This window comes from Copidosoma floridanum, unplaced genomic scaffold, assembly GCF_036245765.1.
Source record: "Copidosoma floridanum isolate Cflo_tuat_1 unplaced genomic scaffold, Cflo_Japanese_pri ptg000013l, whole genome shotgun sequence".
Taxonomy (NCBI): domain Eukaryota; kingdom Metazoa; phylum Arthropoda; class Insecta; order Hymenoptera; family Encyrtidae; genus Copidosoma; species Copidosoma floridanum.
In genome coordinates this window covers 32,943,948-33,230,329 of record NW_028321890.1, presented here as the reverse complement: position 1 = coordinate 33,230,329, position 286,382 = coordinate 32,943,948, and the positions used below count along the sequence as shown (strand labels likewise).

At 39.4% G+C, this 286,382-nt stretch overlaps 24 protein-coding genes and 1 long non-coding RNA gene across 36 annotated transcripts; 12 read left to right on the top strand and 13 right to left on the bottom strand.

The window, feature by feature from the left end:
- Positions 1-29,776: 29,776 nt before the first annotated feature.
- LOC106644557 (uncharacterized) lies at positions 29,777-31,662 on the top strand. Its single transcript, XM_089591208.1, has 3 exons — positions 29,777-30,374; positions 30,420-30,984; positions 31,057-31,662. The coding sequence occupies exons 1-3, from the start codon at positions 29,833-29,835 to the stop codon at positions 31,513-31,515; spliced, it is 1,566 nt and encodes a 521-aa protein (XP_089447334.1). The 5' UTR covers positions 29,777-29,832; the 3' UTR covers positions 31,516-31,662.
- A 26,179-nt stretch (positions 31,663-57,841) lies between these two features.
- On the top strand, positions 57,842-60,721 carry LOC106637565 (solute carrier family 35 member F5). The gene is made up of 7 exons (XM_014350381.2): positions 57,842-58,261; positions 58,351-58,610; positions 58,690-58,827; positions 58,889-59,197; positions 59,275-59,774; positions 59,844-60,071; positions 60,145-60,721. Exons 2-7 carry the CDS (start codon positions 58,455-58,457, stop codon positions 60,209-60,211), a joined length of 1,398 nt encoding a protein of 465 aa, XP_014205867.1. The 5' UTR covers positions 57,842-58,261; positions 58,351-58,454; the 3' UTR covers positions 60,212-60,721.
- Positions 60,722-62,805: 2,084 nt separating this feature from the next.
- LOC106637511 (uncharacterized) lies at positions 62,806-64,859 on the top strand. The gene is made up of 5 exons (XM_089590830.1): positions 62,806-62,879; positions 62,963-63,845; positions 63,934-64,234; positions 64,403-64,584; positions 64,657-64,859. The coding sequence occupies exons 2-5, from the start codon at positions 63,548-63,550 to the stop codon at positions 64,857-64,859; spliced, it is 984 nt and encodes a 327-aa protein (XP_089446956.1). The 5' UTR covers positions 62,806-62,879; positions 62,963-63,547.
- A 1,662-nt stretch (positions 64,860-66,521) lies between these two features.
- Positions 66,522-69,991, top strand: ras (Inosine-5'-monophosphate dehydrogenase ras). 2 transcript variants are annotated; one of them, XM_014350319.2, is made up of 3 exons: positions 66,522-66,684; positions 66,940-67,445; positions 67,886-69,991. In XM_014350319.2, exons 2-3 carry the CDS (start codon positions 67,122-67,124, stop codon positions 69,125-69,127), a joined length of 1,566 nt encoding a protein of 521 aa, XP_014205805.1. In that variant the 5' UTR covers positions 66,522-66,684; positions 66,940-67,121; the 3' UTR covers positions 69,128-69,991. The 2 variants fall into 2 exon arrangements, with proteins under 2 accessions (XP_014205805.1, XP_014205806.1); XM_014350320.2 differs by having other exon boundaries at positions 66,522-66,694.
- On the bottom strand, positions 69,532-73,424 carry morgue (modifier of rpr and grim, ubiquitously expressed). The gene is made up of 5 exons (XM_014350339.2): positions 72,838-73,424; positions 72,513-72,638; positions 71,389-72,434; positions 71,151-71,322; positions 69,532-71,084 (listed from the first exon to the last, which is right to left on the bottom strand). Exons 1-5 carry the CDS (start codon positions 72,985-72,987, stop codon positions 70,968-70,970), a joined length of 1,611 nt encoding a protein of 536 aa, XP_014205825.2. The 5' UTR covers positions 72,988-73,424; the 3' UTR covers positions 69,532-70,967.
- Positions 73,425-74,957: 1,533 nt separating this feature from the next.
- Positions 74,958-90,122, bottom strand: puf (ubiquitinyl hydrolase 1 puf). Of its 2 annotated transcripts, XM_014350450.2 has the most exons (16): positions 89,611-90,122; positions 89,392-89,507; positions 88,423-88,519; positions 87,999-88,353; positions 87,631-87,928; positions 86,503-87,237; positions 85,670-86,431; positions 83,699-85,587; positions 80,511-83,612; positions 80,018-80,409; positions 79,220-79,937; positions 78,943-79,133; positions 78,684-78,861; positions 78,436-78,602; positions 77,680-78,350; positions 74,958-77,611 (listed from the first exon to the last, which is right to left on the bottom strand). In XM_014350450.2, exons 2-16 carry the CDS (start codon positions 89,432-89,434, stop codon positions 76,602-76,604), a joined length of 10,608 nt encoding a protein of 3,535 aa, XP_014205936.2. In that variant the 5' UTR covers positions 89,435-89,507; positions 89,611-90,122; the 3' UTR covers positions 74,958-76,601. The 2 variants fall into 2 exon arrangements, with proteins under 2 accessions (XP_014205936.2, XP_089447215.1); XM_089591089.1 differs by having other exon boundaries at positions 89,392-90,122.
- A 2,386-nt stretch (positions 90,123-92,508) lies between these two features.
- On the bottom strand, positions 92,509-93,130 carry LOC149375028 (mitochondrial intermembrane space import and assembly protein 40-B). The gene has a single exon (XM_089591090.1). It carries the CDS (start codon positions 93,128-93,130, stop codon positions 92,669-92,671), a length of 462 nt encoding a protein of 153 aa, XP_089447216.1. The 3' UTR covers positions 92,509-92,668.
- LOC106637605 (ribonuclease P protein subunit p14) lies at positions 93,045-93,958 on the bottom strand. 2 transcript variants are annotated; one of them, XM_023389529.2, is made up of 3 exons: positions 93,818-93,958; positions 93,290-93,591; positions 93,045-93,132 (listed from the first exon to the last, which is right to left on the bottom strand). In XM_023389529.2, exons 1-2 carry the CDS (start codon positions 93,838-93,840, stop codon positions 93,294-93,296), a joined length of 321 nt encoding a protein of 106 aa, XP_023245297.1. In that variant the 5' UTR covers positions 93,841-93,958; the 3' UTR covers positions 93,045-93,132; positions 93,290-93,293. The 2 variants fall into 2 exon arrangements, with proteins under 2 accessions (XP_023245297.1, XP_089447217.1); XM_089591091.1 differs by lacking the exon at positions 93,045-93,132 and having other exon boundaries at positions 93,294-93,578; positions 93,808-93,958.
- Positions 93,959-94,572: 614 nt separating this feature from the next.
- Afti (aftiphilin) lies at positions 94,573-101,606 on the bottom strand. 2 transcript variants are annotated; one of them, XM_089591414.1, is made up of 8 exons: positions 101,204-101,606; positions 100,421-101,121; positions 98,562-100,351; positions 98,170-98,382; positions 97,850-97,996; positions 97,709-97,769; positions 97,345-97,473; positions 94,573-97,029 (listed from the first exon to the last, which is right to left on the bottom strand). In XM_089591414.1, the coding sequence occupies exons 2-8, from the start codon at positions 100,521-100,523 to the stop codon at positions 96,488-96,490; spliced, it is 2,985 nt and encodes a 994-aa protein (XP_089447540.1). In that variant the 5' UTR covers positions 100,524-101,121; positions 101,204-101,606; the 3' UTR covers positions 94,573-96,487. The 2 variants fall into 2 exon arrangements, with proteins under 2 accessions (XP_089447540.1, XP_014205827.2); XM_014350341.2 differs by lacking the exon at positions 97,345-97,473 and having other exon boundaries at positions 100,421-101,606.
- A 2,055-nt stretch (positions 101,607-103,661) lies between these two features.
- On the top strand, positions 103,662-108,261 carry BBS4 (Bardet-Biedl syndrome 4). Its single transcript, XM_014350397.2, has 10 exons — positions 103,662-103,842; positions 104,772-104,917; positions 104,993-105,105; positions 105,214-105,308; positions 105,420-105,582; positions 105,699-105,852; positions 105,977-106,099; positions 107,419-107,590; positions 107,853-108,046; positions 108,153-108,261. The coding sequence occupies exons 1-10, from the start codon at positions 103,746-103,748 to the stop codon at positions 108,237-108,239; spliced, it is 1,344 nt and encodes a 447-aa protein (XP_014205883.2). The 5' UTR covers positions 103,662-103,745; the 3' UTR covers positions 108,240-108,261.
- Positions 108,262-109,738: 1,477 nt separating this feature from the next.
- LOC106637561 (G protein-coupled receptor dmsr-1) lies at positions 109,739-112,666 on the bottom strand. Its single transcript, XM_014350378.2, has 4 exons — positions 112,144-112,666; positions 111,761-111,872; positions 111,081-111,277; positions 109,739-110,346 (listed from the first exon to the last, which is right to left on the bottom strand). Exons 1-4 carry the CDS (start codon positions 112,662-112,664, stop codon positions 109,962-109,964), a joined length of 1,215 nt encoding a protein of 404 aa, XP_014205864.2. The 5' UTR covers positions 112,665-112,666; the 3' UTR covers positions 109,739-109,961.
- An 11,156-nt stretch (positions 112,667-123,822) lies between these two features.
- LOC149375027 (uncharacterized) lies at positions 123,823-124,470 on the top strand. The gene is made up of 2 exons (XR_016292968.1): positions 123,823-123,910; positions 124,003-124,470. It is a non-coding gene; the product is annotated as an uncharacterized LOC149375027 (long non-coding RNA).
- Positions 124,471-125,307: 837 nt separating this feature from the next.
- LOC149375026 (uncharacterized) lies at positions 125,308-127,065 on the top strand. The gene is made up of 4 exons (XM_089591592.1): positions 125,308-125,664; positions 125,775-125,811; positions 126,571-126,622; positions 126,735-127,065. The coding sequence occupies exons 1-4, from the start codon at positions 125,601-125,603 to the stop codon at positions 127,020-127,022; spliced, it is 441 nt and encodes a 146-aa protein (XP_089447718.1). The 5' UTR covers positions 125,308-125,600; the 3' UTR covers positions 127,023-127,065.
- A 448-nt stretch (positions 127,066-127,513) lies between these two features.
- LOC106637608 (guanylate kinase) lies at positions 127,514-131,174 on the bottom strand. 5 transcript variants are annotated; one of them, XM_089591041.1, is made up of 6 exons: positions 130,755-131,174; positions 129,710-129,918; positions 129,231-129,498; positions 128,930-129,153; positions 128,741-128,858; positions 127,514-128,669 (listed from the first exon to the last, which is right to left on the bottom strand). In XM_089591041.1, the coding sequence occupies exons 2-5, from the start codon at positions 129,867-129,869 to the stop codon at positions 128,749-128,751; spliced, it is 762 nt and encodes a 253-aa protein (XP_089447167.1). In that variant the 5' UTR covers positions 129,870-129,918; positions 130,755-131,174; the 3' UTR covers positions 127,514-128,669; positions 128,741-128,748. The 5 variants fall into 5 exon arrangements, with proteins under 5 accessions (XP_089447167.1, XP_014205943.1, XP_089447168.1 ...); XM_014350457.2 differs by having other exon boundaries at positions 128,745-128,858; XM_089591042.1 differs by having other exon boundaries at positions 128,745-128,858; positions 129,710-129,854.
- A 267-nt stretch (positions 131,175-131,441) lies between these two features.
- LOC106637606 (Ribosomal protein S6 kinase II) lies at positions 131,442-136,184 on the bottom strand. The gene is made up of 13 exons (XM_014350455.2): positions 135,858-136,184; positions 135,442-135,636; positions 135,285-135,366; positions 135,055-135,215; positions 134,868-134,974; positions 134,628-134,805; positions 134,379-134,544; positions 134,135-134,290; positions 133,794-134,053; positions 133,473-133,721; positions 133,154-133,392; positions 132,830-133,091; positions 131,442-132,756 (listed from the first exon to the last, which is right to left on the bottom strand). Exons 1-13 carry the CDS (start codon positions 135,909-135,911, stop codon positions 132,628-132,630), a joined length of 2,238 nt encoding a protein of 745 aa, XP_014205941.1. The 5' UTR covers positions 135,912-136,184; the 3' UTR covers positions 131,442-132,627.
- Positions 136,185-136,843: 659 nt separating this feature from the next.
- On the top strand, positions 136,844-138,830 carry LOC106637607 (alpha-2-macroglobulin receptor-associated protein). Its single transcript, XM_014350456.2, has 7 exons — positions 136,844-137,271; positions 137,365-137,506; positions 137,580-137,750; positions 137,825-137,935; positions 138,013-138,124; positions 138,196-138,352; positions 138,427-138,830. The coding sequence occupies exons 1-7, from the start codon at positions 137,053-137,055 to the stop codon at positions 138,613-138,615; spliced, it is 1,101 nt and encodes a 366-aa protein (XP_014205942.2). The 5' UTR covers positions 136,844-137,052; the 3' UTR covers positions 138,616-138,830.
- A 180-nt stretch (positions 138,831-139,010) lies between these two features.
- Positions 139,011-140,169, top strand: Dnali1 (Putative inner dynein arm light chain, axonemal Dnali1). The gene is made up of 6 exons (XM_014350398.2): positions 139,011-139,152; positions 139,229-139,384; positions 139,442-139,574; positions 139,634-139,779; positions 139,847-140,044; positions 140,134-140,169. The coding sequence occupies exons 1-6, from the start codon at positions 139,060-139,062 to the stop codon at positions 140,167-140,169; spliced, it is 762 nt and encodes a 253-aa protein (XP_014205884.2). The 5' UTR covers positions 139,011-139,059.
- A 2,069-nt stretch (positions 140,170-142,238) lies between these two features.
- scrib (scribble planar cell polarity protein) lies at positions 142,239-204,642 on the bottom strand. The gene is made up of 30 exons (XM_089591054.1): positions 203,258-204,642; positions 200,251-200,368; positions 165,767-165,845; positions 164,967-165,056; positions 164,512-164,632; positions 163,606-164,032; positions 163,242-163,520; positions 162,962-163,173; positions 160,887-160,997; positions 160,472-160,654; positions 159,187-159,423; positions 157,551-157,674; positions 156,442-156,594; positions 156,171-156,349; positions 155,539-155,664; positions 155,193-155,429; positions 154,162-155,100; positions 153,264-153,371; positions 153,002-153,181; positions 151,970-152,128; positions 151,499-151,891; positions 151,262-151,423; positions 146,208-146,816; positions 145,606-145,717; positions 145,354-145,525; positions 145,164-145,269; positions 144,965-145,081; positions 144,731-144,865; positions 144,127-144,327; positions 142,239-142,660 (listed from the first exon to the last, which is right to left on the bottom strand). Exons 1-30 carry the CDS (start codon positions 203,417-203,419, stop codon positions 142,322-142,324), a joined length of 6,570 nt encoding a protein of 2,189 aa, XP_089447180.1. The 5' UTR covers positions 203,420-204,642; the 3' UTR covers positions 142,239-142,321.
- A 482-nt stretch (positions 204,643-205,124) lies between these two features.
- On the top strand, positions 205,125-211,393 carry LOC106637523 (uncharacterized). Its single transcript, XM_014350323.3, has 8 exons — positions 205,125-205,479; positions 205,812-206,191; positions 206,251-206,394; positions 206,477-206,566; positions 206,640-206,695; positions 209,132-210,054; positions 210,312-210,318; positions 210,365-211,393. The coding sequence occupies exons 2-8, from the start codon at positions 205,925-205,927 to the stop codon at positions 211,380-211,382; spliced, it is 2,505 nt and encodes an 834-aa protein (XP_014205809.2). The 5' UTR covers positions 205,125-205,479; positions 205,812-205,924; the 3' UTR covers positions 211,383-211,393.
- A 27-nt stretch (positions 211,394-211,420) lies between these two features.
- Positions 211,421-215,077, bottom strand: LOC106637508 (uncharacterized). Of its 3 annotated transcripts, none has more exons than XM_089591076.1 (7): positions 215,030-215,077; positions 213,624-213,808; positions 213,384-213,536; positions 212,947-213,135; positions 212,815-212,868; positions 212,644-212,748; positions 211,421-212,523 (listed from the first exon to the last, which is right to left on the bottom strand). In XM_089591076.1, exons 2-7 carry the CDS (start codon positions 213,792-213,794, stop codon positions 212,020-212,022), a joined length of 1,176 nt encoding a protein of 391 aa, XP_089447202.1. In that variant the 5' UTR covers positions 213,795-213,808; positions 215,030-215,077; the 3' UTR covers positions 211,421-212,019. The 3 variants fall into 3 exon arrangements, with proteins under 3 accessions (XP_089447202.1, XP_014205791.2, XP_089447203.1); XM_014350305.2 differs by lacking the exon at positions 215,030-215,077 and adding an exon at positions 214,305-214,624; XM_089591077.1 differs by lacking the exon at positions 215,030-215,077 and adding an exon at positions 213,958-214,052.
- Positions 215,078-218,495: 3,418 nt separating this feature from the next.
- LOC106637623 (pfs47 receptor) lies at positions 218,496-226,219 on the bottom strand. Of its 2 annotated transcripts, XM_089591036.1 has the most exons (7): positions 226,085-226,219; positions 223,205-223,339; positions 221,892-222,028; positions 221,686-221,810; positions 221,470-221,609; positions 219,840-220,036; positions 218,496-219,378 (listed from the first exon to the last, which is right to left on the bottom strand). In XM_089591036.1, the coding sequence occupies exons 1-7, from the start codon at positions 226,092-226,094 to the stop codon at positions 219,151-219,153; spliced, it is 972 nt and encodes a 323-aa protein (XP_089447162.1). In that variant the 5' UTR covers positions 226,095-226,219; the 3' UTR covers positions 218,496-219,150. The 2 variants fall into 2 exon arrangements, with proteins under 2 accessions (XP_089447162.1, XP_089447163.1); XM_089591037.1 differs by lacking the exon at positions 223,205-223,339.
- Positions 226,220-226,789: 570 nt separating this feature from the next.
- Positions 226,790-228,557, bottom strand: LOC106637505 (C3 and PZP-like alpha-2-macroglobulin domain-containing protein 8). Its single transcript, XM_089590829.1, has 4 exons — positions 228,405-228,557; positions 228,177-228,301; positions 227,961-228,108; positions 226,790-227,017 (listed from the first exon to the last, which is right to left on the bottom strand). The coding sequence occupies exons 1-4, from the start codon at positions 228,555-228,557 to the stop codon at positions 226,790-226,792; spliced, it is 654 nt and encodes a 217-aa protein (XP_089446955.1).
- A 2,495-nt stretch (positions 228,558-231,052) lies between these two features.
- On the bottom strand, positions 231,053-233,762 carry LOC106637504 (pfs47 receptor-like). Its single transcript, XM_089590828.1, has 7 exons — positions 233,622-233,762; positions 233,418-233,542; positions 233,201-233,340; positions 232,577-232,592; positions 232,410-232,426; positions 231,881-232,089; positions 231,053-231,280 (listed from the first exon to the last, which is right to left on the bottom strand). The coding sequence occupies exons 1-7, from the start codon at positions 233,628-233,630 to the stop codon at positions 231,053-231,055; spliced, it is 744 nt and encodes a 247-aa protein (XP_089446954.1). The 5' UTR covers positions 233,631-233,762.
- Positions 233,763-237,613: 3,851 nt separating this feature from the next.
- On the top strand, positions 237,614-280,763 carry sima (HIF-1 transcription factor component sima). The gene is made up of 14 exons (XM_089591673.1): positions 237,614-238,414; positions 246,693-246,880; positions 250,534-250,682; positions 251,064-251,252; positions 252,907-253,178; positions 253,497-253,603; positions 254,596-254,743; positions 273,209-273,515; positions 273,765-273,975; positions 274,047-274,438; positions 274,762-275,033; positions 275,128-275,261; positions 275,371-275,981; positions 278,565-280,763. The coding sequence occupies exons 1-14, from the start codon at positions 238,398-238,400 to the stop codon at positions 278,976-278,978; spliced, it is 3,411 nt and encodes a 1,136-aa protein (XP_089447799.1). The 5' UTR covers positions 237,614-238,397; the 3' UTR covers positions 278,979-280,763.
- Positions 280,764-281,492: 729 nt separating this feature from the next.
- On the top strand, positions 281,493-284,769 carry LOC106637502 (uncharacterized). The gene is given in 6 exon segments (XM_089590827.1): positions 281,493-281,823; positions 281,863-282,175; positions 282,667-282,946; positions 283,739-283,945; positions 284,158-284,397; positions 284,755-284,769. Coding segments are annotated over 6 exon segments (1,386 nt in total).
- The last annotated feature ends 1,613 nt before the right edge of the window (positions 284,770-286,382 follow it).

The following is a 286,382-nucleotide window of genomic DNA, read 5'->3' as shown; positions in this document are numbered from 1 at the left end:
TACCATTTCGAATAATCCCGAGCGTACGAGTTTGCAGGGAGTATAAGAGAGAACAGCCTTCAAATTCGCGTATACTTAATACATATATACGTATAGTACTCTTCTTCCTTGCCATTTTCTGTACGGCACCTAATAATTGCACGCAATCGCTGACGAAACAACCATCGTCATCATCTCAGAGATGCGTGACTTTAATTATTACTTCTTTCCCGAGCTCGTTGCATCTCTCTCTCTCTCTCTCTCTCTCTTGTAATATTCAACAACAGGAGAAATAATATCGCTCTTCCTCGGCACAAGTCAACGGCACTTACCCATCATGATTATTGTCTATTCCCAATACACATATGTATATATACACGTGTATATTACGTGCCCTGCATCCGCTTTCTTACGCAATCATATTATACGTGTGTGTGTGTGTGTGTGTGTGTGTGTGTGTGTGTGTGTCTCGAGAAGACAATTAAACGATGAAGCATATGTCAGTAAATATATGTATGATACGTACTAACGCGAAAAAGTGGACGAGCCGCGAAAGTGGTGTACAAGTGTGAGAAAAAAAGCTGTCGTGCGCGAGATGGTTTGGCTGGTGTACCTATATAGGTAGGTATATATATATAAATAACCTATGTATACACCTAATATGCCCCGGTTGAGAGCGAGAAATGTAGGCTACATGCTAGTTTTATTATAATACCGGTCGCCCTCTCGACACAGCGAGATAAGCTGTACACACGAGAGGGGTATATATACCGACGCATGGAGAGAAAAAAAAATGGCCCTTATATCATTATGCAGTGTAAAAATACCATACAATACATGCAAGTATTCGCGTCTGTAGTGTATATATATATATATATATATATATTGAACGAAGAATGTATGACAAGGGTGTCACACGACGAGTTGGCAGTTGGCACGTTTATTACACATAATATATATACTCGTGTATGCAAGTGAATCTTGCACGATTGCACACGTAGGCATAGCTCGATGAACGCTCACGTATGTGCATATTATGTATACGTCTGAGCGATAATTGCAGCGGCTCCATCGGTACAAATTTTATATGTACGTGGCGTATAATGTGGGGCTATAATATAATATAACATACAGGGCACGTAGGTATTGCAGGGGCATCAAGGTGCACCTTCGAGAAAGTAAAGCGCCAGTTTAAATATATTTAGGGACTCTAGATTGAGGGGCTTCCTCCCCCTCCTCATGGGCTTCATTTCCCTTTTTTTTCTCTCTCATCGCTTTTAGGTATACTCTTCATTTCTCACGTATACTGCCCAAGTATTTACATGTATATACGTACTTACGCATGAGGTAAAATTTTTTCAGACGATAGCTCCTCCATTACAGTGTATATTAATTTACGCACGCACGTCATCCCATACGTACGTATATATTTCATATCTGCATGCTAAAAAAAAAGGTGGAACTTGAATCTTGCACCCTTACTTAAAAAAAAAAATATATATATGCTCATCAGCTATACTATGTACCCCATGAGCATACAGAAATGGAAAAGCCTGAGATTTTTGCCATCCTGCACCCATACCATTATCCATATAATATTTACATGTATGACCTAATGTTCTAGTTCTCGCGCTAACCATTCTCGATTGTGCAAAACGGACCAATAAAGACGTAAATGTACACAAAATAGACAATCACCACACGGTGAAACCGTACTTTAGCTGCAGCTCCACCGATGCATGTATAATACATCCCCATACATACCCGATTGTATACACATATATGTATATATTTATAAGAGCGCTTCAAATATCGAGTTACGATTTATCGAGCCGCACCGTACAGCGTCAGATAGGGCCCTCCATATACCCGTATATTATATATTATATCCACCGCACACTGACATTTTTTATATATACACCTCACTCTCCCTGGATATATATTATACCCACCGGTCTCGCGATTCTGTAATATCTATTAGCTCGGCGGCGCAGCTGTTAAAATCCCACGTGAAAGAGGAACCCGAGAATCCCCCCCACCCCCACTCCCCGCCGCTATTCTCCGGATCAATACGTGCATGTATATATATGTATATACGCTTTCCGATATCCTCGAATCGCTGGTTCTGTCGAGCGAAAAAAAAAAGGAAAAGAAAAGGCTTAAAAAGTACATGTACGAAGCTCCTGGTGCCTGCAGCGTCAGTTCACCTTGTTTTCACAGAGAGAGAGAGAGAGAGAGAGAGAGAGAGAGTTCGTATGTATATATGTATGTATACGGGTACACACACCGAGAGTTTCCGTTTTTAGGAGAGGGGAGACCTCGGTTTCATTCGCGAGCGTTTTCCCCCTCGTCGCGTAAGCACAAAAGAGCCTTTTTCACCTCCGTCTGTCCAAATATATATATATAAGCTTCGTATCTCCGTCTGCACAGTCGCTCGCGCGCTAATGGCCCTAATGCTGATTTAACGCCACGCGCTGACCCTCCCCTCGCGACCTATGTCGCCTCTTCTCCGTCGGGATCTTAACGAAGGATCTTTCTTTCCCCATCAGCCTTTCTTCCCCGGCTCTTTCTATACGCGTATAATATGTGCCTATATATGTATACGTATGCGCCGATATAGCCAATGGAGAAAGAATGAGAGCCATCCGGACGAGCTGTGCATGCATACAATATAATATGTATATAGGCGTGCGAATAAATCGGTAAGCTCGGGAAACATTATGCATCGTTAATTGTACCTATATCAATATATATTCTGAGTATGTATATATATATTACATAGGAAACAGAGAGATTTTGCAGTACCCTGGTGTATAAAATACACCCGTGTACTCGTGTCCATGCCCTTGTTGCTTAATTTTCATTTTTTTCTTTTTTTTCCACTTGGATATAATTATATGTAGAAGGAAAACATTTCGTTTTGTACATTTTGCAGGAGTTATCTTGATCGGGCTATTTTAAATAATTAAATGTCGCTCGTGTAATTTCGTCTTTTAGAACTGTAAATAGGAGCACTCTCGAGTGGTGATGTTTTTTTTTTTTTTTTTTTCCTCAATAAGTTTGAAATTGAATTTATAGTATAACGGGGTTTCAAACGCAGACTCCTTTCGTTAATTTTAGCGCCACTCGTTCGACTCCAAGTGACGCTTATTGTAATTGTAATTATATGCACTATTCTATAACTACACCGTCGGTAGCGGCAAATTTTCTCCCCGAAATAATTGGTTCACCTCTCGCGGTTCCATCGGCCGTTAGCTTGGCTGTGCGCGCACACGCATGTACTTATATATACGGTCGGACCCTCGCAATCGGACTGCAATTACTTTTCCGCTTCATTAAACCAAACGTTTTGCCTGCGACGTTTTTCTCTCTCGGGTGCTCTCCATCGTCCCGCCTCGAAACGAGAGCCGAGGCAAAAATCATTGCGCGAGTGCGACTCTGGTATACATTCGCTAAAAAAATGTATACAAAAGGGAGCACAGTCGAAGACAGAGATGGTACCTATATAGTTATTGCTACAATGTAAGATATGCGAGAGCCTCGAAAAGGGGAAAAGAAGCAGTGTATCCTTCCTTTTTTTTCCCCCTTTCCTCACCCACACGTAGTTCATCATAATACGTATACCTATATAGACGCGTCCACGTCATTACTAATACTGGCAAACTGAGGATGAGCAACTTGAAAAATTTTTCATACCATGTGAATCAATACTCAAGTATACTGTGCCAGATTTCGTGGTAATTCGGCCAATGACGAGCAACAGAAATATATATATATATATAATATATTTTCATACGCATATTCGGCAACGGAGGTTTGACTCGCATTTGCTCCGGAAAATAATTTGGTTTGAAATTTTTCACACCCTCTTTGCGACCATGGGTGCACACGATCGTGCTCGCATGGGTGAGCACACAATTCCACCTCGTTATACACGCGTGCACGTAACAATGTATATACATGCATACATAGCGCGCCAGGGGGTGTTTCCTGCGGTGCTTCGTCTCTCGATGATTTTTCGAGCGTTTGTGCGATGCGAGAGCGAGATGAGGGAACGAGAGGTGGCTTTTACATTCGCGTATGTATGCGCCGTGGACGCGACGTCATGGGCTGCCGATGCCCGTGTATGGAGTATCACCACAATGAGCTGAAAGGCATCGTCATCGGGAAAGGAATTCTATACATCGCGCGGCCGAGTATACATGAGCGACTCTGCAAAAAAAAATAAAAAAAATTATTCGTCACACGTGGTTTCACGTTGATTTGAAACTTGGTTATTTGCGTGCTTACGTTACGAAAGCAATTTAGAGGTTTGCTGTGGACAAATTACTTTTTTCACCCATTCGTTGTGTGATGATATATTTTTGTGGAGAATCGCTCGTGGGCGAAGAAAAGGAGAAAAAAAAAAAATGGTTTCGCGGGGGGCAAAATTGAAACACGAGCCCTCAAAGGACATATTTATAATGCAGTGTACATATTTCACCGAAAATCCCTGACAATCGTCAATTTGTTTTTCTTTTGTGGTTTGTGGTTGCGAAATTTATAAAAAGAAACGAATCACATCGAGAAAACGCTCATGTGGCCGTAACGCTCGTCCTCACTGTCACTCAGCCGGGGTAACCTCGAGCTAGTTTTTTTTTTTTCAGCTATCTACGAGAGACATACACTCAAGAGAGTTCCCGTTCTATAGGCAACCGCGATGGTGCATTTACACCGTGGGCGTGCAAAAAGTGCCCCATAAACAGTGCCAATAGCTGTCTCTTTTCTATATCTCGAGTTTCGTCATCGTTCGTCCTTCCTCATCTCGTGTCCCTTTGCACGTACCACTCACTTTGCATTTATTACCATCCAAATTATTGAACGCAAGGGGGGAGGGGGCGTAATGGGCACGGGGGTGCTGTGGGAATCGGTAGCAGCGCTAGCTTTTTCTTTTTTTTTTTCTCGCTCAAATTGTACATACCTACTCATCTCGAGCCGCTTAGGCATTTTCTTTTTTTTATTATTCAAATCTGACTCGGAGGCCGGTGTAATTTTCTTCGGTGAGGATAAACGCTCGGGCCGGTGTAGAGAAGAAGTGTTTTTGAAAGCACGTGAATGCAGATTGTCAGGAATTTCGAAAAACATATCTCGAGGGAAAGGAGAAGAAAGAGGGCTATATTATATACCATAGTATATACCGTCCGATGATGGCAGGCCGCTATTACTTTTTAGTGGGTATACCTCGTGCTGGGGGGCAGGGTGGGAGTCACGTATCGCGTGTCATATATACGAGACGTACACCTTATGGCTGTAAAATCTGTATAGTGCGCTCTTGAAGAGTTTCACAAAATCCATCGTGCCGTGAGCTGTACGATAAAAAGAAAAAAAAAAAAAAAGTTTATACATTTCACGACTCATCGTGACATTTTTCAACCGAAAGCCACCCCCTCCTCTTGCAGATTTTCATATACGCGAAACGAGGAAAGAAAAAAAATTGCATTCGTACAAAAGGAAAAAAGAAAAAATGTGTCTTTCGTGTACGGTGCACTTAAGAGAGACACACACTGCAGCGGGTACACATATGTATATATGCACGCGGACAAACGCGAGGCTGTGCAAACGCATCGGGCGAGGAGCGAGCGAGTCCAGGGTGCATCGACGCGAGAGAGCGAGGATAAGCGAGGAAGAATGTTAAAGGAAGTTGGTTTCTTTCGTGATTTACGTTCGCCATAGCCGAAGCCGCGCTCGAAGTGAGAAAGACCGAGAGATAGCCCCGAGGAGGAGGAAGAATCGAGAGAGAGAGAGCCGTGACCCGATGTGCTGTACCTATATACACACAAGTACACGCGCCGACGACCCCTTGGCTCGTTATTGGTTGGCTCGCTTATGCGTATATACTTATATATTATATACCTGTACGCCTATGGATTAAAAGTTTTGTGGTGTGCACGCACGAGATACCTACAGAGACGACATAATTCTTAAAATTTCGCATCCGCGGGGATGAGCAGGTCCGCTCGAGGTGTCATAATTATCGGAGCGCTATTGTCCCGAGAGATGATTTACGCCATATATATATTATACGTAAGTGCACTTGTATGTATATAAAAGCTACACCTGCTTGCACGTGAAGAGCTTTCCAAGCTTCGAGTCGCCAAATGATGAATTATCATTGTTACACATACATGTACCTAATGATAAATCGAAAAGGCAAAAAGAGCTTGCATGCGGGGTAACTTGAGCCTTTCCTTTTCTTCTTCTTCTTCTTTTTTCCTCTTCCGGATTTGCGTCGTGTTGGTTTCGTGTACGGTGTTCGCTCATTGCAAGGCAATACTTACATGATAGAGCCATACACACAAGCGAGCCCTTCAATGTGATACATGTGTACACGAGCTGGACTTTTCGCGTACAAGGCACACGTATAGCGTGTATAACTGCGAAATCCCCTTACAAATTCTCCCTCTTTCTTTCACTCTCCTCCATCGATTTCCCAGGCTATAGCTGAGTATAGGTCCCTGTGTGCGAGAGCTGGATTTTATAAAAAAAGGCAAGCATGAGGCGTCAACGATAAGGAGCGACAAATCCATCGCTCTGTGTGTCTCCCCTTGCCACCGCTGCTGCCGTAGTTTCGCTTCGGGAATTGATTGCCCGCGCGCACACACCCTGCCCTTCGTTGCGTATGCACACGCACACACACGCATATATATGTATATTAATATTGGCGCCTATACGCGCAGCAGATCGGATGTGTACAGTGGGTGTGATGCAGCCGGCCTCCTTCCCCCCCCCTACCGCGGAAAAGTGGGTGTTGCCGAAAAAAGAGCGTGTGGGTGATGATGCACGAGGCTGACGATCGGCCGCTTTTGTATATATGTACACGCGCGCGCTCATATTACATACGTACATATATATATATATAGGTAACTTAATCTCGGGCGCGTCTGATCTGCCGAAGAGTTGAAAATTTTTCTGGAATTTCATGAATTGTACAAATTAAACGTCAAAATTACATTTTTATGTAATATCTTCTTACTCGAAACATTATTAACAAGTACGATGTGATGATTGTTAACATGTAGGGATGAAATTAACGAAATTATTGTTTATTATATTGAGGAGATGTTTGGATCAAGAGTAACTTATACACGGACAGTGTGGGGCCTGTTCGGTTCCAAACAGAATTTCAAACAGTCAGTGTTATTTCAATCGTTGAAGTAATTTTTCAAACTTAGCTTGAGCCCAGTATGCGCGAGGTAAAGAAAAATATTTTTATCATACTTTGATGATCCAAAATTATAGCTAGTTTCATATCTCCATCATTTACGGATATGTACGAGCGTTGGTGCAAGTATTATAACGATTATTGGCGCGACCCATGTGCTGCTCCTGCTTAGCCTCGCGATCTGCGCTGACAAGAGTATAAAAAAAAAAAAAAAAAAAAAAAGCAAAGTTTTTGATTTTACGCGTCCAGGTATATCATTATACTTGTCGCTTCGTTAATGAAAAACATAATTGTCTTTTGTTCACTCTTCAAGTGTCGCGAAACGTTATTCCCTTTCATTGGTCCAAAGTATTGCCCACGTATTTCTATCGTCCCTGCACCTTTTTTGTCAAACAATTATCATTGATACATTGCTGATGAAAATCGTACGAAAAAAAAAAAAAATGAACAATATCTCTAACAGCCTCTTGCCCCCGCGTTGAGCAATAATCATCGAAGACACGGTTATAGTAAAAAAAACTCTCTCGACTGCACGATGTCGCATATAAAACGTAACACCCATCATATTGCATCCAAATCCTTCGATTTATTGAAACAAACGATATATATATATGTATATATATAAGACGTGGGCCGACAAATGGAACGATAGCGAGCCATTCCCAGCAGCTTGAATATCCATATCTCTTATTATTAATGTCCACAGAGCCAATTTTCCCCTGTTTTTTCAACTGCTGTTTCAACGCTCGCCTTTATTTATTTTTATTTTTTTACCATCCTGTCCCTCTTTCTGCCCCTCCGCAATTTTTTCCCGTTCTCTCTCTTCCCCGCTTCCACCCGGTATAATTTTCTCTCATTTTCTCTTCGGTCTACATACTTGCGCTCCCTTTCATTCAAGTTCTCTTCTTTGCTCAAACTCTCTCTCTTTCTCTTTACTGCTCATCCTGTCTTTCTTTCCTGTGCACTTGTATACGTACAGGGCACACACAGACCTCCAGCAAAGCAAACCATATATTCTATAGAGATGGGCGCTCATACTCTACGCAACTTGACTTCATATGCATGTCTCGGATGACTGTCTCTCCATATCCGCGTCAATGCATACAGACACGTTATATTATAAAGTATACACGATTCCTCTCTAGTTGCGCCAGTCTGGCCCTCGGCTCCCGTAGGATATATAAATATATGTATATAGTTCTCCGTAGGGCTAGGCCACGGCCCACCCTGCCTTGCTACACATATACACAGTACACACACACACACACATATATATACAGAGACTCTCCGTCTCCCGTTTGGTCGGGGTGGACATGGTAGACCTCCCAGAGGCCTCTCCGTCCCCGGGATTAATTCCACACGATATCGGCATTGCCGCGAGAGATATGACCGCCACTAGCTCCGATATACGTTATTATACACGCGTGCATATACTTATACATATATAGCTAACTCGCGACGTGTTTCGTTACAAACACTCTCTCTCTCTCTCTCTCTCTCTCTCCGTCATAGCAATCGGATCCAGTTGATCTGCTCTCGAGGTCCCCGTTGCGCTCGTTCGATATATTATATATAAAGTACACGCTAGCGTGATGCGTTCTCTTCCACATCGAGCAGCGGAGCGCCCTTCGTGAAGGAATTTTAATCCCTCCCCCCCCCCATCTAACGTATATGAGCACAGTGATTATATTCCATTTGAAGAAATTTTTCACGGCTCGTCGCTCGCGTCTACATAATAATATATATAGTCAAGCTTATACGTGTAAGTTTCGAGGCCCGAAACGTTGTATATCTAGCGCTCGGAATCAATAAGTACATACATATACATACATATATGACAAAATTGCAGAGCTATACACACAGGTGGGTGCAGTATACTTGACGTACCTATATGCCTATACACATATACCTACCGTCTTGATTCCCCCCCCCCCCGAATCAATTAGCGGAGGGGCGCTCGAAAAGTCCATCCATCATCGGCAGCTCGTCTCGTAATGACGTTACGAAAAGCGTGTGTCTCTCGGCCGCGCATATTACGTGCTTGGGTGCATTTGTTCCGTGGCTAACCCCGCGTGTACGTCCCGAGAAGACGAGTAGAGGGAGAAAAAAAAAAAAAAAGAGAGAGAGTCCCGCGTATATGTATATACGCGCATTCCGGAAGATTAAGAAAAAGAGAGAGAGAGAGAGAGTGGAAGGAGGGGGGGAGGAATACGTGACTAAGCGGATTCGCGGCTTCGTTAAAAGTTGGTGGTGGGCCTCTCGAGGACGACGTTCTTGCGTTTCGAGCGCAAATAAGTATATACACCTTGTGTGTGTGTGTGTGTGTGTGTGTGTGTATATGCTTGAAAGGTTCTCTCGACTCTATTATATACATCTCCTCTTTAGCGCACACGCTGTGGAGATTCTAAATATACGTCCCCGAGTCTGTACGAGCCGCGCCAAGGTCAAAGGGGACCGAACACGTTGAAGATCGGCTCGTTGTTGAAAGACTGTCCGAGTAAGGAAAATTTGGCGTTTGGCGAGAATACCCACTCAGGACGACGATGGGGACGATTCTTCCGCCTCTGAGATGATGTACAGGTGGTGATGCATGTGAGGACGCTCATTGAATATATAATCATTATACATATACCCTGTTTCATCGGCCCGTTAATATTAATTTCTTGGGTGCACGAACATATATTACCTATTGAGTGGGTACGTGATGGTGATTCGTTATTTTTGGGGACTGCTGTGAGAAAACACACTGCCGAAGCCTGGCTTGCTAGTCTCTGAGGGCCTTTATTTCGCCCCGTTTGCAAACCGAGCCAAAAAAAAAAAAAAAAAAAAAAAAAAAAAAAAGAGGGAGAGAGAGCGAAAACCCCGTACATACATAACTACACGCACACCTTGCGCCCGAAAAAACCCAGAGCATCGAAAGCCACGAGGCGCGAAAAGGAGGAGAAGGAAGAAAAGGAAAGGAAAGAAAAGATGGATCAATCATTTTGCATCCCCCGCTGCTGCTGGAGATTCATCTGATTATTCCTCTCTCTCTCTCGCCATCACGACTCTCCGGAGCTCTCTTTTCCGCCGTCAGCTCCCCGCCTCCCCTCCTCCTCCTCCTTTGAACAGCCAGCTCTCTTCTGCTCGAACGCTCATTGATAAAACCTTAATTTCCGTGCGGCCCTGCCAACACTCCCCGAGTCTGCACTTTCAAGAGAACACGCATACATATATATATATATATATATATATATATATATATATATATATATATATATATATATATATATATACATTTATACATACGCGCTCACCTATACATACCATACAAGTAGGAGAATATATATATAGGAGAATGAAAGAAACAAAACGAAAGTAGAAGCATATATACATATATATACACGTAACTGCTGTACATGTATTATATTATGTACGGCTGTACGGAGCAGACAAAGACGAGAAGAAAAATAGAAGCAACGAGCTGACGGGGCGCCATCGGGGACAACAGTGCATATATATGTATTGAAAACTCGGGGTAAGAGAGAGAGAAAGGGAGGAAAAGGACGGATTTTTCTATCCCTCTTTCCCATATACATGTACACATACATATATGTACACGTCAACCTGCGTCTACCTAATATATATATGTATTGTATTTCTGCCTACCTGTCTCTCTCTCTCTCCCTACACATCCCTAAAATCGTTGCAAGGATCACGTCATTACACACACACACACACACACACACACACACACACACACAGGGTAGATACTTGCACCATATTTTTTACTCGCTTCCAAAGTGTGCGTGTGTATAGTTGCTCCAATGGGGTGCACCAGTTCGTCGAAACTTTACTGCGGCGCCGGTGCAACAGGAGTTGTATATGCACACACACGGCGCGCTCATATATATTTTTTCATCCCCTCGAAAGGAATAAAGTAAAATCTTTTGAAAACAAGCAGCAGCAGCAGAAGGAGAGGGAGACTCCGTCTCCAGTGTAAATACACACATATATATATATATATATATATATATATATATATATATACGTACCTTGCTATTTTTGCTATCCTGCCTGGTATGTATACATATATATACACTTTGCTTGTTTAGCTTTACCCTACTTCTATAGATATACATACCTACTTATATACCTACCCTTCTCACTCATTGCAAATTTATATAGGCTTCAATATAATAGGTACTATTGCGCCGGACGCTCGGGCTTTCGGTCGCCGTCCTCAGAAAATTTCTAGCTTCATCTCTTGCTCTCGCACTTATTGCTTTCTGCTGGATATTATTATTATTATTATTATTATTATTATTATTATTATGTCTATTGTCCATCATGCATTACGTCAAAAGCTTACAATCGAATCCGTCATGGCCCCTCGACGCTACCAACACTCACCCCGCATCAGCAGCTTTTCGTTCGTTAAGCTTTGCGTATAAGCAGGAGGTTAAAGGAGAGGAATATAGCTACACAACTTTCCCTCCCCTCGGAGAAATTTTCACCGCTGGTGTTCTCCATATATATACTACGTGTACTGTATACCCTATATTATGGCCACGAGAGAGAGAGTGAGAGAGCGTTGCCAGTGTTATTTATTGCAACACCCTCGCCCTCCCTTTCAATCTATCCGCCACATCCCGACTCTCTCTCTCTTTCATCCTTATTCGTTCGGCGTATAGATATACATATTATAGTGCCCCCCCCCTCGCGCAAGGCTCGCCCTGGTTATGGCCATATCTCTCCTCTCTCGAGTTTTGCTTGAAAGCTCAGCCGAGCACCACTGCGCCCTTTGTGCCCCCCCCCCCCTCTTTTACAGTATACCGTAAAGAGCTCGGTGCGGTGGGCGAAAATATATATAAAAAAAAGCTGCGGGGCATAACTTTCTATGTGCATATATATATATAACCCATACCGAGAAACATATATATATATGTGCTCTCAGCCCCCCAACCCACAACCTCCCGTGCAGTGCACGTATAAAGCACCGATATACGATTCGCCATGCGGCTGCTGCTTTTTTCCTCCCCCGTTGCAAATGATGATGCTGCCCCCTCTTATTCGAGCGAGCGGCGGCTGCGTCCGTGGATGAATGAATTGCCAATTGTTTAAAAGAAACACTGTGCACGTGAGAATTTAAAACATTTCGAAATACATTTTCCACCCATCCCCAACCCCGACACTCGGAGGGAAGGTGGGAGAGGGGGTGGGGGCAATAAGAAAATTACACACACGTAGGGGTCGTTCGCTTATCTCAAGCGCGTGCTTTTAATTTAACGCGGGCACGAGCGCCATCCTCGGGAGATTATTAGCGGGGAAAAGCAGCTGTGGGGCCCTTGTAATAGCGGCGAGAGGAGAAAGAGAGGAGCCGTGCACCCGGGGCGGGGGGGGGCCTTTAATGGGCGGCAAGACGAAGCCAAGCCCTACCACGTGCACATGCAGACAGTGGAACAAGCAAAGAAGAAAAAGAGGATAAGGAGAAGGAGGGACCACGATATAATTTCGTGGAAGCAGCGGGTGGTGGGGGGGGGGGTGAGGTCCGCCTTACGTAATTTCGCCCGAGCGGCGGCGGCGCCTCTCCTCTTGGCTGTTCGCAGGAAGCCCGGGCTCCTTGCGGCCTACTTATACGCTCTCTCTCTTTGCCCAGGTGTATTCTAAGCCTGCCTCCGTACGCTGTATATGTATACTTATACAGTGGTCTTACGGATTAGCGCAAAATTTCAAGAGCTGAATTCCTCGCGGGCATATATATAATATATATATGCGCACAGGGATTACAGCAGCTATATATACATATAATGTGTATACACTCGCGCGTGCGTTTCTGTGTGTTACTTGTTATAATTTTCGATGCGCGGCTGCCAGTGAAGCTGCTATTGTAATTTGTAACGCACGTGTACAGGGTGGATAAATCGCGAGAATAAATTGCCTCTCGGTGCTCGTCGATGATTAATTAGGCTTGTTTATGTTTCATCTATAATCATAATCGTATAAAGCCGAAAGGCTACGTTACAGCTCTGCCGTTGTGCGTCGATTCTTAATTGCTTTTGGCTTGCGTCACGACAATTTAGGCGTAAAGGTATGTACATGTACCATTTTTTTCTTTTTTTTTTTTTCATACGGGAGGTGTACCTATATACTGATGATTACCTTGTGCGCGCATGTTATATCTAAAACCTTCACAAAATCACGCATTTTTGAGTGAACCAAGATTTAGGAAAAAAAAAAAAAAAAATTGTTTCTGTCCATTCTTTTGATGTTTTGGAAATTTCCATGGCATTTGTACCCTTAACAATGAAAAATGTTCGGAGTGGTGGTTGGCTCGGTAAAGGTGTGGTGATCATATACAATACACTGTAAAATAACGAGGGGTGAAAGGTTCGATATCCGGTCGGAGGGCCAACATATTTCCTTTTTCTCGGTGCCGTTTTCACCGGGGAGAGAGTCCCAAGGAGCTCCGATTGTTTCAAGCTACAGGGGTTTTGCACAATTTGTTCCAGGAACACTTTCCAGTCTCGCCGTCGCGCGAAACCCGGTTGTTGAAAGTGGGAAAAAGGTATGTACTTTGGACCTAAGGTTAATGGAAATGGCCCAAAAACTTGGCACCCCTCGTACTTTAAATTATCCTACAAATACATATGTATATATATGTTTCATGTTTCCGTCATTCGGCCACGGCATAGGTGTGCGAGATCAATCGACGACAATGCAGAAATGGAAGGGGTAAAAAAATTAAAATAAATAAAATAAGGGAACACGGAAAGTTTGCATGCGAGTGAAAGAAAAAAAGGCCGAATATGTGTGCACGTGTTGTTCAGCCGGTGTGGGTGTACGTATGTAACGCTGACCGCATTTCCCTTAACGACCGTTCGTTCGAAGAAACCCCAACAGAGCTCTAATTCTAACAAACAGTCGGGCTCCCCTTGCCCCGCTCTCCACCTCTCCCGTATGTGTATACACACGAAGCACATACACACAAAAAATGGCATTGAATTTTTGGCAAAACAACAAAAAAAAAAAAAAAAAAAAAAAAAAAAAAAAAAAATGACACTCTCGCAATATTATCGTGCTCGCGCATACAACCCCTCTCGAAACTCGGACCCATATTCATATGGTAGTCCCGCTGAAAAGCTCAAAGCTTACATACAATACACGTCCTGGATCCATTGTGCTTGAATTTTCTTTCATTAGGGCATTAGACACGTCCATCCGTTGTCGTCTCGGAGAGAAGAAGAGACCGGCACAAGCACACACAGGCACATTCACACGGCGGATATGGACGGATGGATCGGTGACGGGACGGCTCCCCCATCAACGAAATTTCCAAGCCGACTGTCCGACGGGCGATGCGCCTCGTTAAGACGCCTCACCATCCAGGCATCGCAGGACCGAGGGACGAAACAAAAAAAAAAAAAAAAAGCTCTGTCACGAGGACGGTGGTGAGGGGGGCAGCTTTTACGCAAGTGCATGCGTGTTGAGGAAGAAGAGGAGGAAAAGGAGGAATGAGATGAAGAAAACGAGATATGAGGAGGAGAAGACGGGGACAAGGATGAAGAAGAAGAAGAAGAAGAAGTGGAGCCGGTAAAGTTTCCGGGGCTGGTGCGCGCTGATGGTTGTGATTATACGTATATATAGGTGTATATAAGCCGTAGACGGGAACGAAGAAAAAAAAAAAAAAATGTGTGCGCACACACCTATATATATATATAACACAAGCCATCCTCATCCACCGACGTGCAAGCTCCGGAGAGAGAGAGAGAGAGAGAGAGAGTGTGTGTGTGTGCGAGTAGGGTAAGGGTATTAGTCTTTGTGAATATTCGAGGAAGCACTACAAATGTCAGGCACGTAGATCGCCGCTATATATGTATATACAGAAGAGCTTCTCGAGCTCGAGCAGCAGAGAGCACATAATGTGTATACATATATGTGTATATACCGTGCACGTATAGCAAAAAGTGGAGGCGGAGGCCGGAGAGAGGAAGCACAGGCCCGTATGTACAACGAACCAACCTACCTACCTACCCACCTACAAAGCCTCTTTGAGAAGAGGCGTATAACACACACATATATATATATACGTACCTTTATATCCGTATATGTATATATACATATATAAATATGCCCTACTCTTTTCGCTTCGCACGCATCTATGTATGTATAAAATACGATGTATAGAGTATATATACATACGCGAAGGATATGGTGTAAAACGAGAGGAACGAAGAGACGCCGGCGATGGGACATCTGTGCAGCAGTGCAGTGCATCGAGCGAGAAAAAAAAAGCTCATGTATACACACATATATGACGTATTCTTATGTGGTTCACGGGCTGTCCAGGGGTAGGTATACATATATGCGTGTGCACTTAAACGGGTGCGTTTCACGAAAGATGAGGAGCGAGAGCCACAATAAGCAAAGAGTGTGTGTGTATACATGTATGTATATATACTTACACGAGAGAGAGAGAGAAAAAGCTCTTGGGGGGGAACTTGCGCGCCCGAATGTCCGAAAAATCATGGGTTCATTGAAAGGGAAGGGGGAATATTATTAAAAATATTTTTGCATGGCACGCCTTGTATAGACCGACAAACCTGTTGATTTGGTTATTTATTGTACCCAATGCCCTTTGTCACGTCGTTTGTTCGTTTTTACCCTGATATGATTCATAAAGCAATTTATCGAGCGCTTGAAACGAGCTTTGGTTGTTATTTGGACTCTGAAGCACATTGTTTTGTCACGGAAATACATTTTCATCCGTTTCCCTTGCATTCAAGCGCTTACTGATGTTTTCCATACATAAGTGCGTGAACATTAAAAACATTGCAATGAAGGTTCGTGGTTTTTCAAATGTATTTGGTGTGCTTATTGTCGTAGAATTTCAACAGACATCATCGGGATGTATATCCCCCTCGCGCGTGGTCCCGACCAATAATTAGCTGCTATAAAAGCCATCCCTATGTGTGTGACACGCTGTGCCTACACGGCGCTCCATGTGCCGGTTTATAGCCTCTCGTGTAACGTATTAGTATATTATATGTTAACCATATTAACGTAACACTAGGGCCTCCTCTTTTTTTCTTTTTGCTTATCAACAAAGAGATATTATTATTATTATTATTATTATTGTATGCATACGACCCGGGTACAGCTCGGATGAGTCGCGCATTGGATGGTGCAGAGTATGTAACGTACATACACAGAGACGGAGAGATGAAGGAGGAAGGGGATACTTGTACACGCGAGAGATACAGAGACGCGATGGAGAATCGAGGGTAGAGGGGAGGGGGGGCACATTTTTATAATTAAGCCGCGGGGCCATGATTGGATTTGGCTTTTTATACGCGTAGCTATGTATATACATATAGCTAATGGTTGGTATGTGCGTGTGTATAATATTGTACACTCGTGGGTATACCCATCAGCCATACCATATATATACATATTGGCTGTGCGTGCGTATATATACGATAGTTTTTTTTTTTTTTTTTCTTCTTTTTTTTCCACAAAATCCCCCTTTCTAATGAAGATTAATACGATGCAGCGCCGCGTGTGTACGTGGGCTTGGAAGATTAAAAGTTGAAAGGCCTCCCTGCCTCTCTCCTTCCTCATCTGCTCGTTTGTCCCGATGATTCGGATTTGCGGATAATACGCCCGAAGTTGTTCTGTCGGATGAGTTAGGATTCATAGTCTGCGTGTATCTGGTTTTTTTTTTTTTTTTTTTTTTTCCACCCAACATATCCTGCAGCAAAAAACGTGACGCCATCGCGATTAATGATCCGATTGATTGTTGTACCCCATCTCATCGTGGCTGACGCGTGCAATCCGGCTAAAGATATATTTATATATGTACATATATATACACCAAAGTCGTTCCGGTGACTCTTTGGTATATCTCTGGCTCTCAGCGGGATATTTAGCTTTTTGAGCTTCACCTATAATTGTATACATATACCTAATTGAAAAGTAAAAACGTTGAAGTACACCTCGAAAACTTGCACACCGTACACGCGCGCGCGAGATGCAACACACGTGTGGAAAGAAAATCGACGTATCTTTATTTTTTATTATTTTTTTTTTTTTCTACTAAGAAAGATAAAAAAAAAAAAAAAAAAGAGTAAAGGGGTAAAATAAACAGTATACAGTAGAGCCCATCATCCATACGTAATTACCGATGTAATTAAAAAGCGCTTAAAACGCGATTAACGCGCCCGCCGAGGTCTCCACCCCTCCCCCAACTCCGTTGCTGAATATATATGTATATATGTATTCGTGCCTCTCCCCCCTGCTGCTTGTACATGTACTTTTACGCTTCACCCCCACGTGCAGCGCGCGCGTGTAACTTTTACGAGCATCGGACCAACCGACCTCCTCATCGCGTACATTCAATGTATTATATATATATGCGTGCAGCATTTTTATTGAAACTAATTGTTTAACTAGAGTTACTTTTGCGTGAGTATAAACGAGAGAGATAGAGAGAGCGAGCGGCTGCAGCGTTGAAATTTACATTCGAGACCTGGGCGAGAGAAGATGGAAAGCGAACGAGGCACCAACCAGCTGCAGCATACATATATATATATATATATATATATATATATATATATATATATATATATATACACGGTGGGTGCTTATATATACCCAAGTCGTTAATCAGGAAGATAGCGTGGAGTATTAAAAGTTGGTTCGCTCAAAATTTCCGCCCTTGATGCGCGTACCGCGAAATCGTGGTGGTATATATATATATATATGTGAAGGGGCAATAAGGGGAGCTAAGTTCGCTGATGTATGTGTGTGTGTGTGTGTGTGTGTGTGTGTGTGTGTTATATCTTGGCACTGAAAACAGATAACGCCGAGCTGTTAGGCATGTGCAGACGCTAATGTGGGCTGTTTGTTGTTTATACTGCACCCACAGTCATTCGTGTGTCAGCAAAATGAAGGAGGAGGTCAAATGTGAGGTTTTTTTATGTATATATTTTTGAAAAGTTTCTTCGTTTCTTTCCTGAAATAGAACATTAAGAATATTAAAAAAAAAAAAATAAATAAATAATTTGTTTATTAGGGTGACTTTTTTTTGTTTGTCGTAGGTGGGTTTTAGTGCATTTTTGAAATCAGTACAACTTGCAAAAGGTGACCCGATAATTTACATCGGAACATTTGATAGTGAGTACAAGGGCTGATTGGCGTGAACAAAGTTGTTTTTCTTTAGAGGTATAAGCCATTGAATTTTAGTAAAAAGCTTTGATGGAAATTTTCCATTTCTTCGTCAGTTTGAATAGCTTTTTTTTTTTTTTTTTTTTTTTTCAATTAGGTGCGAAATACTATCAACTAGCCCCCTCACAATACCTCATGTACAATTTTGGATGTACATACGGTTTCCTTATATACAGGTACATATTATACCCACGGATGGATTTGATGATAAAATAAAAACAAATAAATACAACTTGCCTTCCGTTTCAACAGTACATACGTACAAAATAGACGTCGAGTTGGAAACTTAAGCCAACGGCATTTTCTTCAACGAGCCATCAACTGATTTTATCAAGTTGTACACCGACAGCGCACGACGTAAACAAATATCATCTACATACCCAATACTTGCATCGAAGCTCGAATTTCTCATAAAACTTGTAGCTCAGCTTACTCTTTCCGAAAAAATGCACCGCACGCATGTACCTCGAAAACTTTTCACTCTTCGCCAGCAGTGACGATGTCGTGTACCTTTTTTTTTTTTTTTCTTCCTGGGTTTTTGCTCCGCGACGCGAATTCAAACTTTAGCCGCTTTATAAACATACCACGACTTTCCCTAAGTGGATATACACACATATAATATATTCCTTGCAAATCATGTAGGTGTACACGTATACGTTCAAGAGCCAACTGCGATAAAAGACGAGGGAACGTCGCGTATATTATGTGGATTTAGGTATATGTATAATTATGTGTATTATGGTGTAGTAGCAAATACTTTTATATACATGCGGATACGTATACGAAAACGAAGGAGGAAAGGAAAAAGAAGATACGAGTATGCGAGCGGAATGCAAGTATTGCGCAATCACGTTCTCGAATCTTTCGCGTGTGCACGTGTATACGAGCAGAGTAAGTCCGTCGCTGCTGATACAGACACGTATATATATATACAGGATGACCCGACTTTCTCGTACCCTTTGAACCAACTTTTTTCTTTTTTTTCTTTTTTTTTTTCTTGCGAGAGACACAAATACGAATTTTTGCGTCATGCATTAGGTAATTATACGTTGGAAAGAACAGTTTCCTCCGTCTCTGACGTTATTTTGTACGTGTGCAAGAATAAAACAATAATGTCGCACATTTTACGAAAGAACGCTATCGTGTGAATATAATGATATGTAGGCTCTTGGCGCATTTTCTGTTTGTTGCTCTTGCAATGTTTACCCGATGATTATGATTGTTGCTAGAAAATTCACGTAGATTTTGCACGACGACTCGCTCATCAAAGTTCACGCGCACCTGTGGACTCGACACACGTATCATCCGTACGCACATGTAAGAAGCGCCTTTGATTTTCACCTTTTAATTATTCGTGTCCTGAGTTGTCGCTTTTCTTGATGTTTACCTCTACCGTGAACGTGATGTCGTGATACGAAGCGTAAAAAGAAATCGTTTCGTAAAACGTCGTTCGAAAGAGAAAAATACTCGCGACGTTTTGCAAGGCCTTGTATACTTATTAATGGTATGTGTGTGTGTGTTGTATATTTGAAGGAATTTTCACGAGGAATCGATACCGCGCGCAACGGAGCTTTGTTATCGCGATATTTGTTCTATGCGATCGGTGAGCAAAGAGCTTCGAATAATTCAGATTTATTTGGAGCATCCGCGTGGATCGTACTTTTTTTTACGTGGCTCATTAGTACAATGCATTAGAGTCGAGGTTGTTCGATCAAAGTGTATTGTATTATACTGTGTGTTGAAAGTTATTTGAAAAACGTCGATTGCAATTGTCGAAGAGATTAATCAATTGGGCTAAAAGCCTCCTTGTATGAATGTACACATATACAGGGATATTCTGAAGTACTTGAGGAGCGGGGACCAGCGTGTGGATCAGCTTCTCCTAAGTTAAAATCCGTTTACAGAATAATTTTTTAACAATTATTCATTAAGTAAATGGATTTACAAAAGTGCTCAATTTCAGCGTGTTTAGAACGCAAATTTCAATGGCGCGGGCTGCCATGAAGTGCAGTGTCATGGATCGCAACAACATAGCAACAAACCTCTAGGTCGGTAAACAAAGTCTGAATAGATCCCCTAACGGGAAGGAGATGGCGCTCAAATGTGATTAAAATAGTAAAAACGTGTAGCTATAAAATTATTAGAAGGAGATAAAGGGCTGAGTATCAGAAACGTAAAAACAAATAAATAAGCGTACGAAAAGGTTATTTAGTTAATCAGAGATATTATTATGAGATCATTCTACATACGATGAAATTGACAATGACGATGAAGATGATGATGATAATGATGAAGATAATAAACATGATAATTAATGTAATAAAAGAAAGAAGATACAATTGTAAACAACATTAATAATAATAATAAAGAAAATGTTTAACTTGAGCGGCTATCAGGTGAAACTTGGGCCGCACTTGGGTCGTACTTGAGCAGTGGCGCTTGGGAGGCACTTGGACGGCACTTTAGCAGCACTTGAGCAGAATGTGAAAAGCAGCACTTGGGCCGTACTTTGGCGGTACTTGAGCAGAATGTAAAAGCGGCACTTGGGCGGCACTTGGGCCGTACTTGTGTAATACTTGGGCGGCACTTTGGCGGTACTTGGGCAGAATGTGAAAAGTGGCACTTGGGCGGTACTTGGGCAGAATGTAAAAGCGGCACTTGGGCGGTACTTGGGCGGTACTTGGGCAGCACTTGGGCCGTACTTTGGCCGTACTTGGGCACAATGTGAAAAGCGGCACTTGAGCGGTACTTGGGCAGATTTTGACCACCCAAATGCCGCTGCTTACATTCTGCCTTAGTGCCAAAAAAGTACCGCCAAAGTACGGCCCAAGTGCCACCCAAGTACCGCACAAGTGCCGCTTTTACATTCTGCCCAGGTACCGCCAAAGTACGGCCTAAGTGCCGCCCAAGTACCGCCAAAGTGCCGTTTTTACATTCTGCCCAAGTACCGCCAAAGTACGGCCCAAGTGCCGCCCAAGTACCACCCAAGTACCGCACAAGTGCCGCTTTTACATTCTGCCCAAGTACCGCCAAAGTACGGCCCAAGTGCCGCCCAAGTGCCGCTTTTACATTCTGCTCAAGTACCTCCAAAGTACGGCCCAAGTGCCGCCCAAGTACCGCCCAAGTACCACCCAAGTACGGCCCAAGTGCCGCCCAAGTGCCGCTTTTACATTCTGCTCAAGTACCGCCAAAGTACGGCCTAAGTGCTGCCCAAGTGCCGCCTAAGTACCGCCCAAGTGCCATCCAAGTGCCACTGCTCAAATTCTGCCCAAGTACCGCCCAAGTGCCGCTTTTCACATTGTGCCCAAGTACCGCCAAAGTACGGCCAAAGTGCCACCCAAGTACCGCCCAAGTGCCGCTTTTACATTCTGCCCAAGTACCGCCCAAGTGCCACTTTTCACATTCTGCCCAAGTACCGCCAAAGTGCCGCCCAAGTATTACACAAGTACGGCCCAAGTGCCGCCCAAGTGCCGCTTTTACATTCTGCTCAAGTACCGCCAAAGTACGGCCCAAGTGCTGCTTTTCACATTCTGCTCAAGTGCCGCTAAAGTGCCGTCCAAGTGCCTCCCAAGCGCCACTGCTCAAGTACGACCCAAGTGCGGCCCAAGTTTCACCTGATAGCCGCTCAAGTTAAACATTTTCTTTATTATTATTATTAATGTTGTTTACAATTGTATCTTCTTTCTTTTATTACATTAATTATCATGTTTATTATCTTCATCATTATCATCATCATCTTCATCGTCATTGTCAATTTCATCGTATGTAGAATGATCTCACAATAATATCTCTGGTTAACTAAATAACTTTTTCGTACGCTTATTTATTTGTTTTTACGTTTCTCATACTCAGCCCTTTATCTCCTTCTAATAATTTTATAGCTACACGTTTTTACTATTTTAATCACATTTGAGCGCCATCTCCTTCCCGTTAGGGGATCTATTCAGACTTTGTTTACCGACCTAGAGGTTTGTTGCTATGTTGTTGCGATTCATGACACTGCACTTCATGGCAGCCCGCGCCATTGAAATTTGCGTTCTAAACACGCTGAAATTGAGCACTTTTGTAAATCCATTTACTTAATGAATAATTGTTAAAAAATTATTCTGTAAACGGATTTTAACTTAGGAGAAGCTGATCCACACGCTGGTCCCCGCTCCTCAAGTACTTCAGAATATCCCTGTATATATGTTTTAGGTTCAGAAGTAATAAATAAAAGCTCACAAGCTGTACGCTGTCGCGATGATAGAGAACCTCTTTTGGTCATAAAAATTTAACTTTTAATTGAGTATCTAATATAAATTTTCCAACTTGTTTTTACACTATGGAGAATTTATTAAAAAACGGCTTGAAAAAACGTTGTTTTCGTTTTTGGTAAAATTTTTAGTTGAGTAAATGTGCTGCCAAGTTGGGTTTTAAAACTGTTTGACGAACTGATGAAAAAAGCGACGAAAAAGTTCTGGGGTGATAATCAACCATCAACAAATGAAAACCAAGTCCGACACACCCGGCCTAATTTTCGTGCTCACTCATTCGTCCACGATGATAATACACCTATAGGTACATGTATAATCCACCAACGTTAATTTTCCATCACTCCGCGTATGTACACCTGTCCCGTGACTTTTCGAAGCAAGCCGCGGGCCGAAACCCGAAAATTATTTAAATTTCCTCTGGCCGACGGTGCGGTGTTATTCCCCCCGCCAACAAAGGCACATCCAGCCCTGCGAGCGAGATCCACGAAATTGATCAGGCCGAGGAGATGAAAAAAAAAAAAAGGTACAAACATATACCTTCTTTTTTTTCTTTTATAAAACGTAAGTTGGAAATAACTGGTGGTGCGTGATTGGCTATTGACGCGCATCAAGACACGGAGATGGCCAGAAAATCGGTAAGTGTCGATGGTGCTGGCCTTGGGTGTCCAATGGTGACTAAGGCCACGAGGAATTTCCATAAGTAATAGGGGATCGAGGAGATGGGTATTCCTATCTATATAGTCCTTAGCCTCGTGGGAATCTGCCTCCAGCGGCCAATACTGCGTTTTCTGGTGATTCCTTGATCGGCATGAGTGTAATTGCGGACTCGAACAATTGTCCGAGGCCAAGTGTATATTGTAGTGAGCGTGAGTCACTTTGGAATTGATTTAGTTGTCGTTGCTCATGAAAAAATAATATTATACTCGGATGCATGATAAAACGTATGCGTATAATATAGGTAGAGCTGCACCACACCCACGCATGTTATATACCTACCGAATTATATGTGTCTATTTAGCTTTAACCGAATCAAACATTCATTCCGGTTATAAGGAGATTTTCGATGTACATCGAAATAAAGAGAAAAAAGAAAAAGGCAGAGGTGACAATAATAAATATGTCGATACCATATACCTATATGCGTCACGTATACTTGTAATAGTTTGCGTGTGTTCATTGCACGTAAGGATACTCACCTCACGTCCGCTCGTGTGAACCATGTCATTACCCGAGTCAGCAGTAGGCAGCAATTACAGAAAGCTTGTACCAAAATGGTGTACGGTAACATGAGTCGCAGGGAAATTGGGAAGTTAATTGTGGAAAAAAAAAAAAAAAAAAAAAAAAAAAAAAAAAACATAGTTACCAATTCAGTACAGCGCGTGAGTGGGGCAAAAAACACTTTTCCATCGCCTTGTACACAGATTTTGAAAAACTCAAACGAACCTGTACATACAAATTTGTTTTTGAGAATCAAGAACCCCCCACGCTCGGGTGATCCATGCATGTATAGTGAAATCGTAAAATTGTTTTCTCGGTCCACCCCAATGCATTGTACCGGAAAATTATACTCCCGTATCCACCTTGCACACCTTGAGCCGAGGAACGCAAGAGGGACAGGAAAAAAAAAGAAAATAAAAAAAAAATACATTGAGTTTCAGCTTTTTATCTATATATGTACGTATATATAATATATATTATACACTCCTCGGGATCTCTCCGAGAGTCGAAAATCGGTGCTGCGGTCTCTATATGTAGGTGCAGCCGTCGCGCACCTGCTCCCTTATATTTGTGTATGTATACGTTATAAGTATATATATATATATAGGTGCAACAGCCACCACCGGCACATGGCATGAGCCCGTGCCGGTATTAAAGCCGCAACGAATCGATAGCCCGTGACGAAATGCCCCCGTGTTGTATAGGTATACTTTTCTTTTTTTTTTTTTTTCTTTTTTTTTTGTTTTCCTTCCCTCCGCTCCATACAGTTGTGTCTGTCTGTCTGTACGTATAGTTACGCCGGCCGCGATTTTCAATCGGAGAATAATTAGTCCGAGTCTCGGTGCACGCGACGGGTGCTCTTGCACTGCGTTTGCAAACGATACACACATGTGTACGTATACCCTATTATGTAGTTTCGAATCATCCGCCGTGCGCTTATGGAGTCGTCGGGAAAACCAGGGTGTGTAAATACATATACCTATATACCTGCAGCGTCTGTGTCTACGTCATACATATATATATATACCTTTTCAAGATGCGCTTCCGACAATGCTTCGTGTATATGTATATTGTACATCAGATGATACGAATTTCATCGGTGATGGGTATACTTCTATGTATATATATATGCGCATCGATTTCGATGCGTCGATGATAGACATGCAGGACTCGGGTGTACAACATGGAGATGAAGGGAGAAAAATGAAACGTCGCTTTGCCTGCACGCAGAGAAAGACTAAATATCCATCAGGAATATATATATATGTATATTGTTTTAGTCGCGGGGGGAATCCGAGTTTAATTCTTTCTTCCCGCCTCTCGCTCTCTTTTTCGGAAAAAGACGTTGGTGTGGGTGTATATATATTTCTTGCTAAGGAAACGTGATTCCTTTCGACCTCGTTCACGCCGACCAGATGCTGCTAAATGTGTTATGCTTGTTGTTTCATTTACGTACATCCAATAACAATATGATGTACATTATAAAACATCATTATTTCGAGGTGAACGTTTCGTCAAACGTACTGACGGATGGTTATATATACCCTGAAATACGTGTAGAGATTGATGTGGTGATGCGCTCTCCTTTTTTTTTTTTTTTTATCTACTCGAGATATATTATTTATCGGAATATCGTACAGATATATATATATGGTATAAAGTATACAGAGGCGTTTTAGAACGCGTACACATTTACCCGCAATATCGCGTACGCTGTTTATGTATAGTGTACCTACGTATACCGATCTTAAGCATAGATAACGTAAACTTTCATTATCTGAACCGAAAAGGGGGGGGGGAAAAAACACGAAACTGGTTCGTAATCACGGGTTTCGATGTACATTTATTGAAGAAGAAGACAAAAAATTTGATAAATACGCTCTCGCGTGCATGACCGATGATAGACGAACTCTACAGAGAAACTGGGGGGGGGGCTCCGAAAATTTTCCCCTCCGCTCGCGTTTGTCGTCGCATTGGCAATCATCGCCCTGCAGACCTCAAGTGTGTATATATACACAACATTTTCCATCCCCGCAAGATAAATGAAACTTAACGAGCCCGCAGGCCTTCCACACACACACGCGCACGCAGATGCATACCACTACTATATATATCTATAAAAAAAAAGAGGAGAAAACAGCTCGCTCTCCTCCTCGTCATCACCGGCTATAAGTATATACAATGCAAGCTCGAACAACGAGCGGACGCGTAATTTGTTATTGTTCCTCGTCCTCTCTCCATTGAGTCCTCGCTAATGGCACAGTGGCGTGCGCCCTTCCCGTACATACACCCACACTCGCACACACAAGCCTCAAAAACAATTGGCAATATCGCAACGACAATTACACGATCCCTCGAATCGGGAGACCGTACAAGGCGCAATTGACGTTATAAGAAGGAGCTACATACATATACGTCCTTTACATCCCGCGAACCATCGATCGACGAGTCGCTCCGGTTTGGAAAAAATCGCGCGCCGAATAACCTCTGGAATCGACGCGCGTGTTAACGACTTTATATATATATATATACACTCTCCCCCCCCTCCCGACGTCCCCGCCCTCCAATATATGTACGGCGATATACGGCACGTGTTGGAAATAGTATTATTATTTGGGGTGATATGGTGACTAGGTGGTTTTACGGGGAAAAGTCGTTGCCCGGCTCGGAAAGATACTATGAGTCAACTAAAAGCGCCTTAGTTGCCGGAAAATTGAAAATTCGATTCCGCGAATATGTTATATAGATACACCGTATAGTTACATAGTATCGTGTAATCAAGGGTCCGATGAACCATTACCACGTACACGAGCGTAAAGGAAGAGGGGAGGTGGTTTTTGTTGGTATGAAAAAAAAAACATATATATATATATATATATATATATATACCCACGTGAATATTAATTTCAACGCTTTCGCGCGCGTGTACATATATATTATGTACAAGTACACAGTCTAAAAGGGTAGTGGGGGTATTAATTAGGCCCTTTTGGCACGGTGTGCCTTTCATATTACGCAACGAATCGTCGATTGAAATCAAAAGCTGTGGTCAAAGTCGTATGTAGGTAAGAAGGAAGTTTTGAAATGGTCGAAGCTCGGGTCGACGGCGCTCATTAGTGGGAGGTCAAACACAATGCTATTGTACACTCGATAGCGTACCGCGTGCGCGTAACATTTCCGGGGCTCCCCTTGATTCGTGTGTGTAAGGTCACACAACGCGCGCTAGTTTCGCTCCAAGTATATACTTAGGTACTGAAAAATTCTTCATCGCTGTAAAACCCGACTCTGCCCCGTACAAACGACTTTTGTTGAAAACGGAGTAGTAGGTATACACGATCCACAACAGTATAAGGTTGGTTGGTTGTTATACGGAGCGCTCGCTCGTTCGGCCCCCGAGACTTTATGAATAACAATGCGGGGACTCTGGCGGGGGGGGGAGGGGTAGACGAGCGAAATCCGTAATATAGACTCGGACGGCCGAGCTCGACGGGGGTAAGAGGAAAAAAAGGGAAAACTCGTTCCTCTCTCTTTCTTTTGCAAAATGCATCGAGCCGCGTCGTACGATGATTTTGCTATACACATACACATACACTGGTATGATTCGGGAAGGTATATGAGGAGATGATAAGCTTTTGCCCGGAAGTGAAGTAATTGTAAATAAATGAAAAATAAGCTCGTAAACGGCGAGAAAAGCAGCCTCGGAGAGAGAGAGTCCCCAATATATCTTTTTTTTTTTTCTCTCTCCGTCTCGGTCTCTTTTATAATCGTTTCCAACCATCTCGCTCTCTCTATCTTTTTCAAACACGACGACGACGAGGAGGAGGAGGAGGAGGAGGGACTCGTCGTCCGTGCTCTCTGGCACTTTAAAAACTATATACGGAGCCCGGGCACCCCGGTATGCCTGTCCCTGGGCTTCTCCCTTTATCTCTCTTTCTTTCTTTTTTTTTTTTTTTTTTTTTTTTTTCCCTCGAGGGACTTATAACCGAGGCAGAATGTGTGTGACACTGTGCGGCGGGGCCAATACTCGGGAGAAAAAGAAAGAAAGAGAGCGCACACACACACAACATGCAGCGGGGCTTTGGAGAGTGCAAGTGGGACGGACGGTTCGCCGAGCCGTGGAGCCGGCTTACGTAGGATCGAGGCGAGCGAGCATCGGCAGCGGGGCGCCCCGGTGTGTATGTGTGTGCACACTGTGCTCCTCTCCTGTGTGTGTGTGTGTGTATATATAACGTATACACTGGAAATGACGTCCCCCACGCTCGCGATATACCAAGTGCGCCCATATACTGTTGTGGGAGCGAAAGAGAAAGAGCGAGAGACACCTATATATACTGTCTGCCGTTGGCAGAGCAACGTACAGATAGAGAGAGAGAGAGAGAGAGAGAGAGGAGAGAAAAGCCAGGCGGAGACCTCAGTTCTGCCTCGACGCTGGCCGCATCTTCATCGCGAGCGCGTCGCCAACCGGGAGGCACCGACTTTTCGACATATACAGACGTGCACGAGAAAGAAGGACAGAGGACGGGTCTGTCTTGTTGTGTTTTTTTTTTTTTTTTTTCATTTGCCGGCGAGCAGGTTTTTTTTTTTCTTTTTTCGTTTTGTTTCGGGAAACGGGTAAAACGAAAATTTAATTTTCTCGTTACTCGACCCCGTGGCAGACCGATTATACGCACATTCGTCCGGCCGCAACGAGGAAGAAGAGCTGTTTTGGTGGTGAATTTGTTCTTTTCGTGCGTTTCAAGAAAATAAAAGAAGAAGAAAAAACCATTGGTGCGAGTGCGCGAAACCTCGAAGAGAGGGGGAAAAAAAAAAAAAAAAAAAGTGTGCGTCTACGTCGTATACACTCGGAAGTTGAAGTTAACGAGCGAAAGATTCAAAAAATCCGAAAAAGCTCGCCGGAGCGAAGAGGAGGGGAGGGGATTTCAAAAAGCTCTCCTCCCACCGTCGCGCACGCCTGCGCCGAGATAACCCAACACCCACACCGGATCCCGAAAGCACCGAGGCTGCAGCTCGTTCCGGAGGAGAGGAGAAACGCCCAGGGAGGCGCGAGGGTGTGTGTGCTCCGGACGACGGCGTCGAGGTCCTGGGTAGTAGCGGCCGCGGGTGCGCCGCAAGCTCCATCGTCGGCGTGAAACGAGGCTGCCTCGACCAAAGGGGGAGTAAGGTTACTCGCGTTCGTCAGAGAAGGGCGTAACTTAGCAGCGCATACACGTACGTTACGTGACGGGGAGCCAAGCAGCCGGCGAGCCCTCGGATATTAAAAACTCTTTGGTCCGAGGTGCTCCGTACCGAGCTTTATTATACGCGCGTGGGGTGGCGTAAAAACAAAAAAAAAAAAAAACACACACACACACTCAACTTGGGCTCTTGTCCGGGTGTGCGTGCGCCTGCCAGCTAATTCGCCCCCAGGCCACGACGTCTCCCTATATCTCCGTACCATCCGTGAGACTCGCAATTTACTTGCTCGCCGTCTCCCTCGGCATTTAAATACCCCACGCACACACGGCCTCGTGCCAGACTGCAGAAATGAGATTCGAGTTCGTGCACATGACACCGAGGCCACGGCCGAGCCAACGTTGAGTCAAAAGCGTCGTTGGGGGGATCAAAAATAAAAAAAAGCCGAGAGAGAGAGAGAGAGGATGACAGCTGCCCGGAGAAGATAGCCGGGGTCATCAGCGTTGCCCGCCCCCAAGGGAGGAGGGTACCACCGGGAGGGAGAAGAGAGGCGGCCCGGATTAACCCGGACGTTGCGCCGCGTCGGCTCCGGCGCGCATCGATCGGCGCCGATCACCCGGCACGGCCTCGCACACCTATATACACACACCCATACGGAGCCGGCCCACCCCCGCAGCCACTGCAGCATCAGCAACATGAACAAGCACGCCAGCTGAGGGATACATACATATACACACACAGACACACATCAGCGTGCCCGCAGGAAATTTTCTTGTCGCGGTCCCAGGAGCCGTCGTCGACATGGCCGCGGCTTGCTACGAGAGGAAGATGGGCGAGGCCTTGATGGCGTGCGCCAAACCAGCTGGCCTCCTCCACGAGTACAACGAGCTCCAGTTGGCCCGTGACTCGGTGCTCAACGCGGTGGCGGTAGCCGCCGCTGCGGCGTCCGTCTCGACGCAACAGCATCAGAGCTCGCCGGTGATGCAGCAGTTGTCCTCCCTGTCGCCGGTCCACGGGCTGAGCGCCCTCGGGCCTGGCAGTTCGTCGGGACCACCGGGTGGTGGTAGCCCGTACAAGGATTACTCCCAGCCCCTGCACGTCGACTGCAGCGTCGAGTACGAGCTGCCCAGCCAAGCCAAGCCTCCGCCGGGCAATGGGGAGCCCCTCCTCATGATACACCCTTGCTACTACCGGCGCGCCGAGCGCGAGAAGCGCACGCTCTTTGTCAACAATCTGCCGCCGAGGGGTAGCTCGACCTCCGCTTCTTCTTCCTCCACCTCGACCTCCACCTCCTCCTCCTCCTCGTCGTCGTCGTCGTCGTCTTCGTCGTTGTCGAATTCGTCGTCGTCGAGGCGCAGTGGCACTAGGAGCCGGGCCATAGCGGCGAGCAACAGTGCGGCCATCACGGGGATGATGGTGAACCCGGTGATGCCGATCGCGGCCGCTGCCATGGCCACGACGACGCAGCAGCAGGTGCCCGGGAGCGCTCCTGTGGCCATAGTCGCCCCGATGCACGTCAATGCAGGCAATAATCCCCTGCTGCCCTCGCCCTCGCTGGCCTCGATCGTCGCCTCGACCGACGTGCACAACGCCCCGGCAGCCGTGGCCGCGGCCGCAGCCGCCACTTACCACGCGGCCCTCACCGCGGCGCTGGGCAATCACCACCCCGGTGAGGCCAAGCAGCAGCAGCAGCTGCCGATGAGCAGCCAGACGGAACTCGACGAGAAGGTGCTCGCCGCTGCCGGGCTCTATCCCCAATACTTTCGGAGCGTGCAGCGGCAACAGCCGCAGGTGCAGCCCCAACAATCGGCCCAGCTGCACCACCACCAGCACAGGTACCAGCCGCAACAAAGCTTGACGGGGCACCACCAACAACAACAACAGCAGCAACAACAACAGCAACAACAACAACAACAACAACAACAACAACAGCAGCAGCAGCAGCAGCAGCAGGTTTCGAGCGGTTTGTTGCATCAGAGCGGGTATGTCGGTGCGCAGCAGCAGCAGCAGCAGCAGCAGTCCCAGCCGACGGCGTACGGTATGGCGATGATGGCTCCGCCGTCGCAAAGGCACGTCCACCATCTCCACCACCACCACCCGCAGACGATAGTCGGCTCGACTGCTCCCCCGAACACGATAGTCGGCCACCACCCGTACCGACGAGCCGGGGCGTCCTCGCTAGCCGGACAACACCGCGTCAAGCACTCGTCCTCGTCGTCGTCCACGTCCTCCTCGTCGTCGTCAGTGTCGTCGTTATCGGCGTCGGCGTCTTCCTCGTTGCTGTCGTCCATGGCCGCCTCGTCCGCCGCCTCGGCCTCCTCGTCGGCCTTGCCCACGGGCTCGGCCTCCTCGTACATGGCCGCCGCCAACGTGTCGAGCGTCTACGCCAACACGATACACAGGCACCACCACCACGCCCTGCAGGCGGCCCACGGGGCCTTCTACGAGGCTCCCGTCTATCACGCCCTCATACCCCAGAGTTGAGCCAACCACGATTTTAGATGCAAGACGAGAGAAGGGAGACAAGAGGACTCGCGCCACCCGGAAGGATCGAGCACCGCCTGATACACCAACTACTATGTAGAACCGCTGGTTGTTTCGTTTTATTTTTTGATTGGTTTTTTTTTTTTTTTTTTTTTTCCATATATACCACACATGCGTTCATGTGAACCATTGCGATCGCCGTATAATTACCATGTACATTAACGATTCCATTGCCATACAGCGATATTGTAATTGCGCGCGCTTTCTTCGTTTCTCCCGTTCGCCAACCAAAGCCCTCGTCGCCGCTATAATATACGTTTCGTATTATGCATGTGCTACCATTGTCTGGTTGCTTTTGACGTACGTGTGTGTGTATACGGTATACTATGGATTCGCGATTATATTTTTTTTTTTTCCTCGTCTTTCCCCTGCCCTCCGCGTCAACCTCCTCAACTTCTCCTCTTGCCCGTTAATTGTATATGTATATACCCTCGCAGGGCCAACGCGACACGCGAGCCGCCGAGGCTTCTCGTTCCCGCGGCACTACACGCACGTATTTTTTTTTATACTCGCGCCAACGTTCCCAACACACAATACTCGTCGTTGTTCGCCTATACACACGCGCGCACTCCCTTCCATGTGTATACAAGTAAAAAAAAAAAAAAGAAAAGCTCTCAAGCCACGGATTTCGTTGACGCGGGACATCCCTGATGTGACCGACAAACGTCGCACGCGCGTGCGACTTGTTTGCGGATGACAACGCGATTGGTTCACACAGAGTTGAACCTTAACGACGTCCAACTTTTCCACGGCCAACGTCATTACGTGCGTCAAACCGCCGGTTGACTCAACTGCGGAGGCCTCGCTCGATACGTCGTTGTTGTATATAGGGGGATTTCAATCTTTTGACTGATGCCTCGATAGCCCCCCACACCCCTCTTTAATACAAGCGATTAACATTGCCTCATTCCATTTGACTCGAAAGACCCCGTACTTCCCCCCCAAATTATTGGGGCAATTAACGTGAACTCGACTCGATCGAAACTCTCTTAATAACAGACTTGAAAACATTAAAGATGCGCATGAAAAAAAAAGAATTTGGCTCCGTCTCGATTCGTGTACACGTATGTATATATGAAAGTAGCCCGGAGCTTAATTACCCTATCTCGTTGTTGTGTGTATATCATGCATTAGACACGCGCGATGGTTCCCTCATGTGTGTATACACGGCTGTGGCCGCACCAACATAATATTAGGCACTGATTTCACGGAATAAGTTTGAGGCGGCCCGTCTTTTCTACAACAACCATATTATATACCTGGCGCTCCCGCAAACACACGCGCGCCTACATACAACACATATATAATATATGTATGTTCTCTTGCTCGGTTATATGGGTCTCCGCCCTTTTTTTTCCCTTCCTGCTCTTAGGGCCCCCTTCCGCTTAATCTTTTTTTCACTCTTTCTCGTCCCCTCTCGCTTGTGCTCTTATTTCGGCCTCGCATCTATATATGTATACGTGCAATCCACGTCCCCCCTGCTCGTTGCGACGGAGGCGAATTTATCGGCCAAGACGGAGGAATTAATCGGCTCGAGGGCCGCTGCCGGTCTCTCGGGCGCTATCGGGTTTTAGAATCGCACGGGGCTCCCAAGGAAATTCCGCGGAATTAAGTCTTTCGCGTGCGGTGCGCGCATACACACACGCAGCAAAAAGGGAGGATTCGATTTCCGAAGAGAGAAAGTCCCGGGGGGGGGGGAAGGGGAACGCCGGTTTCTCCGCTTTTGTTGCTTCTCCTTGGAATTATTTTCCCTTTTTTTTTGTCTTGCCCCCCTCCCCTCTTTGGTCTAATACACTCGCTTGAGAAACCAAAAATTACCTTGAATGTGTACCCGAGGGGATGTATGCTTATTGTTTAAAACTGAAAGACGCGCTCACAGTGCTCGTGGATGTGCCCAGCAGCGATGATGGAACAGTATATAGGTCTGTCGGATGTGTCGCGCTCATGCCATACGGGAAATCTTCCTTCGATACGTGATTTAATGATCCTCTGTATGTGAAATGAAAAATCCACCAGTAGATCTAGGCTTGATCCATGTAAAATCTTGGGACATTTTAAAGTATAAGCCTCGACGCGTTAATGCTTCGAATCTTTTGGGAGTACCATAACTATATTTATCCTTGCGTCTGTGCCAACGATTCTTCAAATTAAAAAAGTTCCCAGCAATCGTGCAAGTACTGATGTTAAATGATACCTAAGTAGAGTCCCTTTTTCGAGACGCTCGTTGTTCGAACAGGTGTCTCTCGCCATGTTTTCTTCATCGGTAGTCCTCGCAATTCCTCCCAAGGGTTCCTCCACGTTTAGTCGAATCGATAACTCCTTTGCTTCGCCGAGCCACTGTTGTAAGCGCGTCGCTAAAATTACGAACGTCCCCTTCGATAATAACTCGGCAATACACGGGAAGTCAGCCTATACATTGCTCGCGCGACTGTAAATTTAGTGTCCAACATCTGGGGCGTTGTGGTCCGACAACCAGTACTGCTTAAATATATCTTTTTTTTTCCCCCCCTTGTACAAGGACCGTTTTGGAAGAACTAAAATTTAAAAAGTTGTCTAGCTGTGAACGTACGAAACGCTGAAGCGGTAAAGTTTAATAAAAACAACAAAACAAAGTAGAGGCTCGAGGAAAATGGGAACTGGCAACAGTTTCGTGGACTTTTTCCAAGTGCGGGCGCGTACGTGATCGCAATCTCTTACCGTTCCTGCTGCGCCACGAAAATTTGCCGAACACCAACTTTTGTTTCGTTCCAAACATTTTATTCCATTTTTTTTTTTTTTTTTTTTTGTCTTCCATCTTTCCGCACACGCGGACGTTTCGGAAGAGGCAGAGTTATCCGTATGCTGAATAATTTATCGAGTGCTCATCGCGCGGGCTGTACCTATACGAACCGGCCACAGAATCGTGAAAAGCCTCGCTCTTTTGTACTGTTTATATGTATGTCGAAGCAAAGTGTATATTCGAATTGGCTCGCGAAATACAGTGTCGCCCGCGTCCCTGAGGTTTGGGTAATCACGAATGACTTTATTGACACGCACAAGACTCTCAAATGGGCTGCGCAGTGCGTCACGAGCAGCTATAAGGTAGTTTATGATGTCACTACGAGGCACTCCTCCACTCTGCATCATGTCTGTGTCAAAGAACCTAAGTTTCATGCATAGGTCTGATATTACTATGACATGGGTTAATCCTGCGAGAGCTGACTGCTCAACCATCCAGAGTAATGAGTTCATGTTATTAAAAGACGCTACTGAGCCTAGCGTGAATAATTGATTGAAGAACGCAGGCAAGTTCGGAGCATTGATTGGCACTAATTGTTTATACATTTCCAGCACCCTGGTTTTATGATGTTCCGGATGTCATATTCAGTTGCCCCTTGCTGAAACAGTTCTACTCTCTTGTTCACCCAGGCAGCTGTAAATGCAGGTTTACTTAGACTTGCAACAAAGGCGAATATGGAAGCATAGAGGTAATTATTCTGTTCACGAGGCCTGCAAGCCGCTACCATGTCCAACATCCCCAATATGTTGTCATCATCTTGGCTAGCCCAATCACGCCTAACTATGTCTTCGAAAATATCGAATGTGATGTTCTCCCTATCGATAGGGACATAATCTCCATTGGTATCACATAATGCAAGCCATATGGCTCTTGAGGCATCATCAATAAAGAATGTATTATCCAACGTATGCCCATACGACTGAAAGAAGTAATATCTTTGCAAAAAGCACATCTCATCTTCTGGCCAGTCAGGGATAACTTGAGCAGCTATTTTCCCGTTGACCAGTGCAGCAGGAGTTGCTTGAGCACATTTGTTGACAATGTGGGTCACTGCACGTGACAAGTCAACGTAGCTAAGAGGGTATCCCTTGACTTTGCTGATGATAGATTCCCTGGCAACCTCTACAGCCTCCTGGTTAGCCCTATCAGCAGATGATTTCATTCCAGACAGCATAGCTAACCGCATGGCAGTCGTCTCATCCGCGTCAGGGTTTCTACCATCCATGTTAATGATACGTGTCAATATTTCTGCAAGTATTACCTTAGCCCGCACTGTGACAAAAGGTTCATATAAAGTATATATTCGAATTGGCTCGCGAAATACAGTGTCGCCCGCGTCCCTGAGGTTTGGGTAATCACGAATGACTTTATTGACAAGCACAAGACTCTCAAATGGGCTGCGCAGTGCGTCACGAGCAGCTATAAGGTAGTTTATGATGTCACTACGAGGCACTCCTCCACTCTGCATCATGTCTGTGTCAAAGAACCTAAGTTTCATGCATAGGTCTGATATTACTATGACATGGGTTAATCCTGCGAGAGCTGACTGCTCAACCATCCAGAGTAATGAGTTCATGTTATTAAAAGACGCTACTGAGCCTAGCGTGAATAATTGATTGAAGAACGCAGGCAAGTTCGGAGCATTGATTGGCACTAATTGTTTATACATTTCCAGCACCCTGGTTTTATGATGTTCCGGATGTCATATTCAGTTGCCCCTTGCTGAAACAGTTCTACTCTCTTGTTCACCCAGGCAGCTGTAAATGCAGGTTTACTTAGACTTGCAACAAAGGCGAATATGGAAGCATAGAGGTAATTATTCTGTTCACGAGGCCTGCAAGCCGCTACCATGTCCAACATCCCCAATATGTTGTCATCATCTTGGCTAGCCCAATCACGCCTAACTATGTCTTCGAAAATATCGAATGTGATGTTCTCCCTATCGATAGGGACATAATCTCCATTGGTATCACATAATGCAAGCCATATGGCTCTTGAGGCATCATCAATAAAGAATGTATTATCCAACGTATGCCCATATGACTGAAAGAAGTAATATCTTTGCAAAAAGCACATCTCATCTTCTGGCCAGTCAGGGATAACTTGAGCAGCAATTTGCCCGTTGACCAGTGCAGCAGGAGTTGCTTGAGCACATTTGTTGACAATGTGGGTCACTGCACGTGACAAGTCAACGTAGCTAAGAGGGTATCCCTTGACTTTGCTGATGATAGATTCCCTGGCAACCTCTACAGCCTCCTGGTTAGCCCTATCAGCAGATGATTTCATTCCAGACAGCATAGCTAACCGCATGGCAGTCGTCTCATCCGCGTCAGGGTTTCTACCATCCATGTTAATGATACGTGTCAATATTTCTGCAAGTATTACCTTAGCCCGCACTGTGACAAAAGGTTCATATAAAGTATATATTCGAATTGGCTCGCGAAATACAGTGTCGCCCGCGTCCCTGAGGTTTGGGTAATCACGAATGACTTTATTGACAAGCACAAGACTCTCAAATGGGCTGCGCAGTGCGTCACGAGCAGCTATAAGGTAGTTTATGATGTCACTACGAGGCACTCCTCCACTCTGCATCATGTCTGTGTCAAAGAACCTAAGTTTCATGCATAGGTCTGATATTACTATGACATGGGTTAATCCTGCGAGAGCTGACTGCTCAACCATCCAGAGTAATGAGTTCATGTTATTAAAAGACGCTACTGAGCCTAGCGTGAATAATTGATTGAAGAACGCAGGCAAGTTCGGAGCATTGATTGGCACTAATTGTTTATACATTTCCAGCACCCTGGTTTTATGATGTTCCGGATGTCATATTCAGTTGCCCCTTGCTGAAACAGTTCTACTCTCTTGTTCACCCAGGCAGCTGTAAATGCAGGTTTACTTAGACTTGCAACAAAGGCGAATATGGAAGCATAGAGGTAATTATTCTGTTCACGAGGCCTGCAAGCCGCTACCATGTCCAACATCCCCAATATGTTGTCATCATCTTGGCTAGCCCAATCACGCCTAACTATGTCTTCGAAAATATCGAATGTGATGTTCTCCCTATCGATAGGGACATAATCTCCATTGGTATCACATAATGCAAGCCATATGGCTCTTGAGGCATCATCAATAAAGAATGTATTATCCAACGTATGCCCATATGACTGAAAGAAGTAATATCTTTGCAAAAAGCACATCTCATCTTCTGGCCAGTCAGGGATAACTTGAGCAGCTATTTTCCCGTTGACCAGTGCAGCAGGAGTTGCTTGAGCACATTTGTTGACAATGTGGGTCACTGCACGTGACAAGTCAACGTAGCTAAGAGGGTATCCCTTGACTTTGCTGATGATAGATTCCCTGGCAACCTCTACAGCCTCCTGGTTAGCCCTATCAGCAGATGATTTCATTCCAGACAGCATAGCTAACCGCATGGCAGTCGTCTCATCCGCGTCAGGGTTTCTACCATCCATGTTAATGATACGTGTCAATATTTCTGCAAGTATTACCTTAGCCCGCACTGTGACAAAAGGTTCATATAAAGTATATATTCGAATTGGCTCGCGAAATACAGTGTCGCCCGCGTCCCTGAGGTTTGGGTAATCACGAATGACTTTATTGACAAGCACAAGACTCTCAAATGGGCTGCGCAGTGCGTCACGAGCAGCTATAAGGTAGTTTATGATGTCACTACGAGGCACTCCTCCACTCTGCATCATGTCTGTGTCAAAGAACCTAAGTTTCATGCATAGGTCTGATATTACTATGACATGGGTTAATCCTGCGAGAGCTGACTGCTCAACCATCCAGAGTAATGAGTTCATGTTATTAAAAGACGCTACTGAGCCTAGCGTGAATAATTGATTGAAGAACGCAGGCAAGTTCGGAGCATTGATTGGCACTAATTGTTTATACATTTCCAGCACCCTGGTTTTATGATGTTCCGGATGTCATATTCAGTTGCCCCTTGCTGAAACAGTTCTACTCTCTTGTTCACCCAGGCAGCTGTAAATGCAGGTTTACTTAGACTTGCAACAAAGGCGAATATGGAAGCATAGAGGTAATTATTCTGTTCACGAGGCCTGCAAGCCGCTACCATGTCCAACATCCCCAATATGTTGTCATCATCTTGGCTAGCCCAATCACGCCTAACTATGTCTTCGAAAATATCGAATGTGATGTTCTCCCTATCGATAGGGACATAATCTCCATTGGTATCACATAATGCAAGCCATATGGCTCTTGAGGCATCATCAATAAAGAATGTATTATCCAACGTATGCCCATATGACTGAAAGAAGTAATATCTTTGCAAAAAGCACATCTCATCTTCTGGCCAGTCAGGGATAACTTGAGCAGCAATTTGCCCGTTGACCAGTGCAGCAGGAGTTGCTTGAGCACATTTGTTGACAATGTGGGTCACTGCACGTGACAAGTCAACGTAGCTAAGAGGGTATCCCTTGACTTTGCTGATGATAGATTCCCTGGCAACCTCTACAGCCTCCTGGTTAGCCCTATCAGCAGATGATTTCATTCCAGACAGCATAGCTAACCGCATGGCAGTCGTCTCATCCGCGTCAGGGTTTCTACCATCCATGTTAATGATACGTGTCAATATTTCTGCAAGTATTACCTTAGCCCGCACTGTGACAAAAGGTTCATATAAAGTATATATTCGAATTGGCTCGCGAAATACAGTGTCGCCCGCGTCCCTGAGGTTTGGGTAATCACGAATGACTTTATTGACAAGCACAAGACTCTCAAATGGGCTGCGCAGTGCGTCACGAGCAGCTATAAGGTAGTTTATGATGTCACTACGAGGCACTCCTCCACTCTGCATCATGTCTGTGTCAAAGAACCTAAGTTTCATGCATAGGTCTGATATTACTATGACATGGGTTAATCCTGCGAGAGCTGACTGCTCAACCATCCAGAGTAATGAGTTCATGTTATTAAAAGACGCTACTGAGCCTAGCGTGAATAATTGATTGAAGAACGCAGGCAAGTTCGGAGCATTGATTGGCACTAATTGTTTATACATTTCCAGCACCCTGGTTTTATGATGTTCCGGATGTCATATTCAGTTGCCCCTTGCTGAAACAGTTCTACTCTCTTGTTCACCCAGGCAGCTGTAAATGCAGGTTTACTTAGACTTGCAACAAAGGCGAATATGGAAGCATAGAGGTAATTATTCTGTTCACGAGGCCTGCAAGCCGCTACCATGTCCAACATCCCCAATATGTTGTCATCATCTTGGCTAGCCCAATCACGCCTAACTATGTCTTCGAAAATATCGAATGTGATGTTCTCCCTATCGATAGGGACATAATCTCCATTGGTATCACATAATGCAAGCCATATGGCTCTTGAGGCATCATCAATAAAGAATGTATTATCCAACGTATGCCCATATGACTGAAAGAAGTAATATCTTTGCAAAAAGCACATCTCATCTTCTGGCCAGTCAGGGATAACTTGAGCAGCAATTTGCCCGTTGACCAGTGCAGCAGGAGTTGCTTGAGCACATTTGTTGACAATGTGGGTCACTGCTCGTGACAAGTCAACGTAGCTAAGAGGGTATCCCTTGACTTTGCTGATGATAGATTCCCTGGCAACCTCTACAGCCTCCTGGTTAGCCCTATCAGCAGATGATTTCATTCCAGACAGCATAGCTAACCGCATGGCAGTCGTCTCATCCGCGTCAGGGTTTCTACCATCCATGTTAATGATACGTGTCAATATTTCTGCAAGTATTACCTTAGCCCGCACTGTGACAAAAGGTTCAATGTCAACTTCATAGACACTTAGATCGCCACATGCTATCAGAAGCTCGTCGATAGGCATTGTCTCGAACGAGGCCAGAACACGGGGAGCTTCAGCAATAAGTGATGGCACTTTGTACAGTTTGCACTGATAGATCTGGTGTGTGGAGATCAAGGTCGTCAGACCTGGACTTGGTCTGACCTTGTCGTCGGGTTCCAGAGCCGGATCACGGTACCAACACTTTCCGTGGCGTCGACTTCACACCACAACTTCACACACCAAAAAACGAAAGAACAATAGGAGACGGCAACATGGAAAAACTCGCTTCACGCGCGTTCGCTGGCCCAAGCTAATCTGTCTCTCCTTGCTTCCTTTCCTGGCTTTCCTCTCTTTTCCCTTACCCCTACTTTCCCATCCCGCTTTCCCACTTAGGTCCCTTGAACTCTTTTTTCCCCTTTCTCTACCTGCCCTAGCCTACTAACGTGGCCTAACGGTGGGGCACCGTTACAGTATACGTAACGCGAATAAATAAAATAGCAGCGAGTCTCGGCCTTAGTTTTTATTTATGTTTAGGTGCTTTATCCTGCAGCTCGTCTTTCACAGCGGAACCCCGCATCGGTTGAAGTATCGATTTCCACCCCTCCCCTCCCCCCCCCGTGTCACCGTCTACACAGCGATCTCAACGTGATATATATATATATATATATGTATATGGGTAGAGCGTTTACTTAATCATTTCTATAGAGCTCAATTGGTTTATTTAGTAATCACGTGCGCTCATCGATTTTCCTTAACGGAGGTAAAAAACAAAAAAAAGAGCATACATGTACGCGCCCACTCGTGCACGAGACAATACAGTATATATAACATCGACTGAAAAAATTTATATATATCTAACGGTGGCAAAACGCGCACGTGTATGAGAATAATTGCACGTTGGCTGTTTAGTTTGAGCCTCCCCCCGTCCTCCCGTTCGCTCTCACGGAAGGGACCGGAAAGCCTCTCTACTGTCGCGTAGCGCTCACCCCCCTATATATACCTCTTGTTCTTGTTTCCTTTTTCGATGCATAGGAGCCGGGAGCGAAATGGGTAGATATAGAAAGGATGGAAGGAAAATAAGCACGGCCGAGCGTGTACTAATCAGCGTGAAACGAAAGACCACGCGTAAAAAGTATGTTTACAATACATGTAGGAGACACTTGCAGGGATGATCGCGTTCGAGTATTATATATATATGGAGGGACGGACAGAGTAATCCGAGAAAGTTGGGGATTTGCAAGAATGATGAGGAAAAAAAACCCCAAGGTGCCCTTGGATTGTTGTCTTGGGTTGCGATGCCGAGTAGAGACAGGACAAAAAGATTTTAGAAAGGACGACTCGCGTTTGGGACAATAGCAGATGTGTAGGATATAGTAGTATGAAAAAAAAAAAAAAAAAAAGTTACTCTGGTCGAGGAGCATTCGGACAATTATACGGGTGCATATATACCAGTGAAAGAGACGAGTTTTTCTATCACGGATGCCGGTCATTTTCTGTACACCTTGTTCTGCTTGTGATCGTATATATAAGAGGTACGCCGAGGTTTAGGTGTACGTCAACGGGTTTTGGATGGTTTATTGTACGTATACACGGACGAGACGAGGATAATATTCACGTGACCCTCGTGATTCGTTTACCCTCTTACGTTGCACTTTGTTGCATTTCAGTCCAAAATTCATCTGAATAGCTGTTGGATCGCTGAAAGGGAAAGTAATTTCGAAAAATCGCCGCGTCTTGGGATCTTCTTGTGATTTCTTTTTTCTCTTTCTTTTTCTCTTAATATCTCGTCCAAGACACCACAGCTGGGACGAACAAAATGAGCCACAAATTATCGCCTCGTACCCAAATGGTAAACTTGTTCGTACGGTCACGTTCCTCTGGAATATTTAATCAATTTTGTTGGACCATGGCCACGTTGTAGGTGATTTTTAGCTTGAAATTCAATACAAACGAGGTTAATTGCAGGCTGAAGTTTGTTCGAGTACTACCGTCTTTTTCTTTCGACCGTGACTGACATAGTATCGTAAGACTTTCTTATTTTTTGCCGATACATGAATGTTCGCAACGAAACGAATAAAAACCGCATGGAAAGAGATAAACGGCGCTGGATAGAGGAAATTGCGAAAAGAGATAGGGAGGGAGTACTTACAGCGACTATTTGCCCAAAACACCCACGTCTATGCGCGAGCGCGTTACCTCGCGTGCACGTACACACGTCAGATAGCGCGGACACAGGACAGAAGAATAATTTTAGCCTTATCACGCGAATAGATGTATTCATGTAAAATATACGTGAGTTGAGGGGGCACGAGTTTTTCCGAACTAAAATCGTTGATAAATTAGAGTATAGATTCCTAATTTTGAGTTTTCTAGAACTTTTCACTGGAGCCTAAACATTTTGGGAGAGTTATTCCATCTTTTCGGGCTTTGTTGCACTACTTTACTGGAAAAAAAAAAAAAATCGCGTACAATGGCCTCGTCTTTCTTGCTCTTTGCTAAAAAGCTTTCAACGAAAGTCTTTGTGCCCTACCTACGTTATTTCCGAACGTGAACGAGCAATGAACAAACGTGAGAAGAAACGTCCATCTGTTGTCCGTAAGAGTACGCGTGATGAAATACTTTTCGTATAACTTTGCTCATCTCGTCGGCGATGAGCTTATTCCATTGAAAATTTTAAATACCGTTCGTACTTTTGCAATTTCGAATACCCACCTACCAACATTTACGTTTGCATTTTGACTTTTTTTTCCTTCCTTTGAAAAGGTGTTTGTTACAATTTGCTTTTTTTGGGTGATAAAATTCTCAAGAGGGGATTGCTTTTTATTTTTTTTATTTTTTTTTTTTTTTACCGTCGCGAATTAGAACTTTCTTGAAACCGAGCACTAAAGATACTCGTTATGTGTTTTTTTTTTTTTTTTTTTTTTTCTTAATGATAATGCTTCACAAGAAAGCGGATTGTGCTTGGTAAACCGATTTTCTTATAACTTTGACGGAGACGGGATCTTTAAACTTGTTGGGAATATGAAATTCTACGCTTCCAGTGAAGCCCCTTGTTTTAAAAGATTGAAAGATTAGTGGGCTCTAGGAAAGGAAAAAAAGTAAAGAGGAAACGAGTAACGCGAAAGGACAGGCACCCGTATCAAATACCAAAATCACCCAACATCACGGTCACACGCGTCTACGCAATAATTATTTTATTTAATATAAAATACCAAAAAGCAACACTGCAACACCAAAATGTACCGTACAAATGAAACTGAAATAAAAATTCAAAAACAGAGAGAGCGAGTATGGATGTGAGGAAGAATAAAAGAGGATATCCGGAAAAGGGGAGCATTCAGGCAAGTGCACACATAGGGCCTATACATACACATGTGCGCGCCAGCGCAAGAGTATACAGACGACAGGGAAAGAGAGGAAAAAAATTTTTCAAACAGAATGCAAGCATTAAAAAATTATTCAACTCGATACTTTTTGAAATAACATTGGGAAAAAAGTACTGCTCGTTTACACTTGTATTTTTCAGGGATAAGCCCAAACAATATCGAAATTGCTAATAGATATGGTCCACTTTGTTTTCCATATCAAGCAGTAGACAGCCAAACACCGTGTGAAATGGTTATACGTGTATGTAGTTATACACAGTTAGTCGATGGTTGGAAGACGATCAAATCCAAATTACCGCACGTATGTGTATATATATCAACGCTACATGCGTGTGTGTGTGCACCTACACAGCGCTCTCTTCACGCGCCCTCCCTGTTTCGTACATCCGCTCATACCCCCTGGAGATGCAATGCCGTCTCCTGGTAACGTTTATCTCTCTCTCTGCAAGCGTGTGTCGGTGTCCACCCGTTTGTCCCTCTCGTATGCGGATAATACACGTATATATGTACTTCCCCTGGATCCTGGGATTCCTGGGTGGATGGCCATTTTGATGAGTGTGCCCGTGCATGAATCTCTCCTTGGAGCATAAATTTGGGCTTTGCTTGAAATGAGAATCCCGGAACCACACATTATGGAGTAGATACCTAAGTGGATAAGTAGGCGTGGGTGTATATATGTTTCCCCTGATATTGTCCATAAAAGATGGGAGGGTGACGACGCGTTAACTCCTCCTTCTTTTCATTGTTTTTCCATCTTTTGCGTATTTCAGAGTAGTCTCCATGATTATCGTGTTTTTTGTCCATTTTCGACAAAAAGTCTGTCAATCGTTTCGAAATCTCCGATCGACTTGGAAATCTTTCGTTGTCCGAGCGCGTTGGGACACGGCCAATTGTGAATAATCAATACGTGCATCTTTCGATTAATTCATTCTCGCTGGGATGTCGATTTTGTAGTTACGTAGGGAACCACTGTCTTTAACCCGTGTCACCAAAATAAGCCTGTTACGGAGGGTTCCCGCGAAAAGACGGTGTATGAGACACTCGCAGATTCACCAATCGTTAATTCAGTACATCCGATGTAAAGCTCGACAAACTCCCATTCGTCCTGACGCGGCGCTCGTTCTCAGGTCGCGGCTCCTCCTCCAACGAGTTCCACAAAGGGGAGACGATCACCTCTGCACGCCGAGGGCCATGCGACCCGGCATGTTTTTGCGCTCGGCTCCGGAAACACAATACCCCGCTTAAACAAAACCGGACGTATTCTCGGACTTTTAGAAAATACACGCTCAAATGACGTTCACATGCATATACGTAGGTAGGTATTACATATAGGTATATATTATACTTGCAAGCTCGTTTTTCACCCACCCCCCGCCGTAGCAGCCCACGTAAACATATGGGTATACTATATACTCGCTCGGTTTCCATCTCTCCCGTGTGGGTGTATGTATAACACACCCATCCAACTGAAAAGGTAACTGTTTGCCGGGGGTGGCACAGACTTTACATTTCACTTTTCGTCCATCATGCAACCTACACCGTGCACCAATGCAGAAAGGGATAAACCAGCACACACGCTATATTTATATTCGCGGGGGCTTTTCGGTTCTACTTTGTATATAGTACATATACATATATTATATGCTTAGCTGTGTGCGTTGTACTCGTCTTGTGTGTGTGCCCGTTTGAAAAAACGGTTTCCGAGAGGAGGTCTCACGTATGTATGAAGCTCTATATAAATATAAGGTAGGCTGGCTATTAGCTAGTTTGAGCTTAGGAAGACCTTCGAAAGCGCTGACTGTACCGGTTTTCTCTCCTGAGATCGGGGAGAAACGAGTCCATTACCACGCTTAAGAGCCGAGTCGTATATACATATACATATTACAAATGGATATGTGTGGTTGAGGAAAGGCCAATAACAGCATATATGACATGCATTTGTGTGCGCTGGAAAAACTTTTTTTCGGTCCAGCGTGCACCTTTGTATGTTTGTCTTTTTTGAGTTCCTACCTACTTTTTTTTTTTTTTTTTTTTTTTGTTACATGGAGGGTATAGAGGGGCTCGAAAGGTTTGGAACTTTATGATGCCGAGGGAGGAAATTTTTCGTATTTTTTTGCCGTTTTTCTCGGGGGGAAAGAGACTGGTTGTTAGACTTTCGTCCAGAGTTTTTACAGTGGCTTTGCATCCATGGCTGTGCAAATGAAGCCGAGAAACAATATTCACTCGTTGCCTATTCAAAGTTCATTACAATAGCCTTGGGACAAAAAATGTGTCGTTGAATTGCAGTAGGAGTACCCTAGTCCCGACGCAACGCTCAAATGAGAATCTAGTACAAGTGCATGGTAGGATGTTATCGAAAATCAATCTCATTTCCTCTATTTCTTGTTAATCATCTCTCTCGACTGTGCTATAGTGCACAATATACTGTCTTCTCTTTCGTCGATTCCCCATCGGTTCTAGAATTTTGAAAATGTCACTTTCACCGTCATTTGAGAAAAGAGAAATCGCTTTTTCGATTTATTGTCTCATATATTTACCGTACGGGTGCACAAAGAAATAAAATATGCTTCACTAAAACCAAACATTCGTCAATACTACAAATATACCATCAAACAGAAAAACAGTTAAGTATATAATCGGTACGAGGATTGGGTATTTTAGATATAAAATTGTATCTCATGTCTTAAGAAAGACGCACGATAGCGAAAACGGCTTGCATCGATGAAAAAAAAAAAAAAAAAAAAGATTGAGGCTTCGAGTCGTGCTTGGTCATTTATGAAACGCAACGTGATAGCGAAACTCTATATTTTTCCTTTTTTTACACGCATAAATAAATTATTATATTTTGAGACGCTGTGTAATTGCACAACTAACATTTTTTTGCCTCTATAGTATCATATATACGTACACGCTAAAATGTTCTCTCGTATCGTACGGATGTGTGTGCGTATAATATATTTTATGAATGCAAAAAATTGCGGATACATTAACGAGTTAATTATACATTGCACGATTGCGTACGCAAAAATTATTGTGCCTCCAGCGGAACTCGCTATTTCCGCGAATCGGCAAATAGATGTAATGAGCCTTTTAATATTCAACGACGCACTATTTTTCTAATACCCAAGGCACGTCGGGCTGTTCGTAATTTCGTGAACTAGAATTTTTCTCGAAACTTGTTTGCCTCTTGCTCGAAAATTCAGATACTCCGTAAACAGTAACTTTGGCAGCTGAAACAACTTTTCTTTTTTTTCTGTTTCACAGTCTCGTGGTAATCTCTCAGTCGTTCGTAATCTCCAACCTTATTCAAATATCCCTTTTTTGTTGATGCTGCGAGAATGAATAATTAAAGTCAGTACTTCAATCCAATCAATTGGTAATGCTAAAGATAATAAGCCATTTTTTTTTTTTAGTTGAAAAAAATAGTTTACATGACACTATATCTGTCCAACTTATATCCCAGCATTTTAGACGTTTCTTACGTATGTTTCTTTATAAAATGTTTCGTCGAAAAAATCACGTGTTATGCATCCATCGCTGTCCACTACTTCGTTATCGATATAACGTGTTGGTACTGTTACGGACGTCAGCTATAGGTGCAAATTCAGGTGGTCATCAGCACCACGTTACTATACGAATCGCTCCTTAATACCCCTAGACGATTGCAACAATACTGTATCAGCTCTATTAAACTCGGAACCCTTACCTACGCCTAATCGGCAGTTGACCAACAACCTACAGTGTAACTAGACGTAAGCGTTTAATAAATAATACACGCGACGGGATATTGTCTCCTTAAAAATGTACAACTTATCATTAAACTCATTATTGACATTGTTAAGCTTATGTATGTTATTTTGTCTAAGAAGCAGTCCATTGGAGATACATGAACCACTGCAGTGTTGTTGTCAATGAATTTTTTGCCCTTCTTCATCGTAGCCACTTGCGGATGTTTCATGTGATTTCTTCTCCGCTACATATGCCCACCCTTCCATTTGAGATGCTTCCTTCTCTATTGTAAACTCTGGAAGGCTCTCCAAGTTAAGGTTTTCCAAGTCCATTAAGGGTAGCTTTCGAACCTCATCTTCCTGATACTTAACACACAAATCGTCTTGGGTTCTCACAATCCACCTTCCGTTCTTAGTAATCTTTTAAACTTACACGATAAAAAATTTCTGTGTATCTATCAAACGTTTGCCAAAGCGTTAGAATTCTGCATGATTCGTGAGGGCAACCGTCTTTAGTTTCATGCTTTTTATGTGTAAATAGAATGAAAAAGTGTCTGTATCTGCTGATTGGCACAATCGTGCAAACAACTTATTTTTTCGTGTACGATGGACGCAAGTATTTTTATTCTAGTGCTACGTGCGATTGCAACAAACGCCTTGCTTCACTTTAGAATTGAGTTTAGCTGTTTCGAGCATCTCTATACAAGTCTCTACTGTTTCCACCGTTTCTATTGGATTCCGAGCAAGTCAATCAGTTTTTCAGAACTTGCTCTCTTGTAGTGAAAGATCCATAAGTCAAGGGTAAAAGTACGGGGTACTTGGTCAATTCATTTTCGTTCCCCTAACTTTGTTCAACCGTAGATTCGTAAAAAGTTGCATCCAGTAAATACACTTATAATTTTGATGCGTGATGACATCATCCATTGCTCGGTGCCAACACATCAAATTCCCAAACACACGCGGCAAAAAATGAAAAATTATTCAGTGTACCGCCTTTTGGGTCTTGTTGAAAAAAAAAAAAAAAAAAAAAACAAGTAGAGGACTTGCATCCGCGCTGTGTGTGTAGATCTCGTTTCCAACGAGCAAATTACATAAGTACCATCCACGGACGTAGCAGCCGGTAATTCTAGCCATTGCAAGCTCGAGTTGGCCTCTCTTTTTCTGTCTCCCTATATCTACGTATGTACATACGCACGCTGTCCTTATATACACGCCCGACACGTACATACGCGTATGTATATGTGACGTGCACGTACACAGTCTAAAGAGAATATATACGGGTACACGACTGGATAGGGGTAACTCCAATCGCAATCAATGATACAGGCGCTTTCCAACAGTCCTCTGCCACTGTCCACCATGTGATATAATAAATATATAGCCACTCTCGAGACAACGACTCGATTGTGATGCTCTGAGAAAATGCGTGTACGCGCGGGAGAGGGGATATTAGCCATGAGGAGGGATGCACCCTATACTAAATGACGGGGAGTGCAAAATACATCGTGACGTAGGGCAAAGTACGTTTAATGAAATTGTATTGGAACAAGGAAACAAAAAAATCAAAAAGGTCACTTTTTGTGGATCGCTCGTAACTGGCAGAGCGAAAATGACATTTTACAACCCTCACTTTTTAATCGTTTCTTCTGTCGCTGGACCTTCGTATTAGTCAGATCTTAAATTCTCGTCTACACAACAATTATTGTACTTTCCGGTCCAAGGGATATTGAATGGCACTCGAACGTATATGATTGGGAAGTTTTTTTTCTCCATACGCTATCATTAAGCGTATACACCTTTTACGCCATTTTAGCCATAAGTTCCATTTTTCGATATTTCTTTGGTAAAGTATACAACGTCAATTCAACTATAGTACCCCCAGCACTAGCTTGGCAGTCCATGAACAGCAAGCCAATATTCATTTCGGAATTTGTCACTAAAAAATACCATTATCATGAAATTACAACGTTTAAATGTGAGGGCTGGTACACACTTTTTAGCGCCGACTCTACATGCCCCATTGCACCACACTGGTCTTTTGAGTTTCCAGAATATAGTTGACAGGAGTAGAGACTTGCGCCTGCACGGATTTATAGTACGCGTGGGTGTGCACGGCATTAATTATAAAAGCCATTTCATTACAATATACCAACTTGACAATAGATGAACGAGAGAATACGATACGGCCGACTGTGCTATACTCACACGTGCACGCGTATATATATATATATACATATTTCGAGAGCCAGCTCCATATAAAAGCAAAGAGTGAAAGACCTATGGATGTTTTTCAGGGTCAGCAGCAAAGGCGCGTATAATATACATGTGTGTGTGTGTGTGTGTGTGTGTGTGTCTATGTGTGCTGTATACAAGAGGTCCGATGGTCTAAATAAGGTATACCTTATATACCGAGTAAACAGCCAAAGCCAAGCCTAAACGAGCCGAGCGAGCCATCACGTTCACTCGTCCATATTGTACATTATGGTAGAGTAAGCAACGACGAGTATACACGCTTGTCAGGTATCTCTTTTTTTTTTTTTTTTTTTTTTTTTTTTTGTCCATAATAAATCTTTCGTGTAGCGAAATTCAAGGTTCCTCCCTTGGGAGTCTCTCGCTACGCTTTCTCGATTTATTTGGTATATACAAACGTTGCATAGAGGCCCCAATGATCTATAACGCCGTTGGCTTCTCGGATGGTTTTTCGGGTGTATCGGCGAGAGATTTTTCAAGGCTCGTTTTCCTCGATGCTGGATCTAAATCGCAAGTGGTTGTTCATGCGTTACTTGTACTTGGACTTTTTTTTTTTTTTTTTTTTTTTTTTTTAGCTGAAAAACCCCTTTGAACCTCTTTTTCTTTGAGACTTTCTTCGTTCCTAGCCTTGTCAGTTGGAGCTCGTGGTTAGTTCATTGCACAAGTGACGGATGTATAAAAAAAAAGTCTTCGCTTAGGCATCTTTGAACATCATAACTGATGAACTGAGTTTGTTATTCGTCGTTGTTGAGCATTTGTGAAAAAAAAATTTCATGCCACGGAAAAGTCTCGTGGAGGGTCTACCGAGCAGGGGCATTTCAATTGACGTAAACTTTCGATAAAGAGCCAATAAAAATTAGTACAGGTTTCAATGGTAAAAAAAAAAAAAAAAAAAAAAAAAAAATTTGTCATAACAATATATACGCACGTGCACAAACACACAAGCTGGTGACCGCTTCCCTCCAACTCCCATATATGTATACACATCTTGACAGGTTTGCGTCGCTTTAAACTTTTCTTTTTCCCTGCTATTCAATGCGATAAAATTATATGTATAAAGGCCATCGATGAATTCAATCTTATACACTACCCACACATCACACCCATATCACACACCACAATAAGAGATTGCGATCAATCCTTTCCCTGTAGTTTTTTTTTTTTTTTAATTATCTTTCGCCACTCGCTGCCGTGCTTATGATTCGGATACAGCAGCGCTGACGTATACACTTCCTTCCTCGTTTGTTACTCCTCCTCCTCTTTTCCCACTTTTCTAATATAGATTATTTCCTACCGTGGACCCCAAAACGCTACAATCCGCTGTCAACCGTATCCCACGAGCGATTAATCCTCGTAATTTTTAGTTTTGCTTCAAATGGAATCCAGAAAATTATTAACCCTTTCGTGAATCGATAATGCATTATACATAGTCGTCAAAAGAATCCAGACAATTACCCACATTGGGTATACAGTTATCATTCTTGAATAACATAATAATGCATAAATTCATACCGCGATGTTATCGTCATTATTATGCATATTAAAAGTATTCAAGGCAATATGAACATAGTAGTGCGTGTGTGTTATATATATACGCGAGTGCATGGTTGCAAAATGGAGAACAGATAGCGCTCGACGTAAGTAGGCGATGATAATGGCAGCAATGGTAAAATGTGAGTAGGGACGACAATTTTACGTATATGTGACTCTGCCTGTAAATACAAATAAAGGAGAGTAACTACCAAAAGTAGGGAAATAAAAAAAATTAAAAAAAAAAAAAAAACAATAAAAAAAGAGTCTGTCGTAGAGGCGAAGGCACCTTTCTTGCGCCGAGGCGCTTTTCCTCCGTAAATAGTAAAAAATATAATCTGCGCTTACAATATATATAGTGTTCCTTGCAAAAAAAAAAAAAAAAAAAAAAACAGCGAGAGAGAAAGAAAGACGAACAAGCGTTTAGAAGAGTCGAGCGAATAGTGTAATAATATAAAACTACAGACGATACTAATTAAAAAAAAAATAATAATAATAAATAAATAAATAAATTAATTAATTAAAAAAAAAAAAAAAAAAAAAAAAACAAGAGTATGTAGAAATGGAGAAGAACCATCGCATTTTTGTAAGATATATAACGTACAAGCCTAGTGTGATACATTTTTACGCTTATCGTTCTACTTCGACTAATAATTTAAGTTAAGGGCAGATAATGGAAGTTAAAGTAATGCAATTATTTATATATGAAATCGGTAATGTTTAAGGTACGTGCAAACACCAGAATCACCGTAACAATAATCATAATGATTCAAACAAAAATAATAAAACAAAAACAAAAAAAAAACAACAAACAAAAAAAAGTGACCAAAAAAACGTATAGTAACAGACATCATGTTGTATGGTTAGTGCGAACGTGTGTGTGTGTGTGTGTAAGTGATGAAAAAATTCGTACGTAGGTATGCATTACTGCAATATATTACAGCAGCGTATATCTAATATAGCGGCGAAAGACTTGAGACGTTTTCAAAGTATGCATGTATGTAGTGCACGTGTATATGTAGATAAGGTCGATGAGCTCATGCATCTCTCTCTCTCTCTCTCTCTTCTTGAGTTTCATGGCATTGCAAAAAAAAAAAAAAATTAAATAAAAGAAAAAAGAAAAAAATCACCAGAAAAACGCAGTGAATAAGAGCTGGCTTTTGGGACATAAAAAATGAGAGAGAGGAGGAGAATCTGAATAAGTCGAATCTTTCGCGTTTGCGAGCTGCTTTGGCATTTTTAGGTTGTTCTTAAAATGTTTTCAATCGAATAAATTCTTTCAGCCTGTCTGGACTTTAACTGTTATCATCACCGTTGATTGGAAAGCTGGAAATGTATATTCTTTTTTGTTACGTTGAATTGCTTAGAAAAAAAAAAAAAAAAAAAAAAAAAAAAAAAAAAAAAATTTTATAATCCAACAATAGCTGCTTGATAGAGAGTGGGTATGTGTATGCAAGGGTAAAAAAAAACACGCGTTACGAGCCTTGTATTGCGCGTAAAACTACTTTTTTGATGCACGTGTATGCGCATATATGTGTGTATGTATGCAATCGTAGCGGCGAGCGAGCGAAAATTTGTAATAATGTAAAAATTCATTTTGTCGTATAAAAAGCGATTCGTAGCGGAGGATAAAAATAAAATAAAAATTGTAAATAGAAGGAAAAACTAGGAACAAAATAACTAAGTATAATAGTCGAATGTATTATACATACATACGTATATATATAAATAAACAATTGTCAAGATGCTTTAGTTTTGTAGCTCTCTCTCTCTCCAAGCTTTGTACATATAAAACTCGTACGATTATTAACTTATTGCTACACCATGACAAGACTTGTTGGTTAATGTTACTTTTTTTTTTTTTTTTTTTTTTTCAATTCTTCGTGTATTATTGTTTATTGGATATAATTATTGTTATCGCAGCAAACAACGTTGAACACACGAATTTTCGAAAAAAACGAAAAAATTTATCTCGCAGCAATATACGTCATCCGCGTGCATGAGGTCTGCTAAAAGAACATTTCATTTGCGTTCTTTTCCCGTAAACGTGTTGAAAATTAACGCAAAAAAGAGACGCGCGCTTGCAATGCATCATCATCATCATCATCATCAAGCTCTCTCTCTCTGGCGCGTCGGTCGAAACTGCAGCCAGTGTTTTTCCTCTGCACGTCTGTCAAAAAAAAAAAAAAAAAAAAAAAAAAAATCTCTCCTTTATTCCTTCCAATTTAAATAATCGAGGATGAATCAATAGCAACGGTGCCACGAAGACCGGAAACTTTTCTCTTACAGCAGTGCCACATTTGTCTTATACAGTTTGGGTGTGCAGTTTATTCTCGGATGGTTTCTCCAGAGAAATTTATCCAAGGCGTCGTCAGCCGTGCTCTTTGAGGAAAAAATAAAAAATACAGGCCACGCGCGGAACTTTTAAAAATACGTACTACGCGAGCAAACGGAAAGGCAGGAAGAGGAGGAAAAATAGCGAGGCGTCGCACCTGTGAGAGGCGTGAACGGCGCGGAGAGAGAGTGCATATAGGGGCGAAAGTACATATATATACGAGTCTCGAAGAGTCGAAGGAAAAAAAAAGTCCTAAAAAAATAAATTTCGGAGCCACGTATATATAACGGCGCAGCCTCACAGCCCGGCCAAACAACTCGACTGTGCACATTATATATATATACACCACGAATATATATATATAAATATGATTTGTAAGAGCTGAACGTAGATGAAAAACGCGCGTATACATATATGGTTGCCGAAGAAGCAAGAAGAAGAGATATAGAGTGGGCGATGAAAAAAAGTAAAAAAAATAAAATGATAAATAATCGTACGTAACACGTTGTTGGACGCATTTGTAAAGTGTGTGAGTGTGCGTGTATGTATATACGCAAGCGTATCGTAAAAAATGGCGTACGTATGTATTGGAGAAATATGGAATTCAGAGATGGTGATTGATCGACTATCGACGCTGTATGTTGTATGGGTGTTATATCGGAGTATGATGATAGTGTGCGCGAGCGAAGGATTTTTTTTTTTTCCTCTCGAGAATGGTAACGAAGGGAAAAAAGTGTACGTATAGATACGCGTTTCGACGGCACCCAACATGTAACTATTCGGCAAAGTTACTCTCGTGTAGTAATAAATATAGCGCCGGACAAGGAAAAAAAATTAACGAAATGTATCATATACCGTTGTAAAATTAATCACGGAAAATAGGAGCAAAACGATACCGGTGATTTTTCCTGACGCGCGTCGTAATGATTTTTCGAATTGTTAATTTTTACACTATTACTATTTGTCGTTGTTTCACGTGGTTATTGGTTGTTCGTTGGATGTTTAAAGGTATCTTTTGTTTTTTTCGCTCTTGACGCGAGCGACGACGAATATCTCGTATCTCGGCGCGCGTGAACGAAAGGAAGGGGGCGTGTATTCAGCAATATTTCGCTGTATACGGTGTAGCGAATCAACTCGAAAACCGAACGGAAAAAAAAAAAAAAAAAAAAAAAAAAAAAAAAAGAAAAAAAAAGAGAAAGAAGCAATAGCTCCTGTTATTATTTTTTCTCTCGCGTCCCTCCCTCCGCGCGACACAAGAACAAATTCAGCTGAAATTTCCGCCGCGACAGCTCGTAATAACGCCCGTTCTGTGGGAAACAAGTAAACCGGAGGGGCGCAGCTCGAAAAATTTTCAACACACTTTGTATACGCGACAAAAGAGGCGAGCGTCGCTCCTTTTTTTTTTTTTTTTTTCCTATAAGTATCTCTCGCGCTGCATAAAGAAACATCACGGCAAAAATCTTTACTCTCGCGTGTACGTGTATATATATATATATGTGTGTGTGTGTGCGCGCCGCCCATCGCCAGATCCTCCGTGACCGCGTCCGATTTGCGTAGCTAACATCCGGGGAGAGAGTAATTTAATACGGAAAGCGAAAGAAAGAGCTGTATACGGAGGGTGAAAAAAAAAAGAAAGAAACGAGTGGAAATTCGCGTTATTACCGTCGCGTTCGTTCCACATTGGTTTTCGAGCGCGAAAGAGAGAGAGAGAGAGAGAAGGGAAGGCAATATAATGTGTGCCCGTGATGCGTATTGTTAATAATGGATCGAGCGAGAAAAGAGAGACTGCACGTATACACACGCACACGTGCACCCATACAAAGTATATAAGTACATGTATACACCATACACGAATGGTGCACGATTGGTTTTTCATACACGTGTGTGCGCGCCGTTGTATCTCTATGTATGTATATATAGAGGCTCTTATACGTGCGATTGTAATCAAATTCGTCGTAGTCGCGTCTATATGGGTTGTGCGACTACGTGTGTGTGTGTGTGTGTGTGTGTGTGTGTGTGTGTGTATAGAAAAGAAAAACGCAGCCTCCTCGGTTCGCCCCTTCATCTCTCTCTTTCTATCTAAGCTTGCCTTATCTTCAGACAGTATGACTAAAACGATCTATTTTGAATTTCCACGGATCCTTTCTTTTTCTCTCCCCCTGGCTCTCCCATCTGTGTGTTGTTCATTTCCCTCGCGACGAAAGGGACACCGGGAGTTTCCGGGTTACTAAGAAAAAAAAAAACAATCAACAAAATGTAAGCTCGTGCGTTTAATTAGTAACTACGAACAATATATATATATATATATATATATATATATATATATATATATATATATATGTATATATGCATTACACGTATATAATATATACAAAGTATTCCTTTGAAAGTTCGATCGAGAGAGAGAGATAAATGTGTTTGAGGGAAAGGATCCTGTATACGTGTTGCGTGAGATTCGTTAGCCGAGGCTGCACGTGTGTATAAAACAATAATTGTGGAGGTACAGCGTGTGGCATCATATGATGTCAGTCGTCGTCGCGATGATCATACTAACATTAGGACGACACGAGATTGCGATTATTATTTTTAAAAGAAAAGCTAAACGATGATGAAATTATTAATTGCAAAACACGGACGACAACGGCAACAACAATTGTAAGGCAAAAGACTGTAACAATGTGTATATATATACATCGTTCTGAGAACCTGAGTAAAATATTATCATTATCATTATTATTATGATTATTGTTAAAAATTGATTGTTTTTTTTTTTTTTCCTTCTTCGTCCAACACGTCATTTCCTTCCTTTGGATCCTGTATTCTCTTTAAAAAAAAAAGATATATATAATAATTTTTGTTGTCGCTGCACTTTTCACCCGAACGCCATGTTGCGTTTGTAATTTTGTCGTTCGATATGTACGAGGGGGAAGAAATATCGTTTCAAATCAATATTTGCAGTGGATCGACTCGTGAGCAGTAATAAAAATGATCGCATGTCACGCAGAACTACCAAAAAAGGCACGGAGTTTGTTTGGCAAACGTTTTACCACGTAAGTATGTGATGCGACGACTTTCGAAGGAATCCAGTGTTTGTTGATCAAAAAAAAAAGATGGCAGAGAAAACTTTTTCATTTTTTAAATAAAAAACGTGTTGTCTCGGAAAGGTACAAGTACAGAGAAAAATTCAGCAACGGAAAAAAACCGTTTGTAAATTATTTATGAGTCGTTTTTACTAATTTACACCTTACGTAATCGGACGACAGATACGCGTATTCTTTTAATTTATTGAAGCCATAATTCACAAGTGCTTGTAACGTTCGAAATGAAAACTTTCAACGTTTATCGCGGAAATAAAACGTTACTTTGTGAATGGATGAAAAAAAATAGTATAATATTTTCTTGTGCTTTACACAAGTATTTCCTTCTTTCGGACATCTTTATTCGAAAGGTTAAACAATCATTGATGTATACAGTTTTTATGAGTTTTTTAAATTATTTTTCTCTTACGCGTAGCTCAAAATAATGGATATTATTCATAGCAGAAGTTTTTATCACCATGAGACTTGGAAAAAAAAAAAAAAAAAAAAAAATACATAAATAATGAGATTTGACAAAAAAAAAAAACTTTTTTTTTTCATACAATAATTGCGATAAAAACACACAAACCAATGCAATTTTTCAAACGAAAGCTCTTAATCAAACAATTTTTTTTTCCATCTGAAGCAATTAGTTCTCATATTTTATCAAGTTTTCATAAGTATTCAATCCTAAGAAGTGTAACGCTCAATAAATCCTTTAAATCGTCAAGCAATACTAAATATTTATTGTAAACAGCCAATGGTAAAAAATCATTGACTGCCGAGATGATAATTGTAATTGAACGAGTTGCGTTTAATACATACTATAGCTCTCGAGGCGTTTGCAATAAAACAGTGCACACATGCTACACTGATTAAGTACATTTCTTATTTGTTTATACACATTAAATGTCTTTTTTGCATTCTTCTATAATGTACTTAACAATTTTTGCGATTATTCAATTTTTTTAAAAACGCTCATTAGTATCAGCAGTTGATAAGTTGTGATCGCTCTATTATATCATTAAGTTAAGTAAAATTAAGCACGTGTATGTATATTTAGTTAATTAATATGGTAATTATTGCATTGAGTAAGAATTATATGTTGCAGAGATGTAGAGAACTCCTCTCCCTCAATAGATTCCAATGAGCGCTGATTTGAAACATATCGTGTGTTGGTATCCGTTATCGCGGTCGGTACCAAACTGCCCTGATGGTACACTTACCTCTTGCTCGTAAAACAGATCATGTCAAGCGGTGCAATATATATATATACATACTGCAAATTGGCAATGTGCAATCTAAATCTAAATCAGAATTGTGTAATTTTGTGGGTGGGTTTATTTACCTATAAGTATAAAATTACTTGATGCCAGACAACCAGTGCCGTGGTAAAAGTAACGTTCACTGCATACACTGCAACTCATGAATTACAAAAGTTCGAGCAAATATTTATCATCGTGCCGATTTTGATGAAATTTCGGAGTTCGATACAAGATTCGCTTTGCCGCAGCGTATATATTTATTGATGTTTGCGGTCATCACGAGATTTACGAGTACCGGACTGACGGAGTGACAGTGACAGCTCTTTATTTTAAGTGACATACAGGTATAATACTTACACTTTTTGTGTGTAGCAGGTACCTATACTGATATGGATAAAAAGAGCGATAGTATGAATTGTCGACGATAATAATGATGAGAGTTTCAAGTCCACAGACAATCTTGTGGATGGATCTCCGTTAAATTTTCGTTCAGTTTTTATACAATCGTACAATGGTAGTATTGGCTTGATTGAGGTTATCTTTGTTTATTATTATCAATTAAATCTTCAGCGGCCTTTTCATTTGAAATAATATTTCAACAATAATCAATTGCACGCTTTTAGATGCTGTACCACACGGTATTCTAATTACAGAGTTTTTATTTGTGTGTTTGGGTAACTGGCTTACGGAAGATGAAAAATAAAAAGAATGATAAAATAAACAAGGTATGAGCTGCTCCGTAGAATTACGTCAGCAAAGGCAACAAGAGATGGAGGAGGATCCCCACAAACTTGTAGTGAACAAGTCGCAAAGGCTGTTTTTAGGTCTTTTGGTTCTCTTTTTAGTGGATATTATATGGGTATCTAGCTCCGAACTCACCAAGGTACAAAGTGCCAAGATCCATGTATTTTGAAAAATTACTTGTTTCCGCAATTACTGACAATTGCCTTTGTTTTTCCTAGTATATTTATCAAGAAGCAGCATTTGATAAGCCTTTTTTCACCACGTACATTAAAACTTCAATGTTTACATTGTACTTATTAGGCCTCTGCTTTTGGCCACCATGGAAAGATCAGTGTAATAAGCCAACAACGTATATGGTAATTACTTTTGTGCTTTGACTGGTATTCAAGTTTAATTGTCCATCGTTCTGTATTACAGTTCATAGATCCAAATGTTGAGGATGACAACTTTTATTCGGAAGGTAGTACGAGCTTGAGTGATCCAACATTTGTACCAGTAAAATCTGACAGATCTTCTGGTACGGAAAGCGACGATTCATCTGTGCGCTCAGTACGTTTCAGTAAATTTGCAGAAGTTAGACATATGTCGGAAAACGATGCAACTGAAGCTCTTTTGGCTAGATTGAGTTACCAAGCGAGCGTGAGAGCAGGTGAGCGTGCTAAAAGGCAAGCTAACAAATTTTCGATTCAAAAGGTTGTCAAAATCGCCCTGATGTTCTGCTTTTTGGTAAGCACACATATTCCCAAAAGATTTTTATTTATTCGTCTTAAGCTGAGGTAGTAAGTAATATGTCATATTTCCAGTGGTTCATTGGTACTTATACTTATCAGATGTCTTTGTCACAAACAGAAGCTGGAATCGTTACAGTACTGTCTTCTACATCTAGTGTATTTACGCTTTTTCTTGCCGCATTTTTTCCTAGTAATAATGGAGATAAATTCTCTCTTACTAAGCTAGTTGCAGTAACAATAAGTATTCTAGGCCTTGTTCTTGTCGGTATTTCGGATTTGGCTGTGGAAGCGAGTCGTGTGCCTAGTGGTATAATATTAGCTCTAGTCAGTGCATTTTTTTATGCTGTTTATATTGTTTTTTTGAGGAAAAAAATTGACCATGAAGATAAAATGGACATACCAATGTTTTTTGGGTTCGTTGGTCTATTTAATTTATTGCTTTTTTGGCCTTTATTTTTTATTTTACATTATGGACAATGGGAAGAGTTTCAATGGCCCACGCCACATCAATGGGCATTTTTGGTTATTAATGGACTTGTTGGAACAGTATTTAGCAAAGTCTTATGGCTTTGGTAACTAACATATTTGTTGTTTTCACTTTTAACAATTTTCTTTGTACTACAAGTTTTTATGTTTTCCAGGGGATGTTTTTTAACTTCGTCTCTCATAGCATCATTGGCAATTAGCCTGACAGTGCCAATATCTATGATAATTGATGTAGTATTGAAAAAAGTAGAATATCCTTGTATTTTCTACTTGGGAAGCATTCCAATGATCTTAGGATCTTTTCTAACAGTATCGCTTTTGTCGCATTTCGATAATTGGGATCCAGTTTTAGACTTGTTTTGTCGCAAAAGTAGATCATTAAGGTATTACATTTTTAATTCAATAAAATATAATGCCGCTGAAAAGTTGTACTGATAATATTTCATTTAATTTCAGAATACCAGATTTGGAAGCTGAACAAACAGAATCCTTAATTGGTATAAATAGTGAGCATGAAGCGTAACAGTGAAAAATGACACAGAATTTTAGCTTTTATATGATGAATTATTAACTAGGAGCTGGAATGTGAAAAGTTAGTATTATGAAACCGCTTTGTTTTATGCAGAATGAAGTGCTATTAGAATGGTAAAAGTATTAAATTTTAAATGATTACATAATTTTATTCCAGTTAATAATTATTATTCTGTAAAATCATTTCGTTGGTAATGTTTTTTTTAACTTTGATACAAATGATAAATAATCTTGTGATAATATGTTGACAGACTGTTAAATTTTCAATTTAAGTATAGCAGCTTAGTTTTGTTATATATTTATATTCTCTATTAATATAAAATATTATGCAAACAATTACTTTGCGGAAATAAAATATAGCGGTGGATTCTGTGATTGGCTTAATTATAGGCACAGAATATCGATCACAATATTTTGTATAACTAATTTTTATGGATACATTAAATGAAAGATGTTTTTTCACTTGAAAGTTTAAATCACTTGTTTATAAAATATCTGCAGCACTGGGAATGTATTTTTTTTTTTTTTTTTTTTTTTTCATTACTAGATTTTACGATTTTCTAAATTTAGTACCCATGTACCTACGTTTTGTTTCAAACAAAATTTTTTTCTATTTTATATTCATGTTGTTCCACATTTTATGCCGATATACATATAAATTTTTTTCTTTCTTGTTACTAATTGATGAAAATTATCGTTTCCGTTGACATTTTCGAAAATCGCTTGTTTCGTTGATTTTTACTAGATTGTAACTTTTTAGTCACGTATTTTTGTAAAAAAAATTTTTATTACTCATAACAGCTCTCATTCTTATTCGAGTACTTTAATTTATGATGTACTTTATTCAATAAAAATATTTTTATACCAAAGCATTTATTATAATAATGAATACTTTATGACATCTCTGTTTAAATTATTCCTAAATTCTAGTTAATACAATCGGTCACGTGTATTATAGAAGTACAAGTTTAAGATAAATACAAACTTTGCATTTTTAATAATTCCGAAACTCATGGTACACTGGACCAATAAAAACGTTTGAAAAAATGTGAAAAATACGAGCAGTAGCTGAAAGTATTTGGTTAGTGCTATTCTAGTCAGGAAAAGGATAAAAAATGTTAAAATTCTTATGTATATCTCGTAAGAGAAAGAAAATGGTTGTTTTCATCACTAAAGTTCCATCACCTCAGAGGCTATTTTGCGGCCCGAGGCACCGTAAGTTAGCCTCGGATGGATGGCACTTGTGAGCCGAACACTGTTTTTCTTACGGAGGGCACACTCGACCCTTAAAAACGCCTGAGGTATCTAGTTAAATATATTTCACACAAATACGAAAAAAAAAAAAAAAAAAAAAAAAAAAAAAATTGAAGTACAAGTTTGTTTCAACAATTCATTCTAAAAACACGTACAAAAACAATGAAAATGAAATAAATGGAACTTTTAATATGGGAAAGAAAGCGCAAAGTTGAGTTTATTCTATTGCTTGTTACTTTTTTTATAATTTAATTTATTTATTTCAGGAAAACATGCGTATACCTGGTGTATAAGCGAACAGATTTTAGAATTAATGAAAAAATTGTAGTTTGACGATGTGATAAGAAATTTTTTCACAAACGCATATTAATTAATTGTTCCTATCTTCTATGAAACATTGTAAATTTTTATGTAAATATCAAAGTAACGTAAGAAATAAAAAAAAAAAAAAAAAAAAAAAAAAAAAAAAAAAAAAAAGAAAACCAATCGTACAATTTTATCGTTTCTCATTCACCCTTGTATTTAAGTTTTTACAGTTGATTGGTGATAAATACGATTCCAATGAAGGTTAATCATAAGTTGTATATACCGATTGAATTGACAGATGAATCCGTTGGGAAATGTAAAATAGCTAATCAACATTTTTTTCATTTTTGTATGTAAAAAAAGAAAAGAAAAAAAACCAACACCAATAAATAAATATCCTCGCATAAGCAACTTGATAAGCATTTCCAGACAAAGTGTAGAAAGCGAAAAAGAGTCCATAAAGATCGAAGATGTCAAAAATTTGTCATCACTTGAAAACTAAATTAAAGGGTTAGCGGTTGTCAGTCACGGAGCCCATATATGGCTCATCACGATAAAAGGCTTGAATCGAAAGGTAATAATGAAGGATATTATCAATAATCAGTGAAAAACATATCAAGTATCTTTGTATGTATGCATAATGATCATTTAGCGAGAAATGTAGGCCCGCGCTCGATGGCATATAACCCTGTCAGCTCCTTACGGTAACTATTCCATAGCAGATGAAACATATATACGTTTTTTGCTCGAACAGCGTTCAATTAAAAAAATTCGTCTTGCGAAATTATTACACTTTTCAAGTATTCCGGACGACACTTCCTGGCCGAAGGTGCCCCAGAGGAGATTACGCGACGACATCGTGAGTAGCGCCAAAGATCCGTGCGTCGTGTCTTTCGCTCGGAAGCCCCAGACGAATCAAACAATCACGCAGTGAGTCTCCCTCTTCAATTGAGCGTCTTGATTCAGTATTATTATATATTTATAGTTTGGGTGAAATTTTTTTTTTTTTTTTCCAATTTCAGACCCTTAAAGTACACACCAATTAACAATCTGCAACGCAACAATGCAGAAAACACTCAAGCGATTAATAAGTTTAAGACGTAAGTGATGTATATCTTTGTCCACGCTCCGATTACGTTTATTGTCATTCCTCGTTTGTAACGATCCCTACACGTTGTCGCAGCACCGTGACTAGTCAGTTGACACCCACAGATGCGCCAACACGTGAACAGCAAACGGAAAAAGAAGCATCGTCTGCAACGTGAGTTGTTTTGCGACCACAATGCGCATACTTGGGTGCACTTTTTGTACGAAAAGTGACTTTTCAGAGATAAAACCGAGCCCGTGAGAGATACCAACGAGACAAGGGAACCTGGTGCACTCGAGCCTTGCCACAGCGTTGAAACGAACAACAACGCCGAGCCTTCGACGTTGTTCCAACAAGATTCAGCCACCAAGTCACACGTACGTTTACACGTATAAACAAAGAGTACAGATAATGAGCTTAAGGCATAATATTATGTGATAATATAATGTAACCAAACACCCGTGCTGATACGGCCAAGCCATAGACAAAACATACACGACGTAAGTATCTTGTACAGGGGGCGAAGAAATATCAACTGCTGAGCGCTGGGGAAGGAAACGCGAGACCCAATGGTACAAACAACAACGTCACCGCCGTACCGAAGAATAATCGAGATAACAGGGAAGAAGGCATTTACAATGGCCCAAGTAAACGATCGAATGGAGAAAAAATTGATTGTAGATGATGCCATATACGAACTGTGTGCCCAAATGTGTAGGCTGCTGGCCACCCGTGCCGCGAGTAAATAAGAGCACATCGCGGCCAGCCGCGTCGAGTGTCTGCAGCAACGGCAGCGGTGCAGGCAGCGACTCCGAAACAGAATCGCCCCAAGGTAGGCTCCTCGTCAGGCAACAACAGCTACTGCCTGCAACATTGAAACCCAGAAGACGCAGCGTGCACCGCCAGCAGGCGTCGAGTTCGGAGAACGGCACTCCCGACAAGTGCTGCCGCAGGTCGCTCCGACCTCCGCAGCAGCAGTGTAAGCGAGAACGTGACGCATTAAATATGGCCATATTATATTGGCAGTAATGTATGTATAATCTTAACGTGCACGTGTTTTGTACCAGGCAATCATTGCGAGAAGCTGCAGTCCTCGGCGGACGCGAGGAAGTTCGTGCACCGGCACTCGGAGCCTCTGCTCGGAACTTGGAGCGGCAAGTGCTCGCGCTGCCACTGCGCCAGTAAGGACGGCTTTCAGAGGGTGGCATCGGACTCGGGTATCCTCGTCAGCGAGGCGTGCGACAGTACCTTTTCCCCGGAGCCGGCGCTCGCTACGCGGAACTCCCTGAGCTTCGATCCCCGGCTCGAGGATCTCGCTCCCTTTGTTTCCCTCTACTCGAGGAACAACGAGGACGCGATGTCGAGCCCGTAAGCTATGCACGTTATCGTCCAAACGAACGTGTTTGCCATTTCTTTTTTCCTTCCTCTTTGTGGTGGATACGAATACGTTACCTATACCGTATACGTTGTCGGCGAGAGATCGTTCGTTCGATAACGGGGTAATTGCGCGAGTTCTCTTTTTCTCTCTATTTATAGCGGCTCTCCAGCCAAAGGCAACAGCTCGAGCGCGAGAAAAAGTGGAGCTAAGTTGGCGATGGTTAACGACAGTTTTGTCGAAAAATCAACGGAATCCTCGGTTTTGCCCGAATCTCGCAGCAACAATTCCCCCAAAGGGACGAAGCAAACGAATTCCCGGGCTTTGGTTTTGAAGACAGCCGGTAGATCTACGCACTGCTCCGAGTAATATGTTTATGGTCGTGTTCATGTATGCCCCTATTACTTATTTTTAGTGTTTTTCGTTTTCGCGCTTTACGCCCTGGTTATTTCGTTGCCGAAAATTTACGACTACTTCTTTCACGAAGAAGAATACGACAGCTACCAAGATCTGTCCTACGCCGAGTTTGTAATCCAATACGTCGTTTCGTCATTTCAAGAGGCGTTCGGTGACTTTTTCAACTTTGTTGGCAAAGTGTTTTTTCAATCGGTAAGATGAAAAAAAAAAAAAAAAAGAATCTTTTATTCAAGGAGGCGTACCGAACAATCTCCTTTTTTTTACGATAAAACACATCGCATGTTGTTATACTTACCATATCAATGTTTTCAATTAGTAAATTTCTTCTTTTTTGTTGTTTTGTTTTCGTTTACAGCGTTCCTGCAAAAAGTGTAACAGTATCATTTAGCTTAATTGAATCGCCGATCAGTCGTCTTTGTGAAAAATCAAGCGAATCGAATAAAACCTCAAAAGTACAAACTCGAGTTTTGTTATTATATTCATTTCTTGCTGGAACGGCACAAAAACAGCGCATATTGCAAAATACAGCACTTTACGTAAGTGTCATCTGCATCGATGTATGGTATGCTTTTTCTCTGCGGGGAGCCGTTCGTCATTATATGATTATCGTGTGGAAAAAAAAAAATATATACAATAGTTGCAACTTTTGCGATATGGTGTAATTTACTATACTATTCGCAATTAAGATAACAACATTACGTGCTTATACTTAGCGTGTGCGTTTGAAGATTCTATTGAAGAGAGGGGGAAAAAAAATCAAAAGACGCAGACGATTGTTGTGTTTTCAAGAATAATTTCACAACGTAACGCGAGAGGAGTGACCATGAGTGTAAGATTATGTATCACACTTGCGTTATGCGAACCTCGACTTTCGAAACTATTCTTTTACCTCCTTCTCTTATTCGGTACAAAATGTCGGTGCTGCTACGAAGATACTTACTCCTTTTTTTTCCGCAGTTATACAACGTTTTCAGCTAAATATGGTTGAAAATCGTATGGTATTCAATATGTATTGCCCTCCGATCGTACAAATTCAATTTGACCCGACAAAAGTTAAATATTCAATTATATTCTTCGCGTTGATAATTTACGATAGTGCGTTGAAAATAATCAAGAGTTGCAGCATGAATTCAATATTCTTCGGTTGAGCTGCGGGGGGCCAGGATAAACTAAACTTTGCTTGTTATTCGCGTCATCTTATCAAACGAATTTTTAATTAATTCGAGTTTATCATTCACTTTCAAAGTTGGGAGCGCATCTTATTGAAAAATTTATTAATAAGTGTGAAGCTGTGCATCATTTCTTCCTTTGACAAACATCATTTCAAGCACGTTCACAAAATAATCGCATGACGGGGATTATTTTCAAAATGAGCCATACACGAGGATGAGTATTTTATTATTTTGAACATCTGCTCACCCTTTACTGCACAATAATTTTGATGTTTATAATTAATTTATAATCAGCTACAATATATCATACTTAAAAAAAAATATAACCTTGAATCTTGCCTGTTACATGCAATACGTTTTTATGTATGCATACCAAAATACGAATGAAGCGTTTAAAACATGAAAAGTAGTTATTTGTCAAATTTAGATATCAGTTGAAATTAGATATCACATATATTACTAGCAATTAAATCAATGAGTAATTTGTTAACAGGTTGCACAAAAATACATCGATTGCTGCTAAAAATGAAATTAAAAAAGTCCCAAATTCAATAGTCAACAATTTATTATTGAAATAAACAAAGAGCGCAGGCGCAACAGACGATTCTTCTTCTTTTTGTTTATGTGTAAAAATGTATATTTATATTTTCCGCGAAAACGGGGAGGCTGCTGAGAGGGTCTCTCTCTCTGCGCGGGTTGGTAACTTGGGTAAAAGTTAGAGCGCGTACTAGTCTCTCGGTCATTTTGCCTCGCGTGCTCTGACAGAGTAGTTGCAGTCTTTGTCGACCGCTAAGCCAAGCCACGTGTTGCCGTCACCGCTCTTGAAAGATTGCTTCGACTTGCACGGAATTTAGGTACTAACAGGTGACGACGAGGAGTCATTATTTTATTTTTCTTTTACCTATTTATTATAAACATAATATAGGTAAGTATACTCCTCTTCTCGTGGTTACGCGTCAATTCAATCAAGTATTAATTTGCTTACCGGTCTGCGGCTCGTCTTCTATTTGTTTTGCTTTCGCACCGGTTACTTAGTTCTACAATCTCTGCTTATCATTGTTTTATTCATCTAATTGTGAAATTGTGCGTGATTTTTTTTTTTTTTTCAGGTAATTGATAAGGTATCGATTGGAGTGTGTTAATGTGTACATGTGAATCACGTGTATTAACGGAGTTACGCACATATACACGCGCCGTACGCGGGTTCACGTGAACATAAAAGCATCACGTCTATACCCAGATTGTGCACCCAAAACGTATAATTAAATAAGCAAATAAATACAACTGAGAGATGGCAGCAAGGCAAAATTCCATATCGAGCGACGAACTCGAGCTGGAAGAGGACGGCTTGACTGGTGCTCAACTGTTTGCTCCTGGTGATGGACTCACCTACAACGACTTCATCATCCTACCGGGCTACATTGAATTTACCGCCGAGGAGGTTGATCTCCACTCGCCTCTCACCAAGAAAATCACCCTCAAAGTGCCCCTTGTTTCCTCGCCCATGGACACCGTCACCGAGTCTGACATGGCTACTGCTATGGCACTCTGCGGTGGGATTGGCATCATCCATCACAACTGCACGCCCGAGTACCAAGCTGGCGAAGTTTTGAAGGTAAACCAGATGTTTCGTATATTGATCGCTTCATTGATTTGTGCATTGAAAAATGCAAAACAACTCGATTGACAATTCTGAAAGCGCGTCGCGAGTGTGTTTGTTATTTATTCAATTAAATCCATCTACGTGTTTAAATGACAAACCTACATTCGCGATTCGCTATAATTTGTATCATATTCAAAGTATTGAGTACGTCAAATAAAATAGACCTAACTGAATGAAGGCTTATAATATCTTGCCTGTCTGGATGTAATACTGTTAGGAAAATAAGCTCCGTTATGCCTCGACACATGAAGTGATTCAAATATCAATGACTTGATTCCAAGTTTAAATAAATTACGTATTATATGTAACGTGCGCCAAAAGAATAGTTTTTTTTTTTTTTTTTTTTTTTTTCAAATAATTGAAATGTAATTTTAACGATGCGCATCTTTCAGGTCAAAAAATACAAACATGGATTCATTCGTGACCCTATAGTTTTGACTCCCAATCACACGGTTAAGGATGTATTAAATGTTAAAGCTGAGCACGGATTTTGTGGTGTTCCCATCACTCAAAATGGCAAACTTGGCGGTAAACTATTAGGAATCGTTACATCGAGGGACATAGACTTTCTGGAAGATACAAAACAACAAGAAGCCAAGCTAGAGTCCATCATGACGAAATTGGAAAATTTGATTGTTGCATCAGCTGGTGTTACTTTGTCAGAGGCCAACACTATTTTAGAAAAATCTAAAAGAGGAAAGTTACCCATTGTCAATGACAAAGGAGAATTGGTTGCATTGATGGCGAGAACAGATTTGAAAAAAAATCGTAGTTATCCAAATGCTAGCAAAGATGAAAATAAGCAGCTTCTTGTTGGTGCTGCCATTGGAACTCGTCCATCCGATAAGGAACGGTTGCATCAGCTGGCTCAAGCTGGTGTGGATGTTGTTGTCCTTGATTCGTCTCAAGGCAACTCCAAGTATCAGATTGATATGATCAAATACATCAAAGCAAATTATCCAGGGCTTGAAGTAATAGCTGGCAACGTAGTAACTGTCAAACAAGCTAAAAATCTCATTGATGCTGGAGCTGATGGTTTGAGAGTAGGAATGGGTTCAGGATCTATTTGTATTACACAAGAAGTAATGGCAGTGGGCAGACCACAGGCAACGGCTGTCTACAAAGTTTCGCGGTATGCTCGAAAGTTTGGAGTTCCAATCATTGCCGATGGAGGTATTCAGTCAATCGGTCACATCACCAAAGCCCTTAGCATAGGAGCAAGCACCGTTATGATGGGTTCCTTATTGGCAGGAACTTCTGAAGCTCCTGGAGAGTATTTTTTCAGTGATGGCGTAAGACTTAAGAAATATAGAGGCATGGGTTCGATCGAAGCAATGGATAAGAAAGATGCAAATGGATCGGCAATGGATAGATATTTTCACAACGAGCTGGACAAGCTTAAAGTTGCTCAAGGCGTGAGTGGTTCGATCGTTGACAAAGGAACTGTTTTAAAGTTCATCCCATATTTGCAATGTGGTATTAAACACGGTTGCCAAGACATTGGAGCAAAATCAATTACACTGCTCAAGCAAATGATGTATAATGGTGAGTTGAAATTTGAAAAGAGGACTCATTCTGCTCAACAAGAAGGTAACGTTCATGGTTTGTTTTCCTATGAAAAAAGGCTTTTCTAAATGCTTGCTATTATTATGTGACAATTAACCAATTGATTGATTCCTGTGACGAATCGGTACCTGTTTTGTATAAAATGCCAGTGGTCTAAACAAACGTTAGAAATCAGTGATATGCAATGTTACATATAATTTATAGTAATTAACGTTTCAAATATGGTTTATGGCATGCATAAACTGAAAATGTTTATTTAATATTTAGCAATACGCGTCGTACCTGGGTACATACGTTTTTCTTACTTGGAAGAAATAAACGCGTGTGAAATAACTAAATGACTCCTTTTTCTAAAAGGTTTTTATCATTGTGTATCAATCAGACGAATTCAAGTTACTTGAGACTTGGAAACTTTAGATTGTATGTAATTTTTGTTCTGTCCTATGAAAATGTATACGTTAATAATTGTGAATTTTAATGAGATCTACAAATTTATTGAATGTATATACACAATTTATTTTTTAAATCTGTACAAAATCTTATTGTACTTACTCTTTTGAGTAAAATGTTACGTGCAAACCGTGGGAACAGTATGAATTTTCAAATATTTTGTACCTCTAGATTTTTTCAAACAATGACAAATTTTTATTACTGTGCATTCATGTTCATGCAAAGTGTCATCTCAACAGTGTTAATATTCCAAATTTTTCTGATATATTAAAACGTATTTGTCGTTTGTGTCATGTACCACTTAATTTTATGTGATTATATATAATACTTGGTTTATATAGAAAATTAAAAATGTTTAAGTGTCAAGTTATGTCTATACATAAAATAAAGTAAATAACTTTATTTTGTTCTAATTTATCCAATGTACATTTTTTTTTTTATAGTATGTTTACATTAAATAAAAATGGCATGGTATTAGAAAAGACTACTGAAATTTAATTGCGATAAAAATTAACAGAATTCGGAGTTCTTTAACATTAATTTTTTTTTGGTACGACTGCTCAAGAGCACATTTTTTTATTTACCACAATGGATACCTTATATGGAAAAGAAAAGGTAAGAAAAAAGAAAAAACTGGAAAAAATGAAAAAATGTAGAAAATGGAAATGTGTAAAATTTTGTTTGAAACGAGAATTGGTTTCAATCGATTCACTAAATAATGTTTCTGTAATAAAACAAAGTTTAACGTGTAAATTGGAAAAAAAACTTTCATATTGCGATTACACTTTTTGCTTTAGTGATAAATGTATCAGTCGTACCTAGTGACACTTGATGTGCAAAGTTCAACGTCTTAAAACTGATTAGCCTTCATAAAGTGTTTGATTTTTTCACAACGTATGGATTCGCATACACTACGAAGGTTTCCGAATCGGATATTAAGTGCTCCGTGCACTGCATATATCAAACCTTAATGAATTACACCGTCGATTCGGACAAATCACATATCTTAATATAAAACTTTGCAACTCACATTTGTAATTCCATTGTTGAATGGCACCCATACTTCCGACGAACTTGGAGCGTTCATAATTCATATTGAGCCGTTTAAAGAACTCAATTATGTTGATATTCATTTGACTGATAGCACATAGTTTGTAAAAAGTTGTGTTATTTTGATAGAGAATACTGCTTTGGGGGTACAAATCTTTCATCCATCTTTTGGAGCACCTAGATAACGGAGTTGATCATGTCGCTCTACTACAGGTTTTTTTTTCTTCCGATCTTACAGGACTTTGCACATTTTGTGTTATTATTGACAACGATAAAATTAAGAGTTTAGAAGCTTTAATTTTGTTATATATTGCATTTAAATCTTTTGGAAATTAGTTTTCGTGATAAAATATTTTTATCTCTTAATTACGCATCACAATTTTTACTTATAAATAAGAATGTCTAAAGCTAGGAGGGTTCAGCATCACTATGCATAGCGTATTTCCACGTCCATTCGCGAGCAACTTTTTCAAACCTAGCTCTGTCATTCATATACATATCTCCCAACTCTGGCTCCATGCAAACCTAAAAATAAATGTGTATTAGTACAAAAGTTTAACAAATCAGTTGTCTTTTTGATTGATATCTTACTTGACAATATGGATCCGTAAGCAAGCTTTGAACACTGATAAGAACTTTAGATATTGTCAAGGCTAATGACCAATTGTGATGAATAGAATCGATGCCTACATCTCCATGCCTTGACACATTAGGATGAAGTATTTTAGTTAAAAATCTTACGACAGGTGGCCTCATTGGATAACTGAAACAAGGAATTAATTTAATAAACTTTTTCATTGAAACAAGTAAATCTGAAGTAGTCTTCTACCTCTGAGGTACTTGGAGATAAAGATAAAATAACCCTCCTTCGTACGGGCTACCAGAAGGTCCGGTGATTGTGGCTTGCCAGTGACAGCACATTTGATCGAGAGGCGCTGCTTCAATCCCATCTGGAGGATCACTTCTTAAACCCTTGAGTTCAATGCGTAATCTATGTCTCCTCCAAGAATTTTCCTCCACTCTGAGAGACCGTGTGCGATACAAAGACGTTTGTGACAAGCAAGTTTTGCACGGAGCAGAAGATGCAAGTCTGTCGTATACTTTATACCAATTATTTACAGTACCATTTATTTTTTTAAACAAGGGCCACCTTAACTTTACATGCTTTTCCCACATTTCGGATGTGACGTGGCTAGATAATAAATTGCACCATCTTCTACATACGTTTGCTACACTCCAAAGGCTCAAATCATCCAAATGAGAAAATACTGCCAAGAGAACTTCTGGTGGTAGCCTATTGACTATTTCCGGTTCCCCAGCGGATACATGCTCAATGTGTCTGTAGTTTGTCAATAAATCGAGTCTTTTTGATAAATTCCAAGGTCTCGACGGTTCTCCTTTATCAGCGTACCTTTCACCATTTTTCACTGGCTGAAATAGTACCGGGAATTCCTGCTCAGGTTCAGACTCTTCAGCTGGCACCGAATCTTCTTCAGGACTCTGAAAATCTTCCTCAAGAACATCATGCTGAGGATTATTTTCCACATCCTGTCGTATTTGAAGATTATTAAAATCCAAGTGCAACTCGTTTTGATTGTGATTAGGATTCTGCTGGGGATTGTCAATGTTGAGTTCTTCCTGATGGGCCACATCTCCGTTATTTATTGGTATATTATTCTGTTCTGCTGGCTGATGATTGTACATAGGTTGAAAAAATGGTGGTTGATTTTGATCATTTTCATCATTGTCGGACGGGCTGGACACAAGGGGAGTTGAATCTTGTGACGAATTGTTATCAGTTTGACTGGCTCTCCTCTCGGTGTTATAATACATGTCGACAGGCTCATCGTTCCCAGAGTCCTCATCATCTGTCTTCTAAAAGAGATCATCACATATGACAACTATATAGAAAGACCAAAAGTCGAGTATTCAATAATAAAGCCAAAAATTTACTTCGCTGCATATTTGAGCCTGAAGAAGTCCAGTGTCGTCGGGGAACAAAAAATCGTGGCACACGTGACAAACGGGTTCTCCAAAGCACGGCCCATAGAACCCGTTGCAAATGTAGCACGCATTTGTCTGTAAACAAAGATCGCGTTTACTCACTGTCAACAGTAGCAGCGCAAGGTCAACGAGAAAACCATCGCAAATATAAAAAATGGTTAAAAAAGCGTTGGCTAGAGCGAAAAAATTTAGCATAAGCGTGTCAGGGTGTACGTATCAACTCGTAAGAGCGCACGTACGTAAACATTTCAGCACGACGTATGCGATAACTCACCGAGAACTCAAATTCCGCGGAGGTAGCCTCCTCCTCCTTTGCTTCCTCTTCCTTCAAATCCGAGTTCTCGCCATTTCCTACCTCGACGTAGGCACAGCAAATTTTATCTCCAGCCATGTTGACAGAAAGCTGCTGCTGTTGTTGCTCCATCCACAGATCAAATAATACGCGTGTGTATACGTAATATTATAAATATATATCAATCTGAACCGAGTGCTAACTCGTGTTTTTTATTTTGACTTGCACCTTGCACCTGTCAACGACTCAAAGTCAACATTACTTAAATTCTTTACCGACAATGAAAAAAAAACAACAACAACAACAACAACAGGTTGATGAAATGGTGAATGACGACAGGGTGAGACGAGGGTGAAGGGCACGATTAGATAAAAATTCTCACTCTCTCTCTCTCAAATAAATGTGCTCTCTGTTCTGTTCGCCTCTTTGGAGAGACGATCAACATCTGTTTTTTTTTGTGCAAAATAGGTGTGTTCAACTTATACAATCGGTTGCGTTTCGAATCAATCAGAAATGACTCACCTCACCATAATTACCGTCGGTCAAATAATCATGTGAGCTCAAGTGAACTAAAACTAAAACTACGTAGCATTATTAGGTGGTTGCCACGTGTAAAAACCTTAATTAAATTTTGTTATTACGCTATTTTTGGTTTAAATCGTTGAAAGGTCCAACGTGTACACTGGAGGTGTACATAAAATATTACATCTGAAATTTCAGGAGATTTTTGGTTGCAAAATATTCTAATTTTATTGGAGTGAAATACTTTAATAGTTTATCAGTGATCACACACTGATTGTTATAATTGTTATTGTGTTTTGTGTTTTTCCTATTGGCCAGGTGCATGTCATGCAGCGCCACTCTTGGTGTCAAAATCATGCAACCGCGGGTACGGCGGGTACCCACATTATACGTCAACAGCATACACTGATGCACACTTTTAGTAATAATCAATTAATTGGGAAAAATTAGTATATTTATTCATCTGATAATGGATATAATCATAAAAACAGGCTTTAGAAATATCACCCGCTCGATTTGTTTTAACTCTGAAGCTTTAATTAGAGCTAAACAGTTGGTTAAAAGTAGTCATGTGTGCGATGTTACAGAATTTCAAAGTGATGGAGTTAGCAATTTGACAAGTGCCGTCGTAATAAGGCAGACCTCGGTAACTTCAGCTCCGTACAAAGTTAACCTGCATGTACATTTTATTCAGATTATTTTGAAAATTGTCCAAGTTGCAATGCACATGAAAATTACCTTTATTTACAGTTGGATAATCACCGAAATTTATGTAATTTTACTCCATCTGTCTTTGCGCTTCTGTTACACAGGAGCCGTACCATATAACTTTTTTTAGCTTCGCAGGCCTATGTTATAACATAAGCCGATGTACAGAAAAATAGTTATATGGTACGGCCCCTGAACAACACAGTACTTTCTTATACCCATATTTCATAAATGTTTTAATAATATAAATCACACGTTTTAACAATAGAAATCACAATGATCATGTCTTATTTCACGTAACCATCTTTTTCGCCTTCTAACCTCAAAATAGCACCTTCGCCGCTTGATTTTGGGTTCTCAGGCGGAAAAGTAGTACACGAACCAGAGTTCGAACAGGCTTCTTTACGAACCTCGTTACGGCCCTCGCCTTCGGCTCGTGCCGTAAACCTCTCGGTTCGTAAATTGAAGCCTTCGCAAACTCGTATACGCAATATACTATTCTTTTAGTCGTCTGCTTCTGAGTGTGTACTCTGGATCGAAAACTATTAACGAGACTTTATTTAATGTATTGTTACATTCAAATATTTTACAACCGTTCTTGGCACCACACAGTTCATTTTTTTACATTTGTGCAACTGCAATTTCATAATGTGGATACTATTTATGCATACATGATGATAACATCTGTAAATTTGACGAAATGCTGTTAATCTTTTCTTCATTAAGCAAAAATGACAGTAATTTGGAACCCCAGGTTACCTATTTTCGCCACTACACACGCTGGTGTGTTGACTCATCTATCCCCTCCCATCACTTGCACCTGGCCAATAAGGAATACCGAATTAATCGAATATATCACACTCTATATCCAATTGCAAAGATCGCTACTTTGCCGGTTGAGCCATTTTTTTCTTTGTAGTATTTGGGATTTACAAAAATTTTTTTTATTTGAGCAGAGAAACAATTGACGTATGTACAACAATATTGTGAGAAAAATGGTGAAAATGGATTTTTATTACTTTTAATTTTGAACATTTTTAGAGAACATTTACACATTCTTTTGGAGAAAATTATTATAATAGACTATAATTTAAAGAATTCTTTTCTCAACTAAATGTTAGAAGATTCCGGCACTAAGTTTACACTTAATGGTGTTTTTTTATTTTTTTTATTTTATTTGTCATAGAGACTAAAATGAAAATTTTTTTCCTTCAAATCTGGTAGCAATTTCATCGTCTATTTTTTTATACTTTTACGAAAAACGTAAGGCCAGTAAAATATATTTTTCAAATAGGAAACTTAAGATGATATTATGTATTTACATTTTCTTTTTTTCTCAATTCAGCATGCATCTACGACATGAAAAGTAAATTCATGACTAAGGTTTTAAATAATTCTCAATTAATATTTTAACTTTTTTCATCTAATGAAAAAAAATAAAAATTTTTAAATCAACTTTTTTTGATAATAAATTATATTTTTAAGTGATTCATATATTGTATTGGGTCGCTTTTACAACTTTTTTTTCTTGATTTACATTTACATAAATAAATAATTACTTAAAAGATATTTGAAAAATATATTTTGAATAATTGACGATTCATAATACTTTACCACTTGTTGGAAAAAAAATTTTATATTTATATAGTGTCGACAGTTTTCTTTTTTTTACATTATACAAACATATTTAATATTAAAAACAATCACAGACGCATGTGAATTGTAACATGTTGTCGCCCAAGTCATAATTTCTTTTAATTTATTTTTTTGTTTTTCGTAGAACGATAAGGCCAATAGTATTACGAAAGTATAAGTTCGATGTACAAAGGACTGACAAGTCAAGCATTTTTATTTGAAAAATACTTACCTTTTAAACTCCCTTATCTGGTTTTGTTTTTCAAATCTATCGTTAAAAAATATCATCATTTTCTTATGAACAGAATGAAAAAATAGCGTGAAATGAGAAAAAAAAAAAAATAGATTATTGCAATTGATTGTACAGAAAATGGTATTGATTCACACTTAAACTGAAAACTACAAGCTCCCCTGTCGATTCTAAATTTTGTTCAATCTTGTAAATCAGATTGCAACACTTCTTATTTCCGTTATCTACCTCATTAATATTTTATCATTAATATTTTTACAAGTTACAATACGCAAAAGTACGTTTTCAATCGATCGTTTGCTCTCCTAATCCTCTGATAAAACGAGATGCATCACTCGGACAACTAATTGCCAACTATACACATGTATTTTTTTTTCTGATTATTCCATGTATATACACGCATGTGTATGTTACGCATACCCACGTGTGAAAATGGACTCTACTGATCGCTTACAATTCGTCTAGGAGTTCCAAAGGATGCATGTGTGTATGTGATTTCACGATACTGCTGAGAACCGATGAAAAAATTTTATTTTTCGTTTTAATGGCGCGCAGAGAGACACATGTAAACACACAAAATTTTCCCGTTCATTTAGTAATTATTTCAAAACAGTTCGCAACAACGAGTTGTTCAATTCTTTGACTGAAATTGCACGATCATCAAAAGATTCGTGATAGTTTTTTCGAGCATGTCCAGCCACGAGAAGCTGTTCATCGCGCAGCCACCAGGCATAATGTTCCAATTACTGGTCGTGCTGAGACTCGAGCTCGACTTTGAGTCTGCTTGATCTGTCTTCTCCACGTCACCAGACTTGACGGCCGGCGCATCTTCTTCTTGCTGATCTTTCTCCTTGTCTTTGGCAACACTTGATGCCTCAGGCGACGACGATGACGGTGACGGGGACGGAGATGACGTCGTTGTCATCGTCGTCGTTATAGTCGTCTTCGCAGTCGCCGTCGTCGTCGTCGTTGTTACGGTTGTCGACGTTCCACTAAGACTCATGGCCGAAGTCGTTGCCGATGGCGTTGTTTCACTAGCGATTATCACAGGCGAGTTATTGTCCTGTTTAAGAATTTCAGCATCAAGAGGAGTTGCAGCCACTTCTTCGTCATCATCTTCCTCCTCATTGTCGCCGTCCTGATCTTCCTCCATATCATCGACTGTATTAAACTTGCGCTTCCTTGTTGGTGCCTCAATCTCTTGCTGTTTGCTTTCTTTGAATCGGGCTTTGGCAACTTTCGTCCGTTCGAGTAACGTTTCGAGAGTGGCTAGCAGAGCCGGGGGTGGCTTGATATCGGCACCACTGCTGTAGACTAAAGCCAAAGCTCGCAAGTCGCCGATGAGCCTGGGTGCAGAAGTTTGCACATCAATGACTTCGATTAGAGTACTCACAAGATTGTCGATGATGGAACAAGTTTGCTCGGTAAGTACGTGGCTAGCCAATTTCGGGAAGAAGGTTTTGAGGAAAAAGTGAATCGCTGGCACAGTAAGTGACGATCGTTCGTCCAGCAGTACGGCGTCGACGTAGTCTACTGTGTATGAACACCTGAGTAATAAGTTTATGTACTTTCTATCAATGTGACTTGCGGCGTGTACATCTAACCACAGTCTTGGAAACAGCGCTAAATGCAAAGGAACACCTAGAAACAGAATATTTTGAATGATAATTATCTCATGTTGAACGGTAAAAATAACTCCTTTGACTCACCTTCAAAACCTAACATAGCACTCAAATTGATGAGGACCTCTGTCATGCAGTCATGATTAATGGCCAATCTACACATGACGTCGATAAGCTCGTGATACGGCAAGTAAAATTCAAGGAGTGCACTGTCGTATTCCGGGTCCGTGCCTTTGGCAGCCTCGAGTTGTGAATGTGGAACTGCCATTTGCACCATGGGCCTGGCTGGTCGGGATGGCATTTTACCGGATGGCGTCGAGCGCCTAGGTAGATAGGGTCCTGGAGGCACTGTTGCGTGTGATTCTTGCAGAGCCGCGTGGCAATGCGAGAGCAGTGGTGCTAGGATGCTAATGGTATCCGTCGGCACGAGCATCACCAACTCTTTGAGCAAATCAATGGCTAGATTTCGCATGTCGGGAGGATTGTAGGTGTTGAGCAGAGTGGCGAGCTTGCGCAACACATCTGGCCACTCTTTACAATTTGCCAAAATACTGCGAGCATCTGGACCCTCTCGGACGGTTCTAACGCAACGAACTAATTCTACTATGATGGCTATCAGCTCCGCAAGATCGCCAGCTACGTGACAGGCTGTTGCCTCATGATACATTATATGTAACATGTGGAAGGCCTCGAGTGCCATACTCAAGCCACCGTTATACACCACAAATAGACGGTCATCATCTGATTCGATCAGGATTCTAAAAAAAAATGAATTGGTAGATTTTATCATTAGAAATTAAAACTCTGGATAAAATAGAAATTCGTTTTTTTTTGGATAATCACCGAAATGCCGATATAAGTGTGGCCCAGCACGACCTCCCGTCGAGACCCTGCAAGTAGGAAGTCAGCGTTCCTCTCCTAAACGTTATAACTTCAGCTTCTTCTTGCTCAGTTTGATCTGGATGCCGAGCAACTAACAACTGCATCAACTTAAACAGTTCCTCTACGGCCTAAAAATTTTTTATGTCGTACAGCTTATCGGTACAAATGCACAAGGTCAAAATTAGAAATAAGATTTTGATGCGACTTACCGTTGAATACTGAGTAGGATGAGGTGTTATATTTTTGAAAGCCCATTGTATATTTTGATGTGCGGCCAACTGCCTTGTGAATGCATGAGATTGTTGACAGCAAAGTCTCAATAAACCATAATATGCCGGCAACATTATACGGTTAAAAAGAACAACATCTTGATCTTCATGATCAGCTCTACAATAACATTCTTTGTGTGAATAAATCAAGTTTGTTGACAAAAAAAAAAAAAAATTCAAATTTTCAAATGCCACTTACAAAATGTAATTGAATGCAATATTTTTCGTTATGTGCGGATTATGAAGAATGAGAGCAACGTTCTCTGAGCAATCGTTGCTAACGTGATACCAAAAAAGTAAAAGCGCTTGTTTATTGTGATGCACTGGAATGCTTGGTTCTGATAACTTTGGATGGAACAAGGTCCAAAGATCGTTCAAGTATTGTCCAAACTAAAAAAAAAAAATCACAAATTACTTGAAATGTAGCAAAACGTAAAAAAATTATTAGTCAGAAAAAAAGGTAAATAAATACGAACCATGAGTTTCTCAGTGTTTGAAACGATGCAGTACGTCATCAAAGCAAAATAGGCAGTGAGTTTCATAGTTCCGTGCGTATTAATATCCGTGTAATTTCTAGCAGGCTGCAATAGTCTGAGAAGCGCAGTATAAATTTGATGCAGTACAAGAGTAGCTTCAGAGGAGAGCTGAAACTCTCTGGATGTGTTGCAGCCAAGTCCCAATCTATGTGCACTTCGATAACTTTGTCTAAAATGTGCAGAAGGTACGAGCGAAACCAGCAGGAAAGCAGCTGCGGACCGTACCCGCTGATTCGAGTGTTCTATCAAAAAGTGCTGAAGCCAGCTGTCGAGGCTCGAGAGTACCCAATTGTGTGCAAGTTTGCTTCGTGTGACAGCTAAAGCAAGCCACTCTAGAGCTCCATGTGGCGCGACTCTTGCGACTTCCCACACTTGGCTCAGGATCAACTGAGTAAGACAGGGAAGTCCTGGTGGACTCGTACCTTCGGTCAACAGAGTCAGAATCTTGAAGAACGGCTGGCAAACTTCCGTGTGTTTCGTTATAGCATGGAAAATCATGCCTATTATTTGCATCGACAGTCTTTCGTTCCAACGACACAGCGACTGGATCAAATTACGAGTTTGATGCAAATTTATCATATCACGTATTTGTTGGTACAAGAAGGGGTAACCCTTGCCACATGCGATTGAACTAAAATCCACCGTCGACAAGTTTAACCTGGTGAAAGATACTTTTAATTTATCAACCATATTCGCAAATTTTCATTGAAATACTTATGACAACTTGAAGAAATTTACCTATGATCTGGAAGCCTGCTACGCTCCACCAAAGTTGCAATCAATGTGATCATTTTATCCAAAGAGGCCGGTCTCACTTTTTCAGTCGCAATCGCCACAACTTCTTCCTCCTCTTCTTCCTCGCTAATGGAATCTACAAACTCGTGGGTCTTATGGCCCAAATAAAAGTTTACCATCGTTGAGATCGCGTTGGCTTTGATTAAAAATATTGTCTCCTCCTCGCCCATTTTGCTAAATTCGTACAAGAAGAAAAAGTACTCGGTAAGATGTTTCAGATGCTGCTTGGCGTGATCCATGAGCGACAAAAGCATGCGAATGAAACGTGTTACGCAAGATTGCATTCCAACTGTTCCAGGGTCATCTTCCGAATCACATATGAGATAGAATGGTGCCTAGAAGAACGTAAAAAAAAAAAAAAAAAAAAAAAATTATTATTAAAATTTTTCATAAGCAAAGCTGAACCAATCATGTTCAATAGAATATACGAATATACCTGAGATGGGCGCAGTCTCATGATAACGTTAATACACAGCCTTTGAAACATCTGCCTGACCATCTGATTAGGGCACTTGACTAGAATTTGGACAGGCCACCACGAATCCATGGCCATTTTTTCGAGAAAACTTGCGCACGCCGTTAGCGAGTTGTTAAAATGTTTAGTGAGCAAATCCACCCACTGCACCATCGTTGGTTTTTCCTTGGCATGTATGAAGGTCTCCAGGAAGAATGAGGCCGACAGTTCAGCGGACCATTCCATAATGTTGGGCTGAGCGATAGCCAACGTCTGCGGTATGTAACTGCAGATCTGCCACATGAAACTAAAGTACGTTTGCTCAAAGATGTTCTTGTCTTGGAGAAAATTCATATTGTCCTGCCAAATGTACTCCTCCAGCTCTTTGTTGAGCTCAAGCACAGGCATCTCTTCTTCTTGCTGTAAGCTCGTGGACGTTTGCGTTTCCGACTGTTGGGGCGACGAGTCTATCGACATTGAATTCGAGCTAGACGCCTCTTCCTCCTTGAGCGGCGAGTCACTTGGATCCTGACACCACTCGTAAAACAGCATGTACGCCGAGTTGGATTTCTCAAAGCTAAAGTCCATAAATTTGTCGGTGACAGAGTCATACGTTTTACTCGTCATCTCGCCACCAAAGCACTCTGCCGCGATCTGATTCGGATCAAACGGTTTGACTTCGGCGTCATTGAACAGGAACCACTTATCTTTGTTGGGAGACGTACGATCGCGTATAAAGCTGTAATAGTGTCCCCCATCCGCCGTGCCGGTGTGAACTGTAATGCCGATCAGATCGTAAAGATAGTGTTCCTCCTTAGCTTCGCTGTTTTCCACGTCCTCGTCTTTTTTGCTGCTACTCTGCTTGTCCTCGGGTTTTTCACGCTCCTGACAGTGACGGGGTATCAGCTTATTTTCCATGTAGCCGGACATGTCGAGCCGAGGAGGAAAGCTAAAGTGAGTGTTGACCTTCTCCTTCAGCATCGTGCCCATATTGAAGGTATAGCGCATCGTGTTGAAGCACAATATCCTCGGTAGCTTCTTAAAGCAGGCCCGCTTCTCCGCGCGCACTTTTTTACCACATTGCGAGCACGTGTACATGTTGTCGCCCTCGAGCGTGTCCTTGACCGTTACTTCGTTCAAGCTTTCGTACAGGTTCCTCATGTCTGCGACTTGGCAACGAACCGTGTAAAATTCCTCGAGGGTTCGACTCACGTGCTCGCAATCGAGGGACACAACGTTGTTCGATATTATACCGCAAAACAGCGTCTTTACAAGATTTTTCAAGTCGCTCGTCATCTCTTCGAGCTTAGACACTAGATCTATAAAGAACTCGGCCATGTCCTTTTGTTCACCGGTGTTTAATGGCTCGTGGTTCATCGTGTAAACCCGACAGAAGCTTCTCGGGTTGTACGCTTTGCGTTCAGATTCCAGCAAATATGCAAACATACGCTGCATCTCCTCCAATGTGAGTTGATGTTTGCTTGCGCGAGCGCACTCGGCTTGGAGTATAGCTGCACGAGCTTGGGGCATCATGTACAAGTGCTGCATACAACTGGCCATGTAACAGGTGGCTCCTAAATTCGTGAGACCAACGTAGCCGCAATCTGATCTTCCGTCATCGTGAGGCCAGTAATCCCAACTGTAAGGCGAAAGCCGCTTCGGCCTGTGCTGATCCAGCAGCTTGTCGTGCAAAATGCGGTAGTTGTCCGGCGCAGATTTGACGAGCTCGACCAAGAGATCGAATGCCGCTGACCTTGATGAGTGGCTCTTGCACTTGGGCATGTGTTTGGCTCTTGGTGTTGGTAGAGCAAACAAAAAGTCGAAAACGCGATTCAAAAGATTTTTTCCAACTTCGCCTTGCTTGCAGGGTGGATTGTGCGCCATTATGTTGCAGCAGAGATTCAGCAAGCCTACGAGGCCGTCGTCCTCGATGGTATTGTGACGCATTTCTAAAAATTCTCGGGCCAATATCGACTCAATGGCACGAGTGGCAAGTGCCTGAAGATCGATCGTACTGCCAGACTTTTCGCTCGTGCTTTCTTGTATCGCGTCCTCGGGTAGAGCGTCGATCAACCTGCAGATGAGCCAAAAATAATCACGACACGCGGGTCCATAGGTGTCCTTAGTGTCGTCCATGCTTTGCTGAAGATGCATCGCCATGTCAGACTTACGCCGACTGGGGTGCATAGTTTCGGCTATGGGCAGGTATTCGAGTAGCTCGAGCAACAGAGGAACTATCAGATTGGCGGGAGACATTTCTAATAAGCAAGAGGAGAGAATGTCTTCGTCACTTTCGACGCTACCAAGGCATAGTTTGTACAGGGCGGTGCAGACTTCCCTACGTACGGCAGGCTCGGGGTCCTCGAGTACGAGCCTGCGAAGCCACGTTTTACCGAACGGCTTGTCACTGGAAAATAGCGACTGTCCGATCGATGGATCGCTATGTACCCAGCAGACCAACAGAGCCATAGCGTAATGGATGACTTGCGATCGCCCGTACATACCAGTCTTGTAATGGTTTGGATCTAATGGTTCCGATGCTTCTTCCAGTATACTCGTTATCCTTGGCAACACGGTACTCACGTTCATCAGGGCCGAGAGTTCTTTGCTAAGTCGGGGTATAGCCAACTTGTCAGCTTTGTTCCGCCGTTTTCCGTTCACGCCCAGATGACAGATTTGTTTCAATAAACTAGCCAAGCAGTCCTGCTGCCACTCGCTGCCGTCTCTGTTCTCCAGACAACCGGACATAAAAATGTCAAAAAGATGGCAAAGCCCGCCGTGGCGCACAAACGTCGTTGACCAGTCCGTTGGAGTATCATCTGAGTCAGCGCTACTCGCGTCACCACCGCCGCCACCACCGCCACTGGCATCACCGCCTCCGTCGTGTGCCATTGACATCATGTCCCGACGGTTCGATCTTTTTGCCAAAGATTCAACGATATACAGAGAGTACATGAGTTTGTGCGGATTGGACGGATCCAAAAGTTCCTCGAGCGAAGCTTCATCTAGTTTCTGAAATCCTTGCAGTAACGTGGGACTCGTCGGAAGTAGTGTCAAAGTGTCCCAAACTCTTCGAGATAAAACCTGTTGCGAAAAACAAAAATTAAACTAAAAATCTCACCCCCATTCAACAGTATCATATTTTATCTTGTTTTTGCAAAGTTATTTACCTGGCCTTTTGTGTGCGGCACTTCGCGACCCTTCACAATTGTCTTCATAGCACCAAGCGTTCTCATCAGGGTGAACAACTGTTCGAAATACTGCGGTCTGAGGAGCAGCAAAGTTGGTAGTGAGTCTCGCGGAGGTGGTGGTAGCAACGATGGTGAATCAATGTCACGCTTATTAGGTCGGCCACCGCCATTACACCTGCCAGCCCCAAGAGAAATAAACACCAGCTGTCCGTCTTTGAAGCCAATTTCAGAGAGAGTTTTCTCATCAAAGTCTATGGTGAGTTCTTGTCCTTGCGTAATCATCCGAATAGGCCCATCCGTCAAAAGAGAGCCTAGAACCGAGCCAGTGCCCGATTTCGCTGTAGGGCCAAGAGGTTTGCCATCGTCCATGACGAGACGCGCATGAGTGTCGTCCCACCACTTTGATACTTCAGCTCTGAGATCTGCCACATAATCCGTACTCAACAGCGTAAATGTCGTTTTTTCCGATATACCGGCTGGTTGTACCTGGACACGAATTTGTTGGCTCCTCTCCGACGTGTTTGCTGCTATGTGACTCCCGGCACCTCTGCCTTCTAAAGCCCATCGTCTGAGGTGATAAGCGTAACGCTTGCGGAAAGCTTCGAGGTGCGTCCTGAGTAGTAGAAGAGCTCGTTGGATACAGCGTAGACTCGCCTCCTCGTTTATTTCAAGATCAGCACTGGCTGCAGCTAAATACGTCATACACTGGGATACGAACTCAATCTCTTGTGTTAGCTGACGTGACATGTAATATCCATTTAGATACTGTATTGCAGCCATGCTGACTTCGGTGCTCTTGGCGCGAAGAGCAATTTTCCACAGAAAGTCCATGCCAACGAAATCGACGTCTTTCAATGGTCTTTCGAGATGAACGGCCGCGAGTCGCGCAAGGTTGCACAGCTGCTGAAATAGACTCAGTCCGGTCATGCTTATTGTCTCGGGTGGCAGGCTCGGAAGTTTCCTCATGCACAGGTGCTTCAACGTGTCCATGCCGAGGGCGTGCTGTTCCGTCGACTTAGCCTGGCTAAGCAGCCAGCTGAACAATTCGTCAGCGCAGGTCGGATCCTGCGCCAAGCATTGCCACAGCGTGTCAACCTGCTCGAGGCTGAGTCGAAAGCAGTCGGGCGAGCCAAGCGGCGAAAATATCGAGGACAGGAATTGCAAGCGCACCTGTACTTCCGTCTGATGGGAGTAAAGACTCTTGGGACCGGTGTTGGCGTAAGTCTTGAGATTGTTGAAAAAGTGCTTCATCATGCCACGCTCACGATCCGCCCAGGTTGTAATCGTATGAGCATCCATGGTGCCGAACTGCTGGAAACTGGCCAGCAACTTTGGCAGGATTCTTAATGACACTACGACCGAGCGATTGTTGGCAAGGTTTTCGAGGCAGCCCTCGATAAATTTCATGGGTATCGAGCGATCGACGTTGTAGCACAGTAAGTTGCACAGAGCTTTTTCAGCTTCGACGGCGAGGCCCTCGCCGAGCTGACCTATCTTGTCATCTTGTAACAAGTCCCAGAGTAACGTGTTGCCGGGCTTGCAGACTGCATCAAGATTGAACTGCGCACAGAGACGCGAGACTCCTTGACGGACGGTCCTAATTTGAGGTGCGCGACACACCGAGCGCCGAACTGTCATTGTCGAATGCGCGTGATGGGGATGATAGGCTTGCATATGAATGGCTGAAAGGTGTTGGGCAGCGAGTTGAGCAAGCTCCTCTTCGCAGCCACTTTCCTCGCCGTCAAAGTCAGCCATATTCTTTTCACTCTTGTTGGAGATGCGACTACTGTAGGAGCCTTCCTCGTCAGAGAGCATTTCATCCAAGCAATTCGGTATGTAACGTGAATTTGTTGCATGATCCAAACAACCTGAAAATATTATTCCAACAAGTGTTAATTGTAGGTGTTAAAAATTTAATTGTCGAACTGGAATAACTTTGACGAATCTTACCCAGTTCCGAGGTTACTGTACTAGCACCTTCAGCTCCCGTCACCACACCTACAATGTCGCTGTCATCCTCATCGTGTGAACTTTCAGCTGAATGCATTCCTACATCGTGCCTGGGAATCGTCACAGCAAATTTTGTACCTCCATTTATCAAAGTTCCCACGACTTTTTCCGACCTCTGTCCAACCAAAGTTCCAGATGTGGGCATCTGCTGATCAGAGCCCGCCGGCTGATGCATTGCAATAGCTTCTTGTTTCACTCGATCCAGAGTGTCGACAATGATTTTATCGGTTACGCTTTCTGCGCTCTTATCGTGTTCATCTGACTGTGTCACAGTGCTATTATCCGAAAAACTCATCATAATGCCCTCATTGTTCCCTGATTTATTAAGCTCTTTGCTACAGTCTTCGCTGACGCTAGTCGTTAACGATGACGACGCTAACGTGGTTGTCGTCGTCGTTGTCGTGATTCGGTTGCCACTGGCCGATCGTTGCTGTGGTCGTTTGCGCTTTCGAAAAATGACCTTTTTTTTCTTTCGCACGTGAATGACGATAGAGTCATCCGCATTGGACCTGTCAGTTTCAGCATCTGTTGTGTGCTCATCGGAACAACTGCCGGTTTTTTCGTCGGATGTGTGCTCGCGTTTGCACGAAGTGTTGGGAGTGTTTTCACTTTCCAAACGGGATCTATCTTTTAACTGGAGCACATCTTTAATGCCGTACACTTGTTCGCTACATGCTGCTTCCATTTTAGACTTTGATGGACCTGTTAAAGTAATTTTAATTTGAAAAACTTTTGCTACAAAAATATTTTAAATAATCGCTTGAAATACTGACTGTCACATTCACTGTTACTTCTGGCCTGTTTTCGCGGCGATGGACCATCAGAGGCAGTTGGACTCGGTTCTTCTTCCTCATCCGGACTACTACCGTCCATCACACTCGGTTCACTGCTGGTACTGGCTTCGTCTACGGTCAAATGTCTTAATGGATCTCTGCCTTCGATAGCTAACGTAGTTGTATACGCATTAGTACTAGAGTTCCAGATGACTTTGATTAGCGCCGATACCAAGTACAAGCTCTGTTCTGTGTGCTCTTTGGGCTCCAGTTTTCCCAATAACGAGTACAAATGTTGAACCGGTGTTGGAGCCAGATGCTTCACCAGAGGTGCCAACAAATCGTACACTGGACGGGAACAATGTTTCAGCTGTGCCGCTTGCCAAATGATGTCCATATCGGCAGATGTAATGCGACCCTCCATTGCTAGAAAGCTAAGCACTATATGACTTTGTTTTATCACCTCGACGTGGAGATTTGGACCAAATATGCAGTTTATAATTTTGTTGCGAACAAGCCAGGAGGCAAGTTTGTGTCCAACTTGCTCGATGTCTGGCGTCTCACTGTTACAGAGCTCATTAAAGGTCGTAATGTGAGAGTTTATTTGAGCTATGCCTGCTAGACGCATTGTCAGTGTTGTGCTTGTAAAGTACTTAAAGGCGAGATTTAAACCGGGCTCGTCGAATACAGGACCTACAGAGTCTATTGGATCCTTCACTGTGCTCCACATAAAGTCTGTGAGAGATACGAAAGTATTAGCTGGAATTTGGAGTGAAAGCAAAAACGGTCAGTATGGATTGGAAACATAAAGATACAAATGAAATATTAAATTAAAGGATATTGGATTTTTTCCTTATTTTAAGTAATTCTTCATTAATTTAAATTTTTCTCAACTAAAATCACCAACAGTGTGAAACACTACGTAAATGTGCAATACAAAATTTTAATTGAACGAAATTTGGCAAACTAAATATTCTATTTTTGCCAATTATAAAAAAATTAATTAAACAAGGTTGTCTCAAAGTACATGCAACCATTTTACTTTAACACGCATGTAACTTTTTTCATATGCATATCTTTTACGTTTTCACAACAATGCAACAAGCAAAATGACGTCTATTACTTTACCTGCCATAGTTCTTACAGCCGCAGTTCTCAATTCTTTGTCGCTCAAATTACACATGTACTCCATGATTTGAGAGCGCAGTGGCAGAAATAATTCATTCACAGTCTGGAGATTCAGCCAAAGTTTTAAATTGCAAATAACCGCGACCATAGCATGTGCCAGACCAATGGGTAGCTTGTATTCTTTGACAAAACAAGCTGACATGTAATTAAATCCACCTCTATGGCAAAACACTGACACTGCCCGTATCAAAGGTGTCGGAACTTCTGGATCATGAGGCTCGCAATACCCTTCTTCGTCCTTTAAAAAACAGTAATGTTTTGAAAAATTTTTGCTTCCCTTAACACGACAGAGCTATTTTGAAAATTACCTTAGCAGAATTAGGAGCATTCATGGGCCCTCCATGTTTCATAGCAATGTAGAGAGGAAAGTTTAATAAAAATGTTTTAGATAGTAAGTGAAACAACTTTTCTCTGTCCTGATTATTCCAATTCAATTTGCAGTCTATACTTTGTGATTTTTCTTCCAAATTTTTTTCTTTCTCCTTTTTAGCTGTCTCCTCTCCATCATTGCTACTGGACTCGATCTTTTTTCTCTTATCAGCTGCATCTTGCAACTCTTTTTGCAAATCTTGTAACTGTTGCAGTGTACAAAGAACAATGTGATGAACCAATCTAGCATATCTATCAAAGTTTTTTGGCTCTCGAAAACAGCACATGCACTGTCTGAAATCATTGAAAGAATAAAATAAGAGTTACTTATCATTGCTTCATTGTATTTGAATTATTTCATACCTTTGAGCCCACTGATTTGTGTAATGTAAAACAGTGTCTACATCACAAGCAAGAAGGTGTGCTATCTCGTCTTCGTCCTGATTGATTCTGTCATCATCTAAAAAAGTTATAATTGTCTGTTAAAATTTAATTGTGTACGTTACATGAATGAATATACAAATAAAAAAAAATTTTTACAAAAAAAAAGTTCTACTTAGGATAAAACTCTAACCTACAAACCCACATGAGACTCATGAAAAAATGTAACGTGTATTAAATAATCGTATTTAATCTTTTGTTTACTGTATGATACAAATTTCACGTGAAATTCGCATGTTGAATACTACTTATAAATGAATATTGGGGTCAAAGATTTATGATATTAAAATATGTTTATAACAGCTTGTTGTTATATCATTTTAGGTATTTCTTGAGAACTCGTTTAATTAGTTTTTTTTGTACTTAACTATATAAATAAATATCCTTAATCTTGTTTACTTCTGAGGTTCTTGTTAAAACAATTGTAAGTAACCATATTGTGGTTTGACGTTCTCACTAAAAAACTGTTAAAATTATTTGCTCTTTGAAAGTGAACATCGTTTTAGATTAAGATTCAAGTTGAAAATTTAATAAGTCAAAAATAAATACTTGCAACTTTAACTTTTAATGATTAATCTAATAATTTTAATCTTTTCCAAGATTAGATACCATTGTATATTTACTACTATAAGGCCTTGGGCATCATATGTTTGTAAAATTTTGAAAAGTCATCTCATGTAAAAACCCGTTATAAAATCATGAAAGTAAATTATATTGCATTGATGCCAAAGTATTTGTTTTTTTCATAAAAATGCCACCACAAGCCAGAGAACGAGACCCAATAAATCTTTGGGGTGAAAGAAAGTTGAAAGAAACTAATCGGGTTCATGGATGACAACAACGTGATGCAAAGATTAAAAAACGAGGATTCCGAGGAGAAGGTACACTTACAGGTGAGCAAAAGTTCGTGAAAATCGGCACACACATCGCACATGATTGCGTAGCGATCCCCGTATGCCTGGGCCACCACAGACGGTCGCTCCTCTGTTGCTCCTTGCAGCCACCCTCTGGATAGTTTGGACGACGACGACGACAACGGCGACAAAGTTTTTTATCTTATACACGTTTTTCTCTCTTTGAGTATGTCCATGTATAAAATATTCTCTATACCTGTAGAAAAGAATGTTTCCACACGAGCAAATGTCACGTCTCCTCAAGAAGTTTCATTCTACTTAGGTATGCCTCTGCAGTACGCACTTGGACACTGAGTCCTTGATTTTTGAGTGTTCCACTCTCTGTTGCTGGGATATCTTGCACCAAGGGTAATTGTTGTGTATGTGAGAACTTTTCTCTCGATTTTCGGAGCAACGCTGCCAAAGCTTCTTCTCGCACTTGCAGCTGATGGCAGCAGCAGCCTAGATTTCGCTTCTCAACATTTGTCACTTATATACACAATGCACATGTGTATATGCGTGTATATGTATATAAACGCTCGTAAGTCTCGTAACAGCACAAGCAGTGAAAACAGTTCGTTAACTTCTCGGTCTCCATGTTGATCTGTTGTCTCTCTTTTACTAATCTCTGCGTTATACACACACACATCTATATATATACACGCATGTAAGTATAGGGACTGTACTCACTGTACCTTTGTTGTGAGAACACACTTTCCTCTCTTTCTCGTTTTTTTTAAAAGTACACCTCAAATATACTTAGTACCTACTTAGTTCAGCTCAGCATCACTTTGTGTGCCATTGCAAGCAAGCAACAAAATAGAAAGAAAGAGAGAGAAAGAGCAAGTTAGAACTTGCCCATGGGACGACTACACTTCTCTCTCTCCCATGCAAATACGTTTGTTTGTTGTTGCTATCGAGTGTCGATACTGTCGATTCGTTCACTAAGCAGTCTAAGCACTGCAGTGCATGTACCTACTTAAATGACACACATATCAATGGTGTGATCGGTTGATCACTGATGTTTGCCTGGACTAGTGAACTGCAGCATAAGTACCTACATAAAAAAGAAAATTGTCCCTTTTCTCTTTTTGTTTCGATCAGTCTCGTGCGACAAAAGAAAGAAGCATACATAATATACTAGGGGTAAATGACCCAATTACTGCGCACTCGACGGTAACTGAAAATAAGAAAAACAGACTGAAAAATTTGGGTGCTTGGATATTGTAACACGTACGGACATTAATAACGTTCAATCCAGAATCATACTTTACATTATGACATTTATAATTGTTTAACTGAGTGACTCTAAACGAATCTAACCTACAAAACTTTGTAGTCGTGCGTAGTGATTGGTGCGCAGCAATTGGGTCTCTATGGCTTCAGCATGAAAACCTTATGGGAAATACCCGCGCAGTAATTGGGGGCGCAGCGACTGGTGCTAATTTTATAACCGTGCGCAGTAATACCAGCAAGTGATATCAGCACTAAAACAATTATTTTAAAAAAAAAAAAAGTTACTTAACAGAAAAATGTTTGTCGTTTTAATCGCACAAGATGCTGCAGATAAAGATTAAGTAAAACTGGTTCAATTTACATCGAAAAACATTGAGAAATGAGAAATTTACTACAATCAAAAATTTCAGTGCGCAGTAATTGGGTCATTTACCCCATGTATAATTTTATCCGTAATCGCAGGTAATTCTGCTAATTTTGCCATATATTCCCGCCTGCAGCAATGAATCCGTGATCACTATATTGACTTACAATAGGTCTGTGCCTCCGTGGATGAGTCCACAGCAGACTAGCAGAGTCTCTGTCATGTCTCTGTCAGACTGAGTGACAGCACTGACAGCTGAATTGCTGGAATAGCTGATTTGCATTGACCGTCACACTCGCAATAATAATATTATATACCGCGTTCGAGTCGGCTGGCAGGAAGTGCAGGTGATATTTTTCCCCTTTATTTCATTTGATGACTAACATCGAGAGAACTAGATTGAACCTGGAACTAGATTATTCGGAGTAACACGTTGAACATCGTGTGTAATACATCTTTTTTTTTTTTTTTTTTTTTTTTCTTGATTTCAATAACGATCGGGCGCGTTTATCTTATCACCAAATAAACGACACGCGTTAATCGCATTAAAATTGGACAAATTACAGGAAACCCTAGTCCAACGTAAACTAGTCATATTTGTTAAATTTTCAAATATTGTTAATACCTCACATTTTTTTGGTTTCCTATGAAATGTAACAATTCACTTCATTTATACTCAATGCATTGATACCTTTTTTTTTAACAATAGCAAAACCTTTTGAGTTTTAATTATATGACTTATACCAGATGAATCAATATTATCAAATCGTCTCATCAAATGAAAAAAATTGTCCGAGAATACTTGGTAAAGCAAAACCTCTTCAAAAATACCTCGAAAATCAGACAGTTACTTGTGGGTAGTGGTCACTTTTGTTGCTAATAATCCAATTTTTCCTTGTTTTTGTATTTAAAATTATCCAGGAATGCATTTAAATTCATCTTTGTTGCAACATAAAAGTAAATATATTTTCCAGTTATCTACCCAGTCATTTTTTCTATATGCTTGAAATATGAGTATCGCCCGGTTTACTCGATTTCCGCAAATCGATCGCGAGTGACCCGCAACGATAAACCGCAGTAAAAAAAAATATTTCATGTAAAACGCACCGCATAAAAGCTTCCAGGTGATGTTTAAAAAACAACTTTATGCTCTTTGACCGATTTTAACACAATGATTAAATAAACTAATAATCCGATTTTAATTAACACTGGAATTTTAAATTCTTTGAAGTCTTACGATTCGAGAAATTTTTCACGCATAAGTAAATAAATAATTTTTACTCGTGAAACAAATTTCCCTCCATAACTGCGGATATACTTAACTTCATTAATTGCAAGCCTCATAGGCATTGCTTTATAGCTCAAAAATACACAATGGGTTATTGGTATAGAAAGTTTCATCAATATCTACTTGTTAATTCTTCTCTCAGAAAATAAAACCTTAATTTTACATACAACAGATAAAAATCCTTTTATTGCAAAATGTATTTTTACAAATAAGAAATTATTGCTACATTTATCTATTTGTAAATTTTTTTTTTGAGTGTCTACTTGATGATTGTGTGATCAACATTGTACATAAGATGCATCACAAAAATGATAAAAAATTTACAATAGAAAATATTAACAACAGGACATTATCACTGTAGAACCTTAACTTATTGACAAATAGAACTCACGATGCTTTAACAACCTCTTTTTCATTACTTGAGACAGTTTGACTGGCTGGGTTACTATTGACTTTTTTATTCGACATTTCCTTTAGACTCTCATTTTTGGCCAACTCTTCTTCTTCTTCTTCTTCCTTTTCAATTTCTTCTATTTCTGGATCTTTGTTGTAAATTGATGGATATTTCACCATACAACTTTGCATTGTTTTGAATGCTTCAAAACACTCTGACCCCTTTGGCTCCGAAGTAGAAGAGTGGAAGCAAGAAAATGCTTCTCTAAATTCAACACCACAGGGGCCAGTAGCCATTCCTCCAAGACATGGACAGTTCCAGTTGATTTCTCCATTAGGTAGAAGTAGACCTGGGCTTGGTTCTGGTTCTGGTAACTTCACCTTACTAGGTGTTGCATGATCTTCTCGTGTGGCAAAGATGATTGTATTTTTTCCTTCTTTTCTGATTATAGACATGGCTGTCCTAAATAAAAATGCTTTTAGTCAGTTCCAGGTTTCAATAAAAGCATCATTTTAAAATGTGTTTTAGTATTTAGTTTACAAGTATAAAATAATTACTAGTTGCAATAATATGACCCAATATAATTCTAAACATAGTATTATTAATAAACTTACCAGTTCAATGGTCAAATGTCCTACTATCTGCAGTAAAAGACAATAAGTTTGGAGATACTCTGTGCACGTTATAACTGCAAGGGTCTCCTTCAAAAGAATTGGCTACTGTCAGAGCAGCTCTCAGTCTTACGTAGCTGTCAGAACTACAACGTAACACAAATCTCTTCTCTGTAGGATTGTACTTGAGTATATCAACCCTACTTGCAGCACCTTCAGTCCCTAAAAATTGCTTGACAGCTATTGACAACTGCGTTTTGAGGGTCGTGGCAGTTATTGGAGTGTCAGGCTCCTGGGTCAATCTTCTGCAATGACAAAAAAATTCATGGAAATGTTAAGTTTCAACGTTAATCCACTCGTCCAGTGATTTCGTAATGTCGCTGTACGTCTATTACAGACACGCTTTTCACTTTTTTTTCAGAACTGTAGAAAGACAGAGATACTAGATCAAAACTTTTAGGTTAAGAAATTGATGTGAGGCACATGAAATGTTCCATAAATTAATAAATAAAAAGTGTTACCGGTACTAACAAGGAAACGTCTAAATAATGCATAGCACAGGTAAAAGACAATTCACACCTCGGCCAGCATCATTTGTCCTTTACCATTTAAACTTGAGATATTTGAGATTTTTTTCGCATTTGACACATTCACAAATTTCACGATTTTCTGGTCGTCTCTTTCTCTCTCTTGATGGGAGGAAGAGGGGGGGCAAAAAATTCCTAAGAGAACATTTGAATTTCGAGAGATTATATGAATAATATCATTGTACTTATAAGATTTATGTTTATACAATATTTTATATAAAATTTGTCAAATAATTGGTTGAACAACACGAAAAAAGCGCGCTGTCACAGTTGCATTCTATATATCAGATCACATTAAATTTAAGGGGATATAACATAATTGTGGATAAATAAATGATAAAATTTTTGTATAAAAATGATGTATCTAAAACAAACTATCGAATATCAATTCGTGTGACCATTATGATTTTGATCCTTTTCTTGACTCGTGACGAATACTTAACTTTTTTCAGTTAATTGATATTTGTATCGACATTATATACCAAAGAATTTCTCTTTAACAGATAATCTATATTTATATTCATATTACTATATTTAGTATCACAACTTTATGAAGACGTCGACTTTAGCACTATTTTAGGTCATAAGTAATGTTTGACCATTTCTTTCCTCTTGGTATTTTTTGAAAAATGAATAGAAAAGAAACAGAGATTTTAAAATATTTAAATACTTTTTCTATATTTATAATATCCACAATATTTTACATAATATATGTATATACATATTACAATGTCATCATTTATAAATAACAAACTTAACATATTCAGCAGTTATTAATAATTGCAAATGTAGTTGACTCATTTAAGTACTTTTATATACTTCTTAATATCGGACCCTTTAAAAGGTTACACACATACTGATAAGTGACTCATTGAAAATTTTAAACTCACTTTTCAAGTCAGCTGACTCACTACATATTATATTCATGCTGTACAATGGAATAAAAAATTTAAAATACATAATATTAATAAAATGAGGTACTGTAGTACATACATGCACGAATTGAAAAATGGCTCAGTTTGTTGATACTATGGAATATTAAGAATATTATGGTGTACAAGTGATTAACTATTTTGTAAAGCTATTTGACATAATGAAATTTTCTTCATATACACAATTATTCTTCAATAAGTCACTGAACATATTTATTATAATTAATTTAACGTGGTAAACTCCAAATTTACATGAAACCGCACATTATTTAATTAACAGTACATACACTCTCATTTAAGCAACTATATGGTACATCACGGTAATCAATACGATGCAATCAATAATATCTGCATTAATTACAATAAACATAATTCAATTAAAATTCAATTTTTTTTCGTGTTTTTAAAATTAGATAAATATATAAGAGAAGCATAAAAATTGGTGCTTAAAACTTAATAAAATATACACAATGAACTACCCAAAGAAAGACCCGTAAAGTTATCAGTAAGATACTTTTTCTTTATCACCAGCAAATGATCAACAATAACTATAATATTCATATAACTTTTTTTGTTACATAAACAATACTTTTACAACATACTTAGTGTTATACAAAACTTTTGTAGACTAGAGCATGGACCAAAATTAAAATCATGAAAAGATACAATTTTGAATTTCCCTGTACTGCTAATCGTAAGTATTGATATAATTATCCATAAATAAGACCTTAAAAGACTGGAGAAATAGTTATTTAGAATCCTATTGACTTTCATTCATCACATAACAGGGAAATAAGTTCCACAAAATGTGATAAATTTTTCTGTAATCGTCCACTTTGTAGTCTATTAATGCTATCTACAGGTAAATTATGAGTATAACGTACAAAAATCTTTTTTACATCTAAAATTGACAAAAATTAACCTATGCACAATAACATTTTTTTTTATTATGCTTGAAAATTTTAAGTCTTAGAAATTGAAAAAATTTTTGTCAATTGCATAGTAAGAATCACAAACGTTCACTCAGCTCTTTGTAGTGGAATGTCAAATATATTTCTACGTGAAAACTCAAAAGTTAATGATTTTAAAATATTTTTAGTGTGACATTTCAAGTTTACTTTTTAAGTTGGAAGAGCAGTACACCTAATAGTCTGAATACAAATTTTTAAGTTGGCAGATTTATATTTTTTTGATTGTATAGATTTTTAAGGGCAATTAACAAACGTTAATAGTTAATAGTAACTTTTTTACAACAAAAAGTATGGGTTAAAAATGTATATTTCTCAATAAATATGAATAAAAAATAAACAATGATAGTTATCAGAATTAAGTATTATTTTATTGACGAAATATTGGTGTAGTACGTAAATTCAAAATAAGCTAATTTTAACTGTACAACAATAATTAACTATAATTGATTGCAAAAAAAAAAAAAGTTGATAATTTTGCACAATTTTTTTAAAGTATAATGCATCTTTTAATGTGTTCTTAATGTTAATAAAACTTATATTTCAATCCGAAAAAAACAGTTTTTTTATCATTAACAAAAATAGCTCTATCACTCCTACAAAGTAAGTGTATATCTAATCAAAAGGGTTGAATGGTCAACCTGTAAAAAAAAAAGCCCTTATTTGAAATTAACTATTCTTACCCTTTTAAACGTGTATTCAGACCATTGTTACTCAGCCAGGCATTTTTTTATTTATCATAGCACCTAAATCCGGAACAAATTGCTTGTGCTCAGGATTATACAGCAGCGTTCTTGCACTTAGGAATGATAAATCTGGCAGTTGCTTCAAAACTTTTATTGTTTCTGGCCTTACAGTCATTGGTCTGCCATATCTATCCAGCACAACGTTCTCTGGATTTTGCACGTACTCCTGCTTGTTTAACGAAGACTTTTGTTGTAATTCGTGACGCTGGGGATCAGTTCTACCATCACACTCAACTCTTTTGGATTCTGACTTGCTACTTGTGCTACTACTGCTAGCTAGGAACGATTTATTATTATTCTGAGCGATTTTTGAAGTCTTTTGCGTTTCATTCTTTGTTCTTTGTTCTACTTCAGATTTTTTCCAGTCTATAGCGCTTGGTCCAGGTAATGGTTCAATGATTCGAGATGTTGGATGTTGTTTTTGAGGCTTAGGTGGACTGTTACTACTTTGCCGGTTGCTCGCTGGTTGTAATGGCTTTGAGTTTTGAGAGGAACTAGTTTCAGTAAAATCTATAAAGAAAAAATAAACCGATTTTTTTTTATATATCTCAACTACATATTGGCTCAATACTGAAAACTAATTAAAGCTGACATGTTTTTTCAATTATTTACAAAAATTCTGCAATTAAAATAAATAATATGTTAAAAACTATTAACTGAAATTAAAAATTTTTTAACTAATGGCCCATTGCCAAAAAAATATAACCAATCACCTACTACTTGTATCAGTAAAAATCGTTAGTAATCTTGTAAAAGCAGACGTATTTAAAACTACAATTGTCGCACTATTATTGTTATATAAAAAAACTAGCTTGTATTACTTACAATTGTATTTGGAGCTCCTGGCAGAAGCAGCATGATGATAGGATTCGGAACGAGCGGAACAATGGGATGTTAGTAAAGGATCAAATGGGTATAATAAGTCCAGTGGTAGAAGTGCAGATAATCCGCCACCTGTATTTTTAATTACGTTTTTTTTAAAAACGACCCAAAGCCAACACCATTGACAAACAAACAAACAAACACCAATAAAACATATAGGAGCAAGTATACTAGAAAGGCTTACATAAAAGAAAAATCAAGCAGTAATCAAACTAATTAATTGAAGAAATGATGCATAATTATAATTTTTTTGGAACCACTAGGACTATATGTATAGACAAACTTCTTTTTTGTGAAATGTACTTACTTTCATCTAAAGGATTCACTAGCCCTGAACTGTTCCAATCGAATTGTGCAGCAGGCACATCCTACATCACAATAAGTTCATTAAAACATGCTTGGTAAAGTGGTACTTATTTAATTAAATTTTGTTTAACAATTTACATACTTCTGTGATTGTAGAATTCTGCGTTTTGTTAAAATTTGATGAGGATGTTTGCGGCGTATCTAAAGAAGCTTTAACTGGCTCTAATGGTGAAAAACCTAAATTAGCTGCAAATCTTGGAATGTTTGGATTCCATCTTGGTCCAAATAACTAGAAAATAGGAAACTTCAATTATGATTACAATATAAATAAATAAAGTTATTCTTACAGTAAACATATTAAGGTGAGTGAATTTTATTTATAATCAACTACTAATTTTCATCAATGTTGAGTACTTTAAAGTGTGCAAGTCAAGTACTAGAATTTTCGGAGTCTATACTTACTATATTACGTGAGTCAATGCCCAAAGCGTTCAAAAGTGCATTATTGCTACTACTATTTGACCATTGATAACTTAGTGCATTAGTTTCCTCAACGCTTTTTAAATTTTTCCATGTTTTATCGTTCCTAACTATCAATGGTTGCAAATCGACTTCTGGACTTTCGATGCATGATGGAAACATGTTTGTAACTATATCTTCAATTTTATTTGCGGCCTGCAAATTAGTTAAGGCTATTTAAATATATTTTTTAAAGTACCTCATGAGTTTTTTATGATAACTATCACGACTTAGTGAGAACGGTAAACCAGAATTTACTAAAGACTAGACATAGAGTAAATATTCAAACAAAAAATTCAACTTGTGTTAAAAAAAAAATTGATACTCAAACTTACGTTTTTATTTTCTATTCGGCATATAGATTCTTTTAAACTAATAGCTGGTTGGTCGAGTACAGGTACAGACGATTCAAAGTCGGCAAAATCACCGAATTCATTGACCGCCTCATCATCAAAATTTCTGCAAGTTTTCAGCTCTTCAACGTCTAATTGTTCAAGTTCTACATTTTTGTTAACGGGTTCAACGGGTACGCTTGCAAAATCAGCAAAATCAGCAAAATCGTCGTCAATATCGTTGTATGACGACGACTGAACGCTTTCAGACATTTCTTCTTTTTTTGACTTGCCTTCTGACAGGGTGTTTTCGACTTTGCCGTTTGACGTCTTCTCATTGACGCAAAGTACTTTTTCGTAAGGAGGCAGTGACGACTGAAAATCGACGTCGTAATCATCGTTGACGGAATGTACTAATTTGTCATCGTTTTGTTTTGGTGTTGAACTGACGTCGTCTGCACTGGTAATGCCATTTTGAAAGATCGCCCCTTGATAAACATTTTTTTGAAAGTCGGAAAAATCACAGTCGATTTCTTTACTAAGGATAAAACTATTTTCTTGTACATCGTTTTCAAAAATACCAATTTCATTGCTAAACGAGTATTCCGTTTTGTTGGCATTTGGAGAATTTGGGCTACCTTCTTGAACAATATCAGCAGTCTTTAGATCAATGAAATTGTCTTTTGATTGTTGTAAACTATCTAAATTTTCATCTAACATGTATTCTCTATCTGAATTATCAAAGCCATTATTATTCACAAACTTACAAACAAGATTGGATTCTTTTTCTGTTACATCATCAACACTCAAGCTAAAATTATCAAAATTGTTTATTTTTTTACTTTCAGAAATTCCATCATCATCACCATAGTTAATGTCATTAATGACTGTGTCTCTTAATAATGTACCAAACTGATAATTTGTAAAAATTCCACTTTCATTGTTATTTATTTTTGTTTCTTTAATTGGAAACTCTAAGATTTCAGATTTTTTTTCTTGATAATTATGAAGAATGTGACGTTGAATAGAAGAATCAGCATCCATTGTTTCTTCTTTGTCACCAACAAATAATGAATTATCATTATTTTTATTACTTTCGTCAATAGGAGATAAATCTTTAGTGAATACATCGTTTTGTACTTTTAATTCTCGAGGAATTTTTTCCAAATCAAGTGTCAAGTCAACATCTGTTCTAGTTCTAGCAGAACTATCCTTGTAATACTCGTAATCATAAAAATCATCCTCTAAAGTCTGCTGTATATCTGAAATGCTTTTTGGATCATCCAATATCAAACTAAGTGGTTCAGGATCGTCGTTGATCTCCAGGTTGCTCAGTGAATCCTCCAGCTCACTTCCTGTTTTTCCACTATCATCTAAACTACTATTATTACTACTAACTACATCGTTATTGTTGGTACTTTTCTCCTCAAAGCCATCTTGCAGATTGCTAAAACTATCACTATTGCTTTTCACATTTTTCACGTTTTCACTGTCAGGCAAATCTATATCACTATTGCGAGATAAACTGTCACGATCAAAGCCACTGCTCTTAATGCTACCACTGTCTGTCCTATCATCTAGATTAATATGGCTCACTATGTCATTGAGCTTTTCAACAGTCAAAATACCGTCAACCATTGTTTTTCTGATAACATCTTTAGTTTTGACTAATGTCACCTGTACTGGAGAAGAGCTAGATACTCCATTAACATTTGGTGTACCACACTCTGATGGTGTTGGTGTCAGCATTGGGGTAGCCAGCTTTCGTGGGGAATCCGATGCCACTGACAGGCCTAGAAAAATCAACACAATTTTGAATAAAGACACACAAATGTAACTATAACATTTAAATTGTTTCTCACCATCAATACCAGCAGCTGTAAAGTCTCCAAACTCATCATCATCAGACTCTCCAAAATTGTCCAGTGGTGGTGGCGTCGAGCTAACCAGTGGTGGAATGGCCATTGTAATCAGCTTAAAAAAAATGTAACCATGCAGATCTAATTAAAAGCACCATCTACCCTCTTTTTCCTCTTTAACTTGATTTAAAGACTCAACCGTATTGCGAACCCGATTATCATGCTCAGTTCAACATGTCGTATATACCAGAAATGTCGAAAAGCGACAATGAAAATACTTGCACGTTAAACTGATGATAAAAAAACACTACACAGACTAACTGACACAGCAGCTACAGCAAATAAGTAGCAAGCTCCTATTACTATTCAGGTATTTTCACCTCTCACAACGAGCAATACAAGGACACAGGTGTGTTGTATCGGTGTTGCTCACACGCGCGCTCGCCACCCTCTCTTTTTTTTTTTCCTTACAATAGAACGTCACTCTTTTCTAATCTATCACGGACACTATACTATCAGCACACGAATCACCACAGTATCAGCACACGAATACTATAGCTTCTCTGGTTATACTGTAAATACATAATAATTTCAATAACAATGCCTTATCTCGTTAGATATAGGGTACGTGGATGACAATTAGAACGTCGCCCAGAGACACCCACTCTTATTTCCTCTTCTCCTCACCTATATTCGCTTCGTACCTGTAAAGATAACGACGACGACACATGAGGCCTGCTGAATTCTCAAAGATTATATACTCTTATAGAAAAGTACTTAGTTTACTTGTTATTTGTAAGTAGTAGTTTTTCATTTTAAGGTAGTTGACGTTTTTTCTCACGCAATTCACGCAAGTATAACTTATACTGTATAAGGCAAGGCCTGTCGAGGTCTTAGCAGCAGTCTTAGCACTTTTAGTAGACATGAGTAGTATACTTAGCTATCTCTCATCTTTGCTTTTAGCTCTGCTAGTCTGCTGTCAGTGAATGTGTAGGTAATACACATGCAACACAACGCACAGCTCACTAGGCCAATAATCCTTCTCACACGGAATTCACGGAAATACCTCAAGTCCTCATTCCTCAACCTCGTTTTTCATTACAATACCTGCTATCAATTGCACGTATACTTACGACACTCCGTCTGAATGTCTGAAGATCTAATCTGACTCTGATCTAATCCCGAATATCCCGATCCTGACCCGATCGGAAAAAGATTCCGTACGCCGGAAGGTAGTATACGGCCCGCTTATATTTACCGGAAAGAATCTTCACGGGCCGTATGGGCTATGCGTATGGGTCGTGTTACCAGGTCCCTTTCCGGTCAGTATGTGTGAAACTTATAGTCTAACGACTATATAGTGCCCATGAACTGACCGTACATGGCCCTTAATCATGATTTGATACGTAGGTAGAGGTTAGATTGCTCCGAAAAAGTATAAACACGTCGCGTTGTGTGTATGTTGCTAATGTTTATTGATGTATTGGGATTCCAAAAGGTCACGTGACTCTCGCGGTATACATAGTCACTTGGGGGAAAAATAACACAGGCCGTATGAGGTGCAATTCTATTTTTACTTTTTTTACACGTTCAACGATTTTAATACGATAAAAGCCTTTCAATAACATGTTTTTGAGGAGATGACAATATAACCTTAGCTATTCTTTCCCAACTCAGTTAGTCTTTTGTAGCTTAAAACTTTCCTTTGAAAATGCGTAAACGCGTAGTTGTACATGTAGAAAAAAAAAAATGAGCAAAATGAATTTTTACATAATAATTACATTTTTTTATATGATAAATCTATTCTTTTTTTAAATTAGTATACTTATTTCCATTAAGTCATCCCTTACTACATTATTTTCCTACTTTGAGCGCTTTTGAGGGTCTGATGTGCTAATTTGTTGTAACTAATCTTTTGACTAGCATATTTTTTCATGCTTCCGGGCCATGTACGGGTACTTTATGGTACGTATACGGTCCATAGTGCTTCGAGCAAATGGAAACTGCCAGGAAAGTTACCTGGTAACACCACATTAAGGTCCCTTCAAGACGGCGGAAGAGGTCCGTATACTTACTTTTCGGCAAAATGTAAGGTCCATATACTTGCCGTAGAGTCAATTTCCGATCGGGGAGCAGAGTGCACACTATAATATAGACATATTTATGTGATTGTACATTGTACGTTTTACTAGAGTAGAGTGTACGTGTACAGTACGACAGTACATCAGTAATCAGTACAGACAGTACATAAAATAATACCGTAACGTGACTACACATGACGGTCAATCTCGAATGGTACTCAGCCTGAGTAACTCAGGATTCAGAATCAGGATATCGACTGTCTGAATCAGACGATTCAGATCTCAGCTCCCGAGCTCCGTTGTAACACTTGTAACTTACTTATAGTAACGTTGTTGTAGGCGTTTGTGGCACAATTGTGGCTCTCCGTTTCCGTTCGTGCTCGGATTTTTGGTTTATTTTATGGCACTTATACTTACAACATTCCGTTGTCAACAGGTGGCAGATATTGCGGTAGCCACATTTCAAAATTAAAAAAAAATTAATTTAAATTAGTATTTTTTTCTTGACTTATTTTTATGATTTTAGGAGTATTTAAAAAGGTTTATAGACTACCTGTAGCGCATCTCATAAAATTTTTACTAAACAATGTAATTTAACATAATGGAAAAATAAATGATTAATTTTTTTCGTGTTGATTATTAGTTAATTTTTTAATTACATTTGTTTATACTCACTGTCGGTAAATGTGCTTCCATTTTACATTTAGCAATCAATCGATGATAATGGCACAGTCGGTAAACGTGCTTCCGTTCTACATTGAATGACCAATCGATGGTAAGGGCACAGTCGGTAAAAGGTAAAAAATTCGTTTTTCTTCATACAATACAGATGTAATACTCGCTCGTCTGAAAGTGCTTCGAATCCAAAGTCCAAGTCTATAATTGTGACATTTAAATCAATCTGCAATATGAATCATTTGTTCTGTGATTATTTCGCCATGCTATTTAAACGTTAAGTATGCATATAGTACGAGTTTGATAAAACACCCTTCTCTTCCACCCCCCCCCCCCAGTAATAATGATTATACGCGGAAAAGCTCTTTGGTATAACTTACCTACTTTTGCCAGTGCGGTACTACATGTCGGCATGTATTATTGTCATGGCAACAAAAAATAAGACGGCGACAACAACAAACGCAGCACAGTAAAAGCATTGTTCTGGTTCCATTTGATTTTTTTGTTTGTTTTTTTTCGCCTTTTAATCAAGAGTAAGTACCTACAAAGTGCAGCTTCTACTTGCCAGCGGGATGGAAAATAACAATGCAATGGGTAACGGCAGAATACACCAGGAAGAGTCAGGAACTCCAAGTGGACCGCGCTTTCGAAGAGACAGATCGAAAAAGAGTAAGTGTGTCGAATATTTTACCGAGGACAATTAACAAAACACAGCATCTTTACAACTTTTTTTTTTTTTTTTTTCTATCTATTCATACATATCCGATTGAGCTTAAATCTTCGTCTTGTTGGACCACTTCTAACATATATATATATAAGCCTCGGTCGGGAAATTTAACCAAATGAATTTTTAAGATCCGTTTTGACCGCAAGCTTGCGATTGTACGGAATCCCGGGTGCAGGGGGGGGGTCCCATAAGCGGCAATCAGCGTTTAAAATTAGAGTATATAGCGAGGGATGCTATACCTGGCAGCCTCATCTCGGTGAAACGTAACTGTGCAGTGGCGACAGAATAAAAATAAACACAGATGTACAACAAAATACACGTTTTACCACCAATATGTAACGGCGATCGCTCCTAACGAAGGAATAATCCCCATGGTAGACTATCAAGCTCATCTTTTGAAGAGTTGGACAAGTGGAATACTTTATAACGCTGTATACCATACGTTACATGCTTTGGCACTTGTATATATTTTTCACATTGAGTGAATTTGAATTTTTTTCGACTTGGACCCAGAAATTTCTTAGCGGTGAAGATTTTGAAAACAGAAACGCTCTTTGATGCTTTGGAGGCTCTTTCGCCGAGGATTCACCCTCGCTTGACCCTGACACTCGCTTCAGATTCGGACGATTTGTTCGTTTGTTGGCCACAAAAGTGACGTGTACCTTTTACCTATCCTGCATCCATGTCTCCCTCCGCCGCGCCGAGGCATGTATTATCACTACTGGCACATCTTTTGCCACAGATTTTCACCCGAAACGAGTCCCAAGACCGAAAGACTTCCGTCTCGTTGGGCCATACGTTAACATCTGCGCTTATGATTTTTCCTCACACCTTGGCCAAGACATTTAACCAAATGAATGTTTGATTCAAGATCCGTTTGAAATCCGGCCCGTCGAGAAATACAATTGGCTCATGTATCGATTTTACTCGCGGCTCGAGTTCGATAAGTGCAACATGCTGATCGAAAGCGAGCTGAAAGAGTGGGGTGGACTAACCGAGTACCCAAACTATTTGAAGGTAAATTATATCATTCTTTTTATTCTCTTCCCCTTATTCATTGCATTCGTTTGATTGTCTGTTTGCGCACAAAAGGGCTGGATTTTACGGAGAGAAGGAAAAATACAAGATTCACTGGACAGTTTTCAAAAGGCGCACTGGGTCAATCCAAAGAACGTGAACAACGCCAAGCAGATAGCCAAATCATTGTACGTATGTACATCACGTTATGCTTATACTTACCTACCTATAAAAAATAAGGACAGCTTGTATCAGTGGCATATATTAATGCGAGTACAATTTTTTTTTTTTGCAAGATTTCTCCTGGGTGACCATAAAAAGGCGATCGACGTCTATCTGGAGGCCGAAAAAATGTGCAAAACGCCCGACTGGGAGATCCACCACTACTTGGGTATAAACTTCCCCTCCATGCAAGCGATATAATTAATCACACATCTCTCCGAGACGAAGATCCCAAGATGTGTTCGTGTTAATGTAATGTATATACGTGTACGTGTTGCAGGGGAGTGCTACACCAAGATAAAACGCCTCGAGGACGCTAAGGCTCAGTTGATAAGGTCCAAGGAGCTGACGCGTCTACGGCTGCCGTACGTCGCTCTCGCCAAAATTTACGTCGCGGAAGGACGCATCAACGACGCCATCGTCGTTTACGAGGAAGCTTTCGAGTACGTGTACACATAATATAATGCAACTTTGGGAGGAAAAGGCTGCGTGCCTTTATCACCCGAGGTGGGTGGTTGCGGTAATAATGCGTTTAATGATAAATTAACGATGATCGCAGGGCAGAGCCCGAAAACGAGGAGATAGCGACGGAACTGGGCCAATTGTACCTGGGATTAGGCGACACCAAGCGTGCCCTCCAGCAATTTGGCATGGCTCTCGCTCGCTCGCCCAATTATTCCAAGGCCATTCTCCCTCTGGCTTACGTCGTACAGGTTTCCCCTTTCTTTCTCCATATATTATATACCCTGTAGCTTATGTCTCTCTGCTTCGTGCAAACGAAAAATCACACTCTGCGATCTTGGGGATATCGAAGGCTTGTGTAATCCATTGTTGCAGACCAACGGGGAGTACGACGTGGCCTTTTCCAAGTACAAGATAGCCGCTGCAACGATGCAAGAGTCATGGACAGTGTGGAACAACATCGGCATGTGCCTCTTTGGAAAGCAAAAGTACATTTCCGTAAGTCTTTTTGGCTCTACTCGTGCTACGTATTGGTACACGTAAAAACGTATTTCGATTAGACGAGTCACTGAGCTGGATCCACCAGTAGATAACCTTTATACCAGTATTTTTGAAACAAATACAACACGTATGCATCATAGACTAGTGATTTTGATAACTCGGGAGGGGAGTCCTCGTTGATTCGTCTTTTCCGTAACATTTCTTATTTATCGTGTTTACGATGCGAGACGAAAATCGTTCTTTTCCCTTTCCCCGAAATGAGTTTTTCTTGTATTTTTCTCGTTTTTCCGGGCAATCAAAACATTTTTGTTGCGCAATGAGGGCCGATGGTCTAGGGTTTCATCCCCCTTGAACGTACTCACTCGGCCAAAACGATTTATTCATATTTATGGAAATCCCGCCAGCTATGCTCTTATTTCCCGGTAAAATCCACCAATAAATTTACAATTAACTTTTATACACAATTTTGTTATTCGTTGTGCTCGAAAATTTGTCATGCGTATACCCAAGTGACGAAAACTTTACAAAATATCGGGAGATGAGAAGATAATGCATACTTAAAGTCTCACACATCAATGTTTACCCGTGTATAATGTCCCTCTGTATTTTATGTATAGGGAACTTAAAGCAGATGGTCTACTGTGTGAAATTTCACGACTTGGCTCGGCGACTGTTGAATTTTTTTTTTTTTTCTTTTCTTCTTCAATGCATTCAAGTATAAACACCTTGGTACATTTAGGTACTTTGACGCGCTACATTCTAGAACACCTTTCATCACCTGAGCAGTGCTCGATTGTAGCGCTATAGTAAAGGACTTGAAAGAGAAACTTGACACCAAAGTGACAAAGTTTTAGCTCTTCGGCAGTAATAATGTGCGTAAAATGTTGTACCGAAATGTCGCGATAGATTGAAATAAAAAATTCTATTATTAACACTTTTTTTTCACTCCAAACTTGTTAAAAATTATTATTATTATTTTTTTTAATTTCATTTACGACAAATGATTAATTATAAGGAAAAAGATTCAATAAAGTTTCAACACAATACTCCAAAGCCAACTTTGTTTCAAGGGTTCAAACCAACAAACAAAAGACTCGTCCATCCATGCCTAAAATATAAAATCTCTCGTTGAAAGATACGTTTACTATACATCGGTGTTTTCGTGAAGTGCTCTGAGAAGACTCCGAGCAGTACGGGCAAATAAATCCAAACAAACAAACTAATTTAACGGGGAAAAAAAAAAAAAAAACAAAGCTTCTTAAAATTGGGTGTATTTTGATAATAACGAAATTGTTGATTGATTAACTCATCCTCAGGCCATAACTTGCTTGAAGCGTGCCCACTACCTGAATCCTCTGGCTCTGCCGGCGGCTTGCAACTTGGGCATTGTCTTCTTGACAACGGGCCAGCCAGCTTCCGCGGCCATATACCTGTGCGGTGCCGTCAGCGCCGACCCCGACAACGCCATGCCTTACCTGCTGCTGGGCCGTGAGTTGTATACATACATACCTTTGACTCTCAACGGGGAATGGACATTTTTTTTTTGCACCCTTTCTTTTTCCAATAAAAAAAAAAAACAACAATAATAATAATAATAATAGAGCGAAAATTGGTCGCTTGCGGTATAACAAAGACTCGAACGACGCGTCGTGCATTTGCAAAGTAATTATGTCCAGCCCCGGGTCTATAATAGCGTAGAAAGACGGAGTGACGGTGCGTTATAATTATAAGTGCTCTGTGTTGGATAAAGTGGCGTTGAAGAGGCTGAGCGACCTCGAGGGGGCTGAAAAGGCCCTTGAAAAGGCGTACTCGCTGGGTCCGCAGGAGCCCCACGTGCTCGTCAATTACGCGGTCGTGCTGGACGCCCAGGGCAAGCCCGGACGCGCCCGCGAGATACTACACGTACTGAACGACGTGACCGCCCTCGTCGAGGTCAACGCTCAGGTATACACAATATTTTGTGTTTTATCTATTTTGCACGTATACGGGTTGACCATTCGTTGAGCACGACTACTTACTCGTTATTCCCTCCCCCACTGGGTGTGCGCAGGTGTCGAAAACGGCCAAGCTGCTGGCGGACAAACTCAAGATAAGCACCGACGAAGAACAGAGGATTCTTGCCGACAACGAAGTGTAAAAAATGATGAGTTCTACCCCCGGGGCGATCTTCGAGGAGTCGATCGATAATATAAATATATATATACAGTTCGCTTGAACGCACCAAGGATAATTGGACTCTCCCGTGGCTGTGCAACGGGTAAACTCCTTATACTCTTGCGGGGCTGTACGTGTATAATTAATGAAGTTTGCACGTTCGGATTCTTCCTGGGCACGCGAGCGTCGGAAGTTTATTAAGCTTTGCCATGCGCCGCGAGCCCAGGCTTCTCTCGTTCAACCGCCCGATTTATCGGTTCACCTATATACATTGGATGTAGAGCGTTGTTTGCAGTATATATGTATACTGCACCTTGGAGATGGATTAAAAACGTGTGATATAATGACTTTGGTACAAATAAAACAATTGACGGAGTACATTGACGCAACAGTGTGTATTTTAAATGACATTTCAAAGTAATTATACGTACATGGCAATGATTCGCGTTCGAGGACTCGCGCAGCCGGGCTCAAGAGCTTTCGGGATCTCCTTAAAACGCGAATCGCACACGCTTACACTTAGTTGTACATACTATTTAAAAAAACGGAGATTATACACACACGCATGCACATAACATTGTGTGTATCAATTCGGTGAATTATCTATAACGTATGGGTATTCCGTTTGCAACTCACGAGAATCAGTCATTTTCGTTGTCGCCGAACAATTCATCGTTATTTTGCTGATTGACCGTTACTCCCGAGGTTGGTTATAAAAATAATTTCTTTCACTTGTCACCCCTCGACGTTCTCCATCATCTCTTGCATTCTCCCGTAAAAACAAAGAACCTCTTCACACGGATCGTCGCAAAAAGCTTCCCTATAGGAAAAAAAAAAAAAAAAAAAAAAAAAAAAAAATCCATAATAGAAGAATGAAAACGTTCTCGCGCGAATGAAAGCGCGCCAGCAATAGAGAGAAGAAGCTCTTTGCTCCTGGAAATACTGGTTTTGTGTACAGCACGACGATCGAGATGTGTAAAAAAAAAAAAAAAAAAAAATCACAACTTGTTACGTTGTCCTTTGCCTTATCCTTTTCCTTACATGTATACATACGAGAAGGGGGTGGTGGATGGGGAAATTGAAGACAGAGGCTCTAGGCGGGGGGTGCATTTTATTTTCGCACCAACGCCAGCGTAGGATGCGACGGAGGAAAAGTGGCAAAGGATGAATGCCGTCAGTCTACGATGCGCCGGGGAACGGCACTTTAATCTCGAAGGAATTCGCTCGCCTCTCTCTACAAATATACGTGTGTGTTCCACCTATAATATATCTATGTACATTGGCAGCTCGGATCAAACGACAAAGAGCCCGACGATCTCTCTATATGTTGGCTTTTCTCTCGCTTTAATATACATTTTTCTCGGGTGTTTGTGCACGCCAACCCGGGGATATATACACGCACATCGCCGAGCTTTTATCCGTAACACTCGCAGCAGTCATAAATTTATATATATATATATATACACACATAATTATTTTAAATAATTTTATTCCGGTAAAAAGTGTGACGCAGCGCAACGCAACCCTGTATCGGTGGATCACTCGCTCAAAGTGGATTGTATATATAACACTTTGCGCGAAAGGAACGGTGATGTTATACATATGTATAATATATTTTCGATGCACAAGTATATAAAATACACCGCACTTTGTATATAGGTACAATTAAAAGTATGAAATATTAGAAGAAAAAAGGATGATAGTTTCACACATACGTGCTCTGTACAATGTCCGTGTGGTGGGTGCAAGCCGGCTGCCAAGCGGCTATGGCGTTCGGTTTGAACAATTGTCCGAAGGTCGTGCGAAACTGCCGGGACATGGAGCAGTAGAGTACGAAATTGACGGCGCCGTTGAATAGGGCGAGTATGTCCATGATCTCGCCGAGGCTGTGGTAGCAGCTCCTGAAGAAGCACTCGCCGAGGAGAGCGGACAGGAGACCGAGGACCCCCTGCGGGAACTCGGTGATGAGGAACAGCAGGAGTACAGCGAGGAGCATGCGGGTCGTGCGATCGGCTCGGCGCTCCGTTCGCTCGGCCGATGCGCTCGTCGAACTGCCGGCCACCTGCAGGAGCTGCCGGCGGGCCTTGGCTCTGCTTCGGGAAACACGGGTGACATGACTTTATTTATTTGTTCTTTTTCACGCTTTTGCTCCCCAGTCCCCTTCATTCGCTCACATTGGACATCAATATATCGCTGATTTATTGCATTTATTGCGGTCTTTGTACGAGTTTTATTTATGGTACACATCTTTCTTTCGGTGGGTTTGTAGCTCTATATTTGTCCATAGGTATACCTTTTATACCTTTATTTATAGCTCTACCTCCATATAATTATACCGTACGAATCATCAATCCAAGTCAGATTACGCGGACACAAGAGAAATATAATATACGTATTCATGTTTATTCTGTACAGATAATTTGGCAAATCATCATCAATATTATTACTAAACCCACTATTATTCTCTCTCTCTCTCTTTTTTTTTCATACGTATGCCCTTGTAGGTATATATAAATTGTAATGTACACAAAGAAAGAAAGAAAAGAGAAGAGAGAGAAAAATAAAGATAATAATCTCAAAATCAAGACACTAGAGAGCAATAAACATCATCCCTCTCCCTGCGAGGGATATATCAGATCCAGAGCTATTACGCGCTGATATTGGGGGAGCAAATTAATGGACAGTCGTCGAGTACTCCTACATAATTATATATAGGTTGTATATTTGTTGCGCCAAAGCAATCAAAACAGTTGGAAATGGGTTTTCAATTATACTTTGTGTACACATAATATGTATACGTATACTGAGAGAATTTGATACTAACTTATAGAGCGCCTGGATGAGTCGCCAACTGATGACGGTGAGGACGAGACAAGGCAGGAGCTTGACGAGGACCCCGAGAAGCCAGAAGTTTAGCTGGTATAGGAGTCGCCGGCCGTCCGACCCACCGCCCGAGCCCCTCGCGTCCACGTGGTACAGCACCTCCACTCTGCCACCCTCGTAAACCCTTTGAGCTCGAATCTGCACCCAAAGTATTTTATTTTATTTTTTACCATACAACTTCAAAAGCCTATTTTCATTTGTAACACAAAAACTTTTATTTATTCTGCATTTCGTTGTCGCGTCAATAATTTCTGTTTGTCATACAGGTATATTTGGTCAAATTTTTCAAGAGGAAAAGAAATTGTTTTTTTTTTTTTTTTTTTTTTTTTTTTTTTTTTTTTTTTTTTTTTTTGTTGAAATTTTCCGATTTTCATGATCGCTACATAATAATCAGGTTCGCGAATTACCGATTTTTCACGTTTCATATTTTTTTTCCTTCTCTTTGACCACCCGTCAGGCGTGTACATGATGTTGGTGAGAGAGAAAAAAAGTCGAGAGGGCAATTTTTTTTTTTTCCCACTGGCCTCCGCACGGGGCCGAGATTTACATGAAAAACTAGATGAAAACACACACTGACGCGTGTTATGATACATGCAAATGTACATTTATATTTGCACGTACCCCGAAAACGAAGTAACTCGGGGCACAGGCGAGCACTGCCACGAGCATGCTGCCGAGCAGGGCCAATCTGTAGCGGTCGGGGCTGCACCAGCTGCGGCTGCACTGCGGGTACCTGTTATACATATTATTTCATTTTCACCCGTCCACTTTTATACATTCGACTTTTCTTCTTCTTCTTCTTCTTTTTTTTTTTTCTCTTGCACAATTTTTCATACGTTATGCATCGAGATTCTTTTTTTGAGAAAAAAAAATAATTAAACTACTATGCAAGCGGATCAACGAAAAAAAAAAAGTACTACTGTACGCGAAGTTGCTACTTTTTTCATTCAAGCACAAATAAATAAAGGGCGTATACAAGTACACGGATGACAACTAGCACGTACCTGACGACGATGTACCGGTAGACGGCGAGGGCGAGGGTGAGGGCGATGCTGACGGTGTGCAGCAGTTGGCTAAAGTGCATGTGGAAGAGGACAAAGACGGCCCAGCCGTAGGGAAAGAGCCTGCGCTCGGGGAGCACGAGATACTCGTACACGGCGAACAGCATGTACTCGAGCATGACGAGGACGTCGCAGGCGGCCAGGCCGGTGAGTATGCGATTGACCCCGGCCCGCCAGAGCTCCTTGCGCGTGAGCACGGCCACGTTGAGGAGATTGGCCAGGGTACCGAAGCCACACACCAACAGGGCCACGTAGCCGTGGTACGCGCGGTAAGCACCGGCGACACGGCGCACCAGACCACCGCAGTGGCAGGGCCCGCACTGGCACGCGGGACCATTATTTTCGCTGCTACCTAATGGTGGGCCGCCGGTCAGGCTCCATTCGGGCCCGAAGGCGCTCAAACTGTAGTCCAAGTCCTCCTCGGTTATGTTCAGGTGGCGCAGCAACTCCGTGTAATTGTACATCACACATATCACTGACCGAATATCGGCCGACTGGCGACTACACGTGGCGACTCCCCCGATGCGCTGTGATTATTTCAATTATTTACCAGCCTTTGCCCCATAAGCCGAAGGAGCTTTGATTACTCCGGCTGAAAAGCGTATATGTGTATACGTAGGGATGGAAGGAAAAAAGCAGCACCGAGTGCCTCGTCACGCGGGCCAAATGAAATCTGCGGCAGCGCTCATCATCATCAGGGGAAATAATCAACTTTCCCGGGCTTTCATTTGTGCCATTCTCTCTCGCGCCCCGTATAAACAGCCCCGCGGATTAAGATTCCCGGGGTGGTGTGTATAATTAAGTCCTTCGTTTATTGTCCATCGCGTAATTGGTACCGGGTGCTAGGAAACCTGGAAAAAGCTGGTTATTATACCTCTGTAAAAGTAATTCCGGGAGGGAGGGAAAAAAATGAAGAGCTTGAATCGTCACGGATTCAATGGACACCTCGAGCGAGTTATGCAGTTGTGGGTGTGTATATACGTATACCCGGACACCAGAGCGAGTGCAACAAACGGATCCGAGACGACTTACGCCGAGAATTTAATTAAGTCGGAGTAATAATAATAAGCCGTGCATGGGCAAGTGCGGATGCGCCATCCCGTGTGTGTATGGGTGCAGCTTCTTGGAGGCAAGGGTCTTTCGTGTTTCAAAGTGTTTTGGTATTGAATTTTGGAAGACGGTCTTTGCTATACCCATAAGTACCGCACTTCGTACGCGGGGCCAACTCAGGCTCGTACAAATGTGAATTTTTGCGTTTTATGCTTTTTTTTTTTTTCAATCCATGAATTATGTATGATCCAACTTTGAATCGGCGAACACGAAATTTTCAAGAGGGACAGGGGCTCCTGTGGATTCTCCCCCTTATGTTTATTTATCCGAGGAGAATCTTACTGTGTGCTATTTTACTTGAAGAAAAGAAACATTTTACTCAAGTGTTACAACGAGGGTTGGGGCTGCGGTTGGCCAAACAAGATCCAACGGGTGGATTTATCAGCAAAGTTTTGATAGCGAGCTTCCGCCCGACTTCTGGGCGTTTTTTCTTCCGATGGCGCTGTGTGTGTGACTCGGTTTTTTTTTTTCTCTTTTTTTACGGCACCACGTAACACTTGATGACTACTACGTTATCGTCAAACAGAGAACGATCACCCGATCCTTCTTGCGCCTTTGTGATTTTATACTATGCATTACACGGATGTATCAATCTGACGTTTGTGCGACCTTGGAGAAATTTTTTTTTTTTTTTTTTTTTTTTTTTACCAATAGACAGAGGAATATCCATTTTTGCGAGCGATGTACCTGTAATCGAAATTTGCTCCTGGTTGATTGACTTTTCAATTTCCCAATATCGAATTAAAGTCACGGTACGATCAATGCAATTTTTCAATTTTATTTTTTGCTGTCGTTGTAATACGCGCAAGTAATGTATGACTTTTTTGCGTTACAATTTTTTTGTCCTTCTAAAAATACCATCTAGAAAGTATTTTTTTATTTTTTCGTCACTTCTTGCAAATAATACAGTGGTTTAGCAAAATTTTGTCCCCCAACAATGATGCATCTCATGTTTGCGAAAAGGAATTTAATTTAGGAGAAAAAAAGTGTCAAAGCACGTCTAAGAACTTTTTACATACACTGTTGAAAAAAAAAAAAAAATAAATAAATAAATAATTGTTTCAAAGCGTGTCGAAACCTGTATGAAACAATGGCATTAAACCACGTGCCATCCAAATTATTTTTTTGTTCGATTGCACAAACTAATCGAAAAGAAAAGAAAAAAAAAGGAATTAAGAACCAAGCGATTGTTAACGTCACGCACGTCAATCCGAAATCTGGAGAGCTAATGGCGCAAACAATCAGAGAGGCGCAATCATTCACAAGAGAGAGAGAGAGAGAATGGCAGTTTTCGCTATCGCTCGGTCATCCCTGTAGGGAGGCGTTTCCTCCGACGACCTTCCAGTCGTCCTTTCTTTGCTCTCCTCTCGTTCTTCTAGCCACTTTTAGACGGAAGACGTTTTCGCGTTATACGCGCGTGGACGGAAATAGGGAACGAGCCGGGTAATGACGGAGAAGAATATGACTCGCTACGAGGGGTTTTCATTAGAGGCATATCAGGCAAACACGGAGAAAGTGAGACTTGGTTTCATTAAATTTCGGGTAACCGGTGACCAAATTGTGCCATTTCACACGTAACTACAATCCACGAATCTCTCGAGTTGGCGTTTCGTATTTTCGTGCCATTTTGACCCACGCCGTAAATATGAATACTCCTCTCGATCGATCGCCGAGTTTGCATTTTTGATCGCGTTCCGTCAACTTTTTTATTTTATTTTATTTTTTATTATTATTATTATTTTTCGATCAAACCAGTACACGTGGAATTTGAATACTTAACTTTGTTTTCCACGCGGGGCACTTGGCTCGAAGTGATTTTCACATCGCGTCAAGACAACATAATGCATTATTCACGCAAACCAAACTTTTATGGAATGAAACAAAAATTTCAAAGCGTCAAAGTATTTGAATATTTGATTTCGAATACCTCACAGTACACTTTAGTATACCCATTCAAAACGTGTTGTAAAAAAAAAAAAAAAAAAAAAAGAAAGTTTTTCTCTGTATTGTGCGTGTCCACGTAGGCCATGAACCCACAAAAATGCAAAAGGCATACATATCAAAACGTTTGATTTTTCAGGTGGAGGATAAAAAAAAAGGTGGCTAAAAATAGGGATTCTCCAATTTTTTTTTGTTTTTTGTTTTTCCTTCCTCTCCAAATCCACAAAAAATTAAAGCACCGAAACGAAAAAAAAGGAAAAAGAAAACATGAAAAAGGCAGGGGGGGAGGGAAATCTCGATAAAATGATAGAGAGAGAGAGAGAAAAGGCACTACTCACGCAGTGAAATTAGAAAACGTGGCGCTCGAAGAAACAAAGGGGCTGTAGGTAGTACGTAAACCAATGGCCTTAAGAACAACCATCAGCTGCACAAGGAGGCGAAACACAGAGCCGCAGTAGTGAGTCTCAACGTAGAGTCAGACCGAGCGCGTGTAGTATCGGGGAAAGTGCGTGCGCTCGGCGAGCGTCGCGGGGCGCAACTGATATGTCCCGCGCTTGCAGTACACCACCTACACCTATACCTTGTGTACACACACACACTCTTGCACACATGTCAAAGTTCGGGAGCTCCCCTCTCGTCGCGCGAGGAGTGACTTTCTCCTCTCACTCGCCCACCCTTATCTCTCATTCCCTTTTTCTCGCTCCCCCTTCGCGCGCGCTCTTGATGTATTTTTCATCGGGAGGGTGAGGAAACTCAAGCTCGAGGAGGATCGGACCTATACGCACCTATGTTTTATTTTTCCGACTTTTCCCGTGTATTTGTCTCTTCGGTGGGATATACACAAGGGTATATTGGGAGTAATAGGTTGTCGAAATTATTTTATTGGCATTAAAATTATGGTCATACAAACCTGTGATTATACCTGTATCCACACGATTTTCATAGCTGTATTTTCTACAATTTATACAGCACGTGTGTGGCTTACCGTCATCTATACAAGGGTGCTCATGTGGTTCGTCGGAAAACTAATTGTAAATCTATTTTTAGAAACTCGTACAATTTTCGTTTATTTATTTATTTATTTATTTTATTTATTTTTTTTTTAAACTTTGTAAAATCAATTTGTATCCACTTTAGGTAATGAAAACGTTTGGTGGAGTTGCATATGAACAAATATTGACAGTGCAGTGATGACAAATGTTGATTTGTTTTTTTTTTAACTTTGCGGTAAAAAATTTTATCCACTTCAGATGATAAAAACGTTCGACGGAGATGAAAATGTTAATAATGCCAATCGAATAATCGCAAATTCGATAAACTTATTTTAATATCCGCAATTTGATCGCACGCTCCAATGTTACATGATCGATGTACATCCAATTTTGAAAAATTAAAAAATCTCATCTCCGAGAAATTCGATCATCGGACCGAACGAGTATTTGAGCCGTCACGTGTAGTATATGTAGATTTTTCATGCTTTCTCTCTCTCTGACACTTTGATGAAGAGAGAGAGAGAGAGAGAGAGAGAGAGAAAAAAAAAGCTCACGCAACAGTTGCCGTAAATCAATCTATCGCTTCGGTGAGCTCTCGTAATCCGCCCCTGATCCATCGTTACGCGCGTTAATCAATTTTATTATACTTTTATAAGTTTTGTACATCTTTTTTTTGTTTTTTTCCAGAAAATCGCAAGTCACAACTTTTTTCTTTATATAAATGTATTGCTCTTGTATCGCTGTAGTTGCGAGATAATGTAATTATATTACCGGGCACTGATAAGATCGTTAATTCAGCTACACTCCACTTGAACGGAGAGTAGAAAGTAATTGGAGTTATCCTGTACAGGTAAAAATAAGATAAAATTACAGCGGAAAAGAACAGCGTCGCACCTGCCCGTACACCGAGAATGTGTAAAAGAAAAGAAAAACAGGCGATACGAAAATAGCAATACTCTGAAAAGTATCGGCAAACCGAGACTTGAAAAGCCAAAATGTCCATTGCACAATTGCACCACGTAATCGAAGCGTCAAAATAAGGAGGAAGAGAGCAACATTGGGTCGTTTTATCGAAACGAAATATATATGGTAAATGGGAACAACGTACACATAATATATTCTATACTTAGCAACTAAAGGAAAAAAAAAAGGGGAGAAATTCAAATTGATGCAAAGGGAGGTAGGATATTGCTGTCATTACTGTTAACCAAGACTTGCGGCTAGTGGTCGCTTACACGGTATTCTTTCACGGACACGCGTCTTTTTGCGCGTCTTGGTACGGATAAAGTGGATTGAATAACACGCGCACACGCCTTCGGTTACGGAACAAGGAGAGCACGTGTACAGTACATGTACATAAACCTATACACACGTGCAATGCAAATTTCGAGCTTTCCTGCGTTTTATCGCTTGTCGAGAGTAAGTACACAAGAGTCGCGGTTCTTTCGTAAGTTCATTGCTTCATTTTTCTTTCGTCTCCAGAACTTTTATCAAAAAAAAAAAAAAAAAAAAAAAAAAAAAAACAAAGCATCCCCTTCTTTACTTGGTATAACGAAAATTACGTATTCACTGAATTATAAATTATCTTGTAAAATCGGACGGTACACAACGTTGCTTGTATTATTACACGATGTACATACAATAAACGTAATCGTAACATTGATCTAATTATCCATCGGATTACCCACGTGCAAGATAACCAAACGTTGGGCTTTGATCATAAATCCACGATGCTAATATATTCAGAAGTGCAATTTTAATTTTTTTTTTTTTTTCTTGACACTCGAATGAAAAAGCAAAGTAAGATTAGGTACAATACGGGCGGATGTGAGATTTTTCGAGCCAATCCTTTCCATACGCAGGAAATCAAGTACCGCCTCATTCGGCAATCTCGTATACGAATAAAATATAGACGAGGGCACAACGAGAGTCGGAATCCAAAGGGGAGAGTCATAAACATATATAGACTCGCGCGCGTCATACATTGGTAACGTTATATACCGTATATGCAGATAACAATGCACGCACAGCTGATGTATATATGTAACGCGATAAACTCTTGTAAAACACTGGTAGACAAAGAGCACGTCCAGCTTTTCTATACTCTCGTCCATCATACACACCATCTCCCTTAAGATTAACGACTCGTCTTTATCGCGCTTCCATACATATACGTATTATACGTATACAACACACGATGGCTATCGTCGTAAATCTCTCTCTCTCTCTCTCTCTGTACGCGAGACTAATCGATATGTACACTGGTACGGTGCTCGTCAAGCACTTTTCTCTCTCGCTGTCGATTCGACGCTCGAGTGGACATTGGGACGTTTTTTTCTTGGAGCTTGAAATATATCATATATATGTATGTATATATTACAGCCGACAAATCAAACGAGTTTGGGACACGCTTTGTAAGGGGAGAAAAGTTATTAAACGGGGTCTGCATCACTGTTGTTCGGAGAACAAATAAGTCGTTGTAGTGTGGACGTGATTCTGTTTTTTTTTTTTTTTTTTTTTTTTTTCAATTCTATACACACAATAAACGCTACAACGACAATCAAAAAGCTTCAATTAAACGCGAGTTCAATTTAATTATTGTTGAAATAATTGTATAATCGATCGGCTACATTATATACACAATGGCTTGGTAATAATACACGTCGATTTTGCCTCAAGCGACAAAGGACCATTGTCGTTACCTCATTACCGAAGAATACCGACATCTGATCGCTCGCGAAATACACATACCTACCAAAGTGTACGTATTACACATAAAGGTGTATTTTGTAAAATTACGCGGGGTACGCGGGAAGGTACATACTCGTATAGATGTACTTGCAAAGTGCGTTCGAGAAAAAAAAAAAAAAAAAAAAAAAAAAAAAAAAAAAAAAAAGGCGAAGGGGTGAGCGGGAAGGGAGAAACATGAGAAAACAATACAGCTCGTTATATACATTTTCAATACGGAGGATGGAAAAAAAAGGAGAAAAAGAAATCTTCGCGTAGCAGGTGCATCGATATCAACTCTGGGAAATATCTCGGGAAATTTTTCATTACGTAAACCGTTGCTGTTACATACGGCCGTGCTACTATATATACACGGCACGTCGAAAGAATTCGCGATTCAGCGTATGAGTGTACGTACGCGTATGTATGTATATTATTACGGCGCAAAAAGCTGCAACGCAAAAAAAAGAGAGAGAGAGAGAGAAAAACAACAACATCACTCGTAGACAGAGAGAGAGAGAGCCCAAGGTTTTTCTCGGCATAGTTATCTCTCGGTATATATATAATACACGCCCTGTTCACGTAATCGTTTGGGCATACACACACAGCGAGACGAGTTATGCTTAATTACCGATCGAAAGGAGGAGAGGCGGTGGCGATGATACTGTATACCTATACGTGTACATATATGTGTACGAATTTATCAGCTCGGGCATATTAGGGAGGGGCAATGGGCGTATATGGTACGAGGTGTGAAGAGAGAAGCTGCGCGATATTATTGTACCGTCTGTCTGCTTTTTCTGCTTTGATAATTTTTGTGTGTACATATGTATATGAGGAAATTCACATAAAAATGGCCCGTTTTTGGACCCCATTTTAATTTAAAACGAAAAATATTTTGAGGCACACCCTTCGAGATAGGGCTCATTTTACTCGTAATATCATCATGTACTGTGAGGAAAAAAGTTTGAACACGGGTTTCAGGGATGGTGACACCTTTTTTTCTGTGATTGACATGTTAAAATTATATCTATACAATTCATCTATGTTTTTTATGGATTTCCTCATATATATCCACCTACCCTTTGATAAGAGTTGGGAAAAAAAAAAAAAAAAAAAAAAAAACACCAGAAATATCCCGGATAGCTGGCACCGATTCGATTTCTCAAACGTCCGATAATACGCGCAGTGTAACGTGCGTGTGGCCACGTGAGCGTGCTACACGTTCAAATATTACAACTCACTTATTGCGCGCTCAAGGTTTCCCACAAATTTCCTTTCTCTTTCTCCCACACACTTTGATTGGCTTTTCTACTCTTCTTCCCTTCATACAAATACGTTCCCTTTTACTATTTATACCATATTTTGGTGCCATTGGATCCATTTATATGTGTATAAAATATATATATGTACAACACAATCATATATGCATCTGCTCCGTTGCCGCCGTATCACTTTGTGTGCGTCCAACCAACAGACGAAACGTATTACTTTTTTTTTTTTTTTTTTTTTTTTTTCGCTCCGCGAATACATCCCATAATTTCGTGCTTTTGCATATTACGTGCGTAGCTTTATATCACAGCCGAGTGCGCCGTCAAATTATAATTAACCAACAATCGTATGATCTCCCTGCCCACAACACATACACAGACGCGCCTCGGCAAACAATAAAATCTCGTATTTTAATCACTTGCACGAGAGTAAGTATATAGGGGTAAACGGTACAGTTATTGACACCTTAAGGTAGTGATTGACCCCTGTACAATAATTTGTATATCTATATATAAAGGCTCCATTTAAAAAATGCATGTGGCGGTCAATCACTATCAGGGGGTCAACAACTGTACCCATTACCCCTAGTATTTATTAATGAACGATACGTTGGGTGGGATTATATCGGCTCGACTCGGATGTAGACACTCCATGGAGATTCACACATTTCCAAGAAAACTAACTCAAGTTATACTGCGGTCGAGCGAGAGCAGCTGTGCAAACACGAGATACGATTTAGCGCACACACATATATATACACAGGAGGACATATTACGAGGACGAAACATTTACGTGCCGCAGCCAAGACGGCGTATGATAAGTACTCGTTTCCGTGCCGTTGACTAATCGATCGGTGGTGGTGGTGGTGGGTAAATTTAGTTAATTAATTGTTAAGTTTTCTCAAACGAGCCACTGGCATATATATATATATATATTCCGCCTCCGGGACATTCATTATTCACGCTGATCCACCTTCTGGATTCTCCGGAGATGCACAGCGAACTTTGGAGTATATAAGTATGGGGTCGCGCGTACGTACTCGTTCGCGCGGATGAATTTGCTTACTCGTCAAACTCTCGCGACTTTCCATCGTAAAACTTGCCTGTCAAACCCGTCACGTGAGCGTTGCGTTTAAAGAAAATACTCCACCCGTATCGGTTCATAATATATGCACGCGGAAGCGATTTTTTTTTTTTTTTGTTTTACGTGAATTTATATGGGTTGGGGCAAGTGTTTTCTCGAGTTTTGCAACAAAGAGCGTGACTCAAACTATTGAGTCCAGTGTTGTCACGATTTATTTTTTCCTATCATTTCCTCGTCGAATCACGTACAATAATAAAGCACATGTATACGAGGAATACAGAGAAAGTTGGCCGAAGATGGGTTTATTCGTTCTCGTCCGTTGTGTACATAATTATATACTCCTGGGGCCGCGCGATACCGTTAAAGTTGAGCCAACCCGTCGATAAAACACTTTCTAATTACAGCGGTGTACATAATATACATGCATCCTCGAGAGCTCGTCCGTTCATCCCTTATGTTCTCCGGAGGAACTTTGTCAAACTCAAACTTCCTTCTCTCCCTACAAATTGTCTATATTTTTATACTTGATCGAAAACACCCTAATGGCTCTCTATTCTATGATAAAACGTCCCGAGGGGGTTTTTTAATAATCATTTGTCATCCCTCTCTCTCTCTCTCTACAACAATGTCACGAGCAGCAAAAGTTTCGGGTTCCCGTCCATTAATGAATAATGAACTCGATCCCTTTTTAACGTGTAATTATTTTCCACACGGCGCGGCCCTTAAGTGGATTTCAATGTCGAGGGAGGGAAAATTCGAAACCCAACAAATACTTGGCGATGGAGGGGTCCTTCGAACTTTGTATACATTATTAAATTACCTAACGGTTATACCAAAAGGCAAATCGTAAAGCAGCGCGGCTTAATCTCTCGCTCTCTCGAACCAATTAAACGGGCGGTAAAAGGATTGTAAGTACGGGCGCTTCCGCATATTGTACATAGTCGGAGCGTATAACGGATTTTTTTTTTTTTTCATGAGGAGGAGCATACCCAACGCAATTATTTATATATCACTGAGTCTGCGTGCTCGTGGCGATGAATAATGGATAAGTCAACGGATAGATTGGCCCTCTCTCATGTATACAGCTACAAATGGAGAGGCGAAAAAGGGGAAAAAAATGACCACGTACACACACAGCGTGAACGTGTATAGTACAGGGACAGGGGGTGGACGACATGGCCGTTTAATTGTGTTTAGGACGCGTATACATCTATATAACGCGGGATATCCCGAGGAATGAAGTACGTGACAAGGAAGCTAAGCAGGTTTTTTCTTCTCGTCGTCTCTATACACACGCACATAATAGTAGCGCGATTTTTCACTTGTACAGCCTGTCTCGCACGCTTGCCAACGGAGGGAGGATATCTCTATGTAAATTGCCCAACCCACGCAAGTTAATTGTTTACAATTGTATATACACGTTGGAACGTTTTAAATTGCGAACCCGATTTTAATGGAGAGACAACTACCCTCCACTTGGAAGTTCATCTATAAATGTTTGGCCTTTTTCTTTTCAATGTTTTTCAATGTATTCCATTTGATTCGCGTAGTCCAAGTAGAGTTTTCGTCCACACTTGTAAATGTCATTGGTTGCATCTCCTAAATTTTTCCTCTCGGCAAGAATATAGTTATCTATAAACAAGCTGTTTTATTTTTGTTTAAGAATTTTTATAAACTATCGTTTCATTTATGAACCATTTAAATGAGTAATAGTAAAATCAAATGTAGTTTTTGTATACAATTTATGGTTTTTTGTAACTAATAAACAGGTAACTGGGCCCTATATTAACTTGGTGAAACGACGAGAACAGAGTATAGAAACAACGCCACACCTGTTTTTGCATCGCATGTGGAGATTCAATGAAATTCTTGACCAATGAAACGTTAAAACCTGCAACTACAGGCAAAATTATCGGCGGTTCGGGTGTATATAACTTGGCTGTTCGCGCGAATCACACGTCGTGAAAAGACAAGAACGTCCGACACGGAAATTTTACGTACTTACACGCATAGTAAATCGCATCGGAATAATCATCGCGCAGTTTTCCTCTCGTTCTTTCTCCGTAACCTTGAGCTCCATAGATACCCGCGAGAGCGGCGCATGAAACTCTTGCGATAGCCGGCGCGCATTGTTTACGCTTTCGAGTTTCTAACGTATGTTAACGCAACCGGCCGTTTTTCAAAGAAACGCAACGGTTTGCGCAACCACCCGGTTTGCGGGAAAAATAAATGAACCCGCAAAAATTGCGAGGGCACGGAAAAATCTTACCTATACGTAACGATCACCCGGTCGCTGTACCATGCACTTTGGGAACGGAACGGAAAAGAAATTCAAACGGACATTAATATTTTCCCAGCAAACGAGCCGCAAAAGAAATCTAAATCGACGGGTTCAAGGGGTCAGTCGGTTAAGTTTAGAAAATCGCGCAGATTAGCCGTACGGAGGTCGCATATATAAGAGCGCGACGAACGGACAGTCGTTAGATAGTAATTGGTGTTCCGCGACAACATGAAGATCCTACGTACTCTCTGCCTCGTCCTGTTGGCCGTTGTGCTTGTCGTTGCTGGTGTACAGGCAGCTGGCTGTAAGTGTATCGTGTATTTTTTCGTTGTTTCATGAAAACAAAAAAAAAAGAAATTCTCTTGCAATGTTTTTTCTTCTTTTCCCCTGTTGTAGTGACTTGTAACGAAAAAGAATGTCAGAAGGCTTGCAGCCACGTTGGCAACATTCCCGGCGGTAAGGGCGGAAAGTACTGCGTTGACGGCAAATGCAGCTGTTACCTGACCAAGCCTTGATTTTTGCGACCAATCAAATCGTCCAAGTTTTTCTTGACTATTGTACCGCCAACTGGGCTGCACTTTTTTCCCTTCAAACAACGTAAATTTCATACTATTTGAAAACATGTCATCATCTTACCCCATGCGCACTTTTATATTATACCATTATCACTTTGGGCCACGGAAGAGAAACAATATTCGCAACTCGCGCGCAATCGTACAACAATTGCCCTTCCGGGGATAATGTAAATTGTGTACTTTGTGCCAGTGGTGCGAAATGTACATACATGTGTCATTATCTTGACGACTGTGTATTTCATCGATGTGCCAAACACTGAAATAAAAAAATCTTTTTTCATTCGCTCAACTTTTTCGTAAATTTAATTGAAATCGCACGAGTCACCTATTTGTGTATAAACATCGAAAATCAGACATCAGTTCGTGATGACCCAATTGCCTGGATCTGGATTGGAGGAAGTGTTTCATGTGATTAAATGATTTTTTTTTTTTTTTTTTTTTATTGCTAATTTTCCATATATATACTTGAATATATGAAATAATTTTTCGGCAGATTGACTAAATTTTCTTTAACTTGAAAGACAGTAGTACTCAGTGGAACGAGGGGGTAAATATAACGGTTTCAATTTTCTCGCAGCAAGTATTGATAAATTCCCTTGGCTAGGAACAATCTGTAATCTTGATTTGTCAAAGAACTTATCAACTTAAAAAAAAAAAAAAAAAGTTCCTGTATCAACTCATTTCGTCCCTACTCGTAGATTTAGTTTGTATCGTTTGGCTTTGGAACGATTACGAGAAACTATACGTTTGTATCGTTATATCGTTTGAAACTTTGAAGCGAAAGTTTTCCACCAAACTACACACGGAACACACATTGAAAACTTTTAATGCTTCTCCGTATCCCTCGAGCTTTTTCCTCTCTCACACAGAATAATTAGTTATACGAACGATACAGGAAATGAAGTATTATTCGCCACGAGACTCATCGCCAAGTATATTTACACAAGTGACGTAAGTGGGCAAGTTAATTGAACCTCTTTTGAATTGAAAGCGAAGACAACGTCACGCAAGTTTGGGAAAAGTAACGAAACGAAGTCTACTTTATTATACGCACGTGCGACAAGACATGAAAAAAAAATCGAGGCGAAGCTTTTTATATGTACTAAGAGGTAAAAGTGAAAAAAAAAGAAAAAAACCCATAGGTGATCCCATTAGTAACAGTATAGAGTACTTGATCAACGGGAGGATGAGCTTTCAGAGGTAAGCGCGTTGCAGCAACTCCCGAGCTTTCGCCAAAGAGTAACTGGATTTATTTTAAGTACAGTAGGGAAGCAGCATTACAGTAGCCGTACGAAAATAGGTTTTCACGCCAGCGAGAGATTACTGTACCAGAGACTCTCCCTCGTCCGCCCATAGCGCGTCACCTCGGCTCGCTCCTATACGTATCCAGACTCTCTCGCGAAGCTCCAAATTCGAGTAATGGCGCTCAACTTTTTACCTCGACTTTGCCTCGGACTCCTCGCACTTTGTTTGTCCACGTACGGTGCGTAGTATATATATATAAGCACCAAGGCGTTGTTTAATCGTGCCAATTGTGGGTAAAACACGCCGATCAGAAGTTTTATTCGTTGTTTTTTTTTTTTCTCATTTCAGCCTTCGCAACCGCTTTACCCCAGAACGGACCGATCGGGTGAGTCATTTCGTTTGAGTTTTTTCATTGTGCTTCTCCATACGAGTGCGACCGATTAGTGATAGTGCCTTGCAGTTATTACTTGCGCGAACAATCGTTTCAAAGCGTATTTAGTTGGTCATCCATATTTCATTGATAGAAGACAAAAAAATAATTAATTTTTTACACCTTTTTTTTTTTTTTTTTTTTTTCAAGCTGATATTTTGAGTATTTCTAGTTGAGAAAAGAATTGTTTTGTTGAGATTTACGTGATTCAATTTTTTTTTAACGCCTTACAAATTGAAGGATGGCTTGGAAACATTTGAAATATCAATTTTTAAGCTGTGACTTTCACATCTATGAGAGATAAAGAACGAACATTGCCAACATGTTTTAGATGCAAAAGCTGCGGATCTCAAAAAAAAAAAAAAAAAAAAAAAAAAAAAATGAGTGCAATACAAATATTTTCTATAGTAACGTCAACAGCAGAAATCAATCAAGGTCCACGCGAGGTCGGGAGAAAAGTTGTAAATCTTGAAAAGATACAATTCAATGCTTTTTGCACGATTCGATTGAAAAAAAAAAAAAAAAAAAAAAAACGATGATTGGTATTAATTAATTTAATACCTAGACCGAAAGAACGTCGCTCACGTTACCACGTATGATTGTAAAAAGGAAAGTCGTACCGCATTTTCAAAATAAAGGTTTTTTTTTTTTTTTTTTCTTTCAACATGCCTTACCATGAAAATCCAATGATAAATTTTTGTTGTACAACGACAGACAAAGAATACCAGTATTGTACGAGGCTTATTACCCGGAGCCACGGCAATGGGTGAGTTGTAACAAAATATAATTTCATCAACAATAAAATCAGGTCAGCCGGAGCGGCCGCGAAACAAAAGTCATGAGAGATAAACAGCAACATAAATCGACCGATTTTCCAGAATCCGCGGACGAATTTCCAAGAGATCGAGCGTTTGCGCGAATTGACCAGTCAATTGCTGCGCGTGGAGGACCAGCTGGCCGCTGGCTACGTTTTCCCCGAAAACGCTCCGGCCCGTTTCCCGGTGGAAGCCCCGGTTGGGCCGGTGCTGGCCCCTCGGGTCGACGATAAAGTGCAGGTTGCGTCGCTCACCATCAGCGACGTTGGGCCCCAGCACAAAACTCGTCACCACCACGGACAGGCCAATTGGCTGCTCAGACGGCTCGCGCGCTCGCCTAATGCTTACTGAAATTTTGTTAACCACCCACGTGTTGTACAAACATCATTGTTTATGGGCTCTGGTATACAAGACGCGTAGTTTTTTTTTTTTTTTTTTTTTTACTTAATTTTTTCTCGGGTTATCTGCACTTTTTTCTGCTTATTAGCGGCACACATGTAACGCTCGAGATGGTTTTTTTTTTTTTTTTTTTATTTCATTCATCAAAGTGTACTTTGGTCGTTCACGTTTTGAAAATGTGGTGTAGGACGCTCTACGTTTCTCTTATCTCTAAAGAAGAAGGAAAAATAAAAAAATTAATTTATCGTCTGCCGACTCGTCAGCCTCTCTGTCGGTTTTATCGGTAACTTTGAAAAATTCACCAGTGTGCTGTCGGGGCGCGCGTTAAACATTAGAAAACTCGCGATAATAACTCAACTACGTTTCATCTACACATGCATTAAAATCAATATAAAAATGAAAAATATCTTTTTTGTACATTCCATCACCAATATTTTATTAGAGACACAAAATTTATGTCGTTTCGAAATATACAGAGATTTGAAATTATACAGAAGCGTTATAAAACAAATATAAATATTGTAATACTTTTTTAAAGGCATGAAGTAAATTGATTAAAATTAATATTAGAAGTGTGATAAAAAAATAACTATGTATAATTATATATGTACTCAAAACAATAAAAAAATTGTAGCAAAAACAAAAAAAAGAAAAAAAAAGAACATACCATATTTACAATATTTTCAAACATTTGTTTTTCTTTACATTCTCTTTGTCGGTTTACATGTTTCTACGTGTTTAAAAATGCGTGGTTTTTCATATAATGCAATAGTTGATAAGTAATCAAGTCGGTTGTTTTAGATAAATTATCGTTTACATATTACTTTGAAGCGTGAACAGAAGCGTTTTAATTGCGGAAGCACGATAACTGCAAAAGGTTACGAACTCAAGATTGTTAAACTAAAAGAAATTAAGTAACTCTTTACTCTTTAAAAATAAAATATTTTTTCCAGTTAATGGTTCATTTACCGTATTTTTTAATGTAGTACGCGTTTCATTCTATTGCGAAATTTCTCGCAGACTATACTTGAGAAGTTCTTTGAAAAATAAAATATCAAGATACAAAAACAAAGTTTTAATACTTATTAATTTAATCAAACAGATTTTTTTTATGTTGGGCATCTCAGTTACTTATTGCTTCGTTATCATTATTACTAGAACTAGTCAAACTGATCATGATTTGTAAATTTTATCATTCAGTAGATTAAAATTACGTATTTAACATTTGTTAGTTATTCTATACTAGTTAGATCTACACATTTAAGAATACTCGATACCATAAAACTTAAATATCTTACATAGATTGATGTCAGAGTTGATTCCACCTAGCGATTGCAATGCAAATTATCACAACTTGAGGATCAAACAAATTCAGAAAATATAAAAATCATAATTTCAAGCTGTAAATGCAAGTTGATTTGTAAGCGACTACGAGGTGCTTTTGCATACATTTCATGCTATATGTTGTCTTAATACTTAAACCTTTCATTTGTGTTTTTACCGCGCGCTGTCTCTCTTATAGTTACAAGCTTTTAGCTTGTGAATAATTTCAATCTAAGTTGGCACTTACAATAATTTTAATCAAGGTATATGTGTACCCTAAAATAATAAAAATTTTTTTTTTAAATATTGATTATAAGAAACATTAATTAAAAAAGTTTGAAAAATACCTACGTTCCTACTGAATTTGTTGGCTAGATTCTTTCATTATAAAATCTCTGAGCTTTTCGTATGCTTTATCAATGTTGTCATTTATAACTACCAAATCGAAATTACCTGGAGTTTCACCTGTAACACCAAAGTTTGAGGTAAATGACCTATTGGTTGTATAAATATTCCAAGATACTAGCTACACTAACCAAATTCAATTTCTGCCTTTGCAGAAGATAACCGTCTCTGCATGGAATCATTAGTTTCAGTTTTTCTACCAACTAAACGCTTTTCCAATTCTTGAATTGATGGTGGTTTTATAAAGATAAACAAAGGATTGAGAGAGCTTTTTTTGATTTGCTTCACTCCTTCAGTTTCTATGTCTAATATGCAAATTTTTCCAGATTTTTGAACATCTTCGACAGCTTTTTTACTGAATTTATCATTAGTTCAGTGAGTGGGAAAAAAATAAAAGCAATGAGAATTCATATACTTTTGTTCCATATGTACCTTGTTCCATACATGTTGTTGCTGAAAACCGCGGTCTCGAGGAATTCTCCTCTATCAATTTGTTCCTGCATCACCTCTTTGGTTGTAAAATAATAATGCTTTCCATGTTCTTCGCCAGGTCTTGGCTGTCTAGTCGTATGAGACACGGAGAAACCAAATTTATCTGGATACTCGTTAAACAGCAATTTTATTAGTGTACTTTTTCCACTACCAGATGGTCCACACAGTATTATAGGTCTAGGACCTTTTTGAAGCATTGTGGAAAATCCTAAAATAAACAATGGATGAGCCAACTGTCTTTTTCGTAAATACTTGTTATTGTACACAAACATACAAATAGGAATGTGATGAGTGAAAAAAGAAAGTGGAAAAAAAGTAAATGAAAAATAAAAAAATAAAAAAAATAACAATAAAAAACAGAAAATAAGTGCAATTAAAAACATATGAAACATGAAAAATAAATAAAAAACCAGTGGTACCTATTCTGAGTGCTTTAGAGCACAACGGTATTTGCGCACACATTAGGAGTTGCATTTTAGTAGTCTTGTATTTATTGCTCTTATGAAAGTAATTTTGTAATATATTAAGAATAACACTCTTCCCACGTGACAATATCCTTAAAACCTGATAAAAAATCATAATGAAGGTACTCAGCTGGTGATCATCTGCTGTTTTCAATAACAATTGTCTATCACGAAAAAAAATAATCATGATAAAATCGATTTTTTTATATATATAATCAGTACATAGCAAAATTGAAATCCCCACGTTGTTAAGCGCATACACGGGTATATGTATAATAATAATATAAACGTGCTAATACTGAGCCATAAAATTAAGGCTTCCCTTAACGAATGCACGCGGGATGAGAAAAAATATAAAGTGTTTTATTGACATATCGTACACACATAATGGATACAAGTGAGATGATGGTTAAATGAGATTGATTGGACTCCTCCCTTAAAATGCACAAAACATGCGTTACACCACATAATATTTACTACACAAGTAAGTTAAGTATATACTTACATATGTTCTTGAGAAAATAATAAACAACAGATAACACTTTGATTAAAAAAAAAAAAAAAAAAAAAAAAAATTAATACCTAACATGTGTCATTCCAGAATAAAATTTTTCAACAAACAGAACTTGAGAAGCAACATGAAGCGGTGATTGTCGAGTATACGGTAGCTCGGTTTCAGTGAGAGATAAATACGTAAACAAAAAATAGAGTGCGGGACGGATGGAACAATTGTGATGGCATGCGTTGACGTCGTACTTGTCAAGTTGTATAGGTATAAAGGTAGGAAAAGAAAAAGCGCATCGTATCACAAAAAAAAACACAATGCCGGCTTTCCCTCGAACTCTTCTCGCGAGCAATTCATGCAGTTTGTTTTCAATGCATGTAAGTTAATGCAAGTATACGCGTATATACGAATATTAATAGCGGAAAAGCCCGGGAAGCTGGTTTCTCTCGTTTGCAAGCCATGCGAATATACATGTACGTAATGTAACTCTCTTACCTTGGCAAGCGAAGGCGGCTCTCTGAGACGCGTACACGCAGCTGAGCGGAAGAAATGTATGCCCCTCTGCTTACGTTTTTTCTTTATCTGATAAGTTGAGGTTTTTTTTTTTATTTGCAGCCGGAGAGTTGCTGACCATAAGCTGCTCCAAACTCCAAAGTCTCCAAACTCCGAACACGCTTAGGTTGACTGATCATCAGCTGCGCTGAATGGATATACATTTTGTGTATAGTGTGTGTCCGTGTGTGACGCGCGCATTGCGCAATTGCACAAACACAAACGTAGGCGCGAAACACAGGGTGTATATCGGTGTACGTGGCGTATTGGCGGGCTGATGGCGGCGCGGCGCACAATCGATTTTCGTGATTGAGATTGAAAAGTATGCCAGTAGTAGTGATCAATGTTTTCTTTATTACATGAGTCAAGAAGTAATGTATCTATTCTTTTTTTTTACTACAAAGTACTAGCACTAATAACCTTTAAATAGAAGAAACAAGCACATATGAGCAAACCTTCAAGCACTTGCGCTGGTCACACTCTTGTCACGGTCCTTATTTTTTAATTCAATTAACTCCAGTTCATAGTCAATGGATAATAAAGAATTTACGCGTTCTTATTTTACATTTTGAATGCTTAAATCATTGTAGTGCTGCATAAATAATTTTTTTTTTTTTTTTTTTTTTTTAAGGAAGGGCTCAAAGAGCGACAAAGTACGCGCTTAATATTATCATCACTTTGCAACATATATTTATTATATAATACCTAAAACATTCTATAAATAGTTTTACATCTCATTTTTTTTTTTTCATTTTCATATAATATTACTTTGATCAGAGCGTGAGTATACCGAAAGTAGGTACATACACAATTATTTATCATAACAACACAGAAGACTTAGTAATTTTGACTCGTTATTTTGACTATAATTATAATTTTTGATAGTTATCCACAAGTATATTGTTCATTCAACATTGATATACATGTACTTTAATCTAACTATAGCTTAGCAATTTGTTTTTTTTTTTTATTCAACATCTTTTGCACGTGATTCCTGTATAAAAATATACGTGTGTATAAACTATATGATTCATAAGAAATTTTTTTTATGGCTTTTTACGTGTTTGAAAATTTGTCTATCTACAGTTTTGACTATCTTTGACAATCTTAAACTTTGTTTTAAATCCATTACATTTTAAATAGTAATAGTTATAAATATTTTTTATTAAATATAATAATTGATTTCAAGTTAAGTTGACATTTTTTTTATAAATATGCTTAAGATAATAGTAAAGCTTGAAGGCAAGACAGTTACAAATTTTTACAACATGAATATGTTTCAATTTTGAGGATAGGGCAGTAAACTATTAAATTAGCAATGCAACAATAGTAAGATTAATTTTCTTTTGTTGTTGTTAAAATTAGTGCACATCACTAGTCTAACAAAAAAAATTGAACTGTTTATTTAATGCGTCGTAATATTGGCATTTAACTGTGAAATTGTGATAACAATGAAATATAAAAACACATAACTTTCATTACAAAAAAGGCATAAGTGCCACACTTAAAAACTATGATATTTTTCTATGATCATACAAATGTATAAAGACATATTTCTCTCTCAGACACACGTTGAAAGCAGAAGTAAAAATTAAATATCACATATTATTGAAATTTAAATTTAAATCAAATAAAACTCTATCAAGTCTTTGAGTAAAAAAATAGATAAAATAAACCTACTGCGAGTAACTACGCTGGACTAATGAAGGCAACAAGCACGTGATTGTGCAAAATGACGACAGCCATATCGCCAAAGCTTTTAAATTCCGTTTGATTAAAAGTTTGTGTATTAAATGGCAAGAGTCAACAATCAGTTTCAAACGCGGATGTTAGCCGATATTTTAGCTTGGGTTCTGCGCCGAGCCAGTTCAGACATTACAACTGGACCAACGTGGGGCATTCTCGGGCTATTTGACATGGCTTGGTACGTTGCAGCTACGGCATTCTAAAATATGAATGGTTAAAAAAACATACAGTAAACAACGTTTGGCGGAACATTGATTTTTTCATATGCGTACCTTAACGGTAACGGGATCTTTGGTAATGTCGGGCAACAAGTTTGGCGGAAGGCGATGCCTATTAACTATCCAAGGATGTTTTAATATATTCACAGCAGTTGGCCTTCGCGTCGAATCAACGTGCAGCATACGTTTAACTAATTCTTTGGCCTCGGGAGAAATTTGACACCATACGCCACTTTCTATGTCTATATAACCGCGTCCGATACGGTCTAAAATATCGTTCGCCGTGTCTCCGGGAGTGTTGGGGAACGGTATGCGACTATAAGTTGAAGAATCGATCAGTTAAAGTAACCATGAAAAATCAATATTATGAAAACTCACCCCGACAGCATGATGTACAACAAAATTCCTAGTGACCAGATGTCACAAGCGGCGTTATATCCTTGACGCTTTAATACTTCAGGAGCAACAAAATTTGCTGTGTAACAGGGTGTCATGAGGAGACCATTTTCCGCTCTCAATTGTTTAGCAAATCCGAGATCGCAAATACATAATGTGGCCGGATCGAAACCCGGCTTGGCGTATAAAATATTTGATGGCTTAATATCACGATGAACAACCTACATGTTTCAAATTTTTTCAATTACAACATCGATTCAAAATCAATGCAAGATAAAATATGTAGTTTTTCAATCGTTACCCCGTTTTCATGAAGATATTGCACAACACTAGCTATTACATAGGTAACTTCGGCGGCTTCCGCTTCCGTAAAATTACGACGTTGCAACATTCGATCGAGAAGTTCGCCGCCTCTCAGTAACTCCAATACGAGATAGACGTGCCTCTCGTCTTCGTGCAAAGCTTTTAACGTAACGATATGAGGATGACTACCGTATCGCAATAAGATTTCTATTTCCTCCGTGGGGTCTCGCTTTTTCCTGTCAATAACCTGTAAATTAAATTTAAACAACATGTAAAAAGTAAGTTCATACATTCATTTTAATCATCTATTGTGTCACACCTTAATAGCATATTCTGTTTTCGTAGCTTTATGAACGGCTAAATAAACAGTGCTGTAGCTTCCTTTTCCTATTTCTTGTTTGAAATCATATTCTTCGGTAATGCAACTGGTGTTAACATACGTTGGGAAGCTTGTTGCTGCACTGTCGTTTTGGTTGTTATCAGCAAAAGTTTCCATACTATCGAGGAGACATGGCGCAACGTAACTAAAACCTCGGAACAATTCGTGAGCTGTTGCACTTGGTGGTACTCCTGGAGAATCTAATTTAATTAAAAAAAAAAACTTATTTTTGTTTCTCTAATCAGTGGAATGTTTTTTAAAAATACTCTCGAACAAATAACCTTTAGGTGTTTTGCACGTGAATTCGCTATCAAAATAAAATGCGTCATCTTCTTGACTGACAGCTGGCTTAAAAGGTGGTTTAATTTCCTTTTTGTACAATTTTTCCCAATTGATAGTTTGAAAGAAAACGTGATTTTTTATTTCCTCTATGCCTTCTAATAAACATAAAAATTGAGTAAAATTAACGCTATAAAATTACGCGATTTTGTGAGCTAAAGTATGCTTAATGAAAAATGAGCTTACTTGAACCTAATCTGTTTGTAGGATTTCTTTTAAATAAAACACGGAGAAGTGCCTGTGCTTCTGGCGAAATTTCTTGTGGCATACCTAGTTTGGCTTTAAGGATTTGCGTCATAGTATCTTTACGATTGGCTCCTTGGAATGGCAATGCCCCAGTTAGCATCTCAAACTAAAAAATTATGAAAATGTATAGATTTTAAATTATTTTTATAAAATTATTGCTTGGATTAAAAAAAAAAACTTTACGAGTACCATTAAGACACCAAAACTCCACCAATCGGCAGAAAACGAGTGTCCTTTTCTATTAACAATTTCAGGAGCCATATACTCTACTGTACCGCAAAATGAATATGTTTGTGTATCATCTAAAGGCTGTTTACTCAATCCAAAATCTGTCAACGCAATGTGACCTTCTGTATCCAGTAATATGCTACAACAAAGAATCAGTTCTTATATCTGCAATAATTAGTAAGAGTTAAAGAAATTCCTCACTTTTCTGGTTTTAAATCTCTATAAATAATTCCCAGACTATGTACATGGTCCAAGGCAAGTGCTAGTTCTGCCAAGTAAAATTTAACATCCTCTTCTGTAAACATTAGCTGCAACAAAGTTATTCATTAAAATTGGTATTGTTATTCAATGTAGTTGTATACATATGTGTGTGTGTGTATCAGCATACCTGCTTGAACAACCGAGAGAACAAATCACCACCTCTTAAAAAATCTAGGATAAGGTACAATTTTCCTTCTGTTTGGAATGCATAGTGCAATCTAACTATAAAAGGATGCTCTACATCCACTAAAATATTCCTTTCCATTTTTGTCCTCATTCTATCACGAACTGTAAAAAAAGTAAATTGCCAGATATGTATGTTTTGTAAGTTTAAAAATACATTTTATTGATTTATACCTTTTAGTGTAGCTTTCTTTAATACTTTCATTGCATAAAGTGTTCCCTTATCTTTTCCTACTGTTTTTCTCACCAGAAATACCTAATTGTTGGCATGTTATAATCATATGTAATTCGAGGAAACAGAACTTGTTATGAGCATAATAAATTTTATTACCTTGCCAAAGGAGCCTTGACCCAGGACTTTCAAAAGTTCAAAATGCCTGGGTTCAGCTTTCTCGTGACCTTCTCTAACGACATCTTTAACTTCAATTTCATGAGACTCCGAACAGCCATTTGAATGGGCTTCTATGGAGTTTCTTGGGAGCATATTTTCTTCTTGGCTCTCTGCAGACAATATTTCTGAGCTCTGCTATTCAAGAAAAATTATTAACACTTTTTATAACATACAACTGTAAATGTACATTATATTTCAAGAAGAAAAAATACATTAAAGAAATTAATGACTTTAGACAGAATATTAACAAATGTGTCTCATTAAAAAAAAAAAAAAGATTAAAATTTGCAAGTAGAAAATTCCTTAAATGAGTAATAAATAGAGCAAATTTACGTTGTCAGATGAAAAAAATGTACCTTTTCATTAGCTTGCTGATGATTCCAAGGTACTGTGAGTGTGGCTAAAGGCATTTTGTTAAATGAGAAAAAAGGAAAAATCAAGTGCTTGATTTTCAAGTACGTGTAGTTAAGAACAAAGCCAGCGAGAGAAAAATGTATCACTATTGTCGTCACATTTAACCACGGGCCACGCTTATATGAGTAATCTGATGGAGAGGTGGTGGTGGGTGGGCACCTACTAGGTACTCGATGATTGTACTTCACTTTTCCAATAAGTAATAATAAACACAATCTGTTGAATCGTGGACCAGCACAATTTCTATAGCTGAATAGCTCCTCCTTGTTTTCTATTTCTATACACAACTCACCATCACTCACACACTGTAGGTGTGTTCGTGAGAGTAAAAATTTTACCACAGGCGCCCTCACTGCAGCGACAAGAAGCCCGAATAAACCATGACACAAGTCAAAGAAACTTTTGTTGAAACTTGAAAACATTTAAAATCAACTGATTCAAATGTATTATTTTATATTAACGCGGATGTATTTAATGCGTTGTTCGTTAACTCATACACATTCGGTCAAACAATTTTTTTTTTCTTTTTCTAGCCGACCCGTTCCTCAATCATTCGCTAAATTTTCGTTTTTGCAGCCCGTTGCTCGAAAAAAAAAGGTCCTGATTTGATAAGCGGACAATTGTGTATTTTGAACATCAATCGTTCAAAATTGTCGTCGTTATTTGATAATCATTAGTAATTATATTTTTTTAACATCTACGCAATATATGTTTTACTTGTGGGGGGGGGATATAAAATATTGCTGTGGACTAATCAAGTTTTCGGCAAAATTAAGTACAACCATGATAAAATTACTTTGAACATATGGGCCCAACGGACCCTCTCCTCTGTCGATAAATTCACGTATACTACATACTCTACCGCTGTACCGTACCGCGGTATTATACGCGTGTTATATCTACCTATATAATCTACGCGCATATCGATTGTGTTGTTCTGTCAGTGCAGTCTTTTGTGTCTTTTTTTTACGGACACGACGTGGAGCGCAGTCACGATTCACGATTAGGACGATTAGGATTAGGTAAAGAAAAAAAAAACTCGTGTAGTACTTATACAGGTCGGGATTTTACCCAACATTCAACGACGCAAACGATGCCACGTCAATAAAATCTACTGCCCGCGGTCTTGCTCATATCATGGCTTGCTCATTACTGAAGGCTAGTGTCATTGGCGTTATCGTAACAATACTTTTAATCAATCATGTGGAAGGAAACAAATACTCGGAGGCAGCTAATAAACCGAAGAAGAAGCCCAAGACCGAATTTTCACCTCCTGATCATATCAAAGAATTGAGGCAGCTAGACAAGCCCTTTCGCATGCACAAAATCAATTTGATTTGGACCAAAGCTAAACACGTTAGTTCAATATAAGCATTTGTTTATCTTTTTTTTTTTTATCTTTATAAAAGACAGCAGCAGACGATAATTTCGTGTTTTTGTTTACATCAGAGATTGACAGATGTCAAATTGCAATCACTTTATAGCGATTTGAGGATTCAAGATAAGGAGGAGATTGCTTACAAGCATTATAAAAGTGATGGAAAGGACGAGACTGGATTGGAAGAAGCTAGATTGAGGAAAAAACTCAAAAGTAATGGAACCTTATTAAATTTTTTTTTTTTTTTTTTGAAAATATTTGTATAATGATAAAATTATTTTGTCAGATACAATGCACACTTATGGCTTGCTCGAACACTTCGAGGAGATTACCGAACCTGAGTATCTAAAGAAACCTAAACTACACAAAGATAATAGTAATTACGTTGCCAAAGATGTATTTAGAGATAAGAGATTAAATCAATTATGGGCCAAAGCTGAAAGAGGAGGTTTTACTCGTATGTCGATGTTTGCGATACATTTTTTAATATTGAATTTTTTTACAAGTTTAATACATGAAATATTTTTTCAGACGAAGAACTAGAAACTTTAAAAGAAGAGTTTGACCACCATCAAGATAAAGTAGATGAATACATGAGTTTACTTTCAGAAATCGAAGCTGGAGATCCTGATAAACATGAAAGTAAGTTATATTTACTACAAAATGTTTAAGAACCTTCAACTACAATAATAAATGAGAATTTTGTTTTAATGAAACAGATAGTCTTCATGATAAACCTGATAGCTGGAACGAAATCGAATCAGCAGAAGAACAAAGTAACGACATTCCAGGGAATAAAAAAGATTATTTGTCTAAAGCCAATATGTTAAAGTAAGTCAAAAAAACTGGTTTAATTTTTTAATCATCGCAAGTGTTTTTCATCAATTTTTTTTTTATTTCAGAAATATGCACTTGGATCTTAGGAGCCAGTATGATCACTTGGAGGGAATAACTTCTAAAGGACCTGGGTACAAGGAATTTGTAGAGCCTAAAGTTCAACTCCTTTGGAAAATGGCGCTAGAGGCTAAATTTTCTCACCAAGAATTAGAGTCTTTAAAGGTAAGAAATGTGTTTAGAGTTGTATTTATTTTATTATTTTTTTTTTCCTCATAAAAACTTTAACATTCTTACAGGAAGAGCTTTTACACTATGAAACGAGACTTATAAAACTGCGTCAAATGCATACCGATGCAGCATTAGAAGCAGCAAGACAAGGAAAAGACCAACCTAATGATACACATATCAAAAGGCATGTATTGAGCGTGGAAAAGCTTCACAACGAAATCCAAGATAAAATTCTGTCAAAGCATACCGAACTTTAAGATACATTTAATGGTGCAATACACATATTGAATTTTATTTTTTATATTTTATAAATATTTAATAATGATAAGTTAGGCCTATTTACAAGAGAGAACATACTGTTTACGGAATCTTTTTGAATATGTTGTTTTCTACTTTTTTATTAAATATTTAAGTACACTAATTTGTAACTGAATCGAACAAATGTCTTGTGATAATAAATAGCTCAGCTCACACAGCACACTTGAACCGCTTTTTCAATCGAAATTCCAATAACCCAATCTGAACGAAACAACCACGTAGGTATTTTGTTACATCAATATTTCCTTGGCAACAGAAGCTGCTTTCATGAATCTCACCGTATAAAGCCAGCACGGGAGCGTTGAGGTTGTTTAAAAAAAAACTACCGAACCACCCAAGTTTTAATTGTCTTCTACAATTAGCGGACAATATCCATTGCCACCATGGCCACGGCGATGTCGGAGAGAATGATCCCATCGATGGACACTTTGGTGAAATACGACAACCCCGTAGCAGTGACCACACGACCCGAAAAAGTAAATAAAATTTCCTAACATGTTGTTGCACGAAAAAGTATCCGCGTTTAACGCAAGTGTGTATCAATCACTACAGGCAAAAGAACAGGGCCCGAGCAAAGCCGGTCCTTCGGCGTGCAAGCTCCAAAGCACGGCTGTTTCTCCTGACGTGCGCAAGGAAACCATGGAAGTGCTTAATGCCATATTACCCTCCAATGAGTGGGAGGACGAAGGGCAGATTTGGAAACAACAGGTGAATAAGTGTACATGGGGCACTTGTTGGCACGTGATTGTTGCGGTGTTCTTGCAGGTCTCGAGTACACCGGCAACGCGAATCGACGTGATAAATCTGCAGGAGCAACTGGACATGAAACTGCAAGCTCGACAGGCCCGGGAAACCGGTATCTGTCCCGTACGAAGGGAACTGTACACGCAGTGTTTCGGTAAGGCCCATTTCACCCAAGGAGAATCAGCTTTATAATTATTTATTGGCAATTTACAGACGAGATCATAAGACAAGTGACGATTAACTGTGCCGAGCGAGGCTCTCTTTTGCTAAGGGTAAGGGACGAAATTCAGATGACCATGACGGCTTACCAAACGCTTTATCAGAGCAGCATAGCTTTTGGGATGCGCAAGGCTTTGCAGGTGCTTTGTTGTATTTATCGACGGGCGATTGTATTTTTCTCGATGTCTAACGAACGAATTGTTCAAGGCCGAGCAAGGTAAGGAGGACTTGATAAACACCGCCGAAGAGCTGAAGTTGCAAAAAGCAGAACTGGAAAAGTCAGTGGCCGAGCTTAGGCAGAGGTTCGATCAGACCGAGCGAAGGGCTACAGAGTTACGAGAGGCCGAGGAGAAAAAATTCACGGAGGAGATACAATTTTTGAAAAAGACGAATCAGCAGTTGAAAGTAATGTGTGGCTTTCGATTAAAATTTACTGTCATTGGTTTTTTTTTTTTTTTTTTTATATTAGTAACTCTTTGTTTTTTCTCTTTTAGACCCAGCTTGAAGGAATCATCGCGCCAAAGAAATAGCCAAGCTGGGTTGTACTTTTTGTATGTTTATTACTCTTTTGATATATATATATTTTTTTTTTACAAGTCAAGACATGTTTACACAAGCACCCATTGCAAGTCAGATTGGAGAAAATATCCACTGTTTCAATTTAATTGAGTTGGTGTTTGAAATAAAGAGGCCGTTCTTTTTTTTAAAATAAATGTATGTTTATCTGCATAAGTTTTTCTTATAAATACACATGTGTAGGATTACAAAATGTATAAATATTGCTTAGTAAAGAATACAGATTGTAATAAATATATATATTTTTTTTATCTAAATACTTAGACACTTCTAATTCAACAACAAATTCTTACATCGCCGCTTGCACATCAAGGCTGTCGTGTTGATCTAATTGTAAATAAAAAATATAAATTATTTTTTTTTTCTTTCATATAAAGCTTAAAACATGATTTTTTGTATTAAAAGAAGACAATTATCTTAACACAGCGAATAAAAGAATCTGCGCTTTACATTAACATTATGGTTTAATTATTATTATTATTCACGAATAAAGTTTATCTTATTTAACATAAGCTCTGTCGGTATCCTTTTTTGAGATTCGGTTGACAGATTACGTGATAAACAATTAAACATAATTCAATATTTATCCTAATTTAGATAAAACAAATATTTTTCAGAAAACCATCAATTTAATCAATTTTAATTTTATTCCTTATGTATAAATTAATACAAAGATATCACTGCGATCAGACCGTACATTGATATTTATTAAGTCAGTTGATGTAAAGGCATTTATCTTTTTACTCTGTTTTTGAAAAAAAAGAGCATAATAGTAGAAATTTCGTCGTAATCGATAAAAGTCGGAATGAACCCTTGAATTATTGGTCCCGCATTGTAGAAACGCAGATTAAACAAAAAAAATTTGTTTTCACCAACCATTAGAATATTAGAAACATGGTTAAGTCGCTGTTTAATACAAGAAACAGTACTAAACATTTACTGATGATTTTCAAAAAAAATAAAAACAATGTAACGTCGTAGGTTTTTCAATCTACCTATCTAATGACTTCAAAAATAAGTAGTACCAAATTTCCTCACGTCAATAGATGTAAATTAAATCTTGCACTCTAGCCATAATTTCATTATTTTTATATTTTTAAATACAGACATTATAGGCAACGCGGGTAATATAAAATAAACATTTGTAAAATAAGCTGGCAGAAGAGGCAAAGCTTTACAAAAAAGCTAACTCTTTTACATTAAATTCCCCCATGCCCATAATTAGCGAAATAACTTTACATTTTACATAATACGTCTACTATCTCGATTTCTATTTATAGTGTAATAATCTAATTGTTTTCATCGATCGTCGTCAATGAACGAGATTGTTGTATAATATATATTCATAATGAAAAAAGAACTCTTTTGCACAAGTGTGAGTGCATTTTCTTACGTGTCACATACATATATAAAATAAGATACAAGTCCCACGTGAACACATACATTATACAAATATTTCATTAACGGGCAAAGGTGGGGAGAGGGCGGCGCGATAGCGAGGGCAGAAAGGAATGTTCACATCCGATTCACACTTATCACATGTATAAGATGATACGTTGCATTTAAAAGTTCGAGTAGAAAATACTTTCGTTCGTGATTTTACGGCTGATAATATTGATACTACACATGCTTTTTTCCCTTTTTCAAGGATTAACATACACTCACTAAGATTGCAAATACTTAAATGGCAGAGTAGATGATGTGCATTTGAAAAAAAAAAAAAAAAAAAAAAAAAAAAACCAGTTGAGGGACGTAAAGAAACGCATGCACACGGCCCTTCAAGTTCGCGCAAAGTGGATATAATAATTACATCATATTATTTTGTTAAAAAAAAAGGGATGCTTTCCCATTATTGAATTATGCTAAGACACACGTCGCTCTAATTCTCACTCTTACGCACTTCTACCATACGCATAATTTAATTTCATATTTATATATATTTTTTTGTCGGACGTATGTATTTATAAGCTCTGTCGCAAAAGGCTATTACTTAAAGATTAATAACGTGGACAGAGTGACATTAAAAAAAAAAAAAAAAAAAAAAAGAATACTCTTCGAGGAGACGGATGTGGCTTTCCTTATATCGTTACTCGTGAGCTCTTTGGATCAATGTCGACCCTTCTTCGAGCGCTTTCGTTTCTTCTTCTTGCCACCGTTGCTCGTAGCTGTGGACATATCGTTGTTCGCTCCAGTCGTTTCCTCCTCTTCCTCGTCGCCATTCTTCGTCATTGAATAGATCGTCCCCGTGGTCTCTTTGATAGCTGCTTCGAAGGAGTTCTCTATGTTCTCAGTCGTGGGAGTTTCGACAGCCGAGCTCGTTTGTTCCTCGCTCTCGGATTCGCTGCCTTCGCCGGTAGCACCCGTTACCTCTTCAAAATGCTGCTGCTGCTCGTTCTCGGGATTGCTCAGTTCCAGAGATATGATCTTCTCGCGAAGAGTCTCCACCTGGATTTATTTGCAAACGCGGCAAAAGATTAGTTTGGGTACGGGGGATTGCCCGAGGCTCTACAGTGCTTGTAGGGATCTATGTGACGTTTTTCAAGGATGCATTATTTTTTGATTAATTTCTAATTTTTAATCCTATCGTGATTTCTATAAAAAATAACTCAATATTTTTTCTATTTACTTACATAATTATCATTAAATCTTTATTTTAGTATCTTACTTTATTGGAAGACAAACTACTACCAATTCTATCGTGCTATTATCAGTTTTAGTGCATGCATCGGTAATTTTACTATTTACCATGACTTTGAGAATCAGATACGTAAAAGAGGATTTTCTAATAAATAATAATTTCATGATTTTGCAAAATTTCGCAACTTGAAAAATAAAAAAAAAATCATTACGACTCATTTTTATTTCGTAAGAATTTTATCGAAACAACAAAAATAAAAAATACTTTTTGCCAATTTTATAACTAAACAACCTTAATCTAACGAATAAGATAAATTATTGGTGGTGAAGGTGCAAATGGTGATACACAAGACATTTACAATAAGCTATTGCGTGACAAAAAAAAATTTCAAGTCATGAAAAATGTATCGTCGTACCGCTGTAAATCGAGGAAGTTGTCAATGTTTGTTGAAAACAACATACTTTGGTCAAGGCAGAGTGGCTTGCATTCCAGGCATAAATTTTGTAAGCTTGTAACCAACATAGAAGGCAGAAAATTAGCACCACAGGAGTATCAGACACCAAGTGTTATAAATAGATTTAAATAAAAGTGTTTCATGCAGCAAGATTGTTTGATTATTGTTATTATCAGTAAAGTGGTCACGTGTATATTATCCATTTGCATTGTGTAACTTGAGTTGCGTGTGCAGAGTTTGCGCATTTCATAATCAATTATCAGTGATGGCGAGATGAGAGAATATATAAATATGTACGCGTAAAAACTTACGAGCAACATATTCATGTCAGATCGACGCTCTTACAGAAAATATCTTTATTTCATACTTTCGTCAAAGTGATTAAAATGTTGAGTAGTATCTAGTAAAAAAAAAAAAAAAAAAAAAAAAAAAAAAAAAAAAAAAAAAAAAAACTGGACACGAAGCAATCAAAAATTTTCTGACAGAGCATACAAGTCTTGTTTGTTCGTCAGTCGCAATTAGATTGAAAGGCAATGAAAAATGCAACGAAACAGGGGTGCTTCAAGTGATGGAAATAATATCAACGAAGCCTTGCAGCGCACAAAATACGTGTGGATGTGGAAACGACACAAAAGTACATTCATGTAAATGTACATGGTGATGGAGTATGGTGAAAACACACACACATACAGAGACGGTGAAATTGTGAAAATAATAATCCATGGGTCCCCGTTTGAGTGAACAAACGGATTCCTTTGCATCGTTTTATTATATAGACTTATGATTAACATCAGCTTCGTGGCCAGGATCAAGAGGTACCTCGCGTTCGATCAGCTTCTCGACGTATTCGACGGTTCTAAATCGGCGCTCACCCGTCACCTCGTCGATGTACTCCTCGGTGCGCCTAGTCACCTTTTCGTCGACGATTTTCTCGGACTCGCGCACTGCTTTTGGGGGACCCAGCTTGCTACGAACGGCTAGCTTGGGTAAATCCGCGCTAGTCGGCCTGAACGTCGAAAACTGCGGTGTCGAAATGTACTTGTTGTTTATTTGTGCGTATGTGGATGATTCGACACAATTGTTTGTACCAAGATGAGAAATAATAATGAGAAAAACCGAACATTTGTTATTAACTTAGTAGCCCAGAGTCAACCACGACAGACAGTTTTGTTATTTTATTATCATTATTTATAGTTATTTTTGGTTCGTTTGACATTTCATTTGGGGTTTGTGCACCCATTTTTAATAGTTAGATAAACCACAATAAAAATAAGATGTTAGTACTGATATTGTGAAGTACGTGTTAAATTGTAAACTCCACACTCGCTATTGTTAATCGATCACCCGAGCAGAAATTTTTTTTTTTAATTTTTCATACGGTTATATGATTGTAACGATGACTGCTATAATCAAACTGACTTACCTCTGGAACTTTCTCCACTTTCGGCGGGGCTTGCGGGGGTGGATCTTGATTGTCCACGCTATCCCTTGTAATATCTAATTTCGCTGGCATCATTTCGCTCATTTTTTTAATAACTAGCTGCGCTTGCAAAGCGTCCTTTGAAAAAAAAAAATAAAAAGCAAGCAAACGATCAGAAATTATTTTAAACGTGACGCGCGACTGTGATTTTGATAAAAAAAGTAACTACGCGCGTACTTGTTCGAGAGATTTGAGACGAGCTTGCCTCCATGCTGCTCTCTTTTCCGCTTTCAGGGCTCTCTGTTCCGCCGGAGACAAGTTGTTTTCATCGTCCTCGTCGGAAAGTAGCAAGCCCTAAAAATTGTATTAAACAATTGTGATTCCCATCGTATCAACAAAGTACAACAAATAAAGTAAAATGGACAAAGGGGCGCACCTCTTGGATCATTTTTTCTTTCAATCGTCTCTCTGCTTTTGCGGTTCTCACTATGCTGGGTACGTTTTGGAGGATCGGCATTGCCGTTCGTGAACTCAATCGGCTACTGCAATGGAATTGTGGAAAAAGACAAAAATGTACTTTTGGAACTTAATTGTAATAATCGTCCAAAAAAAAATCTACCACGTACTTTGGTCTCCTACTGTCTTGTTCTTCAACGTGGTCATCGTCCTCCAACCCTTCGTTCTCGTCGATTTGCGCCCACGATTTGAGCTCGTCCCTCGTAAGCGTCGCTATTTTCTTTTCCTCCTCCTGTTTTAACTTTTCAACTTCGTCTTGGCTCAAGAAGCTAAATACTTTTTCTGTGCACACATTACACAGAGTTAATGGTATACGTATACGGCGCGAGTACTTGATTATACGGTAATTGAATCAATCATACCTGGTTTGGGGGATGGTTTCAGATGTTCCTCCATGGCGTTCTCGAACAACCGTTTCCTGTCACTTACCGACAGTTTGGCCGGGGCCGGCGTAGGGGACGGAGTGGACGCGGGCTATTTGTACAAATTTTCGTTACAACTCATTGCAAATGAAATTCATCTTACAAATTATGAAAAATAATAATAATTGTGCTCTTAAACAATATTAACTTAAAAAGTAAGATTGTTATTTTTTTTTTTTATTAATGTATTAATTAATTAATTAATTAATTAGTGCCAAAATCATCAAGTTAAGTCACAAAAATAATCATAAATAATAAATAATATACAGTACAATCAATGTCTACGAGAAATGATTCCAAGTGCAAAGTACAAAGAAAAATAGTTAATCAACTGGTGAAAATTGCATCGGCTGATCCACACACTCGGTTATTGTCATGGTCACGTAAAAGCCGTGCATCAGTCGATTTTGTTAAAAGGAAACAAAAAAAAAGAAAAAAAAAAAAGAAAAAGAAAAAGATCAATTAGCAAGACATATAATTGTTGTAAGAAAAAAAAGAGCCATGCTCTGTAGAGAGAGAGAGAGAGAGACAGAGAGACCCACCTCAACCTCTGTGAAAGTCGTAAAATCGGCAGAGCGTGCGATCTGCCGGTTGCGGGGAGGGCGGAGATCAGTGGTGGGAGGGCCGTAGGCGTCGTTGTCCGGGCAGCCCTCGCCGGCGCCCCGGACCTCGCCAACGATCGTCATGTCGGGACCGGTGAGGGGCGTGGGGGGTAACTTGAACCGGGACCTAGTGGACGAGGTAGCCGAGGACGGGGATGAGGACATCAGGGCGCTCGCGGTGTCGACGTACGCCGGACTGACCCGGTAACCCGTAGGCTCCCGAGATAGGAGGAAACCTCCCGCGGAAAGTCTCGGCGAGCTGTTACCGGTCGTCGCGACGTCGACGCTGCTCGCGGACCTGTTGTGGTAGGGCGAAGGCAGGCTGGCGAAGCTTATGCCGCGCTTCTTCTTCGGGGAGGGTAGCGTTTGCGTTGACGACTGCTGTTGTTTCTCGTCGATGACGTTTCTCATCGCCAGGGCGGTCCTCCTGGGCTTGTCCGGGAACACGAAGACGCTGCTCTTGCTCGTAGGGGACGGCGAGGGTACGTCCACGGAGGTGCCCTCGTCCCTCCCGGGCGTGAGGCTCGGCTTTTGGTTGTCGCTGTTGCGCTGCTCGTTTGCGCGCGGTTTCGAGCCAACGGAGGTTTTTTGCGAGTACGTGTGCGTTTTCGCGTCCAGAAAGTTTATTCGACGAGAGAGAAAGAGAGAGGCAGAAAGAGAGAAGAAAAAAAAAAAATGAGAAAAATAGATTCATCGAGATGAGTTTGGATGGAGATGTAGTGTTTCATGGTGTTTACGTGTTTGAGGATTGTGAGGCTGTGAGCGCATATTTGTTGCACAATACTAACACAACGCGCACATGTCAAACGAAGCGGCTCTTCTTACTATTGTCTGTTACCGGATGGCAATTACAATTAGTTATTGTTTATGGTGGTTTAAATAAATATCGTTGCCATCTCGGTGCTGTACTTTTTAAATCTGAATCAGTGAAGCTATATTGAATTTACTGTACCAGCCAGTCACTGAATGAGTAGTTTAATTTTCACCGATTCAGTTTTATAAAGCACATATGTTATGTAAAATCATAATAATGAATAACTAAAAAGCCGGCTAAGAAAAAGAATAAAAGGAAAAGAAAAAAAAATTAACAAAAACGCTATTTGGCTCTCTATGACTAATTTAATAAAGTGCGCATAAACAATACTCGGCAGGTACGATTATACAAGGCGAATCTAACTGCTGCGGTTTGTTTGAAAATCAGAATAATTTTTATTTCCAACGCTACAGTCCATACAAAATCTACACGAGAGTTCAAACTTAAGGTGTACGATTGGATTTGCTTGTGTTTTTTTTTTTTTTTTTTCATTACCGTTATGATAGTAACTATGTGTATATGTTTTTTTCTTACGGCGTGACTTTTTTTTTAATTAATTTTTTTTTTCTTCTATGTGAAGTTGGTTCATATTAAAGATGATTTATTTGTTTATTTATTGCTTTCCCAAAAATGCGCATGTGCGTCTATTCTATAGTCTCAGTTTTGTTGATTGAAGTCAGCATTATTGTAAAATTCGCATAATTTTTTTTTTTTTTCCCATATACCTTATGCAACATATCATCGTCAATAACACGTTTTCATATATCTGATGTGTTTATATACACTAAATTTTTTAAATACCTTGTATTCCATAATTTTTTTTTTTTTTTTTTTTTTTTTAATTTAACTTTTTCAAAATATCTTTCCCTCACATAATTCATATACGACAGCGTGAGGAACTCACTTTATTTTTCATAATCATCACATCTCTGTGTAGCACAACAAACAATGCATGTCGTCGTCTGGGGAGATTCATACGCCGAAATATAGCACCTCGATCCTCCCAGGCGATGATATGCAAATATAACACCGAGGCCCAAGTGCGAAAAGTAAAAAAAAAAAAAGAAATCGAAGAAATTTTTCTTTTTGGATTTTATCTTTCTCATTATTTACGAACATTGCGGAAGAATAATTTGCTTCCGTTTGGGCGAGACATTTGTCAGACCTCGGTTTCGAAGCTTCGTTTTTTTTTTTTTTTTTATTGCATTTTGTTTGCTTCTTAAAAAACTATAAATGGAACTTGCACGAACGTGATGCATTGATTTGTCCTTTTGCTTAAACCAACGCTGCTCGATCCTTCGGAAGAAAATTCGGAGATAAATATCCATGATAATCTCGTCTTAACGATTTTGCGACTGGCGTCATATATATATGTATATATTTTGATAGCTTTATAAACATCTGGTCCATTAGACTGTACGTCAACGTGTTTATATATTATATGTATAACATTTATAGAAAATTTATAGATCATAATTAATACACAGTGTACATTGATTTTTTTCTCGTATTTTAGTTTTTTTTTTTTTTTTTTTTTTTTTTCTCTCATCGATATGAATAATCTTGATTCATCCGCAACGGAGAACGTCGTTAGAGTCTTTGCGGCTTCAACAGAGAAAAGAATACTCCGATTATCGTGCTTACATAGCGACTCTGTAACATTTCATATTTTTTTTTTTTTTTTTTTTTTTTTTTTTTTCACTCGCGCTTAGGATAAAACATTGCACATTCAAAGATAAAATCAAGATGGTCGAAAAACACAGAGAGCGAGAGATCGCGGTGTCTTGCAAGAAAACGCGATCAGCGGTGATTGAAAGTTTGTGATTTATTTTATTATTTATTTATCGCTTTATTTTTGTCTCGCCATCGAAGCAATATTTCACAGAGCAGCATCACATGCTGTCATCTGACATTGAATGATTCAGCTAAAATAAGCTTTTCAACCCTTTTACATCTCTACTCTATACGTGTTATTTTTAATGATGACACATGTGTGTGTACAGAACAAATTAAAAAAAAAATATAGCAGCAATGATCGATAAAATATTTACCGTGAATAAAGTTTGAGCAGATAATTATTTAGACGCAAAAGGGTCGAATTCAATGTTGCGTTCGATGATTCTAAGGCAACGGTGAAACTCCGCTGACCCGTTGTCTTTTTTTTTCCCCTACTGGTTTTTACTACATCCAGTTGACAAACACAAAAAATGAATCTTGTCAATCATCTTTTGCTACGCACTATACGCCTATCACAGAATAATTTTTCGAGAGTATCCTTTTTTTTCTTTTGTAATATTTTTTCATTATTATTATTTTTACCATTCAAAAGTTGGTCGTTAGTCTTTATCAGTTTTAAGAGGAACAAAGTCACTTTGCGATCATAAAAATAAATTGAGCACTCACTCGGAAAATCAATATTCAACGGTAACATTAAATTTACTTTGTCAAGAACACGTAGCAATTTCACATCCCCGTTTACTTTGAGCTTCATTATTTTTTTTATTTAATAAAAAATACTTTGTCTCAATATAAATTGCTGCTTTACAGCGATATTGTCGGTACAGTGTCAAAAACATATTACGGTGTCAACAAGATATTAAAGAAATCAACGATTGCATATTAATTATTTTTTACATTCAACCGCGATTTTGTAGTTTCGTAGAGGTCTATTCGCATTGACATACAAAATTTCTAAAGCTTTTCTCCGAAAGTAGATCTTAGACGAGAACGAATGACAGATTTTCAGTGTAAATTTTGAAAGTAGACTTGTTCCCACTGCAATTGAGAAGAAATATAACACGAAAGGTACAACAACAAACGACGCGTGGAAATTTCGCGAGATCGCGACGTTAACAACAAAAGTCGAGAAAAATTCATCAGTTTTTTTTTTTTTTTTTTTTTTTCAACTCGTCTTCGAGTCCGACGATTCTTATTCATGTGTACGTATACATTAAATGGCAGTACTTTGATAATAACAAGTGGAAAAGAGCGACGATTGTGGTGATAAACGACACATACATATTGTATAATACGCATCAAAGTCTCGGGAAGGAAGGAATTGTCGCCGTTGCGACAACAGATTTAAACTAAGTGATATATTCATTGTTCGTTTCATTTAAAATTTAACGAGCACGAGCTGCGCCACGTGGAAGCGGCTCTTCGAGCGTTTCACTTGTGTTAGAGAGCAGCCAAGGTAGCACTATCGCCTTCCATCTTCTGTAAAACACGTGAGAACGATTTTCGTTCGCTTGGCTTTTTTTTTTTTTTTTTTTTTTTTTCAACACTTTCGTCACATGCGTCCACTACAGAGTTATAAACACTGACGTTTCATGCGCTGATAGTATTATTATTATTATTATAATTTTTACAACAGAGAGAAAAAGTTTTGACAAAAGAAAATAGATATACATACAGAAACCTAATAGAGAGTGAACTGGGGGTTCAACAACGTGAAGGCGCCAAAAACAGAGGGGGATGAAAAGTTCAGACAAGTTTCATACACAAATGTTTGATCGCTTTGTACAGTGGCTTGACGGTCGATTACAAAACTTAATTTTGAAAACAATTTTTTTTTTTTTTTTTTTTTTCTGTCGAAGACGTCGTTAATCCATTCGCTACATCGGTGATATGTTTGAAATTCAATTGTAACGTTACATACGCATGTCGACTGCATATTTATTTCGTGAGAATTTTTTTTTATTTAATTTTTTTTAAGATGGTAAGCCGTGATAGAACTCTTGGATAGATTTTTGATGACTAGATAAGCTTTATTGGTAACTCTAATGTAGCAAATGGGTTAAGAAAACAAAAATGTCTAGACTATTTTGCTTCTAACTTCATCTCATGCCGTATGTAAATCAAAAATAGTAAAGTAAAAAAATCAATGATTCGTAAACGCAGGTTTGACAACTAAAATACGCTAAAAAAATTGTTTATGGGGCGAAATTGGAACAAGGAAATAATTATTATTCATCACCATACATATGTTAAAAATAAATTAATAAAGCAGCTTCTAGAAAATTACGTCATTAATAGAGTTTATTAGACGATGTTAAAACTACCGAGTTGATAGGGATTGCATTTCTGAGCAATGTGAGAGTATCATGCATGGATAATCGTGCTCATGAGATTACGATTAATCACTAATTCTACCTAATGTGAGAAATTCAAGAAAACTTACCGGAGGAGTCTGTGGGGCTAGGGTGTGTTTACTCATAACGATGGTCGTCGTTTTCAAATCTTTCGATCCACCTGGAGATTTCGGAGGTATGGGTGTGATGGAATCGATTGGACTGTTTGGTTTATTGACTAATGATTCTGCTGCCCTCACAACGTCCAGGACCTTGAAGAAAATCATTGCTTAGTAACGCTCACTTTATTGTTGAAATACAAAATTTTTGCAAAACTAAATAGTAACCTTTTCAGGAGTTGTTTTCTCTCTGTGCTCGAGTAGCGCTCGCTCTCGTTCCTCCTGCTCCCAAGCAACCAGTTCAGCTTTCATCTCTTGCTCCTGTCGCAAAGTTGCTGCTTCTTCGTCGTCTCGATCGAGACTAGATACACTTTGCGACAGAGACTTTGAATCGTCGACCGGTGCTGCGTCCTTTGACTCCTTTGATGATGTCTTCGATTCCCTCGATTCTTTAGACTCCCGACCCGAAATGGACAGAGCTTGCTCGATCTCGCTCTTATCGTAGCCTTTACACACGACGAGTACGATTGTGTTGCCGCAGCTCCTCAAAATATTCACGGCCTCCTGGTGAGTAGCACCCAACAGTGATGTGCCATTTACTTCCAATAACCGCATTCCGACCTACGGTAAATTACATTTTTTTTTATTATAAAAAATCATTTGTGGATGGATAAATGATGTGCACTTTGAAAACAGTACCTTTAATCTAGCGTCGCGTTTAGCTGCGCCGCCGGAATTAATTTTCGAAATAAAGACACCCTCGTCAGTGGCATCGAGAGGATTACCTCTTTGACCCTTCAAACCACCCTTGATATGCATACCCAATTTTTCTCCAGGCTCCTTGATTATTTTGAGTTCCTAAAAAAATTAATGTAACGTTGTAACTCGCTCCAACAATCGTACGTAAAGTAATAACATGAAAAATCGATATTTTTATATTAAAAACTCAATCTCACGAAAATAATTTCGTATATATTATTATAAATATGTTGTGTGCAAACTAAATATTGGAAGTGCAAGTCAATACAAGAAACTACATTTTATTAAATATATTTAACAACAAATAAAGACTGTGTGGTGCATTTGGAAGCAATTAAAAAGCGTCAGCAGTCAAAGTTTGAGGAAAGACGAGACAGTTCACGAGAGGGATTTTTTTACAGGGGTCTTACTTCTTCAGAGTACTTACTGTCACAGGGATGTACTCTATATCGACCAGCTTGTGAAATTAAATGGTACGCAGTTGCATTAGGTAATCGAGCCGTTTAAATACAAACAATAATCGATTAGTGATGAGAAACTTTAAAGATTTGTAGTAATTCTAAAATTATATTAAAAATAAAAAAAAAGTAACTACTAATGAGAACGCATTACTTTAGAATTTTAAAAGACTGTAGTGCTACTGCTATACCAACTTGAAAGATTCTATGCTTGTAGCAGAGAGGTAAATAATGGTATTTGTCTAGTCTAAATATTTTTCATAGAGAAAAGCGAGTTATTAACGAATCTCTAATAAAGCCACATGCAACTTGTGAAATATTTATGTATATGTATATATTTTTTTTTTCGATAAAGCAAACAAAGTTTTTGAGAAACTTTTCTTATTCGTGTAAATTTTGTTAATGCATCTGTGCTTTGCGTCAAGCTAGTTACAGACGAGCTGCAGAGTGATTAAATGCTTTAAAATCTCTACAAGAGTAATAATACACGATATAAATGTACAAAAATATATACCTGATAGTTTTCTGGCAATGGATCGTGCTGAACAGTTAAAACTATTTTATCTCCTGGTCGAAGTAATTCCATCACAGCCTCTTGGTGTGTTGCTTTGGTTATATCTGTTCCATTGACCTTTAATATTCTATCACCCATTCGCAGTTTGCCAGACTTGGCAGCTATTCCACCAGGTACCACCTACAATTCATACTTTCGTGAGTACGTACACGAGGAATAGTAAAGGGTTTTCAAAAATGAAGCGTAAGATTTGTTTTTTTACGTGAGATATAAAGATTCCTGGTTCCTTGGCTCCAAATGGCGTGCAAGAATGATCTGTGCCACCAATAATGCTAAAGCCGAGGGAGCCTTCCTTTATCAGAATAACATCCTAAACATCGATTATTGTAATTAATAAGTGCTCGATGGGAGTAAAAAAAACCAAGTGATAATACTGAATACATTTTGCATAAGAGACTCGTGTGACTCATGACTATCACGAGTCGAGAAATAACAATATTAATTAAGCAATTATCGAGAAAAACAATGGTGGCCAGTAAGGACAGGACACGGTGGTTGTGGACAAGTGGACAGATACACAGACATACATAGAGCTATTTACGGTTTGTTTTTGCATCTACAGTAAATAACAACAAAGACAACAACAATGAAAACGTTCCGCTACTCTTTTACAACTAATTAATATGTACAATTATTATTTGCTACAAGCGACAATTTGCAGTGATTGTAAAAAAAATTACCTTCCGAAACTCGCTTTAACGGCTTCATAACAAACATAATACGTAGAAAAATTATATAGTAGAGTGCTTTTGAAAGAGTGCGATAGAAGAAGCTTGTGAATTTTTCATATTTAATTATTGATGAGGATCGTTTGAAAATTCAAGTGGTCAATTTATCGTTGTTAAGAGTGCTCCCGTTCGAGTCGAACAAAAAAAAAAAACTTTATTTTTTACTATAAAAAGCTTACCAATAAGGTAAGAGTAAGAAAAATATTGTGGTATTTTCGACTTTTGGAGCACTTTTAACGCCTCGTTCCTCTGTTTGGAGAAAAAAAACGTATGTACAAAATAATGGAGGAAGCGATTTGCAGATGTGTGTTTTGTAATATGTATATAAGTTACGGAGAACCAACAAGGGCGGATGGGCAGGCGGGCACGTACCTCGATAATCAACGGCCTCTTAAGCTGGTTCTCGGTGACGCGCGTCACGACTGTCTCCGTGAGCGTGCTCTTTGTGATGGTTTCCGTAACTTTACCAATAGTCTCGGGCGCCGGTGGGAAATTAAGATCCCCGGGCAGGCCGTCCGGCTGCTTGATCGTCACGACGACGGTGGGCCCCTTTTGGGAGGAGTCTGGCGAGGGCGAGGAATTTGACGGGGGTCGGAGGAAGTGAGCGGGGATCATGGCCTGAAATTCCTCGTTGGTGATTGGCTTCGGTACCTGAATGTCCTCTTGATGATGCTGCTGCGCGTCCGGTGTTGCGGAACCCCTCGTCTTGTCTTCGACGACGGGCGTGGGCGTGGGGGTGGTCGTGGGCGTCGAAATCGGCGTCGGTCTCGTTGTCGTCGCGGAAGTCGTCATCGTCATCGCGCCACCGGCAGCTGTGGGAGACGGAGTCGGAGGTGGCTGCGACGTCGGTCTTTGTAGCGTGTGGTGCTGCTGCTGACTGATACTCTGTCTGGGCGCGGGCTGAGGATGGACGGTCGATGGTACCGGGCTCGTAGACTTTTTGGCCTCGTCGATGCCATTCATCTTGGCGACACCGTTGACAGGCGACGGGGCCACGGGGGGCTCGATTTTCTGGGATGCTGGGCTTTTGGAGGTGGGACTGGCGGAGAGTATTTTGTCGGCGTCGATGGAACGCCGGTAGCCGGCGTAACCAGGGCGATTGACCATGTAGCTGTTTGCGCTGTAGAGACCGGTGTAGGGCTTGGGCGTGCCGATGACGAAGGGAGATTTTTCAGAAGTCACGAGGTTCGCAGGATTCGACTGCGACAGGGGAACCTCGCGCTCAAACAACAATCTGACAAACCTGTCGTGTCCTGTCAGCAGAGTCACGGCCTGATCGTGTCGCGCATCCAACACTTCCACGCCATTGATCTGTATCAAATAAAATATAAATAATTGCGTTAATGTTCAATCGACACAATATTCCAGTAGCGTATATTTTTATAAAAAAAATCGAAACTCACAGAGACGACTTTGTCACCGACGCACAGCTTGCCATCCCTATGAGCAGCACCCCCTTCGGTGATCCTGGATATGTAAATAGCATCGCTGTTGGGCTTGAACATTGGTGAACCCTTGCCTCCAGCGATACTGAAGCCTAATCCATTTTGATCTCTGATCAGAGTCGTGTGAAGTAAAACGGGTACCAGAGGGTCGTCAGCACTTAGTTTGACACCCGTCAGTGGTTCCGGTATTTTTTTCTGCAAATGAAAAACAAGCGCGCGTAAGAACAAGCAGTTTGAGCAGCGAGAGCTGGCAGTATACGTATATTTGTGCTCTATGACTTATTGAATTGATATTATCAACAACCTTGGTCGTTTCATCGGTTTCGCCGTTCTCGAGATTATGGGAAAGCGTCGAGGATACGTAAGATGCCGCGCTGGGTGCTCGACTAATACTCATACTCGAGCTCATCGAGTCTTTTCTGAGTGACATCTGGATATTCAAACGTACATTATATCGTTAACGCCATCTCGACCAATGAATTTTTTAAAATAAATTACAGAAAAGCTTGATCTACGCTCGTTTACTTACTTCGTAACAACATGCGTTTTTAAATTAATCAAAAAGCGTTAGCAATTAAAATGATGCTCGTTACAAAATAACGTTCACTTTTTCTACACGTATAATCGGGCAATGATCGCATGACATATGACCTCGCCCAACACGTTTACACAAATTTGAAAGTCGTTAAAGAAATTAAATATCAAAACAACCAAACTACCACTACGCCTCGAACAAAATGACCTAGATAGTAATAACAATGATGATGAAGATGATAAAAACCACTAGTGTCGTATATCCATATGATGATATGTAAAGTAAAAGCGTTTCCAACCAATAGATGCAGCCTTAAAGTTCAAAACCAACAGAGTACGAGATACGAGACAGGACTACTACATGACGCAACGACGATGACGATGATGGTGTTATAGTCTTACCTGTTCCGACGGCGTCTTAACTTTTTTTTCCGTTTCCCTCTGAATGACCAAAACGAGCACTCGGCCGCACGCCTTCAGAATCTCAACGGCGTCGTAGTGATCGACATGCTCGACCGATATCCCGTTCACAGAGATCACCTTGTCGCCCATCCTCAAACCCGCCAGTTGTGAAGGTCCACCTGTTTGAAAAAAAAAAAAAAAAAAACCCCCATCATTGAATGCATGATTCATTGTACACACACGCGCGCGCAGAGAAAAAGTGGCTACCGACCTTCCGTCACCTTCGAGATGAAAATACCATCGTCGTCGCCCTTGAAAGGCGTCGAGCCGATACCCCCGGCTATCGACAAACCCAATCCCCCGGTTGTCCGCTCGATCGTGATCTCGTACTGCTCCTCGTACGGCTCCGTGTCCGTCAGCGTACCTGTTTCAACAAAAATTCCAACACGATTAATTACACTAGTTGCGCACAGTGTATTCCTCCATCAACGGGTTGTCGCGTATTCGGGGGGGATGGAAAAAAAATGGGTAAACTATCGGTAAACGTACTCATGGGCCGCCACCGCCGCGGTTTCGTCCTCTTGTCTTCATTTCTGACGTACACCCTCCAAACCTTCGGCATCTTTTTTTTTTTTTTTTTTTTTTTGCACGCACCTTACGTTTTTGGACGTATACTTGGGCGAATGATCGCCGACAGACTGCAGTGACTAACGATACATCGCAAAAAAAACAAAAAAAAAAAAAGAGAGAGAGAAGGGGCACCTACACGCGCATATGTTCCGTATCTTCAATGTTCGGGAGAATCTTGCCAAGGCGATAAAACGCGACGCCGAGAGATGTTATCTTATCGGCAAAGTATCTGTGCCCCCCCCCCTTCTTGTTTTGTCGCGCTTACCAGGTGATACGTATGTATTTCACACCGAAAAGCCTATATACGTACATGGTACGAGAGCGCGTTCCACTTTACACGCGTGTTGTTGCGCAAAATGTTAGTTAGGGACAAAAGGTAGACTATGGGTGTATTTTCGGGCGGACAATTATGGTTGATTTATAGGTACAATACAGCGAGTTTAGGTTTTTCTAGCCATGCAAGCGAGGGAGTTTGGAGGTTTCGATTGGTTTTTACTGTCGCGTTCGACGGTGCTTTTACGATCGGATAGTATGCGCTTGTGTGGACGTTGCGATGTTTTTTCTATTTTTTAAACACGTGTTTTATTGTATCGAAAACAAACGAAAAGTAGTGCGAGGACGAGAGAAAAACACAAAACGGGTATCTTTTTTTTTATTTTATTGTTTGCATTAATTTGACCGTTATGATATCGCGATTATTTTAATCGCTCGGTGAGAAATTTTTCGGAGGGAGAAGATAACAACACTTACTGTGGCCATCGACGATTTCAGTGTCGGAGTAAGTCGAGTAGGTGGTCGAACCTGGTGCCGTTCCTGGTGTCGGTGTGGGAGCCACCGAAGCTGGCGTTCCTTCTTCGTTCTTTTTCATCAACGCCTGTGAACAATTAAGGTAGCCTTTCGTCTACTTTTCTTCTTCCAGGTTTGTATAGTTTTTTTTTTTTTTTTTTTTTTTTTTTTTTTTTCATATAAATAAATTAATAATAATCGATCGATTATTTTTGGGTCATAAACCATTAGGCGTATCGGTATGCAACACGTCCAAAGTATGGCTAAAGTGATTTTCTAAATGGTCGAAACCACTTCCGATACGCTTAATGGATACGCCTCTGTATAAAGATGTATACGTTATTGTTTGTGATACATCGATGTCAAATAAAAGAAGATGAGACGGGGGAAAAAAAAGAAAAGAAAAACAAGTTGACACTACGAACTTGACATATATATCCAAGCTTTTTACTCGATTGAGCAAACCAAGTGTATCCATTTAGCTTTGCGCATCAGCAAAATTAAGCTATCGCGTCTACATACGAGTGACGCGTACAAAAAAAGTATACAATATTCGAGCCACCTGAATGTTTGTACATACACATAGACACACCTTCGATGACAACTTCGATGTACATGTTACGAAAGAAAAAAACAATAAACGAGTTAATTGACAAGTACACTTTGCGCTCAAGAAATACGTGGCATAAATTTTTTTTGTATACAATCATGTTACCATAGTTTTTGCGTAAAAAAAGCAAAGTTACATATATATATCTAAGTAGCTTAATGAAGCAGAAAATCGATTCATGCTTACAGATGAAAAAAAAAAAATATGGTGTTATAATCCAAGCCAAACAATTTTGTCTAAAGCTATTATAATAATTAGACATCGCTATAAAAATCGCATGCTGCTTTGTGTTTTGCCTACTACTTTTATTCATGTACAAATTCATTTTAGCTGCAAGTATTAAACAGATTTAGGAGATGTTTTCATATGATGTTAGGACTACCACGCACATAAAAGCTGAGATAAAATAGATTGTTTCTCTCGACGAGTTAAATAACGAAATACGAAAAAAAAAAAAAAAAAAAAAAAAAAAATGAGAAACAATTGATAAAAGTGTTGGAAACTTTGTTTTTAAACAAAATATGATGCATGTCATGTTAGATTGTTTAATAACATATGCGTTGAAAAATACATGATAACCACATGCAAGCTACAAATTCAATTCGAAAAATTAGTAATACGAAAAAAAAAAAAAAAAAATTGTTTCCAGATCTACACTCACAACAACAACAACAAGAATAAAAAAATAAAAACAACAAGACCATGAACGCGAAGAAGCCAGCAGCGCAGCGAGCTCTGATCAGTCCCACATTGCAAAAAGTTTGTCGCACAAGCTGAGCCATACAATTTATGAATCTCTTGGGCAAAAAAGTTTGTCAGCGCATACATAACAGAGCAAAACAAGAAGTAGAAGAGTATACAAGTAGAAGAAGGAGATTTGAGCCCCAGGTCGCTCGAGCGAGTATTTATGTATTAACGGGAGGAGGATGAGGAGGAGGAAGATTATAGATGGGGAGAGGGTTGTTGTGGTGACGACGGACGGCAGCTAACCTGGGCGATGATGGAGGCAACCTTATCCTTGTCGAGGTTGGTGTGTACACGTTTGTTTTTCAGGTGGTGCGGCGTATCGCGTCGATGAAGCCGGTTCGTCTTGCCGGACTCGCCGTGCGCCTCGGCGACATCCGCGTCCAGTGCGAAATCGACGTGTCGCTCCCCCTCCTCGTCCTCATAATCCTCATCATCATCATCATCATCCACATCATCCTCCTCGTCCTCATCCTCTTCCTCCTCATCATCACCATCGCCATTATTATCATCATCATCATCGCTACTACGTATAGATCTAATCCGAGCAATGTACCCTCTACGAACCCCCTTCATCTTCTATACAATGTAGTTCCAACCTTGCTTTTTTTTTTTTTTTTTTTTTTTTACAGCTTATTCACGCAGGATTATCTTATTTTTCGTAGTATCCAACTCTACTGTTCTCTTTTTTTCTTTTCTATTTACATATACCGAGGTCTTTTTTGGCTCAGTTTTGTTTCATCCTTCAAGGAGTTGGATTTTTTAAATCGCTTGTTAATACTGTCAGGCCAGGATAGACGTGTCGCTCAGGCGTTATTCAAAGCGGCTCTCAAACATGGGCATCTTTTCTTACTTTAAACTTTTCTTTTCTTTCTCTTTTTTCACTTACGTTAGGCATTTGTTCGATAATGTAAAATAATATCGCACAATTACATGCTCCTCAAAAGAATTCGTTTCATGTTTATCGACCTAGTAACGCAGGTCAAGGCTTTTCGTAATATCTCCTTTGTTTGCTGTTCGCATGGGCTTGTAAAATGATGGTAAACTCTGAATATTTTTACGCATGAAAACCCATCGCGATGAGCAACCATGTGGTTTTATAAAAAGAAAAAGTTTACCGTGCCTCCTTTTCCATGCCAAGCAAATTAAGATTATTTTTACAACATTTTTAATGGTGAATTGGGTTAATTTGACCATAACTTTTTACGCACCAGTGCTGATGGATATATATATATACGTGTATACGAAAGCAGGAATTGCTATACTTTAAAGTAAGGATGTCGGTGCCCATGTTTGAAGGAAACAAAGTACTTTGCTTGAAAATTGCGTTGTGAGCGGGAGGAAAATTGTTTTTTTTTTTTTTAGTATAACTAGCCAACGAAGCAGCCGCGATTTTGCGAGTAGGGATGGAAAAAAAAAAAAAAAAAAAAAAAAAAGAAAAGTTGGAAAACATAGGAAAACAGGTAAGATATAACCCGCTCGACTATAAATCAAGTGCATGTACATGCGAACGAGGGAGTAGAATACTTACACCGATGGCCTCCGGCTTCGTGGCGATCGAGGCTGCGGCAGTAGCAGCAGCAGCGGCAGGTACGCCACTACCGTTCTGGGCTTCCGGGGCCTGATTCTGCATGGCTTCGGTCTCCCCACTGTCGGCCACCTGTGTCGCGTCACTCGACTCCAACTTATCCAAGCCAAAGGTCTGCGACACGTCCTGCGGTTAAACATCATTTTTGAGTAATTTTCGGCCATCGATACACCACGACGTATCATCACTGTTTTTTTTTTTTTTTTTTTTTTTTTTGATAAATGTGTAATTTTTTTTCTATGTATGAATACAGATGTATGTTGGATGGACAATGAATACATATTATCTATATAGGTGGTGTATGTATACTTATGTATGGATTTGCACAATATCGAACAGCAAATATTGAGATACTGACCTGCTCGTCCGCCGAAGTAGAACGACTGTCGTTCTTTCCCTTGCTAAATAACTTGTGAGCCTTAGCTTTGAGCTCTTTCGGATGAGGAGTGTTCTGTCTCACGAACGGAGTCTGTGGGAAACATCACGTTTTCTCTTATATTTACGCATGCCAGATTTTCACTATTCATTTCTCACTTTTTTTTCTATTTTTTTCTATTTTTTTTTTTTTTTTTGTTTTTGTTTGTTTTTTTTTTTTTGTTTATTACTTGCCAAAAGAGAGAAAGAGTAAATGCAGAAGACAAAGATAGGGAAAAACAGAGTATCGTGAAGAATATGGTTGCTGTGACGAAATGCTTGATTATTTATTATTGGAAGGTGTTAGTGGAAGAAAGAAAATATATTAATAATCAGATATAATATACATGTATATTTTTTTTTTTTTTTCTTTTTCGAAATTCGTGTTCAGAGGTGTATTTGACAATAGTTGGTGTGATTGTGCTGAATATAAAATATAAAGGGATCAAGTATTAGTAGTTTTAGTATTAGTATATATTAGTAACGTGCTAAATAATTATCTATGTGTATATATGCAATATACACACATAATCATGCAAGTATCTCTATGCACACGCACACTAAAGTATAATGATAAATAATAATAATAATGTACCTAATATATCGACTAAGATATGATATATATAAAAACGTCTCTTACTACTATAATATAACATAGGAGCATATCGTATCGTCAGTGCATTACCGCATAACAACTATATGAACATAAAGAAATTATAAATGTAGATCACACTAGATACCTTTTGACCTTTAATTGCTCACATGGTACCTCCGAGGCACCAAGAGAAGAGAAACCGAAACTTAACCTGAAAAATCATTATTCTATTCTAATTGTCTTGTTTAATAATATCAATTTCTGCATCATTGTTGTATTGTTATTGTTATTTTGATTTTTTTTTTTTTTTTCGTGTTAATTTTCAATCAACATATCGTGCAGTTTAACATTTTTTTGTTCTATTTGTTTTTTACAAACAAATAAATGGATAAAATAAATAAACAAATAAAATGATACAAACTGATAAAACGTTTCCTACGTATACAAGAGAAGAACATTCAACTGGATGTTATGAGTGTTATCAATCAAGTAAAGTTGTCACGCAGCCATATTAATAAATATTGGTAAAAGCTAACACCATAAAAAACGGCTCAGGGTAAAAAAAAAAAAAAAGAAAGCACCCGTGTGCACTAAACGACGAAAAATTTTACAAAAAATTATTTTTAGCAACACATCGAGTAACTTCAGTATTGCAATGAAGATACGATACACAAAAAAAGAGTACTCTCGCACACCCTCGTATTATAGCCACTGTTAGACAGCTAAAGTGTAAAAAAGTGTTATGAAAAAAAAAATGCACGATATTCAATATATATAGACAATAGTAATACAAAAAAAAATATATATATATAGAGTATTCATAAAAATATATAATATAAATAGACAAGACAAAAAAAATATGCACGCGCGCTCTCGTGTGCGAGTACACAAGTACTTAGTACACAGCGTGGCAGTGTCAGCAGCGAGTGCACGTCGGCATCGTCATCTTCATCATGTTGATCGAGCGCTATACAATATACGTACTATAAAAGAGGCACTACTCAAATGTGTATGTGTGTTGATGGATAAAAGAAAAAGAAAAAAAAATAATTACGCTAAATTCGTAAACGTAACGACGTGTAAACATGGAAAAGAAAAAAAAAGAAAGAAAAACGTGTGTATCGTGTGTGAGTAGCAAAGATTGAAAAAAAAAAAAAAAAAATGGAAAAAAGAAAAAGTTGTTAAAAATATTAGTAGACAGAGTGTTGGTGCGCGAGTGAGCCGTAAGAGTCGGCGCGTCGCATGCATGAAAAACTAGCAGTGGCCCGGCGCACCAGACAACCGAGACAATCATTGATCATCGCAAGTGTGAAAAAAGCGCTCCGCGGACGGCAACGACCGCAACAAGATTGTCGGCGCGGTCTGTCGTTGTCCGCCTCCTCGGGCAGCATCCTCCCCGGTAGTAGGAGGAAGGGCGAGCTCACCTCCTTGTCGGCCTCGGGCGGCTCGTCCGAGAACTTGACGCTGTGGGTCCTCGACTGCTCCCTCTCCGACCAGCCCTCCTCGTCGCTGCTCTCGTTGGCCCCGAGTTCCCGCATCTCCCCGCCGTTACCCGGACTCGCTGCGCCCGACGACGTCGCCCCGTTGTTGTTGTTGTGGTTCCGCATGCCCATCATCATGCCCAGCCTCGAGCTCTCTGCAAAAAAAAACACCCACGTTACGCGTACTGCACAACCAGCGGCGACAAACACCACCTCGACTCACCGTCATTGTGGTACTCGAGCTGGGGCAGGAGGAAACAAGTGAGGACCTCCTGGCCGGTCTCCTCGTCCACCTCCGTCTGGAAGGTGAGCATCGGTTGGGCCTGGTTCTCGCTCAGCCAGACTGCCTTGAGGTTCAGGTTGACCAGGGAGTACGGCAGGTATTGCAGCCGGTTGCCCGACACGTCGAGCACGTGTAGATCCGTGCACTGGCCGACCTCGCCCGGCAGGTAGCGCAGCTTGTTGTCCCGCAGCGACAGCACACCGAGCCTTTTCAGGTTGCCTGCGACAGATGAAACGACGCGTTGGTCACTGCTTGGAGGAGAAATGATTCTATTGTCACTTATTTGGGGGCGGGGGTTTAGTACCGATTTCCGTGGGCAGGGACTGGAGGCTGTTCCGGTCGACGTTGAGATTGTTGAGGTTGACGAGGTTGCCTATCGTGACGGGGAGCTCGAGCAAAAAGTTCTCGGTGAGTATGAGCTCCTGGAGACTGACGCAGTTGCCGACGTTGGCGTTGAGCGAGGACAAGCGGTTCTGGTCGATCTTGAGTATGGTGAGGTTCGTGAGCTCGCCCAGGCCATCGGGTAGCTTCTCGATGACGTTTTGGGACAGGTGGAGGTCGGTCAGGGACTCGAGGCCGCCAATCTCCTCAGGCAGGCTCTCCAGCCGGTTCTCCGACACGTCCAGGCACACGAGGGTCTTCAGCTGCCCGATTTCCGGGGGCAGGTGCTGCAACTGGTTGTGATCCAACCAGAGCTCCTGCAACGCCGGAAGCTTCCCTATGTGCGACGGCTGTGGGCCAAACATTTCATGGATATGTCGATCATTTTTTTTTTTTTTTTTCTCTTTACCCACTCAAGAGATGTACTTGTGTATATTATGTGTGTGAATGATTAGGGCTTTTGTTAATTACTCCAGGGCGAAGTATAATCGTCGTTTACGGTTGAAATGTTCAACGACGAGTTGATGTATTATTATAAACCTACATGGGCGGCTTCTCTTGATGTAAATAAAGTGCTTGACGATGAGTACGAGAAAGAAAACATGTCAAGTCATCCCATCAAGAGCTAGTATAAGCATTGCAACTCTCAACTGGACTCTCATTTATCTTCTCGGTCCGAGTTACAGTAGAGAGTACGATCGAGTGGTGTAATGGGTACACGTGTATGTTTATAATTAAATAATATAGATGGTGCAAAGGAGCATGACGTTTGTGACGATGATTGGTAAAAGTACATATTGTGTGTGGTCGAAGCGAGCGGAAAAATTACCAATTCCTCGATGTCGTTGTCGCCAAGGTCTAGCCTTTCCAACTTTTTGAGCTGCGAGAGGCTCTCGGGTAATGACTTGAGCAAGTTTTCCCGGAGCTCCAGCGACTGTAGTGCTTCGAGACTGCAATATAAGAAGAGCCTTATACATACGTGTACATTTTTTTCCCGTTTTTTACACGCAGACCCGATGATGATCAAAGATCTTCAAAATACAGTTTTTTGTTTCTTATTTAACGGTCCTTAGAACTTTTCGTTATCACTAGGAGCTATCACCACGATGTTATCGCTACACTTGAAAAGAAGTTAAAGTGCCAGAACGAGCATCTTAACTTTGGATTTTTCTTTAAATTGATGGGATAAAGATTAATCCGAGATAAGAACATAATATATTACATAAGATGTATGAATAATCACATAAACGTATAGAGATAAAGAAGAAATAATGAAAGACTCACCCTCCGAAATTTGGCGGTAGCTGCGAGAGGGACATGTCGTTGAGGCCAAGGACTGTCAAGTTCCTCAGCTCGACGAAGCCGGAAGGAAGCCTGGAAGGAGGTAAACCCACTTTTTTTTATAGCTCACCTTCAACTTTTCAGCAGCCTTTCGTCGTTCGCCCCCCCCCCTCCAAGCTATACATTTTGCATTTTAATGAGATGCCACTCCCAAATAGACTTTTCTCTCTTACCTCTTTTTTTCTTTTCTTTTTTTTTTATAAAAACTTTGTTGAAGATAAAATGATCTGTCTACAGTGGAAAACTTACTAATGACTATGTGTCACGTGAAACAGGCCACAAGCTCCACCTTTTTCAAATTTTTTTTTTTTTTTATAAATAAAGAACGAGAGCACTCGAGTGGATTCAGGTTCTCAGTAGTCGCTGTTTTGTCGAGAATTACGAAATAATGAAAATGTACGACGATATTATTGTTGGCCACTTTAATTTATACTCTTTTACTTCAAACATAAGTAAAAAAGTCATATGAATTTAATAGACAAATATACAATATTCGATGCAAAAGGTCAGTGCTTCACTGATTCCACTGTAAAAGGACCAGAATCGCAGTTAACCAGTTAAAAAAATAAAATATAATTCCAACAATACAACCCTAATCTGAAAATGGTAAATATACGTACGAAGAAGTTTATCGGGCAAACTAATCCTTACCAAGACCGAAATTGATTATTTCAACAAAAAAGTAGTCATGTCATGAAAAAAAAAAAAAGATAAAGCAATGAAGAAAAAATATCGAAAATTACCTTGGTATGGGATTACTGCTGAAATCGGCGATCTGCAGCGAGCGTAGGTTTTTGATGTTCTCCGGTATCTCTGGTATGTCTGTAACAGAGAAAACAAAACATCCACGTCAATCAGGGCCAATTGACGCAATTGCCGGCCATGCCGGGGTGAGTGTATACGTTTAACGGCAACGTTGCTACGCTTGTATTATTCTCGGCACGCGGCCACACGAAAGAAACTAAACGGACACCTGTTCCGAGCTACACCATCAGGAACGCCGGGCTTCCTACCAAGTACTAACAGCTCGTGGTGGCACACATACGTTACGACACGGATGAAAAATAATTATTTTTGTTGCAACCATTTCATACAAGTAATAAAATTTCTACTCCTTACACCTAACACATTCTTATAAAATTAGAAAAAAATCATAGCGCTTTTTCTTCCTGGTACTATAACTGTACTGCCGTTGCATTTTTTTCGAATTCCTTTTTTTCATTTTATATTTGTGAACGGTCAATTAAATGTGTACAAATACCAAATAGGCACATATACACGATGAGTTCTTGAAGACACCATACAGGCTATATATATTGTACGACAAAAATGTATTTTTCGTGCTATTCCAAAAATACTTCCAGATGTTTTATTAGTTTTGAACGTACCATTTTATTATAAATTTAAAGCGTGTGTGGACTAAAAAAATGTATGATCTGTATGGAGGTAAAATATTTCTAGTACGAGAGGATCGATGACTTCGGGCGCGACTATGAGTCGCCTCACGAAAATAGTGGCTGACCTCGGACTTATCACCTCGTGGCATGAAATAGTTGATTAAAAAAAAAAAAAAAAAAAAAAAAAAAAATGATATAATGTCCAGAGGTGGTGATGAAAAATCCAATTAAATGTAATTAAATTGTATAACACAGTGGAATGCGGACACAAATAAAAATGATCAACAGCACAGGTATACGTGTGAAGCACGAGAAACAGAAAACGAGTCTCTAATTGTGTAACGAAAAATACTTATTTTTTTCTCGTGATATCACAATCAAACAAAAGGAGGTAAAAGAGATGCTACGTCTATATAAGTATAGAGAAAACTTTGAGCGCAAACTCTTACACCCGTGTAACGATCAATTTAAATAAATGCGCATAACCACACGCGAGAAACACCTCGCCGCCACATGTACATGGACGTATCAAGCAGCGCGTGAGTCAGAGTTGGAGAGCGGGAGTTGGCTACTACAGGCGGAGGCCTCACTTCCTTCATTTTATTCATCGGATGAAAATGCCAATTTGCCACATTCCGATGTACCCACGTGTATATACACTGCTATGTGTAGAAGTAGCAGCTATGTACTGATTCGCGCGTGAAACAAGCGGATATAAAATCAACAGTGTACAATCACGTAGATACAAATACTCAAAAGTGACAAGTAAATCTGTTAAAATCATTGTTTTGAATTTTAAGTATATTTTGCCGACAAAAAACAATCTAAATTTTTTTTTTAATTTCCACAGACGTGCTTTTTTAGTAACCAAAAGTGGAGCAATATTCATTAAGAAAAAAACTAGTAAATGGCAATCATTTAACCAATTTAGATTAGTTTTTAGTATACTTCAAACGACCAATGCCATAAGAAAATTAATATACCAATATGGTTGAAACTGATATGGTTTATTTTCAACTATTTTTGTATAGCCATGAAACTAATTTCGAGTAATTTTTCGTGTGCGTGCATTTGTGCTTCAACTTAACATTTCACGTATTGTATGGAACTTGCATAGGTTGTTTTTTCAATTAAAAAATATTTTCTTACTTCGTAAACCTCCAAGTGATAGATCGATTGGTATAATATATAAATTTATAAACAGGTTGAAATAAAAAGCAGGGATTTTACAGTGCAAGGACTGAATATTTTGTGCACGGCACGTCCCTATAATCAATTATACTAAATTAAATATAACTATTTATTCCATTCGTGCGTTAAATTATATTAATATACCAACAGCCTTTTTGTTAGCCAATACTCCCCCCCCCAACACGGGCTATGGTAACAATTAACAAGAAGGTTTTCGCGTGTCAACGATATTCATGAATCGCGCGCTAAAGCCACGTACCACATATTATATACACACTGCTATAGATTTATTGCAACGATACCCGATGGAGGAACGTAGAGGCGTAAATTAGATGTTTATCGTTGATTTTATTCACACACCCCTCTCCCGTGAATTTTCGTTTATTCCTCTCCCCCTAACCTGGCTTCGCCCGCTCTTTGTACATGTTGTTCAACGACCAGCCGAATAATCATTCAAAGTTTTAAAAATAGATGCCCTCGGCATTCGTTCGTTCCACCCCCTCGCGCGCAAACAAAAGGTTTTCATCTAAAACAAGAGGATGAACAAACACCCGTTCCATCACTCGAGTAACCCATGGGAGTCTGCGTGATACGTTTCCTCGGTAATGAGGAGCGAAAACCGCTGGGAGGCTGCTCGCGCGCGTCCGCATACCGCGAGTGATTGCCTTGTGTCGTGGTTGTACTCGTAATACTTACGGTAAGTATTTATAACAAGTGTACTTTCGCCTCGTGCTGTGTTTGCTGATATACTGTATAAGTATTATACAGTGGAGTTCGATTCGCGAAGCCCTTGTCGAGAGCATGTATATACCAAACAACAGAAGCCATCCACAATCGGTTGTGACGACCCGACAGACTTTTCATATCGGCTCTGGTCGCTCGGGGGTATATTTTTATATTTACATGGAAGATATTTCCATCTGAGCTCGATAACGCGCTTTTACTCGTCATCACGAGCAAATACATCGTCTCTGACTTGGGCCACGAGAGAGCAAATCAACTGAATATATGTATGTTTTCATAGCTCCGTATATTGCGCATACGTAGAAAATCTAATTCACGAAAACAAACAAATCACACTCGGTTTTGGAAACTTTGGCCTGCAGATAATTATACTCCAGGATCTATAGACGCTTGATCAAACCGAGGCTCTGTGTATATAGGGTACGGGGTGAGAAAGGGCCGAGCCACTCGAGGATGATTTATCTCGTCCAAAGGTACGTGTATATATTATAACAACGCGAGCAGAGTCGCTTGCTTCTGCTGTTGGTATTCGCTTTTTTTTCTCTCTCTAGTTTTACGTAAGTATCCGCGCCATGTTTGTTCTTGAGAGACACTTACGAACACTCGAACGATTTAGAAATACCAACCGCCTCTGTTGTTGTTGCCGCGTACATCCATGCAATGCCGTTCATATTTTTTTCTACAAATCCTCAAACCATCTCGTCTTGATACCGTATATGATGCGCGTATGCATATATTTTGCTCGAGGACGCGTTCATTAATGCGATGACGAGGCTGGCGATTAAAAATTGTGCGTTACTCGTGCATTGGAAGAAACCATCGAGTCGTGTGTACATATACCGCTCGTAAACAATGTGCTGTACGTCTATTGGCATTTTTATCGGTCCTAACGGTCTCGACATTCATAGGGGTTTTGTAGTGATTTTTTTTTTTTTTTTCTTATCGCGTGCCGTGGTTGTATTTCTTTAATGAAAAAGCAACCTTCAAGGGATCGAGTGGACTTGGTCGTGTTCAGCGGAGATTCAATTAAAAATTAGAGCCAGCACAGTTGAAAAAAAAAAAAAAAAAAAAAAAAGAAAAAAAAAAAAAATGACGTGAGCTTGAAATTTTTAATTCATTCGAGTATTCGTGCGGAAGAATTGCCCAGGCGAACGCAGACCCACGCGTAGTGAAAACAAAGTTAACGAAGTTGGGGAGGAAAAGTTTTTTTTCGCTATTCAATAAGAGCCTCTGAAATTTTCATTCCAAACAAAGTGGTCTTCGTCGACTCCCTGTATACTACTTATATATTTCCACTTGACACGCAAAAATTGGCTGCCCAAATTAATTTGAAACAAACTTTGAAATATTGTACTGTATCGTTAACTCTTTTAAACGACATTACCGCTGAAGCGATAGGTGTCAATGCTTGTCCTTATTATGAATAATTTTAATGTTTCCTTGATAGCGAGTGTTATTTCGTTATCAATTTTCAACACCACATATAGTCATAATAAACAATTCAATTAATGGCTCGTTCAATAATTGTACATGTAATATATAGGTTTGTATTTATATTTGAGCTGAACCTCCGTGCTTGTACATATACACATCGTATGTCAATCTTGTAGCTTTGTATATATACCTGAAAGGGATGGTAAAAATACTTGGCAAATGTTTCCACGTTCAACTTGAGTGAAAATCATAAAAATAATCATCGAGAACATCCGCGGTCAAAGAGCCCTTTTATAGAAAAGTCAAGCACCCGTGCAGGTGGATGGTACACAGTGAACGGGGCCACCACCACCACAAGCATATAGGTAATAACAGCAGCAACAACTCGAGCGGCAATTACAACAAACCGTGATTCCGCTGCCACCGAGTGTGGCCAGGAATGTCCCTGCATGGTATATATACACGCCTACACATGTATGTAGGTACAAACCTATTCTTTCCCCCTTTCTCTTCTCTCCAAAGCCCCTTCTCCCTTTTTTTTTTTTTTTTTTTTTTTTTCTCCTCCTCATATGTATGCATATACCGATGTACATTTTTGGTGCAAGTACAAACATATACGAAGGGTAAAAAGCAACACGTGACAACCGCTAAAAAATTTCTCTGGATGCTCCCGAACGAAGAGAACATCGCACATCAACCCAGGGCTGATGCTTTGCTATATATATGAGGGGCCGTACGTCGTGTTTATTGTGCTCGCCGAAAAAACAAAGGAGCAGTTACTCTCCTCTTTTCAGTTGCCTAGAGTGTATATATATAGTATACGTGGATGTGGGGGGTGGTGGGTATGTTTTATGGACTTTCCCATTCGTTCATTCGATGCGACCCCTTTTTTCACTTGTTCCCTTTTTCGCTCTATACAACACGCCACTTTCGATATTTAGTGGCAGTTATCAGCTTAAAAGAGAAAACTCAAGGGTAATATAATTATTACACTTTTTGTGTATGTGTGTATATTTTGTTACATCACGTTCGTGGATATTTTTTTTTTCCTCCATGTTATGAAATGGCCGAGTTTCAAATGAAAGAAAATTGTTTTAATGTATCCTTCCGCAGAGATTGCAAGTAAAACAAGCAGGAAAATTAAAACAAGGATGTATGAGAAAAAAACAAAAACACGAAAAAAACACGTTTACCACGTGTGTTGGATCTGACGGATCGGATGAAGAGTTAAAATTCAATGAAAAGGAGTTTGTCGTATGAAATGGCCAATACGTAGGTACAGAAACCTCTTTGGCCATTCTCTTTTCTTTTTCGCCACGATGTCACGTTTCACGTACGCGAGCAAACATCATTGATCTGTACACCGTCACTCGATGGAAAAAAAAAAAAAGAAAAAAAAAAAAAAAAAGATGCGCTCAAGCGTTACAGTGAAAACCTCTCTGTTTGTTCGTCCATATATGGCTGCCCTTTCTCTGAATATTTCTTTCGGCGCCCTATTCCACCTGCGACACGGTATCAACAATCACGACGCTTCTCCCAACGTGTACATAATATAGACTGGCATGCAATACCCCCACGTAAAGATATACATGTATATCCTCGTGTATAATATAATATAACATAATAAAAGCTCGTCGCTGTGGTGTTTTCTCTCGCGCGGAAAAGCTAGTATACGCGAGCCGTGGCCACTGGTTGCCGACGTGCAAGTATAAGTGTATGCGTGCGAATGGGAATTTCCCGCTACTCGCGGACCTTGACACTATATGTAGATTATAAATGCGGGATGCATACACACATCGTCCACGCATGTATGTGTGCACTGCATGTATAATTCCATATATATATATATGTGTAGCGCACCGTCGTGTGCGGGTATAGGCATGCATGTTGGTGCCGATTGCTCGGTTTTGCTCGTGCCCCGAAGAAATACACCTATATACACGCGGTTACGTTGTTCGTTCCACATCCTGCAGCTCATCTTTCATCGCGTCAACTTTTCAAAAAAGGGCTACATATTATTTGTACCCTTGGCTGAGAATATTTACGTATACCATGTAGAAATATCATAGAACGAACCATCGGAGAAGAGGATTTGTCCAAAATTGTACAGATATTTATACAGTGTCACATGTGGAACGAGAGAGCTGTCAGATTCGGCAGTTCTGTTATATATTCGCTACGGAAGTAATTTTTTTTTTTTTTTCCAAGTAGAAGTACCAAGTCCTCGTTGTCTTTGTTGATCTTCGTAGGAGCCACTCTCCCTCCACACACGAGGAGTAGCCGAAAACCTACTTTTGGATAAGAAGAGGAGAGTTACCTACTAAATCGTACTAAATCGTTCAATCGTATGTCCATAATAGTTCGTAACTTCGTCAGTCCAAGTATCAATCATATAAATATCCCCGATTAAAGCCAATAAACAATAATCGTACTCTTACGTGCTTCGCATTTCAAATCCGCGATATCGATGCAACTTCCGGAGCAATCCGTTATACCATTCGCTCGCACCTGCGAGGCTCTCTATAATTCATTTCCAACTGTGCACAACAACGCATAGTTACTTATACGTACGTACACACGCAAAATACTCGTCGATGGGTAACAAAACGTATACGGTAAAAGCTCGGTCGTCGTTCATTAAACGGCGCGAATCACAGACCCACCCTCGCACTCTCGCGAATGGAAATTCATTGTTGTGCGCGCCCCCGAGACGTACATGTATTTTTTTGCACGCGGCCGACCACCTGTGCTGGCTATATGTGTATCCATGGCATATGTATATATATACACGTATATATATTATATGTGTGACAGCGCTGTATTTCTCGTCAACAACAACAACGGTCGAGCAAACCAGCTAGCTATTATTACATTATGGACGATCGATTCGCCAATAATCACCCATCCCGTGAGCTATTGCTTTTTCCCTCGTTTTCCTACTCTTTTTTCTTCTGACATTATTTTACATTGCACCGTATATAAACTCTCTTGATCGTATAATATATATGTAGTACTTTGTTGTAAAAATTCAAAGAGGCGAGGTCTTGGGTCGTTAGGTTTGTGAATGAAAATCACATATTTTCATCACAACAGACAATTTATTTTATTTTTTTTTTTCAATGTACCAAGTATTAGACAGTTTATTTTTTAAATTAATTTATTGAAATACAGGGGCCACTTGTATTATATTAGATTAAATACAATGACAAGTGTTGAGTTGATAATTATTAAATTTCATGAATTTGTTTACTCATCAAAAACTGACTGTTCGTTAAATGAAATAATGGAAAGTTGTTAGTTGATAAAAAAAAAAAAAACAAAAAAAAAAAAGATGTATTTCGAAAGGTGATGTATTTTTTAATATTTTTCAGTGCAGTTGTATTTCTGTTGATTAAATATATGTGACGGGGCAAACTGAAAAACCCAAAAGCTACTACTACTACTAAAAGCAAACACAATTAACCACATGTATATGTGGACACAGGTATAAGTGGAGGATGTATTAGGTCGGGTCTTGTTTCAAATCCCATTGACTGAAATTCAAGTGTGCCATTACCAAAATTAGTTCCTACAACAAAATTTACTCGTACAGTACCACCGGTGCTACACCATTAGCCGTACTTAGCAACACGACGGTCCAAAAGAGAGCTTGCACTCGAGCTTATTTTATACAGAGGTCACAAAAAAAAAAAAAAAAAAAATCCACCAAAATGCGATTTTCTCCCGTGTGTCTTATCGTAAGATGAGAAAAAATTCACCCCAAGTACACACGAGTCTTTGCCTCCCACATCCCTCTCGCGTGTCAAGTGGTGTATGTTCGCGCGCGAACGCTCCTCCTCTTATAGTGGTTCCACATTACGAGTGACCTACTTTCGAGAGGTGACTGCTTGACGTCGTCATTGTCCCGCGCGATGTCGAGGGCGACAAAGAGAGAGAGAGAGAGAGAGAGAGAGAGAGAGAAATTCACACACGTACACATTAATAGGATAGAGAGAAAGAGAGACCTTTTTTCTTCTCTCTCCCATCGCCAATGAAATTCAATGCAACGGCTCGATGGACGACTCACTTATCACGCGTGATCCCCAAAATATGCAATAATGAATGACGTAACAGCCGAAAAAATATCGCCGAACAATTAACCCGTGAAAAAGGAGGTAAAAGGTATACTAAAAAAAAAATGTGTTGATGCTCGATAAATTTTAATTCATATACATATAGACGTGCGCGAGGGAAGGTATGGAATATACGAGAAGTACTCTCGACTGATGGACGCAGAGAGCAGGTTCGAATTTCGATCCTCGCCTCAATCGCCAACACAAAATACGAGAAGAGAAACTCTTACACCTGCATATGCGGGCGTATCGCATTATCTGCTTTTTTTTTCACACCAAAGGACTTTAATGTCTCCAATACTGTATTATGTACAAAATCCAATGGGAATTTAAAGTCAGAAAGGAGAGATGGAGTTACCGTTCCCGTACACTAATACGCGAACTATTCGCGGGCGTCTACGTATGTATGTATAGGGGGAAAAAAAAAAAAAAAAAAAAAAAAAACAGGAGGAGTGGAGGGTTGTTCTTTGCTCGGTTCTTTGCGTGGATGTGCATAATCGGCCCAAGTCAAAGTTTCATGAACCTCGAGAGAAAGAGAGCGAGGCGCAACCTGTTGCGATGATATCTATGTATGCATATAATCCAGTGCGAGTGCGAGTATAGGGACTACACGTACACAAGCATCTGGTTTATAAATATTTCGTTTCCACTGTGTATGGTGCTTGTACGATTTCCTTGCCAAATTCACTCACGCGCTCATCTTTTCTCATCTTTTCAAACGAAAACCAGCTTGCAAGTTCACGTCCAATGTGTGAACTAGTTGCGTGGACCATCGAGATAATCGAAAAGAAAATTTTTGTATAGTTTAGTTGTCAAAGTCATTGTATGCTGGTTGGATTTTTCGTTGATTACTTTATTCATTAAAAGTATAAAAATTAATAAACTTGTGCTCAAAATCAATTACAAACACTTCTATCGTCAGTATCTCAATTGTCTACATATATTTCAATTTAAAACTCGAGGTAGGGCCTTGTTTACGGAGTTGAAAAATTAGCTTTGAAATAAAGTTGACACATTTTTGAAAAAGTCCGATGAGGAATTCATGCAATTAAAAATACATGATTTTGGTTAGGCACCAAACTGGTTTGATTTTCACGGAACAAACGCCCGTGCCTTTGCGCATCAGCGCGTAAGCACCGAACGAACGTCGAAAACAGTACTGCCCTGCCTAGATTATGTACATATACTTGTACACGGTGGAAAGTAATTAAACAGCCCATTGGATGGATAAACTTTCAACCGCAAACAAAAGTTTAATTGCACACCCGGCGAGCGTATATTAGCGATCGTGGTTCAACTGTACATCGTTCACTTTGCACTATATAGGCTTAAAACTGCACGCGCAGGCCCGTAAACATAGTTCGTAAACTCGGCCGCGTGGAAATAGACGTGTATAGCACAGTGCGTCCCAATTAGATAGCTTCGCAGGTTTAACGATTAGGTACATCTTACGAGTAGTATATATTTTAGGCCTCTCCTCCGATTTCCCGACGATCGTGCTACAAAACGAAAAATCGTTTCAATTCCTGCAGTTTTGATTTAAAAACATTCTCAGGCGAAAATGATTAACGGCGGGAGAATGTTGTTAATTATACTTTTTGTGTGGTAATCACACGTGGACGCACACCCACGATGTTTCAACGCGCCAACCATCCGTTGGACACTAGGAAACGATTCTCTCGTGAATGAAATGACGCACTCTCTTCCTTTTTTAATTTTTTCACTGTTTATTCTTTATTTTTATCCACAAAGTGGACGCTACACTTTCTTCATTAGTACTGATTAGCTGCGCGGGGTCATTTCTGCCGGACGCAGAAAAAAAAAAAAACTGAAAGATTTGAAAACTAGACATTAACCTCGTTAAATCACATTTGGTGTACGGCTAAATGCCACGATTTCGGCTGTATGACAAAGAGTGACACTGTTGGCGCTCTTTCATTTGAAAAAACTCGGTCGGCGAGATGATGATCGAGGAAGCTGTATATACGGTGGTATACCAGTTCTCGAGTTTTGCAGTTAATGTCGTCATTGAGCATTAGTTGATTTATTTGATCAGATGTCGATTTGACAGTAGCTTTTTGGAAATGCCTCGTTGTATCCCAGAGAAAAGTATGGCAGTAAAACCCGAGGTAAAAACAACCATTCAATGTACAAAAGTAGGAATATATATTTGCATTATATTTTACAACAAGTTTTTATTGTTAAAGCCATTTACATGGTCCAATAGTCATCATATATATTATTTTATTTTTATCAGAGTCTCGATATGAAATGTTATAGTTGATCATTTACTGTTTCTCAATGAACGTATATCTTTGGAAAAAACAACAACATCGACAACAAAGCATTCTGACGGTCGGGCTTTTTCTCAAGTTACTGTACGCGTGAACACGCATGTGGCACGTCTCGTTAGACCAAATAAAAATGACGTAATCATTAGAAGGAAGAGAAGAGAAAAAAATGTGTTCTACAAAGTGATGGGACAAGAAGTATCGTCGCTGACAGACTGAACGATGGACTGATTCAATTAGGCCAGCAGACTTCTCATCTTTGAGAAAAAAAAAAAAAAAAAAAAAAATAGAGATAGAGTCGAGTGTTTAATTTATTTAGCCTTGGTGCACAACCTCATCTGGTCCAAAAATTTAATGATAAAATGCAGCCTTTCACAGTAGTAAATCCATTGAGTATGTCCCACTGGACTCAACGGTATATAATCGTTATTTACAGGCCACAGGTCAAACTCAATAAAAACACCTAAAACGAGTGTTTTTAGTTTTATTTTCTTTTTTAAATCACGTACGCCATCTGTTTAAGCCGCATGAAAAGTAATAGCTAAAGAGACATGGAAAAAATTGTCAATTTGGTTCTCTATTTCTCTATAGAGAAAAAAAAAACCACATAAACTAGTGCTACGTGCTGTGGCTTGTCACATACTCCCGGATGATCGACCTATAAAGTTTTGATACACAAGGGTAATCGTGTGCCGATCGAACGTTGTGGTTTTAGTGCCGGGACATTGTTCTGGAATTAGGGCGACGTGGTTTATTGTTCACTCATCGTCGTCGTCATTGTCACTCACGAGGGTGCATCACGTACTGCACTTGTGCGCCAAAACATACACATCATCATCTCGTCACGTGCCATCAGTTCTCATTAGCTTGAGGATAAGCATGTGTATTATTAATTGAATATCCGAACGAGGGGTGCGCGCCGTCGTGCGTTGGGCTCAGATTTTTTTTGACCCGATTTCCAAGGAACCCAACCGGCGCGTGCGAGCATCGAAAAGTCGATTCTACACGCTCGACCAGTTACAAATGAAAAAAAAAAATAAAAAAGAAAAAGCTACGCCGCTGCTGTGCTTCCACGCGCGATCCATAAGGGTATTTCAAAAACTTCGGACTCGGATGAGGGAGTTGTCGCAACAACAAAGCAATCGAGACCCCTCAAGAGCTCCAATACCCCATCCAACCTTTTTTTTTCCTCGCGCAAACGCGGCTCGCTTCGTTTCTCTGATTCGGGGCAAAGGCAATTTACACGTCATGTGTATGCGCGCCACCCCTTTTTTATACGCATCCATATACGTACGTGCACATGTAAGGGTGTGGATACGTAGACTCGACGAGTATATATATAATATATAGTGTAGACTAGACATATATATACCTGTACATACACACACACGTAAACAGGGGGGAGACGAGGTCGCGCAGCCGGAAGAAAAGCTTAGCAGGGCGCGTGTAACCCAATACAACATGTATATACACACACACACACACACGCGCGAGCACTGCACGCGGAGATCGCCTTATTTAATTTACCGCCACCGCCTTCGCTTGTGCGCGGTACATGGGCTCTGGTATGCGATAGAGCATAAACATTTACCGTTGGAGCGAAGCGAGGGAGTATAGCGAACGAGCAAGAAACAGGGGAGAGGAGAGTTGCAGCCGCCTTTCAGAAAGAAGAGCAGCGTTTCATGTTGGTGTGTGTGTGTATGTGTTCCGGTACACCCTTTTACAGTGTAAAATCTCACCCTCGGAGTGTAGTCGACGCGGGAGGAGGAAACCCCTTTGCGAAATGAGGGAACGGACCGACGAGAGCAAAGTGTGGCTGACCTCTCTTTTTGCACTGCCCATCGCGCACACCTAAATAACTGCTCTGGACGGTGACTTTGCAGTCCGTACCGTTGCTTGAAAAAAAAAAAAAAAAAAAAAAAAAAAAAAAAAAAAAAAAAAAATTCCGCTGGTGGACATTTTGGGTAAAATTAACCATATAACCATGGGATTGCCGATGTCCGATTGTTGTTGGTGATGGGTATTTTTACTCCGTATAAATTCTCGAGTCTCGTCGGGGTTGTTTCCGTTTCAACAATACACTTTAATTCCAAGTGAGTTTGCCATGTGTCCGCTGGTCCACTTTTTTCCCAAACACAGACAACGTCCTCGAGTCGGTAAACGAAGCATAGGAGTGTTTTCTTTTCCACCCGAGTGTTATCTGGGTCACTTGACCCTCCGACAAAGCAAAACGTGTTTTTTCATCGAGCAACCCTTCCTCCCGCCCCTTTTTTTTCTTCCTCGGCAATTTCTCTTGTAAAAATTTTCCATCGGCGCGGGCTTTTCCGTGAAAATACGCGATCGTTTTCCATCGGGTAACCGTCACTTTGATACCTTGTTTATAGATTTACAGTTTCCACCCATCACCACCTCCCCTATTCATAAACACCTCGAGAACGGCTTTCTCGTAAACACACCCATCGCCGATTCATTTACAGAAACATTCATTTTCGTCGTTTCCGCGTGCGATTGTTTGTTGCCACACGTAGCGATGAGAGAGAACGTCGGTGTGATGTATACATACATATTTCACTAGTCTTTTGTTCCTCACCCTCCGTTTTCCCATCGGTGCAACAAAATTTTTTTTTTTTTTTCATCCCATAGTACCCACATTCCTCGTCGTGGCTTCGTTCACTTTCGATTCTCTCTCATTGTCGACTCTCGTTTCACCACACACTTTTCTACCGACTGCGCGAAACACGATCCATCAATTTTACCATACCATTCACTCATCACCTTTCGTTACCAATAGGGAGAGAGAGAGAAGAAAAAAGAAAAAACCATTGGAGTTGATGAATTAAAATCTACTTCTTCCCTGGGAATGGAAAACTCAATTTTATCGGGTACCCATACATTGCGAATAAGTTCTCGCGGTAACTTTCGTTAAAGAGAACAAAAAAAGAAAAAACCAACATCCAGACAGCGGTACTTGCACGGCCAAACAAAGAGTCAGTCGAGCGTTTCATACTTGCTATATATACGTGTTATAATCGACGATATTCAACTCGCCCTTACATTATGCATATGTGTATATATACCGTTTGGATAAAACATCCTCACGAGCGTTTGCACGTAAAAAGAAAGACATGACAACTAACACGAGGTGTACATCTTTATGTAGCACACATGTGGCGTGGTCCCTTACGACGCGACGCGACAATCGAGCCAACTGCAAATAAAAGAGCGTACTTATATAGGTGTTGGTACGTTTTTCTTGCAGCTACAAGTGATGTGTTGGGAGAGGAGGGTGGTATAACTTTGACATCTACGATGACGCTGGTTTACGTATACATATAATATATGTACCTATATACGTTATTCCAAAGGAGAGCAAAGAGAGAGAAGACAAAGCCGTGCATAGATGTATATGTATGTGCCCCGGTGGCAGGTGAAAAGCAGGTTGAGGAGCCGAGAGATGAGGGGAAAAACACAGCGAGTGCACGAACTCCCCCCCCCCGTGCACGTCAAACGGTATCTCTCTGTAAGTTTTCGCACCAAATACAATGGGGCGAGAAAAATACGGAAAAATATTGCGAATGGGTGCAGGTTTCCGTATACATGAATATAATACATACGGATACATGGTCGACGTGATCGGGAAAGTTTAGCTGGAAGAGCGGAATATTGCGCACGTGCCAATATTTGAACGATTTGTCGATACGCGAGGGGGGCAGCCGTGGAGAGACATTCATTTCCCGCGTGGAGGACCTCGAGGAAATCCAATACGATAGCCGCTGTGTGTGTTGGTTTTCACCGCGAGTGCGCACGTGTATATATGGGTGATGGGCTCGCAAAGATGACGGGAATGTTCCGAGCACTTGGTTGGAAATGTCAATGTGGAGAATTTGTAGATTCGGCTCTGAAATTGTTTCGCCAACGATGTGCGTCGAGCGTATTTGGATTGCGCGCGTTGGACAATATTCATCACTCGCAACGAGTAACAAAACAAATGTCTCTTAGTTGTATACCAACGCATGGAAAAATGTCACTCGCGGGGGCATACCGATATTATTGCAAGAGCATTTTGTGCATACTCCGCTTGAGAGGAGAAAAGTAGCCCGAAAAAAGGTATGGGGTTGATGGGGCTGCACGATATAATTGAGCCGACAAACAACGTTTGTAGCCCCGCCGCTTCGATTCGGGCTAAACCTCAGCGTCCTCTTTCGCTTTGTACACCACATGCGCCATGTGTATCATGTGAGTGTACCAGCTTATACTGGCAAATCAAATTTTGTCCCCCGCGTGCGCGCTTTTAGAGCGAAGGACAATCGATACGGGCACGCGTGACCCACTCCCAATATACCATAATACCCCAAATTCCGTTAATTTACCGACGATGTTACACAATTAAATAGTCCGAGCGATGGCTCTGCAAAGCACGCCCCGTTGAGTGGGTGTCATTTTTTCCCCCGAGTATGATTTCTCATGAATGACTATAATATGAAAATTCTTGGAAAATTACAAAAAAAAAAAGGGTACTTATTCATGTTCGGAATGTTCACCTTTCGCATATTAATCATTGATGACAAGACTTTTTTTTCTCTCCAAAACGATTATATTCATACATGAAGTTATCAACTGAAGATGTACAAGCAAATTGTGTTCAATTAGGGGGCTATTCCCACTTTTCTTACCAAAGACGCGTACTCCTCTTACAGGTGACTACACGGACCACACACAAGTATCTTCAATCAGAGTGTACGGGCGCACAGAGCCGGCGATCCAAATCTCCTCGAAGCGGGGTGGGGAAAAAAAAAAAAAAAAAATACCCCGAAACACCGTTTACCCGATAAATCTCTCTTCCTCTCCATTCCATCTAAACTCTCTCTCTCTCTTTATTTCTCGCTCGTCTGAAATTTATTCGCGCGCTTTACGGTAATGCCTTTTACAGTTAAACGAGAGAGGGCAATTCTCGAAAGCTGCAATGTGTCCGTGTGCAGCAATAACTTTTCTCCCGCCTCCCCAGTCGCGTAGCTTTTATTCCCGATGTATAAAGTGTTGTATATACGAGTTTGCCGGGGCACGCGCGCAACGCCGATCCATCTTAATTCACGAATGTGTATATATATATATATATATATATATATATATATATATATATATATATATATATATATATATATATATATGTAAGCTCTGGAGTTTAAACACCATCCCCTTCTCCGTCTCTGCACGTATATAATATATTGAAAGCACCAGAGCTATCCGTTTGTTCGTTGTTCGCTCTTTTCTCCGCCTCTGTCCGATATGCCTTTTATACATATATATATACACGTTCTCATCGATAGCCGCGTGCACAGACGGACCGAGAGAGAGTCAGTCTCTTGTATATTTTTTTCAGCTACGTTCGAACGAGCAGCCCCATCGAGAGCCGTTAATGCATCGACGAGCGGTGCAAAGAAAATCAAAGTGAAAAACGGTATACATATATTTATATATCTCCCGTACCTACACAGAGTTTTCCGTGTGTGTATAGGTATACATACGACAATCGAGCATACAATATACTGAATATATACCTACCGCAGGCAAACCGTATGGAAGCGAGATAAGAATGAAAATATACACAACATATATAATATTGGACCTGTATAAGAGTAGAAGAAGCCAGCGGGAGTCGAGTTGGGCTGGGCTGCTGTGCGAACAACTCGTTCGCGCCTCATTGTTCCCCCATGCATCTCGTATACGGTATAGCTGTACATACCTATACACACCTTTGTTATTGGATCTTTTCTCTCGCGGTGTACCCGTACAAGACCGTCCCTGTATTTAATAAACACATCGCAATGGGATATCCTACCTCGGTATAATATGTACATACGAGCTCTCGTGAACGATGTGGATAAACTTAGTTGGTCTCTCTTACGGAAAGACAGATAAGCGGAAAATCAAAAATGTGCATAGCACGAGGGGGGGGGGTGGAGGAGACTCCTCGGTCCTTTACAAAGTGGATGACGATTAAAGTATGTCTCTGGGATATGTAATGTTGCGTGAGCGCGAGAATCTTGATTTTTGGTGATACAGCAACGCGAGATTTAGGAGGGTGTGGACGAGCTTTTAATTCGCAAAGATATTTCGCCAGGGTATATTATAATGGCTCTGTTTGTCATGGATGGGGCTTTGAGGTTTGTTGCTGTCAAGTGTAAGAGGATCAGAGAGAGAGAGAGACACGGGGTATCGAGTCCTGGTATTATTATGATCCCGTATGTGGTACATTGCAATTGAGCGCCAGCGAGAGCACTAATCCTCGTGCTCATCACTTTCTATTTGTGTGTACGGCAAAAGTACTTATTCACGTGTATAGTTTCATTCACATCGAGAAAAGCAATAAACGTTGCATCGAAATATTGTCACTCGAGGACAATCAATCGGTAAATTATTAAATGTCTTGTATATAATATAAAATAAAATGTTAAATATGAAAAATTGAAAGGTTTCTTCGTACCGAACCAGTCTTTTTTACCGTTTTTTCGTATAATTTTTCAGAGATGTCGATACATCATACGCGTGTATACACTGCATAACTCGTACACACGCGTAAACGAATAAATACCCAAATTGGAGCACTAGCATTGTGAGTATCACATCATAATCATGATTGCCACACCGAAGGGGAGGAAGGGAGGGGAGGGGTGGCGGAGCAAATTAAATCGAGCTTGATTTATTATTACCCGTGCGGCAACTCTCCCAATGAACAATCCTTTATCGAATACATAATGTGTTGAGCGGTTGGCCGCCGACCGGACGAGCCGTAAAGGCTCTTATCTAGCTCGAGCACGTAACATCCAAGGGGGAAAGAGCTGCTCTTGGACGTATAGTTATATACCTAGGTAATGGCACTGCCTACATGGACTCTCCGCCGAGTAAGGTTCGCGCAAATAAGGTTGGAGACTATTAGAGCGAGAGAGGGAAAAGGCGAACGAGACCGACACACTATAGTGTCTATATAGGTACGCCGCTTCCCGCAATATATACTACACCTATCTCCCTCTCTCCTTCTTTGCCGAGAATCCTTTGCTGCTGGATGTTTTCGTATAAAGCATACTTAATATTATATACTTATACCTATTATATGATGTAGTCAGGATAAGGCGACGACCAACATGCCAACTTCATAACTTAAAATGACGAATGATTCAATTTTTTTTGAATCATCATTGAATATTTTGTGAATCATGTGTTAATCATTCGTGATTTTTTTTTTTTTTTTTTTTTTTGAATTTGAATCAAGGGGTTGAAGGCTTTTTAGAAGTGCAATTGAAACCAATTTGAAACTGCATAATCTGTTTTATTTCTTTAATAGAATGGTTACCATAGCTAAAATTGGGGAGTTTTTTTTTTTTTTTTTTTTTTACTGTATCGTGTGACGGAAGATAAAAACGTTGGTGTCTTCAAACGTAACTTTTTACGGGGGCATTGTTTCATCAAAATTGATTTTTGTGTACTCATTTCGCACAACTTGTTCATTTTGGAAATTCTAACTTAATATACGTTTTCAATTTCACTGCTAGTCTACGTTGGAAAAACATGCCGTTTGACCAGTTCTTTAGTTGACGAAGGAAAAAAAAAAAAAAAAAAAAAAATTCGCTTTTAATCGAGATCCAGAGTTGTCACACGTCTAGATTCCAGGGTGCATTAACCCTTGCATTTCCGGCGCGGTCTGCCGTATATGCTTCTATACACCGACGCGCCCAAAGCGTCACGCCGCTGATGAAGCTTGAAATAACGTCGGATTCCATTTCGAGCGTGTATACGCGTTGTTGCTGGGAATAAAAGCGACGGGCGCGCGATGTGGAGAGAAGATAAAGAAGAAAAGGGGGAAAAAAAGAGTGAAAGACTTCACTTTTTGTATACTATACACACAGGGTAGGCGAGCAAAATAAAAAAAAAGTACTATTTTTTTTTCATCATCAAGTGGATGTAGTACCTAGACCGACACAATATATGGGTGTCTGCATCGGTTGTCATTTAATTGCACTTTATACTCACCTAAAAGACAATGATAAATGCGAGCAACGAAACAAATAAAATTCGTACAAAATTCATTACAACATCGTACCAATGAGTACGCGCGCTAGTTCGAAATTCCCCGCCACACGCATATCGAGAGAGAGAGAATGCATTTCCTCGCGTATTCCAAGAGAGATTAAAAATTCACGGGCGCGATCGTGCGAAAATTTTGCACGCCTCTCTGGTGCAATGTTAAGCGCGACATTACCATCACCTACCCCCCCTGCCTTTGAACGTACGCGTGATGGCTGTTGTAAAACTACGCGAACATTCGACGTATCCGCGGAATTCGAACGATACACGCATGCAGGCAAACGCTGAATTCTGAGCTATGCGCGATGGAGCCATCGCTACTTCGGATAACTTTTAACATTTTACACTATATACGTATGTTCGATTGAACATTGCGATTTCAATGAGCATGCATAACGAGCCTTTGATAGAGATCACTTGTAGAGTGGGTATATCGATTATCGTTGAAGGAGCGAGGTGTTATTACCGATTTCATTTTTGTCTCTCTACACTCATAAATTTACCACCACAAATAAACTCCACGTAACGGTAGACAAGATCTTTTTTTTTTTTTTTTTTAAATTTATTTTGGATTTTAACGTCTAATGTTTACGAAAAATTTTTGACCATTTGTCGGTTACGGGGAAGCCCTCGTTGTTGTATATATATGAGATAGTGATTACTAAGCACAACCTCGAGGGATGGAAGAAAAGTAATTTCGTGGATGAATATGATAGAAAAATTGGGCCGGGCAGTTGGATTGGTATACGAGAGATGCGGGGCCGCGAAGAATGACTCTCGATATTACTCGTTTAATTGAGAGTGGGGCTTGTACGGGAGTAGAGAAAAATATTGGATGGAAGTGAAAAGCAAGTTTTGAGAAAAGCTCGAGCTTCTTTGGCACTCCCTTTGCCCTGCCCTGCTCTATGGATATTCAGACCCTCTTTGTGGATCGTAAGCAGATAGATGTGAAAAAAAAAAAAAAAAAAAAAAAAAAAAAAAAGAATTACGAGTTGTGGGCCAAGCAACTTTAATTGGTTGATGTGTTTTTGGGGACTCTGTTATCATTCAGTACCAACGGGGCGTGCAGTCGATGAGCGACATGTTTCATCTCTTCACCTCAAGTTTTCCGAGAGGTGTTATTATTCACGCGATATAATCTTTGCACTTTTAAAAATTTTTTTTGTTAATTAACAACTGTTTTTTTTTATCATAGAAAATAAGACATTGAGAATAGATGCTCCCTGTATAATATGCGCTAATGTTGCAAATTAATGACACACCGAAAAAAAAACTATGCGTGCAACTTTTCGAATTGATTTTCGTACGTTATCGCGCCATCGTTATTAAAAGCCTAATAAATTAATCGAGCGTTACACATGATCACTGCCGTGTATTCCCGATTGTATCATATCATCTCTCTCCGTCCATGTCTTTCTCTCGTGTGTGAGTTCAAGTTACGATGTGGTGTCGATATAATGGATTGTTTTCGTAATCGAAAATCGATGAGGCGCGTCGAAAAGGGCGCGTGTTGTGCTGTAATAAAGATTAGTCTATATAGACAAAGAGAGCTGCTGCCGCGATGTATTTTTTTTTTCTGTTTATCTCGAGGAATGGATATCGGTGAAATAATGCAACTATCATACAGATGGTTATACTTTTTATGTTTTCAAGTGCAAATAACGCGTCTTATTTTTTACGACTACTTTTTCTTTTTTACAAAATATTTTTTTCCCTACTAATAGTTTATACGCAATTTGTCACGGAGCAGCAACACAAAACGTATTTAATTAAAATTACTTTTTACTCAACTCTATGGGTATCCATCTAAGTATGGACTTGTTACTTTGATATAGATTTTTATAATTTTTCAATCATACCAAAGCATCTGAATGAAAAAAAAAAAAAAAAAAAAAATAGATGGGTCATCAATTCTTTCGTGAGTAACGTACGTTATATCTGTGTGGTCGAGAGTATGCGCTTGTAAAAATTGTCAATCAGTGCCAATTACGTTCAATTAACAAGAGCATACGCCACAGAGTTTTTAAAATCAATGAGAAGCCTATATTTCACTCTTTTGCCATTCGTTTGCTTCATATTGTACCGATACGTGACGTATATTATGGAGTGGCAATATAGTCTTGGAGCAGTTCTTCCCGAGTCCGAAAAAAATTCAATTTCTGTAATCAAAAGAGAGTTTTTAGAGACCACACTTTACACACTACTTAACAAACACTAACTCAACAGCAGTGGTGGTACCACTATATAGTGCTATAAGTAACAGCGATTTCTTATTATTTCTCATCAGCCTCCGGGGAAGAGGAGACGCAAATAAATGTACACCGGCCAACTCCCTCGGTCTTATCGGGCAGTCGATCCCACCTCCATTATATTCAGCAGAGATATAGGAGAGATGGGCGTATAGATAAAGAAATAGAGCAATCGAGAAGTATAAGTATCAAAGCTTTGCAGAGAAAGAGAGAGTACCTGGGCGCAGATAAGAGCCGCACTGGTCATATATCCCAGTTTTACTGTTTGCTTCAACTTAGGCGACCTACATGGGCATTCCCCGTTTGCTCATTTACGAGCTCTCCGTGTGGGGCACGTAAATACAAGTTGCGACAGTGTAGCGCAGCAGTGCGAAAGACATGAAAATCTTTCGATGCAACGCAAGCACATATTGTTTGGGTGAATTGCAGCAATGCTTACCTATACGACACATCATGTTGTAGTGCTATTTATAGACCACAACTTACTACAGTCAACAGCCTTTCAAGTGTACAAACATGAGGTAGACAACAACAGTCCCCATGAGAGTCGTATATGTATACACGTACAACAAAATACCAATATGCATCACGTCGCACGATCGTATAGAGAGAAAGAATCGGTGCAGGCGATAGACGAGAGTACTTACAGCTCGGCTATAAAAACGGGGGAGAACCGAGAGGGTTGTGTTTTATGTATGGACTTGTTGAATGCCCTTGAGTGCGCGTATATGTATGTATATGGATGTAACTATAACTTGACGGTGACGTATAGTAAGTTTTGCCTGTAACGTGTGACCGCATTCCTTGCACACCCTGACCTTCCCAGTCCCTTCTGCTTTGCGACTTAACATTTCTTTCTTCTTTTGGTACCTTACCCACGTTGTACAAGTGAACTCGACGGACACGTGATACTCTATATGTCTGCGTACAAAGAGAACTTCTGACGTAGGTATGCGCCCTGAAAAAAAAACAAAAAAAAAAAAAAACGAGCGCGTGCACATGTCGATGATTTTTTTTAACGGGATCAATGCAATGTACGTTCTGCCCTTGTGCCTCTATGGGAATGTTTTATCAATACCATTGTTTTTCAAAGAAAATAGTGGATTTGGAAACGTTTGCTGTTTCATTTTACATTCCTCTGATGTGACGTGAAATTCAATAATTTCGCAAACGGTATCTTGTCAAAAGGATGATCGAGACTGCAACTACTGAAAGAACATATTTTTCGTAGTTGATATTACCGTATAATCTAACGTACAGGCTTTTCAAAGCGTGCATTCAAAAACAAAGGCATAAGAGAGAGCTTAAAATAGACTAACATTTTTTTTCTCAAAGATGTTATTATGCTGCACTTGTGCCACGAAAAAACACGTAGCCGCAATAATTTGGAACATAAAATATTCAGACCAAACTAGAAACTCGAGTCGTATGGGCAATCCTAATAATTAATTGACCTTGTTTGGCCATATGATGTCTTACAAACGATATATTATGTGGATAAACGGATCTCCGTGTATTCTTTGCTGGGCACGTGAGAATAATTATGCGCAAAACGACCGCGTCCATGTGTTTATGAGTTATATATTAATACACACGCTACGGCACGCCACTTTTATCCTTCGGCGAGAGTAGTCGACTGTGCATACATATAGAAGGCACTACTACTTACAAGTAGTAGTTGCTGGCATTGGACGTGAAGGTTCATTGAAACTCGCGGAAAAATATACACGCTGTTGTTTTTCGTTTCGGCTGGCTAAACCTATTGTGTGTGTTTGCGCACGCATAAATTCGCCTATCATATACATCTTGGGTCATATTGTGGCTGTACTTTCTATATTTGCATTTCAATCTTGATTTTTAGGTAATTTTTTTTTTTTTTTTCCGTAGAGTTAAGAACACATTGGGTCATAAATCAATTCACTATGATGATGGGGCTATGCTGTGTAATGTACGTATTAGAGCTGCTACGTTATGATTTTAAAACGATGAACCGAATGACGCAATTAAAGGGCGTCTTTTCCGTATTTACACAAAATGTTAGGTATGTATACAAATGATGGCCTCGACATCTCAACAGTTTCGTTTACGATGCGCTGCAATTTCTCGTTGAGAGGTTACATAACATTCATCGATGGATGGATACACTCCGGCGATTAGTTGATTCACGCCTTTGCTATGCACCGAATGATTCATCGATGAATGAATTGAAATAAATTCGTTCATTAAAATTCCAGTGGCCATTTTAACGTGTTTCAATATTTTTCTTCCCATCCGAAATGAAACGTAATATTGTAAAAAAAAGAAGGGAGAATGATAAAATTTTCCACTGCACCCGATCTATAACGAGATACAGGAGTATGTCGTTTTTTTTTTTTGCGCTTTCGTTTTGTTTACGAGCCATCGCGTGCGTGCTTTGCGTTTCTCGTACGCACGCGTATATCGCATTCAGTGCGCGATGGACTTGTTGCAAAATTTTTATTCATCCACATTCGAGATAGTTTAGACGGACACGCGAGGGAGTACGGATCGGTCATAGAGTGTATATATATATATAGGGGCAGAAATGATACTGAAATGTCATGATTGCAGCTTGCTTGCGCATCCTACTGCGTAACAACGTTATACTTGTACTTCTCGTCATCGTCGTTATGTTGTTGTTTCTACCTATAGACGACGCACATGCATATTTTGGTACACGTGTATATAGAGAAAAGGGGACGAAAGGCGTTACTATTGTTTATCTTTATGTGCTTTATGTTTGTTAAAACCTTGGTTAATCCCAGAGTTTTTCGGGTTAGCAATACAAGCATCCGGTACATCTATACAAATCTCTCTCGAGCGTATTTTAAATAAAAATTCTTTCATTAAAAAGCTGAGAGAACGGATTATAAATATTACTGTGCTAGAATCTTTAACTGGTAGGTACCTATATAATATTATATCGCCGTCCGTTCAGTCGATGTCTTTTACCCTCTTTTTTTTTGTTTTTGTTTTTCATCCAATAGAGCTTCTACAAATGCTTATTCTTTTATTCTTAGTAAAATCTCTTGAGCAGAAGCAGAAAAATTGGCAATTAAAAATTTTCAAAATACATCGTTTTTCGAAATAATCAACAGGGCGTGATGAAACGTCATAGGCAAATTAACGATTTCGTTCATCAAGGTAAACATTGGATTTATTAAAATTATTTTGTGTGAGAACGTATACGTAAAAAAAAAACGCGCGTCAATGCCGTTTGTTGATTTCAGAGCTTTTACGTACATGAATGAGCGGAAGTTCGCATATATATATATATATATATATATATATATTTTGATAGCTTTGAACTAGTAAAGATGGAGGAATGATTCGCGAAATGAAAAAATAACATTTATTTAGATACACCTGATGATGGAATAGGAGGGGGGGGGGGAAGCCCGGCAAGCGCTGACTCACCGCAAACTCATCCCTCTTCTTCTCCTCTGAGTCTCAAATATTTACTCTCTACACCCCGCGAGATGTATTTTAAGAAAATGTTTTATTTACAACGCGAATTCTTTTTTCTTTTTTTCTCCTTCTTCTTCAACGCCTTTCAACGAAGATACAATGATAGAGCAGATATACGGTACAATTTTTCTATTCGATGCATCGGTCCAGAATGTCGAAGATGGAAAAAGTTTTAGCTAGGGACGCAGTAAGTATTGTGAAATTAAAAGCGATCCAACCTACGATGAAGCTCGTCGATTTGTTATTCGAGAGGTAGGATGCCTAAGCTCTTCCTATGTATAATATACCACATTATAACCAAGAGAAATGTACAAATATGATGAGATTTACCCGAACCCACCACCGGGGAGTAAAGTGGTAAAAAAAAAATTTTCACGTGCCTCGAAACCCATTATTAAGCTCCGCGCAAAAAGAGGATCCACGAGAGCTACACAGTACTTAATAATTATGTGGTACGTGCATATAGTTCACACACACCCAAGCTAGCATCGTTTTCTCTATTATATCCTTGGGTGGGAGCCCCTGTACACTTATATACACAGTTTGAGCATCAAAAACTCATTATTACGTTATACGATTCTTCGTCTCTGATCTCTGCAGAAACCTACATACACACACACACACACACCTGCTAAGCGCAGCTCTCGGGGGCATTAAACGCGCGCTCCTGGACCTCCCATCGTCTCAATTATCAGCGGATACCAGCGATCCTCGATCAACATCAACAACACACGCCGATGCAGCTCGAGCCCATCAATTTTTCATTTCGAGCAGAAGCGCAGTGCAGCTGCGGCACCGGTCTATTGTATATATTATGTACCATTACATCATTGCCTTCTCCTCCTCCTCCTCCTCGCTCTCTATCTCTGTAAACGTCGCTCGATCAGAAGTCCTCTCTCGTCTAGTCCTTCTTGTCGTCAAACGGAGCTGCTGCGCTGATGTTACTTATACAGATTCTTATCACTCGGTATGATATTACAAAATCCTGCAGGCCAAGGAAGAGGCCCTCGTATAATATATACTCGGGCTATAGATAGCTCGGGAGTCAAGAGAGAGTACATACAGGTCGATCTCTTTTTTTCTTCCTCCTTCCCCCCCCCCTTTTTTTTATCAACCATCTCTCTCGGTGGCGGTGGTGTTCTATTTTGTAGCCGCTCATAATATATAATAGGAACTGAGAAGTATATGTATACAGAGGCCCAGACACACAGACACAATGGCTTTATCGGGCACAAAGGGAGCTACTGATAGAGGGCAGAGCGCGTCCACTTCGTAGGTACGGCCGTTGTGTGTATTTGTGACTGGGAGAAGTTATTTACACATTTTTTCTTTTTTCTTTTTTCTTGCTGCGCGACCGAGTGAGCGGTGTGTGCTTTTTGTAGTGAAAAATTTTCTAGAGAACCTTTTTCATTTCTGATATGCAGAGAGGTCTATTGTACGTGCTTGGGGGAAAAATGTGTTACGGGTGTGTCCACGCGTGTTCACGGACTAAAATATTTGCTGTGGAGATCCTTTTTTTTTTTTTTTTTTATATTAAGTAGAGCTTGGAATAATACCATGTGTTTCGGTGTCAAAATATGCTCTTGCAACGATGCGGCGATTGACATAATTTGTAATTATTGTTCATGAAGGTGTTTATTATGTAAGGAGATTCAAAGCGACAACAGAATCTTGGATGGCTAAATTAATAATTACTTGAGCCAAAAAACAAAAAAGCTTCGCTTGATGCGATAGGTATGATTTGCTACCTGTGCACCCTTATAGCGAGGAAGAAAAAAATGTTCCATCTACAGATTAAAAAATGTGGTTTCTATTCATACATGAAAAGCCTTGTAAAAAGCTAAACAAACGAGGGAAGTATAAACTGACAACGTTTTTAATTAACATTATCTACAACGCGCCACTCTTTCGTAACACGCATATATACCTCTGACATTAAGCGCGTGACAAAAGAACAAAAAAAAAAAAAAAAAAAAGGGCTACGCGCGGTATTTCATTTGGTAATGCATCGTCTTCTCACCTGCATGCAGTGTATTTAAGTACACATACTTTTAAGCTCCTGAGGTTAAAATTAACATAGGTAATCGTAACTTCCTTTACTATGAAGTGGCAATTTTTTCGCTCCTCTCCCAAAAACAAAACAATTTTTCTTCTCTACGCTAATATTAGCATCATGGTCTAGTACTTGCGTCATTTTCTTTTTTTTCGTTTTTCCAAAAAATTACATTTAGACCTTAATTTAGAATTCAACCAACTCTCTTGTTGATAATATTATATTTTCTTAGTGCGAAAATTGAATTCTTCCCATTTGAACGGAAAATATAACGGGGACAAAAGCATTTTTAAACAATTTCCATTTGACATAATTCGGTTCGCGAACAACAACAGCAGCAGCAGCTGTAATAGATGAACAAAACTAACACACGTTCCCTCTGCAAACGGCAGATGTATATACCTCCACGCTATTTCCTGTTCCGCAGTTTCATCTTTGAAAGTGAACTTTGGCCTAACACGAAGAGCAAATAATCGCGCGAAAATTGCCAGGTGAGGATGAAAACACTCTATACAACCATCACCATCAGTTCAACAGAATAGCCGGAAAGAGAAACGGTGTCTCGAAATACGAGCGATCGAGTAAACGACTGCGGGTTCAAGTGCACTAATGCTTGTATATTCGTACCATTTCTAATCGCAGGCTGAACTATGCTTTGAAATCGATTTTTATATGCACCAACTACACCTCTTGAGGTGCGTACCTCGTTTTATTTATTTTTTTATTTTTTTTCTTTAATCCAGAAACTCTGGTGACATGTCCATTTAAAAAAAAAAAAAAAAAAAAAAAAAAAAAAAAAAAAACCCAGTTTAAATAGGCTACGAAGTAAATAAAGGTTACGAAGAAAGTGTATAGAAATTGGAAAGTTCAACGTGGCCGCACGCTTTTGTAATTGTATAGCGGTTTGAAACCGATACCGTACATTTACACCCAGTCGTCATCACCGCTCTCTTCGTTTACTATTCTCTTTTTCTCGCTCTGTTTTAGTCCTATTATTATTATTTTTTTTTCTTTTTTCTATATAGAACTTTATTGATAAGTTATACACACGTTGGTTATCCTACCCTGACGTTTTCTACCTCAGAATGTGTTTTTTTTTTTTTTATCGATACCATAATAACGCAGTCGATGTACGGTCAATAACTATATTATTATAAATATCGTAAAATAAATGAAAATATAACATCAATTTCTTCATAATAAATACACCGAAATTATGACCACACATGAGTGAATTCGATATCCAATACACCGATGGATATAAAAAGTAATATGACACATGCGAGCTGTACATGTACGAGAAATCCTATTTATACTTTCGAAATAATTTCGCGAAAAACGAATGTCACATTGTCCGGTAAGAAGTAAAAATAATCACGGTCACTCCAAAAAACTAACGCAACTATTCAGATTAATAGTTTTGATAATAATGAACAAAGCGGATTTTTGGAGGAAAATTTCACGGAAAAACTGTTTATTTGTAACAGACACGAGCCTTCAAGTTTCCCGCTAAGCGCCTAAATCACGATAAAGTATCCTTTTTTTTTTTTCACGCAATCGCTCGTACATCTGAAACTCTGACATCGGGGGACTCCCGTATATCCATCAACGATTTGTCCCCACAGCTCTATCCATATTATAAGCGCGGGGCAGTAAACAACAGTAGCATAAGCTACGGCCGAGCCGCATTATTAAACGCCTCTAAAATAATTAATAACGACGAGAGAGAGGGAAAGAGTTATCTCGGGCGAGAATCTCCCCGCGGCTATTTTTAGAGTCCCCCGCTTTGTGAGTGAGCGTGTGTACCTAAACTCACCTGCACAAGTATACATGCACGTATATGCATTTACGTATACGTACAATATATATATATATATATATATATATACCTGTACTCGTGGAAGAAAATCAATGAAACCCGTTCGCGGAGAAACTGGCACGAGGTATAGTGAAAGGGGATTATCCGAGGCTTGCCATGCAGGAGAGCAGAGGCGGAAAGAAAAAAAAAAAAAAAAAAAAAAACAACAACGTATACGTTGCTCACAGGGATGATGCCGTATTTTATACGTAGGTGTGTGATACATGCACCAGTGATAGCGAGGGCTGGTTTACGGATTACATAAACGCCAGTGTAGTTTGGACGCATGTATGGGTACATCGAAAATAAAAAAAATAAATAAAAAATCGTGAGTTGGATGTAATGAATTATTGAATTGGTGCTTCCAGACGTCAGCGATAGTATCAAGTTGGGATAACGTGAAACAACGGTGAGTAAAAAGTATGGAAATGTAGTAAAAAGAAGGATGAGAAAAGTTAAGAAAAAATAATTGGAAAATAAGATGCGAGATGTACGAGAGGAAGCCTTGATGGTACAGCGAAACAGGTGAAAATTTTCGATCGATGAGGCATTCCAAAATGATTAAAAAATATAACCATAAAAAAATTGGAGTCAAAGACCTCTTGGTTGGCTAACAAAGAAAAAAGAAAAGTAGATGTGGTGATTACAGGTGAATATGGAGGAAGTCGAAGGATGTTTGAAGAAAAATATTAAATTGGATGTGAAAGTGGTGTCTAAAAGGGAAATAGAAAATTAATCTACAATTAGAGAAAGAAAAACAAAAAGGGTAATGTGAAGAAGGATCAGTTTAACACAGTTTTTGCAAAGAAAGACGTGACCTGGCTTGAGAGAGAATTTCAGCAATAGACAATCTAATCAACCACGAAAATACGAGAAGAGCAAGAAAATTGGATACAAAAGAATATGTATAGATGACGTATGCTGAAAGTTTGATGATAAAGTGAAGCAAAAAAAAAAAAAAAAAAAAAAAAAAAAAACTGAGAAAAATGTTTCAAGCCAAAACGAGAAATATGTGCATCCAGTAAACAAAATAGAGGAAAATACATGAGTTTTGTTATCAAAATGCTAGATTAACCTTAGAGACGCCAACTTATTGTTATGATAACTTGGCTTTAGGTATTATATTTGTTCACACTTTGTGTTTTGATTGTTTCTGTTTGTTTGTAATACGTGGATATATAATATGTAGATGCACTTTTCTTCATACAAGTATGCACTTTACACAAAACCGTACAAGTAAACTGAAAATTGTCGTAACGAACGAATCAATTGTTTTCCAGTTTGGGAAATACCTATAACGGGAGACAACTTGTATTTCCACTCTGGAAGAAGATGCTATCGATCAATTTTGAATGTAAAAAAAGGGCGTGTCACAAAGTAAATAATTTATTTTTAGACGAAGCTGAATATATTGGCTACTGATTTTCGAGTCTAGAGGGTGTATTTTTTTGAAAAATGATCTTTCTTCTTTCCATCGATACAACGATTTTTCGAAGATTTGAACATATAGATGGGACGAATCGGGCATTGGCTGCGACGAGCGTTTTATCCGTCGCGTACGTATAGGTGCACCGAGGCGCCTGTACTCTACAGCCCTTTAAACTGGTTTTCAGTAGTGCCTAACTTGTTCCGTATGAAATTTTTTTTTGTCCTACTTCATCATCACCTCGGAAAGCGGACGCGAAACCCCAAGAGGCGGAGGATGAAAATCGAGCGGTAGTTGAGGGGAAGGGAAGAGGAAGAAGTTGCAAGTGGCGCTCCGAAAGCTCTCCCGAGAGAGGCGCGCGCGGAAAATAATTTCGCGGGAGAGAGCACGGCGAGGAGCACGGCGTAGGTACTCCTATTATAATGGTACAGTGTAGGGCAGAAAAAAAAACCAGAGGAGGAGGGGGAGGGGAGGAATAATGAGGCCGAAGAAAAGGGGATTCCGTTTCGAGGAGAAGCTGGCTACTGGGCTTGCGTCTATTATATTCCCAACGAAGCGAAAAGGACGGTTACCCTTTTTTTTCTTCTTATCTCTTCTCCTATAGTACTTTTTGCTGGGGAAAATAGATGGAAATAAAGGAAGGATTTGGAGCAGGAACATACATTACACGAGATTGACGCAACCACCATCCAGACGGATGAGCTGCACCGAGGCATTTCATCCACATAATTTTCGCGACGCGACCACCATGTATATGAGCTACCGTTTATTAGATTTATAAGAGGTGGATACAGTTTATACGCGTGTATTATCGATTTTTTTTTTTTTTTTTTTAAAGAGGATAACACACGTCATAACCTCGTGAGAGGAAGAGGGAGTACATGTAGGAGCATGTTTTTTCGAATTGAAGGAAAAAAGTCGGGGGCTTCACGTTTGAAGATTATTTCCGTAAAAAACGAGCGAGAGAAACACACGCCTCGTTACATCTTAACATTGACGTGATGCTGAAAGTGCTACGTAATTTCCGGAAGTACCTTCATTAGCAAGAAAAACAAGCCGAGCGCTATCCTCCCATTTGTTACTGTTGCGGTGATCTTCCAATTCGCCACGATTTTCCACACGTTTGATAGACTCAAGCAGAGTCGCGTCATATATGGTATTTTGGGGGCGGGGGGAGGAGGGGGGTACACCAATACGCGAAAAACCCTCAAGTTACACTTTTGTTTTTTCACCGACCCATCAAACCACTCGAGCATTTGTTTACCATCGATAAGCCCGTATAAGAGTGACAGAATAATACGCAGAGGGGCGCTGATAAAAAAAAATCCAAACAAAAAGAGAAGACGCACGCGTGCGACGCGTAGAACAATAAGAAGGAATGCGGACGGAAAAAGAGAGACGTGTTGGGAGTACACGAGTATATAAGTATTATATACATGAGCGCCGAGGAGGCGGGAAGCGAAAGAGGTAATTTATATTGCAATAACAACGAAGGGAGTTGTGCTTTCGCACGAAAAGAGAGAAGAATGACGAGGGTGTAGGAAAAACGCCACAGTTGAAACTTATGTAATATTCTCACACCAACGAGTACAACGATTTTCTTTATTTTTTCGGGCTCTCTCCAGCACGTATAATATACAATTGTTTGTCGAACTTATCCACACACACCCACAACACATGCTTATTACAAGGGAGTTTAAGTTAAAAGCTCTCATTTGCCGTATCTACAACTTACAGCCCGCAATACGGCACGTGAGGTTTTCCGCGTCCACCTATACGTATCGTTTCCTCTTGCTGTTTTTTTTTTTCTTTCTTTTCTCCTTCATTTTATAAATACATATACATCATTTTAATTACGTGCCTCGTTAAATACTGCGCACACCCCTCCCGCCTTAAATTGTACACGTATACTTATACACACACAACGCAGGCTTTCCATGGTCTTCTCTCCGATTTGTGTAACGTATGTACAGTTTGTTTTAATCTAGATAATAATATTGCTCGATATTGGCAATTAGGGAATGATTTTTATTCACGAGGAAGAATTGTTTCCCTCCAATTAAATTAGAGTATCTCCCTTGTTTATGTACACCCATTAGGCTAAATAGTTTTGTCGATTAATTAACTTGATTCGGTATACTTGGGGAGGGACAAAAATAACGTGTCCTCGGCTGGAAAAAAAAAAAAAAGGGAAAAAAGAAAAAAAGTGTGCACCCCACGAAACCTCAAACATGAAACTCGTGAAATAAAAGAGAGACATATATCTGCACGCGGTCAAATCCCACATCCCGCTTATTTTCCCATCATCTCGCTTATATATTATATGGTATTAATACACCGCCCATAGCTTACATCCACGCTCTCTCTGAAAATGCCGTGCGCGAGTATCGCAAAAGAGGATTTTTAATTTACTACAGTACACGCGGGCTCCCTCCCTCTTTCTGTTGTACGTACATATATATATACATACCTAACAGCTCTTTCACTCATGAACGAAAAAAGGAGATCGAAACAAAAAAGGCGAAACGTCAGCGGCAGAGTGCTTCGCGCACGGAAAGCGTCGATGAGGATGGCCGGTGCGGGAAATGTATAGCTTGTAGGAATATACACTCGAATTACTTCGAGAGCATTATAGGCTACTGTCTGGCTTTGCCTGCACGCACGCTATCGTGAACCTCGGGTCTATACGGCTATACAATACAAGACGCTATGTGGTTGTACAAGTATAAAAAGCTCGCCACCGACTGCCAGGATATACAACAAGTACATATATGTATAAGAGAGAGAGAGAGAGAGCCTTAAACATCATAGACCAAGCCAGTGTGTGTGTGTGTGTGTGTGCATGCATGTATACCTACACCTAACGGTAAAACTCGGCTGCAGTGGAATCTTTTTTATTATTACTTTTATCCGAGACTCCGGATCTCCGTATACCTATATGCACATAGCCTGCAGTACATAGTCTGCCATGCCAATGCCAGCCGAGCGAGCGCCAGACTTGCTTTTCCGGACGTCTGCTCTCTCATTTCTCTCTCCCTCTCTGTGTTTGTGCGCTCCTCTGTGTGTTCCTCCCATTCAACTATTATACTCTTTTACGGGCGCGTTGTTCGTGTAGCTGCTATATATATGTTAGTACTTCTGCTCCTTATTCCAAAAAAATGAGGGAGTGGAAAAAAACAAAAACAAAGGGGGAGATAATTCAACTTTCTGACGTCTCGAAGAAAAATTTCGTGCAGTCGGAGTGCAAAACTCGACAAATCCTAATATATACCACGGGGAGCACGGATGGTGTATACATATATATACATATATATACACACACACACACTTGGTTTTCTGACTCTTGGCGCGGATATATTTTGTACTGCCCGGTGGAGGTTGAACAAAAAAAAGTTGATGCGAACTCTCTCATCAAGAAATATATGACTTTGGTGCAGTTTCCTTATTTGTCGTGCGCTGGTTGACGTAATCCGTGGCGAGGAAATATCACATTTTTCAAGACTGTTATCGGTTGTCGTGATCATAATTTTTTTTTTTTTTTTTTTTTTTTTGAGGTTCAGGCGAAATTTTCGTACCAGTAAAGGTTTGAGTGGCCAACGAGATAATACGAACTAAGGGTCAATGGTTATTATTATACAAAAGTGTCGTACATTGCTGGATACTATATTTATCAATATATAAAGCAATTTATTCAATACTTCGCATCGTACATTTGGATAAAAACGATATGATGAATTTTAACATAATCTTACTTTTGTATGTCGTAAGTAATCAAAGTATTTTAATAAAAACTCGCAATCGTTTACCATTTTTTACCTCGGAAAAAAAAAAAAAAAAAAAAACAAATTATATCAAACAAAAACATAATGTTTTCGTGGACAGCACAGCCGTATAACGTGCAAAATATGCGGTTCAAAGCCGAGATTTTCGAATTCAATCGCAGGAAAGAGGAGGCGGAACAGTGTCATAAATTTCATCCCTGTACAAAGGAGGCGAGCGTCAATTCGTTCTCACGTATTCACGGGTGGAAAATCTGAGAGATTGCAGCCGCAGCGGGTGCCAAGCGACTTTGCCGCTTGAAAAATGTCACCACTGAAAACGACGTTTTTCACTCTGCGTTTGAAACATTTTTAAATGTGTGTGCGGATAAGAGACTCTCGAGATTATTTTTGTTTTTTTTTTTTTGTTTTTTTCATTCACTTTGTTATAATATTTTAGCTTATTTCCTTTCAACCATTGTCTCGTGTACCGTAGTTCTCTAAGGCCAATAATTTCAACTTGGAAAGATTATTAATCAACAATACAAATATATATATTATCCTCCACCTGCAAAAGCACCCTTGAACGTACACGCGCATCACCAGCAGCGTGTAATCAGAGCAGGAGCGGAAATCGAAATCCAAAGAACCGGAAATAAGGAAAAAAAAAAAAAAAAAGAAACCTTATCCATCCCGACTCGGCTTATCGAGCGCCCGGAGGCTGGGAAAAAAAAGAATTCGCTCCTTTGACTACCTCGCGTGTGCTGTACATATACATATAATACCTTGCAATGGTAAAAGTACACGAGTGTAAGTAATTAAAATAAACCTGTAGCATTGTATATAATATACAGTATTGCGGTTACTTGGTACATATATTTATAGCGCATATCGGGGCTATCCTGGCGTGTAAAACATCATCTTTGTCTGTAACTAAAATACGGTAGGCAGCAAGTACATAGCGATAAGCTGCAATAAGGTGCGTCCGAAGTTTATCCAGCGCCAGGAAGAGCGCGGGAAAATATTATATACGGTGTGTGCTTTTTCGCTGTGTTTTTCCTCCTTTTTGCCCGAGCAATCGTGCTACTTGTTTTTCTTCTCCGCCGAGTTTTAGAACATATATTTATTACACGTGGGTGAACTTACCGTTGCGAGATACGTCGAGCTCGACGAGGTTCTCAAAGTTTTGGATGTCGGGCGGCAGTCGGTGGATTTCATTGTCGCTCAATCCGAGTTTTCGCAGCCTTTGGAGGCGAAAAAAGTTCTGGAACAAAAAATCGAAGATTAGGGGACACGTGATTCAAAGCTCGAGCTTTTTTGTGTACAGTATATTTATGTGATGGAGTAAAGAGGCGTCGAGCAGGTTTATTTATTTTTTTTTTTTATACAACTGCTGTGTAAAGTAAGTACGTCTGTTGAGATGAAGGGGAAATCTTTTTTTCGTTGGAGGGGTGGAGTTTAGCCACTCTAAATAAAAAAAATGAGCTCAAAGCGACTTCTCGCGATTACTTTTTTTAAAGCATATTTTGATGACAAAAAGGGGGTACCCGTGAAGATAATGTATATCCTTTTGGTGATGCGGAGTCCGACCATCTCGAATGAAACTCAAATCACCGGAAAAAATGTGGTATAGGAAACTCCCCCGAGAGCCAGCGCACGTCGGGGGTAAATGGAAATGTTGTACAGCAAGCTCTCTGAAATTCCAATAATTTTATGGTCTTGTACGACCTGCAGCTCGAAAGGTATGGAAAAGCGCGTAAATCCTCAGTATGAATGTGTATACGTCGAAAGGGACGCCGTGCGGTTTGAGAATATAATATATGTATTACATTCGCAAGAAGGAGTGGATTGTACTCGGGATTGTAAGTGTATGTACAGTGTGTCGAGCTCGAGAGAGGCTATACAGGGGCGTATGGGGTGCCACTCCGTGCGAAAGTCCTTGAGAGCGAATGGCTGCAACTTTGAGTACCTGCTATCTGCAGCTATACACGCGTATACACATGCGATGAAGAAGGCGACACCCTTTGAGAGTTTGAACATCGCAGCAGCTAACAAGAAATTTCAGGGAAATTACACTTTAGTAACCCTTTTATACTGCAAGTGTGAAGTATACGATTCCATAACGAGTTACCTATATTTTGGTGTTTTTTTGCGTGTTTGAGGATGAAATTTCAATCTGTATATTTTACTGTATAATACTTCCGTAATCATCGTAAAATTCAGCGAAGAGGACAAAGTGCATGTGTATAGGTGTCAAGAGAGAGGGAATGAAAAAAAAAACAAAAGAATGGGCAGTATAGAGGTCATAATATTAGAGTAGCCGCGTTGCAACTTGGTTGAACAGGGGGAGAAAAAAAGGAGGGCCTCTTGAGAAAAGACAAAGACTCCTAGGGGGCTAATGAACCCCGAAGCTGCTGGTCCTATCATTTTTAGCAAAGCGAAAGAAAAAAAGAGAGTGCGAGGGAGGGAGAGAGGAAGTAAAAGGAAGAAGATGAAAAAAAAAAAAAAAAAAAAAAAAAAAAAAAAATGGTACACCGTATGTAAAATGTAGCAGCAGAAAGTGAGAAAAGAAAGCCCATGAGAGACATTTTACGGGGGAAGCCGGAGTGCAAGCGAGTTTGACAGGCGTCTTTTTTTCTTCTTCTTCTTCTTTATCCTCTCCCATTCGTACTCCTCCTCTTCTTATTATTTTAAAAAATATATATGCGAGACGAACAAGTCGAGCGCGTCGTCGTCGTGACTCTTTCCCTTTCTCTCGTCCTTGTGATATACTCTCCTCCTCCTCCTCCTCCTCCTCGTGCGGCGTCGTTTATTTTGTCCTCTCTTCCTCCACCACTACGTCCTCTTCGTTCGTCTCTCTCTCTATATATATATATATATATATATATTCCAAACAGCCGTGCCATGCTTTACCTCAGTGTAAGAAGAAAAAGAAGTGCAAGGGAGAGAGAGAGAAAAATGCGACAGGGATATCATCGTCGTCGGTGGGAATCGACGAGACGCGAAAAAGAGAACCAAAATATTGAATAGACCTGACTTATTTTTCTTTCTTTCCTCACATTTTTATAGGCATGTATTGCCTTTTGTTTTCGTTTTCTCTCTAGACCTTGCATGCATATATATATAAGGTACATAAATGAGTCTTTTTTGCCGACCGTATAATTGCACCTCTGCAGTGATGATGGCTCTTGAACACCGTGACGACAAAAGCTACAGTCCTCAAGTGTCTTGGGGCAAAGTACAATCAATCGCAGTAAAGTCATTCGTGATATACCTATACTGTGCTATAAAATTTTCATAATTCGATAGAATTTTTTAAATTAAATTTCGGGAATTGATGATAAAATATGTTATTATTTATTAGATAAATGCACACAATTTTTAATGATTTATAGATCGGTTTGGTACATTTTGGGTGCATTAAATTATTGAAAAATACAATTAATACCAATAACTTTGATTTAGTTTTATTATAGCGCGTATTGAATTTATTAATTTGAACAAATTTGCAAGTATTCTGTAATGATTATTGTTCAATGCCTATAATGTATATGTTAGTTTATTATTAGTGTAAAAATAACGTAAATATATATAAATAAATAAATTATAAATAATGTTGAATATAAATAATGTTGAAAGGCAGCAAAACTATCTTTAATTGCTCTAAATAAATATTATTTATTTTAATAATCAATCTAAGTGCAAAACACACCAATTTCAAGTGTTAAGCTTTAGTATTGTTATTACTTTTATTATCATTACTATTGAGTAACAAGCTCGTCCGTAGTAAAAAAATTGGTCAACACTCCTCAAACATTTAATGTTCATTGGATTCAAGATTGAAAAATAAAAAATATTTCATCGAAATTTTATGGGAGAGCATCAAATGCATAATAAAAAAATAGCAAACAACTTATTTGAAGGTATGTGTACGAAGCCCATGACAGTAGTCGTCGTACAAGTATATATATACGTAAAATGTAAAAGTCAGTGCTACTTATAAACGTATAGAGTAAAAGGTAAAAGGTAAGTAAGTATAATAGTGCAAGGAGGGGAACTCGAAGGTACAATGCGTGCCATCACTCCGCGAGGAGGCAAGAGTGCGGATGGAAAGAAAAGGAGGAGGAGATAAAGATATATAGATATGCATTACCTTGGGCAGGTCACGGATGTGATTGGCGTCGAGTAAGAGTTCCTCGAGGCTACGCGAGTACCTGAGGATGTCGTCCGGCACGTTAGGCAGCGAGCAGTGACGCTTGTCCACGTACTCCACCTGCCTGTTGCAGCCTTTGAATATCGGTATGCAGCGGAACATTATTGCACACTTTGAAACGCGTTTTATGTATATACTATTTATTTATTTATTTACTTTAACCTATAGCACACTACTCAATCTATTCTATATATGTACAGTACACACGACAGCCGTAGCAGACAGCTTGCTCCAAAACTGACTGCTCGTGTTTTTTTGTACATATATATATGTATATGCGTATATACACACGTACACACACTTAACACACGCGCGCACATGCACACTATGAGCACTTTTTTTATCTCCTTGCTGCTGCTGCACCAACACCGCGTGTTTTATATTTAAAAATCTCTCCTTCACCTCTCGGCTCGCACAGCCGCGGGCTGGCTATACGATACTACCAGTACTATTATGATCCTCCTCCTCCGTCTCTTCTCCTTCGTTTTCTTCCTCCTCTTCCTCTGATGCTTCTCGTCGTCGTTCCGCCCTCCGTCGCATATATATACGCGTTGCTGCCGAGGCGCGCGGCCGCTCGCTCGCACCGAAAACCTTCGTCCTCAAGCCGACGATGACGACGATGAGATCCTACCCGACATCAACTATTCCTGCAGCAGGGATGTTTCATCACGCCAGCTATAGTCCGCACTTATTCGTATTTGCTCCGGGTTTACACACACACCACCTGCAGGGTTTACGAAGTGCCGCTTCGATTTTCAATCGTGTATCCTCGGCTTCAGATTTCTTGGTGGCACTGCGAAAGCCGACGGTTTTTTTTTTCGTTGGTATATAATATACCTGCAGTCGATGTACTGTTGTACTGCCGCGTGAAAGATTACAAACTACTGCTTTTACTTGAATTTTGTGCGCCTTGCTTGTATTACTAATTTAAAATTACCTATTTCGTTTATGACCTCAGTGCTCACGGTATGCGTGGCGTGGCCGCCGTGAGTAAGGCATGCATATAAAATATGTATGCATGTCCAAAACAACGAAAGTAAAAAAGTGGACCTTGGATCCAGGCTATTGCACGGCACTGGCGTTCACGTATACGTTAAGTATACTTCCATAGGTAAAAAGTAACGACAAAAGAAGCTACGTGAAGAAACGAGGCACAAACTGAACAACAAATTTACGAGGACGACGTCGATAACCAAAGTGCCACGGTATTTATACTAAGTAGGCACGGTCACGAATCACGAATCACGACGACATTGATTTACTCACACTCACGCACTCGGAGCACTACAGCAAACTATCAGTTTGCTTACTTACTACCTTACTAGCAAGTAGCAAGCCACTAGCGCAGCGTAAAGGCCCCTGCTGCATGTGCTGTCTCTGTCGAATGAAACTCGCTCTCGACTCTCGACTCTCGACAAGCTCTCGACTCTCGACTCTCGAAAATTTCTCTTCTCTCTCAAGCCTTCCTTAACTACAGACGGTATGCAACTAAAAATCGCAACGTCATCCAGCATTCCATCAGTGGGACTCGACTCAAACAGAACTAACAGAAGTGAGCTCAAAGCCTCTAACAGTTTGCTTCTAATTATTAGTAACAAAAACTAACAAAAATAACAAAATTCTACTCACATTCTTAGTACATACATACCCGACAGTTTCTACTTTATCAACAACCAATATTTTTCGATAATTTTTTAATAATGAACTATATATATGTTGTACCTCTATAGAGGCCCAATCGCCCAATAATTATTGGGGTTATGGGTTATGTTATTGGTCCCATCCGCAACTTTTGGCGCTGCTCTAACGTAATGAGTGTACTTAATTGTAGCGGCAATTAGGGTTCCTACATAATTATCTAATATACAATATACATACTTATATAAAATCTCATTTCTCAACTTTCTCCTATTAAATGCAATGTAATTCGGTTGAGTTTACGTAAATTGTTCTATGTGTGTTTGGACCAAACAAATTAACAAATCGAACAGTTGGGTATTCAATAGTTTTTTTTATTTGATGTGCATTTTCGATTTGAAATAGTGTTTGAACAGTGTCCATTTCGCAAAAGTCAATACACTTGTGTGGTGCATGCAGTACGTAACAACAATAACATCCTCTTGTCTGCGACTAAAGATGACTTCTTTCTTATGCAGGAGTCAGTAAGTTTAACCTTAATTTGTGTTTTTTACAACGATTACATAGTTACAGTGTTGATAAGATCATACCTACTTATTAGCGCAAAGAGCACAATAGCTCTTTGTTTCATAAACATTTAGTTGCACATTTTCTTGGCTTGCTCTTGTGTTTAACTAATACTGTGATATGTTAAAGTACTTATTTTGATGGTGTAATGAATAAGTATCACACAAACATAGTTCAATTAAAATTGTTCATTAGTCGGGAACAACAATAATAAATGTTAGTCACAGATAACAGGTCTTTTGTAAAATATGTACCATTGTAAACCTAAATACATTATTTTTCTTCATAGGTAACATGGAGAAGACATCCAATGGCATTAGAATTCGTTTAAAGGATGCCAACTTTGATAGTATCATTGTTAAGAATTAAGTAGTGACAGACAAAAGTGAAAAAATTAAGACCATGGAGTATTATTTGGATATTCAAGACAAAAACGTAGCTGAGGAGAATGAGGATGCACAGTTCATAACTATGGAAGATGGCGAGCCTTATTTAGCCATGGAAGAGGATAGTACAGAAGAAATTGTTCTGGATGAGAAAAATGTTATCATCTGGGATGAACTTTGCAGAATATGTGCAAATTCTAGTGAACACTTTATGCCGATTTATGACGGTGAAGGACTAGAACACGATTTGCACAGCAAAATTCAAAGTTACTTACCTTTTAAGGTAGGTTTAAATATTTTTTAAAAGCGACTCATAGCCTAATGAACTAAAATGCATTTTAGATATCCCAGGAAGATTCACTGCCACTTCAAATATGTTACAATTGTGCTGCAACTCTGATTTCGTGGCATGATTTGTTTAAGAATTGCCTTGATGCCCAGGAAAGACTTACCGAATTACAGAATAAGTTGAATGCTAAAGAACAGGTATTGTTGATGGATGACAAAAATTTTTGCAATACAATGTTTACTGCATATTTTGTGAATTTTTTTTATATCTGCTGTCTAGTTTTGCAGTGAACAAAGTTTTGAAAATGCCAGAGAAGAAAAACACTTTGGTACTGTATTGAAAATTGACACAGACGATAATGAACAGCAGGTAATTTTTATTTGTTGAGTAGTACCTATTTAAATTAATTAAGATCAATTCACTAAACAACTGCATTTTTCAGATTCCACCTCAACATGACAAAAATGTAGAAGTCCCTGATGTTCCAGAAGATGACAGGTAAATATCATGTTTTACGTAAAATTAATTATAAAAATTGAATGTCTTGAATTTTTTTAAAAATACGCAGTAATTTTATTTTAATCAACATAATTGTAAAAATTGGACTCAATAACGACATTCAATTTTATTTGTTGTATGCATGCTTCTGGTATTGCGCTTTATACTTCTAGGTCAAACATTGCTGTCCACTTATTTGTTAAGCATAATCTAACAACAGTTGTTTAATATTATTCATACTGTACATATAGTACTTTTTCCTATTGCTCAGCGAAAACCTATCATTGATCAATTAATTATTTAAAAAAAGAGATAGTTCTAGCTATAATCATGACCTTGTTGCGCTTGTCATACATTAACCATAAATTATAAGTTTGGCTTATAAGCAAATATTCAATGAAATGCGAGAAAAATATTCGAACTGAAAAAAGGTACCATATACAGGTACATAAATATGCGTTTAGAAACACTATATCGCGTCTGATCGCGTCAAGTCGATTATCAACCACTTTCCAGGTTTGCGGTTTTTGAAAAAATATTTAATACAGACCTCACAAAAGCGTCTACTATCGAACGTAGTACTCATAACGAAATGATGGCTAGAAAAAAAAAAACACCAGATAATGATTCGCACACAAATCTACGTTCAAAAGAACGATCAAGAGAACAAAAAGACCTAAAATTAAGAATTCTAATGCATGCTACGAGTGTAACAGGATGAATGGCTGTAACGAATACGATGAATGCAACTTTTAGCGTTGCGTGCAAATTGATCATCCTTGATCACCGACAACATACATATGATTTTATGACTCCTATGGCAAGAGATTGAGATTCAAAGTCTTGTAACGCTAAGTCTCGTACAGATGACTTTTCCTTTTAAAGGAGACGCAAATCACTCAGTCATGTATACTATGGCACATCAGTAGTGAGTAAAATAAGTAAAAGAAATTAAAGCTGGAAGCGGAGCTGAGGAAGCACATGTTCATCATTATCTTAAACATTTTTTGTCATATCTGCTTTACCTGCACATAAAAGCGACATCTTAAAAATCGCAAAAACGATACCCTCTACGATTAGCCGGAAAGTATTATCTTTAATAAAACAAAAACTATTGTGAAATTTAAAAGGTGTGAGATCCATGCATCTCACGCGATTGTATAGAAACTTGTGTAGTAGCTTGAATTGAAAAAAAAAAAAAAAAAAAAAAAAAAAAAAAACCGTCCAACTATATCCCAAGTATGGAATGGCGAACCGTAACGTCGTTTAATTCCAGGTATGTGGCCACGGGAGAAAACAATGTCATCATCATAACAGACATAGGCGATCTCTCGGCAATTTGCAGCAACAATCATACCTCGGAGAAGAAGGTATCGGCAAAACCAAGCCCGCAGTCAGTGGCCGACCGAAAGGCCGAAGTAGCCCTTGCCAAGTGCATCGTCAACGGAGTGACGATGTACCAATGTCCTGAGTGCCCGAAGCGCCTCAGCACAGCATACAATTACACGGCTCATCGACGAGTTCACACGCAATACAGATCGAGCAAGTGCAGCCTGTGCAACAAGTGGTTCAGCACCAGCTCGTCCTTGACGCGACACGTGCGGGAAGTCCACAAGAAGATCAAGGACTTTAAGTGCGATTATTGCGATCGCAGACTGGCTACGAAGGTATCGCGGGACGAACACCATCGCACGCACACGGACGAGCGACCCCACGTCTGCGACGTTTGCGGCAAGCGGTTTCGACAGCGGGCCTCGCTCTCCGTGCACAAGAGATTCCACAGCGACTCCGTAGCGTTCGGCTGCAAGCTCTGCGACAAGGAATTCAAGCGCAGGCAGGACATGCAGAGACATGAACTGACCCACACGAATATCGCGCCGTACGGGTGCAACGTGTGCGGCAAGCGCTTCAGGAGCTCCGCAAGCTCGATAAGGCACAGGCAGAGCCACAACAAATGCATTTGCGATATCTGCGGGGAATGCTTCAATGCCGAGAGGCTCCTCAATGCCCACAAGAGCAAGAGGCACAAGGACAAATGAGCCGATTACTCGATCTTGCTCTCGATTTACCAAGTCGATTCAATCTCACCCTCCATAATGATTTTTGATAATTTTTTTTTTTTCTATCATTAAGCATGTGCCTAACGACAGTTGTTGAATCAATTTTTTTTCTACCCTTAACAATAAATTTATGTATTTGATTCGAAATACACGAAAGATGGTACAAACAAGAAATTCAGAAAAGACTAAAGATGCAACTGTATAATATGCGTAAAAAAAAAACTGCGTACGCTTCGTTGTAAGCGAAAATTCGATGATTTGTAGCGAAACGGAACTCGTAACTCTGTAAACGCGCGCGACAACAGTCCACAGGTTGTCCATGATCAAAACAAGAACTCTATATACCCATGGATTTTCCTCATATCTTGAGTTGCAGAAGCACGAGGGAGCCGCAATTCACGTACATGTGCGGCGTCTGCGATCAAGTGTTTCCCGAAGAATTCTCACTGATTCGTCACCTGAAGAAGGAACACGAAGCCAACTCGCGCTACTCGACGAATCCCGTCCGTTACGAGTGCAACGCCTGCGGCAAATCCTTCACCAATCGAATCAACCTCGTGTCCCACATACGCAATCACGAGGTAGAATTGCCGGGCGAGGAGGGCATCACGAAGCGAGCCAAGTTTTACATTGACCAGGAGATGCTCTTCAAGTGCCCGTACTGCGAGCGAGTGATGACCAACAGAACCAGTTTCCTGCGCCACATTCGCGTACACTCGGACGAGCGCCCGGCCATGTGCCACGTTTGCGCCAAGAGCTTTCGTACCGTCGCCGATGTCAAGCGCCACATCGACGACGTTCATCTCAAGATAAAGCGCCACGAGTGCGACATTTGCCAAGTCAGGTTCGCCGCCAAGGCTACCCGCGACGCGCATCGGCGCATACATACCGGTGAAAAGCCGTTCGAGTGCGACATGTGCCACAAGTTCTTTCGCTCGATCAACTTGCTCGGAGCCCACAAGCGCACCCACACGGATTACCGGCCTTATCCCTGCAGGTATTGCGACAAGGCCTTTCGCTGCAGGCAGAAGCTAGACACGCACGAGTCCATACACACGGGTATCAAGCCTTTCGATTGCGACGTTTGTGGCAAGCTGTTCTCGGCCAAGGGTGAGGCCAAGCGCCACCATAGGATTCACTTCGACGAGAGACCGTATCTGTGTCCCGACTGCGGTATGAGCTTCAAATTTTCCAGATATTTGAGAACTCACATCAGGCAATACCACGAAAATCAGGCTGAACAAATGCTCAAAGCCATTGACGAAGGCTCTAAATCATCAGTAGCGAAGATTGCCGATGGTTAAATTATTCCAGTACAATGACAGTTCACGATTTAGTTTTTCGTTAAAGATATTATTTGATTTGTCACTATTTACTGCCTGAGAAACCAAAAAAGCATGTATACGTTTGCGTATGGAGTAAAATGTACTCTGCAGCGAAAAATTAAGGATAATAAAGACTTGTGTGCGGCCTAATGTATAAACGCAAATAAATAATTTCACCCGTAAAACAGTTTGTTTCAGAGCTTAATTTTCCTTGAATAACATATTTCTAAGAACTGTTGTATTTACAAATATTCATCATATAATATTGTAAATTGTGGTTTCAGATCAGAGCATTCATGGAACTGTCAAAAACCTTACAAGGTCCTTGCAGTGCAAGCTGACACGAAAGATTACGAACTAGCTAAGGATAAGTCAGCTGTCAAATCTTCGGCTAAGAAGACATGTCAAGAATATCTGAAAAAAGAAGCTGCCGAGCAGGTACCGGAAACTGGTCGAGAAAATTCTAAAAACTCGAAAACCTTGAAAAATCCATCTGTCAAAATCATTGAGGACAAATGTCTTGAAATAGATGAGGACAACATCGTGGCGAGTGATTATGATGATGATAACTTCGAGGACTACGTTCCAGAAGAGTCCAAGCCTCTTGTTAAAAAGACACGCAAGCGAAAGACTCGCGGAGCGTCAAACGCGACGGTTCCCAGTGATATCGTGTGCACGAAATGCAACAAAATGTTTCGCTGTGCAAATAGCTACAAGATTCACATGCACCTACACACGGGCGAGACGCCTTACATCTGTCATCTCTGCGGTAGAGGATTCTGCCAGCCTGGCTCTCTTTATTATCACGTGAAGCATGTGCATCAGGGCATCAAAAATCACGCCTGCGACATATGTGGTCGCTGCTTCGCCATGAAGACCGCGATGCGGGATCATCGTCGGATTCACACTGGTGAACGGCCATTCGTCTGCGATTCTTGCAAGAAAACCTTCACGACAAAAGCATCACTGTATACACACAGTAAGATACATTCTCAAGAGTACGCATTTTCATGCAGCTACTGCAAGAAGCCCTTCCGTTGGAGGCAACAGATGGTTAGTCACCTGACTACCCACACCAAGGAGAAAAATCACGTTTGCGACGTTTGTGGCAAAGCTTTTGGCGTGAAGAACGAGCTGACGAGGCACAAGCTTACACACTCGTCGGAGCGTCCATTCACCTGTTCAAAGTGTGGCCTTAGGTATGGGCAAAAGAGGTATTTGACGAATCACATGAGGACAAAGCACAAGGTGAAGGCGACCGAAAACGCAGCGACCAATGTATCAGGAGTAAAACACACTTAAGACTATTTATGCTGATAATAATAATACAAGTTTAATAATCTTTTTCACTGTTGTTTATATTATTTTTAGTATACAAAATATACATTTTGTTATGCTTAGATTAATCTGTTTAGTTTCTCAATTTTTATCTCTTTATAATTTAATGAGAAAATTGTATGCACTTAAAGAAAAAGTTTAACAAATGTTGATTGTCATTAATACTATACCATAGAGGATGGACGATTTCATGTCACAAATATGGTATTTAAAGGAAAGCTCAACATTACTTTAATGAGATATGAGTAGATCACCGTTACATCACATTTACTGAAAATATCTTAGGTAATAGTTGAATAACCTTATTTATAAATATTTTTAAAGTGTTACAACGTAGATAAAATGGATATTCAAAATTTTCAAGTAGATGACGAAACATTCTAAATACTTTATGTATATAATAAAACAAAGTATAACATACCTTTTGGTCAGATCAAAAAGATTTTTCTTCCCAAAGTTGGGAAGAATTAAAAAAAAAGTGTGTTTATCATTACTAAACAATTACAATAAACTAAAATGATTACTTTTTACTCACAATTCAATGAGGTATGAAGTCACTCCTAGCATAATAAAAAACATTTTTTCAAAGTTAGTGAGAATTTCAATTCGCAGTGCGATTAGCCCTTCTTGAGTAAATGCTTCTCTGTCCAGCAGTCTTTGGTTTTATTGAACTAGTAGATTCTTTAGTTTCGTTACTTTTCATCTCGTTAATCGCTTCATCCAGCCGACTAATCTCAAGATCCTCTCCATCAGTTGTCAAAAGACTATCCATTTCCTGACTTAATTGATCTATCATACTAACATCAGCCGTATGGCAAGACATAAATGAAGAATTCAGAGTGGTATTGACTTTTTCTTCATTTGCATTATTACGGCTCAAAGCAGCAGCATAGCTGAAAGGAACTTTCTTTGGTTCAGGTTCAGCCTTAATTTCTTCGTTCTGCGAATTTGCAGATGTCTTTTCAGCCAACTCTTTTTCATCATTTGTTGTCATCCTTTTTGGTATTGCTCCATGAATTGCATTCGACACAACACCAACTGATGGCTGACTAGCTTGAGACTTACCTGGTGCTTTTGGCTCAATTGGTTTTTTATCATCTTGTACCTTTAAATCAATTTAATCTAATGTTAAATTATTTTATACAAAATGTATGAAAATATACAAGATAAGTTATATATACAAGAATATTTTCTAAAATTAAAATTACACAATGTTATTAATAACCTCAGCGTTTATTTGTTTCGGCAATTCCGTTATTTCTTCTGGTTCCTCCATCATAGATCGATTCAAAACTTCAGATTGTTTTTTGGGTCGACGAAGGACAGTCTCCTAAAAATAGATATCAACTTGTGTAATTGTTTAACTATTTCATTATTGGTTTATTAATTTATTTACCCTATCTGAATGATCTATTGGCACCATTTTGGGTTGAAGAAACGTGGATTTTTGCTGTTAAAAAAAAAAAAAATTATTGTGTCTAAAAATCTGAGAATTGAGAACAGTGTTAAAAAAATGCGTCATGATTACCACAGCAGCCTTTTCTTTTTCACGCTTCTGCTTCTCTTTTTTTTCTAATTCATTTCCCAGCTGTTGCAAACGTCTTCTTTCTTCCTCTCTAAATCTCTTTTTCTCTGACTTAGAAGCTCCAATTAGAGTTCGAACAACTGGTTTATGTAAAATATTCATAAGCGGATTATAACTGATAACCTCTTGATCCTAAAAAATAGTAAGTGAAACATCATGAATTCAAAAGCTCAAACTTTAACGGTAGTTTGAGACTTATTGAACTTCTAAGAAAAAAATACTGTTATACTGAGAGACGTAAGAAATTAAATTTGAATAAAAAATATACTATGTTTATCATTAGAGTTGTTTCATGATGTTCTCAGTGAGTCAAATTATGAGTTTAAACATAGATTATTTCAGAGTTGTAGTGGTCAACAGTATCAGTAAATTTTACTTACTTCATCCCAATTTTCAGATGATGGAATAATATCTGCTTCAGGCATGCCAGAAGCAGGCACTGGTAAGATGTTCATGGTCCTAGCTTGATGATCAGCATCATGCAAAGCATAATGCAAGACCGATTCTCGACCAGGACAGGTATCAATATGGTGCTGTAAGTACGTTCAAACGGAAAGGAACGTCATTAATATTCAGGAATTCTTTAAACACTTGTGCAATTCAATTGCAAAAAAACTTACTTGAAAATCCACAGGATCAATGAGATGGCGCACGTCATATGGACACTGCTTTTTCTTTGCATTTGGATGGTTCTTGGAACATCGAGTAAGATGAAAGGCCAAACGAGACCTTAGGATGCGGTGGCTCTCATCGTAAGGACAATTGACATGTGGATCGTGGATCATACTCATTGTTCAAGCAGTATCTAAAAAGAAAAAATGATTCAACAACTTGTCATCTGTAATTATTATCTTGTCACTAAAACGAGTAAGTTTGGAACATGCTATTTTAGCAGTAAATAGTGAAAAAAAAGACGGATACAAGGGTAAAAAAGTGTTTATGGATTACACGAACTTATGCTCGACGTAGTAAATAATTTATAACCAAATCAAACCGGCGCAAGTATAGTTCTAAAATCATAAATTATCAAAAACAAAAGAACCCTCGGGCTGTTGCTTTGCGTCAGCCACGCTTCGACGACGTTCCCAGCAAAGATTGTGTCAGATAAATTTACTTACGAAAACTACGTTCTATTCTAACTACCGTTCTTATTGCTTTACTTGTGCAATATCGTGATACGTTTTCAACGAAGCGATAGCCATTAAGACATTATATTGATTTTTGGATGTTAAAAACTTTTGTTGTCATACAGGTAAACTAAGGTCAAGAAAATAAAAATAAATAGAATTTAAAGTACTCACCTTAACCGGTAAGCTAATGAGTCAGTCGCAATTGATCATACAGGAAACGTAAATACTCGATCTTTAACGTTTGAGAGTATTATTAATAACTTATTTTCTCAAAGTTGAGAATTTAACCTTTCCCTTGATACTTTGATTAGTATTCAACGAATCATTTGAAAAGAGAATTTACAGATTTAAACATCAATAAATATTCCAAGTTGAGGTTATGTTTTCTGTTTCGAACGTAAACAAGTACGAAGTAAAAAGCGCCGTTTGATCTCAGCACTCTCGCGCCACTGCCACTCTCTCTGCTTTAGCCATGCACATACTTGTTCGAACATCGGCCGTGTTATGGGTTATGGGTAAAAGGTAAATGCAATGTACATAAGTACGTGTAGTGACGTGTACCAATGACAAATATACACATAAACGTTTAGGCTACCTATGGGGTTGCGGGGATTGGGGGATGATTAATTTATGGTGATTCACCAGGCACCAATGGTAAATCGACAACACCGTACTTCATATGTGACCTGTGCGCAAGTCATGTAGACGTTTTCGTATATAAGAAGTGAATTGATTTATTATATTGTATTTAATGCAGTAACAATGTTTTCTATCGAAGCAAAATCGATCGTAAGTTTAACTCAATTGATGTTTCATTGTTTTTAAGATGTAGTATTTTTCAGGTATATTCTCGGAGATATTCTAGAGGAATAATTAATGATTCGATGCGTGCATACCTTTTTACACTTACGAAGAAGACGCCGGCTCTCGAGACTTTAGCACACACTCGAAAAAATAGTCGAAACGAAGTCTTATCTGATTTATATTTTGTATAAAGAACAAGTACTTACTTTATCTTTTACGATTTTCTCCAGTCGTCGATTTCGTTAATAGTTACTGATATGATATATATATGCGATCAAGCTGCTTTGTGTTTTGCTTTCAATGTTTCGATCTTTTGAAAATTCATTCGTTCCCCAACAACACAGCGGCCACGTGGTGGATGAGAATGAGATTTTTGTCTGGTATCGCAATAGGATCGCCGGAGGGGGTACAACTACAAGGAATATGGAATACATGTATTTTTTTTAACTTTAATTATCAAAGATCTTCAAAATGTCGAGTGGACCATTGTGTATCCGGACGTATGGCTTCAGTAATTTAAATATTCTAAAAGATGTATACATATGTAGTGACCTGATGAAATTTTAACTTTCAATTAGCTTCAAAGGCGTTCAGAATAAAAACTAAATAGTTTTATGTTCTTTGAGAAATGGTTATTTCAAAGCACGTTACAAGCATCAAAATCGAAACACACATGTATGGTGAAGAATACGTATGCATGTGGCATTTCAAGTCGGCCCACCCGATTAAATGAGTATCAGGCGCAAGCAGAGCGCCCCCCCCCCCCTCGGCAGCAGAGATGAGTAGGTACTACTCATCTCTGCCGGCAGTCAGATAGTGGCAGTGAGTGGAGCATCGTGCATGTCCGCGACTTTAACTGGCGAGGAGCCATTTTTGGTCTCTCCTGTACGACACGGCAACGCGAACGCACGCGCTTAGTGACTTTTTCAACCTTCTCGGCTGTATGAAATAAAAACGGTTGAGTTTATGTAAGTTAAATTTATTATAACCGACATTTCGTTCTATCGACACCTGAACCCAGCCACGACGCCCGATCGTTACGCGCTGCCGATAATTAAGGACCTGCTCCAGGAAGCTAAGGGCAAGGTTTTCTCGGTGGTTGATCAGCACAAAACTTTTTATCAGATCCCCATAGCAGAAGAGGACATCTCGAAGACGGCCATCACGACACCCTTCGGCCTGTTTGAATTCACCAGGTCCTCGCTGTAAAACACGCATGAAAAATACTTGGCGTAACTTTTTGTTGTGTTTTGCAAGGCTAATCTTCGCATTAACCCCGAGAAGTGCGTCATCGAGCAAAGCCAGGTGTTATTCCTTGATTACACGGTTTCCGAGAACGGTTTCACATCTCCTCCTGCCAAGGTCCAGGTAGCGCAGGAATTTCCGAAACCCGAGCTTCTATCTCAGCTTCAAAGATACCTGGGAATGATCAAGTAATACCGCAGGTGCATCTCCAGAGCCTCAAAAATCCTCGACTCACTTAACGAAATGCTCAAGCACATCAACAAGAAGGACAAAACGACCAAACTCGTTTGGACTCCTAAGACCGAAGAAACCTTCGTCAACTCCAAGACAGCCCTTGCGTCAGCAGCAACAGCCTTCCTACGCCCTGACAGCCCGCTTGCCCTCAGGACCAAAACCTCCAACGTAGCCATAGAGGCGTCGCTGGAACAAGAGCATCCACGTGGGACATGGGCCCTGTTGGACTTCTTTTCACGTAAGTTGTCACCCGCGGAGCAGCGCTACTCCACCTACGATCGAGAGCTTCTAGCGGTCTTCGCCGCCATAAAACACTTCCAGCGTTTCCTGAAAGGGAGGTCTTTCACCACCTTCACGGATCATTGCCTTCATACCTTCGCTACTCTTCAGTCTTTGGGCAAGGCCTCGCCCAGGCAGAGACGCCAGCTGGACTTTATTCTTCAGCACAATACTCGCATCGTTCACGACAAAGGCGAGAACAACGTCATGGCTGACGCTTTGTCTAGGGTAGATGCCATCGCCACGCCCTCGCTGCTGGATCCAGACTCTCTCGCTGCTACCCAGGTCACGGATGAAGAGCTCACACATCTCCTGCAGAACCCGCACGTCACTCTCCAAGCGCTCGAGATGAAGGGTGACGTCATCTACAGTGACGTCTCTTTGGAATACGTCAGGCCATACGTTCCTGTCGCGCTCCGCAGGACTGCTTTCGAGGTAATCCATAATTTCTCGCACCCCAGCGTTCAAGCCACTAGCAAAGCGATAGCCAACAAATTCTACAGGCCCAGCATGCACAAGGACGTCACGCTCTGGGCCCAGCAATGCCTCTCCTGCCAAAAGGCAAAGGTCCACCCGCATAACCGAGCAGCGCTAGGCTCGCTCAACAAGCCCACCTCCCGGTTTGACCATGTCCACCTGGACCTCGTCAAGCTGCCCTTGTGCCTGGGCTTCCAATACTGCTTGACTCTCATCGATTGCTACACCAGCTGGCCGGTTGCCATCTCGCTTCCAGACCAGCAAGCCACAACTGTGGCCAAGGCTTTCATGGACGGATGGGTATCCCACTACGGCACCCCCTTCACCATCACCACCGACCAGGGCGTTCAGTTCGAGTCAGCCCTCTTCACAGCTCTTTCGAAGTACCTAGGCACACAGCACATTAGAATTGCCCCGTACCATCCCCAGTCCAACGGGCTCATCGAGCGGTTCCACTGCGACCTTAAGGCGGCACTTATGTGCTCGCCCGAAACCCCTTGGCCTACCTCGCTGCCCATGGTCATGCTAGGCCTCCGGTCTGCCTTCAAAGAGGACCTTCAGGCGTCGGCCGCGGAGATGCTCTACGGTGTCGCCCTTCGCGTTCCAGGCGAGTTCTTTGTGACAACCAGCCAGCCTGGCACAGCGCCAGCTACCTCCATCGAGAGCCTCCGCCACCTGCCTCAAGTCCTGAAGCCGGAACGCCCCCTCGTTTCGCCATACTCGAGCCCTCACAAGGTGGTCGATCGGATCGACGACCTTGACTACGTCGTCGACATCAACGGAAGTCAAACGACTCTTTCGACGGACTCACTCAAGCCATCATTCTTCGATGATCCGGCCCAGCCAAATTCTATGCCGGCAGCCTCATTACCATCATCGCTGCCAGTAACCCGAGCCTCGGAGCCTTCGTCTCAGCCACCCAGTAGCCATCCGGCGATCCAGACTCTGTCCGGCCCACCAGCGCCAATTCGTTCATCTTTCCGTTTGTCTGGTACCAACGGCACTAGGAAGAGGGTAGCTGTGGCGTGTCAAGTCAGCCCCCCCGGTAAGACGTGTACCAGGACTACCAGGAGTACCAGGAGTACCAGGCGCAAGCAGCGCCTCATCCCGCGGCAGGACTTTTAGCCACAGAGCGGCGCCCCCGTCGACTCCGTCCAGTCCAGCAGTGAGTGGAGTATCTTGCACACCCGTGACTTTAACTGATGGCGAGGAGCCATTTTTGGTCTCTCCTGCCCGACACGGCAACGCTAACACACGCGCTTGAGCTCTCACCTCCTTTTTCCCACATGCATACTGTCTAAATAAAACATTATTATATAGGTGCTGATTGTCTATAATTTCGTTTGATAACACCTTTCATACATGGTACATTTAATTCGTAAAATTTAGATTTCTATAAATAACAGAAGTTTCATGTGACACTTAACTTTTTATTATTATCTAATAAAAAGAGGTACTGTGGCGTACAATGAATATAAATTTGTTTTACAGAGGTATAGCGGATAAAAATAAAATTACAAAAAAAAACACCTGTGCGAAATATTACTTCATTATGATTCCCGTATGTTTAACTTTTTTTTAAAAACAGTAATAAAAAAAAAAAAAAAAAAATTGCATGAAATCGTGTGTGGCTACTCTAATTATATACGACTGATGTATTATTTCATCTTAAAATTGCCCAGTAATATTCATGAATAAGTTAGTATTACCGAAAAAAAATTGACATTTCTCCTGTTGAAATATTTAGCTTGCATTATGATCATAGTATACACTATTGTATATTCTGATGTACTCTACTTATGAAGCACTTGAGGTGATAAAAATAAAAATAAATGCCCCTCTACTCTGCAAAGACCTAAGATCTCGTTGTGCGATGAATAAACCATGAATAAAAAAAAAAATTAATTAATCATTGTGCGCTTTTACACTTATTAGGTACGTTGACGTTATATTCATTGTAGCTTGAGTCGTTAGTAGCCTACTCGACGAGGATCTCGTAATCTTTAAAGCTAAGTTCTTCACCGCCATAGGGAATGAAGAGGCATTCGTGCGTCAGATGTACTTTTCCGGGGGTTTTGGTGTTCTCGTGATCAACACGGCCAATGTAAAGTGGTTCGCCCGACTCGCTTGTACCTCCTAGAATTGCGTTTGGTGGAATGTCGCTGCCTGATACCGACGTCCAGGTCCCGTTGCAGTTGCACAGTACCTGAAAACCATTTTTTGTTTCTTAAACTTTTAACATTTTTCTCATCAGAGATGTATGAACATTTATTTTCACTAATAATACACAATCGCTTGTCTTAGGCGTAATTTTCATTCTTTTCTTTCTCAAGAACAAGATTTATTTATTCTGCACTTCCTTTGTGCAAGTAGTTCCCAGGCACAAGTACAAGTTAATTTTTTCCATTTCATGCATTAATTTGGTTCTCTTATTAATAATTAATATAAATTCTTGAAATCTTTACTATGCGCGTAAGGTTGTCTCATAAACGGAAGAACTTTGAATTATTTCTAGCGGTTTTTAAACGTTTCTTGACAAATGTAATTTCAAACGAATGTTATTTGGACAAAAATATTAAAAAAAAAAAAAAAACACTTTTTTTTTATGAACACACACTTTTGAAATTAGCATTTTCATTACATTTTCCAAAAAAAATATGTACATACTTCGTACTCCTGTTTAGGAATCTCCTGACCGTCAAAAGGTACGTAACAGACTGCGTGCGTCGGCTTCACCTTTCCAGGCAAAAGCGCGCCTTCGTGATGGGCTCTACCAACGTATAACGGCTCACCATCTTCGCCGGCGACCATAGCACCGGGTGGCACTACTCCGTGCGTTGCTTCGACCCAGGAATAATTTGAAACTGAAATCATGCAATAAAAGTATTACAATCAAACGATTAATTTACATGATAATCTTTCGCATGATACCACAAATATCTCAAACACGATTGCTGTGGGGGGTAGTGTTTCACAGGTAATACATAAATAAAAATAGGCGCGGGGGTTAAGAGCAGAGCAATTTTGTAAACCCTTTGAGGGAAAAGCGTGTGCCAATTGCAATGCAAACATATAAGAAATGAAAAATATACGCACAAACGCAATCGTGGAATAAGGAATATGATATTTTCAAAGGAGTGTAGCTGCGAGAAGCTAATCAGAGGAAAAAAAAGAAGGGGTTTCATTGCGGGAACGTGATTTCTCAAGGTGCCGCGCGTCCAAGTGCATGTTAAGTTCAGCGGAGTAGCGTCAATTGGAGTAACGAGCACAGGATGTCCGATGACGCGTTTACTTGATTATCCAACACCACTACCCGTTGAAGCGACGCGTCTGGTACATTTGGCAGTCGTAATGAGGTCACCAACATCGAGTGAAGATGTTCGTGCTTTTCCTTTATTTTTTTTTTTTTTTTTTTTTCTTTCTGTTGCCTCTTTGGGTCGATATTCGCTTGCGACGTGAGAGTCGTGGCGTGAAAAAAAAAAAAAAATCGAAGGATACCGGGGGTAGGAAAGAAAATAAAGAAGGAGACGTTTGAGAGTACAAGTAGAGGCTCTGGATTGTTTGGAGCAGGTGTTAACTTGTGTACGTCTCCCGCCACTGTTGGGATATTTACTTGTTGTGCCAGAGTCTTCCGGCACACGTTTCGTCAAAGGAGTTTTGTCTGGTATTTTGGGAGTCATAGGACAGTTTTGTGCAAAAGTTTCGAAAACGTTTTTAGGCAGCAATGCTTTTTAAGGCAACTCATGAAAATGCATCATTTTACGAGTCTGACCTACTGGCCTGACTAGCAGTAAAACCAAAAGAGCAACGTGGCATGCACTTTGACAATCGATTTCAAACAACTGTATGCATAAACTACATAAGACGTGCTGCAGATTTTACGATGCGATCATCATAATTGTGTATAGTTAAATTAGTCACAGATAATATAAACATTTAAAGTAAACATTTGTGACTCAAATAATAATTATAATTCAAGCGAGTGGCACATACTTCAGCACTATGTCTACAGAAAAATGAAAAAAAATGAAAAAATCAGCTCTAAAACTGCACGCTAATAGACATTGCCTTCCTTACGTGGAATACATTCTGAAATATCCTCGGCTTGTGCCTCGTCTTGTGCACCCTCATCACCATAAATGCACCTTTCTGAAGAATTAAAATTCTTTTTTGACACATGTACTCCGAAACCAAGATCAAAATTACGTGACATCAATCATGGGTTACTTGGGGCATTGGGGGAATTCTACTTAAAAAATAAATAAAAGTACATTAAAAATTGGAAAAAAATAATCACCTTCAATCAGCCATTCGCCACTGGCACCCCAGCCGGTACAAACCCCAAAGTGGGTAATCTCAAGTGGCTCTATATTTTCATACATGAGTAGAGGCTCGGGTTCGTTCTCTTTGCCAACAGTGACTACGTTATCGTTCCACCTAGAATATCAATGGACAATATAAAGATACGAGTTTATTTGAAAACGAACAAAACAAAATAACAAACAGTCCAAACCTTATCCAAAAGCCCAGCAACTTATTGGCATCTAAAATGCCTACAGTTTCGACTTCTGCTACTTCAGGTTTCGTTCTATTCTTGCGGATGACGGATTTCGTGTTCTGCCAACCCCCAATGAAGATCTGGAATTTCCAGTGATCCAATGATAATCGTTTTAAAAAAAATTTGTTTATTTATTTTATTTTTTTATTTCTCCAACAAACCTCTAGCATATTATCAGTCTCGGAAGGGGCAGAGGTCAAGGCAATGTGGGCATCATGAGCCGCTTGGACACGAAATTGAATTTGCCTTCCGCACACCGGATAGAAATGGTACTCCAACTTGTCTTCGGTTTTCAATGCTGTTAAAACAATTATAACCACTGTAACTACGAGTAAGACAATTTTGTTGCACCAAAATTCATTTATTCGACGAAATTTCATTTAAAACATTAAATCTCTGCTGCCTCAAATTTTTCCCTACAAACGTCGATTTCGAAACAATCATATTGTATCACTGTACCGAAAAAAAAAAGAATCCTGTGGCACGAAAATTTGACCCATCAAATTCTCGAAAGTCAAAACCCCCCCCCCAAAAAAGCTTTGATACTTTTCTTCCATACAACCACGGTACAACGTATACAAGTACTATACGTTACCGAGCATTCAATCATGGTGATTCAAGCCTGCACGTCTTTGGCTCATTATACTCATTACGTTCACTTCAATTCCTATACCTGTTACGCAACGGCTCAATGTAGCTCTACTTTACAGGCGTAATTTTCATCCTTACATGCACACCTACATTGTGGCTGTAACTAAATGCACCGACATCAGAGATGGAGAATAATACAAGATGAAGGAGGAACGGGCGAATTGTAACAAATATACTGCACACGAGTACCTACATACGTGCGACGCGCGCTCCCAAGCGTCCTTCGACCATATCACCCGTATTATACAGCTACGATGAAAATCTACCTCGACCTCGATCCACATCAAATTTTCGCCTTTAACACTTTGTATGTGTCAGCTGAACGAGCTGATGCTGTACGTATTATTATATTATAGGTACAAGGTATTATTTAATTTCCTCTTTTGAAATTACAACTTTATGTGTGTGTAAACGCTGCCTCATTAAGCTTACACGAGAATTTCCTAATTTGTAAATTCTGTTGATTATATTGATCGGGGCAAAGATACAAAAAATACGAGAGTGTACCGATTCGGTGTTTTTTTTTTTGTAACCAGCGTGTTTTCGCTCTGAAAGCTCAATTAACGAGCACGTGGAATTTCATTAAAAGTTTTCGAACAGTTGGATACGTAGCATCGTATTTTTCAAGCTAATCGAGTATGGAAAATTTCGACAAATTTATCCACCAAATGACTTTATGATTGTACACGGTTATACGCGTAAATAAGCCTCAGCGAATTCTTCAAGTGAAGCATTATCATCGCTTCTAATCGCAGTGTTAACATACTGATACACTTGTCTCAAATTTTCGAACGATTAATACATGCGTGCATATTATACGTACCGATAAACTTCGAGGGATCGGACGATTTTCGACTGCACGCGGCTTGGTACGTTAACTCGCTCGAGGGTTTGGTTTCCACATTTTTTTCATGCAGGAGAAATTGGCTTGTCAAGCACCCTTTATTTGTCTCGTTACCTTGGGAAGAAAGAAAAAAAAAAACAAAACAAAAAACCACTTGGTATTTAGGCATGTGTTTTTCAAACATTTGTCGAATATCTGTACAAATGATGTTTAACAAAGTTTTCTTTTTTTTTTTTTTTGGGATATTGAAAATACGTTTTCTCCAAGTTGGTAGCGCGCATTGATTATTTCAAAGCCTTTGTCTAAAATTGATATATTAACGACTTTTTTTCTTTTTCTTTTTCTTTTAGATAACGAGAAACCGCGAGGAATCAGATATTACCGCCCGAGTGAAAAAACAAGTGAAAGCCGTATCGGACAAAAGCCAGATTCGAAGAAAAATTTTCCCACCACAGGCGTACTTATGACACGCGATATAATCGATTTTCTAACTAATGACAACAAAAAATCTAGATCATACGCATTGTAGGGAGCTAAGGTGTTGTGCTTATTAGAGAAAGCTTGACTACTTTGGAAATGAGGGAAAGCCACGTAGGTGCTATAGATAACCTTTTTGGAAAAAAGGTCACCGTTGCTCGCCCGAAACACTTTCAACCGCGCCCCTGTGGCCGTTTGTTTTAGGCACCCGACCCTGGAATGCTCATTATTCGGATAATTATAATTTAGATTTTGTACTTGACGTGCGGTCGCGTTGGAGAGTTCGAGCCAGCACATATACACCTGTACAAGTTACAATCGATTTCGGGTATCATATAATATATATATCACTGTTTATACACCTACACGTGGAAAGATTATTATGTATTATATGGTGTGGACAATCTAGTTTTCCTCACGTAATTCAAAGACCCGCGTCCGAGTAAATTATCTTTACAAATGCGATGTACTTTTGCAACAAAGACGTAAGTCATGGTACAAGTAACACGATGAGGACGATGTTAATACACGTAGACGCAAAACGTGTACAGAACGACGTTGTCCGCGACAGACCGAACATCCGTTTGGACTGTGCGCCTTTCTTTCCCCACTTGCGTTTTTTTTTTTTTTTTTTCATGTCTTTTAAAAACTCTGATTGTTTTTCTTTATCATCCTCATGTAAGTAACACTTTGCTCCGAGCGTTAAATCGGTATTCTCAAGGAGTTGAAAAATTCCGCGGCCCGCTATCGATCCTTTTCGTTTGCGAGTCGACAATATATTTATGTATATACCCCTGCAGTTGTAAAGTATCCCATACGACACAATGTCTCTTTGAGCGGTTTTTGAGGTCAACAAAGTTGTCTCGTCCTTGCGGTCGTTTGTCGATCAATTGGCACCTCGTGTCGTCAATAATTACAACGCCCAGCCGCGAAAACATGCATCATTCCGTTGCAGAAGTAAAAGGAACGGCTAACGTGAAATAAAAAGTGGAGAAAAAAATCTCAAGGTGTCCAAAAATACCTACTTTTCCCCTCTATCGCGAGAAAAAGACCACGTCCCCTCTCGTGTATATACGCCTCCACGTCATGCGTGTGCTCGCACGTGCGTAAACCCACGCGAGATTCTACAAGTACATGAATTATCTGTTATCATCGACGTGCCTAGCCGTTATACACAAGTAAGTAGGCTAATGTTTTTCCTTCCTCCTCATTCTGGACTCCTTCCCTTCGACTGCAAAAATGCCGCATGTGTAATAGACTATTCGAGTTGCGCAATAAATGACTCGCGAGTCGCGACGCGGTATGTAACGACGATGATTCATCTCACTTGAACACGTGTGTTTAAGTATAATAATGTACAAAACAGACGTGGCAGAAGATTTTTAATAATAGCGAACGATGGGTGCGCCCATGAAATTTTTGTTTACGCCGGTTAAAACTTTTATTTGTATTTTTAGATTCATCAGACTGGGATGGGTCACTGCGAAACTATATGTGCATCGAGACGTATATATATATACGGTTCCGTTACTTCCTGACTGCCGGTCGATCGTGACTTTTTATTGAAATCGTTTTATTCGTAGGTAATCGGAAGTTGAAGGGATTAAATTACGTTAATTTTTACGTTGTGCAATATTACCAATGAACATAATATATTGTGCAGAGTCGGTGGTTTTTGGTCTGACCCTTACGCTGAATAAGTATACCATTTACATTCGTCACTTGAACAATTGGCGTTCAAAGACTTTTTTTATTTTGTTAAAATCTCGTAAATCAAAAATCTGGTACTTATGGGTGGCCCATTGAATTATCGAATTCGAACTACGAAGCCAAAGCTGAGGTGTAGATCGCAAGATATATTATACGTGTGTGTAATTTATGCCTACGTGTACGCATTGCCTTTTGTTAAACTGATGTACGTCAAACTAAGCCATAAAAACATAATATAAGCGAACCGATGTAGAAAAATCGTCAAACAGATTGCACAATAATATTTTACTTTTGGTATATAACTGTTTGGAATAAGAAAACGTAACAGCGCCCCTTCGTGTACTACATTGTAAAAAAAAAAAAAAACAAAATTACTTATTGTATTTTAACTATGTTAAAAGACAAAGACAAATCTGAGTACACATAACACATCTGCAGCCGCGACATACAGCAAAAAATATCGGTAATAACAATAAAAAAGTAAAAATATTCTTGCACAGGTTCGAACCGGCATCGTTTTCTCGTTAATCGGATATATTTAACGTTATTAATAACATAGAAATGGATTTTGTTTCCCATCCGCTCTCGCAATAATAATACTTATTTAAAATGTACATTTAAATTCGAGAATAAAGAAAAAAACAAAATAGTTACGATTTTACGATAACTTACGAATGGCCATGGTCACTCGCTGAGAGTTGAAGTTCTGGTGTTACACCGGACAACGAGCCACAAAAAACGACGAGTGAATATTTTTTAGACAAGAAGTGCGTTGCTTGAGAGCCACGTTACAACTGAATTGCCGTGGGTATATACCGTACACTACCGAGTTGCAGTGCCCCGCCAGCTCGACGCCTCTCCAGAAAGGCACGTAGGTATGTATAACATGTGTATATAAATACGTGTGCGATAGTATAGTGGCTCTAGTGGTGTGTGTCTATATAATGGCTTATTCGCCATCGCCAATGGCCCGGACACTACCACCACTGGTCACTACAATATACTCTCTGGTTCGCTAAAAAGGGTCCAAAAAAATGCCCAATCAGTTGAATTACATTTTTTGACAGAATATATTTAAGGAGTTGCGACGTTTGCTGGGTACAACATAAGTGAAAAATGAGAAGATGCAATATATTTTATTGTGATATACAAGTTTCGAGACTAAGTGAAAAATACAATTTGATGGTGTCGTTCAGTTGTCAAGGAAATACTAAATACGACAAATTGTAAAGTATATTTATTTGCAGATAAAATCAGGTAAAAAAAGAGCCTCTAACAAAGTAATTGGAGCAAAAAAACCAAAATAAATGCTACTCTGCTCTGTGGATATTTCAAATCTGCGGTAGTGGTGCGCTTCGACACTTAATTTATTTTAGCTTAATTAACGAGGATTTCGAACTCGTCGTAAGGAATTTCGACACCACAGCAGGGAACGTACAGGCGTTGGTTCGATGGATCCACTTTTCCGGGGATTTTACTACCCGCGTGTTCAATGCGACCAATGAAAAGGGGTTGGCCATTCGCGGTCATACCTCCCTGGACGGCGTTTTGTGGAAGGTTGCAGCCCGCTACTTTGATCCAGGTCCCGTTGAAGCTGCTCAGCACCTTAAAACCATAATTTGTTTTTTTTTAATTTAACATTTTACTCATCAAAAATGGACAATACATTTATTTTTTTTTTTACAGATTTTTGATTATTGAATTACCATTTTTTTTTTTTTCGTTCTGTTGCCTCTTTGGGTCGATATTCGCTTGCGACGCTAGGGTCGTGGCGTACAAAAAAAAAAAAAAAAATCGAAGGATACCGGGGGTAGGAAAGAAAATAAAGAAGGAGACGTTTGAGAGTATAAGTAGAGGCTCTGGATTGTTTGGAGCAGGTGTTAACTTGTGTACGTCTCCCGCCACTGTTGGGATATTTACTTGTTGTGCCAGAGTCTTCCGGCACACGTTTTGTCAAAGGAGTTTTGTCTGGTATTTTGGGAGTCATAGGACAATTGTGTGCAAAAGTTTCGAAAACATTTTTAGGCAGCAATGCTTTTTAAGGCAACTCATGAAAATGCATTATTTTACGAGTCTGACCTACTGGCCTGACTACGATGTAACGCAGTAAAACCAAAAGAGCAGCGTGGCATGCACTTTGACAATCGATTTCAAACAACTATATGTAGAGCAGATTCAGATTGACGAGAGCGCTAACTTGGAGAAATTTTATTTTTCATTGATTTGGAAAGGCAGTATTATGTGTATTATTTTGTTTTTAATTATCACATCAATTGCAGGAGTATAAAAAAAGAACTTACTTAATCATCAAAACAAGCAGTTACTACATTACAATAAATTTAATTTCAAGGCATGTTTTGGTCATTTTTTGCCACAGATAACTGCTCGTTCAGATAATCCAGTCCTTTGTTGACTCTTACAATTGATGTGATAAATAAAAGTATGCAATTAAAAAAAAAAAATTTGCTTCATTCCAATCCTGTGATTTTTGCCTTTAATTTTAATGAGAAAAAATAAACGTCGATGAAAATTGTAAAAATATAAAAATATAATCACCATCAATCAGCCATTGGCCAGTGGCACCCCATGCAGTGCAAATGCCGACGTGGGTAACTCTCAATGGCTCTGGATTCATGTAGCTAAGGAATGGATTGAATTCATTTTCCCTGCCAACAGTGACGTTATTTCCCCTCCACCTGAAATTTTACAATATAAAGGTACAGAATCGACCTTTTGATTATATATATAAATTATCTGTTTCAACCTTATCCAGAAGCCCCGAAGTTCATTGGCGTTCAAAATACGTGGAGTACTGACTTCCGCTACATCGGGTCTCGTTTTGTTCCTGCGAATGGCAGATTTTGTGTTCTGCCAACCACCGATGAAGACCTGAAATGTTTAACGATACATCAATATATTTTTTTTTCCTTTTTTTTTTTTTTTTTTTAAGAAGATATATGGTTTATCATTATTGTTTTTTTTATTAACAAACTTCTAGCATTGGGTTACTCTCAAAAGGTGCGGATGTCAAGGCAATGTGGGCATCATTAGGCGCCTGGACTTTGAATCGAAATTCACCTATTCTGGCTGGATAGAACTTGTATTCCAACTTGTTTTCGGTTCTCACTGCTATTAAAATAAGCATAATTCAATGAGGATAAAATTTTTTTTTTACCTTTTCTATCATTCATTAACTCGTGAACAATACAAACAGAAGATGCTGTTTGCCACAACACACATTTGAATAGTAAATTATTTGTAACCAAAATACAGTGTGTGTTACAAAAATTTCAAAAATTTGTTACACAAATTAGTTACAAAGAAAAATTTTTTTTTGTTTTATGATACGTTCAATAATCATTAATCATTATAATTTATGACATTAGTCGCTATATATACAACAATAAATTTAATTTACATCACATGCACGATACCACCTTTATCAGAGTTACTGCATTAAAAATAAGGGAAAGTTCCACAGGTCAAAGTTAATCATTTCGGGAAAGGTTATCGTTAAACACATTTATGCTCAAAAAACCAGCCGTAAAATAAAAATAACTCGCTCCACCCAACTGCCGGTACATCTATTGTTTACAGTGTAAGTATACCATAACTCTGTAATAATGACCCGCTAGCCTCGAAGTGGCTCTATGCCTACTATGAATGCACCCGCTCAAATTGTATCCGGTATCGGATAATGGCCATCACAATTTCAGAGAGGATTAGAAAAAAAAAAAAAAAATACTTACAGCGTTGCATGGTCAGTTCTGGAGGCAGAAATTTCTACCAAAAAAATAAGCGAATAAAACGATGAGATCCTGTATATGTTTTGCGAAGCTGCGAGGAGATGTGAAATACTCAAGAGCCAAGTTCCAACTGAAGTAGCACCAGAAGAACATATATTTATATAAATATGCGGCAAAATTGTTTGCAGCTGCACTGGCTCTTTTCCCTCGAAAGTCCAAAGTCCGACGCTTAATCAATCAGCTGGTAACTATATACTTGAATTTTTTTTGATAAAATGTGACCGTGCATATTATGTAGGGTCCAGCACAAGTCAGAATATGCGTCGATACGTTGTGCAATATATTTTATTGTGAGATAGAAGTTTCGAGAGTGAAGTAAAAAAAAAAATTTGATGGTGTCGTTCAGTAGTTATGAAAATATTGATTGAAAAAGTTTCACTTTTTTTTCAGCTAGAATCAGAGTAACACGATTTTTGCTCAGAGTTATTATTTTATGACCACGACTGGAAACATTTATATTTTTCTTGACTTCATGAGCGCATCGAAGCAAAATTTAAGTTATTAAAAATTTCATATGCATTAGTACAATAAGCCCATTACAAAGACCATTTTTTTCTCAATAAATTAGTCTTTGCAAAAAACTTTGTAATAAATGTAAATTTGAATAAGTTTTCTTCTGATTTCCTAGAAAAAACATTTCACAAAATTCTTGCTTTATATATATATATATATATAGAGTACTCTGTTATAAAATGTCGATTAAAGTTGAACGGTTCTAATGGCGATCTTTAGTGGTAGAAAATTCCATCGAAACCAATTGATTATTTGGATGGCAATTCAAATGTATTGTGTTAATTTTTTTATTTGTGCAAAATAAATCTTCCATTTTTGTCGCGTTGTTTCATGCAGGCTCTTGTGTTGCTGTGTTTTAGGGATTGAAGGCTCTAGTGTTACAAAGTTTTTTTATTAAAGGCTTTGGGATTACATAGGGTTATTAAATTAAAGACTCTGGGGTTAAAGAGATTATGTTGTAGGGTATTTTGGACTTTCAAATTCTCCTCGCAACCTCGACCTACTTCTCTCAACGTGTGCACTGAATGACCAACAAAAAAATCTTTTTACTCACTCTGGTGTAAAGATGACTCTTGGAAAAAAAAATTTTTGAAAAATGCGAAATCGGTGATTCTTATCCCACAAAATCTGCATGAGCATAATTATTAAATTCTTCACTCTTGGGGCTTACTTTGTATTTATTTCTTTTCTTTTCCTTTGAAAAAAAAAATAGTATTTGCACATGGAACCCATCCAACCAGGGCAAACACAAGGAGTTCCTTGAGCCCAGCGCTTATTCCGAGGACGTGCGCTACTATGTACAAAAACTATTATTTCGCCACATTATCATTACTTTACGGTATACTACACCGTTAATTTAAATTGAAAGCGATTGATTTACTTGACGTGACCTTAAAAATTTTTTTTTATTACAATCATTCTACCTTTAATCGTACCATTTAATTTTAATTTTTTGACAATATTTATGGAGTTGCGTTGTGTGGCTATAACTATACATGATGGATCAAACATCAGTGGAAATAAAAAAGATACATAGATGCAATACATTTTATTGTGATGTACAAGTTTCAAAAACAAAGTGAAAAATACAATTCGATGGTCAAGAAAAGGCTAAATTGGACGAATTGCAAATTATTTCGTTGACAGATAAAATCATATAAACACAAGCTTTACATAAAGTAATTGGAGCAAAAAAAATGCTACTGTGCTCTGTGGATATTTAAAATCACTTTGTATTATTATTATAAGCACTACAATTTTTTGTGCGGTAAATCGTTGTGCGCTTCCACAATTAAAGCGTTACAGTGGCAATATAATAAGCCTAATCAACGAGGATTTCGAATTCTTCAAAGGCAATTTCGACACCACCGTAAGGGATGTAAAGGCGCTCGTGCGATGGATGCACTTTCCCGGGGATTTTGGTGCCCATGTGAGTGATGCGGCCAATGTAAAGGGGTTCGCCATCTTCGCTCACACCACCTTGGACGGCGTTTCGTGGAAGGTCGGAACCCACTACTTTTACCCACTTTCCGTCGTAGCCGCACAGCACCTGAAAACCGTACAGTTTTGTCTTTGCGATTCTTAACATTTTACTTGTCGAAGGTGACATATACATTTGCTATCATTGAACATTATTTATTGCTGGTGTAATTTTTATGTTTTGGATCTATATATTGAGTAAAATCTTTTAAAGTCATACCTGCGTCACTGTACGGGAAAATTTATGAGTTTGTTGGGATTTGACCCGACAAATTTGAAATAAATATGCATTAAAAAACATAATAAAAACCCAACTTGTATAAACGATATACATAATGTGCGCGTTTATCTCTACTCATGTGATAAAACTTGCCTTTCCAAAGACATATTGCGTAAACAACTATCAAATATCTCACCTATACGAGTGTAGATCATTTGAAATGACCTTTGTGCGTAAGAACACCCAGTAATAATGAAAGAAACAACTGTAATTTGTCGACAGCTACGTATTTTCAGTTCTTCCATCTATGGTATTAAACGTAGGTACGTACTTCTTAGCGAAACAAAATAAAATTTTTTTTACAAATGACTGATCATTGAATTAGATCAGCATACCGTTGATTTTTTTTGTTCTCAATACAACATCAATAACCCCCGTACATATACACACCTGATACTCTTTTTTCGATATCTCCTTTCCATGCCAAGGTACGTAACACACGCCGTGCTCAGAGCTGACTTTTCCAGGCAAAAGCGCGTCTTCGTGTTGGGCTCTGCCGACATACAAAGTCTCGCTACCCTCACCAGCAACCATAGCACCAGGTGGTATCACTCCGTTTTTTGCATCGACCCAGGTAAAAGTATTGACTGAAATTACGCAAAGTTAATTTCATAACATTAAAATGGTTAATTTTAAAAATTGTCATTTGTATATTATCATAAATATCTCGAATGACGTTGCAGTTGTGCGTATGGGGTGGTAGGGGGTAATGTGTCACTGATAATTTTTAAATGAGAACAGGTGTGGGGTGAACACAGGAATTTTGTATTCTAGTTGAGAGAAACAAGTGCCAATTGCAATGTAAGCATCAGAAATTTAAGACACACTTACAAACGCAATTTGCGAAGAAGTGCAGCTGTGAGAATGTAATCCGAGGAAAAAACAAAAACAAAAAATTGGCAAAGAAAAAATGTTACAACTGTCGGAGGTTGTGGTGTATACAGAAATTGGGTAGAAAAGAAAAAAAATATTAACAGTGATTCTATAGTTAATTACATGGTGCACGTGTGTATTTATCTCTGGACGTAATTAAATTTTTTAATCAATTTATGTAACCGTAATACGAATAAACTGATTTTTGTAAATAGCTCTGGGTTCAACACTAATTCTGGTGTACTATACATTTTATTATAAATTTTACGATATAGTTAAGTTTATGTAAATCAACATCTTTTGTAATTTTTCCTCTATTTTGCAGTCTTTACACTTTGAACAGTGTAAATATTTTAATCGTTTAAAAACCTTCTTGAAAAATCATATTGTAGCCAGTAATTTTTTTTTTTATTTCATATTTACTAAAAAAATTTGAATTATTATGGTATTGTATTATAACTATGGTCCCAAAATATAAAACTATTGTTTAAATAACTCATATTTCTTTGGCTTTATGTGGATTGGTCCTGCCTTAGATGCAAGACTTAATTTTTTGCGTAAATTGGTTCGCTTGTTTTTATTACATTTCATTAGAATGTATAGCATCTTCCACGTATTTATAAATCTATGCGTAGTATTTTTGAACTATCATTAATTTTTTATTATTTCATTGTTCCTATATTATAAAAAAATGAATGATTAAATAATTCTTTTATAAAACATATACTCCGAAACCATGATAAAAAATGTGTGAAATGAATATACATTCGACACACTTTTTAGGGGAACAAGTGATTTCTAATTTTAATTTAAATAAAAAAAATTAGATTAAATAACCATCAATCAGCCATTGGCCAGTAGCACCCCAGCTGGTGCAAATGCCGACGTGGGTGATTTCCAATGGATCTGGATTATTGTAGCTGAGGAATGGCTTGGATTCATTCTCCTTACCAACAGTGACTAAGTTATCGTTCCACCTGGAATTTTACAGTTCAGGGATAGAATCGATCATTTAAAAAATAAAAAAAAAAAAAAGGAAATGGTCAGTATTAACTTTATCCAAAAGCCCCGGAGTTCATTGGCGTCTAAAATACCCGGAGTTTTGATTTCCGCTACCTCGGGCTTCTTTTTATTCTTCCGGATGATGGATTTTGTGTTCTGCCAACCTCCGATGAAGACCTGAAATTTTCAATGATACATCAGATATAATTTTTGTTTATTTAAAAAAAAAAATTTTTTTTAATTTTTTTCAACAAACCTCTAGCATATGATCAGTTTCAGAAGGGGCAGATGTCAAGGCAATGTGGGCATCATTAGGCGCCTGGACTTTGAATCGAAATTCGCCTAATTTGGCTGGATAAAACTTGTATTCCAACTTGTCTTCGGTTTTCACAGCTATTTAAATAATAATAATACTAATAATAATAATACTAATAATAATAATAATAATAATAATAATAAACATAATAAAATATATAATGCTACGAAGGTAACAATTGTAGTACTGCTTAAATCCATTAACTCATAAATAATACAAACTGTAGAAGCTGCTTGCCAATACAAATAATCAATTACTTACATCGACTGACTCATTATATAATTTTTATAACGATTCAAAGGAAAAATAAGTATTGAAACCTGTACAGGCCTAATTTTCTTCAAAATCAACTTAAAGAACATTATCAATGCACGCATATTATTCTAACTACAATTTAAAATTAATTTTTAGACAATTATTAATTATATAAATTATATATACATAAATTATAATAATAATACTTAATAATTATTGAATAACGTGTAATAAAATGCTAAAAACGTGTTATAATTATGAAACAATATTTTTTTGTTAATCAGTTGCATTCATTAATTATCTATTATTCAGATTCATGGATTTAATTTAAAACTCAGCTGGATATTCAATAAATGAACTCTAAATTTTAAAATATTTTAAAAAATTCAAACACATTGATATCATCGCTAAATTATGTGATTCCTGTAAATAAAATCAATACACACCATAAGTTTTGAGTAAAAAAAATTAATTTTTAACTCATGGTATAAATGTTAAAAATATTGTAGAATTTTAAATAAAGTTAAAACAATTCCAAACATGAATTAAAATTATCACAAATTATTGATATAAATATGTAATCTGTCTTTAGACGTGTGCTAAATTAACAAACTTTTGTTACAATGTATGTGCAGTATTGTACGTATATATACACTTTATTTATTTAGTTATTTTTAAATTACAGTTATTTGAAGGCCCATACATCGTATTTACAAAGTAGAGCTTATTTGATTCATTTGGTTTCGTCAATAATTTGACAGAAAACACAGTTGAAATGAAATAAATGATACGAGACTCAGTTTCGACACGCAATACTTTACGACATTCCCCAAAGACAACAATAAATTTAATTTACATCACATGCACGATACCACCTTTATCAGAGTTACTGCATTAAAAATAAGGGAAAGTTCGACAGGTCAAAGTTAATCATTCCGCGAAAGGTTATCGTTAAACATATTTATGCTCAAAAAATCAGCCGTAAAATAAAAATATAACTTGCTCCTTGTTATTTTTACCATGAGTGCCCTGACCATGAAATAACAACTCACGAGTATCTTACATGGGACGCGAGCTGCTTAATAAAATAAGTGCACCAATAATTATTGTTTGGATTTCCTTTCGTATATGCTCATGTTGAATATTTTGCACAAGCATACCTGAAATGTGATACTTGTTAGAAAGACTGCAGCAACGTTTATGAAAATTTTGTTTAAGTACGCCGGTTAAAGATTTTATTTGTATTTTTAGATTCATCAGACTGGGATGGGTCACTGCGAAACTATATGTGCATCGAGACGTATATATATATACGGTTCCGTTACTTCCTGACTGCCGGTCGATCGTGACTTTTTATTGAAATCGTTTTATTTGTAGGTAATCGGAAGTTGAAGGGATTAAATTACGTTAATTTTTACGTTGTGCAATATTACCAATGAACATAATATATTGTGCAGAGTCGGTGGTTTTTGGTCTGACCCTTACGCTGAATAAGTATACCATTTACATTCGTCACTTGAACAATTGGCGTTCAAAGACTTTTTTTCATCCCTTCAGAGCATCTTAAAACACTATTTAAATAGTCTTTATATGAAATAAAAGTTTGTTTTTTAAATTCAACCACCCGAATAGAGTAAATTTTTAATACAAACCCAGATCACAACTTTTTTAAATCTCGAAATCGACTAAGCATCTTTTTCCACTTTACCTATACCTAATATTGTGCAATCACACACTATAAATTATACTTCAATCCTGTATTAGATCAAAATTTTGCTTTTGGAAACAAATAAAATAAACAATGATGCTCATTAATTTCAATTGAATCGCCTGCCGATTTTTCTGTACTTGTAGATAAGCTGGTATTGCACCCGAATGGTTTGGATTAAAAAAAAAACAAAAAAGCGCTTTTTCGGATGTCTCACATCTTCAAAAACAAAATTCTGAATTACGTCTAAACTGTTTTTAATTTAAGTTGACGGAAATATAAATAACATTGATTATTACAATAAAAACTATTGATATAATAGTTCTCGTTGCCAGATTTATTTAACATCACTAAGTACCTAAATGTATGTTTCAATTCCTTCACACAATAGCAATTCAATTTTCAATGTAGATTAGAAGAAAAAAAAAAAGTGAAATTGTAATTACTTACAAAGTGGCATGGTCACTTGCTGAGGCCCAAATTTTTTACCAAAAAATAAGCGAATAAAACGATGAGATCCTGTATATGTTTTGCGAAGCTGCGAGGAGATGTGAAATTCTCAAGAGCCAAGTTCCAACTGAAGTAGCACCAGAAGAACATATATTTATATAAATATGCGGCAAAATTGTTTGCAGCTGCACTGGCTCTTTTCCCTCGAAAGTCCAAAGTCCGACGCTTAATCAATCAGCTGGTAACTGTATACTTGAGTTTTTTTTTTTTTTTTTTTTTTTTTGATAAAAAAATGCATTTTGATAAAGTATGGCTGTACACACGTAGGGTTCATCATAAGGCAGAATCTGAATATGCATCGATGCGTTGCGCAATATATTTTATTGTGAAATAAAATTTTTGAGAAGAAGTGCAGTATAAAATTTTGATGGCGTAGTTTATAGTTGTCACGACAATATTGATTGAAAAAAACTTTATTCATTTATTTACAGCTAGAATTAGAGGAATACCCTAAGGTCATTATGCAGTTTAGTGCACACACTCTAAAACACCTTCAAAACTTACCATTATAATTTTTTGATTATTCTATCCATTTTTTATTAATGAAAAGCAAAAAAAATAAATTTTTTTATGGTCAATTTTTTTCCAATAAAAATTCGTGTGCATGAAACAAATAAATAAATAAATTAAACAAATATTGACCATTAAAATATGAATTCTGTTTTACTTTCCGCTCATCGAAAATACGTACGTTAATCATCTCAACCATCAAAATAAAAAAATTTCCCGCACAGAGTTATTATCACATGACCGCTACTCGGGACATAAGCCGATGTATATGTATAATTATTGATTTTATGAGTGAATCGACAAAATTTAAATTATTGTCAATCACATAAGTTTTAATTCAATTAGCTCATTGCGAGAGCCATTTTTTTATTTATTTATTATTATTTTTTTTTATATTTCAGTACTGGTAGACACTAGACGACTAATTAAATGAAGGTGCAGGTATATCATCTTTGTATGGAGTAGGTAATTTTTTATACTTTTCAAGGCATACATATTTATATAATGGATACATCAAATAGCTTGTTATTTAAATGGTGACGAATTTTCTTCTGTTTTTCATGAAATCAGCTAAAAACCAAGCTCATATTATATATGAAAGAAACTCATTGGTCCGAATCTTAATGAAAAAAAAAAAGCAAATAGTTAATACTTACTTACCAAGTTTATTTTCTCTTTTTGACAATTTCGATGCAGAATGTAGATTAAAATTTATAAAGCGTATAATTATTATGATGTACGGCGGTAACCATGAGTTAACATATGTTAACGATTGAAATCGTCGTTCTCTCTCTTACCAACCGTTGCTTACTCGCATCCAAACGCGCATAAATATAGTTGCAGCAAATTTCTGTTCACTTTGTTGTTTACAAGCAGCAGCACAGTCGTGCGACAGAATCCCCGCTGCTGCGCTGCCCTCGTTGGACGAACCATCGAACGTCGATATCATCACAATATCGCACGCATCGCATATAGTCTAAATCTCAGTTTTCAACAATATGCCTTCGCGCCCGCTGTCAATGACAGCCATGCGAAATATGAAAATAAGCTGAAAGAATCGAGGAGTCGTACAAAGTGAAGTTTTAAACGCGAGTTTGCCAATAAGCTGCAATAGGGGAAAATTCAGCATCTGGTGTCTTTATTTGTGTGCGTTTCGGTAGCTTACGCGAACCGCGACGAGGACATCGACGAGAGAACCTCGTGAGTCTAGCGCCGTGATCGCTCGTAGCCGCAGAAAAACGGAGATATTTTTTCTACACTTTTTCTAACCTCACTTCGATTGTATATATGCGTGTTATTCATAATACACAAGTATATAAACATTATATATACATACATACATTTTTGGTAAACGAGCACTTATACTGTGTGTATCCCCGACTTGACTCTACTATTGCTATATATATATACACACCGCAAAGTGATCTCTCATGACTTTTTGGAGCAACGTTTTGTGCAAGAGTATGATAGTACAATCTACTGGAGTTTTTCCATATTTATTCAACTGTTTGTTGTTCTAACAATTAATTCACCGAATACACACGCGCGCGTGCGTGCAGATATAAAATAAAAATTGCTTCAAGAGACAGTTTGGGGTGTGAGTGTACGCGTCTGTAACATTGCATGCATTATCTGTGACAATAACTGAGTGCGAGACAAGAAAGAACTCAGGAGATTCGATTTCTCAATACTCGAGATTGCAGGAGCCGACAAAATTCCGTCGTTAATTAATCATGAGGGAAAAAAGAAGGTAAAATATGCATATCGGCATTTATTATTTTCCTCTTATTCAACAATCAACTTTTCTTCGTTCTCCGATGGTTCACGTTACTTTGGTGTGTGCAAAAGTATGTGCGTGCGTGTCAGACTCTCTGCGAGAGGCCCCTTGTGTCTCTTTCTATCTGTGTGGTGCACTGCTCTTTGATGCATGCATATAAGTTAATCCATTCGCTGCTCGTTGTATATACAGGCTCTAAATTTAAATGCCCTCGTCGAAATCCCGGTCCTTTTGTCCATTGTCTCATATAGTAGTATTGCCTATATTGCAAAAGCCACCCTTCGCCCTTCAACTGATTCAGTTTTCTTCAATGCACAGTTCAAAGACCCATTGTAATCTTCTGCAAATGTTTTTTACACATAAGTTTGCAATTTAGCTAGTAGAGATTGTGTTGCATTATTAGTGCAAACTATGGGACGAATTCGCGATGTACATATCTTCTTGATATCTCTTTTTGAGGTTTGGAGCAAAAACAGATACATTATAGTCCTTATTTCAAATTAATCATTGGAATGACAGCTCAACGGTATGAGTGTTGTAAATATAAAAGCGAAAGAGTAAAAGAGGAAAATACGTCTTTGCGCCCTTTGTTTTGTTTTTTTCCCGAGAATTTCAATGAACAGAGGAATGATTATCATTATCATATTCAAGAGCCTGCAAAAGTGAGAGGGAGAGCCACAAGAAAAAATACATGCACTGATCCAGATCTCTTGTACACGCCTAAAATAAATTATACTTTTTTTTACCTATTATTTAATCAAGAACAAATGGAAAGGCATTCACATCAAGATTTTCCGTAATAACGTTAGTTGATAACGACTCAAAAATAATGAGCTCAAGATTTTTTTCCAAACTGCATTAGCAGCAATTTCCATGGAAGGATAACTCATACACAACAGGGTAGGGGTTTCTCGGGTTATCCAGTATGGTTAAATTTTACGTTTTGTACTCGGAATTCCTAATATTTGACTCGACAAGAAGAATATTCCAGTGTGCGTCCGAAAAAACTTGAATTGACATTCAGTCGCTTTCTCTCGAGATTCTCTTTCTCTTTTTATTTTCCTGTGTCTCATCCTCGCTTCTCTTGCTTTTATTCGTACAGCTTTGAAAAGGCCACGGAAATTTTTTCGAGCTGTAAGTTTTACTTCACAAATTTTTTCCGCTACGGACTGTACATGTTATCATCTTTAATTGGAATTTACTTATGTTCTATTTCATTTCTAAAAATAACTTTGATGTAGAAGAAAGAAATTTGATGAAATAATTAATTTTTTAATTACACATCATTCATTGGTAATAATCGTATTCATCTATATCCTACTTCTTAACACTCGCGCTTTATTGAATAATATTTTATTTTTAAACCATCAACGACAAATTTTAAAAAAAATTTTAGAATTTATTTTGTCTTACGGAACTTAACTTTGATTTGTACGACTAATTGAATTGAAAATATAAAATTTATCTCATCATCTGAATAAATTTTACGATTATTGTATTACTTTACTGCATTAAATTACACGTAACGGCTCTACAGTTTATCATTGAAGATTAATGTGTTTTTAAATTTGCCAAATTACTATCCCAATCCATATTGATTACAATAAATTAATACATTGAAATTTCCATCTTATATTTTGTTTCAAGTATCAGAATTAATGGTTGTCTTATCTCCAAAGTTATGAGTTGTGATCACTTCCTCTCGTCAATCCCTAAACCTCAAATTAAAACTAATCCTTCTCAAATAAAAAATGTTAAGTCTGCTACCACCTTAACTTTACTTTTTATGGTAGAATGCCTATTGTAATGTGACAAACTCATTCTTATTCGTCGTGGAAATCATTAATACTGATTATGAGATTTGTTTGGCAGACAAAGTGTTTGAAATATATAATTTGAAAAAAAAATGAATTTACTCAATGTAATGAATAAATATAAAGAGAACTAGTGATGATCTTCAAGGTAATGGAAAAATTAGTTCGTGCTTTACGGTTTGGATGAATTTAGCAGTCAATCAAATCAAAAGTATTTTGCCATATTTAATCCAAGCCAAAATTAATAAGCATACCTACTCATTTTCCCATCACCACCTTACGAATCATCTAAACTCGTGCATAGTGTACTTGAAAAAATGTATGTCATTAGTTTTTCTTTTCATACTTTTGATTAACATAAATATATTATGTTCAAGTAGAAATTTATTTGAGTACGTTGATTGGTAGTATTGATAAAAAAAAAAAATTTATGGGAAATTTATGTGCAATAAAAAAATTAAAAAAATTAATAGTACTTTAATAGTAAAAACGTGCTGAAAATGTCTAGTATTACGTACATTGAAATTTTTTGTTTGTAATTTTTATTTTTTTATCAGAGTTTTCTAGTGTAACACTCAATTTAACGGTTTGCTTCTGCTACTTTTTACTACCTCTGTTATAATAATTATAAGGGTCATTATTCATTACAACTCTGTTCTTACCCTCATTTCGCATTTTAGGAAGAATCGGAAAAAATATCCGGATAATGGAGCAGTGTTTGTAAGTTGCTCCTGTTATGTCTTATAGAGTAGGTATACATATTAATATAAAAAGAATAGGAAACGGCGCACGTGGCCTTCATTACCGTCATGGCTCGTTCTTATTAACCGCACGCGAGAATTAACGATCTCTCAAAACTGAGTGTTTTTTTTATCGTCTGCTGTTTTTTTTTTTTTTTTTTTTAATATGGGCGTATCTGTTTTGCCTTGTAGAACCATTGTTTTTTAACCAGGTTGTTATCCAAGAAAATGCCAATATTTTGCACGAAACGAATGGACCGGATGAAGTAAAGAATACGCAGGTTTTCCTGTTGTGAATCTTTTTAAAAGGCTGAATGTGATTTTGCGAATAAGTGAAGAAAAATAACGATACATATATATGCGCGTCACTTACGTCATGGAAATCCAAACGAATTGTTGTATGTAATAGTGCGGTTACTGGGGACACTGGAATAACAAATTTTAAAGCCCCTCAGGTGATTCAGTACATCTTATGTTTTTTCATGCAGTTAATCTTAATTATTTAGTTATCGAGTAAAATGTACTTTATTTAATACTGATCATCCTTTATTGAGACTCCTATACTTTTGAAAAAAAAGAATCATGAATTGTTGAAAAAAATCGATCGATCGAATTTTGCTACAGCATTTGAAAAATACCGCCAATATATATAAACGCTCCAACGTTTAATATGTAACGTCGTCATTCAAATAAAATGGTAGATATGCTCTATCATAATTTCCATCCCCAGAATACTTCGTAGCTCCGTGCATAGTTGAAAGTCAAAACGAGCGCTCTTGCACGTTCGAGGAATGATATCATAAAAGAAAATGGATAGAAATTGTGAAATATGGGGTACATTGATAGTAATAAATGTTTGTTAATCGATTTAGTAATTCTTTGACGAAGATCAAGACTCAAATGAGCTTAATTGGAAGTTTTGTCTTTTTCTTTGATGATTAAAATAAAAAAAGTATTCTAAAATAATTTTTGTTTTTTTCTAATAACACCGAAATAATTCAACTACATGATAGCAAAAATCTAGAAGCGTATAAGTCAAAATATTTTAAATAGTTGAAATAGTTATTTATTACTAAACAACACAATGATTTTTATGATGGACGAGATAACGAGATACTCAAGTCGAGAGGGTTATTACCATGTAGTCATCTTGCACTCGAAATACATCAAAGTGGTCAACTTCTTGTATGAATTTCCTTATCTCATGATATAATTACTGCCAAAAATACTTATTGATGTGATCTATGCAATTTTTATAACTCAATGAAATGCTTTAAATCCCTTGAAATTTTGCGTATATTACTATAACAGAACATCAAAGTTCGTAACGTTGATAGATAAAATAAGATGGTGCATTCGAAATGGCACTTAGCTGCAAACCACGTAGCTGCTAAGGTCAAAAAACACATAAAGCCTCATCTCTTTTTCTTCACGATTGGTTTGGAGTTTGGAGACCGCATAAATATGGATACATGTCATGCGTATAATATGTACACACACAAACGCGTGTGCGCAAGTGTATGTAGGTATACGTTTCAACTGTTTGAAAGATTTTTCTTTGTTGCACCGGAATTTTTGACTTTTCAAACGTATCCTGAGTAGTAAATCAGTGGAAATTTATTTTTTACGCTTTAAGTAGAAAACATAAAAATAATGAATTTCTACTATCAAAAGAGCCCCAGCATAGAGTAGAGAGGCAAAAATAGAAATATACACGTGTCTTCGTAATACGATAAATATGCATTATGAAACTATTCAGTTATTTTGAACTATGAGAAAAATAATGATGAGTTAAGCTGAGATATGAAAGAACTAACGCATACTTGTCATAAAATCTGTTATCAACCAGCGAAGCTTCCTGTAAACATTTTTTAAATTACAACTCCGTTCAAAACATATTTTGCACTTTAATTCGACATTTTAGATGTGAGCTGTATTAGAACAAATGAAAGTCATTATCCAAAAAACCCAAGCGTTAAAAATATATTCAGCGATAAGCTATCCGCTAATGTGCAATACCGAAAGAGCACGTACATGTATTCTGAATTTTTTTTTAGAAATGATACACCCGGATACACCATGTGCTGTTAAACACGGATGAAAAAATCTGTTAGAAAAATAGAGCTACAATTTTTAAAGAGGGCATTACCCATCAGTATAACGTTATGTTGAAATTATCTAAAAAAAAAAAAATTCCTTATTTTTATATAGGTAAAAAATACTAAATGCTACAGAGTTCTCAAGTAATCAATCATCGAGGAGCTGATGCTTTTAATTATAAAGAAAATACCTTTCCGCTGATATCTTATCAACGAGTAACTTCTTTGTCTTCTCTCTTTTTCTAAAACACCGTGATGAACAGGTGCTATTGTCAGGAGCCATTTTTATTTAATAAGTGACTAGATTTATAATGCTGTAAGGAGCGTGTATATATGTATAGCTTGTACTCCTTAATTTTTATTTTCACGTATGGCGAGTTTATTTTATCACACGTGCTTCATAAATTCAATGCATGGCAACTGAATATTGAGGGGAAGGATTTTTGTCGCATCTAATGAAGTTTCTATTTTAATTTTCAGCCGGTAAAAGACATATGTTATAACTTAATAAAATTATGAAGCTAAACCTAACAACCAAATTGTAATAGCGGTACCTATATGAAAACAAGACAAGAATCTTCTATTTTACTTTATTGTAAAGGTATTTTGTCCCGTAAGGTAATTCATAGAAGTGATACCGTAATAAGTTATACAAAAGTATTTTATTGATATTTTTAGAGCATTTTTATAAAAAAAAAAAAGTAATTAAAATTTTTAATTCGTCAATGCTACAGGTACAAATACTTATTTGGAAAAAAATGATGACGATTTCGTAAACAAAGATTTCAACTTTTCGTTTTTTCTCTTGGTTGCAGCGTATTATTTATTTTCTTACGATGGCGACACATTACTCTTTGTTTTTTACATAATTTTTTGTATATATTATATGAATACTCGATAATTCTTGATTACTATTATAAGTGTATGTTTGATTTAAATTACTCAAATATTTTTAAAAACGTTGATTCATGATTATTCCTGAAAGAAGTAGTTTTTCAACTTGCATACATAGTAATTTATTTGAAAAACAAGTTCACATTCATTGTTACGTTTTTCATCGATTGCTTTGTATTTTTCATTGTCACGATGAATATGATACCACATTATGACTAAAGATACAATAGTCTTGTTTACTGTAAATCTCTCTAATACTTACTCAGTTTGTTTATAAAAGACATTTCTCTGATTCTCACAGCAACCAGTGAATGATGAGCATTTGAAAAATAACTAAATTGATCTCTTACGAACTATTTCACTGACTAAAAACTAAGTAAACATATTTTAATATAAAAAAAAAAAAAAACAATACATGCAAGAAGGCTGTTGTTATTCGCAATCGAGCTAAATCTATATGACTTTTTAATCCGAGTAGCCATTCTGCATCTGTTTTTCCAAAAAATGTTGTTTTTATGAGTAAAGCTGATTAAACCATCGGCAACAGCTTGGTATGATTGTTCATTGAGTGCTTATTCACATTTTAATAATTATTTCATAAACGCGTAGGCTCAATAAATTTGCTTTGAGTTCTTAAGTTTTCAGTTATCTGTTCACAAAAGTTTTATCAACTTTTTATTTCACGGCAATCGATTCATACTATGCAATAAGTGTCGTTGATCTCTACAAATTCTTAAGTTGTGATATCAATATTTCACAATAGAACAGCTCGGCGCCAGCTGTTGAAAAGTTGTCAAAACTCAAACGAATGTAGAAAAGCGTTTCTCGACTGCAGTGAATCACACGAACCACCTGTAATATACACCCGTTACAGGTGATGATTCGACCTACCGTCGGTAAAACGACTACCAAAATATCTCGCACTCCTTCCTCAACAAACAAAACATTCTTTAAAAAATTCACAGACGTCCATCCACAAACCCCTCACGAGTTCGACGCATCTTATCGCTCTTTGCGCTCTCGATAACGATCTCCCTCGATATACGGACAAATAGACCATCGATCAAAGCTCGAAATCTGTAGCCGATTTTTCGTATGGCATCCAATTTAGTGCTCACCCTGGCTTCGGCAAACTCGGACGATGGTGACCCCGGAGGAGCAATGCCACGCCGCCACTGGTGTTTGCCCAATCCAACAGCCAGGGTCATATTTCTGCTCGCGCCCCGTCCTGGAGACGCTTGCTTCCTGCTTCGAGCCAACTGTCCCCGGTGTCAGGTGTGGTGGCAGCCAGGTATCCGGGCCAGTTGACGTCGAGGACCTCGCCGGTGTCTTCTCCACGGCGGGCCAGCCATCGGTCCGGGAATGCACCCAAAAACCACGCCCTTACAAGGTCAATGGGTACCCGCGACGTCCACCTGGACCATCGCCCACGTACGTCGAGGAGGCTGCATTGGCCTACTGCACGGACACCAGGTGGATGGCCTGTCCGGCTACGAGCTACTGTCCTCTGTACGAGTCGCAGCGCCCCATTGATTCCTGGCACGTGCTGCCCTGTGCCCAGGAGCTACTCCATGGCTATTGTACAGCCGACGACGACTACCTGTGCGTGGGCCCTCTTTCGTACCTATACTCTCTATACGCTTGCGCGTCAGGTTGTTAACCGAGTGCTCCGAGACTGTTTCGGTAATCTGACAATGTACGCGTTGTGCCTGCACTCGATTACACTGTGACGTGTGCTCTGATTTTCGTATCTTGTGGCAAGAAATCTTCCGTACTTTTGTATTTCACTTCGAGATGTTTAGTATTGATCGAATTGCTCTTACGTTTAGTGTTGCAGGTATCGAGATGAATCAATTCAAGTGTAATTACACCTCTTTATTCGAACAAAAATAACTACTAATCTTGATTGATCACTCCAATCCTGAAGATGATAAATACTCTTGAGTAAGGCAGCTTCGGAAATTTATAAAAATGATATTAGAATCACGTACAGAAAATCAATGAAAAATGTCATTCGTTCGAAGCAGTCCCCTTACCTATTGTCCCGGGGTTTTTGGTGATTAGGTTCGTCAGGAGTATCGATTACCCCTCTGCTTATGATATGTTTTTTTATTCTTAATTTTTTGAACTTATAAATGTTCTAATGTCAATGCATGGGTGATAAAAACTTTTTAGTTATTCATTGCAAAAGCAAAGACATAGGGAGATATGTATCTTAATCTCACCACAGTTGCATGTCTCTATAAAAATTGTTACAGAAAAGAATGCACCATTGCTGTAGTTGTTATTATTATTATTTTCCTTTGCTCTCGTGTCAACGCCTTAGCTATCTCACCAAATTTCAACAATTGGTACAACCGTTCGAGACTAAGCGTGCGCGCATGCACAACATTAACCTTGTCGTGCTCTTTATTCGACCAAGTGAACTTTCATATACTTATCAATATAAATGAGCGTGCACTTGGACCTGTTCATTTTTCATACTTCCCCGTGAGCGCGCAAATGTAGTATCACTTTGTCAATCAAGTACATTTTTCGTGACGCACTTCATCTGATCTCCAAACTCTAGACCATTCTCGCTGACTATTTTTATTTTTCCAGAGCGCTGAAGTAAAAAAAAAAAAAAAAATACAAATTAATAAATTGAATAATAAAATGCATTATCATTATTATTTCATTATGTCTTGTTTATCGTGTGTTACAGGAGTAATGAGAAACGCAAGGAGAAGTCGCGCGACGCGGCTCGATGCCGTCGCAGTCGCGAGACGGACATCTTCATGGAGCTTGCAGCTATGCTTCCGGTCTCGACGTGCGAAACCGCCCACCTCGACAAGGCTAGCATCATGAGGTTGGCCATCGCTTACCTCAAGACTCGCACTCTCATGGATTCCGGTGAGTTGGCGTGTGTACATACATCGCGCACACATAATGCTACACCCTACCGTGTATACCCGCACCTTAATCGCTATCAGAGTAGGATACAGGGTTTCGTTCGATCTCATCTATGATTCTCATTGTATGAAATTGCTTGCATATCTTACAATTGAAAAATAGTGTAGTCATGAGAGTCCCTGAATCTCTAAAGTCCTCTAATGTATTTGTGTACAAGCGAAAGCCACATTTCATTTATAAAATAGGTAGTCAGTAACTGACGCGTGGCATACGTGATCACTCTATTACATATATTGTTACTATGATTACGCGCAGTAACCCCTATTGTAACTATTTGATACAATATTTCTTGTGTTGACCTCGATCTTAATTAATTCGGTGTCTCGTTGGTCCCTCTTTCAAACAGTCCTCATCAAAAAATCACGCACTTGTACTTGACCTTTTGTACTCACCTAGCACGTTTTCGTTTGCTCCTATTATCCTACACTTCCGTGTTGTTATAGAAAAAAAAAAGTTCTTATGGAAAATCCGAATTTTGTTATAGTTATACTCCGAGAAGAGTTTTTTTTTTTTCAACATTAAAATAAGTAGGTGGTTCTGGGCAAACTAGATTGCTTACACTGAGCTGAAAAAAATGGCAATCAGCAACAAAAACAATCAATGGTGTACCATACCGAATAACCCGTTTCCAATTTCAGTTTGCTCTACCTCATGGTTTTTCGTAGATTTTTACATGTATACACTGAATGAATGCATACGTGCTGCGTGCACTGCGTGGTGGCTATGGCATTGAACTGACGCATACATATACGTATACATTACACTTACAGTGACCGCTGCAAAAGAGTGAGACAGAGAGAAAAAACAATCATTCCCCCAATATGTGCACGACAACAACTGCTAATAAATATAACTGAACTTTATTATATGAGTATGGTATGCATGTATGCACGTACCATGTCATCGCATGATATCAATTTACTCGATTGGAAGAGGCTCGGGTAACGACGACGACGACGACGGTAAAGTGCGTGAAATTAGAATGTGCCAGTTACGGGATTTATGGTGCCGTGACACATTGATGCTGATGCTATTTTTTGCATGCTCTCAATCAAAGATATACATTAATGCAACATTGATGGTCATTCTTGACGATATAGTTAAACTCAGCGAAAAATTATAATCGAGACGTGACAAGATAAGAAGATGAATTTAAAAGTCCAAAGGAGACTGAGAAATTGAGTCTAATAATTTATCATGCAGATTATACCTACATGTATAAAATAGTACACATGACTTTGTTTAACCATCAATCTTTTTTTTCTTTTTCTTTTCAACATTCTATTATCAATCGCTAACTTGTGATCATTTAATCATAAAACGGATGGAAGGTTAAATTTTTACGCAAAGCATTTACCTCAGGAATACCAATAAAAAAATGTTTCACTATTATTACATTATTATTATAACCGTTATAATTTATTATTATCATTCAAATATATTTAACAACGAAAGAATCTTTTGCTGATTTTGGCATTTAAATTCTCTAGTTCAATCTCACTTTTTTCACATGCATACATGTATAATAATAATGATAATTTAAAAAAAGGTTCTTATTAATGGATTGGCGTCAGCAACCAGTTACATTTAAGGAGTCCCCACGTCGTGAGGAGAAAAAACAGGAACTTGCACCATCAAGCACGTGCCGAACATGTAAATGCAATAGCTATAAAACGTGGACACTCTTGTGTATGAATTTTTAACATGTATAAGGTGCGCTGTCCGTGCAAAAGCAAACCTTTTTTTTTTTTATTGTCTCAGACTCATACGTCGATGACTTGGTTTGCATTACTAATTACTTAATGTCACTATGCGGCCCTACTGCAGTTATAAGAATGTTTAGCTCCGAAAATTTCTTTAGAGTATTCATTGGAAAAAATCTTGAACTACAAAACCAACAACGTCAACAACAATGATTCATGTTGTTTATTGGTGACTTGAACAAATAATTTTGAAGATACTCTGGATGCTTAAAAATGCGTTAGAAACGTCAGTATAAAACCAACTCACCCCAATAATAATTCGCCCACCAAATGATAGTAGTTAAAATAATTTGTTAATACAAGAACATGTGTTAAAATCATGAAAGGATCCATACTATTTTCCTAAGATTTCATATAAAATACAATCATAATTGAAAGTAATTGTTTATAATAATTGTAATTCTTACTACTTACTATTCGAAAATTTAACATGGATTTTACTATGTTCAATACATTAAACATTAAAAAATGTTAGTAATCATGATAGAGTACAAAATTATACATATTTAAAAAAAATTTTAATTATATATAACTAATTAGAATTTTGTTGATTTATTTTTATTATCAATATTAAATAAAATCCCATATTTAATATAACTTTGTGTGCAAAGAGTGAATAATAAATAATATTTTAATTAATTTTCTTTCTTCTTGTCCATAACATGAAACAAAATATTTATACGACATTTATTGTCATCTAGTAACTTTTTATTACAGTTACTTAAACAAATAGTTGTTCTCAGTTAAGGCTTGGCATCTGATTGGTAAAAAAAATACTTTCTTTTGTGTTTGGTCCATTGTTAAATCACTACGTCGTTTTATGATACTGTTCCCTAGAATTCCCAGTTGTCTTCTTTATTCTCTTCTCGATCACCATGACTAATACTACTATTTTCATAATGCTTTTTTTGCTTAAAAACCTGTGTGAAAAATTTCTGTAAAATCCCAATAGTATATGATGGATGCTTAATATCACGAATAAAAATTTTTTTGGTGCTTTGCAAAAACTTTTTCCTCGAGTATTTCCACATTTACATTTATTGAAAACAATGGTAGGTTTGACGTCATGAAAGTGTTTGTACATATAGATGTGACAGTATATATTCAGGATATTTTTTAATTTCTTTTATTACCAATAACTGCAGCACGCTACTTCAAACACTATGTTTTTTCTCTGCAGGGGAAAAAAATTACATGAATTTAAAATACTTTTCAATGTGTCTTTGCGCATTAATTCTTCTCACTTTTCTAATTATTGAATGCACATGACTAATCTCCTTTTTTGAATTCAGGGTGCGAATGAACGAAATTCATTTTTACGTTGTTTTTTTCGTTTGTAACAAAAATTATAGTGTATCGCAAAGAGTGTTTATTGCAAAGACCTTGAACAGTGTTTTCTGTACCGATGGATTCGAATCCAGCATATTACGATTAATCGTTCGATGATAATTATAAGACTTTTTTTTAAACTTCTTAAGTAATATTTTTGCAGTTGTCTGATTAATGACACCTTCATAAACGTGGAAGCCTTATTTTCATAATTTTTTTTAGTTTCAAGAAGTGTTTATCAATGAAACATTTAATGTCTTTTGACGTTTTCGTTTGATTTTCATCAAAAATGTTCAAAACAATAATGGTTTCTACTTTATCTTATGAATTTAAAAATTGTTTTTCACAAGTTTTTTTTATCAATAGAATAATTTATTGTAACCAAAGTTAACTTGAAGTAAAGTGTTTTTTTTTTTTTTGCGACTCTAGCTTAATTGAACACAATGTAATTTCTACGACCCAATGACTACAAACATATATTCTTTTTTTATCTAATTGCAGTTCCGAAGCTGCTGACGAAGCTTGAAATCCAGCCAGAAGTGGACGAGCTCCTTCTCAAAGCCTTAGATGGTTTCGTGCTCGTCCTGGACAATAATGGCGACATGGTCTATCTTTCACCGAACGTTAAAGACTATCTCGGTATCGCTCAGGTATACAACGTTTATAATCCTCCCTGCCAAAGCTTAATCTATGACTATCATACGTTTTTTTTTTTTTTTTTTTTTTTTTTTCATACAAATATTAATTTATCGCGGTAATGATTGGAAAGTACTGATCTCGTTTTTGTTGATATATTTTTTATTACCTAGATATCTTTCCAGTGATTCTAGTCAATTGATTTTAATTGTAGATAATTTATATCAAAACAAGGTCTGAATTTATGATCCGTTATCATGGTATTCTTGCGGTTTGATCCAAGAATACACTTGAATTTCACACAAAAAACTGCGGCGTACATGCAATTTTCATCCACATACAACTCATTTTATAATCATAAATGTTTTTTTCTTTTTTTTTGTTTTTCAATGCAGATGGATTTGATGGGCCAGAGTGTCTTCGATTACAGCCATCCGTGCGACCACGATGAAATCAGAGAATCGCTGTCGCTCAAAACATCCGAAGCTGTCGAGCATCACAATCCCTGCAACATTTTCTTGCGGCTCAAGTGCACGCTCACAAGCAAGGGTCGCAAAGTCAATCTCAAGAGTGCGTCCTACAAGGTGCGACATTTTCGTGAGCTATTTTTAAGATTTTTGTTTGTCAAAAAAAAAGTGCTTAAATTTCATACATGGCTTGTTGCTCGATTTTATTTCATTAAAAAATAATAATTTCAGTTCTCTTTAACTTCCACGGATTTTATACTGAAAAACAAGCTGTTTCTCATTTTATACATGCAAATTGTATGAAAAGAAATTGTGTTTTGTGATAAAACTTTACGATAGAGTGAACATTTATTTTTTAAATAACTCAGCAACTGTTCATAAACTAAAATAATTCACTGCAGCCTGTTGTCGACGTAACGCAAAAAATATCAGAGTTTATGAATTAGTTGAAAATTTTTATTTAAATTTTTCTTTATCATGAAAACGGCCGCTTTGACATGTATTTTTGAATATTTGATATTCAGACTTTGCTTACGCTTGAATTCTATCTCAGTCTGATGTTTTTACGAGTACTTGAACTCGATTAAATCACAGTGAATGAATATAAGTGTGTACACAGAGAAGTGGTTGAAGCTCAGTCATCTGTAACGCATACGTCTTAGCCAGCTTGCGATACTGAAGTACTACTCTACTATTTTTAAAAAAATTTATTTCAATTTTACTATCCAGCTTCGTCATGTTTAATGTTAATTCTTAAGAAAATACGGAAGCAAAAAATTTAATGGTGTTATTAAAAGAATTATATTTGTAAATACCAAAAGAGGTCATTAAAAAGATTAAAGAGGTATATGCCGGTTATACAATTACTAAAATAATTGTTGAATCATAAAGCAATTGGAAGCTTAAAATAAATTCGTTTTCTTCTGCAACCCTTGAGTACATTGTGCTGTGATTTAAAAAAAAAAATTAATTACTTTAAGAAAATAATCAAGCACAACAATAATTGCAGTAGGGTGTTGAAAGAGTATTAATGCTCAAACAATATTAAGAACTCATGCATTGGTCTTACGATGTGTGGACATAATTTTCGAAAGTTTCACTGAACTCTCAATACTTATTTTTCGTTAGTATGAATTTTATCCTTCCTATCTTAAAAAAATGAACGTTTAGAAGAATTACACATTTCTGCTTGTATAATAATTAAATTATAAATATAAAATATTTGTCGATTCTTTATGTGTAATGCAAGGAATAATCTGGTACTATACTAGACTAGATTATAATTTATTCTATATAATTAATAGTTCGAGAAAGAAAAAGCTCAGCTTTTGTGATTATAAAAATAATAAGAGGCTTAGGATAAATTGTAGTCATGTTTTACAAAATACAAAACACAACATTGACTTTACGAAAAGCAAAATGATTTTATTATGCAATTGAAATTTCGCTAATGCTGGTTGTTAAGTGTTTAGATGAAATGTAACATTTGTTACAAGTTTACTTTAATCAGCTCCGAACATTTCCACCACATCTTAAATACTATTGCATGCTGATCTGCAATCAAAAACTGTACGCGATATTTTTGACGACTACAAGCAAAGTTATTTACATATCAATTGAAAAAAAAAAAAAAAATGAGATAATGAAAGGCCAGATAATTTATTGTATTGATGATATTTCAGTAACATTAAAATATCTGCTCATGCAGCTCTGTAAGAAATATACTCATATTTTTATAAAAATGTGTAAATTTGGTTTCACGTTCTTTCAGGTCATTCACTGTAGGGGTAGGCTCATCGTACACCCAAGCACTAAAGCAATAACGAATACCAGCAAAAGCGATGACAATAGTAATAACGAAAATAGCAATGGCGCTGATGAGTCCGACAGTTCGGAAGAGAGTCACGAAAAGGAACCTGGAGCTTCCTTGGTTGTTGTCGCCTCTCCCGTGCCACATCCGGGCAATATCGAAATACCGATGGGCAAATCGACATTCCTGTCGCAACATAATCTCAGCATGAAGTTCACTTACGCCGACGACAAGTTAGTCGATTTATCTACAACCACTAAAACGCCTGTAAAAATTAAATACAATTTTTTTTTAACCGTGACAAATTTTTATTTATTTATTTATTCATATCATTATGCCAACCAATACAAGGTAAACAAATTTTCAACTGAACTAATAAGATTAACCATGTTAAATTTTTCATATTGTAAATAATTTTCATTCGTGTTTTATGTATCATTGTATATAATAATTTTAGCCACATTATACAGTCAAACTAATACGATACCTAGTCCGTGACTCTACCATCCACCCCACATGGTTATTATTGAACGAAAAAAATTTTATTCCAGACTTGCTGAATTCCTTGGCTGGGAGAGCAATGATTTGATGGGTCAATCAGTTTTTGAGTTTCATCACGCTCTTGACAACGTATCATTGGACAAGTCTTTTAAATCGCGTAAGTTTACTATAAAAGAAAAAATACATACAATCAGCACGTAAATTGACACATTTTCGTTTTCAATAAAAAAATCTAACAATTTCTGAATAAAGTTACTATGGTTAAAAAAAAAAAAAAAAAACGAAATCAATTTTAAAAAGTCAAACTTTCACTAAATCGTAAAGCATGTCTAGCAAGTTGCAATCAAGATTTACGAAAGTTCCTCCTTCGTTTCTCCCACACCATCTTTATAGGTACAAAAAATCTGAAAACGCGAAGCTTACTTTGCACGGAAGTTTATCGCTTCCTCTTCGAAAACCACGTCATTTCCCAAAACGCGCAAGAAAACCCCTTTTGTTCTCAGTGTAAGTGTTATCGCGCGCGCGTGCCCGTTGTCGTATTGGTGGGGAGGACTCGCAAAATTTATCGGAGAGCCGAGTTTGCGCGTAGGTGGACAAACGAGACATCTTGCTTATCTCCTCTTTCGTATGATACTTTTTTAAAAAGCTTTCCGCATCCGTGGGACGACTGGAAAAAATTTTTGTTTCACGAGCTTTCGCGTACTTGAGGATCGTTGACCTTTTCAACGTATTGTTTTTATCTTCCTTTCCCGTATACCAACCAAATGACTTTTTCTCCCTGTACTACCTTAGTGTATAGGGAGCGTTGATCCTAATCTTCTTTTCCCAGATGTATAAGCGTCTTTCGTGCAAAGGTTCCCTTAGACAATACTACATGGGGAACGTTCACAGGTGCATCGTTCGGAATGCACGATAGCTCAATTCGGATTTTTTTATCCTATAACATCTTTTTTAACTCAAAAAAAGCCCAAACTAACCCGGTCAGCTTCTGAAACACTTGAAAAACTTAACGTCAACGATTTTGGTCATTTTACAAAATTCGCCATAAAATTTCAAGTATATTGTTTCAACTATTTGTAAGATAACACAAGAAAAATAATAGCAATGAGGGTAATAAAACACGCGTATTTACGCACGTTCGTGTTGCAGTGTTTAGCAAGGGACAGTGCGAGACAATGGCCTACCGTTTCCTGAACAAACAGGGCGGTTATGCCTGGGTCGTCACCCAAGCGACTCTCATCCACTGCTCGAGACTCCAGAAGCCGCTCTCCGTCGTCTGCGTCAACTACTTACTAAGGTAAGAGGAGTTTTTCTCCTTTTTTTTTTTCTCCTCAGCGTCGTCGTCGTCGTACTTTTTCTTTCTTCTCGTCCCTCTGTTACTGCCACGTGCGCGTCTCGAGTTCGAGACTAACACGCGTACGGAGAACAAGCCGTACTGGTTGTAAAATGAGACATCCGTGACATGGAAAATTAAGCCCCTGCCACTGGTGTTACGCAGTCGAGAAATGATGTTACTTTTTTTTTTTTTTTTTTTTTTTTTTTTTTTTTTTTTCTTTGCCTGAACCCCTCAGTTGCACTCTTTAACAATGACTTCGCACATTTGTGGATACATGTGTACATTTAGCTAGGCATAGTTGTCGATTTTTTGTGCGAGATCAAAAAGACATTTAATCCACTCGAGGCAAACTTTCACGGGCCCCCTTTGGAAAAAAGTGAATGCCCAAAACTTTGAGGCCTACCACGGGTACATGGGTTATTGGGTTATATTCTGTTGGTCCAAAGACCGGCAGACCCCTGCGAAGGATAGTCGACGGGTTCTTCTTTTTCTGTATGCCCAACCAAAAAGCCAAGTTTCGTCCATCGCCAATCAGAACATTATCCCAAGGGAAAAGATACAAACACAGCAAGCCATCGATTATTACCAAAATATCCTCGAGAAAAAAAAAAATTACTAAATGAGTTTACGCGTTGGTAGGTAAAAATATATGTTGTGTTTAAGACGAAGCTTAGTATTTTTGCGAGAGATCCTCTGAATCCCGCGTCAAATGAAAATTACATTCCCGAGCTTTTACGTCCTGACTTGGAAAAAGGGCGGGTTAAAGTATCCGGCTATTTAATGAGCCACACTATTAGTTTTCGTGACTCAAGATAATTTTTATGAGTGTGGAAGGACATGACAAATGGTTAGTCGTTGTTTCGAGAGAAAAAATTGTTTTTAAAAAAAATTTAATCTTCTTAAAACAAGAGACGCAATTGTCGTTCCATCGTTAAGGGTAAACCGAGCGTTCAATTTAAAAGCTAAATATTTTGAGTGTACACTCGTAAGAACAGGTGCGTCTCGCTTGGGATTGTTAAAGGGACGAAACCCGCGCGATTGACGCCAGCGAGGATAAATCGATGCCAACGAGACAGACAATTATATACTCTTCCTCCTCCCCTAAACACGAAAAGCTTCATATCTGATGAAAAGTATTGCGGTACACCAAGGTACGAGTGTTTAAATTTTTACCCACACTTTTCTTCAGTGGGTGTACACGTGGTACGTGTTCAGTGGCATTAGAGTTTCATACACACAGGACATCGATCTGCGAGTCACAGTCATCATCGTAGTAATACAAAGTACATAGAACAAAAGCTTTGCCTGAAGCCACCCCTCGAAAAATAAAGTAAAATATTACGTACATCTCCTACCGTGCTCGCAGCGATACCAGCACATCGGCAAGATCTCAACGCAGCCGAGCGGAATAATTTGAAAATTCAATTTATCACCTCTCTCGGCTCTGCTTTCCATCTGCACTCGTCGTACTTGATCTCGACAATAAAAGAGATGGCAACCCCCGATTACAACTTGTTCCGTTTATTTGTGTACCAAAAGTGTACCTATACATTCCTTTGACAATAAAACATCCCCCGTCCCCCTAACTCGCAGTACCCGTCGAAATTCCGCTCGGCAGAGCCATTCTCTGGGCCAGCCAGATCCCCGGCGTTATTACCCCTCCCCCCTCCCAATCAAAGCTCCAGAGCTCCCTCGAAAGGACACCCATCCTCCCTCCAACGCTCGATTATTTCTCCCTGACCCGGTGGCGTAGTTTCCTCCTCCTCCTCCTCCTTCTGCCGCCCTCTCAAGGCCCTCCCTCACTCCGCTTGCGCGGGTACACGTATACACCACCTCTATACTACTCCACTATAATATATACGCTCACAGTAGCAGCAGCAGCTCCTCCGCGCATCTTCATGGTCGATACGACCCAGCAGCCATGTAACCAGCCGAGCCTCCCTCTCCCTGCCGTGTGGGTCGCGAGGGAGCGCCGCTACACGCGCGCCGCCCGATCGAAAGGGAAAGCGAAAGCGAAAGCTACCCTCCTCCTCCTCCTCCGCCAATACGGACGCACACGTGTGTGTGTATGCCAACCCCCTCTCTCTTTTTTTTTCCCTCGAAGCAAAGGGCAGAAGAGGAGGGGCTCCGCGCTTTCCCTCGGCGCGCGTGATACATCCTCCGTGATAACCGGCCGTACGGGCTGGCGAGCTTTTTGTGCTTGCGACCTCGACTTTTTTGTCGTTGGTCGGCCACGGGGAAGAGGAAGAATTAAAGGAGCCGAGGAAGCGACCGAGGACACGACACACCTGTGCACTGGGTAAAACGGCCTTAAGTGTGTTTCTCCCTTACATTATTATTTTTTTATTTTTTTTTTATTTTTTAATTCAAGTTCGGGAGCTTTTCTTCGAGAAGATGGGAGGGAAGTGATGTGTGCTGGTGTGCCAACGTTGCGGCACTTTCGCTTTCGACACAGAGCTTTCAAGATGCGCGCGCGTGTGTGTGTTAGTGCAGGGTTTCCCGAGCTGATATTACTGCTCTGGTCTCCGCTGTCAAGTGTTCGAAGCTGTGCTTTTTTTTTTCCTTCCTTCTAATGAGGCACCTTTGGGATTCACGGTTTTTTTTTTTTTTTTTTTTTTTTTGGTGTGCTTTTAAATAAGTTATAATATTAGTAATCGTGAATGTACTCGAGATGGGAAAAATCGGCTTTTCAAGAGGCCACCGTTACGTTAACGAAGCAGTCAAGCGGTTATATTTCCGCGAGTGAAGCAGTAAGTGTTCAACGCGATAGTTACATTAGAACTCAATGTCTTTAGTCGATTCAATACAAAATACCTTCGTACAGTGCCGTTTAAAGCTTGAGCGATGCGTTTCATCAACATGACATCGAAGTACCCCTTTGCTGAGCAATTTATTTTTCACATATTTTTTTATGACGCGTTCGCGCTCATCCCCCAAATTTGTAACACTTGAACGACAATTAGTCGAGGTTTTTAATGTATGCGCGCCATTTTTTTTTATTTTTTTTTATTACATAATTTTCTTTTCTCGCGACGTTGATGTTATTGGGTGTTGTAAGGGAGCAAAGTGTCGGAGTCATGTTGGCGTCGAGCGGGGAGTCAGTCGGATGCATTAGTATCGGCTCTACTTTCATTACATCGGAAAGTGTGTATAATTGATTTTTCCTCGTAAAAAGCTTTTCTATTTTTGGAGCGGTCTATATTTGTGTCTACTGTGTACGACGGAGTGATCTCGTTCGTGGTTTTTACACGATTATTGAATCTTGAAAGGGCTGTTTTGTTAACATTTTTTTTTGTTTGTTGACGTATACTTTTCCCATTTTTATCGCAAAGTAAAATCCTGGTTTTCTTTCATTCATTTTGAATTGGCCAGTTTCGTATCTTTTTTCGTTAAATAATTAATGCCAGGGGGTCTGCAAAAACTCATCCGAAGACATACCCACTTTACTTCCTCATTCATAAAAAATTTAGCACTCGAAAGCTTGATTCACGAGACTCATCTGACCAAAATGAATTTTGCCATTTTTTTGCTAATACGTAATATTACATTGAATAAATGATCAGTTGACTTTTTTCTTCTTTTTTTTTACAGTTATTTTAATTATGATCAAAAGTAAATTATCAAGTAATGATAGCTCACGATTCATCAAACAGTGTTATTCATGTTTCCTGATTTTTAAATAAAAATTTAACTTTTTGTGACTCAGTTCCAACTAATATCGATAAAATTTATGTAGATATTTAGTACTTATAAAATCACCAAAAAAAATCAAAATTACTCTATAGTTTATACTTCATAGCGGGAAAAAGTCTCTTTTGATTTATTTTTTGTTAAAAAATCCGTAAAGTTGTGCGATAATATTTTGTGTAACTACACTTTCAACAAAATACAAATATTTTAAATATTAATTGTCCAGTGATATTTTGATACAAAAGCTCCTTTAAAAAAGCTACGTTGCTACAAGTCCGATAAAAGTTAGCCCCCTCCTAAAGGAGTTCCAGTCAAACTCGAAAACTATATTAAATTCGCGAAAACAAGTTTAGTGCACGACTTTTGCATGCGAGTATACAGTGGGAATCGGATTACGCGTACGTAGAGAGAAAACCGTGTCTGGTAACATCGTGCGCGGTCAGCGACAAGCGAAAGACGCTATACGAGTAAACAGATCCCTCGTCATACGGTGCAGGTATATACATAGTTTAAGCTTTCGTTTATTAACATCCACTGCTGTGCTACTGTAGGAAAAAAGGCAAACGAAAGAAGAGGTAAGTTAAAGCGTTGACTGACGTGGAGCCGTTTTCCGTCCGTGCAGGTGTATATACCTCGGCGTGTCATTTCTTTGATGATGATGCTCCAGTGGCGTCGACTTACAAAGCTCGCGATGCCTTGTATGCGGGAGAGGACGGGGTAAACATTGCGCGCCTATACTTACGCTACAGGCGATATTTTTCGGTACAGCTTTTTGGGGATTTTACCGACAGCTCGTTTTTTTTCCTCCACTCCGAGGCAAGGCGCGTTTATATTTGGAAAACAAGCCAGAAACTTGAGATATTGACTGAAAAATACGCGTGTTGTTGGTTTTTAATATGTGCGTCGCTATCGGCGATCTGTCCCGCGAAAATCTGCATGTACGCAAATGCCACGACACTACATATAACCGTACAGCGAAAGATTACGCAAGAGAAGCACCCCGCGCGACTAGGCAGTCTTCAACGGCGGTGTAACGTATACATATGCTGTAGAAATTAATCATCTATTTTCTTCGGCCCGTCAAACTGTTTTTACGACCCTGCGATCACTTTTCGACAAACAAATCATTTCGAGGATTTTCCTAGATTGTTTTGAGTAATGTGTGCTTTAAAAGCTTCATTTTGTTTGTGAGAAAAAAAAAACAACGTTTCAACTCTTTCTCTTGACGATGGATCCCCTATTTCTTCAATCGGTACGCGTGATCGATACTTACATCACAGCAGGTACCTCTACACGTATGTATGTATATCTTTTTGTACAAAAAGTATACTCCATATATGTATATAATTATTAATTTCTTTTTATTCAAAGTATTGTTTGCCGATTCTTTTTGAGTATTACTCAAGGCAAGCCTGATGGCGAGGGATCGTAACACTAGTTTGTAAAGTAGATATTATCATTTTCGCGTGTACAAACTTATGAAAAAACAATATAATATATATATATATTGCGTGGAAACAACATGCCATCGGAAATCCTTGAAAAACTTTGGGTATTGGTGTGTATACTCTGCATACATAACGGATATTCGGTGTCTGCGTCAAAGCATCCGGTCAAAGCGCACGTGATCTAGCACATACATACGCGCACACTCGGAGCTCCAAGGGCTTCTCGCCTGTAGGTACGTATACGTATATTATGTATACGACATCGCAGTGATTAGCCGATTTATGGAGCTTTACATGCACCTCTATTCTCAACGACGATTGCTCGAGGGAGGATATCTCGAAGCGACGCCTCTGCGACGCGTGACTGTAGCGTTTGATCAATCATAGTATTTTTACGCGCTATGCACCAACAAGTTGGAAAAACCTTTGAAAATGAAAACTCGAGCGGGATTTAACGTTTCTTTCGTTACTTCATGCATCGTCTTACCTTTCATTTGTGTTTTCACTGCGTAAAAATACCTTTTTACGATACAATGGGCTTATGTGGGTTGTGTATTTAAATCTCAACTCTTTTTTTTTTCCACTCGGCGCCTTTCAAAAAATTTTTTTAGAACACAGCCTCAACTCCAAGCTTTTGGACTGTATTCAAAATTTTAAGCTCTTCACGTAACTTCATCGTATATATACTTACCGCGTGCATTAAGAAGTGTGCAGGTAATGGGTGTCTCTGTTTATCTTAAAAAAAAAAAAAAAAAGTTAAGTCGTGAGGTTTACAGCTGACACTTGAATTTTCTAAATGTACACATACGTGACGTTAATAAAATTGAAATTTTACAATGATTTACAATAATAGTATTGAAAATAAACGTACGAGAACTCTTTGTTGTTTGTAATAAGATTAAATTTGTTGCCGTCGTGTCTTGCAAGCTCTTCACATTACATAAGTACTTCGCTTTGTTTTAGTCCTTCATTTCACTGTACTTCGTGTGATACGTCTTCTCCTTCTTATTTCCTTTTTTTGGTAAAATTACCAAAAAATAATGTTTATTCCTTGTGTTTTTATTGTTGTTTGGACTTTTTAACATCATCCTAACTCCAGTTTTACTATTACGAACAAAAATCGTAAATTAACATTCCACAATTGAGTTTTTGCTTCCTGCCATAAATTTGTTCTTTTTGCTCATCTTTCTCCTGTCCAGCCAAGCAAGTTACGGGCACATACTTTGTTAGCCATTAGCTCTATTTGCTCTCGTTAAAGCTTAGCTCCCTTCCTCCCTCCACCATCACTTTCAAATATGTAACACACACGTGCGCGTTAAACCGTTGCTCCAAAGATTTTGACGTCTTTGGTGTCCTTTTTTCCTTGCGTCTGAATATCGATGTTGCCATCGCTTGCGATCCAGAAGCGTTTACCTCGTAATTACAGTCCGTTCAAAGGAGAAAAGGCAAAACACCGCGAGGAAATTGCAACGCGAGACCGTGGCGCCTCGATGGTTGATTTATTGATCACGTATGTATGCATGAGCACCGAGTCTCGATACGTTATTTTGTAGAGGGAAAAGGAAAAAAAAAGAAAAAAAGGAATTAATTATTCAGCGACAAACACAGTAACGTATATAGATACCATCCACAACAGTGACTGGCTGTACATAAAGTACATAGTTTGGTGTACACGTGCTCGTTTGTGTTAATCGTGGTTGGTTCTGATGGGCCTTTTAGAGCTTACGAGTTCTCGTTTATGTATCAATATACATATATATGTACACGTATTACGCCTCACTAGCTCTCTCTCTCTTGCTGTTTTCCTTATCGACTCGTGTGATCCCAGACCGTTTGACTGACTTTTGCGGTGTGGGAGATATAAGCTCTAAAAGTCGGGAGCTTTTTGCTTGCAAGACAAGCTATGAAACTATATTACTACGAGGATCGGCTCCAAGCCAGTTCGAGGGTAGATGGAAAAAACAAAAAATCTCTTGTTTGTTATCAAATGCCGTTCAACTGAGCGAATCCAGAGTGAGTGTGCAACTAACGTTGTTTTAAATGCTTAGTTTTTCGCGGATAACCGTAACGCCGATGAGATGAATCATGTTTGAAAAAACTGTTTCATTTGTATGTTATACCTTTAGTTTTGTATTGTTTGTGCACGTGTATCGATATACCGTCGTTTCGCGTAATATACAACATTCACTTGATCACGATAGTAAAATAAGTACATCAGTTCTATCGTTCGCAAAGCATCCGAATCGTGGAAATCATGATTTATTTTGTTCAAGTGATGTATCATGTATCACAAAACTCGCGTAACCTTGTCTGCGAATCTTTTTTTTTTTTTAAGTATTATTATTTTCGCGCCTCTCGCGTCCAATAAGAGTTGCGCAAGAGAACGAAGACATGGTTACAGGCGCGCGATTATCTCTGCCGTTGCGTGCGAGGAGACGGTGACCGTATAATACCAGAGCAGATTTTGTAGGTATTAGAATGCGCAAAAGAGCCGCGTGACGAAAATGCCGGAGCGCAACGATAACAGCTAGCGGCTGTTGTTGGCTTGGCTCTTCCTGTTGCACGAGTGTTTCTCCCGCCAATACTTTATACATGCACACGCAGAAAACTCGTGATGACGAATCTTACGTTGATATTCAAAAGAGATTTTTTTTTTTTGTCCAACACTTGCTTAGAGCCTGTGATTTGCACGTAAGTTATACTTATTCACATGGAAATTTTTCATTGTACCCAACCGAAAAGATAGTGCAGCTGCGCTTATCAAACTATGATCTATGTCACGTTCTGTCTCTATTTTTCTTCCATTTGTATTATGTAATTTACGTTTATCTCGACACTTGGATGTCCAATAAATCCGAAAGCCCAACAGAAAACTGATAACTCGTGTTTGTTTTTCGGAAAAATTTAATCTCATCTTCTAACGAAATCTGTTTTGAATTGAATTTGTTTGCTCGGTTGAAGCGAAATAAAAAAAGAATCCGCAATAGTGTTATATGTGTTCCGTTTCGGTTCCGCTCCTTACCACGTGTTTATTAACATCTTTTCAAAGCTCTGCAGCGCAAAAATTTTTAAATATATATGATACACCTCGGTCCATGATTAGAAAGACCTTTCTTAAAAAGTTTCGTTACTCTATTTTTCAGTAATCTATGTAAAAAAGGGAGTGAAGCAATGTTTTGTATTGTCATTTCAATAATTGGATTTCTGGAGTCGGGAATACTTACATTAGGGGGCTCTTTGTCGCTTGACTGAATTTTCCTCAATTTTCTCCTACGTGGAAAAATAAAAGTAACCACGTGTTCACTAGGAAACGTAGTTTAAAAAATCTCGCAACTCTGTTTAAAACTATCGTGTATCATATATACCTAAGCAAATAATTGAAGTTCTTCCCAGTATGACAAAGGAAGAGTGAGAGTTACCGCTTGACCCCACCAATAGTAGTTCGAGAACTGCACTTGCCATTCAATTTTGAAATCCAACCTGTCATCTCGAGAGTCGTGCACCTATACGTATACAATTACTTGACAAGTTCACCCGAAGAGCTAACGTTTACCTTTCTCGATTCTATCCCTCGGGTGACCGAGTATAAAAACGGGCACAAAGTATCATGTTTTCTACCAATTTGAAAACGCCCCGATGTACCTTTTTTCCTATGAAATTTTGAAAATATCAATGTAAATCGCGAGAAATCTCACAAAAAAAAACAAAAAAAAAAAGATACGAAGAGCCAATCGATCGGTATGGAAAGAAGAAACCTCCTATCAACAACAACAAGAATGAGTCAGGAAAGCAAAAGCAAGTCACAGGGGAGTGAAACAAGTCTGAAGTGGAAGATGGATGTGCGAGACGTAATGCGGTACGAATCACACTTATCCCGCCGCGATAACACACATATGTACAATTGTAAATATATACATATATGTATATAGACGCGAGGAAGCGATGGATATAATATGCCTAGGCGCGTGATTATGGCAGCACAAGGCGTCAATTGACCAACGCAACGGCCGTTACTTCACTTTGAAAAATCTTTCGATGTATAGCTCTATAGAGTTACGTAATTATATTATTCAGCGCAGCTCAATCGGGGTAACTTGTACAAATCTAATTGACCGTGCGATACCAACGAGACGATGGCGAAAGTCATTGACGAATCCGCCCGAGACCGGCCATCACTATACACCCATTACACGGATCGTCAAAAATGAAGAAAGAAAAAAAAAAAAAAAAGAAAAAAAAAACAATTGTGATTTTAATGGAGTGCCACCGGGATGTGGTCGATGGCACCCAAGTTGGGCCGGCGCATTTGCCGCCGCTGCGGAATTAAAACGGCGCGCATGATTTCTTTGGCCGGCGACCAAACGATTGGATTTCTTTGTATATATTTCTCCTCCCCCGCATCCGTGTACCCACCGATTCTTCGACTCTTTGGGATGCAGCTTCGAAGAAAAAAAAAAGAAGATCTCAGACCCAACTTCAAACGCTTGAAAACACACGCACACATCACAATACGCATGCATATGTATACGAGGGGCGTCCGTATAACTGCACTCGCTTCGTTATATATATATATATAGGAGGGGCGATCCGAAGCAAAGCCTTCTCTTCTCTGATGTGTGTAACGCATTCCTCAGTGGTGGTGCGCGCTCACGGAGAGTAGGTTGGGTACGGCGCACCAAGACTCGGTATACATATATACACATTTGCAAGCTCGGGGCTAATTTTCGTCCACGAACGTAGGGGGTGGCAATGAGAGAAGCACAGCAGTATAGTGACAGGTGTATGGCAGATGTTGGGAGTACAGGTGGAGTTTGATAATGTACTCGGGGGGGGGGGGAGGGGTATCGACGACGCGAGTTCTTACCGATCGGCGCTTTCGAGCTTTGGACGTGTCGGTGCAGCGGCAGCAGCGGTGCATAATAAACGCGCGTACGGCCGAGCTTACATAAGCATCAGAAGCGCAGAGGCACGCACACACAGTCGCGTGCTGGCTGTCAGTGTCGTTACAGTGGTGCGGCCGAGTTAGAGAGAAGGAGTGTGAGAAAAAAAAAAAAAATAAATAAGAAAAGAGGGAGAGACGCTGTACGTGCGCATGTGTGTGTGCGGGTGTCGAGCGCTTCTCGTCTCTTTTTCTTACTCCGGATGGATGGACCAGTAACAACAGCAGCGGCAACAGAAGAGCCGTCCTCGTCGTCGTCGTCGTAGCTCGTGCACGCCAAAGCCAGCGGATGGCCGAGTAGCTTTACGAACGAGTGGTACGTTTGGACGGGCGCGATGAATTTTCATCCGTATTGCGCTCGACCCCCGGCCTCGAACTACTATAAGTACATGCAGCGAGCGTTTTTTTTTTTTTTTTCTTCTTCTCCTATACCCTCGAGAGGAGCGCGTGACTCGTGATGCGATTGTGCCTATACAGAGTGGAAGATAATTACATGCACCCGATTGGTTTTGAGGTTTTTATCGTGAAAAAAAAAAAAAACCCCAAATCGCTGTCATCATCGTTGGTCAACAGTGCCGGTGGCAGCAATGGCAGCAGACCGATCCGGGAGAGTGGCTATATACACACGAAGCAGAAATGATCGGTACACTCCATACCGATCTTCCCATGTTACCTACTTAGGTAGGGACAAAAAAGTCTAATGTGTGTACAAGCACCAACAGCAGCCAAACGTAACGGTGGGACAATTGTGTGTGCATGTGTTATTATACCTAATACGTTAAACGAGAAAGAGTCGAGGAAGGGAGGGTGTATAATATTGGATGATCCGAGCCGGCGATAAGTAGCGCGTGTGGATACTCTTTTAAATTTAGTTGTGTATGGCGCGTCGAGTGAGAGGACACATAGTCATACATGCATATACATACAGGGGAGAGAAGATCTGTCGCGCGTGGTGCTCTATGTGCGTATGTATACGTATATATAACGTTACGTGTAATGTACGAACACGCGCGCAAAGTATATAAGCGCGAAGAATCGCTCGGGAGTTTGAAATTGCTCGAGTTACAGCTGGAATTCTTTGTCTTGGCGCTGTCAAGTTCGTCTTTTGGCGTTGTCAATTGGCAACGAAGTAAATACGATGTAGCTGAATTGCGGTGTACCGATCTATACATGTATCAACTGAGGTGATCGTTGGCAGAAAAAAAGGGGGTCTAATGATAATGATTTGTTAACAGTAAAATAAAAAAAAAGAATCATTTTGTCAAGATTGTCATTTTCCTCAAACACAATGTACCGGTTAAAAGATCCAGTGCGTTCATTCGAAGAAGTTAAACTGCCGCTCGATACTGTATATATGTATACATATATGCATTTATAGTCATTACGGAAAGAACCCGATGATAATCTCGGTAGGGGCACAGTCTCTTATCCGGTTTTCCTTGTCTCTCGTCTATGTGTACAGATTACGCGCGTAATCTTCGATTACAGCCCGCCAATAAGTTTTCCAACTCCGCGTGGTCCGGAAAATTCATTCAAAGTGACAACGTTACTTTTTTTTTTGTTTTTTTTTTTTTTTTCTAAAAATGTGTCAGTCGGGCCGTACCTTTGAAGTGGACCTTCGTTACTCGCGTGATTCTCCATATTACTATGCTTGTTTGGCTATAAGTTGACGTCTCTGTATGTATATATATATTGCCGGAATACATAATCTTTCATGTAAAATCACGTGTCGAAGTGTATACAACACTGACTTAATATCACATCGTTATAAAAAAGTTTTTTTTTTCTCAGAGAGCCACATGCGGAGACAATATTTATTGAATTCCATTTTTTTGTTAATATCCTGCAAAAACCCCGTGAGATTTTGTTTATTGCTCATGAGAAAATGATTTTGTTGATTACCTTAATATTATTAAATTACTCTTAAAAAAAAAAAAAAGATGGTTGTAGTAAATTACGGAAAAATTATGGTAACTGTAGCGTGTGTAGTCGTAAACTTTACCCGTAGATTAATAACAAAAATCACTGTAGTTTTTTTTTCTCCGTGTACGGATAAAGATGTACCTATTATACATGTTTCAACGTAAACGTACAAGTAGTAATTTTATAACCCACTTCGTGTAGGCATTTCATGTTTTAGTGCTGTACTCAACTTTATGGAGCGATAAAGTATAACAAAACGACCAAGTCGTACGCGCCTCTCTGCTGGAGAAAGGGTATAGTGATGCAACTTTTTGTTTTAAAATTTATAAAGTTAACGAGTCCATACGTGCTGAACAAACAATGTCAAACAACAAAATCTAAACATGTGTATCTGTTGGATTTCTTAATTGTTACCCTCGCGAACTTCAAGATTGCATCATTATCCCCCTGCAGTAAATAAATTCGATCGACCATCGATTAGAAGCACATCCCTTTCCAAAACCCCCGACTGACCTGTAACAAAGAGAAAGGGTTGAAATAAGAAAAATTAGCTCACAAACTTGCTTATCCCTCCCTTGCGCAACAAAATTTCATCATCACGACCGGATCGATGGGAGCCCACCCTCCAGCGCAAAACTCATGGGATGCACTTAGTCAGTCGGCCAGCAGAATTCGGACGTGCTGAACTTCTTTCGGGCGCGACGGGTGTCCCTTTGATTTTACTCAACTGAAATCTGTTGCACGCACGTCGATATCGAGTTACTTCCAATCGCGGTCTTACGGATGGTGAATTTAATTTTTTGTATTTATACCCCGAGCGCGGAGGCGTAAAAATGTTGAAACACAGTATTGTTAATTAGACGCGACAATGCCAGTGCATAAGGTTAAAACGAGAATTGCAACTGTTGATGTTTGCCATTACGCGGCTTGTATACGATGATAATCCGTACACCATTTGTGTATAACATTTAATGATTAAAGTAAGTTCAAAATTTAAATAATTTTCAAACGCTTCGCACGCAAATGATTTTGCGGATCCTATTTGTTTACGTACATTTCGGTTAGATAAATTACGACGTGTGTGCTAAATTGCGTTGTCGACTGATAATAGATTATCAAAAAGGAATATAATAATTTATATTTACAGAACAAGTATTAGTTTATATTTTGGAAAATAGGTAAAAGCTATGAATAAAAAAAAAAAAAAAAAACCGTACGAATGCACGATAAGTGCTCGAAAAAAGAAAACCACGAGTGTAAATAATTATAAAAAAAGGGGTGTATATAGAGTGACGCAACAAGAAAATTCGAGCTCGCGTCTAGGAGATGGTTTACTCGCGCGTCTGCCATCCTTTTGTTAACATACTCCTTGTATATTATGAGGTGTGCATAGTGAGGTGTCAGTTGACGGATGCGACGCTCTAACTTTTTTTTTTTCACCGGTGAAGTTTCTATTTCGTGAAAGTTGGACGGATCAAGTTTTTATCACAGACGTACATATATATATATATATATATATATATATATATATATATATATATATATATATATATACGTATCCCATTGCTGTACACATACGTGATTTCTACTGTTTCAAAAAATAAAATAAAATTTTTATCCAACACAATCAAACCGAACGCATAATACCGTACAAATAAGCACGCTTTGATACAATTTTTCTAAAAACTTGCGTCATACTGCAGTCATAACGAAGTTCGACCAACAGAATAATCGATCGATCGACCGATCGTCAAAAATCATGAAAGATGTATATACTGTCAAGCGCGTAAGATGCGAAACAAAAAAGCTGCTTCACGTTCGTACGGCCGTGGCTCCGATAAATATCGATCGCATCGATAAAGTGTTTTGCGTGCGTGGTGATGCGATGGTCACCCAATAGTTACCTATATATATTATATGCTTATGAAACTCGTGGACGTGCGAGAAACAACAAATATTTAAACAATAGTAGCCCTAATAAACTGGTATACCCTACATGAGAGGGACCAAGGGATGCTGTACCTGTACCCGTATTTTTGTTTATTTATTTTATCGATCATTTAAAAAAAACGGTTACCGTGCAGTCATTGCGAGGTACGGCGTGTCAAACAATACTGTAATGTTCTCCCATTCGTTTATCACCCTTTTATAACGTCGCTGATATACCTGTATGCGATATTTCCCGATCACTCAATTGTCAGGAAAATTCCCCTTCGACGAGAAAAAAGTTCTCTCGACTCACGTACACGGGCATCCAACTTCCGGGTCGCACCCCCTATATTAGATTTACCAGTGTCTCCCTTCCATTGTGTGTAAGGTATTTGGCAGTGACCCGATGGGAGGCTCGGACCTTTTGGCACAAATATAAACGCAATCAATCAATCGACGCATTATAACTCCGTACCCTTTTTTTGTTCTCCATTAGCAACTACGTATACATATATCTATCTACTGGACCAAGGGACATTTTTACACCCGCGTAAATAATCCCGGCGCCAGCATTGATAAATCCATACACTGTTGTTAATAATGTACCGCCCCCCGTTTCAAAGTCCCATCGCGGCTATAATTATATACATGTTGTTACACTGCAGCGCTCGGTATATATATAATCCATCCTCGCGCGTCGTACGAATTATGTCTTGGCCTCCCTCCGCGCGCGGTCCATACCCTCCCCGAGCATCATTGTATATTTTTTCGCCGACCACAGGCTGGCCTCTTTTTCAGCGCCCGCTGTATGCGCACTTTGTTTATTTTTATTTGAGCGCCGAGACGGAATACATCGTATATATCGTCGCGCGGTTCTCGAAACAGCTGCAGCCGATCGCGGATTTTTTTGCTCTTGACCCGATGGCCAAGTATACTTTGGGAATGAAACCCATCGCCCTCGACCAACCACCAGAAAAAAAAAAAAAAAAAAAAAAAAAACACCTGGAGCTTCGAGCTTGAAACTAAAAACTAGCTGTTTACTTGGAGCTGCAGGCTGTCGATGAGTATACACCCAATCGCTTATATTCTTTTCCTTACCCACATGGGCACACATATTATGTATACAATAAGCAGATATCACATACACCCACGGGAAAAGGGGCCGAGTGGTGATGATGACGATGATGGACAATGGCGACGAGGCCGAAAGAAGAATACGATCGAGCGAACGCTTACGGTTCATTAACGTTTGTGTAACGTTTGGCAGTGAACTGTGGGTTAAAAATAATATAACCACCAGCACCTCGTATACTTATAACTTTCTCCCTGCGGCGGTACAGTGTGCTCGCTCGCTCAAATCGACTGGTCCGTCAATCGGTATACGTACACCTGCTTACCGATCTTGGGTCCTTTTTCTTCGCGATCGGCAGACTCGAATTGTCCGGCAATTGTTTCCATACATACATAGCAAGTATCGCCGTATGAAAAAATAAGTAAGAGATGGACGAACCATATCAGGCAGGGGGGAGGGTAGCCGCGACCACGTGCTCGGTCGTATTACTCGGACTATTGCGCAAGCACGTACACACTGCACACGCCTATACACATCCGTAGGTGTATAAGTACCCGCGCTGGCCGTCACTCTATTTTTAGCGAATCCTCGCTACACATTTAACCCGCGGCCTAACCTCCGTCACCGACCAGCTGTTTAAACAACACGCGCACCCATACCCACGCATTGTACTCGTACACATATCGGAGAGCGCGGGATACTTGTGCGCCTATAAATATGTAACTGAGACGGAAAAATCTTTCGCGTTTCCGCGTTACATTCGAAATCAGCGCGCTCGCGCGCGACCTTGTTTATAAGTACCACCCTAACTAGTCTGCTCATGCCAAGCTCTTTTTTTTTTCCCCCGCACCCTGTGCTGTATATGTAACTGGTGGTTTTTATTGATTACTCATTGATTTCATGATTATTTAATCTTAGTGGCGTACGCGTCCATTTTAATCGATAAACGTTAGATTTAACAGAGGAGAAAAATAAACGCACCAATGGACAACTCTTAAATTTCCTTCGTTTCAAAGCATTAAAGATTGTGCCCAGCGCAGGTGTTAAGTGCACAGCGATCGGAACCAAAGAGAGTGAATTCTGAGCATCAATTGAAACTGTATCATTGCTCCGTTCGTCCCGATGTTTGAATAATTATATACCTACCTATCATTGCGCACTACCGACAAGTGCCAAGACAAATGAATGTGTCCATATAATACATATATATATATACATACAGCTGTACCTTATGTCCATATAGGTGTATATAGGGGTAATATACCAATGACGCGGTTAGCAAAAGGGATATGCGCAAGTGGTTGGGGATAATATACGTCTACCTAATACGATATTGTCATATTACAGGATCTACAGGATCTTAGTACTGACCGCGGCGATTTGAGTGGTTGGGTGATGATTGGTACTTGGAGCAACAAAACGTTTATTAGTTTTTTAAGTAAATTGCAATTTCAAATGTCAATTGTAATAATATCTTTGCGTGAAAATTGTTTGTTTAATGTTTTGGTCCGCAATATGACAGTAATATGGTCATTGGTACCGGTGGTGGTGATGATGAATGTCCCCCTTAAGCCTTGAGTTTGTTGGGTGTCCTTTAATTATTCGCGTTAGCGACTCTGACGTAATTATTGTTACGTTTGTGTAACATTGTCGCTTGCTTCGAGCGGCCAACCAAACTCGGGCTCAACTCAACTCGTAAATTTTTTTTTTTTTTTTTTTTTTTTTGCAAACTCACGTTACTGCTTCTCGCTGGAGGGCAGAATCCCCGTTCCAATAAAATCCAATGGTAGGTATACCTACATCAGCAGTTGACCCTTTCGATTTTAGGGGAAAAGCCCTACGTCTCTTTTTACGAGAACGATAAATCCCAGAAATTTCGACCGAGTTCTAGAAAAGGGTGAGAGAGAGTCGCTGGAAAGGGGTTATTGGCGTTTTCGGACGGCTACGCCTGCTTGACCGTGTACAATTACAAGGTACTGTATACGTACGTACTTGTGTATGGTTGAGCATTGGATACAATAAATGTCAACTGGTCGAATTTTTTAAATATTCTCCATCTCCAGTTTTTCCCCTCAGTTGCTTGATGTCTGTCTATCACCGATTCAAGGCACGTCAACTCTCCCTCAAATTCCCTGCTACAACCATGTGGGTGTTATTTTTTCTCGTTTCCTGTTTTGCAATAAACTTGTGGTAAAAGGCATGAGAGTATTAATTACACGAGTTCCTCCAATGAAAAAGTCAATGAATCGAAAACAACAGTAATGATAGTTCGGTCATTGATGCAAATTTATATTACTCGTGACTATCAAATGCGAGTATATTGTGTACTTGCCTCATCCAAAAATTTGAATATGGACCCCCGGTTTCCTTTAGCAATCAAAATGTACGTATACATGTATCGAGGAGTGCAACTAAACAGCCCATAGTGTTTATAATAAGAGCGACGACGCAGCTTATATTTATTTATTTATTTATAAATTATCTATACATGCATGTACTTACCAATATGTTCTTTTATCTTCACGTACCATCGTACACCTTTATTGTGTTTTTGTTTTTTATCCTATAATTTTATAAATATATGTACTCTGCTGTTTTATTATTTTTTTTTAATTGTAACCAATGCCATCATTATTTATGTTATGTAAAGCTAAGACAATCATATTTTTATTTCATATATATATATATTCAGGTGACGAAATGGTAGGTGCTATTATTTACATTTTTATTATTTTTCGTTGATGAATTTTAATCAAATTATCATACCACTTTCAATGCATACATGTGTTTTATGAAAAAAATTATCACTCAAGCTGCACGCAACACGTATACCTGTATCAAGCGAGTGAACGAACTTTTTCTTGCTTATGGTACATATTAAATCAAGGAGTTGCAATGAAACGCGTTTTCCTTGCGTAACAGGTATACACGCGTTTTTTACTTCTCTCGATTACATTAAGTACATCGAACGAAGTTAGTTGACGCAAATATATGCAAAAGAGCTAGTTAACAACTAACGTACCCACACACCCAACTGTACGCACATGCGCGGACATTTATATATTGGCCAAACGTCCGCGATACCTACTTCGAGACTTTATTTTTATAATCGACCGCGTATAGGTGCGGGGGTATGTGTATACTATACGTATAAGTTGCGGGAGAAAGATGTCTTGTTTATCGCTCTACCATTAAATTTAATGCATATATTACGTATGCGATGCAGCGGCCAATCGTACAGGTAATCCAAACAAAAGATGGTCAAACGTGTAACGTACCTGTACAAGTGATTTTTTTTTTTTTTTTTTTTTTTTGTGGCCTCGTATACATCTGTATGAAACAAAGAAAAAAGAGAAATCCCCTACTTCCCAAAGCAAAGAAAAATCGAAAATGGTCGAGCGTTGTGCGTTCGGTTCTCGTTTCAGCGGTGTCGAGCACGAGGATGAGGTGTACAGCGTGCGCCAGTTGGTGGCGCGCGACTCCCGCCTGCACTTGCTGAACAAGCTCAAAGAGGAGGCAAAGGAGGAGGAGCCGGTGGAAGTGCCAGAGGACAAGGCGCCAACACCCGTCGTGCCCCTCCAGCCAAAGAAGACCCCGGTGTCGTGCATCGCGTCGCTGCTCCAACGCGCCCCTACTGTCCACCAACTGTCGAGCCCCTCTCCCCTCACTCTCAAATCCGAGACCGACTCCAACAAGGAGAACGACAACAACAATCGGACGGCCTCCGCCAAGGTGGGTTTCCGTTTTCCGGCCTTTTTTTTTTGGTTTTTCCCCACCACGATGTAACGCTACGTTTATACTTCATGTGAAACTTGAAAATTGACTCGATATGTACTTGGACGTTGAATGAACGAGCTTAGCGGCCCGTATGATATACTATAGAGGGTCAAACAAAGCGTTTTCGTCCTCCATGGTCCCAAAGATATATAGGTAACACACCCGTCTGAAAGAGCGTCTCACCAAATCGCCGTAAATGTACAGGTAAAAGTGCCATTCTCCGAGCCCGAGGCCATTCGCCGTCCTCCAGTGGGTCCCGTGCCGCCGTCGTTCTCCTCCCCGGACCCGGTGGTCTACCAGCCGCCCTTCAGCCGCCCCGTGCCCCAGACAGCGACCGCCAGTATCTTCGCGCCTCGGACCGAGGACATGAACACGGGCTTCCTCATGTTCTGCGAAGACCAGCCTGGCCTCACAAGTAACGCCCACTCACTATGGACCATATACTCGTCCGGTGTACAGCACGATGTTAACCCCCTTCCGTTGCAGTGTTGAAGGACGAGCCCGATGATTTGACCCACTTGGCACCGACCCCGGGAGACGTCTGCGTCCCGCTGGATCCACCCTTTCTCACGGACATGTTCGACGAGTTCATACTCAGCAGCAACTACTGCCCACTCCTCAGTCCCGAGTTGTCCAACGAGCCGCCCGACCATCCCGCGACCGCCTGCAATAGCCACGATCGCGGCAGCACCGCGAGCAACAACAGCTGCACCGGAAGCTGCAACGGCGAGGCCGTCGATCCCCTCAAGGCGATCCTCACCGACGATGGACTCAAGGCGGAGGACTCCAACTCCTCGGACGGCGACCCGTTCATCTACAGGGACTCATCCAGTCGGTGCAGCCTCGGCACTGACCTGCACTCGCCCACTTCCTCCAAAGTACGAACTCCAAAGGGACCATTCGTTATAAACTTCTTCTTCTTTTTTTTTTTTTTTTTTGTATTTTGTACAATGACTCGCGCGTGTTGGATCTTACACGTGATCGGTATCTTTCATTGGAAGCGCATGAGCGTTTTTTTTCTTTCTTTTTTATATACTGGTACTGCGATGCGTAATAAATTATGTTGATTCGACGGTAATTATCGTCTTGGCTTAACCGGTAAGATTGCCGATAGCCTTGTCTCGCTGGAATGCATTGACGGGGATTTTTTTCGCGTTACCGATGGCAAAGCAACTCGAATAAACCGATCCGATGCTCGTAGAGTCCAGAGAGCAGCGGCGGGGGCGACTCCCTGGGCAGTCCGTACGGCAACCGAGACGCAAAGTCTCTCAACTCTTACGTCAAGGGCGAGACCCACGTGTCGGACGACGACGGCTTGTTGACGATGAACTTCAACGACATGATGTACGACGAGGAGCTGGAGATGCGGGCCCCCTACATACCGATGTGCGATCAAGACGAGACCCTGCAGATGCTCATGTTCGACGACATGGTCATGTGGGGGGCCTCGACGACGCAGAAAAAGCCGAAACTGTGGGTTTCAACGATTCATTTTCAATTTTATTGGAGCCAATGCAAAAAAAAAAAAAAAAATCCACTTGGGGTTATATTCTTCTTTTCTTCGCAGATTATCGGAAGCAGCCGAGGAAAACTCGAGCTTGGCGCAGCTGTTGACGAACGAGTCGAGTTTGAAGCAAACTAAAGTCCACGAAAACCTGGTCGTCAATCCGGTCCAAGTCTTGGGACAGGTCAGCGTGCAATGTGAGTCTCGGGAGTCTCGTTTGATCCAAAATCCAATCCACCCCAACTAAACCCTAAATTTTTGTTGTTTTTTTTTGTTTCGCATTGTTTTTCCCCCAATGTCTTGCAGGTACTCCCACGGCGCAAGACATCACTGCCGAGCGCGAGAACACGAACAAGCGCGTGCACTCGTACTCCTCGAAATCGGGTGTAGGCAACAAACGCGTGAAACACGCTGATCTGCCCAGCGTGACGAGCTGCAACCTAAACAGCGGCAAAGCGACGAGGAGTAACCTATCCAGTCTCGAGAGGATGCTGTCGGATCCTGTGCAGAGCAGTCAGTTGTTGCAGCAGCTGGTCTCCCAACAGGTGCCCAAAAATCGAAATTGGCAGGATAGCCAGCAAATAAGTGTTGGCGAGCCGAGAAATCGACTCCACACGGACGACAACAGCAGAGGCAACGGCACCAGTCGCAGCAACAACTTCTCCGAGGAGTCACATGTGCGTCGTCTGGACGACAAAGGTGGCGGCAACGACAGCTGTGGCATTGGCGGTGGTGATGCCACTTGCAGCAGCAGTACGAGCCAACGATTGGTAGATTCCAATCCTCACCAAGTGGATGCCAAAGGTGGCGGAGTCAATGTCCTGCGTAGAGGTCCACTCGTGAGTGACGGAGTCGGTAAATCATCGCAGCAGCAGTCCAACAGCGTTTTGATGAATCTATTGGTGTCCGGTTGCGACGTAAGTGCGGGCTACGTGTGCCTGACCAAGCAAAATCCGAGATCCTCCAAGGGCTTGCAAGCCAACAAATGAACTCTTCGACGGGCGCGCTTTTGATAAGGATACCGCGTACAGGGCCACCTCGTCGCCTCGATTTTTACGATCGTGTCTTTGTTCTCGTGCCACGTACGACAGATACCTGTGGTCATGTCCTCGCACAAACGTACAAAAACGAAAAAAAAAAAAAAAAAAAGATAAAAAAAGTTAAAAAAGTTAAAAATAATTTAGGGAATAAACAACGAGGCCAGTGATTCAATACTGTACGTGTAATGTAATGTCATAGTTTTTGTTCTCCGTCTATTTTTTCACTCGATGAGCGTGCAAAGGCACAGACGACGAAAACGAGCCACGACGATATCTGGATACTGGCACGCCGATATGTCATGATATGTCTGTACGTAGATTTTATTGTACCCGTACAGAGTGTCTAGGAACGACGTAATCGTGTCTCTGTAACTATTATTTACGATACTGCCGATATATTGACGATGATGTTGGGAAGTTACGAACGAGCGAACGCGTTTGTAAAAACCACGTGTATCATGTATAATATATGTATATTTTACGTACTACGGTGAATTCGATGTTCCATGCGACAAGTTATCATATTACGTATTTGCTCGTGTGTATGTGATAACGATGTCTTTCATCTTTTTTTTTTTTTTCTTTCTTTTCATTCACAAGCCAGTGAACGTGTACGAGTTTATTTTATCGGGCTTATGCATGTAATATACAATTGTTACCGTGTTTCTGTATTTTTCTATATCCGAAAGCTGTTTCTCGTTTATTTTTCTGTAGAAGAACCGTTTACGTGGTCATGACAGGATAAAACTGTATAATTATTAGTCGATATAAAGTTTCCGTGCAGTGAAACGTGTAGGAAAAATTAAATAGATAAATTAACAAATGAACGAGCGCGTACACTTTGGTATGACGAATCGGTGTTATGTGTTGTTCTTATTTGTTGTTGTTGTTCTTGTTTGGCACAACGAGCGTAAAGTACATTGAAAAGAAGAGAAATAAGTAACAGCAGTAGTTATAGTGTAGGAACTTATAGTGCAGAGCTCCGAGATAAGCTGATTGTCGTTATTAAATGATACTATTAGTGTTAATACGAAAAATAAAGACTGTCGGAGACGAGAGATATTGAATAACGCGATCGAGCAATTTATTGACGGGGAGAATCGAGTTATGATAATAAATTATTTGACTTTAAAATTTTAATTAAGCGTCAGACTACAGCTAGCTGCTTTGGTTTGCCGCGTATTGTGTAAATATCTAGAAATTATATTAGCATTATTATTATTATTATTATTGTAAATGAAATTTTTGAACAACCGTTGATTTGAAATACACGATATAAGAAAAAAGGATTATCTACGAAATAAATAAATGTCTACTGCTGCATTTTTAATCCTCTTCTCGTCATATCCACTTTCTCTCTTACCTCTTTCCTAAAACACGCATGTTTTTCGTTTTTTACAAAATTGAAGAATTATATATATTCATTATAATACCCTGATTTTAGTAAAATACAAATTTTTTATTAATTTCACATTGTTTTATGATATAAGAAAACTCAGCCACTCTGTTTGCTGTTAAATTAAACCCTTTTTATTTGAAAATTCCAAATAAACAATTTTAATAAGCCGCGACACTTTTTGTGCATCTTTTAGTAGCAACTCGTGCCTCGAAGGTTCAGCTACTCTACCGACAGAACTATGCCGGCCGGCACTTTAACAAAAAGTTTATCATCACAGCTGAGAAGAAAAAAATTACAATCGAAGCAAGCTAAAAATCTGTACGGCCTCTTACGTGTAAAGATCCGGTTCATTTTCCTACAATCTCGAAAAAGACTTTGGTGTAAAATTTCTCTGAAAATTCTCTCATAACTTGATGATTTTGTTTTTCTCTGGATCGATTGAACCAAAGCCCGAATAAAAAGCACCTCAAGAATTGCAATTGTAAAATTAATGGATATTTCGCTTCTCGGTCTCTTCAGCGGAACTTTCACTCAAAAAAAAGTGTATCCTTCCCGGCTCGTTTTCACGTATGCATCGTATATCGGCCCACACACAGTATTCACTAACGGAAAAGCAGCGCTTGCGCAGACAACCGCGTGTGGAAATAAAAAAAAAAAAAAAAAAATACTTGGGCTCAACCAGCCTCGTTAGGTACACAGCATCACTTCACGTTCTCGTCTCTCCAACAAACTCCCACACTCTTTTTCCATCCTTGAAAAATGCAGCAGATTCATTTATTCACTTGTTCACGAATCAACACTAACGTTATTGATATTGAAATTTGTTGCTAAAAGCTCAGTACATCAAAAATCAATGAAATGTATACTCTGACGCGCGTTAGTCCGCGTTAATGATACAAGGATGTCGCATAATACAGTCCTTAGAGGGTCTCGAATTATTATTTCATAATCACATACTTTTGTATTTGTAGTGGCACTTTTTTTTTTTTTTACAGTATCAGTACACAATCGATGGAAATGGGAAAGTATGAAACTAATCGACTTAAAAAAATGTTTTCCAGGTCGAGATGAATAACAACAACAGCAGGAACAATAATCTGCAATCAGCGCAGCAGCCGTTGCCGCAGTTATTCGTGCCGCGGATGTTGGTGCTGCCGCCGGACAAATTGTCGCTGTCGCCCCTGCGCATAAGCGCGGACGAGCAAAGAGCGGGTTATCCGCGTTGCGGCTGGTTGGACGACAGCGCGACCGGCAACCCGAGTTCTTTGAGCGACGAGTCCAGCCCCGGACCGATGAGGGACAAGCTCGAGATGCCCCCGCCGCTGGTGCGCCCGTCTGCCTTGCACCAGCCGCCCCCGATATTACCGCCCCAATCCTCGCCGGCCTCCTGCTTTGACATGTTCAACTACGACGATTTCGTCAATGCCACCACGATGCTGTCGGACGAGGCCGTGTTGCTCGACAGCCTCATTTGATCAGAACGGGCATATGATTAATAATGCCGGTTAGTTTATTGGGGCCGTTTTTTTTACCATTGCAATGACGACGTATATGTAGTTGATTGTCGAGATGATTTTTATTCACACGTGTGTATATAAGAGTAGATGAGAGGGATTTTTACCGTAGCCGGCGGAGGAAAGTGTTACATTTTTTTATGTTCATGTAGAATGAGTTGCTCTTTTTTTTCATAATCGTAGTGAAGAGAAGCCATATCGTATAGTTCTATGTATTTGTCTATATTATTTTTTAGTTTTTTTAGTTTTTTTTTTTTTATTTTCAACTTTTTTGATTATTATACTCGAGTGTAATAACGGGGTTTGTCTAGAGGAACGTGATTGCACGTGCACCGTTTGCGTATAGTCACGAAAAAAAATGTTTGGCGCTAAAAACGGTTTGCCAAAAATATTGGCGATTAAGTATACTTTTCTCATTCAAAACTTGCGCAAAAAATTTGTGAAAAGTAAAAATAAGATAAATAATGTTGAAAACGTTGTTAAACTTTAATTTAACAAAAGATTTCGTCGTACAGTTGTGGAAAATTGCGCAGCATTGCAAACTGTAATTAGATCGACCTCAAAATCGACGGGCACAAGAAAAAGTGCATTTTTAGTTTACTGTTCAACAAAGTACCATGACATACAGGTGTGAAAAATTAACTGTAAATCCGCACGGTAATCCGTGTACCCTTTTTGAGGTATCATCATTAGCAAACACACGGTGAACTGTGCCCCGACTAAAGTTAGTTGCGTGTATCAACTCTTTTGTATGTTTTCTCTTTTACCGACGCTATTGTATAATACATTTACAAACCCAAACATTACGTGTGTCGTATAAAAATATCAATAGTGTTTCGTCAGATATTGATTGTCACTTATACCCCTACTTGTGCCGCAATATGTGTGAGTCAATGTTGATGTGACTACTATTTAATCGTCTCTTACATATTTAATTTTTTTTGGTCGATCTAAAATTATTTTTATTGCCTTTCAACGTTTACCGACGTTCGCTCGTTACGCCTTGATTGTCGCTTTACCAATATCAACAATCAGTAGATAATAAGACTAAAAGTTTTTTTTATAAAATGATTGAACGTGTAAACGTAATCGCGAATAAAAAAAAAAAAAAATTATTGATGATGTCGCATCGTTCAGTTATATATGGCTGTACTGATGGTCAAGTGCAAAAAAATGAGGAATAACACAGAGCGTATAGAGATTAGATAAATAACTAGATTATTTTAACTGTTTTGTTATGTTGAAAAACAACTTTAAATTTTAGATATTAATGTAAAATTCGCTCTGCATTTCTTCAGCAGGATTTTGATATTTGTCACATTTTAAATGGTAATAATTTCACATTAAGGGAAATTTTTTGTATGTGCTTACCTTTGAACTTAATAACCCAGACCAAAATACAGCAGAAAAAAAAAACATTTACGAACGTGCGTCAACAAATGAGTAATGATAAAAAAAAGATTTTTTTATTAATTTATTTTTGTAAAATTTTACAGGTGCACTGTAACCTTTGCAACTCGTGCATTAATGATCAATGTAAGATCATGACTTTAAAAAAAACATGAACACGGATAGATAAATAATTGTGAAACATATAGCCTGCAAGAACTGAAATACAAGGTTAACAGTGTAAGCAATGATTCATTTAGCAGTTATACATGTATTGAGGATTATTTAAGTTATACATGAAATGAATAAACTAACAAAATAAAAATAGCTATTATGGAGAGACTTTGCATCTTACAAAAAAAAAAAAAAAAAAAAAAAGAAAAAAAAAAAAAAAAAAAAAAAAAGAAAGAAAAAAATAGCAAAATGACTGCCATAAATCAACCAATCCATATAAGTGCGAGTAAATCAAAGAGTCAAAGATGATTACAGCATGGAAACGATAGGAGCAGATGGCGTTTATAACAGGATGACGCGCACCACGATGTAATGTCGTAATGTGATACAAGCAGAAACTTTGTTTCGTGCCACTGTAATGGGGTGGAGATATGCGTGGAATAACGATAATATACGATATTAACACGTAGAAAACGGGAATCATTATTGTAAAGGTTATTGTAACATTTACTAATGTTAATACAATTATATTTTGCATTTGAAGATAACAATATACACTTGTAAATTACAATTCGTTTCGTTCATTCTATATGTGCCCTCGAAAAATCTCCAATTTGCAGATGATGTTTGAATAACCCAAAAATGATTATTAAAATTAAGTATTTTCCGGCAAAACAGAAAAAAAGCTCTCCTCCAATCGACATAACCAAAACATCTCAAAAACCGCATCGAAATACAATGCGAGGCAATTGTTTTTGGTAACCTCGTAAAAATAATTAAAAGTCCAAAGTAAAAAAAAAAAAAAGAAAAAAAAAAGAAAAAAATTACTTTCGGTCGTAAGGAAGCAAGAGAGAGAAAGAAAGTTGTCACCAGGGCAGAGCGAGCAAACGTATACCACGGCTTGTCGTTAAAATGGGCTTCCCGCGAGCTCGATTCAGCCATCGTTCCCTTAGACGCCTAGCCGGTTGGATCTTCTGGCTGAGCCTCCTCGGTCTGGGCAGCTCCCTCGGACTCGCCTACTGGGCTCACGCGCTTAAACAACGCCTCGGCGACCACATGGATCTCGCCCTGCCGACCGAGGGCTACCTCTTGCCCGGGACCCTCGGCCTCGCGGCCCTCCTTACCCTACCCTGCCACTTGGTGGGCATCGCCCTCTGGCCCAGCCTCGTCAAAGACTTTGCCCGCCGAACGCGCCAGAGCAGAGGTAAAAAGTAATAAAGTAAGAAAATTGGTCCAACAACGCGTGTTTCACACGATGCATCAGTGGGTGGTAGAAGAAGAGTGAGCCGGCTGTTGTTGCTGCACGCGGTGCTCTCGTGTCTGTCGGGCTGGTTGGTGGGGGGCGCGTGCGCCGGGGGTGCGTACTACTTTGCCCAGACGCGGCGTCGGCTTGGTCAAGGTCTGCGTCGGGCTGTACGGCACTACCGAGACGACGGGGACGTCAAGGCTCGGCTGGACCGGCTACAAGTCGAGCTGAGCTGCTGCGGGAGCGAGTCCTTTGTCGACTGGTTCTTTGTTCCCTGGGCCAAGACGGACCTTGGCGGGGGCGAGGATGACGACGAAGACGAGGAGATCTTCGATCCCGAGAACGAGGAGTGAGCCTTTCTTTTCACGTGCTATTCAATAACATACCCATGGGCTCTGATAATTCGAGTTTCCACATGTACCGATGCATGTTCGAGACTTGCTTTGCCATCATTGAAACAAACAGACTTTGTATAGAAACGAAAAATAACGTAAACAACAGGACACGTGTTGTATCAACCATCGATTTAGCCGTGAAATAGTTATGGTCTCGAGAGAGCGTAAGTATAAGTAGTAGAGGCACGAACTTGCTCGCACTCGGGAATATTTATACTTTTACTCAACCATTCACGAGACCCTATTCTCGTTTTCTTTTTTTTTTCTCCAACCACGTGAAATGACAAAAAATCAATCCCTCGGCTATAGCTGGTAGTAACAACAGTTTCCCCTGATCCCTGGGGTTTCCCTCTTTCCCAAAATCTCGATCCGTCAAGTCTCGCCGAACGTTTGCTCCCAAACACCCTTTCCATTGAGTCTTTTCAATGCCGTCCACATTTATTAGATTGATCGAGCCCCAAATGCAACAGCGACATTTGCTACAAAATCAACAGCGCGCCGATTCTCGGCTCGTCCCCCGGGAGGCTTACGTGTACCTAGCATCGACGGACGTACCGTATTCCTGCTGCCTGGCCGAGGTCCTGCAGAGCTGCGAGCACCGGAACCTCTTCGCCCTGGCGACTCTGAGCATCGCGACCGAGGGCTGTCGCGCCAAGCTGCTCCGTATAGCCGACCAAGCCGGCTGGGAGATCTTTGCCTGTCTCGCCGTACTGGCTATCTATCAGGTCGGATGAAACAAAAAATTAAACACGTGCACAGTGGTCCTCTAACCGTAGCTGATTTTCAGCTGACGCTGTCGGTCCTCTCGAGATTCCTGCAAACGGCGCTATCGAGCGATACAATGGGGAGACGCCCCACCGGTTGGATCTTTGGGTCTGAGCCCCAGAACTCCGTGACTTGCCGATTCAGGGTTTGTACATATACGTTGACAATGCGACGCGCTGCCTCTATTGATCCACGCGATCGGTTATCGGTACGATCGGCTCGGGTCTTTTGGGATGGCGAATATATCGCACGGATGGCTTACTTTCGCCCAGAGATAGCGAGAGTTTATTAAAGAGAGTGTACGTATACGTTGCGATGCCGGAAAGAGCAATAAGGGTATAAATATACTATTGCGAGGAAAAAGATGGGAAATTGGGTCAACGAGACGCGGCGACGCCGAGGCGGGGTTCATGTAGCGTGTATCATTTATTTATTTATTTAGTCATTTACGTACATGGATACACGTATAATACAAGTGCGCGCTCGTGCGGTTATCAGAGACAAGAGCAAATGCTCCCACGGCCCGGTGAACTTGTTTATACCCGCGTATGATTTATTGGACTGATGTATACGTGTTGTGTACGGCTCGAGTCGGGTGTTTAAAACAAACCGATTGTCGATGGAAAATTTTCCGACGCTTTCTCGAAGAAAAAAACAAAAAAAAAAGGTCAACATAGTCCTCCCCCCAGCCATCCGACCCTTCCTCTCCAAACAACCCTCCCTATCCTCTCCCAAATATCATATTTCATCAGAGCCACGAGGAAAAGGAGTGCCTGGTTCCCGACGTCGATGCTAGCCGTAGGACGAAATCGAAAAAACTCTGCGAAGAAGAGGAGAGCGACGACGAAAAGGATGAAGATGAGGACGCTGGGGACGACGAGGACAGCGATAGCACCATCAGCAGCAGCGATGACAGTAGCAAAGGCAGATGCCGGGGTGGCGCATCCGCAACAGTGAAGGTAAGGCTCGTCGAGCTCCGCCGTCTGTATAGGGTAAGGACACCTTTGGGAATTGGTGGACAACATTTTTTTTTCTCCGACGAAACCCCAAAAAAAAAAAACAATAAACAAAAAAAAGTCTCGTTTAAAAATTAATGGTTTGTCGTGAGCCCAAAATGATACAAAAGAAGAGAATCCTATATATTGACGTAACAATGGTATATTACGCACAGAAAAACGGGAGGATAGAGCACAATACAGCGAACAGACGTCGGAATGGGACGAGCTCGAAGCATAATAATATTGATGACAACAAAAAGAAAAAGAGGAAAACGAATGATGCTCACGAGGCGATATTCGTCACGAATAATCGAGCGACGAACTACGCGTCCTCCTCCTCCTCGGCCTCCACCCTGCTGCCCTTACCCCCGATACCCCGCCGGCCCTCGAGGAGACCACGACCGACCCAGTTTGTATATCCTTCGTTTCCTGCAGCCAATATTTTTTTTTGCCCCTCTTTCCGTTCTGACTCGTAAAATATTTAATATGTACTCATACGAGGGAACGAAAAAAAAAAAAAAAAAAAAAAAAAAAAAAATACCTCTACCCCCTTTTTTTTGTTTGTTCAAGAGCTGCTGCTGACGCACTCGATGCCGGCTGTCCTCTGCACAATCGCTGCCCGGTCCATTTGCCTGCGGCTACGCGGGCTGACTGTCCGGTGCACGGGGACGTCAATTTCAGGCGTTGAGTACGCGCTTGGAGACGTACATCCGTTTTTTTTTTTTTTTTTTTTTTTTCATATTTGACTCGGTTTTTTGTATTGTTTACAGTACGCAATGTCCTGAAAACATTTCGGAAAATAAAATATTTCAGCAAAGAACAATGGCATTTAACAAGAAACAAACTTTATTTGCATTACATAGGAAAGATAAATACATGTCTCGTAATATATTAATGTACAGGGAGGTAAACGCAAAGTAAAACAATCAAGATGATATAATAATTTTTTGGAGACTTTAGTTGTTAGGGCACATAAATATACAATCCTTAATTCTCTAGATTACTCGAGAAGTAAATACATATGCATTTACAATGTATAGAATCTGCGAGATCGTTTTGTTCTTCTTTATGCATCTTTTCATCGTGTGTTTGTTTGTTTGTTTGTTTTTTTTTTTTTCATTTTTAACTTTTATGAACTCTCGTTCACTCTGTTTAGCATAAACTTGATTTCTGAGTTTATTAACATACGTATGTATAAGTGTGTGTTTGTATATATATATTATATCATATATATTTTGTATAATTATGTATAGATGACGCTGACGAAATCTAGGGAAAGCCAATAACCAATTGTCTGTTTCACCGTCGCTCATTTCTGCTTCGTCATTGCAGCAATCAAGGTATTTCTTTGTTTTTTTTTTCCATGTCTCTTTCTGTCTATACTTGCGTTAAATTTTCGTTACAATGTTTCATACCTACTCGCGTACTTTATAGTTTTTTTTTTTTTTTTTTTTCCTAAATGAAATGGCCCCCACCTTGACGTCCTCTTCTTACCTTCTTCGCTATGTGCACTCGAGAAAAAGATCGAAAGAAGAGAAGAGGACGATTGTTAATTTTTTTTTTTTTTTTCTTCTATCGTTCACTGTCGGTATTTCCCATTGCGCCCAGCTTTTCACTACGTAGATCTAGCGATCGTTCGATGCGTCGTTACGTCGTTAAATTCATTGTCTTCGTCTCTTCCCTCTGGAACTGTTTTTTATCTTTTTTTTTTTTTTTTTTTTTTCGCAGCGACACTAACAATTTTTTACGGTTTGCGGCGCGCTTCTGTGTGTATTACATGTTTTTTTCTTTTTGTTTTTTTTTTACCTGTTTTAAAAGCTAACGCTCTTTGAACACTCCTCGAATCTGCAGATCTTTGTAACTAGACATTTATATAATAAAAGAGACAAAAATATTTTTTTTTTTTCCAATTCTTTTTACCAACTCTCGTTTTTTCCAGTAACAATAATCACGTGCCGTTAATTATGAATTAATAAATATTAAATCTTTTTTTTTTTTTGTTTTATTTTATTCACTTTTTTTCATTAACAAGCAATAAATGGAAGAAATCCGCGATTAAGCGAACAAACTACCGCACGCGACATAAAGATACGAAAAAAGATGAGTTTCTAAGACGACAGATGATTGAAAAATTCGAAAAAATCTCGCGTATCCATTGCATGCGCGTTTGGTGCTTTTGTTTTATTTGCAATATGAAAATTCAAGGTATACTTAAGTATTATGCCTTTCTTTGAGTAAAGCGACGCGGTCGCTTCGAGTGAACGGCAGATTCGAGAAATCTCTTTGCTTCGCATCATCGACGCACGTACAGGGATCCAATTGTCATCTTCCTAATTATACTTGCAACAACTTTTTATATTTATTCGCTCATCCATCGATTATCACAAACTTTGTTACG

Bases quoted from the DNA above. Each gene is read 5' to 3' on its own strand.
- LOC106644557 (XM_089591208.1), top strand. From the start codon at position 29,833: ATGGCCGCGGCTTGCTACGAGAGGAAGATGGGCGAGGCCTTGATGGCG. The intron at 30,375-30,419 runs GTCGTCGAGGCG...CATAGCGGCGAG, and splicing joins TCGTCGTTGTCGAATTCGTC to CAACAGTGCGGCCATCACGG. The intron at 30,985-31,056 runs GTTTCGAGCGGT...CAGCAGTCCCAG, and splicing joins AGCAGCAGCAGCAGCAGCAG to CCGACGGCGTACGGTATGGC.
- LOC106637565 (XM_014350381.2), top strand. From the start codon at position 58,455: ATGAGCTGCTCCGTAGAATTACGTCAGCAAAGGCAACAAGAGATGGAG. The intron at 59,198-59,274 runs GTAAGCACACAT...TCATATTTCCAG, and splicing joins CCCTGATGTTCTGCTTTTTG to TGGTTCATTGGTACTTATAC. The intron at 59,775-59,843 runs GTAACTAACATA...TATGTTTTCCAG, and splicing joins AGCAAAGTCTTATGGCTTTG to GGGATGTTTTTTAACTTCGT.
- LOC106637511 (XM_089590830.1), top strand. From the start codon at position 63,548: ATGATGCCATATACGAACTGTGTGCCCAAATGTGTAGGCTGCTGGCCA. The intron at 64,235-64,402 runs GTAAGCTATGCA...CTCTATTTATAG, and splicing joins GAGGACGCGATGTCGAGCCC to CGGCTCTCCAGCCAAAGGCA. The intron at 64,585-64,656 runs GTAGATCTACGC...ACTTATTTTTAG, and splicing joins TTTGGTTTTGAAGACAGCCG to TGTTTTTCGTTTTCGCGCTT.
- ras (XM_014350319.2), top strand. From the start codon at position 67,122: ATGGCAGCAAGGCAAAATTCCATATCGAGCGACGAACTCGAGCTGGAA. The intron at 67,446-67,885 runs GTAAACCAGATG...CGCATCTTTCAG, and splicing joins AAGCTGGCGAAGTTTTGAAG to GTCAAAAAATACAAACATGG.
- morgue (XM_014350339.2), bottom strand. From the start codon at position 72,987: ATGGAGCAACAACAGCAGCAGCTTTCTGTCAACATGGCTGGAGATAAA. The intron at 72,639-72,837 runs GTGAGTTATCGC...CTTTGTTTACAG, and splicing joins CCGCGGAATTTGAGTTCTCG to ACAAATGCGTGCTACATTTG. The intron at 72,435-72,512 runs GTAAATTTTTGG...GATCTCTTTTAG, and splicing joins AGGCTCAAATATGCAGCGAA to AAGACAGATGATGAGGACTC.
- puf (XM_089591089.1), bottom strand. From the start codon at position 89,434: ATGTGCGATGTGTGTGCCGATTTTCACGAACTTTTGCTCACCT. The intron at 87,929-87,998 runs GTAATTTTCAAA...TGTTTTTTAAAG, and splicing joins ATGCTCCTAATTCTGCTAAG to GACGAAGAAGGGTATTGCGA. The intron at 78,603-78,683 runs GTAAGTCGCATC...AAAAATTTTTAG, and splicing joins ATCCTACTCAGTATTCAACG to GCCGTAGAGGAACTGTTTAA.
- LOC149375028 (XM_089591090.1), bottom strand. From the start codon at position 93,130: ATGTCTATAATCAGAAAAGAAGGAAAAAATACAATCATCTTTGCCACA.
- LOC106637605 (XM_023389529.2), bottom strand. From the start codon at position 93,840: ATGCATTATTTAGACGTTTCCTT. The intron at 93,592-93,817 runs GTTAGTACCGGT...TTGTCATTGCAG, and splicing joins CATTATTTAGACGTTTCCTT to AAGATTGACCCAGGAGCCTG.
- Afti (XM_089591414.1), bottom strand. From the start codon at position 100,523: ATGGCCATTCCACCACTGGTTAGCTCGACGCCACCACCACTGGACAAT. The intron at 98,383-98,561 runs GTAAGTTTGAGT...ACTAATTTGCAG, and splicing joins GCCGAATAGAAAATAAAAAC to GCCGCAAATAAAATTGAAGA. The intron at 97,030-97,344 runs GTAAGTAATACA...TTTTCTTTATAG, and splicing joins CAGGAGCTCCAAATACAATT to ATTTTACTGAAACTAGTTCC.
- BBS4 (XM_014350397.2), top strand. From the start codon at position 103,746: ATGGAAAATAACAATGCAATGGGTAACGGCAGAATACACCAGGAAGAG. The intron at 105,106-105,213 runs GTACGTATGTAC...TTTTTTTGCAAG, and splicing joins AAGCAGATAGCCAAATCATT to ATTTCTCCTGGGTGACCATA. The intron at 108,047-108,152 runs GTATACACAATA...GGGTGTGCGCAG, and splicing joins TCGTCGAGGTCAACGCTCAG to GTGTCGAAAACGGCCAAGCT.
- LOC106637561 (XM_014350378.2), bottom strand. From the start codon at position 112,664: ATGTACAATTACACGGAGTTGCTGCGCCACCTGAACATAACCGAGGAG. The intron at 111,278-111,760 runs GTACGTGCAAAT...CTTTGGGTGCAG, and splicing joins CGAGTTACTTCGTTTTCGGG to ATTCGAGCTCAAAGGGTTTA. The intron at 110,347-111,080 runs GTTAGTATCAAA...TTCCCGAAGCAG, and splicing joins CTCATCCAGGCGCTCTATAA to AGCCAAGGCCCGCCGGCAGC.
- LOC149375026 (XM_089591592.1), top strand. From the start codon at position 125,601: ATGGCGCTCAACTTTTTACCTCGACTTTGCCTCGGACTCCTCGCACTT. The intron at 125,665-125,774 runs GTGCGTAGTATA...TTCTCATTTCAG, and splicing joins ACTTTGTTTGTCCACGTACG to CCTTCGCAACCGCTTTACCC. The intron at 125,812-126,570 runs GTGAGTCATTTC...GTACAACGACAG, and splicing joins CCCCAGAACGGACCGATCGG to ACAAAGAATACCAGTATTGT.
- LOC106637608 (XM_089591041.1), bottom strand. From the start codon at position 129,869: ATGATTTTTTATCAGGTTTTAAGGATATTGTCACGTGGGAAGAGTGTT. The intron at 129,154-129,230 runs GTACATATGGAA...TGATAAATTCAG, and splicing joins AACAACATGTATGGAACAAG to TAAAAAAGCTGTCGAAGATG. The intron at 128,859-128,929 runs GTTAGTGTAGCT...TTGGTGTTACAG, and splicing joins AAAGGCAGAAATTGAATTTG to GTGAAACTCCAGGTAATTTC.
- LOC106637606 (XM_014350455.2), bottom strand. From the start codon at position 135,911: ATGCCTTTAGCCACACTCACAGTACCTTGGAATCATCAGCAAGCTAAT. The intron at 133,722-133,793 runs GTGTGACACAAT...TTTAATTTACAG, and splicing joins AAACAGAATATGCTATTAAG to GTTATTGACAGGAAAAAGCG. The intron at 133,393-133,472 runs GTAACGATTGAA...TGAAACATGTAG, and splicing joins AATATCTTCATGAAAACGGG to GTTGTTCATCGTGATATTAA.
- LOC106637607 (XM_014350456.2), top strand. From the start codon at position 137,053: ATGGCTTGCTCATTACTGAAGGCTAGTGTCATTGGCGTTATCGTAACA. The intron at 137,272-137,364 runs GTTAGTTCAATA...TGTTTACATCAG, and splicing joins TTTGGACCAAAGCTAAACAC to AGATTGACAGATGTCAAATT. The intron at 138,353-138,426 runs GTAAGAAATGTG...ACATTCTTACAG, and splicing joins AAGAATTAGAGTCTTTAAAG to GAAGAGCTTTTACACTATGA.
- Dnali1 (XM_014350398.2), top strand. From the start codon at position 139,060: ATGGCCACGGCGATGTCGGAGAGAATGATCCCATCGATGGACACTTTG. The intron at 139,153-139,228 runs GTAAATAAAATT...CAATCACTACAG, and splicing joins TGACCACACGACCCGAAAAA to GCAAAAGAACAGGGCCCGAG. The intron at 139,780-139,846 runs GTGCTTTGTTGT...GAATTGTTCAAG, and splicing joins GGATGCGCAAGGCTTTGCAG to GCCGAGCAAGGTAAGGAGGA.
- scrib (XM_089591054.1), bottom strand. From the start codon at position 203,419: ATGTTCCGCTGCATACCGATATTCAAAGGCTGCAACAGGCAGGTGGAG. The intron at 155,430-155,538 runs GTTGTTGATAAT...TTTCATTTGCAG, and splicing joins AAACCGATGAAACGACCAAG to AAAAAAATACCGGAACCACT. The intron at 151,424-151,498 runs GTTACTATTTAG...ATTTTCTTCAAG, and splicing joins AGAAAACAACTCCTGAAAAG to GTCCTGGACGTTGTGAGGGC.
- LOC106637523 (XM_014350323.3), top strand. From the start codon at position 205,925: ATGGAGTATTATTTGGATATTCAAGACAAAAACGTAGCTGAGGAGAAT. The intron at 206,192-206,250 runs GTAGGTTTAAAT...AATGCATTTTAG, and splicing joins AAAGTTACTTACCTTTTAAG to ATATCCCAGGAAGATTCACT. The intron at 206,696-209,131 runs GTAAATATCATG...CTTGAGTTGCAG, and splicing joins GATGTTCCAGAAGATGACAG to AAGCACGAGGGAGCCGCAAT.
- LOC106637508 (XM_089591076.1), bottom strand. From the start codon at position 213,794: ATGAGTATGATCCACGATCCACATGTCAATTGTCCTTACGATGAGAGC. The intron at 213,537-213,623 runs GTAAGTTTTTTT...ACGTACTTACAG, and splicing joins TTGATCCTGTGGATTTTCAA to CACCATATTGATACCTGTCC. The intron at 212,869-212,946 runs GTAATCATGACG...TTTTTTTAACAG, and splicing joins AAAAAGAAAAGGCTGCTGTG to CAAAAATCCACGTTTCTTCA.
- LOC106637623 (XM_089591036.1), bottom strand. The intron at 221,811-221,891 runs GTTTGTTGGAGA...TGGAAATTCCAG, and splicing joins AGACTGATAATATGCTAGAG to ATCTTCATTGGGGGTTGGCA. The intron at 220,037-221,469 runs GTGATTATTTTT...GCATGATTTCAG, and splicing joins TGGCGAATGGCTGATTGAAG to TTTCAAATTATTCCTGGGTC.
- LOC106637505 (XM_089590829.1), bottom strand. From the start codon at position 228,557: ATGCTTATTTTAATAGCAGTGAGAACCGAAAACAAGTTGGAATACAAG. The intron at 228,302-228,404 runs GTTTGTTAATAA...TAAACATTTCAG, and splicing joins AGAGTAACCCAATGCTAGAA to GTCTTCATCGGTGGTTGGCA. The intron at 227,018-227,960 runs ATTTTTATATTT...TATGGTTTTAAG, and splicing joins GGCTGATTGATGGTGATTAT to GTGCTGAGCAGCTTCAACGG.
- LOC106637504 (XM_089590828.1), bottom strand. The intron at 233,341-233,417 runs GTTAATACTGAC...GTAAAATTCCAG, and splicing joins CTCCGGGGCTTTTGGATAAA to GTGGAACGATAACTTAGTCA. The intron at 231,281-231,880 runs GTGTGTATATGT...TACGGTTTTCAG, and splicing joins TATCGAAAAAAGAGTATCAG to GTGCTGTGCGGCTACGACGG.
- sima (XM_089591673.1), top strand. The intron at 250,683-251,063 runs GTATACAACGTT...TTTTCAATGCAG, and splicing joins ACTATCTCGGTATCGCTCAG to ATGGATTTGATGGGCCAGAG. The intron at 275,982-278,564 runs GTAAGTGCGGGC...AATGTTTTCCAG, and splicing joins TATTGGTGTCCGGTTGCGAC to GTCGAGATGAATAACAACAA.